At 37.5% G+C, this 288,358-nt stretch overlaps 1 protein-coding gene across 1 annotated transcript; it reads right to left on the bottom strand.

The window, feature by feature from the left end:
* Positions 1–49,928: 49,928 nt before the first annotated feature.
* ANOS1 (anosmin 1) lies at positions 49,929–187,368 on the bottom strand. Its single transcript, XM_068921409.1, has 14 exons — positions 186,995–187,368; positions 158,357–158,404; positions 110,042–110,104; positions 106,225–106,447; positions 100,456–100,640; positions 95,825–95,954; positions 84,912–85,114; positions 81,934–82,081; positions 77,985–78,137; positions 60,508–60,602; positions 57,931–58,102; positions 56,448–56,668; positions 53,416–53,557; positions 49,929–52,716 (listed from the first exon to the last, which is right to left on the bottom strand). Exons 1-14 carry the CDS (start codon positions 187,343–187,345, stop codon positions 52,658–52,660), a joined length of 2,193 nt encoding a protein of 730 aa, XP_068777510.1. The 5' UTR covers positions 187,346–187,368; the 3' UTR covers positions 49,929–52,657.
* Positions 187,369–288,358: the final 100,990 nt, after the last annotated feature.

Raw genomic sequence — 288,358 nt, 5'->3', positions numbered from 1 at the left:
AAGAACAAAAACCTTTTCATGAAATTAGTACATTTCGTATGTTACAATTATCACTAATACTTTTGAGAGTCTGTAATCAAATCAAAATACATAATAAATTGTCCTTAACCATGGATCAAAAGTGTACAAAGTGTACAAAAATTATTAACAATCATATCACTTCATGCTTGCGGAGACCTTACTCAAATGGATCACTGCCAAAATAAACTACAACATGCATTGTATTAATGCATATACAAAGTCCTTAACCTGCGACTCTGCACGTGAACCAAGTCCACGTACTGATGGCAAACATTATGCTTTCCAGTAGTGGAACTGTTGATGGTAAACAGAAAAAGTTAATTAATATTATAGAGTATTGACCTTAATTATTTCCCTTCTCATACAAAGACATCTGAAAATAAGAATGTTTCACAATTACGAGATTCAAATAGTGAATAGTTTAAAAAGTATTTTCTTTCCCAACTTAAGCTAGGAGAAGGAATACCAGATCAGCTAAAGTAGAGACCAAAAGACCGTGGGTCTGATGGGAACTGCTCACCTTTGTGTTCACTGGCTCTTCAGTCCAGCTTCCTCTGAATCCTTCTCTCAGAGGATCTTTGGCTTGGTTTCTCTCTAGAAGTGCCTTTCTGACCTACTTTTTTTCACCTATCACTTTTGTCATTAATTTGCAAACCCACTTCCTCCTTCTACTGTCTTTAACCACTTAGCTAATCTCTGCCTATGTAAATGCACTCAAATTATATCCTCAGCTAGATGTCATCTACCACTATACTACTTTTTCAGTGTATTTTACTTCTATTCTTTTGATCTTTCTCCTCTTGTCTATTTGGATTGCAATATTGTCAGGCAAAGCATTATAGCACCTAATGTAATGGGATCCACTCCTTGGCTGATCATGAGGTACCAGCAGTAAGTGGTCCTTAATAAAAAATTATTATTTATATAATATAAAAATATAAAATTGCTAAATTAATTATATTCAGGATTGGGAAATAAAAAATTCTGCTTGGGTAAATCTTCCTTCTGAAAGTTTTAGCTTTGCAATATATTCCTATAATCAGTTTGACAAGGCTATTGCTATAAAACCTAGTCCCTTAGGAGAAATATTGAAGAATGTTTCTTTAGAAGGAAAAGGCTGGTAAAAGAAGGTGCTCTGTGGACAAATGAAGAATTATAGCAGAAAGTAAAATTCCTGCATCACTAAAAGATAATCTCAAATACATACTTCTGTACAGTAAATTATATTTAAGAGAAATGCATCTTTTCAAATATGTATGAAACAGGTAGGTTTCCTATAGAGATCCAGATTCTAGCCTATATATTAAACCCAATTATTTGCTTCCCCACTCTTTGATTAGATGGCTTTAAAAAGGTATTATGCTGACAAAGAGGGTTAAACTGGATTTGAGATTTGTGATGGGCCTATTATTTCAAGCATTTAGGAGCAGCCTTTTGTTTTTGTTCCGCATTAGGTGAATTGACAGACTGACAGACTTCAGCTTACCCTTCTGCTGCGGTAAGATGTGTAACGTCTATAGCCTACCTAGCCAGAGATGATTTCTAGGTATCTGCTGTCCCGGTTTTCTCTTAACCTCGTCCATTTTCATCATTACAGAGAAAGAATACGAACATTCAGTTAAAGCTTATGTAAAATATAGTTTAGCCTGTCTATTATTGTTTATTGTCAATTGTCTTTGCCTCAGTCCGGTAAAGCTCTTAATTTTTCTTAATATTCTCGTTACATTCAGAAGCAGAATTGAAAATGATACGTATATCCAAGCTTGGTGCCAGATCAACCTTTTCAGCATAGAAACAATAAAAACACAGAAAAATAGAACACTGTGTTGCAGAAAGGGCATAAGAAATATTTTGGAAAAGATAGAGGTTAGAACCAAAGGAATATATGAATTTCATTTTTATGCTAGTTACTGTAGCTTGGACTCTAAAACTACACTCTACTGATACCAATCCATGCTTGAAATGTCTTTCTTTATTCTGGAGTATCAGATGGCTCACAGTGGATGCAGCTGGGCTAAAAGTCTCCCTAGGTACCTCTGTACTGCAAAATAAAAAAGCGCCAGAGATTGAAGTGAGGACCGAACTGGGTCACCCTTACTGCCTAATTGCTAACAACATTTTCTTGACTCTTTTTTGGAACACCCCAGCTTGCTCTCTCCAAGATAAATTTCTTTTAGAGGTTGTTAGCCCTAAACACTGTGGACCCGAGCCAGCTGGCAACACTCAGCCTTACAGCAAAATATCAGTCCTTGGACTTTTATTTAGCAACATAGGTGGAATGCCAGCTTCTATGATTGGGCAACAGCTCAGAAAACTAAGCTTCCTTTCCTTTGTGCCTTGCTGAGGATCATATGCCTATCCTTCCCCTACCTTTTCTCTTCATGATTTTCCTCCTGTTCCAAACATTATGAACTCTCTTTAACTCCATACGTGGATTTTCCGTCCTCTCTGTCTTCCTACAGCTAGAATAGGCTGTCCTTCCTCTGCCTCTGGCTTGATTCTTAGAGCTTCTGAAAACCTTAGAAAGCAAAGGAGCTCCAAACGACCTTTTTATTTTTTAAGTAATCCTTTCTCTCTTAGAGGGGATTACATAAGGACGACAAAAATCAGATGGTTTATAGCATCATCAAGTTCAGAAGTTATTTCTGTTCTTTTGGTCTTACTCTTAACTGTCTCACAAAGGCTCAAATCAGATTATGAGGCCAGAAAAATATTTCAGTTTATTGAATGTTGTGTGTTGCACTCTGTAGTCCTATAGTCCTATGTGAGTCTTACTAAATGAATAAAGACCAACTGAAGCATAAAATCAATGTTCATATTCCTCTAGTGATTTGAAGCACTTAAAACATAGCTAAATAATGAGAAGGAGAACAATTCCAAAACAAGTATATCACCTTCTTCTGTTGGTTGTCCTAATGAGATGCAACATCATTTCCTTCACAATATTTCCCATAATCGTACACTATTTACCTCAACCTGTTAGCAGTTCCCAGACGACATTTTTCCTTGTGCCTGACACCGAAAATCAAGCTATTCTCTACATTCATTTGGAATGACTCTGCTGTTCCGAAGTTTGTCACTAGATTGTGCTGTACCATTTTCGGGACAAACTATTTTGGAGTATGCACAGCTGGCAAGCTTCCTCTTGATCTGATTCTAATTGGAAAGACAGTCTGAGCTTGAAGAGCACTGTACCTACTAAGACCAGTTTTATGCCCTTTGTATGTGGGTGATGACATTACTTTTCCTTTTTTTTTCCTAATGTGAGTTCATATTTCAGGACTAGATGGCTGTCTTTTCTACCTAACTGGATGAACATACAGAAGCACCAGTTTCAACTTCTGAGAACTGTCTGGCACTAGGCACAAGCTGGCGAGTTGCGTAGGATCCTAGAACATGATGTCCAAAGTTATGCACAGTAGCTTGAACAGAAACTTTTAATGTGTCCAAGTAACTGACTGAGTCAAAAAGACGTGAACATGGTACATCAACTCAACTGTCTCAAACTCTATAAAGGAGGACAATTTTCTTCAGTCCACCTGGTCATATAGAAACTACAATTCCTTCAGGAAGATAAATCTTCAGAACAGTTTAAGGTCAGAAATTGTAAAAAAAGCTGAACTTTCCACAGAAAACTGAAGAAAAGTTGTCGGGAAATGTAAATAGATACTGATAAATCAGGCTACTCAAATTTAGCATACAAAAAAGTAATTATACTACTTCAAAATAACATATTTTACAATGTCTAGTATTCAGTCAAGATTAAAATAGAAAGCATATCCAATTATCAATAGTCTTGGAACCCTACCAAAGCAACATTTGTAACAAATAAACAAGTTCAGAATTAAGTTTAGGTGAATGTTGCTACTCTCAGTCAAGACTGAATGATGATTCAGTTTCAGCACTGCAAGACAAATGTCAGCTTACAGAAAGGAAGACTAAAGTCAGTTCAGAAGTATGTCCATTCAGCCAAATCCAATATAATTGGGTTTTTTTAAGTAATCAAGAAGATAAAATGATTTTGGTGATAGGAGCAACTGAGGCTATAGATGAGCTTAGTCTCAGTCTTTCTGTGACATAACCTCATTCAGCTTGGTCCGGGACAATCAGAACAACATATGTACACACAAGGGTGAAGCCAATGACATAGAGTTTCTAGATGTTGCAAAAAAATTCACATCCAGAAATCTAGACTTCAGATTGTTACTTGAAACTTTTACAGATTTGTAAATTGTTCCTTTTACTTACGAATGTTTTCCACACCATTGTGACATAGAACCATTTTTATTAAAGTAAGCTCAATAAGTTTCTTTTATGTATTCATTTACAAATTAACATGATTCCTGTTTGGGGGAGAGATCCAAGATACCCCATCTATTTCCCTCCAGTTGTCATTGGCCCTGATGACTAAATAGCCAGGCTGCCCTGGAACGAGAACAGACAGAGGATGAGGCAGAACGAGAACTGGGTAGAGGAAATGTGAACGGAAACACCAAAACAGCTATGTAGTCCATGCAGACTGGGACTTCTTTTAGCTCTAAACATGCAGATAAAATTTCCTTACACTATTTCTGAAGGGTATTTTTCTTCTTTTATTAGCACTTTGCACTTTTGACTTCTAACCAAAAGCTTGCCACAGAAAGACCCCATCACACCCTTTTTGAGTTAGGAAACAAACATGAGAAAGATTTCCTTCTTAAGATTCTGCTGTACCTCATTCATCTTGTTATTGTTTTCATCCTATAAAGTTAAGTTTTTCTCAAGCCCCCAAGGCAGTACAACAGTAACACAGCAATATTTGCTGAAAGCTCTCAGGTAGACCTCCTACACTGCAGTTCCTAGCTGGCTAGCACATCCATGTGTCAGTGCTTTTAAAACATGTGTCTCGGCAGGTTTTATGTACATACACATTTAAAACATAAGCTTGCTGGGTTTGGAGACTTACTCCCGTTTATCACAGATTGCCATATTGTTAATATGAATCATAGGTTATTTTCCCTAATGGTTGCTGCTGGGAATTTGTGTATGTTGGAAATCCTGTTGTGATTTGAGGTAAAATATTCATGTCAATAACAGTGGCTTTATAGTATAATGATATGTAGAGTCAAATAATAATGGAGTTAGTTATATTATAAGGCTCTCCTGGCAAATTACCATACTGTTTGTGAACTGTCAATAGCTGACCTGGATAGGTCTTAATTGTGATTTCATTTATCTTTCAAATGAAGGTCTTACTTCCGTATAAAAACTACAGTTTTACAACAAGCAAATACTTTCTATAGCTCAAAGTTTCTTGAAGTGCTTGGAGTAAACATCCTTATCATGTTTATAGAACCTTATTCCAGGGACAAATCAACGACAGGATGTTCTGACTTGCATCCAAATCAAGCACATTTACAGTTAATTATAAATTATTGGACTGTTATGTGAACAAAGATAATAGTTTCTATTGTATCAAACCTGAATTCTGTCCTGAAGTTACAGAATCTCAACAATTTAGAGGTTTGAGCAGAAGTCATGTAGTGGTGCTTCTGTTCATTTATTTTGGTCTAGCTCTGAAAGGCGTTCCAAGTCAGACTTTTGAAAGAAATATTTGGAGAAAACCTAAAATGATGGCATCTCTTCTTATCGACAGCCTCCTCAAGTTACTTCTGATTTAAATGGAAAACAGATCATGCTCCAAGTGAATTAGGAAATAATTAGTTAATTGCCTGGGTGCTAGGCAAGGGATAGTCATACGATGTATATAATAATTGATGAATATTTAAAAACAGGCTAGGATATGGATGTGGACATGGACTGACAAGGAGATTCAAAATGAACTGGTAAAGCCAGTTGAGATATACTTCATCATTCAGCCAGCATGTTTATCCTGAGTAATGCAATGGCAAATCTTCGGTTAGAGAAACTGGAGGCGATCTGAAAAAGACCTAGCATACAAATGTTTCCTGAGTGTTAGATAAAGGAGAGAGAGAGAGAGAGGTGTCCAAACTGTGCTAGAAAAAAGCATTAGAAATTACACATAGACCATAACATTAGTTTTAGTGGTGGTCTTCGACTTATTTATCTGAAGGAGTTCTGAAGCTGCTGAGATAGGGGATCTTTCATGACCCGCAGCCCAGACTGAAGAGAGGCGACCATATTTTCTCCTGCTGTTGGTAAAGGCTGTTACATTGCCAAACACCTTAATCAGGTGAGTTTTAATGAGTGACACATGCATGGGAACTGTGTCGCTTGTCAGAGAGAGACAGAAGTGAGACTGGTCTGTGGCTACCTTGGCATGAGCGGTCTGATAAGTGGCTGTGATAAGTGAAGAGCTGTTGACACTGACCTACAAGGCTGGTCAGGATGTGCATATTGACAGAGGCAGGGCAAAAGGGACTAAAACATAGATCTGGAGGTGGAAAGGACTTTACACAAAAGTCAGGAGAATGTGCCGTGTTCTGCCAGACAAAGCTCAGTGCAGAAGTGTGTACCTATGGGCTCTGCCTATGTGGCACATTTCTTTTTTCTGATATTAACTTCCAAAGCAGCAAAAGAATTAGTGGAAACTGGAACGACCAGACACCTCAGACATAAGATTTTCCAGTGGACTGTGCTTCTGAATAGACGAGAAGAAAGTGTGGGAACTTCATATGCAGTCCTTGAACTGAGGGGGATGCCTGACAAGGGCCTGCTCTCCCCTGGCTTCACTCCATCATGGATAGACCCTTTCGTTGGCCAGACCCACCTCTCTTACTGCTACCGGAGTTTGGTGCTCATAGATCAGCATGTCCAGGTTCCTGCTAAATCACAGTAGACTGTGACAAAGAATGAACAATCTCTCTCTCCGAATGTCAGCTCTGGAAAGGTGGCTGTGGTTTGTTACGTGACAAGGTCTTGATCAGAAGAAACGTGCCTTGATTTTCATCAGCACCTGACAGGTATTATTTTTTGCTATCTTTTCTTAGTGATGCCATTATTTTTTACACCTCAAGGTGTCAGGGAAAGAAGTAGAAAGACCAGACATATATCTAAGGTCTTTGTTGCAAAAATAACTATCATAGGTATGATAAACAACTGAGGTTTGATACAGAAGCAGGAGAGAGGCCTATTGGCCATAACACAAATGCATCTTGCAGGCCTGAGGCTGCCCACATATCCAGAGAAGTTTTTGTTGAGAAAAGAGAACTATTTACCCAAGAGGACTGCCAAATATAAAGAGGAGCTTGCTAGCTGGCTGCCCTGAGTATCCTCTGTGTCAGCTAGAAGGAAATCAGATAATTTGGAGAGCCATCTCCAGACCTTCCTCTGTCTTGACCACCTAATTTAAAGGAAGTAAATCCAGGGTTTAGACTGAAATCCCATAGGCAGTTCTGGAGAAGTTCATGCAAATGGCATTCTGCATACTTCAGAATTAATCTGAAGGATAGGATACCCTAAATATGCCTTACTGTTACTTGCAGGATTGTGCACGAACACTCCCTATACTTCATAGGGGATCCCAAAGTAATTTAAAAAGAAACAGCTGTTGCATCCTGAGTGTAGAGGGTGGAAAGTGAGAAAGAAACTGAGAACTATAAATCACATCCCCATTCCCAGAATAATAGTCAGGGTTCTGATTAACCAGAGTATGTGACAGAAGTCACCTATACTTTATCTTCTAACAGAGACTATGTTGTGAAATTGTGTGCTTATGGAAGTCTTATTTTTTAGTTAAAAGCTTACCATTTCCTTTTCCTTTGCTTTTTTTTACCAGAAAAAAATTTTAACCCCAAAATCTTATCCATAGGGAAATCTTCCATCATGTTTAGAAGTACAGAAGATTACTCAAATCCCCACCTGCAGAAGGTGCCATTAAAACAGGTTATAGTAACACTAGGGTTATTTTTTATTGTTGGTTGCACAACTGTACCTTCCTTTAAAATAAGGAGGAACAGTATGGTATTAATGCAATATACTAAAAACCCCAAATGATACTTCTATATATGAGGAAATTAGAAAAACAGAAATATTCATGATACTTGAAGTTTTATGTAGCTCAATGCAAATTAAAACAGCTAAGATATATACAAAAAAAAAAAAAGACTCCTTAAAGCATTCAGATGTATAGTGCCAGTGGTGATTGATTCAAGTGGAGGAACAGTTTGAGTGAAACATATAAGATGGGCAACATGGAAAGATGTTCCCTAAGACAGAATATGTATGATCCATAATTAACCATAAAATGAACAAAGCATCATAATAACAATAATAAGCAGAGCCTGGCAAGCTAACTTAAGAATTTTTGCCTGAAAATGTTTACCACATGACTAATTTAGAAACTGCGAACTTGATTTTACTTCTTTACCCTTCAATTAGATGAATTAATACCCCAATTTTTAATGCAACCCTCCAAGCAATGCAGATGTACTCTAAGTGTGCATTAGCTGTCTCGTTTTAATGTTAGAAGAAAGCTAAGAATCATCTCTGCTTCATGCTGTTTAACCCATTCTGCCTATATTCAAATTTTAAACTTATAGCAGCGATTCTCCATTCTGCTCAGCTTCCATATCAGGCTCATATGCAATAGAGGATTTGGGGGAACAGATGGCTATCAATTTTTTGATGTAACAGTTTCATCAGAGAAAAATGGTTCATCAAAACTAAAGCTTTGGACATTCTCCATTGCTAACAAAAAAACAGAGAAACAGTATAAGAGTGGTCACCAAAGTTATCTTTCATGGTCTCCGAAATTACTCAAATTTGTAAAGCATCTAGATTCGAAACTTAGCATGAATGAGAATGATAGTGGAAATGTAAGTCTGAATCTCTTCAATTAGAAAAAGCAATAGAACTGGTTTTCCAAATACTGAATGACTACTGTAAATGTAAATGCAGTAAAAAAACCCAAATTCCTCTACTCTTGTCAAAGTTTTCAAAATTGCTATTTGTTTTAAAAAAGGAAAGTTACTTCATTTCTAAAAGGCTGGAGGGAAATTTCATTGCTGTAAATTTAGAACAGAAGCTACAGAAAGAAATGGGAGTTAAGAAACACCCTTTATTCTCAAGGTTTGACACCAATTTAGTTTATGCGGCTCTTCACTCATAATGCTACAGTTCCAAATCCACTTTCATAGTGCATGGCTCTCAAGCTTTAATCAGAGCTGATATCTGTGCAGATGTGTATCCTCCATAAGAGACTGAATTCTTCTGAATTTGTTTTTTAGCCTAAAGTCATTATTAAAAAAAAGTTTATTAATAAATATGCATATAGAAGTTTGGATGCCATTCAACAGTATACTGAAGGATAAGTAATATAAACATTTTACCAAAAACTGCGTGAAACAGTGTCAAGGCTGTACTATTCATTGCTGTTTCTCCATCAGAGCTTGGAGGTTGATAGTAGATCATAACCTGTGTGATCAGATCGTATTTAAAGTGAATATTAGGTGTTCTGAAAAGCACAGCTGAAATTACATTTACTATTTTTGTTTGTTTGTTCCTGCAAAATGTTCCAGCCTCCAATATTGGTCCTATTCATCTACAGTTGAAACAGTTATTTCACCTCTATTACTTAAAATGAATTTCTGGATATGACTATGTAAGATCATTACTTGACATAAAAAGAAGGAAAGATAGATGAAAATGTTGTACCTGTAAATTAAAAGAAAAATTATTATATTCTCAGGGCTAGAACTTTATAAATATTTCAAATGTTGAAATTGGATCTTCTATATCAAATTTCTGCTTTCTAAGAATATGGAAGCTATGGATGTTAGCGTCTTATACATATATCTATTTGTATTATATACACATTTTTCAGAATTAAAAAAGTATATTTTATCTCACCCCCCATTTATTCCTTTTCTTTTTCGTGTGTATGGAGATTATTAAATTCTATATCGGGTATAGGATATACATCCTATAGCAAAATAGTAATCCAGTAGCAAAATAAATTTATTGTAACATCATAAATCGCAGCATGATTTTGCACAAGATTTTCATCAAGAATACTCTGCACAACATATGAAAACAGGATTGAATGCTCATAATTTCTACATGGTAGTAGTGGAAAAACTAGTCTGTAACAGCTCTTTCTACTGAATAAGTTATAATGAAAGCCTATGGCCGTAGACTTTCCAATAAGTGATTCCATTCTATCATTTCTCTTAATTTTTAATGAACTTTCAGCAATTATTAGTGTTACAGCTCCAACAGTCTTCGCTGAAAGCTAAAGGGCTCTTTCAGCAGTACCACAGCCGCATACAACAATAACACTAATAAACACAAGGTTATTTCCATCCTGTTCTGTAAATATATCAATTATACCAGTTTGACATAACATGAACTGACAAAAATTTGGTGTTTGCTGGAGGTTATTTCCAGCAAAACAAAGCAGATTTTTATCCTGTAAACCTATAGTGGTCTCTTTAAGACAGAAGATTCTCAAATAAGGGTGGTCTATTTTATAGGGCTTCCTACTTTTAGAAGAATCTATCTTTGCTCTTTCCATTCGAGAAGTTAAAAAGCCAACACACAGGTGGCCAGGAAAGACTTGACTAACCTTTTCCAATTATGAACTAGCTGGGTCATTGGGAATGCCTGCTGGCATACATTACATTATGTTATGCAGGGCAACTGTTTGATGGTGAATGTAACACTGCCTGAAGTCAATTTTTAAATGCACGTGGATTTGCAGGAATCTCAAAGTGTATGACAAAAACATTCACTTCGTACCAGAACTGTGTACTATTGGATCATGAATCATGAGGATATCTCTGGTCTAATACTGATCATTTGGAGTCCCTGCATATTCTCAACAGGAACTAGAAAGTAGCATTTTATACCTCTTCCAGCAGCCACCATGTGTTTTCAATAAGAACAACAGTCTGCAGGTGCAGTTATCTTTTGCAGTACATAAATTTTAAGGAGACTAAATTCTTTTTCTCCCCTAACAAAGACCTCTGAGACTTGCTATGCAGTTGAGACCTCACCATGGAGGCGTCACCTCTGACCTTCAGTGCAACATGCAGCAGAAGAAAGCAAACTCCCTGGTCTGTACAGAACACCTGCCTCAAACATCTGCAAGCAGCAGTCGGGGAATTTAATGAACTGGCCTGTTCACAGCCCTGTGATTACAATAGCTCTGTAAAGATTCTTAAGGAGGCCAAGGCTAAAAGTGTTCAGGATACTACGATCTCTAGTACTACCATGTTGACCTCTTCCAGACTTAGTATGACCGAGCATTGTGGCCTGTTAAAAACACCAGCCTAGATGACTGTTGCATGCTAATGCTTTATTTGCTTGGTGTTTTTATTCTCCCATTTACTTGCATCCATTTGGAATACCCAGTGAAGGGAAACCGTGGTTTAAAAGGTTGGAGAGAAAACTACTAATTTGGGTTACTAAAGAAAGACTGCCAAATCATTTTTGGTGTGCTTTAATATGAGTATAGTTGATTAAAATTAAGAAAATTGGACACTGTTGCATAGTTCCACTGTGCTGCAAAATACTGTTGGGAAAGACGTAATCAGGGTATAACATGAGCCAGCAGGGAGAAGATTAGACTTCAGACCTGTTTCAATCACTGATTTTCTGCTGCCTTGGAAAACCTCTGTTGTTCTGTCCCTCTATTTGTAAAAGCAGAGTTTATACCCGGTTATAGAGTGACTTGAGATTCCTGAATTAAATCTTTTTTTTTTCCTTAGAGTTTGCACAGTTCTAGCCACTGTAAGGGTGCCACATATGGATGCCCATAGAGTCTAAACCAAGTTGTATAAAGCTGTCTTCTGTCTCAGGCTTGCTGGAGACTCTACTTTGACCCAGAATGTGATGTTTCCACCCTGTTCCCTTTTTTCTAAAGGGCAAACAGTATGCAATTCTGCCCATTTTAATTGTTTCAGGATCATAGTCCCTCTGTCTTACTGTGAAAATGCCCTGCTTTGGGAATACCCAAAGCTCCTCCAACACCCTCGTGAGTCACTGCTCCCTACTGGGCTCTGTATGAGTGTAGTAATCATACTATATTCTGAGCAGTACACCTCCTCCTATTGAAGTTAATATTTCTGACTTAAAGTCACACTGAAATCAAGGAAGAATTCTTGCAACATAAATTACTACCCAGGATCAGGTTCACTGTGTCCTTGCTATAAGCACAGTATAAGGCTTCTTCCATTGCAAAACTTGTAAAAAAAATTTCTGTAGTGCCTTTACCAAATATAAATCTGTCTTAGTTATCTAGAGCCTTCTAACTGAGTCATTAGCTCTTCTCACTTATCTGATCATTGCTGAGCTTATCTTTCCCATTTGGACACAGCTTATTATAAGGCTTCTTCCTATTGCAAGAAGTGCACTGGATAGACCATCCTTTTCTCTATAATAACTCTGATATACCTCTAAGGTCTCTAGGATTAAAAATGAGAAGAGCTTGCCCTTTGTTAGCCTGTGCGCTTGGAAGTGCGTTCCCATAAGTATTAATGTACTGAAAATTTCAGAGCATAACTGCAAGGTGCCTAGCCTTTTTCTGATGATAATTTATTTTCTTAAATCTCTTAAAAACTGGGATTTATGCTGTCATGCTCTATAGTGACACCTGTAGTCCTGGTCCCCCGATTATCCCAAACCGGGAGATCTGATGGAGCATACTGAAGTTCCCCTCTGTTTAGCTCCTAAATCTTCTAGTTAAGATAAGGCTGGGAGGAGGCATGTAGGAGACTGAAGAGCCAGGTTCACCTTAACATGATACACTGTTATGACACAACCAGAGACCTCTAGATCTGGGAAGTGCTTGCAGGTGCCCCGTATTCCCAGCTCAGTTTAATTTTTAAATTAACTCACTTTGTTTGGAGTATTGAACAACCCTTTGTTGTCACAGAAGGAATATTTTCTTCACTTGTATAACCTTCTACAAAAGTTGCTTTACAGATCAGTTTTTAATACCCCAAATAGTCAATTTTTTTTTCTTTTTAAGGCCCCTAAAATTTTCTTCTTATTGTTCTGGTGTGAGAACTGAGTCAACATCAGCAAAAGAACCAACCCTTCTCTTATGACAGTTGAAGTGCTGACTCCATTTGACTTTATTTTGAAAAACAAAACATTTAGGTATTCTTTACTTCTTTTAGAACTCAAATATTTATTTTCATTACCTTTTTTTCTGCTTTAAAAAATGTGCAGGTTAAAGCAGTATATGTGCAGATGGAAAAGACTGGTTTTCATGAACTACTAGAAAACTAATGTAAAACAAAATCAAAACTTTTATAGGATTAATTTCAACAATATTATCTTTCTTAGCTTGCAAGTTCCTCAGTTCTTTTAAAATTACACCACATACATAAAGGAGAATGAAATAACCACTGCAAACCACACTGATAGGATTATACTGCAAAAAACATTCAGAAATGAAAGACTGTATTGTGAAAAGTAAAGTAACTAGCACATTGAGTTGTTCTGAAAGCTACTGGCACTGTATAGAGATTAGTCAGGCTTTGGCATTACTGACTGTTATTATTTCAGTAGTGTATTTTTGAAGGGGGTTAATGAAAGCATATGGAACTAGTAGTTTGGAGAAAGATGTACTTTATGAAACTGATTTATAATGACAGTTCACATTGGTGGCAAGGGTAACAGAAGGAATCTACCTCAAGCAAACTGCTAGATATGCTTTTTGCTGATCTATTAGCTGAAAATATTACTTTGAAAATCAGCTAGTTTATTTGTCATCTTGGGGAGAAGATGAATCTTTTTTCCACAAAAAATAAAACAACACAAAACAAATAGGCTCAAAATGTACCTGTGAAAAATTTACAACTTTTCTCCTGAAAGGGAGTGTCAAATCAGTTTGTTGATTCCTGGAAATGTGTCTCAGTCCTTTTCCTGATGTTCTCAAGTTTCTGTTTTCTCTTCTGGGTTTGAATGAGCTTTTGAATATCTCCTGCCTTCATCCAAAATTGAATTTTGAATTTTGTCATTTGTTAGCTTAGATATCTGACAAAGATTTGGCAATCAGCAAGCCTCTCAAATCACAAGGTATAAGTTATCTTCACAAGGGTTTTAGCAGAACAATAAGCATCCCTATTTGTGAAAAAGTTTGAGAAGGACTAAGTGAATCGTGCAGAATAAGTAATTTTTTGCTTCTTTCTCTTTTTTCCTGCAAACACTTCCCTAAGCATAAACACATATCAAAAAAAAAGAGATATTGAAATGGAATGAAGTTTACATAAAGTAATTTCTGAATTCAGATGGGATGCATGAATTGCAGGAGACATATTGATGTGTATTCAGTCCAGATCTGATATTAGGGAATTGCTACCTTAAAGATAATAGGAAACACTAGTATGACCAGATACTAGAAAGTAAACATTAAGAAAAGAATGTTTATTGTTGCCTCATTCCAGTTGGTCAGATTAAAGCAAAAAGTAGCTTTCAGAGGGTCTGTATGTTCTCCTACAGGAGATCATACAACTTCCTATAAAGGCAAATGATGACATGACTTAAATTTTAATAGTTCCATCTCTATTTGGACACAGTTAAATATTGCTTAACTTTTGCAATGAGCTTCAATTCCATTGACTATTACAGGATTTAAGTACATCCAAATATACTGACTTGAATGTAAATGATGTCCAGAGCCTCAGCTAACATATTATCAAGGGAAACTCATGAGCCAAGAAGCTTGTAAGTTCTGTTTAAGAGGTGATTGACTTGTTGCAGAATGCACAAATGTAACCTCCCTTCTCCCCCCACCTCCCCATCCAAAATCTGAGGCCCATTTAAAGTATTTTCAGTAAGTTCTCTGCTCTTATTTCTATGCTGGATGGGATGCTTTGAGAGACACTTTTTCCAACGTGAAAACTTTTTTGAAAAAAATTACAGTTATTTCACTATTACTACCAGCTACACTAATGGGAGAGAATGGTATGGAAGGAAGGTAAAGTAGACCTGACAAGGCAGAAATACTTTTTTTTTCCTTTCAAGAGCATACAGTGAGAAGTCAAAATCATTAAGAATTGTATTATTTCTGGGATTTTTTTACTTTTTTTGGTCAAACACATGGTAAACCATGATGCTCAAAGGAATCTCTTTTCAATTTAGCCTTCAGATTCCAGTAGGAACCTTTATAATCATTAGAAATAATGATAGATCTCAGTCTCATCCAATCAGTTATTATAACAAGTGCAATGAGAACCAGTTTCCTTTGTGATGAGAAACATCTATTCAGCTGGCTAACAAAGAAGTGATTTCCAGGATCCATCCTAAAAGATGAAAACAAAGGCTATGTTTTTTTCTCCATTCGATATGTTGCCCTTGGGCAACCTGGAAGCCTTGTTAATTTTATAATATTTCTAAATCATTTTGTGAGTTATTTATAAGCTCTTTATAAGCTGATAGAAAATACAGTATTTCTGAGTAACCAGGCATCTTCTGTGAGCTATTTTATACTCTCAGCTCGTAATCACACCAAAAATAATAAAATTCTTTCGAGAATTTTACTTTTTATGAGGCTGAAATTAAGTCTGAGACTTGTTGTTTTACCAAAAAAAACCTATATTCTGTGATAGAATAAGGTAATAATTTTATCATTGTATATTAGATGGCAGCATTTTTAATGCAAATATATGTAAAGCAACATTCCACACAGATTTAATACATAAACAAAAATTATGCTTTTCATGCTTTTATGTTAACTTCTCATTAATATGGTAATATCCTACTAAGAATAAATGTAGTGCTAAGAATCAAAGTAAAGATTAAATAAAGTAAATTACTCTGCCACAGCCTAAATCTTTTATGGATACTTTCCAGGTGACTAATATGCCTGACTTTTAAACAAAGCAAATATGGACCATTTGGAACTACTTGAAAATCCTTTCATCATTTCCTTAAAAGAAATGTGTCTCAAATAGTTCAGTACATCATTCTCTGGAAACCATTTAACCAATTCATAAAAACAAGCTCACTGTTGGGAGTGTGGCCTGCATCTACCAGACATAATGATGCTGCCTTATGTTTTGCTCATTCTGGAAACAATCAGTCACACACGTGCCAGGAATAATAGTTACTACATGTTCAGAAAGTACCAAACACCAGAAACACATGTATCTCATTGACGAAGTTGAGAGTATAAACCCACATCAAGAGTCATCGTATTGTGATAGTCACGAGATATTTTACCTCAGTATTGACAATTTCAGATTACTTTTAATATCTAATACAGCATAGTTCAAAAATATTAGGGAGATAAAGCATATGGAGTGAGGAAAAGAGGGCTGTGGTGAAGTTAGAAGTGAAAGATACCCAGCAAATGGAAGACAAATGAAGAGTTACGTGTAACAAATTCTCCAAGCAGCTGGAGATATCAAGCAGACTTCACTAACAAAATATGGCTGCATTTCTACAAATTCAATGTAACTTGCAGTTTTTAGTACTCAGTCCAATAGTATTTCTTAGAATTTAAAATCAGGATGTATCAGAAGCACAACCTGTTTTGCTAGGACCATTCATGGAATTGTGTTGTACAATTTCAGGAAAGTTGACAAAATCAATTGCATAACTTTTTTTTTTTTTTTGGCTGAATAAATATTACAGATAGGCATTTGTCTTCCTAAAATTCTCTAATAAAAAAGTCATATTAGAAAATGGGCTACTAATTCTACCTTTAGCTTTTCCTACCCCGCTAGCAGAGTGAACTGGTGAATGTTACTGTACAAAGGAAAAAGTCACTGAAGGCTATATCAGTAGTGTCTAATTAGAAAGATTTTGTTAATAGCTTGCCAATGTTTACTTGTTCTTGTAGGCTATGCACTTTGTTCTTTAGTCCATCCAGAATACCAAGAATTCCATCCCTTGTAGAAGCTGGAAGATGCTTTGCCTTCAAGGCTGGTGGAAAGCCACAACGCACTAGGTTTATTGATAACAGTCTCTTGTTCTCTTTTATAGCCCACAAAATATGTATAGGAAATATTTTCCGGTGGTATGATTAGCAGTGGAGCCTTCTCTTTAGTATTTTGATGGGAGAAAGTGTGTGCCTTTAGTCCTTTGATTTAGTTTGATGTATATTCAGAATAACTACGTGCAGACCAATAGGTTGAGACAGAGGTAAAACAGCATGTTCGAGTCAGATTTAGTAGGTGAAAAATCAGTAAAATATATGTTCATGTTGAATCAATAGACAGAAAACACAATTGACCTGTCATGGGCAGGGTACAGAAGTTATGATTTAGGGGCTCACTGGTTGTCTTAACATCAAATCTGAGAGGAGGGTTCAGATCCAGTCTCACAGGGGGGAAAGGGCTAGTGCATGTGAGAAATGTCAAAGGAAACAAGATTATGGTGCATTTGTTGCATAAGGAACAGTGGGTTAAGTACGAGCAGGGGGTCTGTGCTGGTCAGCATGCTCAAGCTGGTCCTTTGCTCTGAAAGGAAAGTAACCTCTTAGAAAATTGATCTTCTCTGCTGAAAATATGCTATTAGCTGTGGTTCCATTATGGTTCATCCTAGAAGCATTATACATTCCTTATTGAGAACTGCATGTATTCATTCACTCTTTAAACTGAGATTAATATGAAATTAGATGCAGGTAAACTAATGGAGGGTTTCATGTCTATGCTGGGACAGCACAGCCTGGAAAGCAATGACGAGTCCTGCTAGCCCTACTGGGTCCCCACGTGGTGTCCAGCCCCCCGGGGACCCCAGCAGCCCTCACTGTCCCTGCCCGCCGCTGGCCTCCTCTGGACCCAGCCCAGCCCAGCCCAGGGCTGTCAGTCACTGCCCCATGATGCTGCAGCGATGCTGGCTCTAGCCCTGCCATGGCTCTCGTGGCACCCTGATCCATGGTGGGTGTCAGGGAAGTGGCAGGGGCTGAGGAGGAAAATGCTCATCTGCAGCTGTCTGTCGCAGAGCAATTGCCCTCTCCTTTAGGAAATGAAGTTTGGCAGGAATGAAAAACAGGACTGAACAGCAGGTCATCAAAGGACCCTGAAAGAAACGAAAATAATTTAGCTGGAACACAATGGTAGTTGTTTAACCAGACCGTGGATGAGGGTGTCCCACCTGAGGGAAATGGGGTTTGAGTGCCAAACCCAAAAACAGGTGAAATAAGGAATTCACAAAAGGCCTGAGAATGAATTCCCCTAATATCTCTTGGTGCCTGATTTGTAGCTGCTCTCCTGCATGCTGCTGGGAGGGCCAGGGATTTACACGCAGTGCTGTAACCATTCCTAGCTCGGGGGCCAAGGGGCAGCGACGAGCTCACAACCACATTGTCTAGGGACCTATGCATCGCTTGTTCTGTCTCCTTCCTATATCATAATTACTGCTGTGTTTTTTTATACTAAAGTCTCTGCAATGATATGAGGGTTACGCAGTAGACCACTAGAGTGCTGTTACTATATAGTGAAACTTGGAGCGTAGGTGTCATCTGCTGAGGTGTTGCAGGAAGGGGTGCGAGGGTGGTCAAGGATGCTGGCTTCCATAGTGTTGAGGACTGTACGAGGCAGGAGGAGCTAAACTATGCAGTTTACCAAAAGACTGGTTCCATCTTTTCCACACTGCCTCTGGAGAGCAGTTCCAGGAGGAAGTTATCCAGGCCTTGGGCCATGTCCTGGCCCTGACTAAGGAGAGCAGCCCTGCACAGGGCAGGGTGTGAACAGCTAAGCAATAGGGCTGACGAGGTGTCCAGCGCTCAAGCTCTGGACCTTTTTTTTATACACAGCAATGTAGAGACAGCACATACGTCTTAATTGCACAAAGCAACTGAGTGTATCCCAGCTAAGGATTTATTAGGCTTTTTCTACCTTTGCTTTACCTATGGTGGGTTTGGGCCTAAGAAGTGAGAAACAGAGGCAGTGAACTCTTCTGTGGTCATAAATTAAAGACACAACATGAGGTCAACAAGAAAAAAAAAATAAATGCAGGCTCCTAGTTTTTGAGCACTCACCTTTTCATTTTAAATATTTTTAGTAAGTTTTGGGGATGTGGTGGAATACAAATTTCCATTCAGTTACATGCAGCATAGCATAAAATTCAACTAGTATGACTTTTATTCTGTTCACTTCACTGAGTTTGGTGCATCAGTTACCAAGAACTGTGTTGTTTAACTAATTATATGTTTACTCTAAAGAGGACTTATTTTAATATCTTACCATTTGAAGGCCCTATGCATCAGCCAAATTCTCCTCTCAGTAGCATTCATGATAACACATGCAACAATAAATTCACTGTAGTCTGACCTGAAAAATTAATTTGAGAATCATGATTAAACCCCAAACTAAAATGTAATGTCATCTTCACTTTGGAATTACATAATGCGTAAGTTACTTGAGAAAGAAAATAAGAGATATAAACCAGTGACAAAATGAGTTATTATTTTTGTTATTTAATTATTATGTATATATACACATACCCTTATATATATGCATGTATATACATACACAGACACACATGCACACATATATATGCACACTGCTTCTGCGTATAAGCAGGTTTTATTGATGAGCAGAAGTTATCAAGGAGAATCTTTGACCTGGGTCAAGCTGACTAGGCAAAATTGAAAGGTCACTGAGGTCGACCTCTTTCAATTAACCCCACACCATGTGAACAGCATTAGATAATCGCTGTTGTAGATGTCCCAGGGTGGATGAATTGGGTATATTAACATTAAGACATTAGTTGTCAGTGAAATTTCTAGTATACAGCCACAGTTTGTTATCTGTAAGATGGTAAATACTGGTATTTAAAATACTTCTAACTATATAAATTTTGGTCTGTAAGCAATAAATAGAATTATGACCAAAATATTGACATTAGTCAGACAAAATTCCCTTCAAGGCTTTAGAATGGGGCATAAGGATGCTACCATCCTATTAAAAGAAGTAGCAAAAGGTCCTTACCCAAAAAGCACTGAAGTCAGTGAATGACAGGAATGCCAGATAATGAGAAAAATATGGGTAATCTTAAATATTATTAGCAGGCAACAAGCTTTAAAGAAATACACATTTTTGATGTATGAATTATATTATTCAATCTGGCACTATAACTAGTTTTATATGGCTACTTTGTCTACCCATCAGTCATCAGCATCTAAATTTTACTGAGAATAGTATGAGTTCGTAATTCCAACATTTTTGTACATATTTTTGAGCAAGTATGCCATAAACTGTTTTTTACTGAACTGGGCTCAGAAGATTTGTTTTATTCCTTGCTCTACTGGTATCCTCTGGTTAAGAAAATTTTGTTTCCCTCCTATGTAAAAAGGGGAAAAAGAGACCAAGATTCTTTTTTAAAGTACTAATGAAATTTACTGATGCAAGGGCAAAATGAGAACTGGGAAAGGAGGCGTGTTTTGAAATATTTGCCTCTTCTCAATCATCATCTTCCACTTTTGATGACAAATGTTAAAAGAGATGTTAGATGTTAAAGTGATGTTAAATGTTAAAGCCTGTTAAACTCACTCCTAATACTGTAGAGCACTTTTGGACTTCTAGCACGGCACAGCTAGGTGCATGCAGAAACACAGCAGCCAACCATCTAGAGCTATTATTAGTAATAATAATTACTAATACCACCTCTATTAGTAACCACATTTTAGGCCACAAGGATATTTGTGCTATCATGGCTTCAATATTAAGGTGCATAAACTCAAACCTACAGAATCACCGCTACAAAATATGGCAGTCTCTATGTTTAGATGCCCAGACTGCTACAAGCAGACTACCTTTGTACTGTAACCTGTATGTTGGTTTTCTCCCTGTGTCAACGCGTTGTGGCCCTTGAACACCTATCTCCAGCCTTTGTAGCTGTTTCTGTCTTGGCTGAGGATCGAGGTGGTCTGCAGAGCATCTTTTCCTGGGAGTGAGTTCCTACTCCAGGACCTCTCTGCTGGAAGCAAGACCAGGTGTAGTGTGAGAAACCACTTAACCGGTATGCTCCCTTCTCTCGTAGGGGAAAATAGATGACAAACAGCCCTGGCTCCATGCAAAGGTACTCTATGGCTGAAAGTATGCTTCAATAACTGTGGTAAGAACCTGAGGCCTGGAAAAGAAAAAATAAGAAGTTCAGAGCAGATGTACATGCAAGGGAAGACGATTGGGTGTGTGTACCTGGAAGAAATTTAAGAGCTTTGGAGCAGTTCCGTCCTTCTAAATTGCATGGGTACCAGCAAGGTAAGCTACTGCTGCTTTGGAAAAAGAGAAGATTCTTCATCAGTTTATTAAAATGACTGCCATTTCATTCATAACGTCAGTGTTCTCAAATAGCTATGCCCACAGATAACAAGTATAGGGGTGTTCATAAAAGTGAGAGAGGACACTTGCACTAAAGCAGGCTTCAGATTTTGGCTCTTTGCAATACAACATATAAGACTGACTGAAAGCCTCATTTATTCAAAGCACAATAAAAAAATTGCACTTTGCTTAGCTTCCATTCAATATGTCCTTTATATGCAAGCATCCAGCACACAAAGAGAACGAAAGCAGAATTATAAAGAAAAGTCTCAGAAAATATCTCAAAGCTATTCAGATTTTTATTCCTCCCTTCCCCACCCCAGCCTCAGGAAGGCTTTCTCACTGGAAATTTTAGGGAATATTTTTCACCTAAGAAGACATTTTTCCCATACTTTTTCAACTGAAAAGATTAACTTATCTAAACAGAAACCTTTGCATTAAAAGCTTTGAATTCTAGGTGTCCAGGATGAAAAGGTTTATCAGAACAAGAATACAGTTACCAATAAGAGCAGAAGGAACACAAAGAACTATCTCACAGAGCAGACTTGCAGCTGGATCCTCGCCACTGCAAGGAAGTATTCTAACAGAAAATATTACCTTTTACGGACTGGGTGTCCACTTCTGCAAGACCATGTTTATTCCCGTGCGGGATGACATATAGATATTCTCAGACCAATCCTTATTTTAAAGTTTTTAGATGAAGGGCTTGATAAAGTAAAGAAAGACAGAGTAGTATTGTGTTTTCTGTGGGCTCTTCAGTTTGGGTCACACTTCACTAGCTACACTCAAGTAAAGAATAATCTCCTTCCCAAAACATGGAGAGACAGAGGAGGGAGCTTATAACAGCCCTAGCCAATGTTTTATTGCAAAGCAGGATATGCGGCAGGATTATTGACCTTTTTTGACCTTTTGACCTCTGTAAACTACACATTTAAAAAAATACCATTTGCTCCATGCATTTTTCCCAATGAATGGAAGCCATTTTTTAACGACTTGTTATTTGTTAGGCATAGTTCAGTCAGGAGTAGGGAGAAAAGAAAAGTTCTAAAAATAGCTGGTGGCATGAAGTCTGTAGTTTTGCCATTGTAAAAGATGTTTATAAGCAGTCCTTTTCTTTTACTTTGCCTTATGAAATAAATCATTATTCTTCCTATGAGCTTGAGAAAAGAATAAAAGACTCTTATTTCTCTGATGAAGTCCTCAGTAGCTACCCATAAAGCGCAATTGAAATATGATTAAAGTATATGAACATTCTGCCCAGATTTTTAATTGAAACAGTACGTATGTCATTTTCAGTTCTGGACCTTTAGAGACACAATCCCTTTTATCATATGATGTCCCACCTTCTTGTTTTCAGTGTTGGCTTCAGTGACAGAAAGCATAAACTTCATGCCTGAACTGCAGCGATGAAAGGCTGAAAGCGCCTTATTAATTATCACAATAAGAGACTGGTATTTCTTTTGCACATAGTGTGTATTTATATTTTAACTGAGGCAGAATCAGCACTTCTGTGTACATTTAAACAACATAAGTAATATGGAAAGATACAGCAAATTCCATTTAAAAGCTCTTCCTTTTTCTTTTTCTGCTGGAAGTGCGTGACAAGGAAATGTTTCTCCCTGTCCAGTTCTTTACACAAACACTGGGTTTTATAATGTTCAGTCACAGCTATTTTTGGTACTTGTTTAAAGTCAGAAAAACTACTCTATTCTAACAGTTATGCCGGTCCTCAAAAAAATCTCTTCTTTGTTATACCAAAATTGAACACTCCATTCATTTTGATGTTAATTTTAATTTGATGTTAGTGGTCAGTGTGTTGTCGTTACAATTTCAGGGCTACTATCTCACAATATACAGAAGTGACAGAATACAGGCTGTGGTGGTAGAAACATCCCCATTCCTGTCCCACTTATTTACTAAGCCCCTAACTCAGTGAATTATAAATGGTAATAAGTTTCCTAGCTACTAGGTTAATTAAAAAAGTCATTAAGGACTTTTGACTTTGTATTAAGAGTAGTACCGGCGCACACCTCTGTCGCACGTGTGAATTCCAAAGATCTGAGAAACCACATGCTTTCTCTTTTCATTACAGCGCTGATAACATCAGAACAACCCAGGGTCTGTGCACAGTACTATAGTTAGTAGTTAGAGCTTTCTTATCTGTAGCAAGTGATGTGCATGGCACTCATAAAGTTTACTGTTTTACAAATGTGCAATAAAAATCCACCACATATTTTAGTGTGAAATGCAGACGTGATCTCAGGTGTTTCTGAGATTTTTATGTCGATTTATCCACTCCTGCATGAAAAGTAAATGCTAATTACTCCCAAATGGAGCTCGTGAGTTAAATAATTGCTATTTAACTGGAGGAACGGGGTGAAGGAAGGATAATATTCCCACTTCAGACTTCTGCAAGCTTTCCAGGCCAAAAAAAAAGGAAATAAATGTGTTTCAGATGTAAAGCAGGACAGAATATGCTGTTACTATTGCACAATAACAACTAATGGGCCAAAACAGTCTTGGAAAGAATTTGTGTATTTGATTAGAGGGATCCAGTTTGAGAAAAGTGTTCAACACTTCTGTAGACCAAGCTGTTTGTAGTATCTTGAATTAATATTCATTAAATCAATTGTTATCTCCTAAGTCTTAATTTCCTTTCCAAACAGGAAATAAATCATAGTTTTCCATCAATTAACTATAAAACAACAGGATTTGCTAATGTTAATGAGATGTCTGATATTATCACAGAATCACAGAATCGCTGTGGTTGGAAGGCACCTCTGGTCCAACCTCCTGCTCAAGCAGGGTCAGCTAAAGCAGGTAGGATCAATACCTTTCTTCCAGGAGTATTCCAAAGCATTGTGTACCCAATCCTTGGAATAAAATGAATATATAGGAGAGAATAGGGGGAAAAGATATACATTTGAGAAGCTAAACTAATCAGAATGGTGTATTTTAAAGCTAACTTGACTTTTCCATACTAGGCTAGCAAACACTAGGTTTAACACTCACCTTTCAGGGGTGCATATTTAATGCTGTTCAGCTTTGCTACTAAAAGACAGACAATCAAGGCATGAAATCTTAGGAATTATGAAGCACAGTGCAGCAATTGCTCTGTGCTGATTAATGCTAATATATTAGTACGTAAATTGTCTGTGGCTCTTTGAATCCAAACTTCACCAGGAGTGAAGTTCTGATGGATATCTTCACTACCAATGCCTTTCTTTTGAAAGAAATACATTTACAGGAAAATTCAAATGTATATTCATATCACACACACTCTGAAACTGAGATCTACTACTAAGATATGAGTAACTTTTCTGGTTTTACTATTATGAATTGATTCATTACGTTTTGGTGCATATTTTCTTTGCATTGTTTTATTTCTCTGAAGTTGGATACTTCCTGTTCTTGCAACAAAGACGACAAAATCACCCTCCTCAGTGATATGAGTAGTACCGCTGCTCATTTGCTTCTGCAGTAAATGGTCCTGGAGTTAAAAGACCCGTGGAGGCCTTTTCCAAGCTCCACAGTATTTTGTTTCTGACTGAACTACATTGGGCAATGTGGTCCTTGTTGTGATGGGAATATTTCCTAACTATAGAAATGTTTATCTGCTTCTTCAAATAGGAACTCAGAGCTCCATAAAAAGCTTCTACCAGACCCCTCATCTATTGGTAGTGTTTTCATACTCTTCAGATTTGGCCGCTTGTAGTCTTATAATATTTTCATTGACCTCAGTCAGAAACTTAGTATTTTTGTTTAGGAATCAAATCATTTATCCTGGAACCTGATGACTTCTCATTTTCTTTCTTCTTTTTCTGAATATATCAGCTAGTGCAAAAATATAACCATTTTATCAGAACTCTTCTGATCCTTCAGTGCCATTCAAAGGGTTAACCTCTGTCTGGCCCTCTTTTACCAGTTTGTGAAATGGAACTAGAAAACTGCATTAGCCTCTCAAATGAGTGTACAAAATCTATGTGTTAGCCAGCCCTCCCAGCATAGAGGACTCTTTATGAATAAAGTGGGAAATATTCAGGAGGAAGCGTGCTTCACTCCAAAAATCTTTGCTTGGATCATGGAATTCCTGGATTTTATCACAGACTGATGCGATTTAGAGGTGACATCAGGAGTTCAGGGGAGAACAAGGACTGATTAATGCTTGCTAGTTCTGTTTTGCTTTTTTTCCCTTTCTTGGAATATGCAAAGCAACAAATTTCAATGGAAACTGCTCTAGAACCAATCGAGGTCCCCAAGTATAATAGCTCTAAAGTACCATCATATTTTAAATGGCCATAAATAAATGTTTATGTACACTGTTCATATTTCTCCTGAAATAGTAGCATCAATTTTCATAAATGTTTCATTATATAATTAATATATTAATCCATTATGGAATGATTGTTACTGCTAATCCTTTAGTAGTATCCTGCAAAAGAGGTTATAAAGTATAGTAATAACATTTAGACATACCTAACTAGTTATGCTACAGGAACATATTGAAATGCTACCACAGTCAACACAAGTTCATTGTCCTAGAATGATTTTTTACCATTAAAAATACTCTTTTGTGAGTGGTGGCAGTGATAGCACTCAAACACAGTATCTGCAGTTCTGGGATCATCTGTATTAAGTTTTGCACCCTTCTGAATACCAATTTGATAATAACAAGACTGACTTTCAGCCTCATTAATTTCACTTAATCACTGAACATACCCTTAGCATTTAGACATGTATACCTTTTGCTTAGCTTTTCCTGAATATATACTTAACAATACAACTTTAACTAAACAAGGCTGTTTTCCACTTCTGAAGTTAATTTGCCTCTTGAAAGTATGAGGAACTGTGAGGAACATAGCATTTATACTCAGTTACAAGTATTTTTAAGCAAATTCAGAAGATAATCTTTCATCCACTAAAAGCACTCAGTAGGCATGCTTAGAAAGCTTCGGGAGGTGGCGGGGAGGTGGTCTCATGTGCCTGGAAGCTTACCTTAGATAGGAATAGTTCAAAGCATTTACATCAAAGCTCTAATTTTTTTGCCATTAAGACTGTGGAGGTAAGTTTGGCAGACACTAGTTCTTGCATTCAAAGCCAGAGGCAAATGTATATATCTCAAGGCTTGTTCTGTTCATATTTTCATTAATTGCAAAGAATGTATTGCTTTAGGCTTACTTTATGCTGTAGATAACAGAGTCACTTTAGGAGAAGTAAGAATTCTTTAAATCACCCACAGAATTATCTCAGATACAGACAGTGAAGAATTTTATAGTCCCTACCTTGCTATGAAAAAAAACCCTTCAGATTTCTCTTTATCTTTTACAAGAAAAAACGTTCCTTCACCAACAAAAAAAGATAGCTCGTTTATATTCTCAGCAACTCTAATGCCACAAATTCTCCAAACTGTTATAGATGGGTGAAAGAGTTATGGAAAAAGGGAGAGGAAAAGTGAGTGGAGGATCAAGTGATAAGAAAGTTATTTTAGCAGGCTTCAGACTACGGTGACTTTGTGGATAATTATAAAACTTTTATGCTTGAACCTGACATACCTGCAGTGACCCATGTTGCCCACATTAACAGTAGTAGACTATCGGTGTCTCTGCTGGATCCTCAGCTTTGTGTGAGAAAGGACAACAGAAAGAAGGGCTTTTATGTTTATGGAGTTTGTTATATGAGGGAATTGACACCCTGAAATGCCTGGAATACTAATATGGTAATTAATACTAATGCTAATATTACAATTTGCAAGTGAAGTCTGAGATACCCATGGAGTCACCCATGGATACCAAAATCTTACTCTCTGGCCTTTCAAAAAGACTACTGTAATGTGGACAGAGTCAATTAGTCTAACCATCTTAATTAATTATATACCAACAAAAGTGCAGACACTGAGCTAGATACACCTGCCCTCCAGCTGGAAAGGAAAGATCAGAGGGGAGCCAAATTCTTTAGTCTTTCCATAAGCATTAAATTATTACTGGGATTTCTCAAATTCCAAGGCCTTATTTCCCCTTACTGAAGATTGCTCTATTTCAAACACCTAAGTGAAGAACTCTAAAAGGATAAAAGCTGTGCCTGCGCTTGAGACAAAAAAGGAACCAAGGTTTCTCTTTTGTCATGTGTAAAAGCTCAGGCCAGAGTTTTTAAAAATACAGGACGCTGGTCTCAGTATCACTGTCAACCACAGAAGGCTACAACAGCAGAGAAGAAGCAACTCACTAGAATAACATAAACATATGCTAGGGAAGTGAAGGCTGTGTTTAAGGAATGAGGGAAGTATATGTTTTGGGTTAATGGTAATTTTTCTGTAAATTCTTGGAAGGTCTAACTCTAATCTGGGAGATCTTTGGTTTCTCAGGATTGTTAAGCTTCTGAACGCTCCTTCACACACAAAAAGCCAGTGCTATGCACTATAAAGTTGTGCTAAGTAGAAGTGAAGCGCTCTGTAGCAGTTGCTCACCATTTTTTCTACATTCCAGTTAAGCCACTGCTGAAATGTGTTAAGGAACTGGCACCTGTGTTTCAGCAGGTGGATAGATTTAAAAAAAAGAGAGAACCTTTTGTGAGTATCTGCCCAAAAGACAGGACAATATAGGGATTACAACTGTAAAAGTTGTGAATTAGCTTCACCCATGCCTGTGTGCATACTAACGGAGAAATCTGATTATTTTCTAAAGAGAGCATTTGTTTTTTTGGTTTAATAATCAACGTTATTTTGAAAAGCAGAGATTTTCTACAGTAGGGATTAAATTCTCTGCCTTTCTGGGTCGGGTTTCCTTTTTTCCCCTTCTTCCTTTCTTCTTATTACCTGGTTCTTTGCTCCCTGCTGTCTCCATATCCTATTTACACACTGCTGTTTGTATCCCCCACCTCCTCATCACTGCTTTTGGTGCTGTTCTGCTCCCATCTTTCAGCACTCTTTGTTTGCTATGAATAAGATGTGATCATAGTAACACACCTGGTGTTCTCATTTCATGATAGCATCAGAACACTACTTTCCCAGCAATGTGAGACCAACAGCAGACAGAGCTTTTTGTTGGATTTTTCTTTTTCTTTTTCTTTTTTTTTTTGGTGCATCTTTTTGAATATTTGGCCTTCCGTGAAAAACAGGTTTTTTCTTTTGCGTTACTGCTGTTTTCAACAAGCAAGGTTTCGATTTCTTTGAAGATAAGAGAACAAGGAATCTGCTATTTGGACCCATCTTCTCTGTTTTGCTGCGTCATGACAATATCTCCTCGATAGCGTGACAACTCCTCTTCATACAGTTAGACCGTTTCCCTCAAGGCCGGAGCAATAAAGACGTTTAGTTTGCTTCTCACCTAACTTTGATGTTTATTTTAAAATTTCATACATCTTGTGTTATGGGAGAAGACTCTGGTAGAAAAAGCGTATATCTCATAGCCATCTCTCTTCAGATTTCGGACTATCAATTCTACCTTCATTCTACCTTCACCTCTCTTTTCTGCGAGTTGTTTCAGAGTTACTTCCTCTAGTTAATTTCTAACCATTGGAAGTTAACACTTGTTTTCCTTTTAATTTTATTGGCTGAGCATTACTCTGTCTTGAACATATCACATCACCATCCCCTTCAAACTGTTTGCACTGTTAACAATGCCAGCTCTCTATTTATTGCCTTTTTCAGTCCTTTTCTTTGCAACTGTTACCATGTGTTTGCTGTTCCCATCTGCTTGCTGCACATTTACATCTCACTTAAAAACCTGTCTATTTTCCCATGGTTTGCAGACGCAGAGCTCTTTTTATTGGTTTACTCATAAGCCAATTTGCTATTAAAGAAAATGAAAAAAATTACCTGAAGTGATTTTTTCTGCTTACCCACCATTTTGTAGGGGAGGAAATGTAAGTTAGTCTTCTGTAAAACTATAGAATCAAGCAAACCGTTAGTACTGAACAACTTGTACAATGTATTTATTAACTGACCTAGAGAAATATATTTAGGAGCAACAGCTATAAAAGGCAATGATACTTCCCTATTTTTCTTGAAATAGGCTTTTACATTATCAGCTGCAGAATCCCAGTTAGAAGTACATCTGTTGCAGCTTTGGAATAAACATATAATGCTGAGATAACGTGGAATGCAATTGCTGTTTGTATATGCCCCAACCCAATCAAATAAAACATAAAAAAACCCCACAGACTAAATAAAGCATTATCATCATGGCAGATTTTATTCATGATTATGTGCAGAGAACTCTGAAATAGCACTCCGTATAATCTTAAACTGATTTCATCCAATTGCTTTTGAATTTACATTTGTTAAAACTCAGACTAGAAATTCGTTAATTCTATTTGGAATGAGACTTCTCAAATATCCTGGCAGATATGAGTTTTATTTATAATAATTTTATTAATAGAAATGAATCCCACTTTGTATTTGGTAGATCTAACCTTTGTCTTAGAATATGTGGCATCTTTCACATTGCGTCTACTTTGCCTATTATTAGCACCATGTAATGATACTTATACACATCTTTTATGTGTAAAAACTGAACTTAATACCCTTTAACAGCATGTATATTATAAATAAATATATATCTTCAAGTTTTTCATTGTGATTTTTTGCTTAATTTGACCTGAGACTCTACCGAGAAATTTAAATTTTTTTGTTTGGAAGATGAACATACACTTGTTACCTCTTGGGACCCATCCAGGGAACAATTAGTTTATACTAAGAAGAAGTAATTTGGAAATATTTCAGATTTCTCAAAAAAAACTATGCACAAGAAGTTAATTATTTTGAACCATGTGTGCACTGTTTATGAAAAAATGGCGAAATTCTGAATTATTAATTTTGTTCCAACAATCTGTCATCAACTTTCACTTTTTTTCTTCGAACTACTAAGTTTTCTGTATGATCTAATGAAAAAGAGCTACTCTGGGACACTGAGAGAAGTGGAATGAAAGAAGAACAAGAGGTAGTCAAAGGTTTTTGCTTAATGAACTTTTATTAACCTCCTACGTATTTCTGCTCATTATGTTGATTTCAGTCTTAGAACAGATTTTAAAAATATATTCAGAGAAACTTCCTGCCTGTGGAAAAGTTTGGTCTGTGAGGGATGTGGAGGTATGCCAATTCCTTGAGCATGGAAAGGGAAAAATATAAAAAATAAGCATGCTTACCAATCAAGACCTTGTAATTCAGCAAGCCAGAGCCAAGTGCAAAACAGCCCTGCTAAGACCGAAATATTGCATAGCCATGCAATCTTAATAAGGCTTTATGAGAGTCAGTTCTTATAAGAAGACAATCTTAGAATAAAATTAATTTATGGCTGGAGACACTCATCAAGAAGAGTAAGGCCTGGGAGGAAAAGAGCTGCCTCTCTTTTTTTGGTGTGCCTATGTAATATAAACCAGTAGAGATTAAATAAGCCATTATTAAAGTCATTACTGAGCAAGGAGATGGAATCTTATAAAAATACATATTAATGGTAGGCCCTTTAAAGCAAAAATGGCTATGCGGATTTACAGTAGCTGAGGATCTGCCCTTTTATTTTCAAAGAACTCCAGCTCGGGGAGCTCTGAAGCATATAAGGACTGGAATGATATTACCTCAAGACAGTTTCTCGGTATAGAGATATGGTTAGAAGGAGTGAATTTATTGGTTGCATCTTTGATGCTACCAACCGAAAGGAAACTATGCTCTACTTGTTCAGATTGCAAGTTCAACCTTAAAATTTCATCCTCAGTGATCCCGCCTTGTGGAATAAAGGGGAGAGTTACTAATTTGCTCTTGACCTGGAGGAATAGCTGTCGTGAAGGACATTGTCCCTGTTAAGTAGTCTAATACTTCTCTTGCCTTTTTTGTTTCTAACAAGAATACAAAATCTTTCCTAATCAGATTTTGTCAAGAAGAACACACTTTTTTGTGCCTTTTGCAGTCAGTCTAGCTATTTTAGATTTCAGTCCAGGTCTACTTGCATTCCTCTTTGTTGTACAGAAGCAGTTCTGTTTGTGCAAATCTCTGAAATAAAATACAATGCTGTCTTAATAACTTTACTGTAGATGAAATGAATTTTGAGCATTGTTAAAAGAATGAGTTAGTCTATACTGATTTCTAAGACACTGTAGTAGCTGAGGACATTACTAAACCTGTTTGCATGCCAGGCCTTGGACATCCACACGGAGCTGCAAAAGTGACAGAGGTATAAATATGTATAACATTAAGTAAAAGTTAAATCAGGACTCTGATCTCAACTTTGCAGATTAGGCACACATGTGCTAAAGATCCTAATAAACTTTGTTGCCCTAACTTTCACATTCTTGTTTCAAACACAGCTATGGCACACAGAAAAGAGTGTCAGTTCAGTGTCCTCAGATAGGCCATATTCTCTCTATGTTGTGACATATTCAGAGAAAGCGGGTCAGGACTGCACGTTCATTTCATACACTTAAAAACTTCTTTTTCATCCTGAAAGTAAGCAACTGGAGAGCAGCATTTGTAGGAGAACAGTAGTTGTACTGCCTCCATAATAGTCGTACTGCGGAAAGGAAACTGGAAGGGAAGACAGTAAGCTTCAACTACCTTATTAAAATTAATTAAATTTGAGGATTTTTGTCCTTTTTTTTTTTAACATTCAACAGAAGTCAGAAACTCTACAGTACAGAGTGAAGGGATTTTTTTTTTTTTTTGAAAAATAAAACTGTCTTTATTTCTACCAAAAAAACACATAGAACCTTGAAGATAAAAATATTCAGCTATGCATTATAGGATGACAGGTAAAGGGCAAATCCCCTAGCCAGGACAACTAATGACCTAAAGAGATAAACAGAGAAACCACTGTAATTTCTATTTCACTACTACAAAGATCATGAAACAGCAAAATTCAGTGATTTGCCAAAGGTTAAACAGAAAATTTTGCCAAATTGAGTTCACCTCAGATTCTTCTATCTCCTAGTCTTGAGAAAGAGACTAGCCTTCCCTTCTGACAGTAATAGTCTACTTGCATTTCTATTTGACATCTGCAGTACTGGACATAGACTCAAGCTTCTTTGATCATAGGCACTTATGTGGGTACACCCTAAGCGATAATGCAATGCACAGTCACTTGATTATTCCCATTTCCCTATACATTAAACAGCATTAAGTTAAATATCATGCACAGAGTTCACAGAAATGATTTGTACAAAAATGGTCAGGCACTTACATTCATAGTGTAAGTTTCCTTGGTCAGTAAAAGTAGAATCTTCTAGTCAACACTGACCTTTACCCAAGTGGCAATATTTCTAGATGATGAATAATTGCAGACATTAAACAGAGCACATACATCTTTGAGAATCTTTGACTTCCTAAGTGCTTTTTGTCTATTTAGCCAATATTTATTTTTCCTCTACCATTTTTTTTAATCTATTAAAAAGATACCAAATGGAAAGCACTCAGGCATTTTTTTCAACACTTGTACAACCTTCTGCAATGGCAGCTTTCGATCACGAGGGGATAGACATTTTAAGATACACCTGCTGTGTTTCATCTGTCATTCATAAATGTACTTCAAAAGCAACAGTGAGAACGTAGCATGTCCATCTTTAATGGCATTCCTGGAAGGGTAAGGTATAATACAGAGCTGAGTAAGGGCAGCAGGACAGAACCTTCATTGAATGATTTTCTCATTACACAGAAATTTACTGGTAATTTGGCCACAATTCCAAGGGAATCATATGACACATAAACACCACCTTCATGCATTTAATGCTGTAATTTATACCTCATGAGTTAAAAATCTTCATAAACTACTCTTAATGAACTGATGGAGCGCTCTTCTGTAGCAAGATGTGTAATCCTGTTGAATTAACAGGAAATGCTCCATGTTTACAATCATTTGAATGGAATCTTTTCTTTAGAAATAGCTGGTTATATTATTTGCTTATCTTTTAAGAGGAAAACTTATCTAAAAGCATTATAAAGCGGGAAATAATAGAAAAACAGTATTTACTGTCTTCACTTGTGAAAGTACCAGAAAGTGGTGCACGCCTGGAAAACTCAGCAGCTGTGCTGCGGCTATAGAAAGGGTAACACCTGCCTGTAGTGTTTTCTTGGTCCTGCTCTTCCAAGGTGAGACTGGGAACATTTTCACAGCACTCTGCAGTTTTCCTCGGGTCCACATACCCAGGCTGCCTTCCTTAACTAATTTCAGGCTGTGGAGGCATGAGGAAAGGCCAGATGATATCTTTGGATGCTGGAGCTCAGCAGCAGCCAAAAATCTATCAGTTTAGACACAACTGATATGCATATCACTTAAATAATAGCGAATTAACTTAAGTTGTTGGTTTTGGAGGAATTTTTTTGTTTTTGCTTTTTTTTTTTGCTTTCCCCCACAGTAGATGTAGATCCCAGACGGAGAAAACCTATATAGCTAAAATAACATATTTTTTCCTTCATTTTTAAACAAGAACTAATAAGTCACTGTTCAATCAGAACCTTATCAGTGATAAAGGTATCTGTCATGCGTCTGAAGTTTTCAGTTTTTTGTTCAGTGGTCATGAATCTTACTGATACAATCTTACTGATACTTAGTGATTTTTTCAATAGGATTTAGTCATTTTTTAATAGGAAAACTTACGGATGTAAGACATTATATGCTACACATTAGGTTTACATATGTAAAAATGATCTTTGGAACTTATGACAAATTGCCAAACAAGCTTTCAGTCCTGTACTATTGCACATGTAGAACACTGATGCATTAATAACAATTAAAAAACAGTGCTATACATATGAGAGATTCTTAAGATCTCCATTTCAGACTAGAAACACTTTTTACACAGGACTTTATATTCACTAAACTCAAAGGAACTGCTCTTGTAAGTAATGTGATACCATTAGCCCTTTTTAATTTAAAAAGCAACTCTGTTTTAAAAAAATACTCTTTCTAAAAGTAATTAGAAGCATTCCTATATTAGAAGTACAGTATTGTTTGAACTGTATACTACTTCACATGTTTTCTGAAGCACTATTATAGTGTATCCAGGGTTAGAACTTGAAGTTCTGTATGGAATGAAAGTATAGACAATAGCTACTTTGTTTTAATTCTTATCCTAATAATAGGTAAATAATATTGGAAAGTTAAAGAAATTAATTGATTTCATTCCTTAAAGGAGGGCAACTTTTATAGTTATCCTTCTCCAGTTTCTAAATATATTTGAATTATATATTTTCCAGTGTCTATTCCAAAGTATGTGGTACCTTCTTAAAGATGGCATTTTTCAGAAGTTGTGTTATATTATGGTCCAGTCCTGTCTGTGTTAAATCAATGTAAATTTATCAGCATTTTCAATGAAATGATTATTTTTCCTCTAAATTAGACAGATTCTTCTTTCCATGTTCCCATTTCCCTAGCAGGTCGTTTGGGAACCAATGGGTACAACTTCCCTGTTTCTTGAAGAATGCACCGCTACAGTGCAAATACACAAGCGTTAACGAAAAGAACTGGGAAAGCTCATTTCAGGCAGTGTTCTGCTGTATTCATTTTCTCTTCTAAGGGAAGCTGACACAGCGGTTTGCTTGAGATTCACATGGAGAAATAGCACTCTAGCGCTGCAGAATATTAATTGCTTGTATCTCTGATTGAATCTTCTGCTCTGTGACGTCTTGGACTATGTCAGATTCTTCTACACTGATTTGGAAGAGTTTTCTTGGGTTTGGCTATGAATATACCAAACTTATCCACCTGATTTCTTAAGGGTGCTTTTGTCATAGATAATTCACAGTGTAAGTTTCCTTGAACTCTAATATCCTGAATCTATAATAGATACAATAGATAATTATGTTATATATCTATATATGTATATATCTATAATAGATAATGGTGACATAGAGGCTCCAACTGGGAACCAGAACAATTCGAAGAACACTCTTCAAAGACAGAATCACAGAATCACAGAATCGTTTAGGTTGGAAGGGACCTCTGGAGATCATCTAGTCCAACCTCCCTGCTCAAGCAGGGTCCTCTAGAGCAGATTGCCCAGGATCACATCCAGACGGGTTTTGAATATCTCCAGTGAAGGAGACTCCACTACCTCTCTGGGCAACCTGCTCCAGTGCTCTGTCACCCTCACAGTGAAGAAGTTTTTTCTCAGGTTCAGGTGGAACTTCCTGTGTTGTAGTTTCTGCCCGTTGACTCTTGTCCTGTTGCTGGGCACCACGGAGAAGAGCTTGGCCTCATCCTCTTGACACTCCCCCTTGACACTAAGCTTTAGCAAGGATTGATAAAAACACTTCTTCTTAGACTTTTAAATATACAATACAATAACATAAAGAGCAATGATGTGCTGTGGATAGGTCATAGAAAGTGCATATCATAGAATGACACAACATCTTTGCAACTGGTAACTGTGCTGCTTCAAAAGTGCAAAATAAAAGTAAATGTGAGGTGAAAGTACATAAAGCCAAAATGGAGATTATTAAATGTCTAATCTAATTATTAATAAAGTAGAAAGACTTTTCTATAATTTTCATAGTTCCAGGAATGCCAGCGTACAGGGACCTCAGCATGAACACCGGAGGAACAGTGACAGACTCTTCAACTAAAAGTAAGGCAAAAATAACCCTGTCCACTACTTTTCATTCAAGCCAGTTCTTCTGGTTTTTTGCCCAGACCAAGCCTTATCTCATTTCTATAGTCTTCCTTCAGTGTTTCCTGGACACCTACTTCCATACTAATGAAGCTGGCATGAACTGTCAGTATGGCTATTCACACTTGCTGAACTACCACTTACATTCTTCTCTTATGATCTTTCTAAGAGTTATCCTAGTCCTGTATTATAATATATAGTGCAGTCAGGCCTAATAAGTTAAAATCAAATAAGTCTACTGTAGTAGTTTGTTATAGAAATTGCCTTTATCCCATGAAATATTGTATCTGCTAATAATTCTGTAATTACTGTACCTATCATGGAATATCTTAATGAAACTTGTATTGAGGAGGAATGATTACTATGTATTAGAAAAATTGACATTTAAAACATTTTACAAAGTGTTTGTAGGATACATTTTTTCAAATATAAGTAAAGCAGGATCTCTCCATAAACTTTAAACAATTAAAAGAAATTAAACAAAGTAACTACTTGAACTTCAAACAATGTCCCAAATAACTAAAAGCCTTCAAATCTAATAAACATCTGACTAACTCAGTCTGTGAATGATTTTTTTTAAGTCTTGTGCGTGGTGACATTACAGGGCACTGTAGCTAAGATGGGAGACTGTCCACTTCCCTTTTCCTTTGCATGACTTCTGTCACCACCACTTCAGCAACTAGCTGAGAGGAGAGGCAGCTTTCTCTGGAGTATCATTCTTGTACTGCTGTAACTGGTAGCAATACACATCCTTGAGCTCAGAGTACCTGATGGCACTGCTTGGGGATTTTCTGACTGTCCACTCAGCTATGCTGCATCAACATGGATATCCAGCTCCGATAACAATAGAGCTTTGTCCTTTAGGATTGAAGTAGGAACACAGTGTTCAGAAATTTAAGAGCTGGCTGAGACCTTCAAAGATCATCCACAAACCCCAAAGCAAATGGAACTATGCTTAAGACAGAAGTTTATTTAAATAGCTCTTAAACCCCATGAAATCTCTTCAGGCAAGATTTTCCAGTACTTCATTGCCCTCACCAATACAAAATACTTTCCAAATACTTAAATTTGAGTCCATTATTTATTCATCATCCTGTTTCTCACTGCAGCACATTTTTAAATAGTTAGAAGTAAATATTACTTCTTCTCTCATTTTTCCTTTCTCTAAATTACCCTATTCCCCCAGTCCTGCATTCTTCTACCATAGGCCATGTTGTCTGAACTCTGATCATTCTCTCTGCTCTTTAATTTTGGCATAACCTCTCTTAAAGTGAGGTTCATTCTGGGAATAGTACTCCAGCAGAAGCCTTACTAGTGCCAAATAGAAGAAAAACACATTTTAATGTTGTATAACGGCCACATTCCTGTCTAAATAATTCAGTATTATTTGCCTTTTTTTCCTTTTGCAGCAATACAATACTGTTGGCTCATGGACAACTTCTTACCAGCCAGTGCATTCTCATCTATTAAATGACTACACAGCTAAACGTTCCTCAACCTGTATTGTCTGGCAGATTATACTTGCTCTAGCAAAGTACTTTTTACTTATCTCTATTACCTACTATACTATTTTAATAGATTATGACATTAAATTAAGATTACTGTGAATTCTAATCTCTCCCTAAGATGTACTTCCTTCATCATGCCCACAAATCTAATAAGAGTACTCCCTATTTCATCCTCCAAAATGTGAATGAAAGTAGTACACAATCCCAGAGTCCATGAAGAAGATTAGTGGATGCATTCTTCAGTACTGACACGCACCATTGGCAATTACCCCTTAAACATATTTTTGCATCAAAGTTTGCATATACTCTAATATTTTCATCTGAATGTCATTTTCCTAATTTGATCCTAAGAGTAGGAGATGGAGTCAAAAGCCATACCAGAATCAAAATGTACAAAAATCTGTGGCTCTTTCTATTTTAGAAGGCCTGTTCCAATGACATGGAAAGAAATTATACTACTTCTGTTCAATTTGGCCCCCACGTTTATCCTTACGGACCGATCCACAGCCGGGATGCTTCCTTGTGTTTGGTATCAAAGTCTGCAAGTTAGTCAAGTTACAATTGTCCTTCGTATTGTTTCTTCAGGGAACTCCAGTTTCTCTATAACATCTTGTTCTTTTAGCCCGTCCCTCTAACAGATCTTGCCTCCTGAGTCTACAGGTTATAACGTTATCACGTTTCAAAAACTTTCTGGACTGTCTGGATAGGGTTCCTGTCATCCTATTTTAAGTGTCTTCCGTATAGAAATATGCATCCACTGGTCATTCAGAGCTCTCTTTTTGTCAGCGGAAAGAAATAGTCCTTTCAAAAGCACAGTTTCTCAGACCTCAGCACCTTGTTGATTACAGTTTCTACTGACTGGAACAGTAGCCAGTTTAGGATTATTCTGCTTTTCATCTCTAGGACTGTCACCATGATAGTGTCCATGTTCCTCTCACCTTTAATTCCCAGCAGTATCAAAAGGGCTCTGAAAACTTATAGAAAATGCATTCTTCTCTGTAATCTGGATCTTTACAGCAGAAGTAAGCATCATTGACATTTAAGAATATTTTCCTGACATCTTTCTTAGTCTCCTGCTTGCCTTTTCTGAGCAAGCCACAACCTTCCGTATTAATGCTGTATCACATCCCACAAGCTTTTTGTCAAGTAAACGTCAATTAAAGCACATATTGCCCATATAGTAAAACATTCATTTCCTCCTATATTATCTAAGATGTCTGGTGGCACAACCCACCATTCTCCTTCCCGTCCCTCTTCTGACCTTATGGTAAATACCCTCTATTTTTGCCAAAATTTAGTCTTTTGTCAAGGGCAGAATAGTTCATGCCGATCTGATGGGTTTTGTGAACCTGTCTCAATAAATCAGTAAGTTAGTGTGAGACAGAGATGCAGTCTCTCCTTGTGCCAGGGAGTTTATGGAACGTTATCCCATGGTCAAGACAGCTGAAGTTCTGCTGGAAGCACCATCTGCTCACTCACATATTTATCTCCATGTCACATCTGTCCCTGGGCCTTGACCTTTGATCAGCAGAATTGACAAAAATGCCACCTGAGCTCCTGACCCCTTCACCCCCCCACCATTCCCAGAGCCTTATGGTAGCTTTTAATTTGCGTAAGCACATTCCCAATAGTATTATTAACACCCCCATGGAACGCTAGCATGGGGTAATTTTCAAGGGGTTGGATGAACCTTAGCAACATTTCAGTAACACCAAGGATGTGGGTTCCTGGGAGGCAGCACGTCTCCCAGAATGTCAAGTCTTGTCAACAGATGGGTCCCACTGTCACTCTCATCACCACTGTCATTAACAGATCTGATTGATAGTCTTGTCACAAAACTGGTGTTACTTGGTGTTTTTCATACAACCTCGTCCTTTAAATTAGCTAACTTCATGAGAATTTCACATTCTTCTCTTCCAACCCTCCCCTCCAATATACACACCATCCTTACTGTCATTCTTGTAAAATTATAACTTTTCTATTTACAGAGAAAAGCTCAGAAACAGAAGTCTTGACTGGCAAGAAACCAGAACGTAAATTAAAATGAAACAAAACAAAACAAAGCACATATTTTTTCTTTTTAGACAAGCCTGTGATTTTTCAAGCATATTCAACTTTGGTAATTCCAGGGATCATTTTGCTAACCACAATTAAAAGTACAGTAGAATAAAAGAATACAAACTCATCCATCCTTAGGGGCAAGTTAAAGAGAAGATAAATGTCTTCAGTAATAAGCTTTTGCCTTGACTAAACCTCTGACTGCATTCTTGAAATACTTCCTGAAACTATACTTTTGTAAACAGTGAATTTTTGCAGTGGCATTAATCAACTTACACAGAGTACAGGGAACCGTCCCATAGACAAAGTCATACTTACGATACATTTTAAGTAACACCTAATATAACATCAAATCAACCTTTTTTTGACATAATGATTAGCTCCCACAAGGGTTTATACTTCTCTCTTTTTAAGTCTATAATAAGAAAGGAGCTGGGGATAAGAACATGTTAGGGAAACTTTCTGAAATTAATTTGGAACTAAAAACATCTTATGGTGCAACTAGTATTGCCCTATTATATAAAGAAATTCTGTTCATCTTTATCAAAATTTACTAATATTCTGTCATTTTCAGATCCTTGATGGCAGAAATTGACTCATTTTGAAAGAGACTGAGAGAGACCATTAGCTAGAATTCAGCTTTTTAAAAGATATTTCCTAATTTGCTCCTTGAACTATCTGAGAGAAAAGAACAAGATCCCCAAAACTGGAAAAAGGAAACTTCATGCAAACTTGTAAAGGACAAATCATCTCATAATGAGTGCAATAAGGAATGACATCCCCTATATAAAAATTAATGGTGGCGTTATTCTTTAAAATAAACAGGAAAGTCTTTTATCACAAGATATTCAGTGATCAAGAAAAGAAAAAAAGCTTTGAAAAGTTAGCACTTAAACAAGCAGCGCAACTTTGAGACTAAGGAACACATAACAGATTGTTTAGTAATTGGCCTTTACGTAAAAGCACATTGCAGCTAATAATTGAATTTCTTCCTAAATGAGTAATATGGAAGCATGACAGTCAAGCTCAGGAAAAATTCAAGATTTCCAGTGAAGAAGTAGGATAATATTGGCTCAAGAACAAGCAAAGGAAAAATCCAGGGAGAAACAGGGAAGCCCGTAAAAATGCTTTTAGAGGGATGAATTTCCTTTGAAAGAAATGTGGCTGTTAGGGACAAAGCAGAATACAGGATAGAGTTGCTCAGAAAGCAGAAGTATATACAGAATCTGTAAATGACAAGTCAGAAGTATTGTCTGTCAAAGAGAAGGAATTAGAGACATCACCCAATCAACAGTAAGTGCTTCATACACCCTAGGATCTATTTTCGAAGTCAACAAGAATGAGCAAGTTGCTCTTGTTAATCTCAAATCTTGCAGTACTACTGTTAAATTTAAAATGGATTTAAGGGCAGAGGTGACTGATTTGTAAAGGCACTTTACAAGAGATGATCCTCAGTACCAGATGGAGCAGTTGTGAATAGTGCTACATAGCCCTGGGGAGAGAGAAGTTGCCTTGTTCAGTTCAAAGCCTACCTTAGTGACAAAGGAAAGGGGTGTGCTTTTGGCACACACTGCATTAATTCCATACAATAAAATGCCTAGCTAAATCACAACCATTGAGAAGGAACTTAAAAACAAGTGGAAGCAGCTTGACCTAAGTTTAGCAAAAATGATCACACATCTGTATAGAATTTATTGAAAGAGGAGATCTTACTGTATGCATTTTGCTTAGACATTTTTTTCTATTCGTGTTGCTCATATGCAAGGAAGTTCTACAGAACTCAGCAAATAAGAAAGTAGTTTAACAATGCCTGCATTGTTAAACTGACAGCGTGGTGTGTCCTTAACCTATGTTACACTTATGCTAGTAATCTCTTAGCTAAGCCCTAAATACATTTTAACTACATGTGTTAAAGGTGCTAAGAACGAATATGATGCTAAGAACCAAATGCAGTATTCCAAGATGTCCAGCCTCATCAGAATGTTATCTCATCAGAACAAAAGTCCTCTCAAAATTGCATGGGCTTTTTCAATTTCCATGACACATTAGAAAAATATTTCATTAATTGATGGGATAGAATTCGCAAAAATGTTGTTTCCAATCAGTTTCTAACTGATTTCTTCACTTCTTCATTTTTCTATTTTTCTATCAGTTCTAAAAATGGTTACGTGATATACAAGAGAAAAATGAGGATTTTTGCATCGTTTTATTAACCCTTTTTCACTATTCTCGTATCCCTATAAGCATTTTTTTAATAGCTTTCTCCCAAAAGTGGCTTATCAAATTATCCTTTTTCAAGTTCATGGATCTGTTCATTAAAGGGGAAGCTAAGAATTCCCCTACCATGGGAAAGTTTACTCAGAGAATAATGCGGTGCAGGCTGCCAGAGGCCAGAAGAAGCTTTCTTTGTGATCTTTATAGCATGCTGGCTCCAAGGCAGTGGCATAGCTATTGAATTTGTTGGCAGGCTAACTATACCTGGGCCCACAAAGCAGCCAAGATGCAGAGCTAAGAGATGTGCAGGGAGACCAGCATTCACATCTGGCCTCCTTTCATTTCTGGCACCAGACCTCTGGTGAGCCATACTTGCCGATCTTTATTTATCCTCTCCTTCAAAAGTCTTTAAGAAATTCCATAAGTTTTCTTTTCTCATCTGTGGTTGTGGGTTCATTGCTTGTTTCTGAGTCGTCATGAAGTAACTATTTAAGAAGAGTCATATTTACTTGATCTGTAAGCATTTCAATACTTCCACATTCAAGGAGATTGTAACATATGCTTCATAATGTCTGGAAATGAGTTTCTTTCAACTGGAATGCAGTAAAAGTCACTCGTTTAGACTTGTCTTTAGAATACAAAGACAACCCATTACTTCAAAAGTCTAAGCTTCAGAAAAATCTCAAAGTCACTGTTACTAGAGCCTTGCTTTAAGTTGCTAAAAGCCAGAGCAGCACCTCCTTCTTTCAGCTGAAGCTAACTTGGCTCTGTTGGCAAAACCCTAGGCTGATGATTATGCAGAAAGGCTTTGCCCACTTCACAACTTCCCCAGTACTAGGACAGTTGATAAATTAGCATAAAGCCTCTAGGTCTCTTCATTGCTTTTCTTCTCTTGTACACATATTGCCTCTTACTTATAATGTTTGGCTCTCACTGCTCTCCTGTCTACAGCAGGACTCTGCAGAGAGAGAAAAACTTATGATTGGGACCTTAAGCCTTGCCAGAAGGAGCGAGCAAGTAAGGCATTGAATTTAACTTTGATGCCTCCAACCCTACATTTTGGAAGAACCTACTTCTCCCTTGGCAAGCACCCTGTTGCTGTTCCTGCTTTTGCTATCTCAGAACCTCATTACTGCAGCCCACTCAGTTGGCTGTCCCTGCTCAAACAACACAAGGATCCTGCTTGTGGCACTCTCCTTGTAGGCTCCTTCCTCCACCCAGCTCGAGCGCCAGAGCCTCTTTATACATAGTACCAGGGTTTGCCCTAGCTCACAGGATCTTGATTTACTCAGCTGGATTTTCCTATGATCTAACACAGTCCCCCTCCTTTCAGCAACAGTGCTTGAGAGAGTGGTGAAACCCACACAGCTCTCCCTCCTGTGCTAGATGATGTTTGTGGGTGACCATCTGAGACAGGGTAGATCCCAGACCAGCAGATGTGAGGACCACCAAGCTCTGAGACCTGCAGAGGTGGGCTTGCCTAGGGCATCTCAGTGTGAATCTACTCGAGTAGGTAACTTGCTATAAAAGAGGCAGAGAAGGGACAGCAGCACACATGTTCACAGGAGTGGTAAAACAGCGACAGCTATTTGAGCTCAGGGGTGCGCTTCCACCCAGGTCCAAATCCCGTATCTCAAAGCTTTGCTCAGATATGCCTCATCTTGGAGGAGCTGCGGAGCTCCATACACACTTTGTACCAGCAGTAGACACAAAACCCTTTCAGAACAGTGGCCAGTGTTAGTCTCAGCTGGCATCCCAGCAAATTTTACATAGAGGTCCCAGGGTTTTAGTTCTGCTTCTGCAGATATCTGGGTTAACAGGGCAAATTAAGGTATTTCTATAAGTAAGCCTTCCACAAGCCAAAATTCAATAGCAGCAGGTCTATGTGGATTCAAAAGTTCTTAATTAAAAATCACAGAATGATTGAGGCTGGAAGGGACCTTGAAAGATCATGTAGTCCAACCCCCCTGTTCAAGCAGGGTCACCTAGAGCATGATGCTCTGTGTGCCAGTCTTCTTTGCACCAGGCCTACCATTCCCCATGTTCACCCGGTTTCCTCAAAAAGGTTGTGTCCCGGAGGTATAAGCCTCTTCCCTGCTTACTTCCCCTTGCTGTGGACACAGGAACTCTTCCAGTTCAACCACAGGGGTGCTTCTTCCGGCAGGCATGGCTTTCCATACCATTTGCTTCTTCTCTTGTCCAGTCTACGCTTGTGAAATCAATTACGCTCCCTCTCTCGCAACTCAGAGACTGTGCCTCTGCACACTGTTGTAATGAATCCTTTCTTCCACAGTCACCCTACAGTGCTGCACCGGGAGCCTTGCCTTTCCACAGCATTTTCACCAAAGCACCCCTTTTCTTCCATTCCCGGGCAGCCACCCTCGCTCTCTGCCGTCCATGAGCACAGGGGTTTCAACTTCACCTGCAGACATTTGTTGGACACTCTTGGCCTGCAGTCACATAAAAATACATTGGGAAGCTGCAGGTTTCATTTTCTGCTAGCTTTGGATTTCCCAAGGCCAGTGTAAGAAGAGTTTCATCCCAAATATAATTACTGAGGATAAAAGAATCCATAAGCTTCTTGCTTCAAAGGAATATTTTTCAATTTCTTTGCAAGTTCTGACAGGCCCATCATACAAATTACAAATACATCGAAACTGTTTATACTGTTTATACTGTTTCCACATGCTACTTTGTTGATAGCAAAGATGAGTCACCCCTTACCTTACTGTTCTTTCACAACTCATTAGTAAGGGAGGATGTGGAAACACCATCCTTGGTGAAATTCAAAACACCAAAGGGCAAGGCCCTGAGCGATCTAACGTCTATGAATGATAGCATGTAAAAAGTTATTCTTGACATTTAGAGATTAGCTAAGAGAACAAGTTTCCTAGATAAATTCTGGGAACGGTTACCAAAAGCATACTGACTATGCTATTCTAATCATGGCTTCCCAATAACTGTGCATACAGTGCTTAGAAGGTGCTTTTTTGCAGTCAAAGCTTGAATTTCGGGAATTGAGAGAATCTTAAACTGAAGTGTTTAACCAATTGAATTGCACTGCTCTGTGTGAGTTTTCTGCTGAGTGATTCGGAGGATGATATTAGGTAAACAGTAATTTTTTTGAAATGAAATAATAGGGTTCATTTCTTGTTATTGGTCTCAAATATTTTATAAAGCTACTTACAAAATTTACAAAATGTGGGATTGTCTTAGTTTATTAAAGGACTGAGTATACTTTATTAATGACTGGGAATAAAACCTATAAAGATCATTTAGCCTGTGTCAGCTCTCTGCTTTTTGATATTATCCAGATGCAGAAGTTTATGTTGCTTTTTCTACTTCTCTCTCCTGACTCCTGGTATTCATCCCCATCTCATGATGTTTTGCAGATGAACCAAAGTCAGTTTGCTCTCCATCTAAGTGATGCAGTCAACTAATCTGATCATAAGTTTGTTTTAGCAGCATTTACTGACCCACAAATACCGCTGATACCTATCAGTTCAATTTGCTTCTACATGCTTGGTACAATTTGCTGTGGCTAGCAAGTCTGTTGTTTAAATTGACAGTAAGATTTCCCATCCCCCAAAACTATATTATGTACATAATCAACTCAGTGCGATTCAGCAGCAGATATATTTTACAGTAAGAATAAAATTACTTTGTTTAAAAAAGGGACACTTTATTGAAATTAGTTCTAAATACATGAATGTAGAATATTATTTTAATGGCTTTATTTTTTTTATTGGAAAGGTAAACAAACCTAAATCTTCATAGCAATTAGCAAGACAGAGAAAAGAAATATAATTTGAATGTCATGTATATCCAAGACAAACAGATGAGACAAGATCTGAAACTGAACATGCAATAAAAACAATGAACCAAGTGATCCTTTATAATAAAAGAACCTGAAGAAATTCAGATAAAACAATTGAGAGAAATTAATACGACCTTCTAATAAAATGAAAAATACACAGACCATTCACAGTCCATCATTACAGCTTTTAAGCTATTGTATTACTACGGTAGCTCCACAACTTGTGAAGCAGTTTAGCCAAATTAATAGAATACTTTGTGATAAGTGCAATTAAAAAAACTCTGCATTCCACTCAAAGCAAGAAGATTGCATATGGATCTTAATTCTCTTCAGTATGATTCAATAAACACTAAACAAAAAGCATAGCTACCAAAGGGGCTCTGTGAGAACCAATAGCATCCACCAACAGCTTTGTATGGTGTGTGTGGGTGTATGTGTGGGTGTGTGTATGTGTGTGCGTGCGCACACACGGGCATTCCTCTCTTATGAACTACAATCATCTAACCGATTTTGGCTTGTAGATATTTCCATTGAAAGTCTGAAATAGTTACATTTGAAGTAAGTATTGCAACAAATCTCATGAAAGAAATTTAAAAGATTATTTTGAATGTTTGCAGGTAGTTTTTAAGAATGGAAACTGGATGCCTGCAAAGGAACAAATAAATCAATCTCTTTGTGCCACTTATTGCTCTCCTGTCTCCAGTCTGCCTCCTTTACCTTTCAATTAGGTAGAAATGTCAGAGGTGAAAGTGCAGCCTATCACTCTGCATCTAATAACAATTATTCAGTCTAAACCATTTAAATCACTCAACATTTTCTAAACAAAATTTTAAAAGTATGAAGTGCATTGGCTAATGCTCAGTACTAACCATCCAACCCAGAGTTAAGCATTGACAATTTTGAATATATTCCAAATATATTATCAAACAATTTGAAAAAGGTCAATTTAGCCCTATTTGGTATACAAATATATTTACATACACATATAAAGGGGTATTTGTATGTAACGTATTCCCTTAACCCTCCTGAAGAATGACAGCCCCTATTTCTAAAGCTGATCTACCTTTTAGAAGAAAGAGAGCTCCTATATGAATCTTACTATTAACAATATGAATAAATCACCGTTACAGGGGAGGAACCGGGTGCAGCAAGCATTCATAAATTCTTTAGATTCTTAGCCACATGGCACTCTTTATAAACGTTTATAGCAAGGCCTATATTAAACATCAGTTGTAATCTATGCTCCTACCAGGACCTTCAGTAGAAGCAGGAAGCTATCAAACGTGATCCAGATGGGGACAGAGCAATTCACTTCTGTTGAACCACATCCCCTTCAAGTCAGCAGGAGTCTCTCACGTTGGCCGCCCTTCAAAGCTGACGTTCTCAGTGTTCTCCACAATGGTTTCTTTTCCCCTTACAGGTGCTGCATTGTCACTGATGGGCTAACAGCCAGTGTTTTGGCTCAAGGCCTTCCTCAAGGAGGCTGGCATCTATCCAGACGATGACAATACAACACCTGTAAGAAGAAAACAGAAGTATAGAGTTTTTTTGTAAAGAGCTTTCAGTGCATTAAATGAATTTTTCACTAACTGGAATTGTAGGATTCTTAAGTGCAGTCCAGTTTTAGATGCACATGTATAAGCCACAAAAAGGAAAGCCAAAATGATCAATACTGTTCAATATTTAGCAAATTTGCTTTATTTCATGCGATTCACACTATCTAGTCATTGTTTCTTTTAATCCAACGTTGAATAGAACATTTATTTGTGGTTATGGAAGGAAAAAAATGAATGCATATTTTGAATTACACTATATAGAACAGTTGAGTTATTTGCTATCACAAATTACTTATCCATAGTGATATATCTGGCAAATTCTTGTAAAGAATTACTCTACCAAAATGGGAGATTCCATTGGCATAGTCCAACTTGGAAAGAAGTTTAAGTATACAGGTCTTTCTAAACTTTATCCATTTGTGTAAAAGGAAAAACCAATAAACAAAACCCTTAAAAGTTATAATCATGAGAAAGCAAAAAGGGGAAGTTTTCAAGTTTATGTAGTCATTCAAGTTAAAAAAAATCTAAATGTTTATTAGGCAACTCAAGGGTAAGTAAAAAGCATATTCTGAAATATTTTGAGAGATTTGGTAAAAATATTGCTTCTGAGAATGACTGCACAACTATGACAATTTTAAACAGTTAAGTGCTTGCAGTAAGACAGGCATTTATATTTATTAAAATATATAAATTAAATCCTGGGATCCTGGACCATAAAATAGAAAGTCCTCCAAATCTAGTGTCTATATGGATTTCACCATGATTCTCAACCATGACAATCTTGGCTTGCAGGATCAGGCCACTGACATAAGGCTAGCAGCATCTTAATTATTTTAACTTAGCATTCAAAAGGGTGAACAAAACTTCACTAGGAACGATTCCATTAGAACAGGGAAAGGGAAGGCAGGTGCTTGAGCCTGGTTTTTCACTTCAAGAATTGCCTTTCAATATAAAAGAATAAAATGCTATCTAACTTTAGTTTAGGATTATTTTGATCATTTCCGAAAGAAATTAGAATGCTGTAAAAACAATGAGGAAAAATGGTATAATTTATACACAATGAGATGTAGATGTAGCCAAGGTACTTGGCATGACATTGATTTTGCTTAGATGATGCTAGGTCTCCAAGTTAAGAAAAATAAAATATAAACTCTCTATGCAGGAGAAAATGTAGCAGGACTTCAATGTAGGATAGTTTATTACCTAAACAGTATGTACAAATTCTAAACATGAAAATAATGAGTAACGTTATTTTCACTCTTTACATTTACATTTTTTTTTTTACAAAATGTTTGTACAAGAGTATTTTTTTCCTCTAAATAACAGGACAGACACATACAAGATCAATCTTTTTGTATTACATACATAAATAAATATTGACTTTAAATGACTGTTATAAGAACATAATTTCTACAGTCAGATTGTATAACAGATAAGCATTTCTGTTACCTCTACTACAATATAATTAAGTAAAAAGGAAAAATTTTACAAATAGACCTCTTTAATTACTTTGTAAATTGTACCTTACTAATATACTCAGTAGAGGTAAGACAGTCATCACATTTCATGCCCACAACTGAACAATGAGTTTTGGCATGCAAACCCATATATAATCATCAACATCTGCAGGTATTCATTTACATTTTTTAAATAAAGGGTTTTTTAATTATTTAAAACTACATGCAAGATTATTAGCATCATATTCCTGGTTACAATGCACAAGTTTGTATAACATTATTTTTAGTAACTGATGTTCACAGGTACTGATCAAAAGGGTAGGAATATACTTGGCACATAGTATAAGAAAATGAATTAATAAATAAGTCAATATCACAACTACATTTACATATACACAAGACAAAAATAAAAATTTCTGTAGTGTTGTACACAGAATTTAAAACAGTCTGGGTCCCATACTTTGTTCTGTAAGGCCCTGATTTAAGACAGCATTCAAATAAATTCTGACATCCGTGCTTTATTCAAGGCATCACTACAGCTGATTCTTAACTGTTAAGGTGTATGTCCATCCCACTGACTTTTGCGCATACGGAAGTTTTCTTTTCTCCATACCTTCCTGAATCAGGGCTTACATATCTGAAACTCTCCCTATTCCAGATGGGAACATGGAGATGAAAGTATTGCAGATTAAATTTAGTCATCATTTAGGTCTCCACCCACTCCTGCTAATATCAATTGTAAAATCCTATTAGCAATGAGTATTTCTTTGATTTTGTGTGTGACCCTGCCAAACTTTAATCTCATGTCAGCGTTGCCACAGCACGTCCTCAAATCTGTCTAAAGCCATTTAAGCTGAGGATGCTCAGCAGTTCAGAAGTCAGACCTATTAAGTGTATTAGTTCATTGTCCACATGCCATATTCTTGATGAATATTCAAGATGATACACATAGTAGCACAGCACAGGTTCTGTCTTATTGGAATTTCCCCTGCTCTATAAACATCTCAAAAACTGTCAAAAAGGAAATAACAGGAAGAAAACACTCCCTTCTTAACCAATACTCACCGTAGAAGAAAACAAAAAATTCAATTTCATAAAGCCGTTAGCAAAAATGGCATAATCCTATAACTCTCCTTTAGGAAAAAAAAATAAACAAAACGCACTTCATCCAGAAGTCACCTGACAAATCCATCAGAATCATACATAGCAAATAATACATCAGTGTAAAGGTGCAGAGTATCTATAAACATCCCAATATCTGTATTAAATCTGTATTACACAATATCGTTTGAGAAAATAAATCTTTAACTATAAATCAAGTGGTGAATTACAACTCTATTGCTGAATTAAATGCTCAGTGTGATTTAAGCTAGCTAATTAGGACAATACCCTGTACAATTCAGTAAACAAGGCTTAATGAATTAGGCACTAAACGCTTCAAATACGTACTATTAAATTCAAAGAATGATCAAAAATCACTCACATTTGGGAACTGAATGCTGAACGTCCATGCATAGGCTTGGTCCTGGTTTGGCCTTTTTTTTTTTTTTTTTTTGAAAAGTTGAAAGGTGAGATAATACAGTTGAAAGGTGAGATAATAAGCTTATCTGAAGAAGGAAAAATTAACTTTACATCTTAATGGTCTTTGTATAACACTTCACTCTATCAGTTTTTTTTTATTTTTTTGATAGTCAGAATCTACTTTAATAAGGAAAAATCCTCTATCTCTTTCAAAAATATATTATTATTTTTTAAAATTGAATGTTTCAAAAAGAGACTAACGTCAGCAAACAGAGCAATTATTTTGATCCATTTCAGAAGAACATGGCTTCCACTCAGCAATCAAGACTGATATGATCACACAGGGATGCTAACTTCCAGTATATCTCCAACTAGGTTTGGCATCATTGTAATAAAGATCGACATTCATATTCTATGCTTAGCAAGTCACTATGAATGCAGTATAATTTCATTAACATTAATCAAGTCACTACAGATTTGCTCCAGCATAACTTGAACAGATTCTGATTGAAAAGTCTGGACAGAAGTTTTCAAAGAAGCCTGAGGTAATTACTTGTCCTGATACCACTGAATCTTTCTCTCAGTGAACAACACGGAGCTTTCTTTTATCCTTACTTATGTCTCGTGCAATCTAAATACTGAAGCAGTGCTGCACACTAGTCCGATTCAAGTTATGTTTTTTCTTTGTAAAAATCTGCTGTATACGCATACATGAAACTTTCTCAGCCACACAAAAATCTCTGAAACTCTGCCTTTCTGACAAAACTGAAAATAATCCTAATACAGAGATTTTGTGAAGAAGAGATCATCTGTTTATTTGTTCATATATTTTGGAAAAGAGGACATGACACAGTAGTAGAGGAAGGAATTAAAAGCTCCATAGCCCCTAATATTTTAAAGGCCCAAACCACATAGCCATACAAATTGTCTGGAAAAGTTCATTGTCATTGGGTGCATATCAAAAAAAGACAACAAGTGAAGTGGAAAGAGAATGGCGAGGGGGGAAAAGTTCTTTACAGAGAAGACAGAAATGTAGAAAAAAATAGAATGAGCAAGCAATCAGAAATTAGTTCAGTCCTCTTGAACCTCTGTGGTATCAATCCACATGCAGCAAAAGCCATAAACATCTTCAGTATGGGGCAAACTATATTTTATTATTTTGTGAGTGCTCCACAATGATAATCATAACTATGATCCTCAGTTTCAGTCACGTACTTCTTGTCACTTTATTTGCTTTTCTTCAAATCAGATTTGTCATTGTGGGAAGGAAAAAATAACTGAACTAAAATCTGAATTCCTCTCACGGAATATCTCAGGCAGGTATGACGTAAAGGTGAGTTTGTGGCATCTGCTGGTAGAAGGTACAAAAGTGGCTACCTTGTCAATTTTCACTACTGAGCGCTTGAGGTATGTTAGCCTCATATGATGATTCAGGGAGCAATGGAATCTGTGCCAAAGAATGCAGGAGCATTTTGAACATTAGAAGTTGATTATGAGTACTTTTATGGACAATGTTTATTGTCAGATATTTTCCACCTTCTTGATAATAAATCCAAGCAGTTTCTGTTTACTTTCAAAGGATGTCTCTCTGTGTGGCAAATTATACTAGACAGTTTATACTGCACAATATGGCAATCTGCATCCCCTTATGGCTAAAAAGGACACCCTCTGCCTAAATTTGAAAAATGCATTCAAATAAACTATAAGCCAATGATTTCCAGATGCCAGAATATTGTCACATAATTCTTTCTACAAGCAGAATAGCATGGAGCCAGTACATCCATCCTTCTGTTCAAAAGATCCATGGGGAAAAGAGGTATGTGCGTCAAAAGCCAAAGAAGCCAGAAAGTAGCTCTACAGCTACTTGAACAATAAACGTGCCTCAGAATTTCCATTTCTTAAATGTTAATGTTAAGTATTTAGGTTTTGAGGGGGTTCTCTTCAAGATAATAACCAAAAAAATTAGAAGTAGGATTTTAGAAGTCATTCTTCCATCAACTAGCAGAAGTCAATTGCTGTTAATTGCCACTTGTCTCTCTACAATGGTACAACTACCCTGTATATGTTTCAGCTATTAACTATTTTAATAAAAGATCTCCATGCCTCAGAACAGATGGTTGACTATGTACATGTATCATTATTCTCCTTTACAGTGATTCTGCAACTATTATATATTGACTAATTTCACCTATGTCCTTATTTCAGGCACACAGAGATCTTCTCTAACAGCAAAGAGCTACAGAAATATACTAGGACTTAAGCTGGTGAAAATGCGGAGCTTTAAGTAAAAGATATCAATTTAATACACTGATGTTCTGGCCTCCAGTGTTCAGAAGTATGTATACATCACAGGACAACTTCTCAAATATTAACATTAAAGTCAATAGGATAAAAAGCTGTATACACTCTATACCTTTCAATCTGCTTTAAACTTAGGAATACAAAAACATTATGAAGAACACACTTTTGATTTTCTCACAAGTGTTGAGTTGGATGCAATCTTCAGCTTACTGTATAGTGGTGGTATTGAAAGGATACTTGCTGTATATTTCATCCTGGTGTTGGTACAAATACAATTCTTCATGGCTAAACTACATAGAAGTAGATATAGATCCTACAGGATGGTAACTTCTACTGGAAAACTGGATTCATTGCTCCTACAGATGTGCAATTTTTCTAACCTTCATGTGGGAGCTCAGTTTTTCTCTCAGTTATTTGTGTAATCACCTGAAACAGTCTAATATTTCTCTGGGGGTGGCTTGTAGTGATGCGGATGATGTTGCTTCAGATGAGGTCCTAAAAAAAAAAAAAAAAGGAAAATATGCATGCATTAACTCTTGAACGTGTGATGCAACCATACTCAGCTTTTACTGAAAAGGTCTCATGAGGCCTCCCATACGCCTTCAGCTTGTAAGGGATCTGCCTGTGCTGACAAGTATGTGCATGTTCAGTCCAGACACCTTTAGTGGGACTGTGAAAGGACAAACAGACTCAGGTTGATATGACTCCTGGACTAATTCATTATATTTTTGTTGGGTTTAACAACACTGAGCTTTACTTATCAGAAACTTTTAAAATGCTGGAAATAATAGCCATTGAGAGGTATGTTATGATTCAGAAATATTATCAGGCCTATAGCCATGCTGGACTGAATGCCCCCAAGAAAATCTAATCTTGGAAACTAAGCAATCCCAGGCCTAGATAGTATTTGGAGGACAGACCAGCTTTGAATCCCAAGTCATACAGACGTAAGCCAAAGAACTGTGGTTGCACGAATGGCAGATCTCAGACCACAGAGACTGAATGAGAGCAAAACTCCATGTGCCTCCATCACTGTCCATGGACAGATATGGAAAAAATAATATGTTAATATATGTGAAGCATATGGAATGTTACTGGAATCAGTAAAGATTCCAAGGCCAGAGTAAACTGTTTACAGTGGAAGACTGAAGTTTTATAACATCTCATCACACACCAAAATGGGGTGCTACTTACGGTGGGGTGAAAATGGAGGAAGATCAGGTGTTCGGAATGATTTTATCGTAGCTGGACCTTCACCACCAGTTGTTAGCACTTGAACTTCTAATCGGTACAGCATTGATGGTCGCAAATTGGGCACAGTCAGTACATAATGATCCTGAAAATAAATAAATCAAGTAAATTAATTCTCACAGCATCAAAAAATAAAACATGATTGCTCTAGTCACATAAATCAGTGGGTTAACCAGGCCCTGTCACTCTCAGCACTCAGAAATTATTTTCTTAAAATTCTGTTAAAAAGATTTAACATACCTATTATTTGGTTGAGTAGGTTTATTTTGAATTTTTTGCCTCTGAATACATGGATAAAAGACTGGAGTACATGAATTGAAATTAAGCTAGTTCTGAGCGCCCACCTGTGCAGTCAGTAGATTTCCTTTCCTAAATGATACTTTTTATCATAATGTTAAGATTCTAAGGCCTTCCTCAGCGTTCTCAAAAATTGATATGCTCATCATTGTAATATTATTTTTAATTTTCTATTCATTCTTTTTAACAAACAAGTTCATTGAATAAACTTGTTTTTATTTTAGATCTGTCTGTAAATTCTACTGGTTGGTAAATAAATTCATGGCACTTCAGAAGTCTCCCTTGCTCTAGCTAATGAAAATAAACGTGGCTCCACTGATTTCAGCAGATTTGTCCCAAGTTATACCATGAGGATCTGCCCTTCTGTTCTGTTCTGGTATGATAGTGAGTTGTGAAATATCAGTCTCGGCCTTACTCTTCACTGCTGTATACCTTGTGTGGTCACTTAAATCTACACAAAATAACTTCAGAGTGAGTTGATAAATGTTCCCAAATGGGCATACCTATGATTAAAGACTGAAGAGCATTAAGGAATCAAAGTCTTGATTCAGCTTACTTCAAGCTGAACAGGACTTGACAAGCACCCAGTGGACCCATCCCAGAAATCATCTGGCGGGTCAGTGACACTGAGCAGTGTGCCAACAGACAGCACGCTCTTCCCATCAGCCAGACTAAGCCTGCCAGGAATTTGCATGGCAAATTCTTCTGGCAGGCACCAAACAGAGTGAACAGCAGGGGGACATAAGTAGGGTTGTGAGAATAACTGATAATTTGGTTTGATTGCCAGACCAAAAAGTAAAGGGTGAGGGAGAGAGAGAAAAGGTAGAGAGAAAAGTGTATTTTTACTGTCAAATTATTGCATATTCTAGGATAGAGCTGCTAATACACACCTTGCTAAAGCTGTTCCACATCATATAAAATACTTAATGGGTAGGAGAGAGCAAGGAATGCATACATCACACTCACTCAGATGCTCACTCATAATGACTGAGATGATCCTCCGGGAGTTGAGACCTTTGTGTTTCAGCCCCTGATTGTGTAAATATTAATTTTTTTACCAGTCAGAGACTACCAACAAGAATGAGTGAATGATCCTCACCATAAAATACCCTACATTCTGGTGATGACAAGATTCCTCTGAGAGGTAGGACGTGTTTCAACCCAAATCACAGTTTTCTGCAAGTTAACCAGTTGCCATAAATAAACAGGTAGATAGACAGACAGATAGACAGATAATTACGTAAATGAAATCTCCAGGCTCTACAGTAGTAAAAACAGAGAAAAACAGGTAAAAATTTAAAACAAAACATAATGTAAAGGAGTGTTTTAAATTAAATGTAATACCTATTTCAGACCTAACTGGACCAAAAGCTTAAAAAAGAAATAGAAATACTGAATAAAACACACTCCTGCTCCTAAAAAAAAAAAAAAAAAGATGAAAACTGCAGTGAAAAGTATCATCTCATTGTTTGTCACCTTTTATTATTGTGCTAAACTGGCTGTTCACAGCCAGAGGCCCGCGACTGAGTAACTAAATCAAGGTAATCCTGCCACGCAGATTGCTGAAGGGAGCAAGGCTGTATCCACTGTGGTCCCACCTGGGACTGAGGGGTGAACTTTGGTAGCGAATGAATTGGTGTGCACCATCTTGGGTCTATACTACTTAGCACCCCTGAACTCTGGAGCAAAACACCTACTCTCACTGCACAGTAGCTGGCCTCGTAGTTTTAAGTGTCCACAGTCCGCTTTGTTGCTCTTTCCCAGAACAACAGGCTTTGACACATAGAGGCCCTAGCTTTAGGGCAGTCTGCTAGGAATTAAGACAGAATTGTGAGAACCTTGTCTTGGATTTGCAGAAAATTTGTTGAATGTAAGATGCATCCAAGAAAGCATTTTGCGCATTCTTTGCTGAAACAAATGTGAAAAGATTTGCAGCCAGTTCTGCTCCAGAAATAATTGCCTTGATACACTTGATACTACGCTTAACAGACTTTGGACCAAGGCCAGCTGCTTAAGCCCTTTTGTTGACTCTGGTGCATCTGGCAACAGAGTTTAAATGAAGTGCTTCTGACCTGCTGCTTCCACAAGAGGAACTGAAATAGCAAAAGCCATCTTAAAGAAAATAGAGGGAAGAATTAAAATTAAACATTCTTACACTTTAAATTAACAGTGAAATCTAGTCCTCCTTTAAATTATTTGTCAGTGGGACAATGGTGCATATGAGCAGAGGAGGCAAGTGAGTTTTATTTTTCCTAGAGCTAGGAGTGACAAAAAGGAAAGGAAAATTCCCTGAAATCCCTCAAGTTTCTCAACCTGGACACCGAATAATTAGTAAAACTATAGTAACCACCAAGTAGAATAGCCTGATCATCAAAAGAAAATAAAAACTATCTGTTGCCACACAGATGATCTTTTCTTCCCTTCAGGCACTTCTCAGATATTGTCACTAATCTGACAATTTTTGCACATTAAAATGTTTGATGTGTCATCAAGAAGAGTAGCTGTGCTTGAGATACATCTCAGATAAGGAGGAAAATTAAAGCACTTCCTGCTGCAGCTTGCCTGCAGAGCCAGAGACTAATGTGTATGACTTCTGAATCACCACTGAAAATAAAGATTAAGCCATGTATGCACACACTTACAAAGCCCCTAGCAATGGAAATTAACAGACAACTTACTGCTGGCAGTATCTGCGACTGTGAAATGATGCTGTTGGGTAAGCTGTTCTGTCGGCTTTCTGTGGTTACTTCTGCCCATGTGACTTGAAACCCTGTCATGGGCTGATGAAGGACAGCCTTAGATATCTTCCAGGAAAAATGACCAGTGATGTTACCTTCCTGAACAATGAAAGACGCAGATAGATTCTCGGGTTTGGCCAACACTTTGGGTAGAACTGGCACTATAAATTTGGAAAGCAAAAAGATAAGCTAAACTTTGAGAGAGAATGTTTAAAAATATTCATATAATTTCACATACCACGGTCAGATAGAGTTCCTTTTCTTGTGCTCACCCAGGCTCCTGCCAGTTTTCTGCCACCTCATTTCTCAGTGTTAACCAAAGCCTATCTTATACCATTGACACTTTGGGCCAAATCCAAACTTCAAATCAACTTCTGTCAGCTAGAGGTGACAGAAAGGAAAGCCCAAGGCATCAGAATTGCCATGTAAAAGTATAAACATCTCATTCACAGTCAACCATCCTGCTCCTTCTCTACATTTCAGGATCTCAATTCCAACTTTCAGTTTTGGACCACAAGAAAACACAGAATATATTGCGCAGAACCTCTTGATGAAGGCAAAAACCAGAACATTATAAAAGTGTTAAGTAAACAGGGCATGCTAATTAGGAGAAACATATGCCTGAGTTTTGCTGACTGTTGCAGTTGCCCAGGAACAAGACTGTAAAGCCGGAGACTGTCAGGAGCAGGGACAGCAGCAAGCGGCAGCAGTTGGAAGGAGGACTCTGAGGTGACTCTCCAGAGAAGGAGAGAGTCTTGGCAGCTATGAGGGACTCACAATGAGGAGCAACCCTCATTAAAGCGTGAGGTTTCCAAACTTGGCTAGGCAAAGGCAAGCTGACCTGACCTAGTGCTGGCAACAGCCCTGTCTGAGTGGGTGGTTGAACCAGCTGACTCCAAAAGTCCTTTCCAATCAACCTCCCTATGACTCTGTGATTTTCCATAACCCTTTAGCTATACTTAACATTGTGGCAACACTGTCAAAGGTGTAAGAGCTACTTTATTTGCTACTTGAAAGGAGAATTAACCTAAACTAAATTAAAATGAGAAAGCTACTCGCATCAGTAGCAAAATGTTCACAAGATGGGCCACGCCAGCACAGTTATGCTTACAATTATTATCCATCATTATAATGAATATAAGTAGGAAACTCTTCCTCCTTCAAAAAATAAAATCCATGTAATAACAAATATCATCCTATGTTTACAAATAGTCCACTGAAATTATCACTTAACTGACAAAAGAGTAATGTGGTAACTAAAATCTATACTGCTCCGTATTTTAGTTGATTTTCCACATAAGTATTAGCGATGTTCTTATTTGTTCTGATTCTTTCATATCTCATTTCAGAGTTGCTTATAAAGGGTTTTTCTTATATAAGGGCACTTGAACCTATCTGGCACGTTCTCCAGATTATGCCTTACCTCCTTCAGCAGGACAATTAATGTGCTTGTGGTTTTTTTCTTTAAACGTAGAGCAAGGTGGGGTGACAAAGAAAACACTCTCGGCCTTAAAACGACCTTTAGATTTTGCAGGCAAAACAGTTACTTTGTATTTGCACGAAAATGACAAGTCCTTCAAAATTATGTAGTTTTCCTAGAACAAGAAAAACAAAAAGAGCACGTGCTGTAAATAGCTCTCTTAAAAAAAAGAGAAGAAACAGAAAATTAAAGTTGGCAGAAGATGAAAAACTTTCTCCAATAAAACATTTTCCTGATATGCTTAACACATGCCAGCATGGCTTTTATTCAGAGAACAAAGCAAACATTGCTCATGTTATGATTATTTTCAATAGTCAAGTATTAAGATGGTAGTTGGATATGTCCTTCAACTCTACACAGTTCCTTAGCCATGCTGCATCAAAGCAACTAACTTCTAACATTTGAACAGTCTCTCTGGAATGACAGCAGGGTGAGAGCAATGCTAATCAAATTAAATAAATTAAGCTGCTGTAAATGACAGGCTTTGTCTACATTTAACTTCTTTAAAGTGCAAACAAAGTCCAGTAGGGCATTATGGAACCACTATTTATTTTTCTTTTAGTACTTTAAGTACTTCTACCTTGTTATGTAGCATGTTAAGGAAGAAGAGCTCTACAGTTGAACTACAATTCTCCATCTAAACATAACTAAAGAAGAAAAAGCCTAAGCGTCCTACTAAATTCTTAATGTTGTCTAAAGTAATTTTGAAAATTACAGCCTGAAAGATTTAGCATAAATCAAATTTGAGAGAAAAAAGGTATTTCTGTGAAAATGTCCAATAACACCTTACTTGCCATGATTCCAAGTCTTTCATGACCTTTTATACCTTTCTTTCTCTCTAGAATCAGTAATTTACAGTGCTTTTCTGCACAACTCTCTTTTTTGCAGGCGTATTCCATACCAGTTTAATTTAGACTTCATCTGTGAAGGGCATTTTCAACGGGACATACAGATTGGGCTGAGAAGAGAACTGATTCCCTGCCTTCCACCTGCTGGGCAAGAGCCGTAACAAGATAGACGTCTATTTAAAATAGTGACAAGATCATTTTGTTTTTTCGTAAGAAAAAAAAATGCCAGACCTGCTCCATTCCTTTACAAATGATTGTAAGTTGCTATTTGAATAAAGCGCCTGTACTTTTAGACAAGATTTCAGGCCATCCTCTGTAGCCAGCATTTCCTATTGACTCATTAGAGCAGACATCTGCTTGGGATTTGGGGGTCTGGATGAACTTTATGAGGGTCCACATGCATCTATATCTCTCAAAGTGCACTCTGAGAATACCAGGCTAATTTCAGGGCCTGTAATACCAGGGGCCAAGAATTTAAATACTGAACATTAGGAACCTAAGGCCTTTATCCACCTTGACCTATCATAGCTAGCTATCAGACCTTTTTTAGCATCAGCCTCCTTCTGTTTGCTTATAACAACTCTGAGTCCTCAAAAGAAATACAGTTTCCCAAAGCTGATTGGACCAATTACTGTAAAATGAGCGAGAGGAAATAAAAGAACCAACCCCACAATGCATCTGGCCAGATGTACAATGAGTTTTTCCTGACCTCTAGTGGAAATAAACTTATTAAATATGAACTTCTTCCTATCTTTAATGTGCATAACTTGAAATATTATGACTGATCATAAAATTATGTCACAATCATTTTTAATCTACCTCTAAAATTCACTTTGCTGAGCCCATGAAGCAGTAAATTTCAGAAGCTAACAGTCTGCTGCAGGAGAAATTATTTGCTTTGATTTAATCAACTTTTACATGCCATTAGCTCCATTAAATTGATATGTTATTATAGGTCAGGGTAAGAAGGAAAGGTGAATTATATTTTCTTCAGTTCTTCATAATCCACTAAATTGAATGTGAAGCATCAATCACAGCATTATGTTGTTTAAAAATGTGTTACAGAGTGGGATGACACTGGCTTGCCAACAAACTGAGTATGAAGAAGTGTCACTGCAGTACATTTTCGGGCTAACTTATGTATTTACATAGAGCTTCTCTCATTTTACTGAAGCTGTAATAATTGCTCTGTTATCTGTCCTACTTCTAGATTTAATCTCTAGTATTCTTCACCTATAGTCTTTTTTTTTCTATTCTGTTATTCTCCACAAGGACGTGAAACCTACCTGCTTGTGTAAAAGAAAACCTAGTTTATTGATTACTATTATGATGGCTCAGTATTTGTACTGTGCTAGAGTGCTACAGTCCTAATTACAAATGAAACCTCATGTTCTCCATGCTGTACAAATATATAGGTACTCAGCTGTTAAGTTTGTTTGCCTGCTTTTGTTTTCTGAACGACAACAAACAAACAAGGATTTTATCCTAGCATGGATCTTTTTTAAATGAAGACTTTAAATACCTCTTTTTTTAGCTTTTGCACAAGAGGAAAATACAAAAACACTCTTCTTTTTCACGAAATATGGTATAAAACCTACTGTATTATGTTACAAAACCATCCTTTCTCTTGCTGCTCAGAAGCTATTCAGCAGAGGGCTGAACGGAGACTTACGTTAGTCAGCTCAGCTACTTTCCCAAGTCCTTTTGTGTCATTGCGTGCACAGGACTCCAGTAACCAGTGGACTTGGTATTGATTCATGCTGGTATCTAAATGATATAAAGAGGAAAAGATATGTTAGAATTACCCTCCAGGCATTTGCCACTTTTCTGGCTTTTTTTTCTGAATATAAATGGATCCTCACTTGTTCCTAGGCATCTATTAATAAAAAGGAGAAAATATTATATACTTACATACTATTATATATATTATAGTTATATACTTACTAAATATATTTTAGTTTAACACATATATCAACATAATTGGGATAACTTTAAAAATAGAGAACTGACATTTTCAGAAAAGCAAGCATCTACTGATAAGAGCATTTAAAAAAATACGTCAGTGTTTCTGCTACTAAACATCCTGCAAATGATAGGAATGACTTTGTGCCAACTGCCTGTGACTGTTCATACTGTTAGAGCATTGCAATACAGCTGCCTGGCACTGTTTGGGAAATCAGTGCCTGAACATATGTGAAAATGTCTGTAAATCCCTGAGTTTTGCCCTTTCAGAATCTATTGCGAGACCTGTTCAGTACCTGACTAAATAAAATTCTAATCTTCACTCTTAGGAGTAATATCAAAGGCTTGAGTTTGCTCCCATTAAAATCAGTGGAAAAATTTGCAACAATATCAGTGGTATAAACTTTCAAGCAAATTTCCAATTCTTCAATTTTTGAGAGCTCTCCATATAATTGCAGGGATAGGCATAATAATTTGTAGCCGCTTTTCTTAATACTGATTGCATAAGGAAGCAAAACAAAGGGCAATAAAGAATTAGACAAAAGAAGTGTAGTAGAGCAAATTAGTAGCGCAAATTAGTAGTGCAAATCTTGGGTAGTGTAAATACCTCCTGTTGTTTTTTTCTGGATTTAGTTCTCCTCTATCTATGTATAGGGGATGAAAAATTACATACGTGTTATTACTAATTAACTTGGTATGACATAGCTCCTCATGCCACTGCCTGAGTGTGAGTTTCAGGCAGGAGAACAAATATCTTTGATGCCTTAAGGGCTGATCTTGCTTTAGACTGCTATGAACAATTTGGATGCAGAAGGAAAGGACTATAAATTAAAGAGAAAATAAGTAGTGTCTGAAACTCACTCAAATGGTATTCTGGTAAAAGGACTGATTAGAAGCCTGCTTGAAATGGATTTGTGTAGCAGCTGCCTTCATAACAACATGGATGCTAATTATTCGTATGACTTCTTTGGAAGCCCAACATTTTTTCAGAAACAAATGCATAAAGAAATCACAAGCCTCCTTGTGATTGTTTCCTTTCATTTAAAAATAAATAAATGGATGTGATTTCACTTGCTTCTTGATTGTTGGGCTTTCCCACCTGATGTGCCAGAAGAAGACACATATTCACAGTGCCTTTCTAAGTCGGTTTCATCTGATTTCAGCTGTTCCAGTTCACTCAGTTACTGCCTATCACCTGCTTGTGCCCCTCTCCTGAGACGAGCACACAGGACATATAATCCGCCACCTGGCTTCTTGGGACCTGAAAACTTTGTGCTGCTCTATTAATCATGTTATACTAGCCATGCACAGTCTGTAGCAAATGGCCACGCAGTGAATCTTTTATTGATTGCAAGTTACCTGATGATAGGCTACTTATCCTTTTAAAATGTACATATGTAAGGTGGACTGCTCCTTGTAAGGCTACACATTGAATATTTTCACTTCTCAATCTGTAAAAAAACCACTGAATTTTTGACATAGATTCAAGGCTTTTCATTATCCAGCCATCAAGAACTGGATAAGACCAATGTTCAGCGTATATCACTGAATATCACAATATAGGCAAATGATGAAAGATAAATCCCAAGCATCAAAAGCTTACAAGTAGTTCATCATCCGGATATATCAATACAGAGGTTTACTAAGCCTCTGTTCAGAAATGTAATTAAATAGGTTGTCACTCCAAATTTTTTGCATTTCTAGCTCCTGGCATAACAGAAAACTGGATTTTGTTGCAGTTCCTTCTCTGTTCTGTATGTGAGCTTTTCACCACTACACCCAGATTCTGTTCTTATGTAGTTCTTTCTGCTTCTCTCTTGTATTAGCAAACCCTGACTCACTTACTAATAAACACTTGTGGTTTTTAACAAGCTCTCTATATGAGCTAGAAAATCAGGAAGGGTTCAAAAACACTTTTCCTCCTACTTGTCCTGTCAGTTGGGACTGTAAATGTGATAGCGGGACAAGTTATAATAATTCTAATTTCATAATTTTTTATTTAAACAAAATGAACAAATAAATCTTACATTTGATAGTGCTTGCACCTGGTATTCTGATAAGAACTGATATTGAAAATACAGGTTTTTCTTTCTTGTCAGTGAATATGTAATTAAAGTTATTTCAAATAGGTTTTTGCATATACATATATGCAAACATACATTAGCAATCAACTGGAATGCATTGTGACAGCAACAGCTAAGTTTACCCAAAACTTTTCATTAGAACAGGTATTTTTTAACTTCCCTACACTTATACTTTTAAGACTAAAACTCATCTTCACTTTGGTGATTACTCTTATCTAAAAAGTTTGAAGAAAAGCATGCTAAATGCTTTTTGTTAAACAGAAGAATGGGAAAAGATTTGAAAATAACAAAAACACTTTTCTCCTTAAAAAAAACCCTATCCCATCAGGGTCTAAAGTCTGAGTAATTAGGGTTGCAAAACTGAAATATGATAGGGAAGTAGCTCCTATTTGAAACAGAAACTTTTTAAGCAATAGGGAAAGGAGAAACATTTTTGATTTACTAGAGCTAGAGGCATTAAAAACTCAAAGTGTATATGCATGCATGAAGTATGCATATTAAGTAACAAGACTGGTTTAGAAATTATCTCTAAATTTTTCTTCAAGCCCAAGCTAAAGAGTTTTAGATGTTTCAGACAGCTGCACAAAATTAATTCTTCAAAAGAACCTAATAGCCAATGTTAAGTATTTTGGCTATCACTTTCTACATATATTTTCTAAAGTAAAAAATAAGTTCCTAGACTTATGAAAACATTCCTATACAGACATCACATGAGAATGGTCTTAAAGCTCCACATATGCTTTTTTTTGCCGAACAAGGGTATGCATTTAGCTTTGCTGGACAGAAATCTCAAATCTTTACCTAGAAATGTTTTGACTCTCATGTTTCACCCTAAATGAAATATCTCAGTCAATTGTTTTATGAAGACATTCTTTGCCAGATTTGTCTCCCATCTTCCCCTCCACAACCTAAAAACTTTAGCTTCATTTTAATAAAGAATTAGAAGATAATTTATTGAGAAAAAGATATTGTTCTGTTTCTTAAAAAAAAAAAAAAAGCTGCAAAAGCAGACTAGAATCCTATTAATGCGAATGACAGATACACGCGTTTGTGCACTTTGAGAAGTGCAGGTTCATATGCACAATTTAAGCATTTTAGTTTGAAAAGTTTTGCTTAAAGTAGTGCAGCATATTTGAAGTCATAGTTTTACAATGGTTTTACATAGTTTTACAGGAATACCCTAGGCATACATTGCACATCTAATAAAACTCTCAATTTCCACAAAGAATCTGAAGCTCTTAGTCCAATTTAGAAAAATCACCCAGTACAATATCAGTTAACACTGCTACCTCTCCTAGCTGGAATTTGTTTCAAATGATTCTATAGTTTACTGAAAATAAACTAAACGAAATAATTAATCTCTCTTCCTTCTCTTTCAACATTTTCTACGTTTCTGTTCTGCTATACGTTTCCTCATTGCTAGCCATGTGAATAAATTCATCTCATTTTTTTTCTTCCATGTTACTACAGACAGCTCCTTTCTTGCCTCAAATGCTTTATTCTGCTTTATAGTACACGTATTGTTGCAGAAGGGTGACAAATTGACAATCAAGACTGTTAAGTCTGCATTGTAACTAGAAAATTGGCATAGCAGGGGCAGAAACAGCAGTAAACTTTGTTCACACAACCTAACATCACAAAAATCACAACAACCTCCTATCACTCCAGGATACCATGTAAAGGGATTTATTTAAGAGAGTATATATCAGTTTGTATTCCTTCAATCTACAGCACGTACGCTGCAGTACACTGTGCTGGGTACTGTGGTTACTTTTGCCACTGGTTTGCTGGATGTCTTTAGGCAAAGCACTTCATAGCTCCTTACCTCTGTTCCACCCCGTTAAGTGGGTATAATGATAATAGTCTCTGCTGTAAAAGTACTTCAGCTCTACAGTTGTATATTATTCTGTTTGATGGGTGGTTGCTGGATGATGGCTTTCTACAATTTGGTAGAAAAGTACCTATTAATGCCAGCTGTGACAGCACTATTACGTGGGGAACAGAATCACGGAAACTTATTAGAAAGAAAAACCCAGTGGAGCTTGATGGAAAACAACATTTCAAAGCACACTTGTTCAACAACAGCAGCTGAAATTAAGGTTTAATTGCAATAAAAAAGTCTGGCATCAGTAAACACAGTAAAATCAAGCTGATCTCTGTATAGTGACAGGATCTCAAGTAACTAACAAGCAACATCTGATAGATTTAATTTTCTTCATTGTGAATTAAATATGGTAAAAAATAAGATTATAAAATAAGAAATATATATCATGAGCTTTATCTAGGTAGCATAAAAATATTAATTTAATATAAATAAGCATAGGTCGAATGAGTATTTCAATAAATAAGAAAACGGTGTGTCTGTATTTTTTTTTGTCAAGTAACCTCAACAAATTGTAAAAAACCAAATACATATACGTGTTATTAATAGGCTAACTGTATGTAAAAAGGGGTTGTTATCAAAGTTTAGAAGATAATTTGCCATACAAAAACCTACTCTCTTCATTCAAACCTAACCTTTCTTCAAACAGCATGCCATAAGCAGACTGCAATTTCCATGAACTTATTCATTAAGAAAATTACTCGAATAATTTGTTCTGCATGTAGTTAACCTACAGATTTCTTATAAATAGCTAACTTTCATACAACAAACTGCAATAATTATTTGTGACTGGCCACATGGTTTCTGTTTCTGCTCTCTTACTGAGGGGTTGATCTTACAAGCTTCTGAGCACTCTGGCCCTGATTCAACAAAGCACTTAAGCATGTGAACAGTTGTGTTGATTTAAATAGTTAAGTGTAGTTAATGGATCAGCGCCAGAATGTTTAGTACTCAGCAGGATCAAGACACTGATGACCATATACTGTAGAGTTAAAAGATGCTCTTGAACTTGTCTCTAGGTTTTTGATTCTCTTAGATTAATAGGAAGAAGGAAATAGAGAAAAGTTAAATAATTTCCTTTCTGGCTCATGTATCTTGAAGTATTACTGCTCTAAAAATAGGCTATAGCAAGGTTTGTTACCTGATCGGGTAAAGATTTTATATTTAATATTATACCACAGAGTAAAATCTGCACAGACACATGAAATACGTGCTTCAATATCTAGCTTGATTAACCACTTCTAGGTCAAAGTTTTGGAGGAAGCTGTATATAAATGTTGTGCAAATAATATACCATCCAGGACAGAAATTTTTATCTCTTTGCATTAAATGGTGAAGTTACACTATCCCTGGCATAAAGAAAAATATTTTTATCATCCATGAAGCAACAAAAGATGTGTACAAGTCAAAGACTTCCTGAAAAAATAGTAATAAGTTGTCCTGCCCTTTCTTATCACGCTATATAACCCTTGATATACCTTTACAACTGTGGATATAATAAAATACAGCACTGCTTCCAATTCATCCTTCTTGCACAAGGAAGAACTGCAGTGTTCAGTTGCAGTTCAGTCTGCCTGTACTTCCACACCAAAAACTATTACGCCAATATCTGAGATAGAATATAACAAAGAGTTTTCTGCCTGCTGAGATTCAACTGTTTATCAAGCCACCATTATTCTCCATGTAAACAGAGTTCTATAACGTGCAGGTTACCATAAGAATTTTTTCAAGTAAAACTCAGTTGTTGGAAAGGCTGGAAAGAAATATGTATGAAATGCTAAAATAGAGATAAAACCCAGTGAATAAATTAAGCAGTGTTACTTGCTACTAGCTGCTACAATTTTATAAAACATAATAAATCTTAAGTGATCCACATGGTATTTATTACCTATGAGTGCCATACTGCAGTAACAGCATGGCTGAAAAGCAGTCTGGGAGGTGAATACGTCAATGAACCGCAAGTAAGCAAAATGTCATTTCAGTCAGAACACTTATTTCTTTATTCATGTATTGGTTCACGAGCCATTCTATGCCTCTCCGAATCATGGACTTTCTTGTCAACATTTGAAACTTGAAACCGACGACAAGACAAGAAAAAATGATGCAATGCCAACTGCCTTATTTTAGATATGGTAGTTTAGCAAATGCAAAGTGAATTGTAAATCTTAGGATATATAGGCAAACTCAGTTTTCTTTTAACTAATTATAAAATGCTGTATAACGACCTATTGGAGCATCTCTCCTATGAGAAAAGGCTGAGAGAGCTGGGAGTATTCAGCCCAGAGAAGAGAAGACTGAGGGTGCCTCTGATCAATGTCTAAAAGCGTCTGAAGGGGGGAGTATCAAGAGAATGGCCAGACTCTTCTCCGTGGTGCCCAGCAACAGGACAAGAGGCAATGGGCAGAAACCGAACCACAGGAAGTTCCATCTGAACCTGAGGAAAAACTTGTTTCCTGTGAGGATGCCTGAGCACTGGCACAGGTTGCCCAGAGAGGTTGTGGAGTCTCCTTCCCTGGAGTTATTCAAAAGCAATCTGGATGTGATCCTGGGAAATATGCTCTAGAGGTCCCTGCTTGAGCAGGGGGGTTAAACTAGATGATCTCCAGAGGTCCCTTCCAATCTCAACCATTCTGTGATTCTGTGATAATGCACTGGGAGCCTCTCTGCACTCCTGTTTTCCATGTAAAAACTATGTTGTTGATGTGTACTGTCTCAGTCATTTTACATAAGTTCTCTTAAAAGACTGAAGTAAACATAGCCTTGGTTCTTAAGCTGCCTGTGCACTGTTTCACTCAATGGAATAAAAAAAGTAAAAAAAAAAAAATCCAAAATGTCAAATGTTTGGTTCTGAAACTCATGGTACCCATGACACCTCTTAAAAAAAAATAACTTTTTAATAATCATCTATTCAGGCAGTATGATTAAAATAAACACCAAAACCCTCAGTTGACATTTCAACTTCATTCAATAAACAGTTCTTAGCAAAGCAAACTATACTATTTCCTGCTCTTGCATGGAATATAAGCGGCAGTGTTTAAACTGCAAATATTTTGTTCATCACATTATGCCATTTAAAACAAACTTTCTTTCTATAGAATGAGTTCTTCATATAATACAACGATAAACCTTTCCAAAAACGATATTAAAAAGCAGTGTGTAATTTAAAGATGGGCTTGAGCCACAGCATTTGTTTCCATATCCGGACCTAGGAAGCTTCAAGGTTTAAGGAGATGTTTTTTTCCAAGGGATTTAAGTTTGGGACCATCACTAAGTTGGATTACTTCTACTCTCATTCCCTTTCCCACCCACACCATCCTATATAAAGTGAATTCAACAGTATCTCATTCTGCTCTTCTGTTTACAGGAAATTTGCCTCATGTAAGCTCCAAGTCTCGTAATATCTGCTTGTAACCTGAACAGAGACTTCCTACGTTATTTCCTCAAAGCCAGATTGTCACAAATATCTAAGGAGCTAAAAACAGAATTGACAAAAAAAAAAAAAAAAGAAAAGAAGGAAAAGCAAGTCCAAGGCTCAACAAGGCTATAAGGCTATACATCTATCGAAAATGTCACTAGGTGTTCTGTCACTAACTTTAGCCTTCCGTGTAACATTGACAATTTTGGACCTTAATCTAGGTAGGTAGGCTATACTGAGCGCAGGGAATCTGGGAGTTCTTCCCCACTCCAGAGACCAGGTATGAACATAGTTTAACCCTAAATCTACCCTGGGAGGAGATGTAGAGATGCATTTGCTACTCCCTTCTCTCTCATACTCTATGTGAAGAAAAGCTGGCTGGGATGGGTGGGCATGCATGTAGAATGCTCCAATAAGTTCCTAAATGGGGTATTCCAGGAACATAACATGGCATGCCACATTACAAGTTGCTCGGCTGAACTGCTATTCATAATGTTAATAACATTAATATGTGGTCCTAAATCAATAGGTTAAGGCTACTAATTAAGTCCAGGAGAAAAATAACTGAGCAAAAACAGGATAAATATCTGTAAAATCATAAGCATACAAACAGAGTGCATAGAACTGTTTATTGTGTCTCCAATGTAAGAACCAGCATTCAAAACAGGCTAGAAGTAGCAGCTCCAAAACAAATAAAAGATGTGGTTCCTCACGGAACAAGTACTTAAAACTCTGGAACTCCTTAACTCAGGATGTTTCAGACACCAAAAGTTTACAAGACCCTGATGGGACACTGCACATGGTTCTAGAAAAGAAATCCATCAAGAGTAATTAAATATAATAAGAGCACATTGGGCTCAGGAAACCCCATGAACTACAAATTGTCTGAGGCTGGCAGAATAATCTGCATAAGTAGTATTACTTACTCGCCCTATTCTTCTACCCCTTGGGTTTTGCTTCTGGCCACCATCAAGAACAGAATACCTGGTGGGATGGATGTTTGGTCTGAACCACTCCAGATATTTTTATGTTCAGTTTATCATCACAGGAGTCAAAGTAATTGGTGTTTAAAACTCATCATTCATCACCTACGTACCTGTGATATCTTCACACCCTTTTTGATGTCTCTACCTCCAACTCTAGCTACTCATTCAAATGCTTGCTTTTTTCCATGTCTGCAGTGGTTTTGCAACTCGTTTTATGGCCACTTAATAAAATAGGCTAATTAAATAATGTAGGTGAAAAAGAAAGAGCTGGCATGTGGAGCAAAGGCTTCTCAATTTACATGACGACATTTGTTAGTTTAAACCACCTTCACCATAAGCAGGATGGCACGCTGCTGATAGTTTAACCTTCTCTGGATTGTAAGCTAAATATTTTACTTCAGAACTTAGGCAGGCTAAAAGACCACTAATGAGCAGTTATTACACCATACATGATGAAAAATAACTTCCTAAGCTGCAGCACCTCAGTATCTTTTTGCTCACAGTAGTAGTGGTAGAATTGCTGTAGGTAAAATAATGCAAGGATATGAACTAAAGCTTTGATAAAACATGATATTGTTTGACAGATAGTGATATAATTGTGGGGAAAGGAGGGAAGAATTGGATGGTAAAAAGCTTGCCATTTTATCTGTCAGTTATCAGACTGCCTAACAAAAGATCTGAATATTGACAATCTTAGTCACTTTTTTTTTTTTTAAACATTCTGTAATTGTTGTTAAAATAATTCACTTTACAGATTGTGGCAAATCATCAAGCGATTATAAGAAAAATAGAAAATTGGGTACCGGGAAGACAGATGTTATTACTCAAGCCACATAGAGATGCTGTTTTTGAAAAAATAACAATTTTTCTGGACAGTCAAAAATCAGGCAACAAAATTTACTAGTTGGCCAATGATTTTTTTCAATGTCTTGAATAATGAGTTTTCTCTTGGTAAATAAGTCCTCAATGTGACACCGAACATTTATCCGCAGTCCTATTGCGGGTACTCATCCCATATAATGATAGTCTATCTTTGAATTGCGCTCATGGATCAGGTTTATAATTTGCGCTTAGAACTCTATTTGATCTTTTAATGCAAGTTCAATGGAAATTAAGCTCAAACTTGTATTCAAACTGAATTTAGGAATTCATTCGTAAGTTTAGGAATAATATAGAAGACCTCTTTTAAATACATGTTAAGTCCCTTTCTGAGTCAAGTTAAATACACTTTCAGGTGTTCTGGAGTACGATTCAAACCCTTTTGAGAGCTTAAGAACAGCCGACATGTAAATTTTAAAATGAAGGCATATGTAAATCAACCGTATAAGAATTAGTAGACCAAATCACTGGATCTAACCAATCCAGTATAACCACAGTTTGGCTTCAGCAGACATGCATGGGCATCTGCTAAGCAAAAAATCAGTCTTTTGAGCTACCTTAGTTCTGGGACTACAGCAGGTAGTTCTGATTTGCTCTCTGATATTTGATTTCCTGGCAGAAATCAGTTCCAATCACTGGAGGGACTTGCCCCAAATCTCTCAGGTCAAGAGCCTCTCTCAATCACCTACCCAAGATGGTGTGAAGCTTTGGAAGCAGGTGAAAGGCAAGAGTTGGCGGTTTTCTGTTGTGTCTGTGGAAACATGAAGAAACGCAGTAAATTTTGACCTTGAAGAGATTCCCCTGTATTGTCTTACTGGCAGTAGAGAAGGATTGGGTTCCACACACTAGGTTGACCCTCTGGAAAATTTTAAATCTTTATTATTTGTCCCACTACTAAACTGCAAAATATTTGAAAAATCGCACTTTATCTGTTCTACTAATTCTAACATTATTTATTGATGTTTTTCATGACTCTCGCCAGCAACATTTTAAGTATTGTTACCATTTAACACTTGGACATAGACCAAACAAACTAAATGCTCTGGGACCAGTAGTTCAGTTTATAAAGCATAACAAAGGTAACTGGAGCTGGTCAGACACTCCCCTTTTCATTCCCTTTAGGGAGTAAAAAGGCAAAAAAAAATTTTTAAATCAGCAGTGGGATAGCAACAATGTTATTTCTGGAACTACATTAGGCCTATGCAAGACAAAGTTAAGAGAGGAGTAGGAATTACACAGAAGATTCTTTTGACAGGATATTCTTTTAACTCTGGAATATTTCCCCACTACAGCTAAAAAGCTGATAGCATTAACTTCCCCATCAGGCAGGATGCTGTGGAAGTCCATAGGATCCAGGCATCTGAGTCAGCTGTGGCACATACGGAAAAATAAATTAAGCAATGTCTACTGGTGAATTTCTAGACAGTTGATCTAGTCAGAGATTCCTGCGCTTAGGGCCAGCTTTACTAATTAAAGCCCTAAATACAAGTGAACGTTATGCATGCCCACACAATCAACCTCTGCTGAGCCAATGCCCCATATTCACATGGAAGTATGATGGAAATATATTGCTGTCAATTTTACTATAATTAACACTGAGCTCTTCCTATCGAAAGAATCATCTGGATCGCAGTGATACCTTCAACTACAAATATTTTACTGCTTAAAGATCTATAATTAGAAAATGGCCAGCTGCTCAAACACTGATCTGCCTGGTGCAACAATGAGTACCAAATTAAACAAATCCTTGATGTTAAACAACTACTGCTGAATTCCTTACAATAACAAATGGTAGGGCTAGAAACTCTTATTGTCATTGAATGGTTTTACTTCAATGGCACTAGTTGCTTGAGAATGGACCATAGGATAACACTGGGAAAGCTTTCAATTATTTTAAAACCTGCCATATGAAATACCTTATTGCAAATAAAGAGTCAGCACATACAGTCACCTCATTTATCTCACTAAACTAAGTGAAAGTTAATTTCGTTTTCCTAAGATCTGGTTTTGAAAGCATTTGTGGCAGCTTTTTGTTTGCTTTGCCTTGCCTTGCATTTTATACTTCCCTGTAATTTAATTCGTGATTCTTGTTCGGTTATTTATCAGACAACAGAGGATTCTTTGCCTCACCCTGTTTTAAGTGTTCTTTTCTTTGCATTTCTGGTAAATACTAAAGCAAAAAAAAAGAAGCCTGAAGCCAAGCCTTAATGCATTTTAAATATTTGTCTTTTTAAGCAAAACCAAAGAGCAGAGATATTGATTTTAAATACCTAGAAGTACTTTAAGTGTTTAACATGAGGTAAATGTTTATAGTTTTCATTCAAGGAAAAGTGAAGGAGACTACAGTTATATATCATACTCAAATAACAGGTACTGAGAAAATGGTAGTAGACATAGAGTAACGGGTTAGAAAATATTGTTGTGACGTATTGTTTTGGAATGAAATAATCACATTAAATTACATTCTACTATTTTCACGTATGAGAATACTGCACCAAGTGATGAGAACTGTTGCAGTGATTAAAGCTTTCTTTCCTTCAGCCTTTGGGAAATCTCTTATTCTCAGACCCTGAAGACACACAACTTTGGAGCAATCTGAAGGCTTCTCAGCTGAAGTCCAAAACCTCAGCTCTCTAGTTGCCAAACCACTATGGAACAGAGGAAACATAAGATTTTTTTTTTTCCTACAGTTTCTGTCTTCATTACAGCACAAGATACCTAAGATCTCAATTATCACAAGTACTTAATCTTTTAAATAGGAGGTTCAGTAATGGATGGTAGTCCGTGATTCCAGCACCAAGGAGTTAAAAGTGATTTGTTTAAGCTGGTTCCACTACTTGACATGAATAGCACATAATTTCTAATTTCACACAGGCGAGATGGCCAAAAAATCTGGCCACAAGCAAGTTCTTCTTTTCATTGACAAAAGTGGAATTCATGCTGTTTAAGGAATGTACTGTGTTTCTCTAATCCCAGGCCTAAGTCAGAGGCAGCAAGTGAAAGACATTTTCTTCTTTCAGACAAGAAGCCATTGTGTTCATATAATTACAATAAGCTTTGGGGTTAACTCTGTCTAGTAAAATTCTGCACATTATCTAAGCACCTTGTACTGCCTGAAGTATGGAGTTACTCTTGCTAACATATATCCTGAAGTGAAGAAATTATTGCCATCGTACGGAGGCATTCAGATTGAAAGATTGTTTCAGAAAGAGATTTATTTTAATGTAAAGTCCAGATCCTACATTCCATTCATGCCTCATGCTTACTGAAGCTAATGGGACATGAGAAACAACACTTGAAGAACAGGCCAAAGTAAGTCTTTTCTGCTGACAAACTGAAGCACATTATGGCCCATATATATGGAAACAGGATCATCTATACACTTACTCAGATTTTAACTCAAGCACTGCATTTGGTTTGAGTACCAAAGCAGCCATTTCTGTAGCATATAATAAAGCCAGTTCAGTAATAGTTTGCAACATTCCCTCTATTTCTGTTGTTGCACAGAAGTCTGATTAATTCTGTTCAGAGGGACATGAAAACAAGAACTTTAACCTCGACATTATCATTGTTTCCTTTCACTGGCTTCCTAGAGGCGCACCTGTAAATGACACTGACGAATACATCTTGTTTGTAGTAATGGAAGAGGTATCTTTGAATTTCAAGAAACATCATCATGCCCCCAGAAACTTTATCAACCATTGAAGTAAACTGTTTGTTGGCCTCTGCAGCCTAGTATTCATAAGGTTAAGGAAAAACTCCTTGTCACTGATAAAGCAATAACAATGTCTATTGTAGGGTTTTCAAGATAGGGCCTTTGATTTAACTTCAAAGTTAGTTCTCCTTTGAGCAGATGATTGGACCAGATGACCTCCAGAGGTCCCTTCCAGCCTAGATTATTTTATGATTCTAGTCTATTTTGCCCTTTCTAGGCAAAGTAAAATGATTCAAATTCAAAAGTAAAATAGTTTGTAAACTAACAAACAAACCAATGAAAATAAAGAAATAATCTATAACAACCTTAAAAATATGTTTGTCTTCAGTGTTAAGAGAGCCTGCCTTGAAATCCACACAGGCTATTCCTTCTGTATGCTTCTGTAATTAGTGATATGCTTTCATTCTACAGCATTAGGAGGCAATGTACAACACTTCTATAGAGCCATCTTGGTTCTGGACAGAATTCCAAAAAATCTTCCCAGGTCTAAGTACAATGATAGCACCACTGAATTCAGGCATACAACAAAGATTTATTAGCAGCTATTACTATAGAAGATTAATAACATTATTCTTATAAAGTGAAAAACTTCTCTCTTAGTAGTTGTTAAATTATTCATTACTGCTAAAAGACACTCTATATCAACATCTCATACTGGTTTAAAAGTTCTCATCTTAAAAGATCCTCAAAATCTTTATAAAATAATTATTTCATCACCACTGACATGCAGCCTGCTCTGGTTAGGACCATGAATACTATTGCAGAAGGTACAGAACTTCAAAACAGAATCTGACAAAGTAAAGATTATCACAACCAACTGAAACTGTACTTAATTTACAGATGTCCAGCACCTTCAAGCTTGAGACTAGTATTTCTTCGTATGTCATGGGAATTCTCAACATTATCAGTATACTTACTTCACATGGTTTCATGATACTTTTGCAATTGTTACTTCTTTTGAAGTCATACATCCTATTTGGGACTACAGAACGGCTGCATTCCTGCACTGAAAAGGCTTTGCGTTGTTTTAATTGTAAACTACAAAATAATGAGCCTATTAGAACAATCAACAGGGACTCTCGCTTTCGTCCACCATGGAGGAGGTAGAGAGGTCAGTTCCCCAATGCAGAAAGATATGAACTTTGATTGCCTATCTGCAATAAAAATAACCTAGATGACAAGCTAGAGTACACTAGGTAAATTCTCTCTCCGTATCTCCTCTTATAGTTGCTGCCCCCTTATACCTCCTACAAATCCCTAAACACTGTTTAATATAGTGCAGTACATAAAGGAGAAAGAAGTGTGGCTACAGTTTCAAACTCAGTCAGGACCAGTAACCACTGTCTTTCCTAAACACAAGATACAGCTAATCTGTTTCTCCTGCTGTGTTCCGACAAGCACTCGGAAAAAACTCGCCCTACAGTACACTGTCACTAGTAAATCTACAGTCAATATTTTGTCCATGCACTGCATAACCTGCAAGCTCCTGTAACAGCTTATAGGAGCTGCTAGCTTCTCTGGAGCAGGTAACAAGCTCTATTCCATCTTCACATGAGGCAACGGCTCTTGCTGAGTTACTGTAGACGCTGTCATTCAGAACACAGACTTTTTTTGCAGGAGAGGGAGGAGAGGGAGGAAGGAGAGAGAGGGAGGGAAGAAAGGGAGGGAGGAGAGGGGACGGGGCAAACTGCCATATGCTGTCCTTCACACATCTATGCTATCACTATTCATTATGTAACAAATATGAAGGCAGCTTCCATTGCATGATGAGGGCATCCATTTATACATCCTAACTCACATGACTGACCTTGCTCCCACTACATGACCAAAATGGACTTCTGTGTGTTCCCCTTATATAACTGGATATACAAAGATTCATACAAAATTACAGTCAGCTAGGAACTCAAGAACTCAACCAGTCCATCCCTTGCCCAAGGCAATAGCAATTAAACCCATGTCATTTTTAACAGATGTCTGCCATATCTGTCTTTGAAAACCACCAACAGTGATTTCACCACTTCCTAATGCTTCCTACACTACATAACATTAAGTTATGTAACACAGGGTGTGATTCAGCTGCAGATTTAGGCATCAACATTTAGGTATCCAAAAAGTAATGTCTACTTTTAATTGCAATGTCTAAGTTGTCATTATAATCAGTGGATAGCCAGTTCAAGATATCTCCTTTGGAGAAAGAATATCTCTCCAAACTGTGCTGGTCATAATGAGTGTATCTCCACTGACTATAACAGTGACTTGGACTCTACAAGTAAGGTGCATTTCACTGCGGGGGGGCTGGTATTTTGGTTATATGACACACGATCTTCACGATCTTTCTTTGGGAAACAGGTTGGCAGCAAAAGAGCTGAGGCTGGATTGATTGTTCTATTGGGCTGTACAACTTTGCCTTACACTTTAGAGAGACATCTTAGCCTCCTCATTTGTGAGCCTTGCCTCTCAAATTTTTGAGTTCCAACTGTTCAGAAATGAACTTAAGCTTACAGAGAGATGCCAAGCATCTCTAAGCCTTCTACAAATGAGGTGTCTAGTCTGAGCTAATCATCTAGCTTCATGATTCATCTCCTGAGTGGGATGAACTGCTTCTGAAACCACTTGCTTTTTTTTTTTTTTGACTATAAAAGGAGCATACACAACTAGCTTAGACTAGACATCTCATTTACAGAGGCTAAAGTTCAATGAGATCAATCCCAAGCTCAGAATACAAATATCTCACTTTGGATAACTGAAAGTATATTATTAGGTGAACTTACTAATTCATGATTAAAAATGCCCCAATTTTCATTTGAACTTTAGAGTATCTCAGCTTTCCATGAAGTTAGGCAAAAATGAAATGTAATGGGGAAGGCTAGAAAAAAAGAAAACTGACATAGATGGCTAGGATAGGGGACAAATATTCAAAATTTGTGTGTGGTATGGCCGAACAAGAGCTTGCAGATATTTTGAAGGAATAAGCATTTGATTCAAAAGGGTTTTGATATGGCAGGCCTAGAAAGATGGCCACTTAAACATGCAGGCATTTTTTAAGAAGCAAAGGATACACATCCACACTAGGCAGTGTGACAGACTCATGTTACATAGCATAACCTTCCCTCAATCAGACTGGTGCTGCATACACCTAAACCCAAAAGAACATAAGCAGTTCTAAAATCCTTTGAAAAATTCCAGAGGAATAGGTGATTTTCCATTCTGTAGTCCTTTATTTCAAACACAAAAATTGAATGGATGTTACACATGTGTTACCTCTACACGTGCAGACTGCTCTGATTTAAAACACTAACAGTGTTAGCGCCTTTTCAAATAATACCATATGAAGCTGCATCGCAAAGCTGGAAAAGTGCGTAACAATCTATTTCCTTCTAGAGGACAAGAAAGGAAAATCCCTTTTTGACTTCTAAACCTCACCAGGTACTTAAAATTTATGACGTTTTCCTTTAGACTCGAAGATTAAAACATAAAATCACTGTTGCCACTAGACTTTCTGCAAAACAGAGGGCTGAAGCCTAGCATAAAACTACTTTAAAGTACAGATTTTCCCAATGACTCTGGCAAACTATTAATCCAGATCTGTCTTCAGGGTGGCTGATAATGTTTTAGAGTTTGATATGAAACCCATATGGGCCCTAACCTCAGCCAGTACAGCTCTAACTGTTGTGGTACAGGCTACAGTCTAAATTTTGTGATACCACAGCATAATTTCCATATACACTCATTTCCTAACTTATTTCTCAGCTGACCAAATTTGACATGCTCCAGTGACATGAGGAAGAAAATGCGAACTGTATGTTCTTGAGACCCTCTGACCTCACGCCAGTGAAACAATATTCACATTCACAAAAGTTAGATACAACTTAAGGCCAAGCTCTGGTTCCCTGTTCAAAACTTTACAGAAGCAGCATCTACCAAACTAAAAATCATCTTAACTGTAGAAAGATTTTGTGTCCCAAGATGGCTGACTACAGTTCTGGAAGGCTGATTCATGTTATTTAACTTCTGTTAGATATTTATATACACATAAGACAAAAAGAAGAGGCAATGCTTCACTGTAACACAAAGGTGAATGACTGGAAGGACAGGTGTAGGGTTTGACTTTGGTAGGAATGACTTGATGAGTTCATTATATCTGAGCAATGTTCTCCAACTCTGAGACAAGTTGTGATAGTTCCACCTTAGGAAAAAAAAAAAAAGAGCAAAAAAATGCCACAAACCTGTCTTCTTCCAGTAGACTTTGACCTGAAGTTGATTGTCCTGAAAGAAGGGAGTTCCAATTTTAAGAAATCGAGTGGGTTTTCTTCTTTGAAAGGTTGGGAAAGGATCTACCAGTCCTTTCTGGGGTTTCACAACAGAAGACATCTGTTCTTCTGCACGACACAAAATAAAAACAAAAAAAAAAAGGAAATTATTTATTTTAGCATAGTGCAACCTAATGACTGTGCTAGTGCTGTTGATAGTCAGAAAATAAATACTGTCTTCGATTAAAACTATTTTATTTCAATATTTTACCTGAAAGAAATTGACATAAAGAACTAATAGACATAATGGGCGAATCATTTGCTTTATATATGGTCAAATAAAGGTATTTTAGACAGAGAGAGAAAAAAAGATAATGTACTTTAATGTGGAAAATGCTTGTAAATTTTCAAAACAATCATAAAAGCAATGTATTTATAACCCCAAGAGCAAGAAATATTAACATTTTGAATTTTTAATACATATGGTATCTAACAGTAGTTTTACATAATCATGCATGCTCTTGCTGTTCACAAAGTGTTTGAATATACACAAAACCAAAGGACAGGACTGAGTGTAACCCATAGAGTGCAACATGTGGTTATTACATCAAAGTAAATACATTCCTTTGCCATAATATGTAAGAACACTCTGGTCAGATTAAAGATCTTTCTAGCCCACTTCCCTTGTTTCCAATAGTGAACAGTGAATATTTAGGAAAACATTATAAGACTAGAGTGAAATTTGAGTAATTCCCTCAGTATACGTGCCTAACTTCCAACAAGGAATGGTAAACAGATTTCTTTCTTAAATATTTCACCTGGCAACAAATTAAGAACATTTAGAAGAGTTGACAATATTTAGAATAGGTGAGTATCCCTAGACGTTTTCCGTTTAAAAGAAGTAGTGCTGATTCATTGCACACTTGCAAATATATCAGTTCCAATTTAGAGGACAGTATTTGCACGAGATTAACAAAAAGCTGCATTTAATTGAATACTACACCTAACTGAAAAGTAAAGATTTCAGTAATTTGGAAGTGGCAAATTATCAACTACATATTTGAGAGAAAGAAGGAAAGACTCAGGTTTCTATAGTTAACATGAGAAACACACAGATTGGAATGTTTTGCCCTACATATAAGCTTTAACTAAAACTCTAATTGCTTTTTGGCCATATTTTACTTTTTTAATCCTTTCCTTAGCCTGATAGACTTTTATGTTTTCTTTGCCTCTTTCAAATGAAAGAAAAACTACCAATCATATGCAAATTCTTTCTCAAGGTAACCATTATATTGGTTATTTAAAACCAATTGCTCTCATGAAGCAATAGAGAGAAGTACAAACTTGAATCCATTAGATGTACCTCAGTTGAAAGTGTTTTAATTTTACTAAGTCTATGCTTTTCTTTTCTCTGTCTGCTCCACTTCCGGAACACCTAGGACACTGGTTTAGAATATTTCTATATACCGATCGAGAGAGAGAGAATCTTGCTACATTTGCGAGAAGTGAAGCAGACAAGCAACGTGAATATGATGAAGTAACATATTTCTGAGTGTGGGAAAATATAAGTCCTGAGGGCCAGAGCAAAAGCACACAGAAGTCTACAAGGCTAAATTACTTCAGTGGGGTATGGAGCGATCTCTGTTCTGACAACTTGAATATCTATCAAAAAAAAGACTTCTTTTCCCAGAGAGCTGAGCAATTCAAAATGGGACTTCAGCAAAATTGGCGTGGTGCTTCCAGAACTACTTCTCAAAGGCAGCCTGACCATGGAAGTCCCCAAATACACGAGGAATACGTTCCGTTATATAGAAAGTCTTCATTTAATAATGTATTAAAAGACTACGATAATCTGATCTTACAACAGGACTCAAAGCTTGACAAACATCAGTTGATTAATTAGTCCTGCTCCTGAAAGGGGAAAGCTTACAAGGCTACTCTCATATTATTATGAGAGAAAGAAATTCAACAGTGTGCCAAATGTCACTTTGATTAGATCTACACACTGACACCAGGGCTTCCCTCCTAGATACCAGGACACAGCTCAGCTTCAGATTCAGGTGAAATCCAGACACCAGCATTCTCCTGTGACACGGTTTCTACATGAAGTAAACTCAGCTACACGCTTTCTCTCAGAGTTGTGATATAGTCTGGAGAAATGCCTGTTTAGATGACTGGACTGGAAACTAGACACCTTAAAGTTTAGCACCGAAATCCAGAACTTCACAGAAACTTCTGATCAGAAGAGACAAGAAGATCAGGAAGAATGCAGAAATCTGCTGCATCAAGAGGTTACATTTAGCCTGTTCATCTAGCAAAATATGTTTGATAAAAAAAACTACACAAAACAAAAAAACACTCTTAGGAAAATACTTTGAAAAATGAGCACACCTCTTATAAACACAATTGATGCACTTCTAGTTGAACTTAGTGATTGAGTATACTGGAATTAACCAGCCAGTTCCCAATGAAGTTTAGTTTTACTTCTATTAACATCCCCTGTGCAACTTTAACAGAAGAAAGGAAAACTAAATATGCTAACTCAGAGAAGTTTTTAATATCATAAACAGTGCTGAAAACAAGATCACTTTTCTGGGGGATGATAGATAGAAAATACAGGTACAGTTCAGATGAGTCAACATGAGAAGAGCAGAATGCTTGGGTTCACTTACATTGTGTTTTACTGTGCATTAAGCCTGAACTTGCCTTATGGCCACAACGTGGAGATTCAAGATCATATTCTAGTATGGATTTCAGGCAAAGACTCAGTGCACTGAAGAGATGAAAGCTTGGCCCCCTGTTGCCTTTTAAGACGGCCCAAATATGTAGTAAAAATGTGCTTGGCATGGAAAAACAAAGGATCTTTAGATCTGTTTTACCTTCCTGCTACATTAAAATAGGAAGCAACTGTCGATATGAAGGTCCGTCACAGCTAACAACTACTTTAAAATATTTTATGATATCTAAATGGAGTATGTGCGCAGAAAGGTCCTGCAATGATACTGCTTGCTTAGGCAGAACAGGAATACAGAATAACAATTATGCTATGGAAATGGTTCCAGTAAAGTTGAAAACTTGATTGTACTATAAGAAGGAAAAATGAATGAGAAAAGGGAAGATGAAAGAGAGGTAGGAAAGAATATTTAAAATGACATGGTCATCTTACTACCAGAAATTTGCCGTATTGGCTAATCAGAGAAGCATCAGCAGTTGGGACAGTAACTCAGTATTGCAATTTGCCTATTATAACTATACAAATAGCATTTAACTAAGACTAAAAACCATGGTTTACATTTAGATTGAGTTACAATTTCAAGTATATTACTTAGCATGCGAGGATCTAAAGATCTTAACAAGAAACATCTTGATATCTAAAGATCTCAAAATCTTACTTTTAATTCGGATCCTACCCATGCAATAGTATATTTAAAATTAATTTCTTGTCAGGCATGGAACATTTTACATTCCTTAATAGAAGAGTCAATGTGTCATGTCAGTTCCTAGGAGGTATATATTTATGTGGTCTGGGATTCTGAATAGCCAGGATTTTAAAAAGCATTGAAAGCTAAAACTGTCCAGTTAAGACAGAGATACAAAAAGAGATTTAATCCAGCCCCTGAGGCACGCAATGAGTATTTGTCCCTGAATTATATTTTAAAAACACTAGCATCACAGTCATGAAAATGCTCCTGTTTTCATTGCACTTATTTATTTTATTTAAGTAGCACCTAAGACAAAGACTTAGGCAAAACCGATTACCAATTTAGCATCAGAAAGTTACTCAACTTGACCAAGAAAAGATCACTATGTTATCAAACAGCTAGCTTTAAAAATTTTTTTTAATCTGAAAAATTATTATATAAAATATTAAAATTATAGATAAAGCAAATATAAAGCACTCATATGTTTGAATGCAGTTACTCACTATTATTCCCGGAGTCCTGAGTCGTGCTAAAATGGAGAGAAACCTTAGCACTTTTTAGGCGTATCTGACCCCAGCGTGTTACTGCCTGCAGTTCCACATTGTAGTTGCTGTTAGGTTGGAGTCCCTCCAGGACCACATAATTTTGGGGCTATAATAGAGGGGAATATATATACAAAGCAGTTAACAATATTACCGAAACACAGGCTCTTATTAAAAGCAGGCCTGTTATCTTAGGCATGCTACTCTTCTGAAATTAAAAAAGGTCACGTATAAATTTCAACAGAGCACAATTTAATGTTTTTTAAAAATTATTTTTTTGGACTCTGTTTTTGTTTGCCTTTCTTAACGTACAAACCTTACTGATGTTTACAGAATTTTGGCAGTTTCTTGGTAAATACAGACACCTACTGTTAAGGCCAAGACTAAATTTATTTGTTATATATAAAAAGATTTTTTTAAATGTCAAAAATATTTTTAGTCAAACAAATTTAAATTCTTTATGCCTAAACTTCTGGATAAACTGTTTTAGCAAAGCAACTGGAAACTTTTGTCTAGAAGCAGCTAGTCTGAAGACACCTAGAATACAGTAATCAGCACACTGGTCACAATTCTCTATTAGTTTCAACTGTTAAAAAAAAAAAAAAGAAAGAATAATCAAACAAAAAATAACCCTCATCCTTACGGATTCTTCTCTTCTATATAATGAGGAAAGAAAAATACAGTTTTCCATTGTCACTGAACAGAGAAACACATGAGTAGGATTATCATTCTCCAGTTAATAATCCATAAACTAAGGCAAGTCCCATGATATTGCAAAGAAGAGACAAGGCCTCTCAATATTCTTACATTTCTAAATTTTTGTTAAGTGTACATAAAAAACTCTATTCTATCCCATATCTCAGACAAAAGTTTTAGTCCATGCTTTTATTATAATTCTTTCTGCCTCATCTGAAGTTTGACAGACAATCCAGAGTGAAAAACACAGCTATGTGCTGCCATTTTTAACAGTTGAGGGATCGTCCAAGGCATTTCATATCAAATACTTTTACTTGTTTTGTGCTATTTATAACATTGATTACAACTTTTCATTAACAGTGCTTATTTCTAAATATTGTAGCTAAAATATTTGCACGTCTATCTGAGTTGATTTCATATGGAAATCTATTAAAGAATGATTTAGACTAGACTACTTCTAAAGGTTAAAACTGGATAAAAAAAATCTTCAATGATCTTTAAAAGATAAGATCTTTCTGTCTTTGCAATTATTTTTTTTTAAGTTTTCAATTTTTAGACCAAAGAGTTGCTATAACAGTCTAAGGATCGTTGACTAGAAGTAGCCTCTGGAGTATCCTAGGGGGGAAGCCTGATTCTCATTGGTGTTGCTGTACAATTTCATGATATGCTGCAGAATAAAAAGTACAATGAGATAGGAGAGAGATTCTAAAAACCTATATTTTCTCTAAAATGTCTTTGCATCTTCTGGACTTCCCTATATTTAAGGCCAGAACTTGGTCTCAATTACTTTAATATTGTATAATGGATCTGTTTAGCACACTTGTACGTGGCATACACCCTACACATAGGACCAGCACAATACTAAGGACCCAGCTCATTTTACAGCTCTCTATTTTTTTGTGATTTAAGGATCAGCTTGTGGAAGGAAAGCTTCTCTGCATTTTTAGACTTTAGACTCCAATATGAAGATCTCCAGCCAATGGTAGCTTTCCTGGAAAACACAAACTTTTCTACCTAACACAGTCCCAACTCTACTCCTATCTTGCCAAAGTGATTTTTAAAAAGTACAAATATAACATAGAACTAACTTGCCTTTTTTCATTCTGTGATTCTGTGATATGTTTACCCAAGATTTTTTTAAAAATAGCTATTTAACTGAAGTAAAAGTAAAGAATTAAGTTATTCTAGTCCCTGAAATGACTCCGTATTATTTACAATTGCTGGCAAATTCCCTTTTCCTTCTTCTCCAGCATAGGGCTGGTGACTGTGGCTCTGAAGCCTCCTGACTCGATCCCTTGTCAGTTCCCATGAGAAGGGGAGTCTGGGATGCTCCCATAGTGGCAACTCTGCTCCTTCCGATCTGCAGTCAACGAACTCGGGACACAATCTTCATTGCTTTCATTTTTCTCAGGGTTTGGTGAGGGAACTATAATGCTCTGGCTGCCATTCACCACAATGCAAGAGGTTAACCAGAGCCAAAAAGACAGTGCTAACAGACATAGGACAGAATTCACATAATGAGTATATTAAAACAACTGAGAATAAAGTCGAGCTCATTATCTGTGATGGAATTCTATTTCTGTTAACTACTTTAAAATACAGTACAGTGTGCTTAAAGATATCATATCAAATAGTTTTTCAGTAAACCAATATAAGATACTTCCACCAAAAAACTTACTGGGACTTGCTGCTATGGAAATTTTTCAGATCTTTGCTACAGTAGATTTTCTAAGAAGTATTTTATTTTCTTGGACCTACATAAATTGTGATTATTTAACGGTTACTCTATATTAGTCAATAGTGTTTAAATTCAATATCAAATATTATTTGGTATATTGCAAGAATAATGTGATAGATGACATTTGGGTTTCTAAACAAAATAAGCACTATATCTTTTAGAAGCACTAGTAAAATAAGCTTTGCTTTAGAGGACAAACAACATTTAACTTTCTGTTCATCTCTCCTGTAAATTCTTTTGGTATTCATCTGCATTCTAAGGGAGAGGAGATCTATTTCTCTCCTGGAGTTCAAGGAAGTATTAGATTGAGTATGAACACTGAGATGCTTAAATTGTCTGTAAAGTCAGTGATCTTAAAAATTAAGACAATTACTTCTCCACATTTTGAAATCATTGCAACTTATCACATCTTTGCTACTTACACTTTCTTTTGCGTTGGAAAAAGATTTGAAAATTCCAGAATACATAGCTACATTTCTGTCTCATTTGCTATTTTCTTTCTTACCCCATCAGTAATCTTCCTTCTCTTTTTTTTAGCTGGGATCACATATTTGCTATATGTCCAGCTCCAGAAGACTTTGTAGTGGTGCACTGGGATATCAGGCTCTTCCAGAAGATCCCAAGTAATCACTACATTCACACTTCCATCATTGTTTGCACTGATATTGACAATTCTGATATTAGATGGGGCTGGTGGAGCAGATGGATCTGGAATTTAAAACAAATCAACAAAAAGATGCTAAGGTAAAGATCATCTTCAGTAAAGATCATCTTCATCTTATGTATTTACCAGTCATACACTAGCTGGATTAAACATACTCAATACACTTAAGAAAATTTATGCAAAAATTTCCCATAAGTGATATTGCTTCTTGCAAATTCTAGAAATCTAAGCTCTTCTAAAACAAAAATTATGCATTTACATTTAGAAGTGTGATTATTCTGTGAATGTTTTTGGTATCTGCAGAAACATTACAAAGTTTTATCAGACTCTTAGTTTTACTTTTGGCATTCACTGCTTTCTATCTATGATATTGTGTGTAAAAAGGTCATGTGCTATATGTGGCCTTATATATCATTTCTGATTCAAACAGTAGGAACTTTGAATATTTTGTTCGGTGTTGCCAGAGATTCTCCGATAGTAAAACCGTGTGTTTCTACATGTTATTGCTTTCTTCAAAATTCTTGTCTTGGTATCCACAGTCCACAGACAGGACTTCACACTGTCCAGAAATTAAGTCAGAATAGTGAAGTAAGTCACAGGGATAACTGTTTTTTTTTTTTTTTATAATAATAAGACAGACTTCTATCAGATAAATAATATACCGTTACATCTTGTCAATTTTTATTCTAAAGAAGCGTTTAATACCTATGGTGGTGGATACTGAATATACCGATATTGAAATATTATTCCTCCAATTGTCCTCCAATTGTCCATTTTTTGACATGGGAGTGCTCCAAGATGCTCCGAATCTTAAGTCTATGCTCCAAAGCTTTGAAGTTTAAGAGTCTTAAGAGTCCATCCAAATGCCTCCCTATCTTCCCTCTGGTAAAAACAATTAACCTCTTTAGAGCTTCAGTTTAGAAATCTCTGAACAAAAAGTGACTAAGAGCTTCTCCTCTATATTTTTAAAAGCTATCCCAAATGGCTCCATACAGTATTTGCTGTATAGTGTCCTACCCATGGTAAGGAATATTTAGGCCATGGTTTTGGACTGAGCACTCCACTGGACAGAATGATACCTGATACTCAAAAGATTCCAATACTGAACCTTTGTCCTTCTTGTGGACCTAGCATTTATGCTCTGAGTCATGTGAATTCATGGGAATTTTGCCAAGGAGCTTTTGAAAGTCAAATCTGCTTTTAAGTAAACCTTAGTTTTTATTAGGATTCTCAATCTAATCTTCGAATTATAATAATAGATGTTATTATCAAGAGTGAAGGTGGCTATATATTTATTTCACAATTTATTGAAACAAGTAGACTTCAAAAAGCTTATATTTTTAAATGCCTGTGATAGTCAAACATATAGTGGGAAAAATATAATAAAACTTCAAAAAAAATGTTTAAGTAAATAGTATGATTCAAAGAAAATTACATTTAGAAGTTTATCAGGTAGAGCAAAGGAAATTCATAGCAACGAAGGCATAGAATCACAGAATCACAGAATCGTTTAGGTTGGAAGGGACCTCTGGAGATCATCTAGTCCAACCTCCCTGCTCAAGCAGGGTCCTCTAGAGCACATTGCCCAGGATCACATCCAGACGGGTTTTGAATATCTGCAGCGAAGGAGACTCCACTACCTCTCTGGGCAACCTGTTCCAGTGCTCAGGCACCCTCACAGTGAAGAAGTTTTTCCTCAGGTTCAGATGGATCTTCCTGTGGTTCAGTTTCTGCCCATTGCCTCTTGTCCTGTTGCTGGGCACCACGGAGAAGAGGCTGGCCTCATCCTCTTGACACTCCCCCTTCAGATACTTGTACACGTTGATGAGATCCCCTCTCAATCTTCTCTTCTCCAGGCTCAACAGGCCCAGCTCTCTCAGCCTTTCTTCAGAGGAGAGATGCTCCAGTCCCCTCATCATCTTGGTAGCCCTCCGCTGGACTCTGTCCCATAGTGCCATGTCTCTCTTGTCCTGGGGAGTCCAGAACTGGACACAGGACTCCAGGTGAGGCCTCCCCAGGGCTGAGGAGAGGGGCAGGAGCACCTCCCTCCACCTGCTGGCAACACTCCGCCTAATGCACCCCAGGAGACCACTGGCCTCCTTGGCCACAAGGGCACACTGCTGGCTCATGTTTAACTTGTTGTCCACCAGCACTCCCAGGTCCTTCTCTGTTATGCATGTTATGAAGCTGTGGCTAACAAAAAGAATGTAATTTAAAATAATCATTTTCATATAATTTTTTAGCCGAATAAGCCACCACTTACTGCCAGAAATAAAACTGGAGGTCTGCAAAGGGAACACCAGGCATTCATTTACTGCATGGTTCACCTGAATCTTTTCCTAATTGTAAATGAGCTGTTAAATGAACTTTCCAGGCATACTAAATTCATTAGATAATCCCTATGACAAATGGTCTCATTGAAAAATTCCATCACTTAGGCCATACAAACTGACACATTCACAATTAATAAGACAGCACTTCCTTTTTAAAGACCAACAGATGTGAAATAATGGCTTATTCCTGTTATTTAGCAGGAGTCTTAGTTAAATAACAATGGATGCTCCTGTTTCTTCACACATGCCAGCTTAGTTAAATAGCAATAGATGCTCCTTTTTCCTCACATGCCATTTAACCAAACTTTTGGCCATAAAAGTTACAGAGCATGCTTGAGTTCATGAATTCTGGAAATTCAACTTACTTTTCATAGTAATGAGAATTCCTTATTTCTTTTTACTTGCTCATTTTTTTGGCCATCTTGCAGAACAGTTTCTTTTCTTGTTTTGGCTTTGGAAAAGCACCGTTCTTACACTTATTTTCTTACTTGTGAAATACCCAAAACTCTATGTTAAACATATTGAAAGGTATTTTCATTGGAGGGGGTAAATATGAGACATATTTCCATAATTCATTATAGACTAATGACTTGGATATTCGTCTAATGCAACGTATCGTCTGTTTCTATTACTTAGCAAAATAAGTGTAGACATTAAATGACATTTAAATGCAATAAATATAATCAGAATCACAATTCAGAAGACTGAATTATCTTTTCATGTTTCAGAACAATGTCTTATGACAATAAAACATTTATACCCTGAAGCGCAACATGATCGTATTACCTGTAGGTGAATTATTCAGATTATCTCCCAGAAGTACTATACGACATGTATTATGTATATATAACATTTGGATCAGAATTAAAGAGTTTCATAGAATCCGTCTACAGAAATGGTCAGATATACAAGCTATGTGCAAAAAGCAATTCTAACTGTAAAATGCATTTGTGTTCATTCTGCATCTAAAAAAGCTTTTAAGTTCTTAAAATTTCTAAAAGTTAAATGAAATAGCTCCTCTGGGCAAAGTATGTTATATGTTTAAAAATATTTTAAATTTCTATTCACCAGCTTCTCATAGGTCTAAAAGCAAATGACCAAATATCTTTTCTTCCAAAATCCTTTTTCAAGTGAGATAAACCTTCTCTTTCTGGCCCCACATGAATGCAAGATAATATGTATTTTTCCCTGTATAAAGTTGACCAGAATTGAGCTTTTACATGACTTCTCAGCAGCACAGGAATTTCTTTCAGGTAACTCCAAACCTCCTCATTTTTCCCAGTGACATAAATAGAAACAAAAACAGTAAGGGAGAAGAACTATGTGCATGCTGAAGGCAATAGATAATTTCTTCTGACTTCTATAGCTCCAGGGTTTTACCCTGTACTTTTTATAATTATACAGGATAAGAAAAACATCACTATATCAGTAGCATTTCTTCTGTGTTCACTAGAAGCAGACAGTCCATGCAGCATACAGTATGCTCATCAACATTTAAAAGAAAAATGACCCATCTTTCTCCTTTGCCATGGGAGAATGTAAAATTCATCAGTAACTATCAGTTAAGGGAACAAAGAACATCCTCTTAGAGAGAATATACATGTGAAACAATACAGCATCAGCAATAGCAGAAATGTTTTCCTAACTGCCTCTTTTCTTCTCTCTTTTGAAAGCTTAATAAATGTCATCCACAAAAGTGCCTTTGAACAGGAGGAAGAGTGGTGGAGGGAGTAGCAGAAGGCAAAAAGAAAGGAATTCTGCAGCTAACAGACATGAGAAGAGGAGACATTTGAAAGCGGCGTATTTTCTAGAAGGGCTTTTTAAAAAACTAGTAGACTAAAGCCGGAGAAGATAATGATCTAAAAGTAAGTAAGATGGCCAAAGGTGAATAAAAAATAATTTATCTCACAGTTTTGATTATAATCATAAAACTGGATGATTATGGGATACAGTAGTAAAATACTGCCTGGAATTTGGGTGTATTACCTGAAATATCAGGCCACTTAGTCAGTATTTTACATCAGCTGAGGATTTGCTCCATATTGTTTAAAGTATTGAAATATTACTATTTAATTTGTTCATCTTTATCTACATATTTCTATGATGCTCATCGCTATTACAACTGACAGAACTATTATTTTTGTGAGCCACAGAAAAAGAGATATTCTGGTTGTCTTTAATTTGAAAAGATTTAATTTCACCAGTAAAAGAAATGAATGAGAAGAAAGAGCAGCAAGGCAAGATACTGTGATCTCTGAACAGATAGATAGATAAAAAAAAAAAAAAGATATGACACTAAACTCATCCTTAAATACAAACACAGAATTCACATAATTGACAACAGCCTTAACAACATGTTCTTCTGTAATGTGTGTCTGCTGGTTAGCAGATAATAGATGTTTTTTCTGAAATTTTTTAAGGCTTTAATATTGCATTATTGAATGAAAAAGTCATGCTTCTACAAGGTGCTCTGTTATGATTATGTCTATGCAAACAGTAAAAGCAGAACACAACTTATTTGCTGAAATACTTCAAAGCCGAAAATAACTGGCACCGGATACTGAACCTCTACATACATAAGATGTTTGTTAACCTGACTATAAAGCTAAACTGTCACTCTGCTGACTATAAAGCTAACAGCCATTCTGCTGTTACTCTTCATGTATCTGTGATACCTTTGACTGTCCACATGTGTAATTCGGATACATGAACATTACTGGAATGGAAACTGCTGCCAGTTTCTCAAATTGAAAGTTCTGAAATTTTATATACATAAATTATCTGAATGTTAAATTAAATCCTTTGGTTTACAGAGAGGCTGATGCTAGTTGCAGCTGTTCTTTTGCAGTTTATACTACAGTTCAAGTAAAATAAAAGTGAACACATATACTAGAAATTGGCACAGACAGTTGTCCTCAAAACTGAAAAATATTCTAGTCTCAGCAGCCTGACAAGTAAATCACTTCTCACTGCTAGGAACGATAGCTTCATTAGGTCAAAGCTGAGCTGCTGTTCCAGTACATGGAGCAAGTACTGCATTTGTCTGCATTGTATCTGCCTTGAGTACACCCAAAGGACTTAAATTCTTGTCTTGCTGGCTACTCAGCCATCATAAGCAAAACTCTGTGTCCACTCCACAAAAGGGAGGATTCCTTCCTGCTAATAAAAGACAAAAAAAAAAAAAAATCCTCAGATCATCACTGTTTCAAAATGCACAATCTCATGCTCATATTTTTAAATATAGATAGACATTTTATATTTTACAAAGTTCTTCATCATTCACTAAGATCCCGAAGTGCTTTGCAACCTTAACAAAACGGTATGGGCAAGTTATACACAAGAATCACATCATATACTTCTCAAATGCATCCATGTTGGCTTTTAAGCGTAGCAACTGTAATGAACACAAGAAATGATTTGAAATATATGTTATAGAAGGAAATAAGGACATTGGAACCTGGAATTCCCATTCTGAGCTGTAAAAGTGACAGCAAGATTGACTCTAATTTAACCCCTCCTCCTCCCTCCCTTTTTTTTAAAAAAAAAAAAACAGAGCTTTTTTTTTTTTTCTTACTTAAAATGGATCACCCATTGCTATCTGTTAAACATTGTACTTTACAACTCTAAAAATTTGCTGAAGCTGCACTACAGACAAGTTTCCAGCTACTACACAGCTCCAAGGCATAAGCAGAAGGACTGGCTTTGCCCGATGGAAATGGCACACATAAACCAGCTGTGCAACAGTATAAAAAAATCATTGGCCCCAAAGGAGCAACAGAAAGAATTTTATTGCTAGGAGTGGGTGTCTGTTCTGGTTTTACTAACACTCAGTAATGTATGCATGAAATCACATCCAGCATGGTACTTATGTGCCGTGAAAACAACATTGTCTGCTTCCTTTGGCTTGACAATTTATACTCTGTATGCTAGCGACTGCCTTCATGTTGAAGGCAAAAGCCTTTAGCCAAGGTAGAAGGATCTGATGGTTTGGGCTCCTTGTGTTGATCTTACAGCCTTATTTTGCCTGGGCAAATGGCACAGTATCTAACAAACAGATGTGCAAAATACTATATTACATGGATATGCTTAATGTTGATTCCTCTAGTTAGCTGCAGATTCTGTAACTGAGAGTTTACTCTCATCTTATACTAAACAAAGCTAGAGAAAATAGCCTTAAAACTCTCACCCAAATGCAGTCAATTACAAGTTGTTTTACTAGTGCTGAGCAGCTTCTGACCTGCTGAGTTAGGCTATCCAGAGCCTATCTATGAGAAAGGCACAGACAGCTTTTCTTTCAAGGGGAACTCTGTGATGGATTGCAGGAACAGTTCTCTTCTCTTTCCAGGGCAAAATGAAGCAGCTTGGAGAGAACTAATCAACATACGAAAAGAAAAATATTTGTACATTTTAGGAACAGAAATATTCTGCCAGGTATTTTGTTAGTTTTCTTGCTCTTACTGCAAATTGTTGCTGCTCACTCAATGGATGACAAAAAGGAAAGCAAATATAATAAAGAAAATAAATAAAGAAAAAATAATAAAGAAAAGTAAAGTGGAAATGAAGGTTAAAATATCAAAAAATTATTGATCAATTTTAGCTGACAGTATCAATTCGAAAATTCATGGGCAGAGTCCTACATTTATGAAATAACCATTCTCCTAGGCACAGTAGTTTCTTCATCTTCCAGCCACTCTGATACAAGAAGATAGGCATAGTCTAATCTGTGCATGTTGTCATTTTGGGATGGTGTTTTGGTAAAGTGAAAGACCACTTCGTTCTTTGTGAAGGGCCATACCAGACAGGCACATGCAAACCCTTCATTTATTTTTTAAAAAGAAATAAACTGCATGAATAAACGGTTTATCCCTGCAGAACTTCTGAATATTTCATAAATTATCTCAGCTGTGTCACCCTGATTATTTATTATTTTCATATTAATGCCACAAATGAACATATGAGCCAAAACAGCTAATAAACTTTCACTTCAAATGTTCACAGTACAGAAGTATCAACAGCTGCAATAGATAAAAACTCAGAACAAGGAGATGAAGAATGGTGTAGATTCATTACAGCTGGAATGTTCTTTTGTCTTGTTTTTGTCTTTTTTTGTAACACTGTGCAATAAAACTGATTTGGATAACAAGGAGTTTAATTTAGCACCAAAAAAGTTAATGTTAAGTTACACACCTCAGAACACGTAACACTTTTGAATAAAACAATCTTATTTTGCTGTCTCTTCTTAGAAATCATATTTTTGCATTTGCAAAAGAAACAAAATATTATGAACAGCATAGTGGTAACCAGACAAAAAGTCTCTTTAAAATAATTATGGTACCAATGTTTTTGAATGTCCTTATTAACAGCTTAAAATGTTTAGTGACAGAGACTCTGTGGTGCCATACTCCTCCCTAGATTCAGATCATATATCATGTTTGTCTTCCTTCAAAAAAATGAAAACAACTATTGCTATTCATTATAACTTAAGAGCAACTGGTGAAAGTTCAGCATCTTGTGCGAGAAGCTGTCTTAGAAATTGCTGTCATGTTCCCTGATCAAAGCCTTTCTTCTTGAAGAAAACTTCTGTTAAGTCTGACAAATATAATAATCTTCTCTTGGTCTTGGCTCAATGAGAGGAATTAAAACAGTACAAGATCTAATGTGAATTTCTGTCCACACTTCACACAAACGTACCACAGATGGTCAGCAACCTTCCAAAGGTGGTGTGCCAAAGTCTTTTTTCCTTTTCCACTCTAGAGGTTAAATGCGCCTGTAGGAGCTCAGCAGGAGCCAGTAGATACTGGCACTCAAAAAACTACACACAGCTGATCAGCTGAGCAGCAGTTTCTTGCCTCTCTGCCAGGCAGGGGCCACCACTTCCTACAGAGCTCCAAAGGAGTAGTTAAATGTCTGTATGACACTATAACTGTCACCGCTATAAGTGCCTACTCAGGGACATCGAGACTAAGAGATACTTAAAGCGTTTCAGTATCGTTCCTCACAGTCACCACCTAGCAGCATCTTTATTTGAGCTACGTAACAATTCTACGCATTTTGTTTTGCATGCGTGATGCATTTATAACTGCCATTGACAACAACAAAGCCTCTGAAATAGTCAAATGATTTGCCAAACTAAGATGATTCTGTCTATGAAGCTGATAGCTAATGGAGCTCCTTGCTGTTTGCTTGGCAACTCACAATTCTTTGTCAAGGGCCTCAGTTTAGATTTCAAAATTGCTATCGTGAGGGTCATAGTAACCTTCTGGGCGATGCTTGTTATGTACTTTCTGCCTCTATCAAGATCTCTGTTATTTTGGAATGTTCTCTAAGAGCATGCAGAAGTGCTGTCAGCTCCTGCTGTCCTTGTCACGGAGTCCTAAAAGCACTCTCCACCTACAAAACAGCTAGGAGCAGCACTCAAGGAGAACAGGTGCTTCGAGAAATAGCTGCAGAGACCACAGAAAAAAAAAAAGAGGACTCTGGTACCTAACATGTAATCACTTCAAACCCATAAGCTCCTGAAACACAAATCACTGCCAGTTGGGAGACTATTCTGAAGAAGTCTCCCTATACGCTCACCCTGCTATTATACTGTTCTCGGGACACCCACTTTTGGCTAGGGTCAGACACTTGGCTATAAAGACCTTCAGTATGACCTAACATGGATGTTCCTACATTCATTAACAGTGTAGGCATTTTGAAGCATATGCTCCTGTGGCCAGCCTGAAAATTCTGCCCGAAAATGTCAAGCTTAAGCCAAAACCTCAGCGTTATCATGATATACTTTTACGTAATTGCAATTTTACTAGTTCCAAGCAGAATAGTTGGAAACTCTTTAGAAACTCAGAAAACCAGCTGAAGTATATTCAGAGCTTAGAGGAAAGTCAGTATCACGTTCAGCAACACAGTGCTATACCTACTACAGTGCAACTCATGAAAAAAAAAAAAAAGCAGAGAGAAAGTTACTGCTGCTGCTGAGCACTTATAGTAAGCTCAACACAGCCTGAAGGAACTATATTTTTGATGTGACTGAAACAGCATGCTACTTAAGTACAGTAAATTCTTAAAATAATACTTGTTTAATACCTTAAAAGGTTTGTGGTAACAGTAATAATAGGATAACTATGTCAATGAACAGACAAAAATGCACAAACGTGGTTGCAGCACCAAAAAATACCCATCTCAACATATACTTATTCAGTAAGCAATTAAACCACACCAGCAGAAGCACTTGTACGCCTGTATAACTGCATCTACAGGAAGATTTTTTTTCTAGGACTGAATACGACCAAGCAACAAGCTACAAACTAGCATGTCAACCCAGCGTGACAACTGCCTACACTACAAGAAAACTCTGCAGAAAGAGAAGAGAAAGCATTCCTGAAAGTGTGCATTATAAAAGTATAAAGATTCGGTCAGTGCTCAGACAAGGAGAAATCTATTTATCAGAAACTTTGCCCACACTAGTGAAGTAAACAGTGCTAGGTCTCATTCTTTGGCAATAAAGTCAACTAGCCAGCATGGTCGGGCTATGCCCATATCAGTAACTCTCTAACACAGGGTGACCACACGCAGACTGTTGTGAACGATTCTTGGTCTATGCTAACTCCTACACTGTGCCTGAGAGTCATCTGGGAAAACTGTAGTTAGCTTGCCTCGAAGGTGCATCAGAGACAATTTCAACCACTTCACAGGAGCAGTGATCCACTTTCAGTTCCCATCCCTGCCTCGAGTACTATTTACTAGTATAAACACCATTTACAAAGTTATTTTAGCATCAGAACACATCCCTTGTAAAACTAATAACAGCAACCAAAATTTCTACGATACTTTTTGGATTCTCTGACATGCCTTTCCAATGAACAGAAACATGCTACTTAACACTTATACCCTTTTTATCACTAAGCCCTTACGATCAATGCTAGCAAGGGGAAAGTATGCTAGTAAAGACAGTCCACAGTCCTAGCAAAACAATGTCGCTACAATTATTTAAATACAGGCAACACAATGTTCCAATAATCTCTGCTGAGCATACGGAAAGAACATACTTCTCACAATGAAAAAGAAAAATAAAAGAAACCTCTTGAATAACTTATGTTGAAAGCCCAGTTCTTACATGTTGGATGATCGGAGCCATGTTGTCAGAACCTCAATTCTGATACCAACAGGGCTGAAAAGGTTTAAAAGGAGACCCATTCACGGAGACCCTTTACTGATAAAAGAACAATGATGTCTTCAACCTTTAATTTGTGTGCTGATTTCAAGTAAATCTCACACCATTTCTAAACCTGATAGCAAAATTACCAAAAAAAAAAAAAAAACCCCACCTGATAAAAGCCTTCTGCCCCCAAAATAAGCAGATCAGGCTGCATTCCACATGAGCGACCTAAAGGTGTGCACCTGCCAGTGGCAATGAACACTAACCTTTCGAGGAGCGGAAGTGCTTGCTGGGTGCCGTGAAGCCTCTTGTCCCATGCACGTTCACAGCTGCTACCCGGAACTGGTACCACCTGCTTGCCCTGATGTCCGACAGCTGAACCCGCTCATCTGTAGTCTGGTGGGGAAAATGTCACACTTATTCTTTGGGTCTGACCTGTTTAGTTGTGCTATCTCCTATGTTCAGTCAGCTTGAGAGGCAGAGGACACATTTCTTTAAATATGCAGAAACATATTAAGTGTAGGCAAGCTGTATGTCACTACCTTGCCCTATTCTAAGTGTCAATCTGAACCACAACACATTTACAGCTGTGAATAAAATCATGTAACCAGCAAATTTTATAGTGCATTGCACGTCTCCTTCGGGTTTAAGTTGGAAAAGCAACCTTTACAAAACTACTGAGGTGTTAAATTCACAAAATTACTTTTGCAGATATCACAACCTTTACCACTGTACAGTGCCTATCAGATCAAGTGCTGTGCCAAGTAAGAGGACTCATTTCTCCTGGTCCTGAGAAAGGAGAGTTAGGGCTCCAAACAGGCTTCACAAAATCCAGCACTGTGAGAAGCTACCTCTTCTGGTTCATAAGAAACAGTAACCGTCAGGTAGTGAATGTGAGTCCTCTTCAGATCTTCGGTACCTATGTCAAAATGACACTCACAGCTTTAACTCTTTTCTACAGCAGTCTTTTCTGAAATCATAGGAGATGTCTTCTGCTCTAGCAACACTCGCTCAGACTGCTACTGTCTTGAGTTTCGTTTCCAGCTTTCTTGGTGAGTGCCTTAACCACAGAAATATGGAATAAGGATAGATGCACTCCGAACCCTTTCAGCAGGAGGTACTTTAAGCTCTCTCGTTCTCAGCCCTGCTTTCCTCTGCCATTTTTCCCCTTTAATCTTCTATATATAGCTCTCTTCTGCACTGTTTCTAATTTTTTTCTAAGGTACGAACAACAGGATTGAACACAGCCTTCTGGTAGCAACTGAAGCACTGCCAAATACGTAGAGTAGTATCAAGAATCAGTTTTTGTACAACTCATTAGAAACTCATTCATTTGTTGCTGATTTTATATTTACAATTACCTCTCAATTATCCAGTTTTCAAATTATTTTAGCTGTCATGTTGACTGTGTTTTAATTTAATTCTTTAATCAAAATAGCACATGAACCCAAATTGAATGTCTTGTGTATGTCTAAATATATTATACAATCAACACTGATCATCATTACTGACCAAACATGCAAACTCTTTAAAAAATTGGTGACATTAATTTATTTTAACAAGCTCTGTTTTCCCTAACTTCAATCACCTTCCCTATATTGGATTCAATATTACTTGCAGTGATGCCAAGTACTTGCCAAAGAAGGCATAGCATAATTTCTGCTCACTGCTCTGTTTCCAATTTCTACAAGAAAGTAATAGTGGCTGACCAAACCCAGACAGGCAGAACTTCAGGGAGGTGTTTCAGCTATTCAGCAGTAGTATTTTTAGAGCACTGACCACTGAAATTTGTAGATGTTAACCTGTACTTAAGCTCTTCATTTGGTGACATGCAAAATATAGGGAAACTAAGATATCTCATGTATGTGCCTATGTAAAAGAGAGCTTTTCACAACTGTACTATAGACCGCTCTCTTACTGATACTTGGTGCAGAGTTTGAGGCCCCATGTATTGCTGCTACTCATATTTTTCCCCATTGAGATTCCCACATTTGTCTTTTTAGCTTAAGCTGGGTTTTTGAAAAGGTTTTTGAAGCTGGCTTCCAATCCTGTTACACATGCGATTTGTATTAACATACTATAATAAGGGAGTCCTCAGACAAAATCTGAGGCCAAAATCTGGCCAACATGTCCATCTTCAGCATCATCCAAAGTTCAATGAAGCCAAGGGCAAGTCCCCATGAATTTACATTAGGGTACAACTTCATACAATGACTGAGCACAGGGCAGCATGTAATCATTATGTGAGACTTGAGAATATATTAGCAAATTCACTCATGTTAAAGCTTCATGCAATGGAAAATAGCAAGTTTTTTTGAAAATTAAATCCTTTAAAATATAGTTCTTCAAAACTATAGCCCCATTTCCTCTTGGACAACTAATAAAAATGAGATTTTCGGATGACGGATCCCTGACAAAATGTCATGATTTTTTTTGTAAGAAGAAGATGAAAACAAGAACCTTGCATAATTATACTAAATATAGGCATACAGAAATTCATATCCTTGCCTGCAGCCTTCTTGATCACTATCTGCTCTACACACACACTCTAGCTAAAGTTGCAAGAGTAATGAAAGAGCCAGCACCATCTTCCCTGTACTGTGATAACCCAGGAGTTCTCAGCTGAATGACTGAGATTTTTGCAGTTCTCATACACCTGTGTCCTGGAGCATATGAGTAAAATTCTCCATTATGTAGAATAAGGAAAGCCCATAGCACGTGCACATAGTTCCTTTAGTCAAACTGGATATCCATCATTGTGGCTGATATTACAATATAAACTTTAATGTGCCCAGCCATACACAACAGATTTGACTACCTGGCTGGAATATCTAAAACTACTATAGCAGCACACTCCTTTACAGAGACAGAAATTCTTATTTACCAGCTCCCCTCAAGGGTGTCCAGCCTGTACGGTGTACATAGGTGTACACACTTCACAAAGACAATCAGGCACCCTGAAGCTTGCTCTGAACTGACATCTCCAATGGGGTCCATCACACAATCACACAGGCCTCTCTTGTGATGCAGAAGGGACAGGGAAGTTCTCAGAAAGATGTCAGCTGGAGTAGGCTTCTCCTGCCATAGTGATTAATTCAGCCTCTTCTGCCTGCATGTGACAGACCCTCAGGAAAGACAGCTGTCAGGATTCTTATTCTTGTATGGGAACACATTTCTAGAAAACGCTCTCCTGCAGACACACTGCGAGAAGGTAAAGATCTATATATGCTCTCTATATAGTGTAGTCTATATACTGTGAAGTACATGCTTCCAGAAATGTGCACGAGCTCTATTCCTGCGATAAGAAAAGAGCAGCAGTGCGCTCCCCTTGTAGTCTGGATCATCCAACTAGAATAGCTGTACATCTGCAGTCTAGTACGTGTACATGGCACAATAACTGTGAAGAGAAATTCAGATTTGGTTTATTTATTCTACTTGGCATTCTAGCAGCCGTGGCAGGAAGTTGTTTGGTGAATATGGAGAAGATAGAGATTGAAAACCTGCACCTCGGCTGACAGATAATAAATAAGTCACCGCAACTTGATCAGGTTTGAACGTGCATACTTTTCCTTGGACTTGCAAAAGTTGGGTTTCACGTCTGGCTCTGCTACCAACTACTTTTTCTGGGCAAGACTGTAACATAGTGACAGACTCCTGTAGTACCACCTTACAGCTTTGAGTGCTCAGTTTCACAAGCCAAACATTATTTCAAGATAGCTTATTTCTACACAATCTGAATTGAGAATGAAAACGGATCGTCACAGAATCTAAACTCCTTCCCGTATTTTGTGGATGGTTCTATTTTCTCTATCTTACTTTTTTTCCTAGCTGTAATGACATTTTGCAGGTCTTTTCAAAATCAACATTTTGCTTTTCTTGTCAGCAGGGATGAGGGTGAAACAGTTAAGATAAACGACTGGAACTCTGCCATCCAGGTGGACTGTCAGCATGTTAAAAAACAGATTGAAACTGAGAAGGAACTAAGTGAAAATTTATGCTCTGTTGGCTGCTTCTCATTAAGAAACATTTGCTCATGAATCTTACATTTTCAGCCTGAATTGCACTAAGTGATAAGAGTATGACATCATGGGCTTTTCTAAATTTGAAGGACAATATCTGAAAAAGCTACTTCACAAACAGTAAAGGTCGTAGTGTTTTTATTTTCCTTGTATTGTATTTAAAATTAAATGGCCTTTTCACCAATTATATTTCTTACCATTTTGATAAGAGCCAACCCATGCCTTGGAAACTAAATATGAGTCCCACTGACTTCAAAAGGCTTATGTCTCTCAAGTGCTTCCTTTAATAGATTTTGGTATCTAATTCTACATTTTTGAAGAGCTTCATGGCTTTTAGAGAGCCTTTCTTTGGAATTCCCATCTTAATACGGCTCCTAAGTATGTGATTACAAGAGAGTACCACTCACTAGGCTTATATAAATCAAGCACCCAGCTAGATCTAAACATGTTTACCTATAGTGAAACAGCAACAACAATTAGCTCATTTTGAAAATATAAACTTCTGAATATTCTTCTTTATTTTGGGGGAGAGGAAAGAAATAAGTAATTACTTCTTTGCTGATATACTCACACTAACAGCTTTTTCTAACATTGTCATTTCCTATAATGTCAAAAGCATTTGATATTTCTATACAAAAACATTGAAGTGAAAATATTGAAGTTCATTTCTCCTAAATAAATCTTGAAAAAAGCTCACGGAACAGTGGAATAAGGCCTGGGAGATCTGCATTCTATTTGTGGCTGTGTCTTTACTTATAGAGAGGCCTTGGAAAGAGATCCTCCGTATATCATATGATCTAACGCTTCTCTGACCTGAAGAGGACCTTCAGATCATTGTCTGGAAGCTAATGACCCTTACCATTTTACAAAGAACTGACCTGTGCCACAGTTTGCCAGTTAGTAGCATCATCCTCACTAGGATGGATTCCTTGATTCCACCTCCTCTGAACAACATAGATCACAGGCTCAATGGAAATATTGAATTTTGAAGACCACTTCACCTCCAGGTCTCCAGACTGAAGTTCTATGAATTTTAACTCTTTCCGCGGTTTCAGTGGAACACCTGCAATAGGAACATACAGACAAAAATATCTGAACAATTTACAGAACAAAATGAAGCCATATATAGGTGGAGCTGTAAAAAAGAAAATGCTTGGTCAGCCAGAAGCAAAGAAGGGGGAAGTGGGTGGGATGATGAGAATGGAAGTTTCGGAAGTGCTCACAGTTGAGTGCTCATCTCTGTCAATAATAAAACTGTTATTAAAAAAAAATCTTCAATACGGTTCCCTTATTTCACTTAAAAATTGAAGGAATACGTAAGGATCTGAAAGTTCTAAGCTAAAACTGATCTCACAGAAAATAGTTTCCAAACATGCTTTGATACAGTGGAGTCCCTTTGATCCCAAGCAAGATCACCTATATCTGTGTCATTCAGATTTTCATCTAATTTATGCTTATATATATATATGCTTAAATATATCCAATGATGGGAATTGCACAGCATCACTTAGTAACCTGTTCCACTGCTTCCCTCTCCTTACCACTAAAAAGCTTCCCCTATTGCCTAGCTCAATCTCCCTTGCTGCATCTTGAACTTAGTATCTATCCACTATGGTCACAGATCATGGAAAACTTATTTCCTTCATCTCTGGAGCAGCCTCTTCTATATTGAAGACTGCTATCATGTCTCTCAGTGTTTTCTTCTACAGTTTAGTAACTTCAGTGCAGTCCATTTTCCTTTTAAATCAGGGTCTCTGAATATTTTTGGAACTCTCCTGTGGAAACTTTCCAGTTACTCCACTACCCTTCTCCAGGATCATGCCTAAAACTGGACAAAGACTTCAACGGAGCTCTTTTGTGTTGACTACAACAGCAGAATCATTTTGCATAAGTTACAGGATTCTGATATAATGGAAGTATGCTGTTTGCCTTCTCCACAGCAGTATGACTTTACTGATTCACATGCATCTATGTTGTATGATCTGTCTCTGTCCATCTCCATGCTTCCCTGAAGATCCAGGAAAGGTAATTCCAAGTCATCTTCAGTTATATCAAACACGTATTTCAGGGACAAAAGCGTCTTTCTAAAAGTTAATAGAAATTCCTCAGGGCAGCACTGAAGGACAGTTATTTCCTGTTGTTTCTACTCCTAATAACATCATCTTTTAAAAAACATTTATAGTATATTGAAGGAAAGACCGATTCATTAAATTTGGCATCTTCTGACTAAATCAGCAAACCAAATGTTAGATACGTTGCTCTAGGTAGACTTTAGGAACTTAAATATTTAAGTGCGCAGTATTTTGTCACTTTAGGATATGCCATACATAAAACTGCTATGCTGACATATAAATCTTTCTATCAGGTTATCCTATGCATTTTAAGTAAGTGTTTTGTCATTTCAAAAAGGCTCTTTTTGAAAGCCTTTCAAAAGCCTTTGGCTCTCATAAGCCAAACTGCATGCACTGGTGTCATAAATTGTAATTTAAAGGCTAGTCTGTCACAGATGACTGTAGTAACAAAATATTCTTAGGTCAACAAACTGCATTCACAGTTTAAGAGGTTTTCTCCTAAATCTAGTTATATAATTAGCTACAAGTAAATAAAAATCAATATTGTAGCTGTTGAACAAATCTAAAATCAACCTGAGGAAAATGCAGCGCTTAAATCTTGTTACCACACCAGTTTAAACCCTGGATATCATTCAACACCCAGCAGTCTCAGTCTAATATAACGAGCATCACAGATGATGTCAGTTCAAATTTCTACATTTGAAAATCCTTCTTTAATTATGATGTACAATAATCCTACAATCTGCGTGTTAAGAAAACTTCCATCTGCTTTGCGTTAGGAGCAGTTGGATTCACTTGATTGCAAGTAATTCAGCCTCTCTGGTGTTATGTAATTGTGTACAGATGGATCTCGGCAGCAACTAGAGCATAGCACAAGTGCATTTTAGAATACTTTTATAGAGCCAGCATCACCAATTTCATATCCAGATGTGCACATCCAATCACTCTTCAACGTGCTTTTCATTATGTAAATGGTCAGCCCTTTCATCATAGTTAACAAATTAGTCCTCTGAAGTCAGCAGTGCTTAAATGAAGAATTCAAATCACAGATTGTTCTGTGTTGTGCAATACCAGAGCCTAGACAAAATGTTTCAAAATGTGTCTTTCAAGTGACACATCCACCTCTGTGCCATGAAAAATAAATACATGCTGGCTCATCATAAGAACATTTACCTCAAATGTAGGTACCAACCCCAGAAATTCAAGAAGCTTCCATGGAAGGGTTTCAGACAGTTCAGACAGAAAAGTGTATTGACATGGCATCAATATGATTATAAATACAGCCTGTTTAAAGACTCAGAGATGCACACGTTTAAAACTGTATGCATTTTTTTAGTACAAAACCTACATTTTTTTAAGCATTAAAAAAAAAAAAAGGCTTTAATCTGTGGATGACCATTCTGGCTCTAGCTATCCCATTATGACATTATCACACCATTATACCCTCTAAGTGCCATAACCTTCTCTTTACCTTAACTTATCCCTTGCCCAGATCTGCTTTATGGATTGCTCTCCAACCTGTTTCAGATAAAATGAGTTCGGCTAGTTTAGACAGTATGAACCCTAAAGCTTTGTTAAAAAGGGGTTCTGGAAATCGCACACAAGTAGGAGTATTATCACATCTGAGCTTTCACTACCTTCTGAAGAGGAAAGCAGTGATGAGTAACTTCTTCAGCTGTTACCAGTTGAATGTGGATAAAGATATATGTCCAAGTCCTTACGTGGGGATATACACATCATGATCGTGAACATGATCAACCATTTTTCATCACTTTCTCCTCCTCCCTTTTTGTTCTGATTTTTAAATTGTTTTATTTCTAAGCAGAGATACTGCCTCCATTTCTATTCATAAAGTACCAAATTTACTTTAGGTACTTACCGTTATTTCTAAAATCGTTATGTCAGGTTATTTCCCTCTGAGAAAAAAAGCCAGTGAGGTAGGCCATGTGGAAAGGACAGTCACTTGCCCAAGCAAAGTCCTTTACAACTTGAGACAAAGTAAAGCAGATGGATGAGGCAGATGACAAGAGTAGGAGAGAATAATCCATACCTCCAGCAAAGGGAAAAATGTGAAGACTATGTAGCTGATTAGTAATACTCCTTGACAAAAGGAGGTGATATGAAAAAATAAAAAGACATGGACAGTTTGAAGATTATATCAAGTGCAAGTCAAGAAGCAATTAAGATAAGCACAGTTAATCCAACATTTTCTATATGCAACTGTGGTGCAAGTATACTCATATTAATATGCTTTCAGGATTGGGCTTTAATACCCACTAGTAGAGGATATATTCAGTTAAATCAGATGGGTATTCTATATCTGCTGATGTAACTTTAACCTCCAGAGCCTGATCAGCAGTGAAACTATAGCAATTTACGTGGACTCTTAGATTCAATCTGAGTCCATTTTCTAGCTGTGAGCGCTGTCAAAATCATAAGAATAAGTACAAGACTTATTCACTAGATCTTAAGCCATGCTTGCCGAGTTTGCTCTTCCTTAGCGACAGGAAGGTCATTTACCCTTGTAGGAAACGAAAAGCAAGCCTGCTCAGCCTTCGTTCGTCCCTTGTTGCAGAAGGACGGGTTGAGGAGGCTAATTAGCTGAATTCATCAGCTGAGAAGGCCATATTCATTCTGCCCTTCCTCTGTAACACATACATGCTTTTACAAGCAAGCACCTCCTGGATATAGGTGACAAGATGATAAGATATTAGAGCAGAAGGTTAGTCCTATTACTATATAATTAGTCTGAACAAATAATAGATTTTTCCATATGCAGTTATACAGTGTACTATATCCTGCATACATTTACCCCTCCGCAAATATAGCTCATCTTTTTTTTTTTAACCTTTCTCCAGATGTTACATTTGCTGGAATGCCCTGAAGAATCTTGTTTCATAACTGTGGTATGGAGCCTGACCACATAAATAATTACGCATGCAATAAGAATGCTGAATGTATTACTCTGGTCATTTTTCATAAGAGGAGGATAGAAATAACTAAATAATCCATTTTAATAATGTTCATTTTAATAGGTGGGGTGGATGATAATGTACAAATTCCTTACAGTTTTAAAGGGACTCGTCTGAAGCCCCCTGGAACCAAGGGAACTTCCCTTCTATATTGGGAATATGGATCACAGGATTGCCTGCTCTTCAAACTATTTTATGAGTAGTATCTTCACCAGTGTAAAGTTTACTCAACCTTTATGACTTCTAGATCAAATTTTCTCCATTTATGTAAGTAATTAAGACAGTGTTTTCTGATGGCCAATCCTGCACACTCAAACCCAGCATTCAAAAGTCAAAGTAGATTATTTTTGACATACGTTGTCATCACCAGGGGCATTCAAAAAATTGCATCAACATTTCAGTTAAAGGAATGAACTTAAAAAAAATCACCAATGTCTTCTTCACATATTTTACTTCCAGTTTCAAAATAGACCAGATATTTACTGATATCAAAGGTATACTTACACAAAGTCATGATGGCCTGCTCTCCTTCATCTGCTATTAGCAGGTTTATACCCTGGGTTAAGGGCAATACTTCTGACCTTACTCAAACATATTCATCCTCAGTGGTTTTAAGGCTGCAAACACCTCGAGCTCCACAGATGGAAGTAAGTCTGAACTCAGACCTAAGCCTGAAGCTTAGTTCAGAGTTCTGCTGATTAGGCTCTCCAAAAAGAGCCTATGCTATCAGAAGTGTAACTGATTAGTATGTATTTTTTATCACTAAAGTAAGGAGAATTGATTTTTAACAAAATATTCCAGTTCCACGGAATGAGAAAATGCCTTTTATATATGGTCATTATTCCATGTTAGAAGCACATTTTCAGAATATTTCCATGTACAACGTTGTTTTAAATGGTAACAAATTAAAATCTGGAGTTTGTCGAAGCACAAATCATTCCTTAAGCTACAAAGCCTTGCTGATGGATGGCAAGGAAAGCCATTTTTTACAGAATCTCAGGATTTAAATCAAAGCAAATAAAAACTTTTGAGTAAGTCATGATGCTTTGGATTTCAAATAATGAAGTAATATATATATGGATATTAGCATTTTTCACTATTTTGTTCTTAGGTCATTAAACACACCAGTTCCAAATACATTGCATTTGTCTGTTGTGTTACTGGATTATCTCACACATCCTGTTTCGCAGTCTCACCTACTTGGCTCATAATCATAAAGGTTATCTGTGATTAATAGGATATGCACTATTTGTCTTCAAATATTTTCCTGTTGCACTTATTTCTCTCATCTGCATCAAATTAAGTGGGATTTCACCTAAACTGGCAAGTTTGTTCTTCTTAAGATGATTCATAACAGCCACATCTTTATGTTCCACAGATTTCCAGACATGGGCTGCACAAGGGAAAAAACAAATTTCAGAAACTCAGGCTTCATTTTTCTTTGTCTTTCTATCCTTCTTTCAGTGTTCAGATAGATCCTCAAAATCGTCTTAGTCTCCCTATCCATACAAAATTCTACAAAATGAAAGGCCTGGTTTTCTAGGAGGCTTTATTATGGTCTGAAATTATTAGCCCAGTATGAGTACCTAGAAATAATCTCTACCTTTGTACAGATTTTTTGGAACTTGGCACGTATGTCCACATCCATTGGAACAGCATTTCTTCACTCCAGAACATTCACTATCAGCTTCACAGCTTTCAACACAGGCAGCTGCAAAACCACTGGCCTTCTCAGGTGCTGGGCAGTCCCCTTGCTTCACAGACAGGATGTACTTAAGGAATTCACAGCTAGTTAGGCATTCATAATTCTTCTTGGGGAAAAGAGGCTAAAGGGAAAAACAAAACAATTGTACAAAGTTTTCAGCAGGAAAAAAAGAAAAAATGTTGTACATTTTCCAAGACCTCCTAAAACAAAATTCAGATTTTCAGCTTTTGCAAGAGTGTCCCTGAAGATTTATTCTTTAAGTCATTTCTAAAAGAGCATTCCAAGCATAGAATGATGAATTCCCACAAGCAAGACCACCATCTTTTAAGGAATAAGGTTGTTTATATTTGCCAGCTTTCTCTTGGGTTTTCTTCACATTGCCTGGCTACAAAGTTGCTCAATAACAGATTAAAAACATTCACAGCACAAAGGGGAAACAATGGTCAGACAGTCTTTTCTTTGGACTGCCCCACATTCCTCTCTTTGTATCTCATGACACTTTACCCACAATATCTGATGTAATGCCACTCTAGATAAATAAGCTAAATCTTGCCTCATTATACTGTTCAAAACGAGTAGACAGGATTTAGCAGTATCTTTATGTTCTTGCCAATGTATTTTGTAACTGTAAAACTCTTTATGGAACTGGAACCAAATTTCTGATAAAACGATCGGTGGAAAATGCAGACTAAAATAAGAACTAAATATGTTGATTCAAGATCAAAATAAATGCTACCTCTTTGAGAAATCAGGTCGTAGAGTCACTTCTTTAAAGCACAGACATTTTATAGCATAGGTGTACTACTCAAAGATGCACAATGTTCATTTAAAGCTATATCAAAAAATAATAGCATCTAGGGCACTGGGGAAAACAGTGTGTGTGACAGAGGGATTTCATCTCTTCTTGGCTGGTATTTTGTTTACATTGGTGCAGAAAAGGCAAAAGTGAGTCCCTCAAAGTTATTGGTGGAACTTTGGGTAGGTAACCCATGCAACTGGGATTATCTATAACTTTTCTTTCTATCTTAGAGGAATCAAAACCTTTCCTCTCTGAAGAATCTGATTTATAGATTTCTAAGCCTACACAGGAATTATAACCCACCTCCATCTAACTAGTCCTACAGCTTCTACAACTTCACTGCTTTCTTCCATACTCAAATGTGAATTTATAGTATTCTCATATTTTGGCAAAATGAAAGAGACTGTTGACCTCTTTCACGAGTAATGAGGCCCAAATGGGTCATTGAGTATATGCCAGTTTATGCTCCAAAGTCAATACGGTCCAGGAATGTGGAGGTGCCACAAAGTTACCTCTGTCACTTTTTCCTTCAACAGTCCAAAATTTTTCTATCAGACTCTTAAGGATGCAGTTGGGTGAAACAGTCTAAAGGTTAGTGCCACCAAAATAGGCAGTCCTGGTTCCTTTCCTACTGATCCCATTATCCCCAGATGTGCACACCCACTGTTCCCCCTGGAACTGGCCCTTATCTGATCCCACAGTTGGCCAAACTAGCAAGAAACTAACTCTATGGAAAAAATGTAATCAGCTAAACTTCAGTAACAGCAAATAGTCAGATGAGCAACGGTGCTGGTCCTAGGGAGAAGATGAGAATGAGCCACAGAAGGCATTTGGGGGGAGGGGGGGCACTTGACCCCCATTTTAAGCAGTAGGTAGCTGTGAGCCAGGCTTAGCTAAGTAACAAAACCATATCCTGCAGTGTTAACATACCATGTACAGGATCTCTTGCATAAACGAAATGAAAACCTGTGCCTCTTTCATTTGGTAGCAGAAGTGGAACCACAGTTTTCTTCTGCATGTTGGTCAAAGGTAGTCTCCTTTTTCCTCTTTACCTGTAAGGCTCCTTTAACAGACTGATTCAGTAGATAAGAAATTACTTCCAAAGTGGGGACCCTGAGAAATTTGAAGCTAAATTGCTGCTTCCAAGCTTCGTAGTAAGTGCAAAAAAAAAAATTTGAAAACTCTCAAAAGAAAAGACTCTGGTTTAATTCAGTCAAACAACGTCCGTAGGGCATAGATGAGTTTAAGAGAAAGGAGAATGGCCCCTTGCTTGCTTGCATACGCGTATGTGTGTGTACATGCTTTTGTGCGTGTGTGTGTGTGTGTGTGTGTGTGTGTGTGTGTGTGTGTGTGTGTGTTTGTGTGTGTGTGTGTGTGGCTAATTTCAAATCCTAAAACATCACAAATTTGCAGCTACTTAATTAAAAACTTTATAGCTCCCTGAGGCACAATACATCCTCAAGGCTTCTCTTCCTCACCCTATTTCACAGCTCATTTTTCAGTTAGCTGCTAAACGTGCTGCTCTTCGTTACTGGCCTTTGAAGTTCTAAATTTAGCTTCAACCACAAAACACTAATCAGAGAGGGATGCTCACTGTTTTTAACTACAACAGAACAGCGTTCTACAAATGTTTTCTTTTTAAAATAAATTTATACATATTTACACCCATATCTGGAAACATACAGCCAGAGTGAAAAGTGATACATGAGGGTGACATAAATTAGAAGCACTTAAACTACTTTATTATACTACCATAGAGTTCTGTATATGAGGAAGTAGCAGTTGATTATGGTTAAAGAAATCTTACAATAATTGGTTTTCATATGAATATTTTACTTGTTACACTAACAAAATTAAATAGATTAGTTATGCAGGAATCCCTCTTTACATATAGTTATTTGGATATAAAGAAGACTTTTTAGTTGAAACTATACCTTTTCTTAAACATGTTTATGATATTTAAAATAGAGTAAACAAAGTACATGTTCTTATACCAGAAAGAGAATGTCCACAGTGATGAGGGAGAAGTTAAATCAGTGTATTAGTTCAGGTCACTTCTATTTTTTTAATAGGCAAAGTTGAAAATCTTTATAAATCTTTATAAACGGACAACTTCATCGATTTTAATAAAGAAGTATCTTCATACTGATTTAACTATAACAAACCAACCTTCTATTGAGATAATGTTTTCATTTCATACTAAAAATCAGCTAAAAACTGTAAACAACTGATGTCCACCAATTCAGTAGAAGCCATGTTTCAAACCCAACAAAATTGTCTCATTTTTCGTAATACTTTAACTGATCAAGGCTTTGTTTATACATAAAGTTATTCTGAAATGCTATGCAGAAATAGTTTCTCTTGTTCCTGACTTGTTCCTCAATAATTATATATTTTGATACTAATCTTCTGAAATAAGTGTCCATTCTTAAACAGTGTTATTCCTAAGCAGTTATTCTTTTAAAAATCATGAACTGACTTTCATATACAGGGAAGTCCACCTTTCCAGCAACCCTGCAAAAGGATTTTCATACGTGTGATATTTTATCTGTTTAAAAGACACTCTTTTTCTTTCATATGGCCGGAAGGTCAGAAGGATATGTGATAGAAATAGCAACTTACAGAAGGGAATTAACAGCACCTTCTCAGAGAAGAAGTTATATTGTAAGTCAGCCTGGATCAACGCTTAAAGCTTGATGTAGACATAAATCAGAACACAAAAAAAAAAGGGGGGAAAGAAAAAAATTTACACAAACATAGCATGGCTTAATTCTTATATGTGTATCTATTCGAATAAAGTGGAATGCTATGTAAGTCCTGTTAGCCAGCTGTCTCCTTAAACTGCACACCTCTAGTAATATAAATGAAAGAGACAGCTAGAACAAAGTGAGAAAGAGTGCCTTTGGGCTGACATACCTCACAGAAACTTTGGCAGTGGTTTTTCCTCAAGTCCCAAGATTCTTTGCAGGGCTCCAGGCACTAGGAAGAATCAGCAGGGGGAAAAGTGTCAAGAAGAGAAAGAAATCAACATCCACAAATGACTCTAATTCTCTAGTTGCTTGTTTGGCCCATAGGAAGTTAATAATAGGCTTTAAAAATCCACTTCTCCTGAGGATAAGATTGTGTCATTGTGTCATGGTGTCAGAGCAAGGTCATTCGAAGCCAGGACACATTTTCAGTATTTCTTACTGTACTATGCAATCTCCTCACTTATGTATATGCCATCCTATTTTCTGCCTTAGTGAATCTAGGTCCTAATAACATTTAACTCTGTCGGTGCATCACAGAGACAATGTCAAAAACACTACTTTAAACTACAGAAAGTTAAATCTTCTCCTCACTGACTAGCCTAAAGATTATTCAGGCACATCCACTTCCCATGTGAAAAGCTGTTTCATCAAGCTATGGAGTAGACTCAGCAAAGCTTTAGCCACTATTCCTGTATAAACAGACAATGATCACTGGTCTGTTAGCAAAATCACTTTATTTCAAGTATCAGATTATCATTTCTTCACCTTCAACCTCTACTGCAATGGATACATACAGAGTTTATACTAAAACTCTGCAAACCAGACTCAAGCTTCACAATACAGTGTAAAAAAAAACAGCTGAAACATAAATTTTCTGCAGCTGAAACATAAATTTAGATTCACATCCAGAAACCTCTTTGCCTCCTGTGTTAGGCAGATGATCTTAGAAAATATTGGCATTATTGGGAGTTAATGACACTTATTCTTTCCAGTCATAGCAGAAAGACACTTACTGCACCAAAGAGAAAAGTCTTTGATAGCAATCTGGCATTCATATAACTTGTTTCTGTAACATACAGTATCACATTGGAGCCATATACATTTATGCTGTTCAAAAACAAGCATGAACACTTATAGACCGTATCTCAGAACAGCTGATCACTTATATCATTGACTTATTGAAAAAATTAATGCAGTTAAAAACTAAGCATTTTTCTTAGCAGTGACAAAGCCTGAAAATAAAATATAAGCATTAGTCGCAAAGGTTACATGTTTCAGGATGAAAAATACCACCCCAACATTTTCTATATGTGTATTTTAGTATTTTAGCCCCAGCTTCTAGCATCTGAAAATTCACAATGTGCAGTCTACAGAGTAATTAGAAGGTTACATTATAAAATGTCACTGAACTTAGTAAATTTAATTAATTCCAGAGTGGTGTTCTTCCTGCGGTACAGTTACCATACTTTTGAACTCAACTCTACCTTCATGCCAATTTTACCACTCTCTCAACTGTCTAATGAGTTTAGTCCTACTTTACTGAGGTATAAATGGTATCAAGACACTGTAGGTAACATTTTGACTATGTTGGGATTTTGCCAGTGACTTCCAAGGCTCTCAGGATTTCCTTATACTTACTTGCCTTTTCCTAATTCTTGTTTCACTGCTGCACGGCCACACAGGCTGTGCCTAAACTGCAGGACGGCCACAAATCTGAGCTGGGGACCAGGACCAAGCTCATTGTTAACTATATTGCTGGACTGCTTTCCTTGCAGGCTCTAGAGTAAAACAGTTGGAAGGAAGTACCAAGGTGCCGGCTGCTCCAGAGGGTTTGTTCAAGGTGTTTGTACAAGGGTGTGTTTAGCTGCAATGTAAATAGGCTCTAGCACCCAGTGCCTCCTCTGACTGCCGCTCAACATACAGGCTCTGATTGTTGACTCTTATCTACACATAAACAAAAAGTCTTTCATATATGCAACATGCTCCTGCTGTATGAGGAGTTCTCAGGATATTGAGCTTGGCCTAGCAAAGAGCCATGGGCTGCTGCAGAAGTCCTGACTGGGGCTGTATCTTTCTGTGAGCTGGAGAGAAACTATACAAGCAGACAGAAATGTTGCCAACAACCTTGCCCTAAAAGAGTTTGGGACAGTCTTTCTAAAAAGGTAGTTATTAAACTTGCAATAGTATAGATAAAAGTATCTCACAAACTCTGAGGTGGTGCATTTATTCTCATAGCTACCTTCTTAAGAGGTTTCCCTATTGTTATTTTCAAAGTGGGAGGCTGAGGAACAGAGAGGATGTCCAGGGAAAAGCTGGAAGTCTGATTCAGGTCTTATTTTTGAAACCATGACTTAAAATGTAAGATACTCCTTGGGATCTCACCCACTGTCTGGTTAGCCTTACCCTCTGAATGGCCATAATCTCAGGTAGAGAGATATTGTGTTCCAGAACAATCAAATGTGTCATAACTTACAGGTCAGCAAAAAGGTGTTTGTGTACTTAAGTTTGTCTCTTTTCCAGACATCCTAAATTTCTAATAAAAGATATTATCTGTCCTCATGAACTTTAGCATGCTAGTTTCTGTAAAGCTTTCTCTTCCCAGTATGTCACTCTCTGAGCTGTGTTATTTTTTAGCTACAAAGGGTTATTTTCTGTTATCATTTCACGCTTGATGCTCTCAATGTGCATCAAGATGAGTCTACTGAACAACATATATTTTGCAGTGCTCTGCGTTGTACTGAAGTATTGCATTTCTCCCTCCACTATGCATCTTCCTCATTTGTAATCCATCTAGCCAAGGCAAGCCTTAAACTGAAAATTCTGTTTCGAAAATCTATGCAGAATCAGGCCACGTGTGAACACCAACTGAAGGGTTCCTGACAGGTACCATTCAGTGCACAATAAAAATTAAAATTAAAAAAAAATGTGAGTCATAACCAGCAGCAATAATATTTGTTTTCTTAAATTCACATCTTCAGAGAATACAGAAAAAGTGTGCAGAGTTAAAACTCTGGATAATGCATTTCTGATATTTAATGCAAACCAGCAAAGGCCTGCTCCAACTCCACCTTCACCCTCGGCCCCCAAACCAACAGGAGTTATTTCACCAGTCTTTAGCTGAGGCTTGACGTCTAAAAGGAAATCATACAGCACTTCTCACCGATACCAAGAGTTTCAAAAAAATACCTAAAACAACCATGAAGAAAGTATTCCTGCTCAGCAAGTAAACACATCCTGGTTTTCTGGATTAGTGTAAACACGTCAAAAAGGATACTGAAAATCCTCTATCCAGGATGAGGAGAATTTATGCCAAGAAGCAGCCGGCAGCTGATTTTGGCTGTTTTTGTGTGCAATAAAAAATACCTTGCAGACATTACCACCTGCCCCCAGAAGCTAAGCTTTGGTATTTAGATGGCAGACCACCAACATACATGAAGGTAGTGCGGGAAGCATTCTGGTAATTCATTCAGCAGATGGCACTGTTCCCTTGGAGTCACTCCTGAACGCATTCCCAAGCAGGATGGCAAAGGGAATTGTATTGCTGGAGGGGAATATGCTCCGAATGAGATATGAAACACAGGTCTTAACCAGTTGTAGTCATTACGGGCCAGTGGCACTTTTCATAAGATGAAGAGCGTTAATCACGCTGGCCTTGCTAAATTGAATCTTCAGAAAGTATCTATTTTAAGATCTCCTGTGACTCTACTCGGAAGTTGTAGTTTTTCTTCCTTCATCCAGACTCCTGCAGAATTGCTATTCACTATTATACAACTGCATCAAAAAAAATCACCCCAGCATTTGTCCTCCTTCAAAATCTGTGCATGTGTACATGTATGTGCACAAATATGTATGTAAATATATATATTTGAGAATTACTATAAATCTTGTTAATATTCAGACTGTATAACATTAGGAATAATGATAAAACTGTTTCAGTTCAAGGAAGAAATATTACTATTGCTTTAATTTATTTTGTTTTTTTTTTCATTGTACATTTTTTAAATTTACTGTAAAGGACTCTCTTTTATTTTGTTTTTTTTTTCATTGTACATTTTTTAAATTTACTGTAAAGGACTCTCTTAGAGAAACCTTTTTTCCTCTAACTTTTAAATTATAAATAAATAAAAGCAACAAGTTTGAGATTAGTATATGATCTCTGCTATTTATATTATTAGGGAAAGAGATTTTCAAAATAGTTCACTATCAGTTTTTGTTATGAAATGTTGCCTTTGACCTGAAGGGGAGAAAGTTAAACCAACACTGCACTTTTGAAAAGGTAGTGAATTCCAAAGCTCTTTCAAATATTGAAATATCACATATTTATTCAAATATTGTAAACTTATTCAAATGTTATATTTCAATTGAATAATTAAACATGACATATTTGTAATTATCTAAATGGCAAAAAAAAAAAAAAATTCAGAAGAAAAGAGTCTACCCTTAATATTTTTGTCTAACAAGGCTTCTTTCTACTCAGATTGGTAGCCAAGTAATATGCAAACTGTTATAAAAAGAATGGAATCAAAATGTTACAGCTCAAACGTAATTCTTTTTTTCATTATCATTCACCATTCCAATTGCTCATGGCAGGAAGGTCATAAATGTGTATGTTATGGCTAAAAAATATATGTAAGTGCTTTGTTGTCTTAAGGGATTTAATTAACTGGTCTCCAGGTAGTTAAAAAATGAAAAAAACCACCTTTTAATGCACAGTCTCCTTAGAACCTGCAGGCTTTTGAAGACAAAGTTTCTAAAAAATCTATGTTCTAACTATCAGGCTTTGAGTGAAGAATATTTTTGAGGTAGGAATTGAATTGAAGCCAAAGGAGAACAGCACTCATCGCTCTTAGAGAGAATCACTTTTCCATGGGTATGCTTAAATATGTGGCTGCACCCAAAAGAACAGTGAGAAAAACTATTTTTAATTTGTAAATCTTAGTATAGTGGTGTTTGCTGCTTATTAATAGGAACAGAAATTGTTACATTCTGTCTCAAAAAGTCTACTGTGACTTGCCCAAATAACATAATATTTTGACTTCAGGACAGTAAAAGCACAGTTGAATACTTATCCAGTCAAAATCCATTAACAGCATGTTAATCTGATAGAGCAATACTAGACATTAGAGATACCGCATTAGAGAACATATTTTCCTTTAAGCAATTTGAGGCAACTACTTTTCCTCTTTACTATAGGAGATACTGGACATGTTCACTGAAACTATTTCTCATGATGAAACTGAGCAGAATTATCATAAGGATTTACAATTTAAAAAATCTGTGGCGTGTTAAATGTAAAAAAAAAAAAAAAAAACCATTAGTTCCACGTTATATTTTCCCCAAAAGATACACACATATAGCAATCCTCAAGCATTCACTTAGTAGAAGATGAATCTCATTGACTAACGTCAAAAAGAAATATCACTCTTTACATTATTTTTTGAACCAAAGACCAAATTAGGTCATCTAACTCCAGTACTGTTGTAACTGATGTACAAATCTGATGTCATATTTCTCCATTTAGGAGGATATGGTGTTATTCTAAAAGCTACACCTATAAGGAAAAAAATTAGCTGAATAGGAAAATATAATTACGCATAAAAGCAGGCAATAAACACAACTCCAACAATTCAATGAAGTACAAGCAAGGCTTCCTGGGATGAGATCAATTAATCAACCTGAATGTTCCAACTCAGACAGCAGATCCTTAGGCAGAAACATAACGAATAGTCCTTCTGCTGGTACAGTCTTGCAATTGCCAGAGAATTAAGGATTCTTTGAAATGGAGTTTGCCTACACACCTCAGGAATGTATATACTTTTTATCTAATCACTTTTTTAAAGTCTGTTTATACATTTGGTCTCTCAGCTTCCTGTGGCAATGAACTTCCTCATAAGCTTTAAGATGGGTATTTTCCTTCTGTAAATCTGTTAGCACCATTCAAGTCAGCTTACTTGAATTCTGCAAATGAGAAAAAAAAAAAGCATTTGTCTAGCAAACTGAAGTTAGATACACTGTTTTACAGATTCATAATCCCATAACCCTATAACCCTGGAAAGCAGCTCTGCAAAGAAGGACATGGGGGTCCTGGGCAAAGAAGGCCAACAGCATCTTGGGCTGCAGTAGGACAAGCCTTGCCAGCAGGCTGAGGGAGATGATCCTTCCTCTCTGCTCAGCCCTGGTGAGGCCACATCTGGAGTGCTGGGTCCAGTTCTGGGCTCCTCAGTACATGAGAGATATGGAGCTACTGGATCGACTCCAGCTAAGGGCCACAAAGATGATTAAGGGACTAGAGCATCTCTCATATGAAGGGAAGCTGAGAGTGTTTAGCCTAGAGAATAGAAGGCTCCGAGATCTTATTAATGTGTATAGTTATCTAAAAGGAGGCTGTAAAGAAAGCAGTGTATAAATATCTTAAAGGAGGCTGTAAAGAAAGCAGAGCCAGACTGCTCTCAGTGGTGCCCAGTGACAGGACAAGAGGTAGCAGGCACAAACTGAAACACAGGAAGTTCCGTCTGAATCTAGGGAAAAACTTTTTTTCAGTCACTGTGAGAGTGACTGTGCACTGGAACAGGCTGCCCAGAGAGGCTGTGGAGTGCCCATCCTTGGAGATATTCAAAAGCCGTCTGGACATGGTCCTGGGCAGACCACTCTAAATGAGCTTGCCTGAGCAGGGGGGATTTCCGGACTAGATGATTTCTAAAGGTCCCTTCCAGCCTCAACCATTCTGTGCTTTTGTGATTCTAGTTTTTTTCTAATCTCCAGTTTAAATCTTTGACCGATGCTAAAACGCGGGCTCTCTGTCCACCTACCGTAGACAGATACAACTCTGTTTCATAACGTGTATAGCAAAATGAAAAACTCAGGCAACTAGAACTACATGTAGTAAGAATTTCAGGCACTTACAGTAAGGATTCAAACTAGGTATGAATACAGGTAAGTGAATCCAGAATTGTGATACAAAAAATCCTTTGCTTGTTTCCACAGTGAATGCTAGATGCTCTCCAAAAACTAGGCCTGATAGTTCAATGGCTTCTGAGACTCTTAATTCTCTATATGAGTGGTTAAGGATACCAGTGTATTGCACTTAGGTTTGTGGGCACCTCTTCTAGTGATTCGATGCACTACAGATGCAGATGAGGCACTACAGCACCAGGGTTTGAGGTGCCCATCCACCTTATTAGGTTGGGCATTCAGTGTACACAGCTATCTTGTTTTAAACAAAACATTAGAGCTAAAGATGCACTAATGAATCAGTTATTTCCTCAGGCCAAAAAACCCATAAGCCCAATGCGAAACGTTCAGTTGCAGAACCAGTAACTGTAATGCTAGCCTGTATGTTGCTACCTGGTGGTCGAGAAGCCTCTGAGCATTTTGTGAGATCCATTTTAAGCTGAATTACTCTTCCTTCTCTGCCTCTTCTGCCTCTCCTCCCCGTTAGTAGACTGAACTGTTGAAGCACTAGTTATCAACTTTCTACAAACTCAGTGTGACATTTTAGCTCCTGAAATGCAACTGTCTTTAATACAGACCTGAAGAGACTGAAGTATCTTTAAAAGTTTGAAAGTCTAACAGGAGCAAATGTGAAGCCTCTTATATGTAAAACAGAAGTTTTATGTGGCTGCCTGGAGTTCTTGTTCTGTCCATGCTTAAGCAATTTGCAAGAAAAAAATTACACTAGTAATATATTTTCCTTGTAACTGAGTAAACAAGTGGGTTAAATGCCGGAGAAATGTTCCCCGTTTTGCCCGTTTCCCCCACTGTAGGTCACTGAGCATCATGATTCGGTGAAAAGGAGTGATTTTGCATTTGAGGATCAACTCTTAATTAAATTAGTTACAGTTAGGGTTATTCTAACCCAGCTGATACTGTCTGAAAATATTGCTAATTGAAGAGCTGGTTTTGAATGAAAGCCAGGTCTTAAGATTTTAAATGGTCACTACACTAGGACTGTGTTACTTGGTTGGAGTCATTTCAGTCTTTAAAATCCCTTTAGGAGCACTTCTCAGTCTTTCCCACAACGTATTTTTTCTTTTGTTCTATACTATCAATATCCTGATGTGTACCATGATGGGGTAGCTGAGAAGAAGCAGCTTACCAATGTGGCATTTGCTATTATCTGCCAGTACTAATTCATGCTAATTAATAGAAAAATATATACATGAAGAAGAAAGAAAAATCCTCCACATGTAATTAACATTCAGACAGTACATCCTCAGGTTTTTGACAGATGACCATTTCCTATTTCTCAGAAGCTAATTGCTCAGAAGAAAATAACAATAAAATGCCTGGGGCTGGCACTGAAACTAAGAGAATGGTCTCTCTATTGAATGAGATCTAACTACAGTTACCCTAACTCTTCTGAGCTATCCTCTGCTATAAGATAAAATATTGCGGTGCAAACCTCCAAGATCTGACAAGAGTAAGGAGGGAACTGCAACCACATGGCTGCTATCACATCAAACAAGAGTGCAACTTCAGAAGTTGGGATTAATGGCGGTGAAGCTAACACCCTAAAAGACTTCTCTGGTAAATTCACGTGACCTCTTCCACAGCAATTTGGCATTAAAGTACTAAAGGCTAAGTTATGTGAACATAGTATTTTGTACTGAGTTGTAACACTGGAAAATAAGAGATAATGTAAGCCATCCAGTGGTGGTCATAATCAACAGTAACAAGAGGTGTATTTTCCTGGGAGTTTTTAGTACACCCCTAGTGAAAAAAAGTAGGAAAAGCCATATGGTAGGGATCCAAAATATATTCTTTCATAGGAGATCGACATTTATTTTTACTTACTCTTATCTAAGCTCGATGATGTACATAATCTGCAGGTGAAATACTGAATTTATGTCATGTCACTCGCTTTATTTAATTTTCCAGGAATTGGTTTCTATTTTTTTCTCTTGCTCTTACTTTTTTTTTTTTTAAACACAAAGATTGTAAATGACAAATCATCCTAATATATGCTAGATATAAACCTATGAAACAAGACCTTCTCTATCTAGCACCTTGAACTGAACAACTCAGTCATCTCAAGTCGGTGTTAATACTGAAATAATTTTTTTAAATTTCATTTCAAAATAGCATTAAACTCTTTTACTGCTGGTTTTACATTCAAGCACTGTGCTCTCAACAAATGCATAGTGTTTTCTGCAGATGGGGCTGGCAATGTCTCAAAACAGACCACCAAAACCCCCTGTTCCTGAAACACCATGTAGAACATAGCTATAAAATACTGTATTCCAATTAAAAGTTCTGAAGGACTTTTCCAAGTTAAAAAAGAAAACCAATATAATTCAAAATACTATACAAATAAATAAGAGAAGGACAGTGTAATGACATGCTTCTTTGAAGCGGTGCCTTGCTACTTGAGCAAAAAAGTGGATAAATCCTTGATTTGGTCTCTGCATACTGAGATTTGTACAAGGTTCAGACATACAGTTACTGAAGCAAACTGCAGCAGATTTAGGTGCAACTGCCTTCTATATGTCACCAGCACTATGAAGACTCATTTTTGAAAGGTCATTTCACAACAAAATGGCATATATCAACATTTCTCAGAAACTTTACTGACTGTTAAGTCTAGCAGTATAGTTTAAACTGCTATGGCAGATAGCTGTACCTTGTGTGTATTTATGTTACCTGGGTGTGGGAGAACTAAAGGCGCACACACAGGGACAGGTATCACTGATCTCCTCAGTTATGTAAACTTGCTAAAACCAAATCAGTAGCTATGGCAAAGGTAATTTTCAAAGGTAGAATTGTTGGATAACTAACAAAAACCTGAGCTTGAAAAAATCATTTGTTTTTCTTAATTGTCCAGTTCATTTCAGCAGGCAACCTCAGGGATGCCAATGCCACAATTTTAAGTGTTGACAATTTCAATTATTGAATGCCTATCAAAACTGCAAGAAAATAAAGGAAGCATTATGATCTTAAGACCTGTGTAAATATCTCCAAGAACAGAGAAGAGGAAAGAGATAATCATAGTACATCATTTAAGTCTGCCTGGGCCTTTGTGTATACAGGAGAGCATTACAGGTTTTATTCTTAAAACGGAGGCTTTGTTTGAAACATTTGGGGAAAAAAAGTGGTGCTCTGATTGCACGGATGTCTGAAAAGCCACCACTCCAAATCTCCAGCTGCTACAGCATCTCCCACTGGAGTACCAAAAAGACCAAAATCCTTGTGGAGAAGAACTTCAGGTCAAATTTTCTGGAAGTCCATATAGTCTTTGCTGTAAATACCCAGAATTAAACAGAAAGTGAAAGCTACCAGAAAAACTGTACATGTATTGAAGGTGAAAATCACTGCATGTGTTCGAAATGAAAGAAGCATTTTGATACAAAATATTTCAGAAGTAAATTACTATTCAGAAAAAAAAAAAAAAAAAAGGAGGAACAACATCACCACAATGTAGCAGCCATGCAACAATTTTAACTCTAACACTTTTAGAGTAAAAATAACTTTTTAACCTTGACACCTTGATTATCTGTCTCTATGGCTTAGTTGTCTGGCTTGTCAATGTCTGCCAGTAGATCCATTTGTTTGAAAGGACAGAAGAACAATGTGATACTTTTCATGTTTCTATTCTTTGTGACCAAATCAAAATCAAGGCCATCTATGTCAACAGAAAATTGGCTTCCAAACATTAGCTCATTACCAGTTCTTTTCAAAGTTTGTTTATATGTTTTTTTGTACCAGTAGATGAAATTGGGACACATACATTCTTCCTTTTCCCTGCTTCATAGCCTGGAGTTTATGGCAGTCAAAAGAAAATGATTCTTACTACAGTTCTTATTTTGCCTGCTTATGAAATATAATTAAATCTAAACCTCATACATTTAAAATGAATCTCCCAAATACAGATTATCGGATGAAGCTCTCTCAGTTTCTCCTGTGAAGTTGTTTCATCTCATATGAGCAAAGAGTTCCTCTTTAAAGGAAGGCCTTAAATGTGGCTCTCTCACATTAGAAGATCCATGCTCGAAGCTGTTCCTGATTGCCTTGAATTTCTTTTGAAATGTTTCTAATATGTATAAATAACTTGATCATGTTTCAGTGTAGCAGATACTCCTCCATGATTTCTTCCTTACACAGATAATATTCTTTTTCAGGCTTTTATCCTCTAAAACCTTTGTATACTCTACCTCTCTACTCTAAACATTGTTGTTCCCCTTATTCAAACTGTTGCCTCGGGAACTATTATCCTATTCTTCTGCTGGCTTGCTTTTTCACACTAAACCAAAAACCAATTAGTTTTCCTTCTTCAAAATTCTCCCTAGTACACGTTCTAAATCTACGTATCCTAATGTTGCACTTATCAAGATATAAGGCTTAGTACTGGCGAAATGCTATAAAACAGCAAGTGAAGCCTGCAGCACTAGTGCGCACACAAGACTTGCATGCTATGGCAAGGAGCATAAATTATTTTAAATCAAATGAAAACAGATACAGTCTAAAAAGGCTAAGAAGAACTTCTTTAATAAACTACTATCACAACTTTAATTGCTTAATGCCTTTCTGCTTTTTTCAATGGTATTTCTTATACATAGAATGTTTTCCTATGTATTTTGGAGAGTTGTTCTCACTGTTTACTTTTCTCCTTTAAAGCCTCCTTTGTACTCTGTCTACATATTTTTATTCTTTTTTGACAATAGCTAAATAGTTGGTACACTAAGCCTGTAGTTTTTCATGTTAAGCAGCAGTGTTTCATTATTACCTCATTCCTTCCATCTGGATGTTGTGCATCCTTGCTGTCCTTGTAATGTTCCTATTTCAGCGACCATGGTTTTTTTTTTACATATTTATTGTTACCTAGGACAATGGACCCCTTATGAGCTATTACAGTACAAATCATGATGAAGTGAACTACTTGAATGAAAGGAATTTTGCTACAATAGTAGCAGTTTTGCTTCTTTGGCTGAAATTTTTTCCTTCAGGCTGCAGTCTTGCAATGAGTTTACCAACAAGTTGATATGTGATGTTTGCATCTCTTCCACCAATCTATCATAGATCAGTCATACAAACTATTTCTCTTTGCTTTTCAAACTTTTCCTAGACTGCATCTACAATCAAGACCATAAGTAATACAGCAGAGACTTTTCACTTCTATATTCCTACAGTTTCTAGATCACTGTTGGCTGTGCCCTTCCCTTGCTGATAGGGTCCAAAGAAAGTAATCCAGTAAAAATAACATTAATATTTACTGCTAACAGTAAGGATCTGCAAAATATAATGATTTTTCCCCTACAGATATTAAAATCGTGGATAGGTATTCATAATTTGTCTCTAGCAGTCACTATAGTGATTAGCTGGTAGAGAACTTTAAAAGCCCATCTTACATTCTAAAATGTACTTTTCATACACTTTTTTCATTTCCTAATGGTTAACTATTTGCTCTAGTGATTACATAAATTTTTAAAATAAAAGTGATCATAAATATTTTGACAGTTTATATATGCACATAATTTCCACTGAGAAAACACAACTTTAAATCTCAAACAGACAAGGGAAAACCTCTTCAAGCTGGCACCTTCTCCTTCCAATCTGTTTCAAGGCAGCTTCAGATAACCACACACAGTCCTGTTATAAACACCATCTTGCTATGGAACTTAAAAGCGTCTATCACAGCAGCACTGCTCTCTCCAAGTAAAGTCAAGTTTTTTGTTGCTGTTTTATAAATGAGTTAAGGCTTGTGAACTCTTCTGATAACAGATGACTCTCCTTATACATCTCTCCGCAAATTCACACATACATTTCTGAATGAAAGAGCCAAAACAAAATGTTCTTTTTCCTTGTATCCACCACAGTATTATTGTTTTATAGACCACCTAACAATCAGAGAGGGAAGAAAAAAAGGGGAGGCCTTCTTTGTCTAAACTGTTACTTTTGTTTCTCTTTTCTGGCTTTCTGTTTCCCTCCCAGCACTTCCACTGCCATCAGAAACGACATATTCCGCATTACTAAATAGCAGGAGCCATAGGGCTTTTCACTTCTAATTTCACGCCATAATAAAATGCAGTGGTTGTTTCACTGGGGGACCTGAAAAGCCTTTCTTTGTGAGGCTTGTTTGATGGTCAGGTTAAGTATCACATTCTGGCAGCAGGCATCTGTGCCTGCCTCTTCATGCAGTTATGGCAAAGGGGGAGAAAAAAGAACAGAAAAATGAAAATGAGGTTGCCTTGAAAACAAAGTCATCCCCTACTCTGAAGCAAACAATTTACATTCTATTGCTTGCCTAAATATTTTTAAGCACCTCTGCTGTCCACCTCAGATTAGACAAATCAATCTAATAATACAAACTCTAGAAAGTTTTTGATGTATTAGGAGTTACACTTGTTGCTTTAATGCAAAAATCCATTGACCTAAAATAGATTTATGATATGAACTTGTGTAGGTATGAGGAAGAAAAGAAAACTGTTCTAAAGAAAATAATTCTGCATTTTTACTTATTTCAGTGTAAACAAATTCATAAAAATAGTGCAAGTAATCAGAATGCAACATTATGGTGTTTCTAAAATGTATCAGGATCATACTTAACAAAATTATTACTTCAGTCGATGAAAACAGAAATTCAAATTCAGTTAATCCCAAGTACAATAGGTCCAAAAAAACAATGTATAGTCAGAAATTGTGGCTTGTTCTACACTTATCTTAGTTTTTCTCAGATACGGTCCCATGTTTACAATACCCATTGTAACCATTGAATCTTTTCTAAAAAGATATAATGTGATTCCTTTTCACAATAATATTTTCATGTATCTTAACATACTCTTTTGAAAGACCAAAATGATTAAAATTCTATCAGTTTATATGGCAATTCTTAAAATAAATACTTTCAGATAACACTTTAAAAGTTAGTGTTTTGCATTTTATCTGCAAAAAAAGATTGTAAATAAAAAAAGAAGTGTCTCAATACCTTAAGAAAATCCAGAACAAGTGACCTAAAATAGCTACTTTATTTCAAAGGAATTTATTTCAAGTTATTAAATAAAGGCTTTCCCTCTTATTATTTTTCAAAGCATGCTACACATGAGTAAGACTATGCTTTCACGCCAAATTTCACAGTAAGTCTTCTCTCTAATAATTTTTGAGGATATGATTACATAATGGGTGTAGGACAATCTAAACAGATGTTACCACTAAAGAGCTCAATCCTCCTGTATTAGGACTAGCACACATTTCACTGTAAATGAGCTGAAACATAGAACTATCCTAGGTGAAAGAAGTGATCAGTTTTTGGCCAAGCCAGTTTCCCTATTCAGCTCACTATGTAGTCCCATAAAAACTAGCTGCCGGGGGGCAGGGAGGCAGACAAAAGGAAAGGAGAGAGGAGTGTGTAAACACCTCTTTAATTGATAGCCTGCATTTATAACAGCTTAAGCCAGTCATAAAACCACAGCCTAAAAACCAAATACTATCTCACTTTCTCTTCTCTAAGACTGAGTAACAAGGTTTGACTTGATGGTGTTGAGAGGTAAGTGGGATAAACTGGCAGCTGAGTTAATAAATAAATAGTTCTGATTACCCTATCACAGAACGTAATAACTGCTAAATCAGTCCTCAGCATCGTTTTCGAAGAACTGAGCTGGATACTTTTTCCCTTGCAGTAGATCTGGCCCACATCACTGGCCATTTCTAGTTCCAGGACCAAAAGAAATAAGATCCTGCTGTCCAGATTGGTAGCGATTTGCCCCAATGTGAGGAACAGATTCCACTTGCAGTGTTGATAATTGCGGTAGTTTAGCTCTGCAGCTGAAACGGGTATCATTCTATTGCATTACTTCACAGTACAAGTTTAGAATATTAATTAGGCAATGACAACTTTTCTTAAATATTAAATTTAGCTGAGAGATACTACTTCTAAAAGAATCGCAGCGTTCTGGCCAAATATGCAGCTTGCTTTTTTTTTTTTTTTTTTTTTTTTAACTTCACCTTGGAAGTTGAGCATTTTGATTGATTATCCACTGATTTCTAACATTATTAAAACACTGATCCTTCCAATCATGGAATACAATGCATGAAGGGAAAATATGACAGTAATATACTTTTAGTCATCATTAAATGACCTATCATAGTGTGCAGATGTTAAGATGATGAAATGGAATATAATTGTGATAAAGGTGATGCTGCAGTATAGCAAAAATGTGAAGTGGAAGTCTCGGGTATGTAATGCTTCATCTAGTTTTCTGCCACTCATGTAAGTGGGACTCCTGAGCAAGGTTTCGGAGGGATCAAATAGAGCATGACTATAGAAGCACGTTGGTATTAAGTTCCCCGGAGAACAAATATCTAAAAAGTGGCTCTTTGGGAGGCTCTTTGCATAGCACTCTGTAGACTGATAGATGATATGGATAGCTTGCCTTTTTATGTAAATGTATGCAAGGAAACACACTTGAGTTAATGAAGTATAGACAAGGGGCCTCAACCAGAAATCATAATTCTAGATCAAATCAGCATAGATTGCAGGTGTCCAGCACATCTCAGGAACTGATTCCCTGTGCTTGCTTAGAGGCATATTAAATCTCAGGGTAATGTATGTTTAGGTAAGAGTACTAGAATGCTAGCTTTTGTACAGACAGCATGTACCTGTGTGCGTCTGCGTAATTGCTATCATTGAAAACTGGAAAACTTTAAAATCCTGAAAAATCTTCGCTGAGGACCCTGGAGTTGTGGCAGGCATCATGCACATCTAACTGGATGTCATTTTTTACCACTGATCTTAATACAAACAGGAGTAGGTTGGGAGCAGTGATAAGATAGCAGGTTAGAAGACTGCATGCAAAAGGAACAAGGAAAACAAAGGCAGTGGCTGAGGGAAATAAAGAAGGGAGGGTAGGAAAAAAAAAAAAGTAGTAGTTCTGCAAAGCCTTCCATGTGAAGTCATTTGTAAGGATCCTATTTGCAGTACAACACTGAGGGTATATTAACGTGCAATCAAATATCACAGCCTTTAATTCAGTCAGGATTCCTCTAAGCTTTCTGTTTTCTACATACCTAACCCTTTCAATGAAACATTTCAAATATATTTTTTAAAGTTTTAAAATCCAAAATCCTCTCCTTTTGGAACCAACCATCAGGAAAGAAGGACTACACGGCCAATACACAGGGCTACTAAAAACTGTACGGAGCCTTGCAAAAGGCAACTCTATCTCTTGCCCCAACAGCTGCATCACTCACTGCATCATTTTTCCTAGGCTATCCTCTGCCCATCCACCCAGCCCCCTACTGCTGGCCATGCACACACACAGAGAATTACACGCTAAAGATAGAAACGAAGAATAACCTCTCGCTATTTATCAAAGACAGGAAATCTATGTAGCAATGTGTTTCCAGCCTTATATAGAGAATCTCATGGACTCCAGATACGAAGAGGAGAGCCCATATTCTCCAATGATTATGTTCTCACTCTCTGCCCCCCTCATCCCACCTTTACCCTCAGTGCTTATTTACGCAGCACTGAAAATGTAATATGCCCTATGATTTTGCTACAGAAAAAGAGGAACAGCACTAATATTTTAAAATTCACAAAAGTCATTTTAGCATGCAGTTAACTAGGAGGGTTTCCCTACATTGGTAGAATCTATGCCAAATCACATACCTCTTATTTCACGAAATAACTGTAAAATTGAGATAAGCCAGATCTGTTTTCCTTTTTGGTCCCATCAAAATTTCCCTTGCTATGAGTGACCACCAATGAACTGTGGGGATCCAGTCTGTGATCTTGAACGGTACAGAATCTGCTTGAGGTCTAATTAACCCTCACAGTAATACCAGGCACCCTAATCCATCGAGCTAGGGAGCTGTGCAAACATTATGCTCAAAGGGAGACACCTATTTCAGGAGGTGCGTAACTCCCTGTGGCCACAAAACTCAGTAGAAGCTGTGCTTCAAATGTACCAGGGCAAAGCCAGTTATCTCGGCATGGAAAAAAAAAAAAGGTATTTAGGGCTTGATTCAGCGGCCCATTCATAGGTGACTAGTGTTATTTACAGTATCTCACAGTATTGCGTCTAATCCTGCTGCTAATCCTGAAAGGCAAACATCTCTTGTTTTAGGCATTTTGTCACATATTCCAGGCTCACATGGATGGGTCCAGGACTCTACAGATGCTCAAATGAAATTAGGTGCTTATGTATAAAACAACTAATACAGCCCTACCGTGGGATGCATATTCAGGTATCGAAGTTGCATGTCTACGCGCTAGACAGGGTCCCAAATTTCCATTAATTGATGGAGATCTAGTCAACGCAGTCAGTTAGTCAGCTGACCAAAAATAGGTGTCTGAATGTTACTGACAGCACTAACTGGATCTCTATGGACAACAGTGGAAGCCTGCACACCTCCCTCATATATTAGTTGTATCGAAATCGAAATGTAGGTTGTTTGAATCTCAAGTCCTACCAGCAGTCAAAGTATCATTAATTTGATTAGCATAGTGGAATTAGCATATTGAGATATAATTTCCTACCTATGAACTGTAATATTCAATAATATTCCTGGAAATAGATTAATTCTGTAATCGCCATCTCCGGAAGACACTTCTAACAGTGTGATTGTGCCACTTTTTCTTAAATGCTAGAACACTCAATCATGACAGTAGATAGAAAAGGACTCACAAAGAGACTTCTGAACAAGATATAATCTGGTTTGTTTCACCGCCAATCAACCACATTTGCTACATGATTTTACTCATTTCCCTCAACCACCCAATCTGAATTTATATAATTTCCAATTGCTGTTACACTTCGAATACGTTTAGCTATATGTATCAAACCACCAAGTCACGATCTTTGCTTATTTGAACACTCTCAATCATTTTGTATTTCCTACAGTATTTCTTTGGGCAACAGGCTAGAGATGAATATGTAAGCACCTTGGGGTATTTGTCTGAACAAACGCATCCATTGATGCCATATAATGAAAAATATTTCTCCCTTTTCTCTAACCTCCTCAAGACAGATAAAATTTTTCTATCACCATGTGAAATTTCCATTGCTCAGCAGTAAAATTACTAATATACTGAAATTGTTTACAGAATTGCTTGTAACATAAAACAGACAAATAGCATTTACTGCAAATGCCAGCAGTTACAACTCGAATCTTAAAAAATATCTTTTTAGGGGAATCATGTACAATTTTTGGAATAGTGTTGACTTTTATACACAACAGAACAAGGAGCATCTCAGGACTATAGCTATTAAAAAAAAATCCTAAGAATGTCTGATCATAAAGAAATATACTACCCCTCTCCATTCATATTTTACGTTTTTTTAATGGAATAGCTTTAAAAGTTGGCAGGCATCTGACAAATGCATTCTTCAGTGCACTAAGTATACTAAAGTATACTAAAAGTTGTTTACACTTTCACAGTGAAATAACCTGTTTTATGGTTTAACAAAGGTGACATATCACAGGGCCAATTTTGTGCTTGAATTAACATATGCAACGTTCATTAAAATCAATACAAGTCACCCAGGCAACCAAGAGGAGGGAGCTGGGCCCAAAGTATCTTAACAATAATTCATGTATTTGGCACAAGTTCTGGAACAATGGTTAGACCAAATGACTTACATAAACAGTCTTTCTATTCACATTCTTAAAAAGGCAACAGCAATAGCCATCAGAGCTCATAGCCCAAACACATCTTTCTTTTTTTCATTTTAACCTTTTATACTAATCTGTACATACATTTTTAAGAAATGAATTTCACATGATGTCTTCTTCAGTTCTTTTCTTCTACAAGTACAATTTTCCTTCAGACATCAAAAAAATAACTTGAAAAGGGTATTCCTCCAAACTGTTGCCACTACAGTTGATTTACTTTATTCTTTCCTAGTCCTTTCATACAACCTTCTCTTGTTCAGGTTAACTACTGAAATCTCTTTCAATCTTAAAGGTGATCAACAGGGATGACTATGCCAACACATTTTTGATATTAGGCACTTTACAGAAAATGGGCATCACTACAGGCAAACATAGATTTTCACCATCTACAAAAAATCTACACTTTTTGAACTTTAGTTTGGGTACAAAGTAAACATACTCTTGATGTTATGACAATTAAAGTATTTTTTAAAAGACAGGAAGAAATCTAGCCAAAGATTGTTATAATTCAGTTATGGAAAAATTTCACCATATATCTCTAGGCACAAATCCAATCCAAGAAGTAGAAGAGAAAAAACATATTGTTCCTGTCTGTAATACTTTTACAAATAATTTATCGCCAATAACTGTCCTCCAAGTAACTGACTTGCCCTGCAAATATTATAAGCTAGAAGTCTCATTTAAGAGCTTTATTTTTATTTGCTTCGTAGGTCCTTTTGGCATAGTTTGCCATTTTCCATTGCAAAAGTAAGACTACATTTCATGTACTCTCTACCTTCATGTAGTATCTCTGAAGAAAGAGAATATACACTGAAATTTGCTATTTGCCATATTAATAGACCAAATCGCTCCAGTTACCAGCCAAGAACAGTCAATCATAACATGTCACGTGAGTCTCAGGAAGATATTTCCTACATGAAAACCATATTACTGAATTTTTCTAAATGACATAGCATCTTACAGTCAAATATGCTTTTAGACAAAAAGCAGATTTTTGCTTTAAAAAACACTACTTCAGCTACAGCAACACAATATAGAGCATAGAAGATATGGACATTTGATATTTCAAATAGTGACTCCACAACCTAAAGAAAAAAGAAGCAGACTAAACAGTGACATCTACTTCCTAAGCTTACACAAGGAACATTTCATAAACACAAAATGTTCGCCATTCTCTCCCTACTCAAAATATGCTTGAGGGTGTGTATATCCCAAAGCTTGCAAGTTTTTTTTTTCCCCCAGTTATGCCAGTTCCAATATTTAAATAGGCTTTATGGATAGCCCACCTAAAAAGTACTATCTTTTAAAAAATTTGTTTTTCCTAATCCTTTTCCTAAACTGAAAAATCTTTAGGTTTTTAAAGCAACTACAAAATATAAAAGGTAAAAAGTTAATGTTTTTCCTCTTCTACTTTTTCAGTTAGAATGTTCCTATGATCCTCAAAGTAGGAGTACTGTATTCTAAAATAATAAAGGCCAATTTGCCCTATTTCTGTGCAAGGTCTCATATAGAGACATAAATTTGAGCAACCTGACCATTAAACAACAGATTGACAAAAAGATAGTTGTATCACCATGCTGCTCTATGAGTCATCCAGTGACCAATTGTCATGCTGAAAGTAAGTTCAGTCATTAATTCATTTTTGATGGAGATAATTTGCTATTAGTTCATACAGAAAGCTTAAATACTTTTAGGCTGGAACATACTACTTGCAATCGCATGTTCTGACCTCCACTGTCAAACTCACAAACGCATTAAGGAGCGGAATAAAAGATTTTTTTTTCTAATCTTGCATCCCTCTTCTTACTAGGCATCAGCTTATGGGGAGTTGAAGAACTTACCAGATTGTGATTCTGGGTTCCCAGCTGCCTGAAGCAAATTCTCCCAGATCTCAGCAGTGCTGCATAATGCCCTTACCTTTTCCCACTCTAGAATGTCTCACCTTCTATCCCAACTACACATTCCTTGCTCTGGATGTCTAAAAGAGTCTTGGGTAATGCTGCATGCAACTTTTTGCAGTGCCTATTCTGCAGGAATTCTCCATAGAAAAGCTCAGGGGCTTCTCAAGTCCTTCTCAGCAACACACAGAATCAAGGCTGGAGGAGAGAGAAATCTCTCTTACCTTTCCTGAAGCTCATGTTTTGATAGACACTGAAAAATGTAAATGAACAGATCTTTATAAATCCCCGAAAAGCTTAAAATAGAACTGAAGATATAATAGTGGCCAAATTAATAACAATGACAGCTAATTGCAGGAAGGGCAAGGAATTGCATTCTGAAATTTCTGTGATAAGAAATAAGATTTTTAAATTTGAAACTATAATCAAAGGTAGTCAATAAGCCTTCAAATCAAAGTCAGCTGAAATCAATGATGCCTTTGCATTTACTTCAACAGGCTTTCAGTAGGACTATAATTGCTTTAATTGAGTCTTGAAAGATAATCCTTGATCATATCATGTACACTGTAATAATAATAGATACTTGAAAACTGAGACTGTTAATCACAAAAGGCCTCTCTTCTCCACTTGTTTACCATCTCTGTAGTTTGAATGAATATATTTTTGCAACTATTTATTCAAAAGTTCCTCATTTCTCCACCATAAACTTCTAAATTAACTATTTTATATTGTTCATATATCTTTAGGTATTTCTGTTTATGCAAGGTGTAAAGCAGTTTGCTACTAAAAGTTGCAACTCTGTCTTAACATTTCCCTCCAGTGTAACTCATTTTTCATTTCTGTTGATGAAAAATTAGCACATCATTGTTGCTAAAGCTGAGCATGCTTTTAATACACTATCAAAACATGAGACATCTACAACTTCATTTAGTTCATTGCTGAACAACTTTCAGTAATTTTATAGAAATCAACTTTGTATGCAAATGTTTGCATTCATTTTATTATAAAAGTGTCTATAAAGCAGTGAAATTATTAATGTGCCCTAGTAGTTCTTGTCTGTTGCTCTGAAAGAGCAGCCAAAATATTGCACAAGATTATTACAGCACAACTTGTCTCTGAAATCTGAAGCCATTAATTTCAATACAGTCTTGCATTGTACCAGTTTTCTAGAACTTTTTATAAGTTTCAAAAATATTATGTGTAATTACTAACCTTGCCTGTGAAGCTTCATAGTAACTTCATCAGCATACCCCACAGGTGTTATATTCACACATGTATAACAAAGACATGTTCAAAGAAAATGAGTCCAGCTCAAACTACAGCTCTTAATTGCTTAAGCAGATCCAAATTAGCATTCACAGCCTGCATTTCCCTAACAACAGGCTTTCAAGTTGAAAATAATTTGTAATTCAAAATGGATTTTGGTCCGGAGATTCTGAGCATGCAAAACATGTTTGGCACTTAAAAATTTCAAGATCTGTTGAAAACATAATGTACAAGTTTACATTTTCTTGTTTCCTGTTATTTTTCAGCAAAACATTATAAAAGGGGTGTATGATTTGATAGAAATTGGAATTATTCCCAGACATTCAATTTAGACTAGGTTTATTGCTAGCATCTGATGAAATATTAATCTATATTTACAATAGCTCTTTACTTTGACTCCAGCTCATGTAGTGTCCTTATGGTTTAATAAACAAGAAAAGATGCTTAGAAAATAATCTCTTTTGTAAATTTGAAACATACCAGTCTCCTCTTCAAAACGTCTAGCTGTACATATTTACTGATTATAAGTATAGCTGCTACAATTTTTTACTGCAGTAACAGATGCAGAAAAAAAAATCAGGCTAATTCATTAATTAAGCATATACTTAAGTTGTGTGTAATATCTAATATTGAATGTGCATAAATTACATGAAATTACATTTTTAGGAGGATGCTGTGGTTCACAACAAATCATGAGATAAAAAAGCAATATTTTCTTATTATGAAAATAGAAAAGCACATATGTGACTTTTTTCCTTACTTGGTTGCCTTTAGAAGTGTGCAATATGCAGATACATGATGGAAGTAACATGTGGCATTGGTACTTCACCACTTTTCTAATGGACTTCTGAAGAAGCTTCTGAAATACTTCTCATAGAATTTAAAATGGGATTTCCCCTGTGAGTTCCATTTCTGATTCTGGCAATATATGCCTCTCCTTTATTTCCATTGAAGAAGAAGGGGTAAGGGAAGAATAAACTAAAGGACCTTTCAAGTCTCCTATGACATAGGAGATGCTCACTTTTTTGGCCTTCACCTTAAGTCTTCCCTCCCGCCCTCTTCCCCCACAAGCCCACCCTTCCAGCTTGATACCCTCATCTGGCGCATCTGCAGTGCAGTGCTGGTACCTACCATCATTTGCGATCACATCTGGCTAGTTGGAAGAGCTTGCTAATAAGATTTATGTGCTGCAGGGAATCTAGCATTTTAAACTAACAGAACCACGAGGCAAGAAAATGCAGGAAAACGTACTACTAGAAAGCATGCCTGCAAGTAGACTCTATATTCTTACAGAAAGGTTTGCAACTATTCCACACTGGAGGAAGATTCCCTTTTGCACATTTCACAGATAAAGTACTTGGTCCTGAAAAGTAGGAATGTTTCAAATATATTCTAGATCAAGCAGAAACAGACTCACGCATTATCTCAGCCACTAGAGCAAATTAATGTAACATCCTAATCCAATGAGGATTCAGGACAAAGAAAGAACTTCCCCCTGAAACCTTAAACCTGTAACTCTATTTCTCTATAGCTATAGATTTTTTTCTGCATCAGTGGGCATGCAGGTTTCATTCGTATTTTATATATAAATATATCTATGTGTTTATATTTATATATTTTCATGTTTGTTTGCCATCTTGCATATTTTTGTTATGTAGGCCACAGGTGGGGGTTGTGATAACTTAGCCAGTTGTGTGAGAAAACAGGGGAAATCATGTAAAGGAATTCTTGAAGTCAATTAGTAAAAATCAGATATATTCTCTAGTCAGTGGAGACTAAATTAACAATATTTAAATTAATTATACTTTTTATATTCTGAGACATGCAATAAGTTTTGCACAATGTCATGATTTTCGGAGACATGTCGTCTAGGAAAAAGCAAGATCCGCAGATCAAAGACTTGGCAAACAGCTTTGCAGATTATTTCCCTGTGTAATCACCCTTATAGTTTAACCCCAAAAGCAAGAGACACTATAGACGCCTTTCAATGGCAATTCTTTCCTCATTGTAATTGCCAGACGTTAGAATAGATTGATAGATAAAAAAATGCTAAGACAGACCTGTATTTGTATGATCATAGTGATCATTTAACAGCAATCTATATGCTTCCTCCATCCCCTCACCCTAAATACACAAAAATGTTTGTTTATTGTGATTGTTTTCCCTACTGAGCTGACACACTGGGTGCTTTAGTATGAAATTATTCAATCACGACACAAAATTATATTTGTCTCAGGCTCACTCAGTCACTCTTTTTTCTCTTGCATATGATTTAAATAAGAAAATGAGAACCAGGTTGTTATTGAAGCTGATAAAATAATACAGACGATTAAGATAATACAGTATAAAATTTTTAGTTTCATGGCACATAGGAAGGTAAAGCATTTGATTTCCTAAGAACCAGATGTTTTATCTTCTGTACATTCTTGGTCACAATCTAGGAAATAAATATTACACTTTTGTAATATTTCACATCCCTGTCATCAATTTTTAACCATCATCACTAAAAAGACAGATATGATTTACATAGCAGCACATGATCACCTTAGCCAAAGAAGAGGAGAGAATAAATGAGCAGAGGAGGGAAAGAGAAATGACTTTAATTTTGATTCTGCATGTAAACACTCAAAAACACTGGTGTGATAAATAAATGTACTAGCTTGGTGTTTCTGAAGCTTTTTTAGAGGTTCTTTTTGTAGCTATGCTGCTTTGAAAGTCATACTGGGGTGGTGTTGATTTTGCACCAGCAAACTGAGAGCTGATGTGGGTTTTGGTTGCTCTGCCTCCCTCATACTGGCTACTAGTCCCTCAGTGGAGACTCCAGAAAAGCACACGTTTGGTGCTGATCTACTACAGTTGATAAACCTCCATGTTAATATTTACCAATATTAATTCCAGCTTATGTCAAAATGAGCATTCTGTTGATTTAGAAGAGAGAACTAGAATTCATGTATTCCCTTCTTTCTACCTTTCCTGGGGACAAACATTTAGATGCTGCACTATAACCCATCAGGGCTATGTTAGCACTAGCTCTGAAGACTGATCAACAGGAACCCGATGATATGGATGAACCAAAGCGTAATGGCTGCATACAAATTTAGATTTGAACATTTATATAACAAACTAGGGATGTCTGATTAAGGACTGCCAACAGATTTATGATTTAATAATTCCTGTTTGAAAGTCTCCCATAGCATTGTAAATACTGTTTACTATATTTTATATTAGCTCTGCAATATATTCTGCATACAATACTTGCTTTACCAACAAACTCCAAGTTACTCTGACTCCAGAAGTTGACTACGAACCATTAACACATACATATACCAGCTCCAGTGAACATTTCTGGAAAGATCGAACTGTGGCAAGTAAGATAGCAGAGTTAAACTGAGGTGTAACAAGCATGAATAATACGTAGACCATTTATTTGCTCAGTATTTTCCCGTTCCATTACACCAATTGTTAACACAGGATATTACATCAATACACTGCTAAGAGTTTATTCTCTATTGTTCACCAAGTTGGGGTTTACTGCAATCAATAGAATAAATGTTCACAGCAGACTAGTACATAGTAATAAAGCTAAAACATTTCATAAAGCATCATTATGTTTAGAGGATACTAATTTCAAACAATCTATTAGCACAATTTCGGATGTTTAGGAACAATCAAGCTCTTTATCTATTTATCTGTGGTGCTGTAAATAGGGAGCCAAAGTATGGCAGACTTATTCACACATTCATCAGGGTGTCAGTTATTATCTATTAAAAAAAAAAAAGACTTAATCTAAAATGTAATTTTAGCCAAAGGGAACACATATATTACATTATGACATATTGACTATTCCATAAATGTCCTAATAAAGCTTTCAGTTTGGCAAAACCATCTGTACTATACCATGCTTCTATTAGCACAAAGAAATGTAATCAACACATAGTTATAACCAGAAGAACTTGTGAAAAGGGTTCATGATTCCCCTCGTACAGAATATAATGGGTCCTCTTCACCACTGTATTTGTTGTACTGAAATCAGATGTCATGAAAAATGATTATAGATTTCAGTGTTACTACCCAAGGAAAGAATTCCAAAAAAACCATCAGTGACTAGGTACCCTAGATTTCTGCACATGTACCTAGCAAGCTATCCCAGTTATCTCATTATAAAAATCAAAGATCATGTTGTCTGTCGGCCCACACTTTTTCTTCTTTTCTTTTCCTTTTTAATACTGTATCCATAAAAAAATTAAATTAAATTCTGATTCCCACCCCATGTGTATCATAAAATACTATTACTTGGTTTCTTTGGTAGACCAGCCCATTATCATACCTGCTATATTACTTTTTAAAGAAAATCCACCGTATCCTAAAAACAGCTTCCCAATCTTGTTCTGCACTGAAGAAAAAGCAATACGAAACTAAGACTAAAACTACACAGGTAAGTAAATCTCCGCTTCACAAGAGCTGCCCTTGGCTGCTATTCTGCTAACATGTCAAGTACTCATATTTCTTTCTTTTCAGCTCTCATTTTTGATTTACATAAGATCTTCAGACTTAGACTTAGACGTGAAGTGGTGGCGACACCTAGCAAAGACTTTGGACAACAAATATTTCCTATATTCATTTTGGAATATTTCATCCTACAAAGACAGCTTTAGGAGATGAATCATACACTACTACACTTCAAACACTGCTACAGCTTTCCTTCTAAGAAACATTTCATTACCCACATACGTAATGCCAGCTATGGAAAAAAATTATTTTGCAGTTCAGTAGCAGATTGGGAAAGTCAGAGAAGAGGCAGGATACAGAATTTTCCAAGCCTACTACAAGTAGATCAATGATTAGAACTTGTATCTCTCAGCTCTAGCTAAATCAAAAGAAACTTGCTCCTACCTGAGTTACACTCACCCATGAGCAATTCATCATTTAAAATCCCTTTCTATCTCTGGATACCCCAAGCCTTAAGCTCCATATCTTGCTGTGACGTTCCCCACATCCCACTCCCATTTTCTGTTGCGCTCCCATTACACCAGAGAATACTGCACCCTCAGATTTCCTCAAATAAGTGGGTCTGTGCCTTGTTTCAGTTTGCTTAGCAAAACATGTGGAATTTTCCAACTTAGCTTGCTCTGACTGAAGCAGGTTAGGATGGGTTCACTTGAGCAGCTTCAACAGCAGACTGGAAAAGCAGTAATCACAGGGATACTACAGACAAGGAAGAAGCGATAAAACCCTGAGGGCAACAACCTCTTCAGTGGCACAATAATAACCAGAAAATGTGTAGCACACAAACCAGAATCTGTAGCCCAGCCCAAAGGCAATATATGTACTGTGTTGACTACTTGTGCCGATAAAACAGTGACTTTATCCACAGTAGATTTGTTTTTTAATTTCCACTATAAAAGGTTAACTTCTTCATAACGACAAAGGAGAAATACAGCTTCAAAAATGTAGCAGGTTTTCCTATGACTGCATTTTACTCTTTTGTTAATAAGATCAGGAACGTTTCAGATGGACTGTAAAGTGTATGTCAGTATAAATGAGGCAGTGCAACCCTGAGTAGGATCCAGACGCCCACTTCCACCTTCAGTTTTGTTGGCCTCTAAGTATTACTCAGAGTAACTCCACATAATTCATAAGAGGAATGCAATCCCATATGTGTGGGAAACCCATGACACACCAGAAAACAGTGAGACCAGCACTAAACTTCCGTGGCATGTAACTTTCATACAGCTATCACCTCTTTTGCGTCTTATCTATTTTTCAAAAGAAGTAGTTGGAGAATTCACCTTGTTAACAGCACTAATCTTAACTTTGATCAGCAATTAAATGAATGCTTACAGCAATAAAGCCCAGCCAACTGAACTTGTGGAGCAATAAGAGCAGAGACGAAGAAGGTAGATTACAAGCTCCAGAGCAGAGCAGAAAAAGAGACTGGTTTAATTCTCATCTATTGACTTAACAGCATCCTGGTCTCCTGCTCTTTCTAGCAAGCGGAGTAAAGGTAAATTGAGAAAACAAGGAAACTATTTTAGTGCTCTTAGCTAGCGTTCCAAATTAAACACTGACATAACTCTATTTAAAGTCAGTATGGGCCCATCCCAACACAATAATGGGTTATTTTATCTGTATTCTTCTTAAAATTGTGAATTGCACAGTAAGCATAAGCACAGTCCTCCTGGTGAATAAAGTCAGCTGCAGTTATAAAGTGATCAAACAACCATGAATCCTACCTGAAATATTCCTCAGTAACAAAGACTGCTAAAAATTAAACAACGATACTTCCTTGCAACTCAAGAGACAGCCTGTGCAAGCCTAAAACTAGCACGAACCCCTCCTCCAAGGCATTTTATCTTTACCTTAAAAAAAAAAAAAAATCAACCTGAATCTAAATTAAATGCTGCTTCTCTTCTTTTCCCCCTCTTTTAAATGAAGTGTGCATTTCAAAGGAAACAGAAAACGTTACGTTGGATAACGAAGACAGTATCTGCCAATTCTTCCTTTGTGTTTCATATCTCCCCTTTTAAATATTTCATCTTAAAACACTTGGTTTGGCTGGTAAGAACTCAAGAATCCAAATAGTGCAAACAATCAGAAGGTCTAATTTTTTCTTCCTTTGTTTCTTCATGATGATATCTGTATCTATCTATATCACAGATTGATTGAGGTTGGAAAGGACCTCTGGAGATCAGCTAGTCCAACACCTCCCTGCTCAAGGCTGGGTCAACTAGAGCTGGCTGCTCAGGATCTGTATCTATATCTACATAAAGAGAAAAGCGTGTAGTTATTATATATTCATTTATACTACAGTAGCAGGCTTGTGATCCCATTACATCAAGATCCTATACTGCTGTGCACGCAAATGCTCTATAAGACAGAAATATGTGGTAGCAAGAACCTCTCAAGTTTCCCATATAAATAAAAATGATTGAAATACAATATAAAGAATAAGGGTAGCAGCAATTAACAGTATGCTTAGCCTTCACAGAAAATCTATTTCACCATACCCTTCTGTTTACAAACAACACTGTAGATAAATTAAATGATACTATCGTAGTAAGCTACATAACTGTTGCTTTGTAAGGGCTGGCCAGGGGCATGATTGCTTGACTCTGGGTATGCCTGGGCACACGCACTACCTCAATATGCATTTTCGGACATAAAGCAGCCACTGGACAAAGAGATAACCAAGGAAATACCAGGATTCTAGCATTTTCTTCTTGTAATTTCAGCCTAACTAGACGTATACATCAGCCACTAATAAAAATTTTATCTATTTTATTAATAGTGCCATGAAGCCTATAATCCTATAAGTACACACAGATATATCAGCAAGATATAGTTTACAGTAAAAGCAAATAACTGTTTTTATTCAGACATTCTGGTACATGGCCCTATATAGGACCTAGGAGCTCAGGCTGCAATGCACTGTAAAGATTTCTGCACCAACAAGCAAAGGGAAATCCTAGAGTAGTTTAAATTGCCATAGGTAGGGCACCACTGCTCAGATTCAAAATTACACTAGCTGTCATGACGGTATGCCCAGTTCTATTAACTTCAGTGCTGCTCCTTACTGCACTGACACTTAGGAGAAAATTACATTGACTTCCTTCGGGACTGGATTTTACCTGGGAAACATAATAGAGAATGTATGTGCATGTCTTTCTAAATGGGGGTCCAGGTGGAGAAATTCAAAACGGACCATCACAAATCTTTAACAGAGCAAGCAGGGCCCCATGGACCATAGGTCTGGCTAGGCATACTTTGCATAAATATATACTGTAAACCTGACAGTCAGAACAACTCTTTTTCTCTCAAACTGCATTTCAACCAGAAAAAAAGAGCTTTAAAATATTATGTCTTGTTAAAGAAATAAAATGAAAAAAGTTCACTGGAACTAAAGTATTCACCAAGAGCTTACAGTTTCAATAGCTCAAAGAAAGGCAGCAGTTCCAAATGCATCCTCAGCATCTGTGTCAAGCCACAATCTTCTCTGCTAGTGTAAATGGAACTCTTTGTGAGGCAATAAAAACAAGAACAGACATAGATGTAGTACAATTTTTCAGTCAAGCAAATTTAAAATTGCACTTAGATCCATGTAAAACTTCTAGTCTTCAAACAAGATAGCAAGGAAGACTGATATTCCAAAATTCTTCCCTTAGGAAGGGAAGGATATCTGTACACATCTGTACGGACTAGCGAACCCAAGGGAAGGCAGATGAAGTTTTCCCAGGGAAGTCATGTTACAGAATGGAAGCTAAAGCTGAGGTCAGACATGTAGAACCGTCTGAAAGCAGAAGATGCCAAATATTCATGTTTCTTTTCTGCCTTTTCATGACAACTCCCTCTAACCACCAAAGGTACAACCTTGTCAATGCTTGCAAAAGTTACTACAAAAGTTTAGTCCAATCCGTGTATTTTAAGAGTCAAAAAACTTTTCAAGTGCATAGCACTTTAAAAACAGAGTTTAAGCAAGTGGAATTTAAAAAGCAAGAGAAATGAACATATTAGAAAGCCGTGCATCTCAGGACAGGCAGATTTTGGTTTACACAGAAAAAACACACAACTAAAAATGTTCTTCTACCTCTCCTAGACATCAGTTTCTATTTTATCTTATTTTTAATAAGCCCAGATCTGTGAAAAATAACCAGATTTGAAATATTAATTAGGTGAAAAACTGACATTTGCCTATCCAATTTGGTTTAGGGAAAAAAAAAATTATTAACCCATCACAAAGAGAGAATATGTGGGTTTTTCCAATCCTGACTGGCAGCAAACTCCTGCAACTTCCAAAAAGAAAATCATTACAAGGCTGGAGCCAAATTGCAAAAGTTTCAACCTGAGGGAAGTTATTTACTGGAAGAGGACCTTGAATCATTGCAGTGTTTTGACTTCCACAGAAATTGCCGGGATACAAACTAAGGAAAGAAATAGCTCAGGAATTTGCTGTCCTCGATTTGTTCTGGGGGAGGTATGACCAAAAAAAGATCTCTGGATCCGGGTCTCAAAAAAAATCACTTCAGGCAGAAAATTGAGTATCATTGCCAGCATCAATTCGTCTGCCTCATGGAGAATAGAAACTATTTAAGTATACGTAAAATATATACACAAGTATACATACATTAATTTACACATCTATACAAATAAACTGTATTAGTAATCAACAAGAATAAATTTCTTAGTGATTAAGAATAGGTTTGTGATATAGGAACAGATAACAAGGAGTGTTTTCAGCCCTTTCAGTAAGAGTTGGAAACTATGGCATCAAAACAGATTCAGGAAATTAACATCTTGCAAACATATCCCAGTAACATATATTAGAAGATCTAGTCTGAACTTAGTCTTATTTCCCACACAAAGAGTAACTAAGAGCATCAGGCTGATAAATGTAAAAATAGACCAAAAACCCCATTCATACGTTTGCCATTTTCTTTTCTTTCTCAAAAATTTTTGAAAAAATTTAATTGCTTTAATTTCTATAAATCAAATATGACCAATGCACTTGTCACGTATTACATATGTAGAATATAATTGGAATAATTATTTAAAAAAAACCCATTTTTGACAGATCTGACTATATGTCATAGTGTTCTGTATCAAAGGACTCAGAAATGAGGAATGATCCTGTTAAGGTTCTCATCCTTTAAAGGAAATCAAATGAAGGGAAAGGGAAGAAAAAAAAACTACAGAAGATTTTCCCTTCATGTTTTTTCCCTTAAATTACTGCTAGAGAATACTGCGGGGAGGGAAGCTTCTCAACCCCTCTTCTTCTCCATTCTTGCTCTTTTTCTTTCCTCTGTGGGAGAACACTATTCCATAATAAAAATGTCTCTTCAATAATTTGTCATTTGCTTTGAAATCACTTATTTCAATACAGCCTTTCGTTAAAATCAAAACCCATTTCTTTCTGCACAGAGGCACAAATTAAATTTATTTCTAGTATGCCCCAGGTGGACTAGTTCTACTTACAAATAGCATTACGTTCACATTAACACTTCAGAGTTAGAAAAGGAAGTTATTTGACAAACTCAGATGTTATGCTTTGTGCTGTAAACATTAGCACTACCGCATATTATCACTTTCATATTCTGAAGTTTAAATTTAGCATCTTCAGATCCTCCCAAAACTGGTAACATTTGACAAATGTTAAACTTCCTGCCTTTACACAATTATGTATTCTTGCTCATTTATTTTGTGTTTGCACACACATTAGAAGAAAGGAAAGAATGTGCTTTTATGAACACGTTGTTTTACAACCTAATGTCTCTTCCCATTTGCACCTACCCCATTGTCACCTACGAAACGCCAGTCCTCTTACATCCCTTACTCAACAATTTATCTTCGTATTACTGGCAGTGCTGCATATGCACAGACTGCAAGGTTGGACATTGATGCCTGTTCTACATATTTCAGCAAGTCTAAAGGAAGTTTACAAACCCACTTTTATACAGAAAAATGTCCTCCTGCTCTTAGTGATCAGATCATGTAAACTACCTCTCGTGTCCTAAAGCGTAGAGACCATGCTGCTAATGCCTATATTTGTGCATATAAATCTCTAATCTGTCAATCCAGTTCCCCATGAATAGGCTATTTAGTATGGGTTTAAAGCAGTGGGAAGTCGACCTACACGAGAGAGTTCTCTTGTAAAATGACCGGAGGTCAGTGTTATTATCTCTGTAGGCTACCAATGGTGCATTTGTTCCACCCTATGTATGACTCATTCATTTATAATAAGCTCCACTGCGCTTTGAAAGTACTGGGAGGGATGCGGATAGAAGTTTATCTCCTGTCAATTGGCTGAGGCACAGGACAACTCAAAAAAGATGTCCTTAGTATTTAACTGTTCGACTAGAAGACAATTAACTTTGTTATAAATAAATTAGAGATGTTATACCCAAATCCTAGTAAAACTATGCACAATTACACTTTCAAAACACTATTTCTAAGCCATTTTGTTATATACTTTTCCTTTTTGCACTTTCATTGTCTATAAATACCTACTGAAGATGCATACTGTTGATAGTAGTTTCGCTTTAATTAGAAACAGTAGTTAAAAAAATAGATTAAATGATTACATCAAAATACAGCCACATTATCATGATGTGATTCTATATGTCAATGTTTATCTATCAGAGATAAAACTCTAAAATGAAGCAAATTTAAATAATCCAATTAAAATAAGCTCAATAATCAATTAAAAGTAAATTATGTACGGATTTAGGTTCAGATTTTTTAGGGTGCCTAAAGGAGTTAGATGCAAAACTCCCATAGACTTTGAAGATACTGCAACATTTCTCTTTCAGAGGTTTCTTGAGAGGGTGAGAGAGGAAGGTGCCGGCAAAACACAACACAACACAACTGTTACAGAGTTACTGTTATCACTTTGTAAATGGCTGTTCATGCAAAACTGTATTATCCTAGTTAACATATTGTACAACATATTTATTCACGAGCTTCACTCACAGTAATTTATAAATTATAATGTAGAAATGTTATTTAAATGTTTAAATGTTTCATATCTTCTTTTTATGATATAATCTTGTCAGTCTTGGAATCCCTTAGACAATTTAGTTGCTGTTATTTTTTCCTAACTTACTCCATCTCCCTGAGGCCTTTTCTTAAAAGCCTTTCCACCTGTTATCTCTTTATAAGATGTGGCATTTTTAGATGGTAAACCATAAAACTGCAGAGAAGTTAGTTAAGGCTTTCTTAATACAAAAGACAAAGGTGTCGAGACAGATGAATTTATGTGGCATTATCTTGAAAAGATACAGAACAATACAACTTGGCAGCTTGACAATTCTTCCAGGCTTTGTTTACCGTTCTTGCAACTTTCACAGTAAATGAGATCCTCAATCAGACAAGGTCAGAGTATCATGCTAGCCAAATGCTGGATAAAATATAAGAAAGTATGCACAGTGAATGTCATAAATCATTACAGCGGATCTCAGATTACTGTAGGCATACAGTACCATGCATCAGAGGTACCTGGATTTAATGCAATATTTACCACTTTGACAGCTCACTCCAAAATAACTACACACATAATTTGTTTAAATAAGAAGAAATTTTGACTGCCTTTAATATTTTGGAGCCGCTAACAGTGCGGTCAAGTTTTCTGAAATGCAATTACAAACATTGCAAAAACTGTTTTTCCCCCCTGTATAAGGAATACTAATATTAATAGGCTTGAAAAATGTTTAGGTTATGTAGGGTTTACTTTCAAGGTAAGTACCAAATGTGAAGTTACTTGCAAAGCTGAAAGAGTAGGATACAAAAAAGGGGAAGAAAGGTCAAAAAAGCCCTGATACCTTTACAGGCCTGTCTTCTCAATGACAGATTTCCCAAAACACACAGTGTTTCTTGTTGAGCTTATGTCACAGGTTTCTTTATTGTCTTCTTCCAAGGTGTTAAAACAGCTCTGCAGTGTTTGATAACCTGTCATCACCGAACAAACGTCAGTAATAAAGAAAACTTTCCTTAGCTTTCTATCACAGCACTATAAAACATATTTATGTGCCTTTGACTAAATTCATTATTCGATAAAACTATAATAAAAGTGCAAGTGTATTTAAGTATTTCAGCCTTTTCTGGAGAAAAAGCAAAAACAAAATTGTAACCTACTGAAAATGTCACTCTGAACAATCACGTGACTTTCTGTGTAAACACAAAACACACTTGCCACACGCGCATGACTTCTGAATTGTACTGACCTAGTCAGAGAACTGTGGTGACAGCTCAGTGGAGATTAAAAAAACCCTTCAAGTAACTGAGAAATAAGCTTTTTTTCCTTTTTAATTCTGCGGCAAACAACTTCATTTTTGAATAAATAGTAAATTTCAGGAGTAAAACTAGAGCTCATTTTCGAATGAGAGTCAGATTTTGTAGACAGAGGTTTGGCAAACCTCCATTAGAATCATGGGTCTATATCCGCTGCCATGTTTCAGCAAAGATGTAGGTATATGATCTACCTACTACTATGCTGCCTGTTCACTGCTCCCTCACTATCACAGTGTCCTCCTAATATTACTTTTACAAAATATCATCCATCTTTAACGTTCGGGTGTGCTCTGCCCAAAGTATAAGTATATATAGACAATAAGCATATTACACTTTGCAAACAAACACTTTTAAATCAGTATCACAGCTGACAATCTTCCTAGTAAAATTGAAAGCAGACTCAAATATGGTAGAAATTCACACTGAGCCTTCAAATCATTTTTTAAGGTAGTAGGGATGTTTAACTTGGTATGTTTCCATTTTTTTGAGTCTTTTATAAATAAAGAATGTTTTCTCTGTTTGGATACTCACTCTGTTTTTCACCCTAGCTCATACAAACCAGTCCTATTCATCTACAGGACAGATCAGTTGAGAGATCTAGATAATCTACCTGCAATTATTTTGTTCCCTTAATTCTGATGGGAGCCAAGCTAGCTATACTATTCTTATATGAAGGGGTCAAGATAATTCTGAAGAAGAATCACTGGCAAGCTACAGCTGCATCTCATACTTCACTTCCATCTACTTCTGTTTTGGATTTTCCTGGATTAGGGAAGATATAATGTGTATACTCAGGCTGCCACAAAGCAGAATAAACTCTCTACCACCGAAGCAGTAAAGAGGGGGGAATACAAAGGCCTGGATTTCTGGCTAGTTCAATCTTCCTGTCTCAGTTATTAAAAGCATCGACGTATGTTCATAGTGTCTGCAAATCTATGTTACATTCAATGCTATCTGCAAAAAAAAGTTTTAAAAGTCCATCTTTAAAAATTGCAAGTCGATACACCTGCTTCCTTGTTGTAACTACTTTCAAGTTGTATTCTAAAATAAATATGCATAATGCTGGACTCAGGAATAACGACAAAAAGTCATTCCCTGAAGATGATGACGACCTACTTATTTGCCATTTAAGGGATTAAATTCTTTTTCTGTAATACTCTCAAACCATTATTAAACCTAGGAAACATGAAAATCCAGGTGACTTCCCCTAAAGCCAGATATTACTTTGAATAAAGTAAGTATTGTAATTTTATACAGCATTATTGTCCATTAACAAAGAATACATTTTCACACAATAAAACTACATATTTCAGTTCTTCTGGTTTCACTTGATGCAATGGTAGGGAAATTAAAAGGGAAAAAGGCAAACAAACAAATAGCTAGTTCTCGCTCTTCTTTTTTAATACATTATTAATGTGCTATTCCAATCTATTGTATAACTACAGATTAAATTTAAAATATTCAGTTATCATAAAACTGAAAGACTTAACTCGTCTCTTAGAAAAAGAAAAGGAGCAATTAAAAGGTGATTACTTTCTGTATCAGGATCCCATAAAAAAAAAGGATCATAATTATCATAGCCGTTGTTTATGGTGACACAAAGTGAAAGATGCCATCAGATGAGGAAATCGTGCAGCAGGAACAGGTGAACTCTAAACAAAATGCAATACTTCTATCATGCAGATACCTTCAGTGGTAAATAATGTTAGGAAAATAGAACCCTTCATGATATACGGGCAGAAGACATCTCCATTATAAGGCTATTGGAGGCTTTCTCTGAAACACCAGCTGCTCTTTAAGAAATATTTTCTGAGCCTATGATCTTCCAAGGTGGCTAAGATGGGTTGAGTATTCTTTTCATTGATTTAAATAGTTACTTGTCAGCTCTCACTGTCTCAATGCTTCTTTACAGCTGTAACTCCTAACTTTCCCAAAAGTCTCACCTGAAAAACCCTGATTCCCTCTCCTGCTCAAAGCCCTTCAGGAGTTTTATAACTGCCACCCAGCGAGTGAATAACGAGACTCTCAGATATCACTCAACAATACGGTCCAGATTCAAACAAGAATCAACAACTGCAGCCAGACTGATCTCTGCCTGCTGGGTCTGACCACACCTCCCATGAGCACTCTTGCCAGCCAGAAGGAAGTACGGTCAGTTCTTTATAATTTATAAAAACAGATGCAGGAACGACGCTAGGGATACATTCACCTACTCTATTTTATTTTCAGGCTATACTGAAAGAATTCTAAACATTATAAAGAGCAACACATGAGGACCCACTTGATGGTAAAGTCTGATTTCAGGCATTTGTAAGTGGACATAAGTTGAAAACAATGATCAAGTGGCAACTATTATTTAACCAATGCCATGTTTACTACGGCTCACAAGGTGTTCGTGTTTATGTAAAATAAAAACTAGCTAGCTCCATCCCTAAGAAGTTCAAAATTCAGTCAGTGAGAAAATAGCTAAAGGTTTTACATAAATCATAAAATTGGAGATATTTCATTCCCAGTATGAAGCTGCTTTAAAAATTGAATCTGCTTTCCTAACTCTGTAAAATTCCTACTATATTCCAGGGGTGCAATTCAAATCTCAGGTGCTGTGACTGAGTTTTCTGCTCCTGCTCATGCCCTGATTTATTGAGAATATTTGCATTTAATATATTTTGGATATATTTAATATAACAATAATAGTACCACAGTGACAAAAAAATAGACATCCTTTTTCTTTACCCAAAGTTAGAGATTGTAAATGCTGACACTTGGTAGAATCCATAGGTTTTACATCTTAATGCAAGTCCAGCACTAGATATTCTGGAGTAAAGATTCTTACTCGTGACTTCAAGATTCCTGGCTTATGATTCAGAGGAAAAATTCCTTTGCAAAATTAATTACAGCAATCCTTTCATTCCTAAATACCAAAAACACCTTTCTAAAGGGGTAATTTGCTTTTAAATCTACATGTACGAGCACCAAAGCAGCAGTGTTGAATAGTTATCCTTTATCTTCTTTCATTTCAGTATAGTGGATCCTGCCAGCATTCCTGTACAGAAAATTCTCAATGTTGAAAATGAACCAAGAATAGCTCTTTGCATTTCATATAAGCATTAAATACATACATTCAAGAAATGCGATATGGTTCTCCTCATCAATTGACATCTAGTATAGTTGTTCAACTTGCACACAATGCGGATATAAACCAATTTTAAATTAGAATGCAGGAAACAATCTTTACATCCAACTGCAGATACATAAATGACTTTAGAAAGGTTCAGTATTGGAAAGCAGGCTCTTCTGTGGCTGCTTTCTATCAGCATATCTTAGTCTTTGAGATTAATGTCTGTATCGTTCTATGCTGCAGGAAGATTATTCTGTTTTCCCTGCCTCTATATGTTTAAATTCTTCTGGCTCCTGAAAGAACTAAAAAAACCGTTTAATTTGATTAAAAACAAAATGCATGTTTGTAATTCACATATTAAGATCATGTGATTGTTACGGAAGAACCGTCAAAAAAGGCTGCCTTTCTGGTCAACTATCCTGAGACTATACCCTAGACTGATTTTAAGCAGAACTCTCCAATGAAACTCAGGAAGCAGATCTACTTAAAATCCACAGCACAAATACAGCTCTTTGACACCACACCCTCTCAGAAACATTTTTGGTTTTTGTGCACAGAGAGTTATTCTAACATACAGGCAGTGCCAGAAAGCAATTACTTCTTTAACACCCGATTAAATGTCACTAAATCTGATGAACCAAAACTTGCGAATTCTGTTGTGGCACTGACAGTGCTTCTGTCCACAGGTAACTTCCCAGCTCTTTGTAGGCACTCAGAAGAGTCATAGCTGCTACTTTCAGGTCAATACACTCCCTACACCTCAATGAGTGTGTTGGGAAAAGGGTGCTTACATCCTTGCCTGTGCGCCCCAAAGACAGTTTGCTTCCTCTGGCACAATATCCTCATCTAGCTAAGCACATTTTGGCATCTCCTTCAATACTGTGGTAACTGAGAAAATCCATGGTTAGTCAGCTGAAAAAGCACAATCTTGCCCTATGGATGGATATAAGCTTCTTTAAAGTCAGAATTCCCTACTTCAGTGGGTTTTTATTAAGGCCCTGTGCTTATTCGAGCAAAACTCTTTTTAAAGTCACAGCTAAGGCACAGGCATGCAGGGTTTTCAGGCTCTGTCCCTTTACAGTGGCTTGAATACATTTTATTTCTACATTAAAAGTCAATGCAACTACATTTTCTCTTTGTCACTTAACTAAAGCTACATTCAATCAAACTCTGTAGTTGTCTCCCACAAGAGGAAGAAAGGATCTTATATTTAAAGTGAGTATTACAGCCTGTTTTATATCAAGAATTAATTAGGTTAAAAAAATATAATTTACTAAGATAAAAATTAAGATTTTGATCTCAACTGCAAAGTTATAAATTTTGTACAGATTTTCTGACTTATTTGAGCTATTAAAATTCCACAGTAGCATTCATGCAGCTGAGCTTAAGGAACTAAGAATGTAGTTGGGAAATTAAAATCTCAAATACACTTTTATGTTACGTATTTGCCTCTGAATACTGAGCACAAACTTATTGAAAGATAAGAAAAAGTATGTACAAGATTTGAGTGAACTTGCTGGTGAGAGAGCCGGGAAAACTAACAATTTAAAGGGATATATCTGTTGTTTCCTTTCAAGCAGATTTTCTGCTAATTCCCCTCAGTTTCAATAGTACTGTCTTGGTGTCTAACCAACATTGCTCCAGTGATGACTGGCCTTCTGCTAGATGTTACTTAATCAACTGCTTTCTAGATGTCAAAGATTTACAGTTGATTAGGCTGCACAGTTCAGTTGCTATTTCAAAAGTTTCTAGGAAGGGATTATTTTTGTGCTCAAATACCTCTACATAAAAGGGTCTGCAATGTGAATATCCCTGAATTCTGAACAGTGTTCACTGAGGCAGATAAAGCTAAGTTAAAGGAGCATTTAGGGCTTCAGAATGCCAACTTCAATAAATATCTGGCAGGGAGGAGGGTGTATGTGTGTGTATGTGTGTCTGCAAGCACTTCTCTCAGCTGCAGGGTACATTTGTATATAGTGTAGAGTATGGAGATCAGAGATCTAAAGCCAAGACTTGCATGTTTGAAACTAGACTTGAGACTACTATGCCATTATCCTCAAAGCCTGTGTTGGCGCAATTCAGCAGCTAATGACAATTCTGGGTCCTTTCTCTGTGAAAGAGGGCTACTTAATCTTTGGCTGGTTATGCTCAGCACTTGCTCTTTATGCTCAGCATTCAGTAGTGCAAATTTGAAACAGCACAGTGATCAGGTTTGCTTATCTTCATTAGCAACTGGAACGGATACAACTGGCCAAGAAGCAAGTCCCACAGAGCCAACGTTTTCTATAAACTAATGATGGAGATCAGTAAGAAACTCTGCAGAATTCCAAATCAATGAATAACTGCAACATAGGGATAAACAACTAGGATGATCCTTTCCTACCTATGTATCTTAAGGCTATCATCAGAGGTGATAATCTTTTACTAGAAGAAAAGAACTGCATTCTAATCATTTGTCATATAACAGAAGAAAGTTTTCAGTAGGCCTACTCAGAGTGAAGGCTAAGCAAAGCATGTTTGGTGGATCACCAAAGTCTGTTCTCCAAGGAAAAATCTTAACTTTTAAATGAGTAAACAGTAAGAGCTGAGAAACAAAAACTAGTGTCAGTGATAGAATATACCCTTTATGTTTCATAGCACAACCCAAAATTAAGCAGTAAGTTTTAAGTAAGTTTTAATAGCAGGCTATTCGGCATCTGCAGGTGTACCTACCTGTGAAGAATCCAACTGGTAACAAGACATTAGACTAAAAACATGACTGATCTAATCCAATACGGCAGTTGCAAAGAACAAGAACTTTCTTAGTTTCCATTTATTTCAGTGCCTCATGTTCTAACACAACTGGAGAGGAGGGTTGATAATCAGAGGATTACCAACAACTGTTAACATCATTCGATTTTAACTCTGTTCATTTGTCAGCTCTCAAGGCCCTTAGAGAACAAAGGGATTCCTGTCATCACGGCACGTTTACACGCTAATGCTTTTGTATAAACTTAAACACTGAATTACAGAGCTCTTTCTCCTATTTTCCCCAAACAAAAATATCCAGAAACTTCAGTCAACCTATTCCTTAGCTAGTCTAGCTTTAATCAAACCACTATTGCTGTTAGCCTCGTCTCCCTTCTTATAGATGAATATAATAAAAAAAAAGTAAAGCTTACATAAAAATGCAAGCAATAAGTATTACATCTGCCTTCCTAGTCTTTTCATATGTTCAAGATTATTTTATCTATTTAGGACATCAATAATCTGAGCAATTCTTATGAATTCCGATTCTATTAAATGGCTGTACCTTATCTTTTACTAGATGAAAGAAAAATTTCCTTCTTGATCTGCCAGACAGGATATTTTTATTCATTCTTTCTTCTTAGCCAAAAATCAAAACACCTATTATCTTACCCTCTCATGGGTGGTACTTAAATCATGATACACTGATAATATCAAGAATTACTATTTCTCTTAAATTTTACATAGCTAACCCTGCCCTGCTGCAGCTTTCTTGTGTAAATAACAGTGGCTCAACACAATTTCCAGCAGAGATGTGAGTTTCCAGGCTAAGAAACCTGGAATGTTCCAGCTACTTCAGGCTAATGATCTCTCAAATGCACACTAATATGTTTGATAAAAGTCTCCCAGCATGACTGCACAGAATGCTTACCATAAGAATGACAGTACTGTGGGCAGGGCAAATCACTGACACCATTTCAGACTGAGTTAGATGCTGGAGGCACAAATTAAAACTGTGAGCTTTCATTTCAGTGGGCTTTGACAGATGGAAGAGTGCATCAAATCTCTAATTGTTTAAACCATTAACTCGTCTTTCCACCTGCATTATCTTTGGAAAGAGCTCAGTTGGAAGCCTTGAACAATTGCTCACAGATTGAATTCAGGAGTGTGTGTTATTCTAAAAAGAAATCAGAGTTGTCTTTTCGAAGGAGAATGTTTATTTGGCTGCAGCTTTTGTAAACTTATTCATCTTTAATTTCACATTTCCCTCTCAGTTCTAAAAACTCAAAAACAGCCTTTCAGCCTTCCTGCAGATCAATTGACCACTGTCTTGGCTACTAGGAACAAGAAAGTTGTATTGCAATTCACAGTGCATTATGACGATCCCTGTTTATCTCCAGTTCTTGTAAATGCCACTGCACATGCAATTCTAAATTATGCCTCCTGGTCTTTTGACTTTCAGCTGTTTACCAAAAGGGAAACTTGTGTAAAGAGCTGTAAAAAAAAAAAATATATATATATATATATATGTGTGTATACACACACACACATTTCAAACTCTTTTAAAATGTCTTTCCCAGTAATTTTGATCCTTCTTAGGACTAAAATACATTTTCTGGTAAATCAGTATAAATGTAGAGCACCTCATCATTTCACGTTACTCCTGCTTAGCATTCATGCCTTATTATTGTTTTTTTAGTGAAGCACCTGTTATGTGCTTAGCACTTTCGAAGTACTTGAGAATACTGTCCTCTGCACTATGGAGCTCACAATGTAAAAACAAAGAATAGAACAGCAACAGAAAACTCTCTGCATTTACACACAGTTTAGCTGGACTCATTGTTAATAAGATAACAGAAAGTAGTGGAATTTCAGGACAAGAGAAGAGCTTCATGAATGACAGGGGTGGGCAGGGGTCATCCTGGGCTTAGTAAGCACAACTAGAAAGGAAGAAAACAGATTAGTAAGAACCTGAGAAATGGGCACACACAGCAACACTAGTGGAGGACAAGGGACAAAAGCTTTTCAGAGGACAAGTTAAGGAGAGGTAAAGTCTTAAACAAGAATTAAAGATTTGAAGGTGAAATTTAACAGCAAACATGGAGTCAGTGGGGAAATTCAAAATACCACAGAAAACAGATTCTTGCCATTGTATAAAACCAGCAAACCTCCAGTGTGATACTGTTACGCCTGACATGTTTGAACAGTTTGTCACAGCCTATTTTACTGGACCAGACTTTGATGACTTGGCACACATCATGTAGTTATCTTGATCCACAAATAGCTGTATTCTTGTTAGTGGAATGCTGTTCAACAACTGTAATGGTTCCTGTAATGCTTTTAGTTCAAATGGATTCCACAAAGGGGAAGTTACTGGTCAGCATAAAAAGAGGATTGAAACAGACCCTTCTCCTCTGTGCAGTCAGTATATAAATATGTAGTTAGTGGGCTACTACGCATCAGAAAAATTTTCAGTTGTGAAAACTAGAGAATGTTTTCTGCTTTTCTTCTGAACCCATTAAGTAAATTGCATTTCCTCCTGAGAAGCAGTATCATGAAATTGGCAATAAGAACATCTGTACAGAGGGTAAAGACAAGAATACGGCTTTTTACTCTCATGAACACTGGGAATTGCAAGTAGATGACCAGCTCAGGACAACATGTATCTCATAATTGCCATAACTGGGTAAAATTATTCTCTCAATATTGTACACAGATCTCTCTACTCAGAATTTCTCATTAATATCAATGAGAAATGGGCTTGTAGCAAGAGTAAGAGTGAACAGACATTTCATGATGTGATTTTTGTTCCTAAAATGAAATTTTAAGAACAAAAAAAAAAAAGGTAAAAATAACCCGAGACCTATCACTCTTTAACAAGTGATAAACAAATCTCAAACACAAAACGTCATGGACACTTCTTAAAGCAGAACTAGACATTCTGCTTTAGACATTCTATATATCCAACCAATGGGATTTTGAACATCAACCTACCCCACCCTTTGCTCCCTAGCAACTACCATTAAAACCAAAAATAAAAGAAGATGAAGTTTGTTCAACATGCTGTCATTTAGAGGAAACTTCTCCTTATTAAGGAGTGTGACAAAGATGTATCAAAGCAGATTAAATACCTGCTTTGAAAATAATTTGGACTCTTTGAATTGAAATAAGAGATTAGATTATTTTATGTTAGATGAGATCAGTACATACATTACTTCTTCACGTATATAACCTGTACCATGTAACACTAAAATAATCACTTAGGCAGCTCAGAGTATGGGATTTGAGAGAAAATATTACTAATAGAAGAGGGAAAGGAAGAAGACTGACACAGATTTAATTTGTTTACTCATACGTTTAACCTGAGTCAGAGGTGTGTGTGTTTGTTTTTTTAAGATAGCCTATAGATTATAAGAATTAAAATATTTTAATTGTAATATGAAGCCTAAACACCTTTCTGTGATGTAAGGCATAAGTCTAGCTGGCAAAGTTATCCTGTACCTTTCAGATTCCAGTGTTTACTGTCTCCTCCCAACCCAAAAATAGATATAACAAGAGTTTCTGTTTTCCTATTTCTCTGCTGGGCCAGCTGTTGGCATGAGGAGCTGGGTTAGGATGTAGTCACGTGTGTGGAAGAAAGAAGAGACAGTTTTACCTGTCTGGCTCTCTCCCCAAACAAGCTTTTGACGCACATGATGTCCAGTAATGGGTAGAGAGGACTAAGATCCTGGTGCTGGTCTGACAACTATGTATAAAGAAATACTAACCCCAATCCAACCCAGCCCATTTTGCCTTTTCTCCGTCTCTCCAATTTGCAGTTCCACTTTCGTCTGCTGTTGCTTATGAGCCCATCCTTGCAATATTCAGCAACTCTTAACAGACTGTCAGTAATCTACTATAGAACAAAGCAAAAGAAAAGAAATGCTATTTGTTTAACATTCACTATCTACACCAAATCTGAATGGAACCTCAGAATATAAAGAAAAGCAGGTCCTAAAATATACCACGCCATAGCAATCCCTAAATTATTTCTAAAGAAAAAGCCACTAAGTTTTCAAGACTGAACTTACTGTTGAATATATTAAATAATAAGAAGTTAAAAGACCCAATTTCAAAACTAAATAGTTACCGAATTAATATTCACTGTTTTAGTCAACATATAAATAGAACATTGTCACTTAAAATGTAGTTTGTAAGTATAATAACCCTAAAGCATTTTTTTTAAACCTAACCAACGATATCAAACACTTCTCGCCTGGATAAAGCTGTTGGAAGACTTCAGTGTCAACGTATAATCTTTTTAGGGACTAAAGGAAATTGAAATACACTAGATACCTACCCTAATTACAGGACTAAAAAATAAGGATTTGTTTGCTCCATTCAACTTCACTTTCTATAAAAATTCTTACTCTTCTGAGACCACACGAGAGTTAAAAAAAAAGAAAAGAAAAATGAACAGGATACAAAACAACAAAACATAAAAAAGACAGACTACAAAATACTATAGAGGGCACACTCTAGACCAAAATAATAGAAATGTGCACAAAATTAGAGAGAAAAAACTTCTGGTTCTGAATCTATTTTCAAAGAAGTTCATGAAAAACTTCACTGACTGCAGTGCAAGATCAAGTCTACATTGTCCAAGTTTACCTCAATATTCATATTTGCAGTGGAAGTCAACTCGGGAATTGATAAGACCCCAAGAAAGCCCTCGGTCTTCCAAAGAAGTCAGTAGAAGCACAGATAAAGAGCGAGGAGCTCATCATGGCAGTAAATACATAAGTACCGCAAAGAAAAATGGCATTTTATTTAATGATCAAACCTAGAGTTATCCTAATGATTATTAATAGAGTATTTTTAACATACCGAAATTACCTATCTGATGTCTAACAGGGCAAGCATTCAAGAGCTCCCTCTAGTTTTATCTTGTGAAATAGGCCACTGGAGAGGTCGCATTAAATTAAATTATACATATAAAGGCATCGGGGCATATCTTGCTGCTTATAGTCATGCTTTTGTGACTTGCTCCATGAAAATAACAAAAATAAATAGCCATTTGGGATGTAGGTAGCAATGTACAACTGTTCCTGTGAGAGCTATAACCATTTTAGTTCATTATATTTATCTCTCTGAAAAATTAGTGGTTCTCAAAGGTATTCACTTTCAAACCAACAGAATTGTTGTCTACACTTGTATTAGGGGGTACTGTTACAATAATTTGAATTTACTTTAGAGTTGCTTAACTGACAAAATAAACTTGTACAACATTTTAACAACAGCTGTCTTCAACTACAGAAGTGTCCTTTACATGTAAGGAGTACAGACTTCAATACGGAAAAAAAATTATTTTTCCTAGTATGATAGTATACTCATATATTCCCTGCTATATTCTTGTACTGATATGTACAAGATCGTGGCCACAAGATTTACACAGAATTTCATACTGGACTGATCTCATTCTCAGAGGATAATGGAGAGAGACGTCAGAACAGCTTTCTGCCAGATCAGTTTCAGCTTTAAGCAAACTGAAGCCAAAATAGATCAGATGTCTTTGCAATGAGCAGAAGACACATGAAAAACCAATCTACATCTATTGGATGCTTTATGCTGATGTTTACTTTTCATAGTTCCATCTCCCAATCCAGGGCTTCTACTTTTAGAGGCTATTTTATATCCTGGAAATAAAGAAAATGCTTCTAAAATATGATTTGGATTGGTTATGTTACAAGTAAGTAGAGAGATCTGCATAACCCACTGTGCCTTTTCCATCTTGTAATTCCCATTATGAAATAAGAAAATAATAAAAAGTTACTAAATTAAGCACCTAATCTTTTATTGTTTTATCAGCTACTGTTTAATTGATGCAATTTTCAAATAAAATTTCTTCACTATGTATCAGACTCAAATATTTGTGCTGACTAAAGGTGCTTCTCTGTTTCACAGAGGCCCACTGCTAACAAAGTAGCTGGACATATGCTGTCATCTGTACTGTACCACAGACACCTCAAAAGGCTGTGTCACTACATATTACAAGCACAAAAATAAAAGGTGGAGCAATCTTCCAAAAAAAAGTCATATTTAACAACATTACTTTCATCTAAAGTTCAGAAACAGTGAAAGGAAGTTGCATTTTTATTTTTTAAAGTTTAACTCAATCCACTGCATTACTCAAAGTTTGTGTAATGTGACCATTCACTTTTACACTGCAAAACACAAAAGACTAAATCTTGTCATAAACATATGTTCCTTAGTTCTGCTCATATCCAGTTCAGCTAACAATTCAGCCAAGTTTACATTTATTTCTTTTTCTAAAGATGGCAAAGTGGCTATCATAAGGAAAATGCATTACCTTCCTAAGAAAGAATGAAAACATAAGGTATGATGGCTGTAAAGGATACATTAAGTAATTTAAAACTTAACAGTCATTGCATTTTCAATTTTAAAATAATCCTGACTTGTAGCATTCATATACTGATTTCAAGAGTAATACAATCCAAAGGTATTCCTTAAATTCATACTACTTAAGATTAATCTTATGTCGATTCTATGAACTTGGAGTGACTCAGAGAGATGTTAATATAACCTTTGCCCTGCCTGAGAAGCTGGACAAATTCTCTTGTATGATTCCTTCCTCGTTAGTCAAAAATAAGCCATTGGGAAACCTTTCAGATTAGATACCATGGCAGCCTTGATAACTGAAGAAAAAAGAAAATTACATCTGGATCGCTGCAGTAAGGGGCACAATCCCCACACTTTCCTTAGAAAGAAATTTAGTTACGATAAACCACATCCTCTGCACCTCTTTGGGTTTTTTGTTTTGTTTTTTATGAATGATGAGATTTCGTTGCAACCCTTAGGAGCTTGGCAGAGCTGATACGAACTGTTCCATTCTCTTCTTCTACTCACATGGTCATACCCTGTTTTTAATACTGGCAAAAGTGATCAACTTTGTTTTATTTTTCTGCAATGGCATAGTCAGTAATGAATTAGTCCATTTCCAGTCCCATTTACTTCAAATTAAACTAGATTAGACTATCAGTGAGTCAATAACCTCACTCTTTAAATGCTGATGTTATGCTTCTATATAGAAGCGTTCTGTATAAAAAAAAAATCTATATAGAAGCATTCTGTATAAGAAATTCTATATAGAAGAGGTTGCCATGTGTTAAAAACAAGGGTTAACATCAGCATTTACACAAATTACATTAAGAAAACAATATTGAATAGCACTACATGGATTAAAGCCCATTTACAATACATCCATCACCAAATAAAAAGTAAACATTTATGTTAAAACGACTCAATTGTGGGAATACATTTTCAGGAAGATTAGGCAAAGATACTTAGGAAACTCTGAATACTTTCTTTCCTTACTATGCATTCTTCACAATTTTCAGGTAAGCTTCTAAGGCAAGCAGTGGATGCATCTTCCATTATGTTTATGAAGGTAGCAGTCAGTGACTACAATGTGTAATTCCACTTTGATTTGCCAAAGCCGCTGAAGCATTGTTGCTTCTCTCCAAGCACCCTGGAAAGAGTCTGGTACACTACAATCAGTTGACTGCTACCTCACCTACCCTTTAAGCTTTCAGGGTTAAAGAGCCAGCATAGGAGAGGGCATCAGCAGAGCCACGGGGATTTGTATCAAGAATTGCATCAAAGAAATTAAGTGTCATTCTAGAAATTAAATACCCAAATTGACTGAAATGTGGAACGCTGGCATACCCAGCGCTGCCTGGGGAATATTTTAACGTATTTGACAGTTTTCCTCTCTTCTGTTCAAAAATACTGAAAGAACAGAAATGATAGGTCAGATTTCAGCCAGCGTGAAGTTTTTTTTGATAACCACAGAATTACATTGGCTTGCCTAAACTGAATACTGATCCTCAGACATGATTCCTTTGTTCTAAAAGAGTAAATCATTTAGTGTTAATTTTGGATACTTTATTATAGGTCAAGGTTTCCAAATAAAATACAATCAGATGCTTCAGAAAACAGGTTAAGATGAAAAACATTTAAATTTACATATAAGAGGTTGAAAGCAACCAGATAACTTGGTAAACAAGGAGAGGGGAGAAGAACATACCTTTGAACACTGTTTATGATTCTGGCACCAAGCAAGTGATCCATTGTTCTGAAAAACAATGAAAAGATACATGAATATCTACACTTCTTAAAGAGCAGATCTGATCATACAAACAAATTGAAACAGAATTCACCTTCTGGCTCTGCTTAGAGAATGGTGTAGTACCTAGACGTTAGTATCAATCTTGACTCGATTCTGACGCTGACTAAAATGCACGGAAAAATGTAAAGTGACCGTAGAAAAGCTAGGAAAGCATTTCATCAAGGCTGATGGAAAACAAACTAAAGTTTCCCTTTAGGCCACCTTCGTAAGCATTTACTATCTCGACTTTGTCGAGAAGAAAATAAAGGTAACTCTTTCATTTAGGAATTTGAGAGGGATGGGTAGTGATTCATGAACTGAAAGTTCGTGCATTTTTAAAAAATGTAATACTTAGTATAAATTAATGAGGAAAGATAATAAAAATCTTTGAAGTAATTGGAAAATTGGATCAAATGTGTCATGAGTTTACCAAAAGTAAATTATGCCAGTTGTGTTTTATATCTTTGATATGATAACTGATTTTTCAGATCAGGAAATACTATAGCTCTCATTTATCCTTACTGCAATAAAACCACCAAGACAGCACCACATGCAAAATGATTATTTAAGTCAAAGAACAAGGGAACATGGTGAGAATAGCAAGATATAAAACTGGCATGGGGACATACAGCAACCTGCTGTTCTGCTGCAGTTCGGAAGTGTGAATTTTGGAAACGACATTTTCTACTAAAACAACAGCTGAGGAAAGAGAGGTGTGTGCAGGTGGGGTTAACAGATGACACAAAATATTGATGCATTTTCTGTACGGAGAAGGATTAAAAGAGCAGCAAGGAAGACCTGGGTGAGCAGGTCTCACCCTGTGGACTGAGCAGTGGAAACGGGGTACAACTATACCACCACAGTGTTCATGCATTTAGGAACTTTAACGTATACTTTTCTTCCATAACTTGTGAGCTCATCAGCTGGAAACAGGACAAAAAAAAGATTCAGGTAAATTCACTAGTCACAATATTAGCACAATCCATCAATAATGGTGAGCCCACGAGAGAGTAAAAAGACATCCTTTCAAATTAATTAGGCAAGGTATTTCCAAAGGGATGAATTAATGTGACTGTACTAGGCCGTCACCTTTGGCACTGAGCGTAGATCTGGACAACAGTCTCTAGGAAAACAAGTTCAGGTCAGCCAGGGCACAGAAGGATTAGCAGGACTACATTTTTATTTTTTTTTCCCATAAGAGGAGATGAAAATAACATATATATACACATAACTTATTTATAAAATCACAATCATAAAGCCAGGATTAGTCTCTGGATGTGCAACAACTCTAAGCCAGCAGAAGAAAGATGCATTATCGTGCACTGTACCCAAGCCAATGAGACCAGTTTCTTAGCACAGCAGTACTCTGTGTTCTCAGCAAAGCTTGTAAGCTTAAATACAGAACCATGCTATCAGAGCCATGAAGCCTATGGTTTGGCGCTGGCTCCCGCTGAGGAAATATTTGCAGAGATCATGTTTACAACTGTCTTCATACGTGTACGTAGTATACCTTCACACAAGCTCCCGAGATTATTCAAGTCATGCCAAAAAACTTTCCAGCTGTCACAGGAGGTTGGCCCCAACACAAAAACAGCTAAAAAGAACCAGAATCCCTTTTTACTTAAGACACTGTACACCAAAAGGACCAGAAGGCACAGAAGTGAAAGGACAGAAAACAGCACGGATTTTGACTCACACGGTCCCATTAGATAGTTTGCAGAAATTAAAGCCTTCATATAGCACACAACATACACCTGCTTGTAACTTTAAACACAAGTGGTTCTAACAGTATCAACAGGACTGCTTGTGCTTTAAGCTAAGCACACTCATCTATGCATTGCTGCATAGAATTACAAAGATCTACTCGGAGACCAGGAGAAACCGAAACTTTCGGCTAGATCAGTCATCTAATGGAGGCACCTCGCTTTAGTACTTAAAGAAAGGAGCACAGCTTGCTAAAGATGGTTCCCTAAAAATACCAGCAGTAAGTCACTTCCAAGGATAAATCAGAATCATCTTCGGAATTTTTCTCTAAGCTTCCGTCAGCAGGAAAGACAAAACTGGGGAGCATAGGGTAACTAGGCAAGAAATGGAAGTGTTTCAGACAGCCAAAATAAATTAGTGCTTTCTGCACTTTGAACAATAAGCACATTTTGAATCAGATATAATGCAAAGAGAAATCGGTGAGAGTTTTTCTGCTAACAGCAGCACGGACTTGGACCAAACCCATCAGGAAGTTCAGGAACTGATATTAATGCATTCAATTTGCATGTTACTCTTGCACGTTAAAAACCAAAGTAATGCAAATTGTACTTATGCTTTCACCTCAATGTTTTATTCAAATGTCAAGATCTTACATGAAAAACAAGGAGTATATAAAAGCTGTGATGCTAAAAATGTCTATTCTCGTAATATCTAAGCAGCTCTAGAGACGATAAATGTAAAGATATATCCACTGCTCTCCACTTCTAAGCTCATTTAGAAGTGATTTCAAACATTTTTGCTCCATAGATTTTAATTTCAATACTTTATGAACATTTGTTTGTCTTACCTTCACAGTCTATTATGCAATCCTTATTTCACTTTCTAGTATCATATTTATCTCTAATTACTGTAGAACTTGGCTAACAGCAAGATTTGTGGGTATAAGAATAGCTAAATATGAGCAACACATGAGGCCCAACCCCTTCAAAAAGAAGGGGACATAAACAGAAGAAATAAAACTTTAGAATAGCTGTATATAACACATGCTAGTGCGAATATGTTAGTATTATCCTCAATGCCATACAAGGATTTATTATTTCCATTTACAGATCTAGCCAGTGTAATGTTAAGACAATATTTTATGTGCTACTTTCAATTTCTCCCCCCTTTCTTCTTCATATAAATGTGACAGAGGTAGCTGATTGCAATAACAGATTAGTACCAGCTTGCCGCTTTATTTCAGTTATGCTGCTGCTTTCCATTGACCTGGAAAAAGCCCTCCTGCTTTTGAATTATATCTGTTACTTGAAACTGTAATGCAGTTAACGTCCAGATGTGTGGGCCTCCTTCTTCATAATGTTTAATGTCTACAAATGTTTTAGTTTTTCTACTGAAAACTCTTATGACTTGAATTAAAAAGTAAGTTTAGAAAAACCAAAGTATTGTTTAGCAACATCAGTTTCGTATAAACTAATACTGATTTGAATGATCTTTCATTTTAAAAGGTGAAAGCAAATTCTAGAGTCTTTCTTTGAACAATAAGGTGTTTGAGGAAGCGGGAACCCCTCCTTTTACAAATGGGTAATCTGAATTATATGAATGTTCAGCTGTGATTTTTTTTTTCTGTTTTTAATCCAGTGTAGCTGGCTGAAACCATAATTTCAAAGCATCAGAAATTCTGTACTTTATCTGGAGCATTTTACATGCCTCAGGATCACATCCTCGATCCCCCTCACATCTGTTCTTCTTCAAACCCACTCTTGATCTGAATCAAGCCAGTGACAGTTTTGACTTTGTCTATGGCTTTGGGGAGGACTTAAATACCACTTTTTATTCTCACCTATAAGCCTGCCTTCAGGGCAAGCTTTGAGATATCTTAATTTGTATGCTAAAGAAGAAAAGCAACTGTGCTCAACAGGGCAAGTTGCAGCTATTCTATCTTCTCAGCACTGAGGTCACATGATAGATGTCAGGTAGACAAGACTAAAACCGTCCCCAACATCACATAGTCGATAGAGGCAAAAGGAACTCAGGCCACGGCCTGAGCCCCAAATGCCTTTCAGTATGCCTGAAATGAAAACATAGACAAACAGGATCAGGCCTTGGAAGACCCAAGATTATTTGGCTTTGCTTTTTTGTTGTCCACTGAATGTAGAGACAGATTGCCCTTGAAAATTCCCCAGGGATCTGAACCAGACATGTAAAAGGCAAGTGATTACAAAAGTAAAGAAAGGAAACAATAATAATGATAATAAGACAAATATTTTAAGATCATTCAGATTTTTCCATAATAATTCAAACCACAAATATCTGCAATGAAACTGGTTAAGTTGGTATCTCTAATCAAGTCTTACTTGCTGAAATGAAGCCTGGTATATGCGCATACTTGCTTTCCACTGGTAAACCACAAATGTCCTTTGGCCTGAGGAGTTAAGAGAAACATCTGTGTTCTGTGCCCCTCCTGCCTTGAAAAAATAAAAGTTGTGCAGGATCTTGTAAGATAAAACTGCAAGCAGAGAGGCAAGAAAGAATCTGTCTTCATCTATCTGCAGTCTGTAGATAGATGAATTAATAACTGTTACAAACAAGTAAAAACTGGCCTTTCATTGCAGCAAAGGCAAAAAAATAATTTCCCTCAATTTGCATCTTTGTCCCTGATTATTTGTTAGGAAAAAACAGCCCTTCTTTTGAAGTGTCAGAGATCAACTGCGCAAAATGAACTAACCATTTAATCTGCTATGACAATACCTGCGTTGCTATTAGCAGTTTTGAAGGTCTTTTCTCCCCTGCCCAATCTTCAGTTCAGGTTTTGAGTGAAACCTCTATCCTTCAGAAGTGGCATCTCCCGACAAACAAAGACCCAAAGACCTCCCTGCTTGTTTCATGATGACAAGAGAAACACAGAAATAAACCCTTCAAATGACAGCCTCCCACTGACGTCAAACAGAGCAATTGACTAGACAAACCAATAGCTGCTGCACTGATGAATTTAAAGAGACAGGGTCTCCACATTTTCCTCAACCTTTCAAAAATCTCTACAACATGAAATTACATGCAACGGTAAAATATCATGTATACTGTGCCTGATGTACATTTCCTCACTGCATGCTCACTAAAGTCCCTGTCTGAATTTGGGTCTAACTACTGCAATCCGGTATGTCCCATGCCCAACCTAGAGGTGCCTGGCCCTCAGAATGGAATTAACAAATTCAAACTAGCTATTTCAGTTCCCAAATACCAAAGCAGATGCACCTAGGAACAAACTTCAAAAAAGCCAGTACACTTGGTGGACAGAGATACCAAACCCAGCAGATAGGAAACGCTAAAACAAATTTTGTTTCTGAAAGCCCTTCCTCTTACGCTTAAGCACAAACTTAAAGTAGATGTATAAAAAGGGGAATCGTACTCCCAAGCTCCGCTCCAGCGCTGTGGTGTTTTACTTACCTTGGTGCCTATAAATGATTGGCTCACATTTTTCTTTTAACACTTGGCTGAAAAATGGGAAGAGGATGCCGTTTTAATGTAACAGTTAGGACACATGCCCCGGAAGTGTCTTACCAAGCCAGAGGTAATTTAAGTCCTTAGGCCCTTTGAAAATACTCTAGGCAACAGGCTAGAGTGAAACCCATCCAATGAAATCAAACCACTCTCAGAAATGAACAGGAGATATGTGGAATCAGAGACAGGAATGAGAAAGGTCATAAGGCCCAATGACAAGCTCTGCCTCTAGAAAACAAGGCCGCTGCTTTATGCAAGCATATTTTTCAGTGTCTTTCACTTCTACAGGCTTGTTCATTGCAAGGCAAGTTTGAAGGCCATCCATTGAAGAGGACTTACACAGAAAAGGGTTAGTATTAGACGAAACTACCATAAAAGAAAACAGAACCCCAGAAATATTCTGGCCCCTTGAGCTCTATCCAGAGAGGGTAGGAAGGACATATAAATAACTGAAATTTGAAAATCTTGTTCCTTGTATAGTTTCTTATTTCATTGTAAATTTTATCTCAAGTAAAAATGAATTACTCAGGAATTTCTGTTGGCTTACAATGGTTCTAATATGGGATTAAATTTAATAAAGCAAGAACCAAAGAATCACAAGTTGAATATCTCGTTTATCAGGACCATTTCTGACACTTAGACAAACAGGAGTGATGTTTGCGTGTACAGCAGCAGTTTCCATTATATTCAATTGGGATACTTCATCCCATCCCAGAAGAAAGTGATCAGACTTTGGTTACTGATGCTTTCATCGCCTCTAAGCTACATTAAGCCATGTGACAACCCTAGGTACTACTAGGAAATCCCAGCTAATACAAAACACTGTCATACTACAAAAAAAACCAAGCACTTTAAAGCCTGAAGAATATTTACACAGTCTACTTCAGAATCTCACAGCAGGCATTCACATTTTGATGGTAAGTCTCTTAATCAATGGACATGCAGGAATATCTCCAAATTATAATCAGATCTCTCTCTACCAAATTTATAAAGCCTAAAGTAATTACATATAAAATCATTTGCATAAAACAGATGTCATGAATACTCTAAATTGTCTGTCTGTTACCTTCCCACTAAATTTGGAATGCAGTTTCAGACTGTAGTAATCCTAACCACAGCAAAAAAGGAGAGAAGAAAGGGACTTCAAGAGATTGCCTCTCCAAAATCATGCCTCACTTACCTAAGCTTTTCAACTATATCTAAAAAGTTCATCAAACAGTTAACAAAGGTGTTTTTGAGTGGGAAATAGGTAATATGACAAAATAAGACTGAGGTTCATACCTAAGTATTTTAGAGTAGTCATACTGAATCAAACCAAATTCCACACAGCAATGTCTTCTATCTAAAAGTGCACTCCAAAAAATGCTTACTGAAGCAAAATTGTAAGAACTGAATGGGCAATCAGTGGTACATTTCATAGCTTTGAACTGTCTTGTTATTATTCGCTGTAATTTTTCTATTTCTACTGCACCTTTTCTGAGCTAGAAGGACCAGAACAGCATATAACATTCAAAATGGGGCATGGCATGATTTATACAGTACCACTGTAGTACTTCACTGGTGTTTTTGGGTTTTTTCTTTTAAATCCCTAACCTTCAATTTTCATTTTTGATTGTTCCAGAGAATTTAGCTGATATTTTCACCTTTGTAACCTTTTGTAACATGTTACAAGTCAAGCTTGTATAGGCTGGTGTCAGGGCTCTGAGGGCACCGATTGGCCTTAATGGCCCAGACAAGCTTCACCTGGGGTCACCATCCACACACATACCAGGCACATGGGCTTTCAGCCCTTGCCTCAGCTATGCTGCAGGAGCCTGTGTCGAGCCCTGCCTCCTGCTGGACCCCAGATTTGGGCTGTAGGTAACTCGCCTCCTGGATGGACCTTTGGATGTACGCTGTAGCCTCTCTCTGGCCACGTCTCCTGGACGGACTTTAGACACCTTGCTATAGCCTTGTCTCCAGCCTTGTCCCTGGTCTTCTCCTTTTGCTCCTAGCTGGAACCCCTGGAAGGACCCTGAACCTGGCTCATCACTTGCTGTGCCGAGGGCTGTCGATGGACCCTGCTACCAGCCCCCAGCTCTGTCCACTGCACGTGGGCCCTGTGGGACTGCGCACCATTGGCAAGGGCACGGCCTGCACTGGAGTCACCCTTCGCTCCCTGTCCTTGGGGAGCAGCCAGCCCTTGCTGCACCCTGACAGCAAGAAACTATGGATCGAGGTCTGCAATAACCTGTTCGCTTTTCCCAGAAAAGAAGAAAACGTTCCATAGACTTCGCCCTCATTAAGAAAAATATAAAGCAAAATTTCAACCATAAAACCAGATAAAGACCACCCAAACCAGGCAAAACAACAAAACATATAATACTTACTGAAACAAACAAACAAAATCACTGCATATGGCTCTACCCTGAGAGAAGATAAGAGAACACACGCTACTTAGCAGATATTAGTCCCATTGTTTAATATACTGCCATCACAACTTGGATAACTTAATGATGAGTGGGTTATATAAAAGAAATTTATGTAGAAATACAGAATTATCTTTAAATATATAAATATATTTTCTCTTCTATCCTTCAAGTACATATAATGGATTTTAATGGATTTTACTTTTTCTTTCTTTTTTTTTTTTCCTCTAATAAACTGAGCAACAGTATTATGAAAAGGAAGCTGAGTGGAAGAACACATTTTAGAACACATATCTGGACCTCATCTGTTACTGTAACTACTCACTATGATCCTTCATAGCTAAATGAAATACACATCTTTCTTAGCAGAATCTACTTCTATATCACAGATCCTTAAAACTGTAGAAAAGTAAGTGTTGGTTACTGGTTAAACCAAAGTAATTAAAGTTAAAGAGGTGACTGCATGTAAGAAGTAGCTGTAAAACTGATTTGCCTAACAATTCATTCTGGTGTTACAATTACAGTTTGTAAATATAAATCAAAATTAAATTATCACGGGTAACAGCCTAACAGTACAGTCTTAAACATCTGGATTTAACACCAAAAAATGCATATCACAGATAATTTAATCAAAGGCAAAGTAACACTATTATTTTTAGAATGTCTCAGTCAAGTTTTCTTTTAGATTTATACTAATGCTGCCACCATCTGTAATGTACTAACTCCTATGATAATGATATGGCGAGGTCCTCCTGCAGATGGTTGGGAATGAATAAAACCGTATTAACCTAAACCGTGTATTGATATTTCCCAAACACGCAGGTCACCTTTAACCTTCATTTCTATTACAGACTGTTTTCATTAGAGTTGATATTGAAATATGTAAAGTCAAAATTTTACATTCACCAAAATGCAAACACTGCAAACACAGAAAGATAAACCATTAAGATCAGAATAATTACCAAAAAAAAAAAAAATTAGTATACACCACCTGAAATGAGAGACAAGACACATCAGTGTTTTTTGTCTGGCTGCCATCATTAGCAGGTTCTTAAAGAGATAGTCATCTAATATAGAACACCTTTATTTTTCCCCTACAGTATCATCTTCCCAAATAGATAGAAAAACTACAAGATGAACACAAGCTGTAAAAACAAATGAGCCTTGTGTCTCTGTCGCACTTTTGAGTTATGACTGCCTTCTTGTGGTTTCACAGACTTCCTTGTTACCACTTCTAACACCAATCTGAACTGAGGTCTTACTCTACTTAGCAGAAGTTTCTATCGATCTATAAAAGAAACTTGAGATTAAAATAAACTTCACCAAGCAATAGGAGGAGTTAAACATACAGACACTAACTTGAAGATATTAAAAGCAAATATGGAACCTCACACTCAGGAATATACACTGGGCCAAATCCTGCTCAAATTTCTTGGGGTTAAGTAATCCAATTGAAGTGAATAGAAACTAATCTAGTTGCATGAATATCGTAAATAAAACATGGCTTACTGAGTATTTATTTTTAGCCTCTATTCCAAACCCTCTAATCCTTCCGAAATGCTTCTAATGTGCCTTTTCTGTTATGTCATAGAGTAACTTTTCCTGTATACAATGAAATAATGAGACAATAAAAATATATGTTGGTTCAAGGGTGTGACAAAAAATGTAGCCCATTTGGAAACCAGCAGTGAAAAGATCAAAATATTTTTTCAAAATGTAATGTTTACTTTTACAAAATGCAGTATTAACATAGATATATACAGCCTATTTTAGTGTACTTGATAGAACAGGAATGCTTTACCAAAAAGCAGGCATACTCCATATCAGAAATATGTGCATGCTGCTTTTAGCACTGGTTTGACTTTATAACTGAAAATGACAGTCTATAGTATCATTCTTCTGTATAACTGTGAGATTAATGGTTAGCTGGGTGATTCCCAACAGTATGTGATGTGGTGTATTTATCACAGGCTGCACTCCTGTGTACTGCCTACCAACTGATCATTTCAGAATCAGCTACAAACACCTCAGGGAACACTAGGAAGTAACATGAACTATATAAACACATCTGTTGAGCAAAAGTTCAACTTTCCCATTCACTAAACTACTTTAGGTCTGTTCCCGCCCCCAGATCACCTCTTCCAGTTAGGTTTGTCCAGAAGGAATCCACTGCATGAACTCTCAGATCACTCCACAGCTTGAAGCAAAAGACAATCAATGACAATCAGGAGACCTGCTTCTAAAACACATTCTGATCCACATTAAAATACTACTATAGATACCCCACCTCAGCCACTTCTAACATCTTCCACAAACATATAAGAACAATATTTTAGTCTTCCCTACTAGTTGTGGAATTTTCCTCAGAAACCACACTGGTTCAGGGCCTTCAGGACATCAGTCCTTTCAAAACTTGCAACTAGCTTATGGTTCTGGTGTCTCAAGTCCTTAAGGAACTAAGTATACAAAAAAGAGTAACAAATACAATTTTTCAGATTATCCAAAATCTTCCTTACAAAGAGTTCAACTACAAATCATACAAACATGTGATACTCCATGCAGCTTGCACTGCCACGGCATCTTTTCTGATTGCAAAATTTGAGGCCACTGGAAAAGCCTGATCAATTATTGGTATCATACTTCAATTCTAAATCTCTCTAAATGCCAGCAAAACTTCCCCTTCAGTCTATGTCACATTTCATCAGTTAATGTGCTAAATACAGTGAACTATACACTGGACATACGATATTTTACTGTATTTTCTTGTATTCGTTCTGGTGTATATGGGAGGGACATCATTCAATGCTAGACTTTGGTCTTTAGCAAGAGTGCATGAATACAGCTGCCCTTAACAAAAGGTTTCTTTACAAGAAGGCAAATACATGTGTATGCTAAAAATATCAAGCTTAGAACTTAAGAGCTCTTTAGTACCCATGCTACTATGACCCAGATATCAGGCACCACCTAATTTTATGCTAACATTGTTGTACTTAAAGTACTAATTATTCCCAAAATAGTAGTATAAAATTAACATAATAAATTTCAGGAATTTATTTTCTTTCCCTTTGGGATGTGTTATTAGTTTCCAAGATACTAAATATTTCACATAGCAGTAGCATCCATATCCAGCACAAGTGGATGGATACATATATTTTCATTTCCCTTTAAAATAAAAATAAATAAGTAAATTATATATATTGTCTTCCTCAACAGAAAATATTTGTGACAAATATCCCCATCCTATTCCAATGCTCTTGATATGTTGCTATAAAATTTCTCCTCTTTAATCTATGAAAGGTAACAGACTCAATAAATATCATTACTACTGTACATATACGGCTTCAATATCCCAAGCTCCTCTGATAATGGAAAAGCATGTAGAAAAGCATAATCTCCAAACAGCACAAATAATGATCACACAAATAAATTAACCAGTCTAAAATCTGCCTATAATTACACATTGGTAGCTCCACAGACCCACTGAAATGTATAGTTTTCTATTTTAAAAATTCTATTTTAGAAGAATATTATTGTGTGCATAGCTAAAAAGTAGCAAGTGTAAAAGTCGATACATTCCTTAAATTTCTTAAATTTGCTAAATATACAAGTTCTTCAACAGCCTGCTTGCGTTTTTTCCTTTTCCCGTAGAAGCCGCAGCTCCTTGAGTGAAGTACACTTCACCTGGTCTAGGATTTCCTAGACAATTTTGCAAAAGGGTTCTTGGTCCTTCAGGAATTAAAGAACTGAGTCTGAATCAAAATGAACTGTGTACTCATAAACAACATAGCCTACCTTCAGTCTGAACAAAAATCAATGCAATATTGTAACATACACTTGCAAAACACTAATTCAATGACACATATGTCAGCCACACAAAAAAAAAAAAAACAGCTTTCACCACAACAATATTTTACCTGTATTTCAGGAAAAATTGCTATTTCCTTGACATATTTGAAATGCTACAGTCTTTCCATATATCATTGTAGACATTCCAGGAAGGGAGACAAGATGGGTAGAGTTAATGGGTAGAGTTTTATTAGCTCATGACTTTATTACCTCATCTAGCACTACCCTTTAAAAAAAAAAACCGGCAGTGCAAGTTGATGCTTGTCTCTCCATTGCTCCTATTAGTTGGCCCTCGCCTGTAATTTTCAAGACAGCTCTCTGTCTTGCAGAAAGGAGGACTTCCACATTAAGCAAATAATGGAGACTAGTGGATGACAATCCCATAGTAGACTGCTACCATGTATCACGTTAAGTAATGAATGTCCCCCTCCATATGGTATCACATAACCAAGAGGAAAGCCTCTTTTCCTGGCTCCAGTTTAGTTTTGCTCTCTCTCTCCCTTGCTCCCAGACCTGCACATGCTGTTCACATGTCTGCAGATTATATTCTTACCCAATCCTATTTTAAGGAACTGCAGCAGCTCCCAGAACAGCAAAGGCTGCAACAGCATTGTGTTGACAACAGATGGAAAACAGGCATTGTACAAAGGAGCAAGCAGTAGGGTGGGAAGTGCGAGTCTATTCCTTCCTACTTGAAATTTAACATGCCTGCTAACCTGATTAGGATCCCCTAGCTGGGATCCTTTTGCCCTGCAACACTGGCAAGATATTCCCGGGAGGAGAGCCCCCAGGCTCTGTATGTCTTTTCATACAGGTAACAACAGACACAATCCATTTCTTCCAGTTCTCTTAGAAGCCTTTTCGAGATTATTAAGAACTGAATGCCACATGAAATGTGTGCCACACAGGACAACTACTACAATCCAGCCTTCTGGACCTCCCCTCCTAATCCATCCAGTTGAAGGAACATGACAACCTTTAGATTGTGGGAGGAAGGAGAAATGAGATGGGGAGAAAAATCAACCTGAAATTGTATTATTTCAGAAAGATATAAGCTACTATAACCATTCATACAGTCTGAGCTACAGAGGAATATACTGGAACCTTGTACAATGACAATTTCCAATGAAAGATCTAAGTTTCCTCATCATACTGTGATAAAACTTTCCAGAAACAAAAAAGCCTTTCATGTGCCAGCTTTCTAGAATACAGTCTGACAACCAGCTAATGAAGACATACCATAAATAGAAAATAACTCTCTCTTCAAGGCAGAACTGAAGCATTTGTCATTGACACATGTCTGGTCACCAGAGGTATAGCTGCTATACACAGCAATCATTCCTGACAGGTCCATCATGTTTCAGACATTTTTGGCATCAGGTAAATGAGCTGAAAATTAAGATAGAGTAATTTATTTTAAAGTTATTGAAAGGCTTGTAACACGAGAGGCTGTCAAAGCTCAGCCTAAGTCACCACCCAAGCCACAGCATTTTAAAGCCTCCAGTCAATGTAAACAATTGCATACGGAATTCTGTGAATTAGCTTTCAAGCCTAGATTTTTTTTTTCTTTTTATGTCTTTCATCTAAATTAAAAGACACTAAAGAGAAAAATATAATGTATACGCTCATAAAATGCGGACAGCAGAGGTTAATACCAGTTGTCAACATCCTGAGTTATCGGCAGTTTTTTTTATATATTAAAAATTGTGTTTCTCTTTCTTAAATCATCTGTTCATGCAAAGCTGACAAATATTTTTGTGGTTCCATCTTTGTAAAGTCCCAGATATTGGCAGCATGCTTGAGGAATTCTATCACCATTATATTGTCTCCTTCCATTCTACCAGTCTTCTCACCTGTGTAAAGCAATTAAGAAAGACAGTGAAGTGAAGTGGGTTGTGGTACTAGAAATATGTTGATAATATTCAAGTTTGTTTTTCATTGGGCTCAGAAGCTGTTCTCGGTTTGCATTCTCAGTGGGAAGGTCACGGATGAGAACAACTTGACTGAGGCTCGATACAGACCAGATGGATCTAGTAGGTACAAGTAAGCATCTTAGGGGCATTAAAATTTGACATCTGCTCCTACTACTAAGGGGAAAAGCCATGCCTGTTGATAAAGCTTAAAGGGATGCCTTAGAACCCCTGAGGGCACCTGGATTTAGAGAGTAACACTCAAGAACTGGGTAATACTTATAAAAATTATTTACTGTGTTTAATGGTAGTCTTAGCGCTGTTTACACTAAAAATTTCTTCTGTCTTTGCTCACCATCTGAAGGAATCTCTCCTAAAAATACCTTAATTTGAAGTCAAGGTGCTTTGCATCTGGCAAATAACTAGGCAATTCAGTTTTGTTTTATCCTAACGGCATGGTATAATTATTTGCCACTCTGATTTGCAAAGGATGATGTTAAGATGCAGTAAGATAGTATTTAACAAATTCAGAATAATTGTTCTTGAACAGTATACTGAGATTTTTGTGGGTTTAATCTATAAATTCTGAACAAACATTTCTAGTACATCTGGCACTGGCATAAGCCTATTTCTACTGAAACCACTGGAGACATTACCATCAACTGTAGAGATATCAGATTCAGGCCAGCACTGAAAGCTCCAGAAAAACCTCTATATTAAACTACTAATTGTATAAATGGAAAAATTGATAAATATCAGTCAGCAGGCTGAAAGACCTCCAGCTAAAGAAAAAAAATAGAAACTTACTCTACATTAATGTATAAATCTTTTTTAGTCTTTAAAACTATCTGTAAGTCATGCGTTCTATCCCAGAACAAAAGCAGCCAGTATATCCTTCAGAAAACGAAACATTCTTCCCTTTCTGCAATTTAAAGAACGGCTGAAGTTTAACTTTCAGGTCTAGACCACATGCCTGCTCTTTTTTTCTAGGTGAGAAAAATAAAAAATTGAACATTGGAAGAAGGCTTGAAATAATTATTACTATCATCATTAAAATTACAGTTTCAGTGCTGTCCAGTGATAAAATTTATGTATTTATGTGATTAAACCAAACCTTTTACAAGATCAGCTAATACAATGCAACATCCAGTGCATTCCTACTCCACTTGATCAACGAGGATCCACCAGATTAAAAAGAAAATGCATGAAATTTATCAAAAGCCTACTGTCATTCACACTGTTCAATTTTTTAAGTCAAATAAAATCAAACAATAAGCCTCTAGCTACAGAAAAAAAATCACAGAATCACAGAATCGTTTAGGTTGGATGGGACCTCTGGAAATCATCTAGTCCAACCTCCCTGCTCAAGCAGGGACCTCTAGAGCACATTGCCCAGGATCACATCCAGACGGGTTTTGAATATCTCCAGCGAAGGAGACTCCACTACCTCTCTGGGCAACCTGTCCCAATGCTCTGTCACCCTCACAGGCAAGAAGTTTTTCCTCAGGTTCAGATGGAACTGCCTGTGGTTCAGTTTCTGCCCATTGCCTCTTGTCCTGTTGCCGGGCACCACGGAGAAGAGGCTGGCCTCATCCTCTTGACACTCCCCCTTCAGATACTTGTACACTTTGATGAGATCCCCTCTCAATCTTCTCTTCTCCAGGCTCAACAGGCCCAGTTCTTGCAGTCTTTCCTCATAGGAGAGGTGCTCCAGCCCTCTAATCATTTTGGAAGCCCTCCGCTGGACTCTCTCCAGGAGTGCCATGTCTCTCTTGTCCTGGGGAGCCCAGAACTGGACACAGGACTCCAGGTGAGGCCTCCCCAGGGCTGAGGAGAGGGGCAGGAGCACCTCCCTCCACCTGCTGGCAACACTCTGCCTAATGCACCCCAGGAGACCACTGGCCTTCTTGGCCACAAGGGCACACTGCTGGCTCATGCTTCACTTGTTGTCCAGCAGCACTCCCAGGGCCTTCTCTGCAGAGCTACTTTCCAGCAGGTCAGTCCCCAGCCTGTACTGGTGCATGGGATTATTCCTGCCTAGGTGCAGGACCTTGCACTTGCCTTTGTTGAATTTCAGGAGGTTCCTCTCCGCCCAGCTCTCCAGCCTGTCCAGGTCCCTCTGAAGGGCAGCACAGCCTTCTGGTGTGTCAGCCACTCCCCCCAGTTTAGTATCATCAGCCAACTTGCTGAGGGTGCACTCTGTCCCTTCCTCCAGGTCATTGATGAATACGTTGAACAAGACTGGGCCCAGGACTGACCCCTGGGGGACACCGCTAGCTACAGGCCTCCAACTAGACTCTGCGCCACTGACCACAACTCTCTGAGCTCTGCTATTCAGATAGTTCCCAATCCACCTCACCGTCCACTCATCCAGCCCACACTTCCTGAGCTTACCTAGGAGGATGTGATGGGAGACAGTGTCCAAAGCCTTGCTGAAGTCCAGGGAGACAACATCCACTGCTCTCCCCTCATCTACCCAGCCAGTCATTCCGTCATAGAAGGCTATCAGATTGGTCAAGCATGATTTGCCTTTGGTGAATCTGTGCTGACTCCTCCTGATCACCTTCTTGTCCTCCACATGCTTAGTGATGACCTCCAGGAGGAGCTGTTCCATCACCTTTCCAGGCATGGAGGTGAGGCTGACAGGCCTGCAGTTTCCTGGCTCCTCCTTCTTGCCCTTTTGGAAGACTGGGGTGACATTGGCTTTCTTCCAGTCCTCAGGCACCTCTCCTGATCTCCAGGACCTTTCCAAGATGATGGAGAGTGGCCTAGCGATAACATCCGCCAGCTCCCTCAGCACTCGTGGGTGCATCCCGTCAGGGCCCATGGATTTATGGATGTCAAGTTTGGACAAAAGATCTCTAACCCGATCCTCCTCAACCAAGGGAGAGTCTTCCTTTCTCCAGACTTCCTCTCTTGTCTCCAAGGCCTGGAATTCCTGAGGACTGGCCTTCGCAGTGAAGACGGAAGCAAAGGCAGCATTCAATAACTCTGCCTTCTCTGTATCCTTTGTCACCAGGGCACCCGCCCCATTCAGCAGCGGGCCCACGTTTTCCCTAGTCTTCCTTTTGCTATTGATGTATTGGAAGAAGGCCTTCTTGTTGTCCTTGACATCCCTTGCCAGATTTAATTCCAACTGGGCTTTAGCCTTCCTTGTCGCATCCCTGCACACTCTGACAACGTCCCTGTATTCCTCCCAAGTGGCCTGTCCCCTTTTCCACATTCTGTACACTTCCTTCTTCTGCTCGAGTTTTGTCAGGCGTTCCTTGCTCATCCATGCAGGTCTCCTGCCCGCTTTGCTGGACTTCCCACTCAGAGGGATGCACTGCTGAGCCTGGAGGAGGTGATGCTTGAAGATTAACCAGCTTTCTTGGACCCCTCTTCCTTCTAGGGCCCTACCCCAGGAGATTCCCCTAAGTAGGTCCCTGAAGAGGCCAAAGTTAGCTCTCCTCAAGTCCAGCGTTGCAATCCTACTCATTGCCCTGCTCCCTCCTCGTAGGATCCTGAACTCCACCATCTCACGGTCACTGCAGCCAAGGCTGCCCCAACCTTCACATCTCCAACCAGACCTTCTTTGTTTGTTAGTACAAGGTCTAGCATTGCACCTCTCCTCGTTGGCGTCTCCACCACCTGAGTCAAGAAATTATCATCAATGCTTTGCAGGAACCTCTTGGACTGTTTGTGCCTAGCTGTGCTGTCTTCCCAGCAGATGTCAGGGTGGTTGAAGTCCCCCAGGAGAACCAGGGCCTGTGATCGTGAGGCTACTTCCAGCTGTCGGTAGAAGGCCTCATCGACGACTTCCTCCTGGTCAGGTGGCCTGTAGTAGACCCCCACAACAGTGTCACCCATGTTACCCTGCCCTTTAATCCTTACCCATGGGCTTTCAGCTTGCTCTCCATCCACCCCGAGGCAGAGCTCCACACATTCTAGTTGCTCCCTCACATAAAGAGCAACTCCACCACCTCGCCTTCCTGGCCTGTCTTTCCTAAAAAGCACGTAGCCATCCATGACAGCATCCCAGTCATGTGAACTATCCCACCATGTCTCTGTCGCTGCAATGAGATCATGGCCCTGCGACCGCAATACATCCTCTTTCCTTATTTATCCTGACAAACACGCCCCATAGCTTCTAGTAAATACTATATGACTACCGAGACATATACCTGATTAATTGGATGATTTTTGCCTCTTTCTGTCAATTTGTCTAGCCTCAAACTTTCTTCCCAACTACTGCAGAACCAGACTGACCAAAGCTTGGTTAATTCATGATCTCTGAGTTCATAGTTGCACAGAAAGAAATCTCAAGATAGAAAAAAAGCCTCTAGCTCTTCTACATCTCAGTTTCCTTTCCAAAATTGCTAGAAATGAATCAAATGTCAACACATTATATATCTTTGTGAATAAGAAAAATGGAGGCAGATTCATTATTTAGCTTCATTTGCACAATAATGTGATTTCATTGTTTTCAAAGGAGCTATAACCATCATATAATTAAAAAAAAAAAACATATCTTGTTCAATTAGCTGCTATGTGGGAATATAACTTCTCAAAAACTATAACTAACTGTCTTTCTATTAGGATACACCATTACTGTTATCTCCCCCTTCTCAGCTTTCAACTATTTACTGCCTCACATATTTGTCCATACACCTGCTAACATCCAATGAAATCCAAAGTCTTACAGCAAGCAAGGTTAACAAATGAATTTACATTGTCTAGGACCAAAAAAGCCTTGAGGCCTGACTGGAAAGTTCCAGTAGTACAAACAAATCATTAACAGTTTAAAAATATTATCAGTTAACCACAAATGACATAGAGCCCTGTATCTAAGAGCTAAATTGTGAGATGAGAAATCATGCTCATGTGAGTCAAGTGCAATTACTTGCGTTCTTTTTTTAAAATATAACATGAAGATAACCCCCCCAAAGAAATCTATAAACAAGAAAAATAGAACTATTCTTAGAAATTCCAAAAATGGGAAGGAAGGTTGAACTACGGTTGCATTGGCCTAGATGAATGCATTATTTTCATCCAACCTTTACCATCGACCTGAAGCTTCAACTAGGTGGACAGAAAAGATTTGTTCTGAAAGAATCGTACTGTTTTCCTCACATTATCTTACTACAGGATCCATGGCAATTGGATTGCAACCCTCACAAGCAGCAAAAGCTTGAAGTCTTCGCTACCTTGGCTAGACTTTCAGTTTGAGTTGTGACCACTTCAGAAACTACAATGACAACAGTTTGTCAGACTTATGACTTGAAAGATAAGATCCTTTTAATAGACTTGCGCCCAACATTTTGATTGCCATTTGGCTTTTTCTAGCGTACAGGAATAAGCTATTATGCTGCAGCTCTTTTCTCATCCAATGACTTAGTGAATTTGTGCAATATAGTAAATCCAGCATTGCTGAAAACTCAGAGAAAACGCATAAAAAAATGCAAAACTTTTCCTGAAGAACTGGGATTACTACTTAATTCCAAATACATGCAAGTAAATCGCGGTATTGACTGAAGAGAGCAGGCTGCCATTGCCAGAATATATTTCTGGTTGAACACTCTCCAGAGAGCAATTTGGTAATCTCTGGAGGGCAGGAATTGTTTAGGAAGCCAAAGCAGCCTGTTCCTTGTCCCTCTTTTCTCATGAGCCCCGTTATCCATGAATATGACAGAGAGGAGCTGAGGTCCTTAGGAAGACAGAAACGCAGAGCAAGCTGCCACCACCATGACACATGGAGTCCAGAACCTACCCCCACCCTCTCAACTTACTTTTAGGGAAAAAATGAATGGGAATAAGGTGAAAAGCAGCAGGCCATAGTTCAGCAGAGTTACCTGGGCAGGTCACACGCTCAAGGACCCCTGCTATGGAACAACAAACTTAATGTTTATTTGCCTGCATTGGTATACAGGGAATGACAACAAATTAGCTACATCTTTGTGTAAATTTGTTTAGAGGTTTTCCCTACAACCAGAGTCCCCAGTGAAGACAAAAAGGTTTTCAAACCAATTTTTTTTACTAAACTATAAGCTAGAATAAATGTAAAACTCAAAGCAGCTGGCAAAGACAGAGAAGAATTAAAAGCCATTTACAAACAACTCTTTCCATGCTCATTGTGTCTGTGCAGGACTGTTCCCTGTTTCCAGCCTTTCAGTTAACTGTGTTACAGTAAACTCGGCAGTCCCCTCCGCTCCTAGACAATTTCTCTTCCCAGCATTTTCTTCCCTGGTGTATGCCTGCTTGAGATGCAGGTCCCCTTTTTCCAGCTTTCACCCTTCTGAGCCTCTCTGTCTCTTCTTCGCTTCTCCTGCAAGTTCTGGAGCCATGTCTCCCTCAGTAACCTCAGCTGCTACCAGGGGAACTCCCCCACTTTTTGGCTTGAGTCAAGCTGCTTATGTTTTAAAGGAACATGATGTAACATACAAACAGAAGAAACAAAGCAAAACGTGTTGCCAGTAAAAGTATAATAAGCCACAAATGTTTTGCTGAAAGACGCGTGTATTTTTCTGTATTAGGTTTTCCGTAGAAAAACATTTTTATATAATTTTGATGTCCTGTCTCTGTGACAGCCTAGAGACATATGGGTGAAAACCTGGTTCACAGAAGTAAATGGAAATTTTACTACTATGGGTTGTGATTGTTTGCTATATATCTGGAAATATCTGTTGACTATTTCGGTGGAGGAAAATGAATGCGTGATTCTTTTAATCAGAGATGAAAGGAACAGTACTCTACGTTCAAAGCTGAAAGGGTGCACTTACCTTTCAACGCCCCCAGTTCTCCATACTCTTGTCCTGTGATCTCTTGGACATTGAAAAACTGAAAAACAGATACTACTAGAGTTGGGATAGCAAGTTCACAGCACTCTTCTTTGTTGATAAAGGCTGCATGGCCCCAGTGTTCATACAAGGACCTGATCCAGCCAAAATCAACAGAAGGCTTTTCATGGACTTCAAAGGTTTTTGAAATATAAGGCCTTATAAGGCTCAGCTGTGGGAAAGGTCAAAAAATGAAGATTCTTGGTGTAAACTCCTTGGCAAGCACTCTTTTGGTGCAAGGTTTACATTTGCTAAGCACTAATGATTCAATATCATTCTGAATGTTTCTTTCTTCCATTATATCATATTCCTGATACTTGATCATTAATCTCATTTTCAACTTTTAAAAATGTGGATACTAAATAATAGTATTTTCTTTTTCTGTTTACAGAAGCTGGGTGTGTACTCAAATCTAGACAGCAAGAATTCACATAGACTAGCCAGAGAAGTAGACCAGCTTGTGAATAATAATCTTCATTTGTAGACATATATAAATTTAGCGCTTGCTCCTAGGAAATTTGCACTTTGCAAAATGACAAATGTTCAGCATCTGGGAAAACAGTTTGTTTTCAGGCTATCTTGAATATACGTATTGGCTTTTCCTTTACAGGACACTTACTAAGCCAAACACATTTAAATGCAGTTCCAAGCACTAGTTAATCACAGGCAATCCATAGGCAGACAATGAATAACGTTTGAACAACAATTTTAACATGAGCGCTACGTAGCTTATAGTCTCTCCTCATACTGTCATAAGTGGATACATGTTGGAATGGAAAAATTATTTACAGTTTAAAACTCTAGTATTTCTATTTCTGAAGTCTTCTAACGCTCCTCAAAAGCAATGCCCCCCCAAACATAAACACCTATGATATTATAACTATGCTTTTCCAGTATTTTTTATACGTAGAATGTCTGTTTCAAAACATATTAGCATCAATGGCAACACTCTTATTGGCTTTATTCCACTTGGGATCAGGCACATTTATCAAATTAACAGCAATTTTAAATTATGAAAAAGAGCAAAGTAATACAAACAATTATGTCAAATATGTAAGCATCCAGAAGCAGTACGTGACAGAAGTATCTTGCCAGCTCTTATTGTTCAATAAATTCACTCACCATTCTCTTATCTTTTCATATAGTTCATTTGATTTATATTTAAAATTTACACTTGAGATGCAACCAAACATTCAAATTTGGGAGGGCAATGTTCAAACTTAAGGTGCCAATTCTGAGGGATCAAAATTGCTAGATAATAATGACCAGACTCCATAACCCACACACTCACATCAACTGCAGAAGACTTCACTGATGCCTTCACTGATTTGAGTTTGGCCATAGGAAATGGAACGTAACTCCCACTGAAATAAGTGAAGCTCATACCAGAGACTTGGATATGACTGCAAAGACTACTTGTGGCTCAACTCCACAGTGTAGATTTCTACCATTTTGAATAATGCAGATGTTTTCATGAGGTGCAACCATCATCATTCAAAATAAACCTTTCATCTGAAAAGATTTTGTGTAAGATCTATGCATCTGTTGTGTTCATGATGGCAGATCTCAATAATAAGAGCACATCAAATGTCAAAATAATTATCCAGATCATACGTCATATGAACAACCAAAACAGAAGAAAGATTTAGATTTAAAGGAAAGAGAAAACCATAAAATAATCACAGATGATCAAATTCATCTGTGCTTGTTAGGAGACATATGAAAGTCAGAATTAAATTTAACAGGAGGACTATTTTTGGAAAGGAGTGGAGTACTGAAATGGCAACACAAGCAGATGGCACATATTTCCTTAGTAACATGTAGAAAAGATTGTGAACACGTCCTGAAAGATCCAAGCAAACTAGGTGCCTGGGCAGCCTATCAATTGAAACTAAAATACTCCAGGTATAAAACACTACCTCTCTACTACATATCATTACAAAAGTACTACATATCTTTTCAAAAGACTTCATGAAAAGCAATTTAAGGTTTAGGAATTTAATTATTCAAGATAACTAAAATAAATAGTTTCTTCATGATCTCCCTTTTCTGTACAGCAGAGCACAGAGATACACATGCACCCTAGACTTTTAGCCTGGCCTACAGCTTCCCCATCTGGAATCAATTGCAGATTTTTGCAGGTGCAGTCACTTTGGAGTTACAAGCAATTTGAAGGCAGATGTGCTGGCATTTAGACAACTAACTGCCTGACTTGTAGGTAAAATCTGGTATAGGGTATCTAGAGGTAATCACTTGCACACTATCTATTTTAAAGTATAAAATTTGAGAACTTTTCAATATTTTTTTAAAAGATTGTCTGTTTTCCCTCAAAAACTTTAGCTGCACTGACAGACAGCAGTCCATTTAGGGCAGTAAAAAACAACCTCCTATCACCATACAGTTATTGCCTACTGAATATAACAAACATTTAAGGTCTTATGGTTCCTTCTTATAGCTACTAAACGTTAGGCAAGGTATAGAACTATTAGCTTAAGAAAACATTTTTTCCATCCTTACAAAAACATTCTTAAGTTAGCATTAGGTGATCTGTTGTTTGTAAGATACATTACTATTAGATTTATATTAAATCATAGTTATGAGGGGAAATCTCTACATAATTTTCCTTCATATATCACAATACTGGCTTAGCGTTTCAGGGATGTCTACAAAAGGTTCTGTACCAAAAGGTTCAGCTGGAACTCATCCAGCATTTAAATAAGTTAGCTTAGGTAGGAATACAGAACCTATATAGGTCTGAGCTCATCCACGCCGTTGCTGATAACATTTTTAATCAGTATCTGTGTTAATTAGTTAAAACCAATGCCTCAGGACGTTCCAGCAGTAAGCACAATTCTGGTTCACACTACATGTATACATGCCAATGGACCTGGATATCCAGCTTAAGAACAAAGAAATGGTTTGCTAAGATTCAATTTATTAATGAAGACTATACAAATATGAAAAAATAGCAAAATCACAGAGAGATGTACAGAGGTCTGAAAAAAAGAAAAAAGTATCTAATTGGATTTAGCATTAACATTCTGCTCTTAATGCACTGTCAACCAAAAATGGTCATATATATATATATTTACATATATATATGATAATTTAAGAAACTTATAATATTGAGGCTGAATTTAGAATTGATTACTGATGTTTAGTACTGATTATAGTTATAAAATGTAATTACTCCTATTCTCTCTTCTATTCCAGATCACTCATCCTTTTCTCCTTGAATGATAAATGTATTATGACCATGAATAGAACAACACATTTCTTTGGGATAGAACCTGCAAGTTCAACCTGCCTGTTCTTTTCAGTTTTTTGTATAACAGGAGTAACATAACAGTTAAACTGTACTTTCTTCATCATCACTCTCTCCATCTGTGAAACAGGGTTACAGTACCTTAAGCACGGCATGGTGGGGGTAGGAGGAGAAAAAGAAAGGAGGCAAGAAGGATTACAGTTCAGGCTTGTCAAAAGTAACTTAATTCAAAACTCATACAACTGACTTCTACTACGCTCTCTCACTACTATGACTCCATTTCAGGCATTTGGTTGCAGCATGAGCATATGGTTGTGGTCTCTATCTGTTCCTGTGTCTCCAAGCAGCAAACGCAGCCAGTTGGTCTCTCCGGTAACTGATAACCCAATCAATTGCTACTGCCTTTCTTCCATGCTGTGGCATGCTCCACCACCCTTCTGCCTGGTGACCCAGTACGTGAGATGTACAACTCCCACTACCCAAGGCAGGTTGTAGAGTTTCACATATTAAACAGGAAGACACCTGAGAGGTCTATAACACATGGTGACTAAGACAGAAGTTCCAGGAGTTCACAGGTCCAAGTAAGCACTACATGCACTCAGTAATGTTTTTAATGCTTTTGTTTTAGCCTGTATGCTTACATTAATACTTGCCCCAAACTCTTAGCATTCACACAGAAAATTTGCAATCCGATTATTTTGTGAACATGGCTCAGGTAGCTAGCAGTAGAGGTTAAAATTCAAACCATGCTTTCACTCAACTCGAAACATCAACACTAAAAACTACTCCCATGCTTGCTCCCCCAGATGGAATGAGTTCATCCACAGCCAGTATCACTGATGGGAAAGGCCATTATACTACACAGAATCAAACTTCCATATTCACAGACAACAACGTAAGGAATCTAATCTCACTCCACTAAAACAGATAGGTTACACAGAAAAGCTCTAGATAAACTAATCTGAGTATTCAAGCCTCCTCTCCTGCTACCCAGAAAGCTATACAGAGTTCTTGAAAAGATTATGAAAAGACTGTCAAGGTACACAAGGATGCAAAAACATGTGTAGTAACTGTAATCTTAATCTTCATGAGGTTTTTACCTTGTGTTAGTTACTATAAAGCCAGATTCACACAAAAACATTTGATGCATCAAAGCAGAATCCAAAACCCTGACTTCTTCCTGTATATCAGTGAAAAAGCTGAGAAGGGAACTGCCTTAACTATTCATCTGCAAATACTGAAGGAATTGATGTATTCAGTGCTATCTGAATAATAGCCCTTCTTTATAACCTTGGTTCCTAAAACAGCATGCCTGCTTCCACATAGGATCCACAGCCTTGAGGATTCCCACAGTCAGGCACCTTAGCCTTTCCTTTCTTTCTAAAATAGAGGAGGAATCACCCCTCATTTCTTATAAGCACAGCTTTTAGGTTCCTCACTTATGCACAGGCATACTCTTTTAGATAACCCAATGGGCTGGTAGCTTAACGGGTAGAACACTTACGACACAGGACAGTCAGGTTTAAATCTACACCTTTTCCGCTACAGACAGGCCACGTGACTGCCATGCTCTTGGTTGCTCCAAGAACACTCTAGCCTTCTTCCTCTGTTCAGGTGATTTGTAGACAACAACGAAAATAATTCTTGCCAGAAACAGCGCACAGAATTAGGAGCCCTACTCTACTTGTCAATGCAGTCACCTAGGAGCAAGGACGGGTTCTAGTGAATGCTGCAATTACTCCCTCATACCTTTTATACAATAGTCACTGTAGCAGAGGCTAAAACCCAGGTCTCAGTACTCAAAACACTCAAAAATGAGTACCTTAAACATTAGGCTAGAGAGCCCTATTCTTTCTGCTCACAGGGCAATGAATTGTTCATTCTCTGCTGTCCAGTGGCCCAAGCTCCACAGGTGCGATAAAATGTTCTCATTCCCCAAAAGTCCAAAATAACCTAAAATCCAATGCTGCACAAGACAGATGTCAGAGTCCCTTCATTCAGAGGATGAACATCATTCTCTCTGGTGAATGAGTATTATAATTAACAAGCTATTATACAAAAGAAGAAACAGCTATGATTCAATCTGCTTACAGTTTATGTTTTGTTTATTATTTTTGAACGCACTCTGTGCCAGCATGTTTCTAGATCAGTTTACAGATAGGTCAAATATAGATATAAAACATATATATTATATTGGGCCATAAGACTCATGTGGTGCAACATCTCTCATGTAGATCCCAAATGTCCTTTGGTGTGACCTCTACCTAGAACTGCCCAGCACTGTTAAAACTGAAAAACTCCTGGCCATAGGAATTTTATAGCAAATAAGAGGCATCTATGCTTGCTCAGCAGGCATTCCGAAGATCACAGACTTTTGATTTAGGTGATTAATTCTTCTTCTAGCCCACATCAATAGCCTGCAGTTTAAAAAAAAAAAAAAAAAAGTAAAATCTTCGACCTGTGCATTGGTTAAAACAATTTCCTAGTGAGAATGTACCTTTAAAATGGCATTTAGGATTGCTTCTGAGGAATAAAACAAAAATAAATAAATAAATAGAACATCTTTTTTGCCCTGCTAGAAATAAGGATAGTAAATACAAATGGATGAAAATTCTCCTTGTAAGAAAAAGAATGAAAATCTGTAAACGTTTTGGGAATTTAAGAAATACCAGCTAGCCATTCAAACAAGGGAGCCAGCAGTGATAGATATAAACCTGATTTCCTGTTCATATTACTTGATGCTCCATTCTCTTGAAAAGGTTGTTAGTGTTGTCTTTTGGGGACTGTGAACTATCTCTTCAAAAAACGGGAGAGTCCACCTTCCATGCTGCATCCAGCTACTATTACCCTCATCCCCACCACTAAGGCAGTATCTAAAACAAGGCTGGGGAAATGAGTGGGTCACTCTTCTCTCAAGTCCAGTTCTAACTGGGAGACATCAGAGTTCCTTCCTCCTCCTGTTGGGACGAGCTAGTGTTTGGTTCACTTCAAAGGTTGAATCAGATTACAAGATAATTGGGCATCTCTGCAATGAAAAGAACTCCAGAAATTGCTACCAGTTGAGACCAAAATGGGGGAAGGGGATAAAAGGAGAAAGAAGAAAAGGGGAGGAAAGAAACATCCTTAACCGTCATGGAAGAATACTGCCTGGACCTGCGTGACCTATAGCCCACTGCATATTATCAGTCGCTGAGAGCATCCAATGCTCACTGTACTCTAAAAGCTCCCTCCCTTCCCTCATTAAAAGACAATGGAAAGCTTAACTTTTATAAGCCAGACTACTTTATCTTCCAAACATTGCGGTCATTTCATGTCTACCAGGAGTTTAATCCCTGGTAATTTAGATAAATTACCTTGTGCTTTAGCAGGTTGGGGTTAAAACTCCGAGATTTGCAACAGATTACAAAAAACAACCAGTTATTAACTCCTAACTGAGTAATTTGCAGCTTATTTCACCCTGGCTAATTAAAATGTAATCACTATTGTTTGCCAGTGCATTCTGTCAGCAGTTTTACGTCGGAAGAGAAATCATGCCAAGAAAACACAAAAAAAGCCTTTCACTAGGAACTGGCTTCATCTAAACTGCCTCTTTAGCCACTGAAACTGTAAAACAAGTTAAGTTACAATCGCCTGACAACGTAATAGAAAAATACTAATCCCTCTCCAAGATAATGAACTATTTTAATGAGTCTCCGCCTTTCGAGGCATCCCGCGAAGCGAAGACCTCGTTCACAGCAAGCGCTCCGCTGCCCCAGCCCCAGCGGAGCTGCCGGTGAAGGCGCCCCGGGCACGGTGCGATGCGGTGCGGTGCGGTGGGGCGCGGCGCGGCGCGGCGGGGCGCTGCCTCCTGCACCCCGCCTCGAGCTGCATGCCCGGCCTGGACAGCTGAAATCCAGAGACCGGCACCAAGCAACTCCTGCTGCATTTAAAACAGGGCGCATTTGCTTTCCGATTGATGTTTTTTTCCATCGGGTTATCCTTAAACATCTCTCAAAGCAGCCTTTATGCCGCCACCTAAGCTCTCAGAGCTGCTTTACGCAAACTCTGAGTAGTTCTAGTTTCTAATTCACAGGAAAGCACAGGCAAAGCAAGAAGCGCGTCCCCCGCTTAGTCCCCCCCACGTTGTGCAGACGTGCTATCCCGAAAGGTGGAGGTGGCTCTGCTTCCTCTCGAGCTGACGATCCCTTTCTGAAAGGGGCTGAGAGGAAGGAAGTGCCGGCAGTCCAGATGGGTTTCCAACGTTTCCTCGGGTCGGTTCGGTTTAATGCACAAGGCAGAACAGGTGGGGAGGGGGAGCAGGGAAAGGTGTATTACTGGAGGTGGGAAAGGACGGGCGGATACCCGCTGCTGTTAACCCCCGCCCGCACTGCTTCCAAGGCGGTCGCTTTAGCAGTTTTCAGTTCCTTTTATTTTATTCCCCCCCACACACACACTTCATCCCCGTTTCCTCACCCTGTCAAGCAGGAGTGTGTCCCTGTGTTTCAGAAATCACGCCTTTCCCTCACCCCCACGTCCCTGGGGATGGGAACCAAGTAGTTCCAACATGTTCCTGAGCATCACTCAAAAAAAAAAAAAAAAACACTCAAACTTTCCAACCAGCTTAGCGACGGGAGCGCCTCGAGGAGCGGCAGGACGCGCAGACCTCGCACCCGGCATGCCGGCGCAGCCCCTCGCCGGGCTCCCGCAGCCTCGCCCCGCCGAGGGCACGCCGAGCACCTGCGGGCCCCCGGCGCCGCCCGTCACCGTCCGCCCCGTCCCCGGGCGAACGAGCCCGCTGGCAGGCAGCTGACAGCCGGCAGCCTGCGAGTGAGCCCGAAGACCCGCCGCCACGAAGGGATAAACCAAGCGGGCAAAACCCCCTTGGAGAGGCGGCCGGTCCCGCGGCGGCCCCACCTGCCCACCTCCGGCAGAAGCCGCCGCGCCCGCCGGCTACCGCGGCGGCAAACTGCCCCCAAGTCGGCCCGGGAGGCGCTCCGGCCCCGCCGCCGCCTCCACCCGCCGCTCCCCAGCGACGCCCGCCCGCCTGCCCGCCGGGCCGGGCCGGGCCGGGCCGGGCCGGGCCGGGCCGGGGGACGTCGGCGGGGCGCCCCTCGGCGGCGCCATGGCCCTACCTGGAAATGCTTGAAGAAGGCGGAGATGCGGGTGATCTGCAGGCTCAGGCACCTGGAGGCGCATCTGGCCGCCGAGAAAGCCTCGTCCGGCTTGCGGGCAGCGGCGGCCGCCTTAGCCGCCGGCGCGGCGGGGCTGCCGCCGGCGGCCGTTAGGCAGAGGAGCAGGAGCAGGGTCAGGGACGCGCCGGGCACCATCGCGCCGCGGGGAGGGCAGCGGGCGGCCGGGCCGGGCCGGCGGGTGCTGGGAGGAGCAGGAGGCGGCGGCAAAGCTCCCGTTCGCCGGGTGGTGCCGGGCTGCACTGGGGACAGCAACCTCCGCGCCGCCGAAACTAAACAAGAAAGTTCAATCATTCAACTCCGCTTCCCCCCCCCCCAAACTCCCCCCCCCAACCCGCTCCTTCCCCTCCCCTCCGACCTCCCCTCCCCTCCCCCGCTCCCGGCAGGGGGTGGGCCGCGGGTGACAGGCGGCTGCGCCATTGGCTGCGCCGCGCCTGAGTGACGGGGCAGGCGGGCTGTGTGGCCGCGGGCAGGTCGCGCCGCCGGCGGGGCGGCTCGGCACGGCAGCGCCCGGGTCGCCTGCCGCCGTCGCCGCCACCTGTGGGGCAGCGCCGGCGGAGCCGCCCGCCGCCTGCCCACACACGCGCGTGCACACGCACAGGGTCGGAGTGGCCGCGCGGGGGGCTCGGCTGGCGCCCACCTGGGCGTCGGGGACGGGCAGCCCCGCGGCGGAGCTGCCCCGCTGGCACCGACCGTTAACGGCGGGCCTCGACGCCCAACGGTCGCCCTGTGGGGCCCGCCGCGGCGGCGGGCACATGGTTGTCGGCGACGCCCGCTCGTGGTCTGTGTTTCCCCACAGTGCTGCCCCAGCCTCGCTAGGTGTGCGGAAAGTGGCTGAGCCACCGTCCTGTGGAGTCTTATTTGTATGATGGGCTCTCACTCTTTCTCTCTCTCTCTTTTTTTTTTTTTTAAGGGGAGGGCAAGAGGGTAGTGAAATTCTTGAAACCCAGTTTCCCGGCAGAGAACCCAGTGCCGTGGTGAGCCCTCGTCCCAAGGTGAAACCTGCATAATCTTCCCTGATGAGTTATTTAAGTATGAAAATTTTTCAAGTCGTAAGTCCAATACCTTTGCGTAATAGCTGCAAAATTAAAATAACATCTTGAGCTTTAAAATGGCTACCCTACAGTATGCAACAACCATATTCTTTCTCTTGGCTTTTTTCGTTCCTGTGCTGGAAGTGCACGCCACGGTATATAGCACATAGGTTACCTACGACATTCCTCTTCTGAAGTACAATTTATGAACTTCTCCCGTTGCAGTTACATGCTACTAGAAAGAGCAAGTGAATCTTTCCTGCCTGGAATCTGTCAATTGATCTTCCTGAACCTGGAGATCCCAAGGTCGTATCAGCTGAAATAAGTAGTCTTTAGGCCATTTCAGGAGCTATAAATAGTAGTTTAATGTGGTTAGAGAACACTATATTAAAACAGACTGCAGGAGTTGTCTCTGCTGAAACAGGCTTTAGCATAAGTTAAGTGCACATTTAGAAAATCTCCTTAAAACTTGTCAAAATGCAGCAAGGCCTTTGACCAATCTTGCTTATACTAATTTTTACACCGGGGTATAACCCCTCTCTTTATGGATGTTCTGATATACGCAAATGTGAAATAAAACATATTCCCCAAGGTCATCTTTCTTACAAGAATATATGCATACACTTTCCATACACCTACAGATAACTAAAACAGAAAATCGAGGCATGAAGAGGTTTGTTAAATCCAAACTAAGGAATTGGTAGTTAAATGGTATGATTCTAGCCATAATTTTACTAAGTTATCATAAATAGGCACAGAGTGAAACAAGAAGGCAGTTCTTGTCACAAGTATTTGCCACATATAATAGGAAGTGAGACAAATTTTCGTTTGAATATTATTTTGCAGCTTACAGTGGCTGAGTCAAGTTCTCCTGTCAGTTGACTGGAAATCTTCACTTGGAAGAAGCCAGTAGGCCAGGTTCACTCCTGCAAGTGTTAACAAATTGAAATGACAATTTGTGTCCTTTGATGCTACAGTTACCAGAAGACAAGGTCAGTTACCTACCTACTGGCATAGAGGTTACCCAGTGCTTGCCCAGGGTAAGCATTTTCCACAGGCTATTTTGGAAATGCCCTGGTTAAGCAAGGAAGAGTGTCTCAGCTACACCTTCAGAAATCTTCCTCCTCTTTGGAGCTGCAGTGACTGCTTACCACTTTTAATGAACAGAGGTCATAGGTGGCTCAAAAACAGTTCCCAGTTCTGAATGATTTCCTTCCACTGGAGAACCATTTATCCTAATCCAGCATCTCTGTATTTAAAAAAGAAAATACACCCACATTACAGAACAGCATAAAAGTAAAATTGTGATCCTAGCAAAATTGTTGTGACAAATAGCGGTGAGCCCATTCAGGCCTAAACACTAAGTTCAGGACTTCCCAGTTTCTATCTGACTAACTTTCAAGAAGGCTTTATTAAACCTCGACGACAAATTTTGCAGCCTTTTTCCTGGAGTCAGGAAAAGAAAATTGCTTAACTGATTCATAGTGTTTAGAGGTACACCAAATGTTTTCAGCTGCCATATTTCAGCAGATAATAAGAAATGCCTGAAAAAATATGTAACTATAAATCAAACTACAAATCCAGAGAGGGCAGATGGTTCTATAGATATATCTCCAGTGTTAATGCTAATGCAATTTATGTTATGTATTGAAAACCCTAGCTTTAACTAGAAGGCTATGAATCTGGTTTCTTTTTTATAAAGTCTAGTAGCAAAGGGCACAGAGCCCTTAATAATTAAAAAGTTCATGAATACACAGTTTACTCAGTTGCTTGTGTTGGAAAGGTCATGGTTACAGAGATCATCAGCACAGTCTGTGAGCTCCTTTTAAGTGAGGGCTGACTTGGTTAGCACACAAAAGACTGGCTGTTCAGTTCCAGTAAAACTGACTTCACACAGGAGCTGTGCCCTTACATGGAGATTAAGAAACAGGCTCAGTTGCTCAAGCATTTTGTAGGTAATGAAAAACCACTATGGGCTAAATATCTGATGGACTGAAAGATAAGATATACAGGTTTGTAAATACACTTGTATTAAGGAGGTGTATTAAAGAGGCTGAAATTTGGAAATAAATGAGATATACAAACCAACAAATCTTTAAAGATAACTAGGAAGTCATTTTAGTTGCTCAGAGACAGGTTTGGACCGTTCAGAAGTCCCATGTAATATCATGGTAATAATTTTTAAGGCAGACAAGACTCCTTTTAGTTAACTTTTCAGATTGCTTCTCACAACTGATTTCCTTTTTTTCCGAATCACAAGTTATTTCCTAGCTGACATTTGTTACTTTTATAAAGGTTCATTTTTTTCTTCTCATCAAAATAGTATCTATAAACATGCAAATAAACATAATAGATACAATATTCTTATTTTTGCTTACTTTTTTTTCTGGTCAATAAATGAGATTAAATAATCTTTTAGAATTAGAAGTAGTATCAATAAATTATTGCAAATGCAGAGCATTGCTCTTGTGCTAAAAATACAGTGATTAGTATCCTCTCTATGCTTCAAAGCAGTGTGACACACACAGCTGATAGTGTAAACACAAGCTTTTTTGACGACCAGCTTTACAAAATCGAGGGCTGTTTTTTTACAGGAGACAGCGCCACATACTGGTTTTGTGAAGTGAGAGCTACTGTGCCTTGTACTGAATTATTTTTATTTAGAATTGCTTTTAATCGATTTTAAATTAAGCTGACTACATCTTAAGTAATTGCTTCTTATTGTAAGGAAATTACCAACACTAGGTTCTGATTTCAGGTAAACAAATAAAAGGGATAATGTTAACATTAAAAATATTTGTTGTTTTCCTATAACCCACTATATTCCAATTCACTGGTTTAAGTTATTATATTAAATGACCCTAATGTGCCAGTCTTTACTCCGTTCTGTTTTGCCGTAATGCTGTTACATAAAAAAAAGTTATTACTCCAGTTACAATGCTTGAACATAGCAATTATTTAAATAAGCAAATGTATTTTCAAGTGCATTTCCCAAATTAAAAAAAAAAACTGAATAGAAAATATTTACCTTGAAAACATGTTTCATGCCACAGTCTCCATTGAAGTTTTTGGGGGATTTTGTCAGACATACTTATGGTAATACAACTTATATATGAATGTTTTGAAGATCAGTAGTCTATCTGTTTTCTTAAAAAATTCATGGCCACAGTTTGAAGAGACTATTACATGTCCCACCTACCCTGCATTCTTATTTTGCTAATATTCAGAACACTCACAAGAAGGGGCATATATAAGAGATATACAATAATTCAGAGGTAACATAAACATTTTTGAATCTATCTTACCATTATTTATAGACTTGCAAAGTTATCGATGTCTGGCTTATCTTCAATTTTATCCTCCTCCTATCTTGTGATTTCCTACTAGCAGCAGTGCAGCAAAGAAATGGCAACAACTAGAAATCTGCTAGATATTGGTCTTTAATTTACTCTCTGAGCTTTGGAGCCAGCTGGTGCCCTCTGTTGTTCACCATTCCTCAAGGGAAGGTGAAAAAATTTACCGTGGAAAATTAAGTCATTTTGAAAAATACTTCCATGAAATTGTTTCCTGCTGTAAGTAAAACAATGGAAGCTAGAACTGAAGTGAAAAGCAGAATGAATTTATGCCAGAAATTATGCTTTGTGTGGACAAACCCTCATGCCTGTAACAGGGAGGATGACGGACTTTGAACATTTCTCTTGGGACCAAATACTAACACAGTTCCTGTACTAAGGGCAGCACCCTAACTCTTCTTTTACCTGTGCTTCCAAAAGAGGCCTGTAGCATTCCTGCCACGTGGGCTCCCTGAAGATAGGGGCACTGAAACTCCATTTGAGGAACAGGATTTTTCCCAGCCCTACCTCAGGCCTATAAGTAAACTCCAGAAATCTATCCGTGTATTTCATAAAGCTGACATTCTTCATTCTTAAACATGGAATTGCAGTCCTTCCAACTACTCCCTCCCAGGAGCAAGAGATGTGATAGGTAGTAAGAATATTAGTACTACCATTAGCAGTCGTAGTGGAAGGCGAGACAAAATACTGGTTCACTGTGCCAAAAATCTCATCACTTGTGTCTAAAGAAAGAGACCATAAATGCCTATGCAAAGATTGCTGGGGAAACGCAGGAAACCAATTAGATGGTTTTGAACTACACGGTGAGCCTCATCACGGGAAACATGAGCAAGTGAGTTTTGAGGAGGGGTTGGAAGCAAAGTGATGGGATAACTTTAAAGTTATATGTTGTGCAGTCTTCCCAAATATAGCAGAAAGCATGAAGATGCCTATTTAAAAATATCAGAGATGAACAATAAACAGTAATATCATCAGTTGACTGTAAGAAGGATTAAATTTTTCAATGTCGAACAAGAACAATGGTGTCTTAATGTAGTGCAGAAAAAAAGGGAAGAAATGCCAAGAGGGAGGAGATGACTGAAACCAAAGACTTTGAAAACACCCTTTGCTCTGTTACTGACAAATAAAAACTTGATATTCTAGTATCAAGACCAGAGAAAAGGGTGTCACAGTATTTAGGATGGAAAATGATAAGAGTTTAGCTGTGTGAATGAGTAGATATGTCAAAGAATGAAAAGATTTTGACAAAGTTTGATTTTCAAGATGTAGAAATTGAAGCCTCAAAATCAAAGGTGATCCCAAAAATGGTAGGATAGTCCCGAAGGAGGTTTGATCCACAGTGCTAAAAAAAAAGGAGACAACACAGAGACAAATTATGAAGATATTGAACCTGACACCCCAATAAAGAAAGGTAGGAAGCAAACGATGCTTTTCGCTGAATGAACATACTTGTTTCCTCCCAGGGACTCTCATCTGCTGCAGGGTCACATAGAGTAGAGCAAAGCCAAGGCCTCACTGACTCCAGATCTGTCTTCAACTTGTTTGCAAAAATAAGTTTTCCAAAGAAAATATATCTTCCTGACACATTCTTGTCACTCCAGTCATTTGGTCTGATTTCTTGTATCAAACAGACCATAATTCTTTGCTTGTGGTTTGTATATGCAGTATTTATCTTCTGGTTGAAGTAGAGAATATTTTCAGGCAGAGAGCTACTCTTCTTATCAGGGCAGAAAATAATGTAGAAATCAACACATCTTTTGGCAAGTTTCTTAGTGTCTCTTTAAAAACGTGCATGTTATTTTTAGCCTCAATGCAGTGTTTATTAATGTGTAGACAATGAACTTTTTTTCCTCTTTTTAGCTAGATTAAGAATGTCTTTCATGTTGAAATCTATCTGAAAGTAGATTGGTATCTATCTGAAGATAAATTGGAGATAAATTGGCTACTTACAGACCATGGTTAACTTCTATTATAAATTAACTAGATTGAGCTTTCTTTATGATTTTTTGCTGTATTGCAAAAAATTTGTAAGCCTAAGGCAACTTCTGAACTTGCTTTTTTTTTTTTTTTCCCTTAAGATTGGATATGGTATCCTAGTAATGGTGTCAATAATGACATATATAGAGATAATATGATCTCTAAACTCTTTATCGGTCTTCACCAGTTAAGAGCTTTATTAGTCTTAGCCAATGTATTACACTGTGAGTTCATATTCAGTTGGTTACCTACCAGACCCCAAAGGCTTTCACAGAGACAAGCTTTCCAAGAATCATTTCTGTGTCCTGTGAGTGTGACCTACTTTCTCTGTTTCTAGATGTACAGCCTTACATATGGCAGCATTAAAATGTATGATGTTTAAAAATGAATTCAGGTTACTGAGTGATTCAGAATTCTCTATATATTATTTACCACTTGAGCCAATAATTGTGGCATATGCAAACTACATCAGAAATGATGTTACTATTTGTTTACAGATTACCAACACACAAACTGAATAGCACACAGTCAAGAAAAGATAGCACTAGCAATACTAATTTGTGTGATGATTTCCCATTTACAATTACTTTTGGAGATCTAATAGCTATCAAGTTCTTTTTTTTTTTTCTTTTCCAGTCTGGATAATACAGCTATGTGTTACATTAATTGTTGCTGAATGAGAAATTTTAATTAGGAAGTCACATAGTAACGAGCCAAGTGCCACTCTGTTGACAGTCATCTTTGCCAACCAGATTTGTATTCTAACTAAAGACAATATCAGATTTGCTTTGTATGTGTATATGAAAACTATTTTCATATATTTATATTCATTAATTTAATTTGCTGCCATACTTAAATTACTTTCTGATTGTCCCTGTGCCAGATTTCCCAGGTGTTTGTCCAGCTTTTAGAACAGACTATAACTGTAATTGTTTTTTGCCATTGTTCCTTTTGCCAAGGAGAGATGAACCAAGCAATTGGGCTAGACTGTACAAAGAGTCTACTGATGTGTTCAGTGTCTGAAAGGAATGTGTGGCACAACTGGAGTAATTCTGTTGACTTAGCCTCAATCTTAAATGACTGTCTAACCTGTTACACAATACGAATTATTTCTTCTCAACCCACATCGTTGCATAATTTTAAAATCTTTCATCCTTTAACATTTATCTGCAATATATTTAAAAAAATCAGATTGTTCAGGATGACAGACCTATAACATCATGAAATGATCCTTTATAAATGTATCTGGGTAGTAACTATGTTGTCTTAATAATGCCTATTTAATGTCTACAACAACACTTTTATACAAAAAATAGCTAAAGGTAAGGCATGGCATATAGAAACATTCCCTGTTCCCTTGAATTAAGCTGAAACATTTTGATATGCTCTTGAGAGGTTGTTGTTTGTGCAGCGTGTCCTTCAACCTAAAATAACACTGAAAATGATAGAATGAAAAATGACAACAATTAAGAGGAAGCTGAACCTGCAAATTTATTTTCATGGATTTTTCTGCTCTGTATTATAAATGTTAAGATTTAAAATACAGAACAATTCAGACTTCTTTTGTTCACAGTTCTCTTTCCAAGGTTAATTAATTTTGAGATGAATAGACTGAAAATCCACAGCACTGTATTTGCCTTTACCTCCAATCTTTTATTAATTCTACTAAAAATGGTGAAGTATGTAACTGTGTATTTGCATGTGCTGACACACATGTATGTAGAAACATGAGAACAGTGAATGACCTCAGGTAGGTTCCTTTGTATGCCTGTGCTCACTTGGCAATAAATTTCAGAGTGGTACTGTTTCCTTGTGTCACTCGGGAAACCAGAGAGTCTAGTGACAGTTATACCAGTACCTGCAATAGCAAAGCTTACGTGCATATGACCAACAGGACAATACAAATGTGGGAATGAATATTAATATCTGCCTTCTTACATCAGCAAATATGGTGTCTTTAAAATAAAATTCTTTACATAGTAAAGCCATGCCAGTCTTATCAGTTGTCAGCCTGCATTTTTGCCTGAGGTTCTTCCTTCTAAGGTGCAGGACTCGGCATTTTTCCTTGCTGAGCTTCATGAGGTTCCTGTTGGCCAGCCAGTCTGGGTCCCTCTGGATAGCAGCCTTGCCCTCCAGCATATTAACTCTTCTTCCCAATTTGATGTCATCTGCAAACATGATGAGAGTGCGCTCCATCATCTCCTCCAGGTCACTGATAAAGATATTAAACGGGACAGGTCCCAGTGTTGACCCCAACAATATCCCCTTGTCACAGGCATCCAGGGAGAGACCAGACCATTAAACCACCACCCTCTGAGCCCATTCTTCCAACCTTTGTCCGTCCATCCAGATCATAATGCCCAAACTTGGATGAAAGAATCAATTAATCACAGTTTAGCTAGGCAAGCAAAATAAACTTGTGTGGACTAATCCTCACCCTACATCAGCTAGCATAACTCCTCCCAGTTTCCTCCAATGCTTCTGCTGAACAGTGTATCTTAAGCAACATAGTGATTTGTCTTGATTTCTCTTTAAAATGTCACTGAGTGGGGGAAGTTGGGCAACTTGTCCAGTATCAGGCTATGTAGTTACTGTGTTGGCTACCCATCAGGCCCTCAATAGCAAAAACTGAGAGTTAGAGGAGCTGTCCACTTTCTCCTGGCTAAGAGAAAAACAGTCTTTTTTTCACAAAAACTCTGACGGTTCAGTTCAGAGTTTGAGGCAGTCATAGTTTAGCAGTAGAGTGAAATAGTGATACAGCATGGTAGTTCTCCCACAATGTGCATGCCAATATATTTACCTTTTTGTGCACAGTTGATGCTACTCCATACAAGTTAGATAACAGGAGACCAAAATAGTAATTTACAGTCAACGCCAGGAAGTGCTGAACTGATCAGAATTGTTTCATCTGAATGTTTGTCATTGCAAAACATGCTTTTTATGTAAAATGGAAATTTTTTAAAATATTTAATTTTAATTAAAATTCTCTTAGGTAAGGAATGCTTTGAAAAGAAAATGTGAAGCAGTTTGATACTGATATCAAAGCATCTCCTGTTTGTGTTTGTAATGAAGCATTTTAATATAGGAAAAAAAAAGAACAATATTCCAAATGTGCCAAGATCAGTTGTCCTTTTAATTTTGAGAATTTTAAAATATTTTAAATATTTTTCCATTGTCACATGCTAGTAGTAGTGCTATATATGAATACGCTGACAATAATATGCCATGAGTAATACACAAATAAAATATGATATAACATGTTGCAAATCTGCAAATTGAACAAAAAATTAGATTCCTAAAGTTTATTTTTATTTTAGCTAAAGAAAAATCACCCCAAAGTGGTATGTTTTCTACATTTTTGCTTGCAGGAGGCTTTTTTAAAGCTTTACTTTGCTTCCAAATCAAAATGAAACCGTTCTTGAAATGCTACATTTTCCAATTATAATGCGAGGAATTGAAGGGATCTGTCCTCAGGCTTATTAAAATTTAATAGTTTTAATATCTAAGAAAAAAGGATGAATGACTTCACTGTCTTGGTAATCTCAGGCAAGATATAGTTCCTCAGAGAATGTTTGCTTTTTGTACAACAATTGAAACTTCCCAAATTTAATTGAGTGGCTGAGCTGATACTAAAGTGATCTTGCTGTTTAGCTGTTCTTTGTACACCTTTTCCCACTTGTATCAAGTCATCAAGAAGCCATTCCCTGCCTCCTCTGCCAAATCACATTTTTAATGTTTGATTCCGCAAAGACAAATTCCTACATTGCCTTATATCATGGTCTTGGCAGGAAATACAATTTTTCTCAACCTCCTCAAGTCATTTGTGTAGCTTTCAAACTTGTATGATCTTCATCCTTGTCTAATAATATCGATCTGATAATCTATATTCCTGTGAAGAATTTAAAAGAAAAAATATATACTTTTGTCAAATCTTTTATCCCTACCAAAATGCTATGGTTGTCATGGTAATTATACCAAAAAAAAAAAAAAAGTCAGACTGTGGCAGATTGTGATTTCTTTACAATACGGTATTTCATGGTCATTACAAATAAAAAAATGAGAAAATACTAGTTTCTCTGTTGCTCTATAAGGCAAGATACACAAAAAGATACTTAATTTTTACAATTAAGCAAAGTTAACATATTTTCTATTTATTAGAAAAGATGTTGAGTCTTCTATTTAATTTCAGTTCTCCTAACCCAGGGCATTCCTGACAAAATAACGAAACTGAATTCAACCTATATGTTTCAATAACAGTAAAATCTTTCATGAACACCTTAATTTTTGAGACCTCTTTAATCCATTGCTTAATTAGGAAGTCTATCTTCCTTCTTTATTATCATCATCACAGGGATAAGATTGTTCACACTCATATAATAAAATTTAATGACTTTGAGAAAGCAAGGTCATTTCCTACTGACAAGTGGCATTGTGATAAACTGCTGAATAACAGTTTAGAAGACTTTCCTAGTCCTAAATTCTCTTTTATTTTACTAACACACTGAAGTTTCTTTTCTCAGAATTAAGCATATTACTCCAGATAATCTAGTTCACCTAGTTATTTCAAAATAAGCTTAGTAAATGTGAAAAGGAGGGGTGGGATCAGATGATAAAAGAAAAGAACCGCTTCCTTTCTTCCCTCAGATAAAAGATTTTTACTTAAAAGGAATCAGATTTGAGTAGTATAATCCATGCATATGCAGCCATACCATTCTATGGACTCTATACCCTCTATTGCCTAAGTCCTCTCTGAAAACTTCTTGAAAATGAACAGGTGAAAAACGCTAAATATATAATTAATAATACATTTTAATTTTATTTTTATATATTTTATTAATATGTATTTATTTATAAATGTTAATAATAAAATAATACATGATTAATACTGCTATCTACTAGCTACTTTGCTGCACCAAGCTGGAGGTATTTAATTAGTTGTACTTTATTTATCACTTCCAGATGAACCCAGGAAGATTAAATCCTGACTCAATCCTAATTTGACAAGATATACAGTGTTATGCCCGCACGTGAGAAGTGAAATCAAAGTCTCTGTCACTCATGTGGTGTGTTTGCCACTCGTGTAGTACTCATGTGTAAAGATTAGGGTGAAGGATTTAGCTTTTTTGAAACTGTAGTAAATGTATTTCCAATAGAAGAAGAAAGCTGTTTTCATGCTTTCTGTGCACAGCCTAAGGCAAAAGTCCTGTGAAGAAAATAAATGACATGTGATCTTATAACTAAATACCTTAACATGGTGCACATGCAAAATGGGCACAATTAATTGCTAGGATAATTTAAATTTTGAACTGTAACTCCTGTTGAGTGCTTGAGCTTGTGATTTTAGTGCCATTATTTTTAGGTAGGGCTTTAGGACATGTCATATACTAATATGCCAAATTACTGTGCTCAGTAGTTGTCCTGTACCTTCGATAACTACTTTTTAATAGATATTATTAAGCACAGATGTAACATTAAGTATATGACAACATGAGTCATGCTATAAAAGAGCCTTCTGTAGAAAACAACCTTGAATCTAGTGATCTGCAGCTGATCCATTTGAAATGAAACAGTAGGATAAATAAAAGTAAGTCTGTAAGTAAAGATTTTGATTTTGAAAGGGCAAGCTTTGAGCAATTATGAGGACCAGTTAGAGACAATCACTGGCTTGAGAGTTTAAGGACTTCAGTTTAAGGCCATGCAAATTAATTCAAAGGAGCAAACTAGAATCTAGAATTTGCAGACTAAGCAAGCAACGTCCTAGGCCTCTCAGGGTAAAACCGCCTTGAAAGTTATGGTAAATCTAAAAAGAGAAAAGAGAAAATATAGGATCTTTAACTAGAATTACAAAAAAAGAACCAAAAAGAAAATTTTTGGAGGTAGGAAAAAGATGTAAGATGCTGTCAGTGTAGCTCTAACTTAACATGCATAATGTGCTTCAATTTTCAGTACAGCTGATGAGGCCAAACACTGATCGGCAAGCCCCAGTCTCCCTGTGGGTGAGCCATGTGGCCTGTGTAGGTTTATATATTGCAAGGCCTTCTCTTGGTGTACGTCAAGTATCAGGCCAAAATTTAGGCACCCCTGACATGCGGCAGAGGCTTATGACACTCTCAGGGCCAAAAACACCTGAAATCAGTGGGATCATATTTGGCCAAATGAGAGGAGAGAGCCCCATGGAAAGAAACTACATATTACGTATTTTGGAAGACCGTATCTTTCTGGATCTTAGACTGATCAGCTTTAGGTTTAACATGGAGGTTAAGAGGGAATGGGGTTAAGGGTTTAGAAGTGGAAATAACATTTAAAAAGGAAGTAAAACTCAAAGATTGTGCACATGTATTGAATGCACTCTAGAATCCTGACAGAACTGGAAAAGGAAATCATGAGCCCAGTAGCAAGATTTTAAAAAATATGTTTTTGAAAATGGTGTCATATAATAAGAAAAGAGCAGTCAAAGAATCTATAGCTCCATTCATTTTACCCTCATAATATGCAAAAATTTATAACAATCTTTGAAGAAAATGAATAATTGAAGGCCTGAAGGAAAAGGATGAAATGTAACACGAGCTTTTTAAAAGTGAACTGTGCTGCTCTAATCTATCTTTTTTTCTTTTTTAAAGAAATGGAAAAGTAGCAGAATCCATGAGTTCAGTCTTCAACAAAATCCCATTATGGTATCAAATAGAAAGCAATAGTTAACATGGTGGTGAACATGGAGACTACTAGACACATTGTGGAATGGAACTACATAAAAATGAAATGACAAGAGGCTGCAAAGAGTTTATCATTATGGCATTATTACGATAATTAAGGTTCTGACAACATAAAATTTGGACATATTTTCAATAGAAATGGTAAACAGAATTATATTTAAGAAGGACTAGAATATACCGCAGAGCTGGAGTTGTAGAAGGAAATTCAGTAGTTCAAAAACAGTGACTTATAATAAGAAATTCTGTTATAAACTGAGCTGGTTAGCTAGAAATACTATGTGGCAAAAAGATCTGATATACTGTCACTGCCGAGATGCCAGTGCCATGCACCAGTGAATGAGTGTAACAAGATCAAGCAAGATTATTTTCTATAAAGACATGAAGTGTTCAGTGTTTCAGTTGGGGCCTAACTAGTATCTCACATGTAGTATTGTTAAGATCTCACCTTGAATGTAAAGAGAATTTTTTGATCATTCAGGTGAGACAAGTATGGAAAAAATGACAAGGATATTCCTAGAAATCGAGAGTTAATTTCACAAGAAGATATGGAAAAACTGATCTTAATCTTGAAAAATGTAAGGTGAAAGGTACACATGACTGCCCTTCAAATCACATTAGCAGCTGAAGAGCGGGAGGTGGGTAGAGCTATTTAGCCGACATGATGAAGTTCACACACACACACACATATATATAGTGTCCGTTAGTAAATTTAGCTTGAAAATAGAAATTTTTAACCATCAAAGGAAAGGAGATCTATCTTTCAAAAGGAAATACATGACCAAACAATTTATCTGCAGTGCATGAAACAGATTTTAGATGTTTGCCACTGATAGGAAGAGACTGGACTTGATAACTTTCTTTGGTCCTGACTTCCTTACAGCTCTTCAGTGTTCATTATAAACAATTGCCATTGGACTTTCTGATTCTGAAATACCAGAATAGCTTACAACTTTAATGAAATACAAGAATTTAAAAGGAATACATAACCCTGCCAAAAATTCTTCTATAAAAGCCACTAATAGTAGAGATACGCTAGTATGAAACGGAAAAAGTTCCAGAGGGAAGACTGTTTTACGCTGACTATATGATTGGTTCTGGGAGCATTCAAAGTTTATGGGTCTATGTACGCACTCAAGACATATTCCAGCTCTATACCAGGAGAAGACATGGTCACAAACCAGTCTCCTTTTCTCTCTCATCTCTAGTCTCCACAGAAATAAAGCTATGTCATGCAAAATATGTAACAGGCCTTTCATCTAGATGATGAAAAATAAGGGCCTCAGAGCATGCATGCTCCAGCAGTTAAATCCAGGTAAAACCGGCACGCAGCTAGAAGCATTGAGATTTCCATTTTACGTGTAAGCCCTGTATCTTGTATCTCTCCTCACAAATGTCACTTCAACCAGATACAGCTAACTGCTAAAATATATGGGAAAAGGCAAATGTATTTCATCACCATAGACTATAACTATCTGCCTTCTATCAGATGTGCTTAGTTTAAAGATGCAGCAATGACCAAACAAGGCTTAATGATAATTTTGGAAAGATTTTTTAAATACATTTTATTACTGAATATAAAATTCTAACATTTTCTACAATTTTATGGGATCCATAGAATATTCCAGATTAGATAAGACCTAACTTTTATATGTAAAAAGGAAGAAATAAACCACAATCACTTTAGAATGTGTGAATGTATGTCATGAAAAGCAAACAAACAAGCAAAAAAGAAAACTTTCAACTCTTCTAATTAGAGTAACGTTACTCTCTTTGAGTTGTTATAAAATCTTTTTACTTCCATTCACTCATCATATACAGAGTACAAGATTTTCTGCACCTCTAATCAGGTAGTAAGTAAATTATGAACACAATTCATAACATTAGGACTCTGATTAAGCTAACTTTATGTTTAGCATAAGTAAAATTACTGAAATTTAATACAGCTAGGAATTACTATGCAGAAACTTTACACTGAAAAGCGAAGTAATGCAATTTACTGCAAATCTGTTTAAAATTTATGTATCATAGGATGAAATTTCAGAAATGAAACAAAAAATAAGGATTTTATCTACTTTGCTTCCTGTAATCTTTACATTTATTCATATATTTATTTAAACCAATATTGATTTTACCATTTTACACTTGACATAGTGTTTATCAACAAGAAGCTGATTTGGGGTACAGTTTAAATATATTAGAATTCCCTCTTATCTTACTTTATAAAAAGGCATACACTTTTGATTAGTTTGGTTTTGGTCAAACCAGCACAAGACAGAACAATATTCTATTTACTTATTGTTAGATGATTAGTTTTATGGAGAATAATGTCTTGATGTAAGTTTGTTGTTTGTATGCAACAAGTGAACAAGTTTCCTCTTCCACAGAGGACTTCTGCCTTAATTTTACCAGAAGAATGTAGTTTTACTTAGACAGCCCACTCAGAATACATAAAGGTTTCACATATGTAGTATTAGAAGAAAAATTTGAGGCTGTAATCATTGCATACTGTATTTAAAGATCAAATCACAGCATTTTACTAAAGGCTTATTCCAGCCTGTGCTAGAGCCCAAATTTGTTCCCAGCACTACCAACACAGAGGAAGTTTAATTCAGTTTTCCTTGGTCCTCTGTCTTTAGTTTTACTGGAAAGATAAATTAGTTTTCACATATAACCACTCTTCTAGCTAACACTCATTGTGTAAGGTTTTATGATCTGAGCAAAATATTTCTGCTAATGGATGTATTGTCTCCCAGATATCAATAGAGAGAAACACCTCTGTGCGTAGGCATTTCTTGTCAATACCAACATTCTCCCTAACGTGGAAGTTCCTGTGCTGGATAGTTGAAAGCCAGCTATGCCAGCTCTCAGTAGAATTTCTGAGAAGTGAACCAGTAACATTTTCTAGATTATTCAGAAATATTCAAGAATATTTCTAATTTGAGCTGCTTCACTCCTTGCGAGATCTCACTTTGCTCGGCATGCATAACAAACGTTTCACAATCAGAAATCCCAAGGGGACTTATACCTGATGTTCTTTGAAGTTTGTTGATATTGAGAAGCCTGCATATTAGCCTATGTGAGATTTCTTCTCAATACAACTGTAGTGACTTTAATATAAGAGCTGACTGCATGCAGACATACTTTTGGAGTTACTGTTACCAGAGCTGGAATAGAAGCTAGGGCTTTACTGTGTTTTACAAAGTACTTCTATGTGTGCTAGAGATTCTTCATTGCGTGTTTTTACTACACTGTGCAAGTTTTTTTTATTATTATTGTCTTCTGTTGCTTTCTTCCTTTCACTTCCCATCTCTCCATTTCAAGCATTTCGTATATATTTATTTCAGACATTAGTCTCTACATCTCCTATTTCCATCTGAACCAGAAAGGAAATCTTTCTCTCCTTGACAGCAATGTGTTTTTCTTAATTAACTCAAATGAGACCAAGCATTTACCTTGGATTAACCCTGGGCATTTGACTCCCATTAAATTTAGTGAAAAGTTTGAAGCTAAAATACTTTCTTGGAGCTTATCCCTCCGTGGTACTGGTACCACCTGCCACATAGCAGAAGATAAACCGTGATTCGTCCCACAGGAATCTGCCTAGCAATTCCTCCTGATTGAAAAATACTTGAAGCACCTTGGATCAAACTAGTGGAGACTAAAATGTGCTTATATATGCACTACATAGGCATGTATACACGTATATATGTATGTGTATATGTTTCAGCCATGGAAGAAAATTTACTCATTTCCAAATCAGATAACTGTTTTACCATACGGATGTTTGGAAGATTACCCTCATTCTGAAGCTTTAAATCTTCACGGATCTGCTATCTTTATATCACCAGATCATTTCCATTCCATCATGTTTTACAACATCCTAATTTAAAAAATCTCTCTCCTACCCTCACACACTAGTTTTCATCTTTTTCACCTAATCATCTAAGGATATTAGTGTTTATTTGGAGGGATAAAGTCAAGAGTGGCAGGCCTGTAATGATTGCCTTAGAAACAGATGTTTTGTTAAATTGTCATAGAGATGCTATAAAGAGAAAGGAATATCCAGTGAAACATAGAAATTTCACAAACTTGGATTCAAACCTCTCTTCCAGTATAACCTTCAGCAAGTCTCACAACTGTCCTGCGCTTCATTTCTGTATCTTCAAAAAGAGGCCAGCAGTACTTCCTACTCTACAGAAGTGGTGTGAGGTAAAGTATGTGAAAGAGAACGAAGTGATTAGATACAGTGTGAAAATCTATCCTAGAAAGAGAGTGATGTTCATTTATTTAAGAATCTGTTTAATACAGGTGTCCACTTTTTGGCCAGTCATTTTATGTTTCCATTATAGTCACTGGAAATAGGTAAGCATTTCTAGGGCAAAGTTCCTTGCATCCTAAAGATGACATCTAAATTAAGTCAACCTGTTCCACTCCACTGGCTGTAAAGGAAGTTTCAGATGTAGATATGCAGACGGCTATATCTGCTTGTATTTGGTCAGATTAATCACACCTGAAGAATGTTGAATTCCTTGCAATAACCATTCAGATGAAATCTGGGACAGTTAGAGGTTGCATCTCCTGTATGTCAGTCCAGCACTGAAGCCACTAAATGGCTGTGTAAAAAGAACCTCCTTGAGTTCTGGAGGAGAGACGCTGGTTAAGAGGGCAAAGTGAAGAACAAGTTTCTTAAATGGTTGAGTTTATTGTCCTTTCTTTTTGTTAATTACAAAATGGTTATTAAAACCCGAGAATAAAACCTAGAATAAACATTTCACATAGCAAATGCTCTAGATATTTCTCCCTGGTGAATGGGTTTCTGTTATTTCTCTTTTAAAACCTCATTAAGTTCTTAGGTATCCATAGTTAACACTGTTGGTGGGATTCCATTCCCTTCCTACCTTTTTGGGCTGTGTGCAAATGCTTGAGATGATACTTCATTGTCAGAGACTCATGAAGTGTGCAAATTACAAAAATCATACCTTGTACAGCATTTAGGATGTAGGCATTTAGGTATATTTCAGTATCTTGCTTACTTGTAATGCTGGAGGAGCAATGTGGCTCTCCATGCACGCCTCCTTGAAAATTCAATTCTGACTGTTATGCCTAGCCCTGAGAAAATCTATTTAATGTGTGATTTTTTTTAATCAGGAAAAAATTGTGGATGACATTCTTAGCCAGTAGCTCTACTCCTTTTATGCATACCTAGTTACTTTCAGACAAATATTGACATTTTTGTAAATGTTTTTTGAAGGGTACTGTCTTCTACAAATACTCCTACTGAAATCATGAGAGTACTGATAGAATAAAATGCTGCCCATCACAGAATCAGAGACAAATAAGGCTAGAAGAGCCTCAAGAGGTCATCTACTTTATCCTTCTGCCCACAGGCAGAATAGGCTGTAACTGTCAACTGCAATAGATGTTTACCTAACCTATCCTTAAATGTTTCCAATGACTGAAACTACAAAAGTGCTTTAGGCACTCTATTCTGGTGTGTCATGTTCCATGTCGTTAGAAAATTTTATTTAATATCTATCTTAAATCTTCCTAGCTGTAAATCAAGCCCATTAACTCTTTTTCCATCATCTCTAAGCATGGAGAATCGATTATTTGCTTCTTCATTACAGAAGCCTTTTACATACTTGCAGACTGTAACAATGCCATCTTCTTTTTGATGCTTTCCCACGCAAACTTTTTTTAGGCTAATCAATTTTGTTCAATCCTTCCTCAAAGAGCTTTTTTTTTTTTTAGAAAAATATTATTTTTATTGCTGTCTTCTGATCTCCCTGGTTAGCCCAAATGATAATACTATATGGTAAAAATATACAGTTTCTGACTTCCTTGGGCTTCAGAGATGGCCTAGGTAAAACCCTGATTTTATTGGATAAACCTGGTGTACATAGGGGACATATGAGAAAAATGAAAAATTTCAACAAGTAATAAAAGCAGTTAAAGAGCAAGGAATGTGTGATCAGAAAATTGCAAATGATGTCCATTACTTGGCATGGAGACTAGATGATAAACACAGAGGTCTGATGATGTTTTTCTTACCCTAGCTTATGAATGATACAACTATTCTGGGAGGAGAGTGCTTAGGCAAAATGTACAGCAAAAAAATGCAATGTGTATAGCCATTCGTTTAGTAACATTAGAAGGATGTACACTAATCAAAGTTCTAAAATAGCCAAAAGGTAATAATCTCTTGTGATAGGAGTAGACAAGTATTACACACTTTTAAGTAGGTTCTCTACCACTCTACCTACATGCCCTCTGACAAAGACCGGAACCACAAAAGGACTTAGTCAACTTTCAACATCAACAACTAGAATATTTTGATCTTTTGAGATCTATTAATTATTATTGGATATTACTAATGCATTATCACCTACTTTCCTGCCAACAGACTTGCATAAAACTACCTTTCTTCAAAGTGTGGGTGCCTTAATTCTAGGAAGAAAATTAAAGCAATAGTTCCCTAGTTTATCTCATCTCTGAGAGCTGCTCAGGACAGCATAGTTGTATCTTAAGTGTGCTATCGGATATTCAAGACACTCTAAATATCTTCTGTTGAATTTTCTCTATAAATGAAATGAATCTTCTTTTGGCAGGAGAAGCAATCAAGGTTTTTTTGATATTATAGTTCAATGATGATTACTTTCCTCTCAGATTTGGGAGAAACAAATGAAACTTGGCTGCAATTAGTAGTTCATTATTTAAACAAAATACCACAGATCCAGGAGGAAGCAAAGTGAATGGACAGATTAGTGCCTGGAGTGGTCTTGCAGGATTTAACAACCTGGATTCAAGTCCATGCTTCAAACACGGCAGAAGGAGAATTCTAAAATAGGTTTCTTACCTTCAAGCACCATCCTGAGGCTGAGCGTTGCAACAGCTGAATTTTAGGCACCTGGTATGTCAAGTAGACTCCAGAGATCTGAGTTCAACACTCAAATCCAGGTTCAGATAGCTACCACAAAATGAAATTCAGAGCTACCAGCTTATTGTAGGTAGATATATAAGCTCACTAGTAAGCAATGCTGAACGTGTCATACGTTTTATACCTCTGTCAGGGGTTTTGACATTTAACATCAAAACGCACTTTCACTCTTTCCAAGAAAGAAGTGCGTATCATATGGCTCTAGGGTGGGCTGAAGAGTCTCTCTGCAGTTGAGGGTAGGCTCCTTTGGGCAAAAGAATCCATGATTTGGGAGCTGAAGAAAGAACAAGACCATCAGGTTTCCAGTTTGGGCATTCAAGAGAGAAGAGACTTAGATTCAGATTAATGTATGTGTTTCATAAGCAAGTGGAGAAAAACAGGGGAGAACATAAGACAGCTGATTTCCAGAGTGAATACCCTAATACCAGGCTAGGTATTTTTGTTCCATTGCCCTGTCAAACGGATGACTGCAGCCTTCTTTGTGAAACCAGGCACTTCCAACAGGAAACATAGATAGTGCCTGTCCCAGGACCATTCAGAACAAATTATACTCACTATGTCCCCTCCCCACCAAGAGAGGAAGAAATGTGTTTTTCAGAATTCTTCAGCTGAACCAATGCTTGGATAAGTGCTACACTCATGGAACAACTGGATTAAAAAAAGGCACCACCTCTTCATCCACATGAACCTGAATTCCACCTGCTTCGCACAACAGAACAGTAAATATTTTTTGTGAGACAGCACTTTACTGTCAAATATCCGTCAAGAAATAGGAGCCCCACTAAGTGACAGAAAGAATCTTGCTTTGGTACATGTCTTAAACAGGAGATGTAAGGGTATCCTTGTAATTTTAGTGTATGTTTCCCACTGCAGGATAACCTTTTATATTAAACTTTTTTTTTTTTACTTTTTTAATAGACTTTACATATTTAACATAAAGAATGAAAATCAGGAAGCTGGTTAACAAATCCTTTCCCATCTTATCTTTCTGTCTGGAACTCTAAGCTTCAGAAAATAACAAAATGGTCTTAAACAACTAGAAGACAAAAATAGGATGCAACCATCTAAAACTCTAGGTCTTCACTAATTTCACTTGCAAGAAGCTAAACAATAATGCTACTTATTTTTCTTGAGAAAAATGAGTCCTGACTAAGAGCTATATTAAAAATTCAGCCCACTCTCCTTATGGTTCAGTTTCTGATGAATAGTGTTAATACAAAAGTGTCAATTAACCAAGATGTTGTTCTATGCTAGTAACAAGCTGAAAATGTTCAAAACAGCTGGAGTTTTATATTTTTAGTTTATTACTTTAATTATTTTAGCAAGAACTTAAAGAATTTAAGCTAGAAAGCTAGAAAGAAATTTACTTGTAATGGTAATGGTAATGTAATTTAAACAAAAGCAGTGAGCCTTCATTCACGTCTTTCAATGTGACTACAGAGCCTAAAATTATGGTTTGTATATTAAGTTTGTTTTAAGCATTTTCTCCTCTTAGAATTATACTGAAATTGCATATAACAAACAAGGAATCAGGTTACACCATTTGCATGACTCCACTTCATAATTAGTGTGGTTGGGTTTTTTGAATTAACATATGTGTACCTGGGTTCCTGGCTCTACTTACTTAAATGGAATAATACGAGAAAGGTGACAGATTTTCAGCGAAAAAAATTAGAACGAGGATTCCTTTATGTAAGTTATATATGGCAAGCTGATTAAAATATGAAAAACTTGTAACTGCAATTTAGAAATGGTATTGATTAAAGTAAAAATTGTAGCAGAGGATGCAGTAGAAAAAGCCATTTTCTCAAGAGACGTGATGAACAGGATCTAGGTGGAACACTCAGTGGCATAATTTCTGTCTAGATCCCAATTCAATCTGTTGAAACGATGTGTTTCAAAAAATTGGCTAGTCTATTAGCTTTCTTGTGGTGATACAGTCACCACTTGATGAAAATATATTTGATGTTATTTTGACTGCAGCTGGTATAGCCTGCTTCTTTCCTTCAGCCTGAAAGTACAGTCTGATAGGCTGTGGATACAGAAGTGGAAGTTCAGACTTGAAATGAGTGTATATTAAGATCTGATGTTTGTTTCAGGACTTTTTTGTTTTTTTGTTTCTTCTGCTGCAATACTACGTAACTTTTGCCTGGTTATCACCAGAGAAGAGCAAGGAATCTCTTCTGTTGAAGCATGTTGAAAATTAAATTCCATAATAAACAATAACAAAATTCTTTATGTCAGGATTTTTATTTTCATCATAGAAGAAAACTGCTGCTTTTCCTTTGGAATCATTCCAAACAATCAAAATGTTATCTGAGTATTCACTCTGCAACAAATTATCTCCTCATCCTGAACTACTGGAGAAAGCTATGTTTTACCTTAAGTGTAGATGTCATTATTCTACACTGTGTTATGATCTAACAGCACTTATACGGACTCCACTGAGACTCCACTGTATTTCAAGTCCATAAAGAAGATTTAGACCAGCTCCTATAAAATCAAGAGTTGTACAAATATAATGGTTGTCTGATGGCTACTATTCTGATTCTGTCAGTACAGTGTAACTTAGTAATATGATCCCAGCCACTGTTTATGTTTTACATGCAGTGAGAGTCCCAAGCTGTGAGTTAGTAACCCTGTGTTCTGTTCCCAGCAATGCTGCAGATTGGCTGTGCAACTGCACTCAGATGTATTGTTACCTCCGTGTTTCAGATTTCTGTTTGCAAAAGGACAATAATATTCCTTTCCCCTGTAAAGCCCTTCTCAAATCTAAATCTTCTATGCCTAAAAAAAAAAAAATGTTACTCTGTTATTCTTACTTTATTACCTGGAGTATCAAAGGTAAGGTTGCTAATGCAGCCATCACTTACATTAAGACACCACGTTTTTGAATGTTTTGAAGGTTACCACCTTCTGCCGTACTTAGAAGTGCCCATGAATTTTGAATTCAGAAGGATCCAGTATCTTCTAATGGGAACAATATTATATGTTATGGCTATTATAACTGCATCATGAGATTCAGGCCACTACAGAGCATTGGAAGTAAGATTTTATTTTTGTACTCCAAGTTTTCTGGTCTAGTTATCCATCAGTACTTTCTTGCTTTTCAAGTGAACTTTCCTGTCAAAAGGAAAAGGTTATGATGTGGCACAGTCCTTTATTCTTTTATTTATAGCCAACAGATCAAGCTTTCTAATATATACTTCAGCATAAAATAATGATATAGGAATCACCTAATACAGTTAGGCTCTTGTTCTGTAAAGTTTGTCTCGCTTATGGTGGTAATTAATCTCTTCATGTTTCTTTCAGAGCACTCCATCACAGAATAAATATTTCCAGCTTAGTCATGCCATACTTTATATTCCTTTCCAGCCAGGATAATGCATCTTAATAGTCTTTAAACCTACCCATACTGCCTACATTCTGCACTTACACTTTTTCTTTTGTCAATCTTTCCTCTAACATACAGTGTGCAATTGTAATTAGATAGTCAAGCACTCCTTCCAGTCTTTCTTTTACATTCAATTATAATGTTTTCCATTTCCTTTCATAATTTTTTTCTCTAGCATTTGTGTCTCTTCTGTTTTTTCTGCTGCTTCTGTAATTGTCTGGTCTGTTCTTGAAATACCCATTAAAAGTCAGCATTTGCAATGACATTTAAAATTCTGCCAAATTTTCCCTACACTGCAAAATAATAGCATTGCTTCTGCCACAATACTTGAGAGTAAAGCTAGACTTTTAAGTGGTCACCACTGGAGTTTTATTTTATAATTCAGAAAACTATATTTCCTACTGTAGTTCCTGGAGCCCACAGTTATTTTAAAAATGAGCAGTGATCCTATCTAGTAAGTTAGTTCTTCGTTACTTTTGATATTTCAGAGCTATTGTATGTACCAGATAGTTTCATGAAATGAAGTTATTTGGGTTCCTGGGTGCCTTCTACCTTTTGTTCTATGAAGAAAATATATTCAAATTCTCTGAGGAGTTATTAAACGGAGTTTATTTTGTCTGTATAGAGAAGGAACACTTATATGCACATGCTGTGTAGCAAATCCTACCTCTCTCCTAGTTAGTGAGGTTTGGGAAGATCCTAGAACTGTGAACTGAAGTGCACAGAGGCAGACTTTCAGATCTTTTGTACATATGACACGTATTTAATCCCAGCGAAAGAACACCCAGTGGCTCCCTCCTTATCTCCTTTGAGACTGTGGCAGTCTCCTTTGGGACTGGAGCCTGCAGGAAAGCCTGGAAAAATTCTTACATGGTGATTCTAACTGGACAGTTGAGACTACTCTGGTTCGGTGCAGTGGTCTTTAATAAGGCAGAAACAGCATGTAGGAGATTACTAAGGTAATGTTCCCTAAAAAGATTATTTTCTCTTTGACAGTCTTATACTTAAATGCTTCCAGCTATGACATTTGGTGTTCTACTGATAATTCAGTTAAAGCTAGAAGACCGAAACTAACAAAGGATTAGAGGCATCTTTAAAGAATTTTGTAATAAATAAAAAGTTAGGTAAAACGTGATGTTCATGCTCTTCATAGGATAAATGGGGCAAATTCTACAGTGCCACAGGCAAAGCAGACTATCAAAAAGGAAGTGCTGTTCCTACATTGCTGCACACAGTTCTTCCTGGTTCAAATGGAGGCAGAAAGGAAATGTGGCAAGAGCTGAAAATCTAACATTTAACCGATCAGTGGTATTCTGGACAAGGAAATTATTCTCTCTCTGAAACTAGATTCCTAATAATGGAGCAAATCTGTCATATGTGAGGAACATTTTTCTCATCCTACTCTAGTTATTTGTTTTGAATGATGAAAATATAATGTACTCCTCAGTGCTGATCGAATTTTATCCAAAGGTCAGTCTGAATCTATGTGTTATCACATTGTCTGTACAAAGGGTCTGTGACTGTATCTCATACATTTACTATTAAAATCTGGCCTCAGAACTAAATGAAGTAAAGTTCAAAGCTATGTCTGTAACTATTAAAAAAAGAACAATTCTGCAATAATGGAGAAAAAAAGAATCCATCATATGTTCCTCAGGATGAAGGTCATATATTCTCCTCTGCTGTAAAGTGGCTTATGGGTTACTATGTTATCTTCTGCATTTCATTAAGGTATTTTAATAGCAGCCTCTGGAATCGAGATAGGGCTGGTAGTGACAGAAAGTTCTGACCTTTTAATGGATATTGTTTGGCCTGTAAAGTAAGCTGATGGTTAACCTTATCTCCAAAATGTCTGTGGTACAAAGTCTAGCAGTGCTGAGCAAATCTGGGCCAAATCCTCAACTGGTGCAAATCAGCCTAGCTTCAGTAATATCGCTGTAGCTATGCCAATATGCAACACCTGAAATTTGGCCTCAGTAAAGTCAATGATGAAATTCAAATTACTGCCAGTGGAATCATGATTTTACACTTCACATCCAACAATACAAAGTCCAAGCTTATAATGTTATCTTAGCAGAAATTTTTAATTACCCCATAAGGTATCACTTATAGCATACTAGGTGCTCTGATTTGGTAAGTCTTTTCTAGTCCAGCCGTGTTATACCGGGGCTTTTGTGCAGAGGACTTTGCATTCTCCTCTGCAACATTCGCGGCGTACAGGGTAGACTCAGACCTAAAGTGAAAAGAGATCCTGAGCCCTTCTCTGCTCTTTATGGTTCACCTTGGGGAGGTGTGAATTTACAGCAATGGGCTGCAGTCACACAGAAACATGTTTCTTGGTGGCTGTGCAGCACCGCATTGCTCTGGTCCCTTGAATGTGGTGCATAGGATTGAGGAAGTAGGAAGAAACCTTAGTGTTGCGCTTGCTGCTGTTATTAACAAGTGTTAATGTCATGGCAAGGGACGAAGAAGTGGGGTAAACCCTCTTTTCTCTCTTTTCATCTCCTCCCCTGGTCCATTCTGTCTTTTAGGTTTTCTTATGTAAAGAAAGTAAATGTAGACTCACTCTTCTCTAACATATATTTTTAAATTATGCATTCTCTCTCAGTCTACTGCTGAGTGACTTTTACCTCTCATAACTATGTTATGAATTTATATGTAAATACTTTCACATAAACCCACGAAAAGTGGCATACTGTTGAAGTAGTTGGCATTTAGTACTTTCTTCTATAATCCTGTTTACCTATTTTTGCTTTCCCTAACAAACCCTTGCTTTTCCCTCCAAATGTCATTCTGACAAACATCTTCAGTCATGACCTTTGTGAGTCAGACAAACTAAGAAACCAGAAATACATATCCAATTATAGTAACTTTGAAATATATATATACTTACAAAGCATAGTACAACTGTGGGATGCTTAGAATGACCTTGTTTTATGGCTTCTGTTATAGCATATTAACATATTTATTAACATAGATCATATCAGATCACACTTGGCCTGGATTAACATAGCAGTTTTTACTTCTATAGTATCCACTGCTTGTATGAACTGCACTCTTAAAAGTCGTAGTTGCTAAAGAGGCGTTCCTCTTCTGATCTTTTCAGGAAGTCTGTTCATAAAGTAGACAAACGCATCTCATGCTCAAGGGACTGGCCTTACTCTTATGCAATGAAGAAGCAGACGTTTCTGAGATGAGCGTTATGATAGCCAGTACAAGCCTCACCGAAGTTAACATGAATATTAGAATAATTTTACTGTAAGTAAAAATAGAAACTCATGGATTTTCAAAATAGACTCATTAGGTCCTTCAAGTGAAGAAAAAAATGAATTTCCCTTCATAAAGCTATAGTTTGTAAAACAGTGAAGGCTCACCAAAATTGTATCCTTTGCAGCCCACACATTTGCAGCTGACATATCAGCTTGCTTCTAAGTGTAGATGATATAAAATGCCAGACGGTTTTGCATGAACAGCTGAAGTGGTAAGTAATAGACCTAAATTTAACACTGTAAATTTGTTGGAAAGGCTGTAAATTACTTTTGATGATATCTAATCCAAGATAAAATTAATTATATTAAAGATTGTAAATGTTTATCCTGCTAAGGCCTTAAATAAAACAGATTGTACAGAAACTAGGTAGCAAGTGAGGTGACAGCAAGTGAGAAAATAGATGAGCAAGTAATTTAAGGTATAAACGATCTCTAATCACTCATTCTCCGAGGTTTTATCAAGTATTTTCTGGTTTTAATAAACAAAAAATGCTTTTCATATACTTATTTCTTGGTTGGGTAGTTTAAGTTTAAGATTTTAAGTTAAAAAAGCCATGAATTTCTGGCAATGCTAGAGTTAAGTGAGTTAGTGGTGAGCAGACTGAGGCCCAAAAATTTCAAAATACATTTTTGGGGAAAATAAATTACTTTCCTGTTTGTTTGTTCCCTGTCTGTAATATCACAGACTGCCATCAGCCTAGATGCACAAAAATTAAATTCAGCTGGACGCAAATTCTTCTTGGATTTGCAATAGTTCCAAAAACCCAGCCCAGTGCCTGGATTATTCTAATCAGAGATTTCAGCAAAACATAAAACCTGGGAACTTTTGCATAGAGCTCTTGCGGCAAAAAAGAACCACATGAAGAGAAAAATTAATTTTATTAAAATGCTTGAATTTTCCTTATTATTTTTTCTTCATTCCTTTGAATAAATATTATTTCCTTATTTGCTCAAAGATCTGAAATAGAAAAGTTTCTAGATTTTTTTAATCACTAAAAAATATTTTCAATTTGTATTCATTACCCTTTTATCTTTTTTTTTACTATGGACTTTACTAAAAAATAATCTGTAGGATTTAGACATTTTTCTTGTTGAAGAACGGATGAAGGGAGCTTTACTCTTTCTGAAATTACAAATATTGAGGATCATTTGAAATGTGTAGCAGGAAAAAGGAATAAAAGATGACAAAAAAGTTGAGTAAAATAATGTAGATAACAATCAATTTGCAGCAATAAAAAGGAAGATTGATAGCAAGAAATTGCAAATTCAGATTTTTTTTTGTCTTGAGAAATAAAATGTAAATTTTAAATGATAGCAAAGAAAAACTGATCTTAGTTTAAAAATTTGAAATAAAAATAAAAGTGAAAAAAAATAGAAGAATCTGAATAAAGGTATGAATGCCTGAGATCTTTTGTTTGTTTGTTGTTTTTCAAATTTTGCCCCTGGTAAGATTAATTATGTCTTTCTGTGAGAAAAACAAAAGCAAAACCTTTTTCAGGGAAAACATATTTTTCATTAAAAATTAAAAATTATTCTTCACCAAAATTATGACAGGAAACAATCTTTTTCAATAGAAAATAAAATAGACTCCTAAATAGTTGCAATTTTTTAAAGAATTTTAAAATAGTGTTCATCATAGGAACGCTTCGCAGCATGGCAAACCATGTAAGGAATTGTATGTAAGTATGGAACTGCTCATGTTTGAAGTTTATGAATTTTGTTAGGGCCACTCATAGCAGTCAATTTATCTTTTTTTTTTTTTTTTAAATAATGTTTCTGGAAAGAAAGGATTCTACCTTCACAGTAATTTCTGGTCATCAACACTTTCAGTTTTCATCTATTTGAATATTTTTTGGAATATATCACACTTTTAACACTACTTTAAACAGCTGTTTTCATAGTTTAGGGTATACTTCAGGCCTTTGTGCTTAAGAAGGGTAAAACCTGTCTGATGATCATCACATCACACTTAAGATCTGACTGGTGTCCCACTACGTAATTTAATCCGTATGCACAGAGTAGCTTAGCCTGCGGTATGTAACCAATAGATATTATTTAGAAAGCTAGAATCACATGTGCTTGAAATAAATAACTGTCAGAAAAGGGAAAAAAGACAACTTTATATTTTCGTGGTAACCATGAAACATGTAAGTAGTGCATCTAGCAATCTACTAGTAATTCATTCAACTCCCAAAACTTGCTTAATCTAAAGAGTCATGAACGTTCTCTGAAAGCGATTCATTGATACCTAGATATATAAGTTCCTTCGTAATATCTCAGCAGAATATATTGTTTTTAACATCACCATCCATTTAAAACCAACAGTGTGTTTTAAACATATATATGTAAACAATTGCATTCTCTGCTTTTTACTTTTAAGGTAATAATATGTGACATTGCATGGATTCCTGCACCACTGCAGGCATGTATACATAGATAGATATCTTCATGTATGTATGTGTGTATACACATATATTTCTCATAGGCTATATGATAGTCCAGATCATGAGCCTCAGTTAAGCTTCTTCGTCTGCACCATTAAAAACTTGGATGTCCTTGCCATCTTCCAGTACACGTTGTAAATGTGACCATATGAGTCCACAGTTTCACTTATTGGAGCAGTTTTAGATCATGTTATACTTTGTAGATTGGGCATTTTCTCTGATTTTCTCTGAAAGATTTAAAATATGAGCCAAAACTGGTTTATTAATATTATCTACAAGTTGCAACTGATACATTTCTTAAATAAAAATTAGTAATATAAACCATTTTATAATATTTTTTGTGTGCTCCGTTACGAAGGATTTATGTTTGTTATGTGTAGATAGAATGAAATTAGTCTTGTAGATAATGAAGATCCTATCTTCAGAGGCATCATTTTAAATAAACTTCTCATTTTTGTTATGTTCTGTCATTTATGAATTGTTATTACCTAGATCCAATGGAACATAAGTAAAAACTGTTTCTTGCTCCAGCACATCTCATACCCATGATGTTTCCTTGTTTGGCAGACTTCTAAAAATTCTGACACCTGCTGTTAATTTGTAACAGACGAAAACTGATAGCAGAAAAAAATCAGATGGTAATTAAAACTTCAAGGCAAACTGATGTAAAGGAGTCTTGGGTTAGATTCAGCAGTGCAGCAGCCAGCTCTTTCCAGAACCTCAGCTCTTAAAGATTTCCTGTCAGGTAAATTGGAAAAAATCTCTGAAGATGTATAAACTTTGGACAAGGCTACGTCTTCTGTAAAAACTAGATTAAAAACACTTGAGAATGAAATGCAAACGATAACAGAAAATTATAAGGCACTGAAAGTGCTTAAGTAGGAAATATAGAATACTGAAGAGCAAAATGAAGGAAATAATGACCAAGCTAGCTCGTTGTAAAAAAAGTAGGCTTTCAAGATAATTACAGTCAAGAAGTAATACAGACCCCTCCTTCATGATACTGCTATGAATTATGTATGTGGCAAAATTTACTTTGAGGTGAACTTTTTGAAGTCAAGCATAGGTTGTATGCATTGAATGGATCCTGGCAGATGGACTTCAGGACCAAGATACTCACTTATTATCAGCGTTTTTAGATTTACAAATATATTTAGAAGAGTGAATGCTGTCAGCTTATCCATAAATGTGTATCTTTCAAGAGTGCTGGGCTGTGAAGATGTTGAACAAAATCTGTCACTGATATCAGCAGAATAAATTCAGCCCGTGTGTCTGTATTTTCAGATAATTTTAGTTCTTAACTTTCTAGGAGTTAACAAGCCTTTAGCAGAATCCAAATGCCATGGAAACGAAAATGAAAAGATGGTTCCTATACTCCCTTGCATAATGCTTTGCAGGTGTTCCTGGTAATAGGAGCAGTTATTACCAAGAATAATAGAGAGATATGAATTGAGTTTTGAAATATCTTTCTATCTATTCTTTCCTTACTTGAATTAACTGATCATTTTTGTGAAATGCAAGGACTTCTTTCCAGCCAGAGGAAAAATGGAATATACTGATGTATAAACTGCAGTGACATTCTCAGCACCGTTCCTTCTCCTAAATGATGAACAAATCTTCTCCATTAATTAAACATGCAACCCAGACCCATTTTAAAAATTATTTTGTTCTTCAGTGATTTCTACATTCTCAAAATGCCTAGTGCTCTTAAATCAGTTTTCCCCTTGAACTGCATTAATATTCCTTAGTGAAAGTGAGGAAGAACTAGTATTAACAGCACTCCTGATAGCTCTCTAAAAGTGAAAGAAATTAAAGCAGTGGTTACAAGAGAAAAGGTTGCACTTGATGAAATAACCTGTCAGAGCAAAATCCATGATAACAGATGAATAATGTTGTACGAAAGCATTAAAACCTAGCTTAATACTACTAACAAGAGAGGAAAAGAGCATTCAAAGTTTTGTAGATTTTCATGGGAGCAAGAAACTCCATAAAGAGTGTTCACTTGCAGCAAGCTCTTCCTCAGATTCTGTTGTAAGCAGTGGCACCCAATTCATACAGTCTTTAAACTACCCTACTCAGAGGTTCAAACTTACTAATTCTATTGTTTCCTACCTACAGCTTGCAGAATTTAAGCACTTGCTAATTAAGTTTGGAAAGAGTCCATATCTGATACATGTATGGCTTTCTAAGCTATCCTACCCCGTATTTATTATTAGACACATCCAGGCACATATTTTATAGCTTTGTGAAGCCTTATTTTAAAATATTTTCAAGTGAAACTGTTAAAAGAGCTGCAGGATGTAATCTGCAGCTGTAGAATACAGCTAGTGCTTTCTTTGAACCAATTTATAATAAGGCATGCACGTTCTACCACGCACTAGAGTAGCTGGGTCATATTTGAACTGGAGTTGAAATAGGTCCACGTCATGTAGAGTTGTTATATGTCTTAACGCAATTTTTAGCAGTTTCTTTTCTCTGTAAGTTGATTAAGAGGAGTAATACTTAACACATAGTAATAACTGGCTTCTACTACCTGCATCATCTTTAGCCTTAGCTCCCCCCCACCGCTGTTCTGTTTACTTGCTTTTTTGCTTAAATATCTTTACTGTTCATCAAAGATTCTGCATTGAGGGCTCTGATGCTTTGTATCATACCACAGATAAGCTGCAGAATGGGCATTGTTGGCTAACAGTGCGATTCTATTGGCACGTGAGACTTTCTCAACTTAATCTTTTTAGGAAACTGTACTTAGTCTCCATTGTCTGTTTTGTCTTTTGTTTCGTAAAGGTATTGCCTACAAGGAGAGAAATAAAAAACACCATACACACACACACACACACGCACGCACTCTGGAGTCATCATGTGCCCTTCCAGCTATTATAAAACTAACCAGTTTGCAGAGTTTTCTGCTAATCAGAACCTGCCAGGACATCAAGATTAGGGGAATGCGACTGCTATGAAATTCAGATGAGGTGAGAGAGGGCTGGTAGTAGGGGAAAATACTGAAATGGATTGCATTATACAGTGCTATTTTCCGTCTGGTTTTTCTATCACAGGACAGATTAGGAAAGGAAACTTTCATATTATTCCTCAGAAGTAGCTCATTATGACATGATGAATGAATGAATAAATGAATAAGTGAATAGGAAATAGAGACCTTAATAAAGGATAATCCCAGAGGTGAAATCCACTTTGCTTATGAAATTTTTCTGACTGAAAATTTAAACTTCAAGACATCTTGTCTCTAAACCCCTCAAGTCTCAATTCACATAGATTTTGTTGGAGAGTATGTAGAAAATTCATGTGGGAAACATTTCTAAATGAGTATTTCTCTCTGCTCTATTAAGACCAGAAGCTCTGGAGTTCTACGGAAACACTCAGAGTCAGCTTCTGCAGCAAATTGAGAAGTGTTGTCAGGTATAGTTTAATATTTTCTATAACACTAATAAATCTGTGACAGAAGAATTCCTTTTAGGCCAAAATTTCCCTTTGGTTTCGGCAACTGATTATTTCCAAACTCACTGCTTTGCTTCTTTTCCCATCCTAAAAAAATACTAGAGCTTACATTTTTTTTATCTTTTGTTTCCTAAGTGAATCCCTTTCCTCTTGAGCCTTGATCACCATCACATAAGCTAATAATAAAAAATAAAACCATTCTTTCGAGAGCATGTTAAAGCCTTCATATTACGTACTTTTTACATTTTAAATATGTAAAAATATTTTTTTTAAAAGTAAAACTTTTCAAAGTAAGAATCTAGAAATTCAACACAAATACTGATTGCATGTTTTTGTTACAGTTTGCCCATGTTATATTTTTTCATGATATGCCTTATAAGGATATAGATGGCTTATCATTCTGTAATGCTTTTCCTTGCACATTTCAAACAGTAGTTAAACTACACAGTTTTCTAATTAAAAAAGAAAGTTTTCTCTTCTCCTTCATAAAAAAGAATCAATTTTATTGCTTCTATCTACAGCAGGTCAGTAACTAAATTCTATTATCTCACAGCACTTCAGTGGCATACAGGCAACATGAACAGACAATCCTGATTGCATTTCAGTTATCTAACCAATAGCTTTCTGATTTTGAAAGTTATTCTTTCCATAGGTACTGAAAACAGAAGTAATTTCATTTTTGACCCCTTGAACACCTACTTCTTCTCTCTTTTTAATAATTAGCAAATTTCAAAGGCAGGAACTGGACAGTTTATAGGGTTGAGCCTTCACTCAGTCATTTTACATTGCTGAAACTCAGCCATACTGAACGGGATTACAATGATGCAGTACAACAGGTGATCAAGCCCAGTATCTATGTAGGTGAATCTATAAAAGTTACTGGCTGTATCACTGAAAAATAAAGAGTAACAACGTGTTGAAATGAAAGGATGCTTAAGTTATTTGGTAATTCCATTATGGGGTTCTGCTTCCTCTATCCCAGAAACAGACAGCCACAGTGCCTTGTTCAAGGTCTTTCATGAGTTAGGGCATTCGTCCTTATTCTTCTATGATCTCATTTTGTGTCTATTGACATCCCATCAAAAAAAAGCAAAGGCCATAGAGCCAAAGAAAATACCAGATTAGCCCAGTTGGTATATAGTATACAGATGAGGATGCAAATAAGAATCAACAGGGATAAGTCACAACCACATATAACAAGTAACATTTGGCATTTGCTAATATTCACTATTAAATAGGGTACACGGAAAGAAACCATCTTTTCATTATATTCAGGAAGTTTGTCACAAAAGTTCTAAATTTGGATAAATGTTTTTCCCCCATAAATAAAAATTTCTCCAAGTTCCCAATCCTACCAATGATTGAACCCACTTCAGACAAATGGTACTTCTCCACTTTCCTAATTTAACCCTGTTAGGCACAGTTAATGCTTTAAAGACCTACTTCAAAACATTGAGGAGAAAAGCTAAAAATTCTAACAGAGAGAAAAAGTTATTTTGCAGTTGCCAGTCCAGAATACTTTAAGGTTAGTCATCCAGACAAGACACTGTTCTGTGAGACAAATTAGGAGATAATTTCTGTAAGTGAAAGGTCTTGAATTTTCTTATTCAAAGCCAACCTCCACTATAAATTCCTGTAGTGGTCTCTTAGAACATTCTTTTAAAAACCTGAGGAGTAAGCACACCTGGTTTTGTTATAAAGTGATTTCAGCTTTTCATTTTGGCACAGGTGTGTGATTTATATGAGAGATTCTCTTGTCAGCAAACATGTCTTTTGAGTAGACTGTAACTGACCTACCTCCCCACTTGTCTCATTTTTCTCCTCAGTGAGTTTAGTTTTCAAAACCACACCAAGAGCAAAGCTCCTGACTTGCAGCTCCCTTATAGACAAAAATGGCAGTGTAGCTACATAGCAAAGCTGTACTAATATTGAAGTACAAGAGATGTTATATGCCTGACTGCATAGTCCATACATGCTGTCTAGTGTATATGCGAACATGTGTAGATGAGCTACCAAAGAAACTGTTATTGCTTTCCATATCTGCAGCTACTGTCAACATTAATGAACTTCTCACTGTGAATACTGTTGTGTGTCTAGGCATCTCAGCAGTTCACTTTGTGAGCTGAGGAGATATTTCAAAATTTTTTTCATAACAATGGTCCAGTTAACAAAGCTGGATATTTATGTTAAATAAGTGACAAGTATGTATTACAACATTCCTAAATCTTATAAATCTCTGTCAAATAAGCTAATTTAGTTTATTATTATTTTTAGAGGGTGACAAAGGGGTATGTGGATCTAACACAGACTTTTGCAAGGCCTTTGACTTAGTACTACATTAAAATAGTGGTATACAATATCAAAAAAGCATGTGTGAGGTCAAAATAGAGCTGCCACTGAAGATTCACCATCAAATACATGTGTCTACTGTGATCCTGAAGGAGTCAGAGTAATGCTTGGCAATACGCTTACTTCTTCCCGATCTATGCATGCTGGGTCACTTAGTAAAATTGGTACAGGAGACAAAATGTAATTTATCACCAAAAATGCAAAGCTGTGCTTGTAGAAAAAGGGATGTAGGGTTCTATATATAGAATAAAGATCATATAGTAGACAGGAACAACTGAATAAGATTTAGCTGTCACAATGGACAGGATGTGAGCTCCAAGAGTAAAGCTGTGGCAAAAAAGAGGCTAATAAGCTCCTCAGATGGCCTAGCAACAGAGTAGTGTCTAGGAACAGGAGGGTAAAATGCTATCTGCATATACTCACCACTGGGTCCTAGACAAGAATACACATAGAATACACATAGGATGTACATATATATACAAGAATGCAGTTCTGATGTCTGCAACTTAAATGGATATTTAAGATTTTGATACAGATGCAGAAGCCAGAAAATTAACTGAAGATGAAACAAAATGCAGAAAAGAAAACAGTCTCCCCAGTTTTTGAAAAGCGATGTCAAGGCAATGTACTTTTATGAAGACTATTCTGATGATGTTATCCAATATAGGTAGTTAAAGTGGACCACTTCAAATGAGAACTGAAGCATTAGCTTCAGTAACGAGAAAAAGTGATTAGGCATTTGTACAAGCGCCAAGGAAAAGGTATGAATTCTCCATTGCTTATTGAAATCTAAAGAGGAACAACAGCATTTCTGGAAGGTATATTCTGGAAACAGAGGCAGAACTAATTGTTATATTGTCACCTTGACTCTGGCTTTTAATTCCCTGAGTTTGGGGATGGCAAATTATTCATATGCAGATAAAGAGGGCCTGCAAAGTGCGGTATTACTCAAACCTTTACGTGTAAGAGGATAGTGATCTCAGGCTATTTTTATAGCACATGTTTATCTTATACCCCTCCACTAAAATTATTATACAATTACCAGTATTCTTGAAGTACATTTGGTAGAAACTGTATCAGAATTAAAGTTGAGTGCACAGGATGGCAAGGATTAATAATATAAAATATTTATTAAGTTTTTAGGGGGAGGGTGTTTTTGTATATTTGATTCTATTTGTTGGGCTTCCAGTTGGATTCTACTTAAAATCTTTCATAATTAAAACTTCTAATGAATTATTTAGGTTATAATGGTGTTAACTTCTTTGCAGGTATAGTAATTTGGTAAAATTGATTTTTTTCCTTCAAAATATAGATGGAGTGTATCAGCTTTATACATAATATGTGGAATGATTGAAACATTTTTTGTTAATGTCTACATATCTCAGCTGTGATATGTAAAAAGAGTATACTGTGTAGCAGAAGTTATCCCTTCATGTTTTTATATGTAACATATAATATATTTAAGGTACCACATTTCACACATCCCACGTAGTAAAAGACTGAATATGGGACATAAATGAATAATATGTGCATTAATCACAGAAATTTAATTAAAAGAGCACAGAAATATCTGAACAAAGGTTAACCATCTGAGGAAATTCACCGGTGCCTTGTTAAGCATCTGTCCAGGTGTAGGACTGCTCAGAAGAGTAGAAGCCATGCTTTAACTGCGAAAGGAAGTCAATGTTTTCAGTGTAAATGAAAAAGCAACCAAACAAGCCTGTCTGCAGATTGACCTGAGTAGAATAGGAAGGTTTGCATCTGGCACGCGTCAATGTTAGGAACTGCTACACAATGCTTTATAACAATGCAAGAGAGTGGTCTGAGCTTAGAGAAAACCTGTAAAGAATTGTTCTAAAGATTTAAATGTAGACCGCGTGGGAGTTGATTTGAGGATGATTTGAAGGAGTGAAGTAAAGAGTCTTGTGGGCTTATCCTCCCTACTTGTTAAGGTTCGCTGCATGAAAACCTAATAGGATGGGATAAGCGCATTTCTCTGTGATGCTGCTAGTCAAGACGATTGGAAGTCTCTCTTAAATGATAAACATAGCTTCTCTGAAAACAGCTGATGGACTGTAGATCCAGTACCTGTCTTGCTTTAGCTCCTAAAGAACTGTAATGTTTAACTCACCTTTATAGCACAGTTATGTTGGGTTTTGTGTAAGCTGGTAAAGCTAAGAGGATTTTCACATTTTGGTTCCCAAAGGAAAATATGTGAATAAGGGATGATATAGACTGCTCTGAGTGTCTCTGTAGTCTGGATAACAGGAGACGGGGTTCCTAGGCCCTACAATACAACTACAATAAACACCTTTTATGGTATGGATTGGTGTCAATAATATTGCAATATTAGAGATTCAAAAGCACTGAGAGCTGAAGGACCACATAGAAAACACAGGCAACTGATCAGCATGGAAAAAAACAGGCCATAATTTAAAACAGAGAAGGTGAGATGGTCTTGTTGGAGTATCAGTATCAGTATGTTTGCTCACCTGATCATAAACATTCATAGGCACATTCAATATACAAAAGTGCTTCATAAGAAGTTTTGCTTTGTTTAATTATAACTGAAGATTACAGTTTTTCTTTCACGTGGAAATTAGAGAGTCTACATTCTGAGAACAAGATAAAATGTAGGGAAAATACCCTACATCTCTGCCCATCTGGATGTTTTGCAGATGCAAATCTGTTTTTTATTTGAGCTGTTTGGCTTTGGTTCCAGTGGAAAGAAATATGGATATAAATAAATTTGTGGTAGAGAACCAAGCAGTATTTCATGCGAGTTCTCCACTAGGAAACAGCAGTACACAAGGTAAGTAGATCAGGAGGAAGTGGGAGTTAGAAGTGTGGATCATGTACAAGTCAGGATTTCTGATAGTATGAGTGATTGTAACTCTATCTTATATACGCTAAAACTAAAAAATTACTACATTGTCTTGCCAAGTAAAAGAAAGAACAACATACTTTTGCAACAAAATGGGAAAAGTCACACCTTAATAATAAATCAAGGTAACTAGTGAAAAGAAATAAAGTGTTATTGCTATCAATACAATTATTGCTATAATCTAAAGTCAGGAGAGAAGGAAAAGAAAAAAAGGAGAGGAGAGGAAGGTGTTCATGGTGGCATAAGTCCAACTGAAAGAAACAAAGGTATTCTGTTATTTTGAATGACGATGAATTGCATTTGCACTCTTTTAGTTTCAGACTAACTGTAATGGAAAATTTTCAAATCCTGTATATTGCTGCTAAACATAGGAGGGTTGGGTTGTTGTACTGTAAAAACAAATGCCAAATGAAATCAGTCCCTGAAGTAATCAGCAGAACCGCAATGGAGTTGCATCAGAACATTTAATGCTCCCTTGTGGGTAATGAATTGCAGAATCTTCAAATGGAGAAAATACCTTTCTTTTCTAGACACACAGTGCTGTCCTCCATCAACATACACTTGATCACTGTTACTACAGCTGACTCGACTGTGACCTTGGGCAAGTCCCTTAGCTCATATATGTTTTTTTCCATTGACTGAAGTGTTAGCTCAGTCCCTTGACCAGTATCTGCTTACTAGAAAACTGATATGCATTATCATTCTTACTTAACAGCTAAATTAATTAAAATTTTTAAATTGCTGGATAGATGCACAATATTATTAAATCACATCTTCTCTTTACTCTCTTTCAGGTTTATGGAAATAATTTTTAAGAAATTGGATCCTGTAGTGACTACCCTTTTGGGAACTGGCTTTGTTAAGTAGGAAAATTGACATTGCTGTAGTTCTTAGCCTGTGGAGAAAGATGACCTTACACAAACTTACAAATGTCAAATTCTGGCAAGAATAAAGACATCCCTGTGGGATAGGTTAGGTCACTGTATGTTATTTTGGAGATTCAGACTAAACCTGACATCCAGAAAAAGTACAGTTAAAAAGAAGAGTCTATCTATTCATCATATTACTGTGTAAATGTAAGTGTGTATTACTGTGTAGTGTAATGTTTCAATGTTAGTTTGAGGTATTAGAGTCAAGTCTGGAAAAGTCTGGAAAGGCTAAAGGGCCTCTTAACTTCCTGTTTTCAAGCAGCAGAGCTGAACAGAAGTTGTGGATTTATGCTTAATAAAGATGTGAGCTAAGAAACTGCTGATTTAGTGAAACAAGAGCAGAATATTTGAATTTATTTTTCTTACTTTCTTTTGATGATCAGCTTTGGCCTTTGTTGTGATGACAATGAGTAGTGGTAGAGACAAGGAAAGAGGGAGTCTCCTATTTGGATATGGAAGGGAAATGGAAAAACATGTATGAAAAAGTAGTACATTTCAGTTCTCTAGAACTTCTTAAGGCAGGCTTAAGGCTGTTCAGTACTTTTCTCTCTAACAGATTCTGAGATATTTCTGCTTCTGTCCAAAATCATACTTTAGGTATTTAGTGTAATTAACATCATTTCTGAACTGCTTTAACCCATGTTAATCAGACCAAGCTACCATAATTACTCATTTAAAATGCTTAATTAAAACAAATGTTCATACTAAAGGACATGTAATGTTAATTCAACATTTTGTGCAATTTGGCTACAAAGAATCTGAAAATATAATATAGCTTCGAAGCTCATTATTGATAACTGTTTTGGTGATATTTTAAAGTTAATTCTGGCATTGCTAAGAATATAACTTATCACTACAGATCATTATTAATGAAAATGGTTTCAACATCTTTTGCTTCCTAAGTATCAAGATGCGACTAAATATCCTGTAACACTACCACTGGAAATTATAAATGACTTCAAGTAAGACATAAACTATGCCATTGTTTCTCATCTTAGTTGCTAATTGACTAAAGTGCGAATTCATCTGAACGGCTATGTGTATTTACTGATAACTTTATAAGACTGTTTAAAAGTGCTGCTCACTGAAATGAGGACAGCATGCACAGTAGCAGCAGGTTTTCCCACGCTGTTTCCTGACCTGCAGAATCCCTGCTGCTCTAGTGTTTGGCTTTTCTTAAGCACAGACCACCAGTTGTGTTAAATTATTCTGTTGTATGTGCCTGAGGAATTATGTCAATTTCAGTGACTGAAATACATTACTTTCAGTCAGCATAGGATGCCTGACTAACTAAACCTTCCATTCGTTAGATGGAAGCTGTATTGTTAAAAGGAAAGCTTATGAAATCCAACTTCCAAGCAACCTGTTTAGCACTGTGTGTGTGCTTCACTTGGTTATAAAATGTTTGGAGTATGCCTTCTATGGTGTTTGCATAGGACATACAGTCACCGTATAGTAAACATTAGAATAAGTATCCTTATCAATTGTTTTACAGACAAAAGATTCCGCAGAAACTTGTTTTTAAATTCTGTATTTTGACACAACCAAAACATGGAAACCATGTCACAACTTGCATGCTGCTTAGAAGCATACTTTAAAAAGTCTAGGAATGACCTGCTCTGACATTTGGACTTCTGTCAGTGTAAGTTAGTAACATGTATTACTGATGATCATCTTTTCTATCTAAAGAATAAATAAAAAAGATGTATATAGCTTGAAGTTTGAAGACAGCAGCACTGCAATGAAGCCCCTATTTCTCATTTTAGGAACAAAAAAATTAGTATAAAGAACTTTATTAAATTGTTCATGAGGTTATTTAGAGCTTTGAGACTCTATTTCCAAAATTACTGCTTTTCATCTTCTAGTTCAGCCTATGCTTGCTTATAATAACTTGTCTAGGTTTTCACAGCTGTTCTTTATTTATAGTCTAATGGGAAATTTCACTTGTCAGGGATGCTATGACAAATAAATGTCCCATATGTGCATTTTATCCTTAGGTGTGCCTTCTTATCAGCCAGCAAAATGTCAGGAAATACAGTCTGAATCCATTTAACTCCACAAAGAAAGAGGCTGTTTTTTTGCTGTGACACATCCCAACCAATTGAGAAATGAGCTGCAGTTCTCTTAAAGTGCAAAATTTTACTGACCTTTCAAGAGTTTCTTTTGGGACTTTTTACTACAGCCATTCCCATTTCAGGAACTCTTGAAGGGGCCAGATGGAAATTGTCCAATTCAATGTGAGGGGAGGAGGCGTCCTATAATATTTCTTCTCTGTGCCACCAAGATTTTCTATGTAGCTTCTTCAAGACAATGTAAACTTCTCTATTTTCTCCCTGTTCTTTCCAAAGATAAAACATACACTAACTAACAAGGACCTTGTGAACAAACTCAAAAATAACATTTCCAAAATTCCCCAAAAAGTGAGGCTCTCCAGCCCTATTTTCAAAAGGGAACCTAGGCAACACATGCCTCTGGAAAACTCAGTCAGCATGGCCTATGCTGTTTTACACTCCCAGTTTGCTCCTAATGGGTGGGTAAGACAAGGAAACAGAAAGTGAAATCTTGATATCATTCTTGCTATTGGTAGGCATACTGGATGAGCCAGCACATTGCAGTAGATATGCGCTATTGATAACAGTTCCTAGAGTAAATGGAAATTGGAAAGAATTATTAATGGCCACTCACATTTTTCAGAGACATCTCTGCCTAGCTAGTCCATGATAATTAGTTCCTATTACATTGTCAAAAGGAAGTCATAATGAAAATGGCAGCTTCATGTTAACTTACTTTAAAGCTGCTAGACAAGTACTAATTATTGAGATATATATTGCTTTCCTTTACGTATGAAAGTAATGTAGTGGGGTAAATGAATTAGACATGATTTGTGTAAGTCATAATAGAAATGGCTTTGAATCGGCATATTTCATGCCAGTTATGAAGGATAAAAAGCCTGGCAATATCCAGAAGAAAGACCAAACTTTCTTCCCTGGCGTTCCATTGGCAAAAAATATGGGGTAGAAAATAAAAGGAAATAAAGGCATAGGAAATAAAAGGCATAGGAAAGCTAAATTGAAGAGTTATTATCAGAAATGTCAAGCCAAACCGTGTCCCAAATAGAAAACTTAAGTAAGACCTCTGTATTATCAAACATCTAGGCTTGAGTTGATTTTTCTGCCTAGGTTCTCTCTGGTGAATTGTTCTCCAGAGATGTTTATCTGCTATTATAGTCAATAAAGAAAAGCTAGGTAAGGAGACCAAGTGGCTGAAATTAGGTGAGATGCTTGCGTTTCAAGAAGGCTTTCATTCTTTGCCATGATTTCTCCTGTGACTAATAAGTATTCCACCTTCATATCTAGTCTATGGCATTACAACGTTTCCTGCTGCTATGAGGTAATTCAAATAAATTTCCTTTATACAGAGTGGTAAGTATATGTCTGTGTTTACAATAAAGGGTAGTAGTTCTGCTAGCTATTAATGCAATAGATGCAACTCTATGCTATTGAAGCACGTACCATATAGCTAAACAAATATTAGTGCCTAGTGCTGGGAAACACATTTGCATAAATACGTGTTTTTGATTCTTCTAGGGTATATTAGTTTTACTATTCCCTGCCATGTGATATGAATAAATAAAGTCAAATGGTAGTGCACTTTCCCAAATAGGATTGCCAAAATGAGCTCTACTTCTTTGAATTATACTGTAAGCTAATCGGTTCTCTTGAACTGATTCCTTCCATAAATGGGATAATTCTCTTAAGCTTTTGCAGTTTCCCTATAGCCACATCTGTGCTGTTTGTAGGCCTATACACCATACAAGATTTTCCGGTTGCCAGTACGGTTCAGGTTTTACCATTAAATTGTATTTTTGCTGAAGGCAGTCATAGGCAATGCTAGTGGCATAATTCCGCGTCACAGTAACTTTGCAAAGCACTTAAGAACGTGTCAATGGAAATCACTACAAGTGTTCAACTTAAATATTTAAGTTATAGTTTGCTTAGGTAAGGGGCTAAATGTTTTGAATGCAGCTGCTATGATGCGAAAATCCACACACTCTCAATTCCCTAAAGAATTACTGAATAAACTCATTATATGAGGTATTTCTGTCCAGAATCAGTCTTCTGTGAAATGGCAAGATCCTCTGGCTTTTTAATGGCATGCCACTTCCACGACACTAGGGCTGAATGTCATGCTTTATGGATATGCCTGCACAGGCAGTGAGGCCACATCAAAACTCAGGCTCACCTACATCCCACAGATGTCCTAATGTCTGTGCTTCTGACCCCTAAGTTTGTCTTCAGTATAGGACAGCAAGAAATGCTTTCCAAATGTCAGTGCACAAGGTCCTAACCCCATTCATTCCCAAGGAGGGTTCAAAGCTTCTCAGCATACAGCAGGTCCTTCAAAAAAAATCTTCCATGGCCCAAAGGGTTCCTGTCCTTCATCTTCATTGTTTCTCTCTCTCACCTCAACTCAATTTCTGCCATCTTTGTGAGGAATCATAGGTTTTCAAGGAGCGAAAGAGCAGGTTTCTTGAAGGGTTTATTTTAGGAACAAGCTTCATAATACAGTCAGCCTTTGACAAGGGTGATTCGCAGGGCTGACCTTAAAGGTGATTGCAGTGATATTGTACCCATACATTGGGCCTATTTTATATAAATGCAAGTCATCAACAAATACCCCACCTTCCCTGGCAATACACTGTTACTAACGTGAGAGGCATATGCATTTATCTTTTCTTATCCACTTACCTGTCTTGCTAAAGGTTTTTAATAATGCCCAAAGTAATGGGAGCTGAATAATTCATGTACAAACTAGATATGCATTAATGGTCCCTGTGCAGTTAACTGGAAAACTAGGATTTGGCTTAGTGCATGCTTATAGCAATAAAACACTTTGAAGGCTAGTGTGACTGGAACTGCTAGCTTGAATAAAGCTGAGTCACTAGAAAGAGATGATTTAATCTTTCCTGCTTACCTTCTGTGAAGTACCCAGTTTGCGAAACTATTGCCATAAAGTAACACTTTAGTTTATATGGCAAAATAAATGGATTTTTGCCATCTTTATTTGCAAAATGCAGTCTTTGTATCGTTCTTCACTGATTTTATGCATCCTCTGCAACAAGTTGCTTAGCATTCTAAATGTCTGGCTAAATTATGTATATGTTACAATTGTAGGACTGGCAGCGCAACTCAACTAAATTTTTAAGCCTTATCTCAAACTTACATTGGTAATTCCGTTGAAATAAGTTAACCATAGTAAGATAAATCTTTATTTTGGAAAAAAAAAGAAAAAAACATAAGAACTTGTAGCGTAATTGCTGCAGCTTCCTTACCTGAGTGTAGCATTACTATGTACATACAAATATGAGTTTCCTGAACATCTCATCCAATAAAAGGGAATATTACATCTTCATATTGTTGTATCCAATACTATGATTATCTACGTTATGGCCTGCAGATATTTATTCTAAATCCATTAGCACCTTTGTAACAATTCAAGTTTAGGGGTGGTGAGCATGGATAACATAGCAGGACCTTTTCACACCAAAAGGCTCAGACAACGTTCAATGCCAGCTCAGACACAAGATGGCAGTATTTCCATTTTGCTTGTTGCCTCTCTTGTACTAGTAGGGAACAGGGATACCTGTCACGACACACGAAAGCAAGCCTATCTTTGCAAATTAAAGAAATTAGTACTTTGATTTCTTAGTTTAATTCTGTCGATATATTTGTAAGGAGTAGAGTTGTAAAAGGATTCTACAGTCAATTTTAAATATTTTTTAATCTAGTAGTCTATCATTATTCTTTTTCAATCAGCAAACCCTCTCTGATTTTTTTGTATTGATTTAAACATGATTTCATATTATGAATTAGATTAGAGCTATAAACTCTTGTCTCTGTGAGGATGGAGACTGGCTAAGCAATGGAAGTACCCAGTGAAGTTTCAGATGATAACCTCAAAATATCTTGGAGGAATAATATAGGTACACAGTGGAATGAATTATCCTATGAGCATGAGCGTTACGTATTTTAGCAACAAGCTCCTGTCTCTGACTCGTGTGTTGTGGCTTCATTACTGGTGTGCTGAACCTCTTCCTACCCATATATCTTTGTTACACCTCTGTATCATCCAAGTAGATCAGTTAACTTCTTTACCATTTCTATCCCTAAATTTTTGAGCTGAGGGACAGAGGTTATGAACATTGGAGGCCACACTATATAGATAGCGTAGCTATGTGTTCCATTTTGCATGAATGCAAACATTTTCATCCAAAGGTGGCCACATTGTTCAAAGGAGATTGATTAGATTCTGAATGGAAGAACAGATGTCTTATGACAGTGCTGCATGGTTTAAGCAATGACACTAAGAAGAAGTAACCAGAATATGGCCCTCTCTGTCTCCACCATCCTTCTCTACCCCCTAGCTTGCTCTTTGCTCCTCAGATAAGATTCAGGATCCTGTTTGACTCATTGTATTAAGATATGTAAATACATCATTTGATTTATTTAGGATTATAGAAGGCTACAAGCACAAGCTCATAATACTTTTGAGTTCCTTACACCTCCAGCAGCCAGGTAGGCCGTTGTTTCAGTGCTGAATGTTTCAGTGTTCATTGCTTCAGCTTGGATAAGAAAGGATTATAAAGGAGAAAGAGAAAAGAAATAGGGTAACTTTCTTTTTTAACTTTTATGTTAAAAATGTTATTCTCTATACATTAAGTGATGTTATAATGTTTCAATCTACAGTAACAGTTATTGTATGTTGTATAAAATAATATTAAAATTTGAATATGTAAAATACTAAAATGAGTGTCCTTGCAAATTTTATCACAGTAACAGGAGAGCTATAGAATAATATAATAATACATTTTGTAAGGGACCTCCGAGGTCATCCGTTACAACCTCCTGCTCAAAACAAGGTCAATTCAATCCGGTTGCTCAGGGCCTTGTACAGTCAGGTTGGAGAGGGTGATTTCACAGCCTCACTGAGCAATTTATTCCACTATTTGACCACCCTCACAACCTTCTTCGCCACAAGGACACACTGCTGACTCACGTTCAACTTGTTGTCTACCAGCTCTTCTTTGGAAAAGCTGCGTTCTTGCCAGGCCACAGCCTGTACTGGTGTAGAGGGTTACTTCATCCTGGATTAGGTCGTTACATTTGCCTTTGCTGTTCCCACTCCTCCAGCCTGTCGAGGTCTCCCAAATGGAAGCCGTGCCCACTGGCATGCCAATCGTTGCCTCTAGTCTGGCATCAACCACAAAGTTACTGACGGTCCACTCTGTTCCATTGGCAGGGAGAAATGTCTGCTTTGGATGATTCTCCAAAAGACTTACTAGGAAAGGTATGTAAGGGAGGAAAGGAAGTTGGAGTTATGGGAGTCCAGGAAGGATGATGTTTTTCAGAAAAGGATTGTGCTCAAGTGCCTTGGGAGAGACTTGAAAGTTAAGAAGAGCAGGAATGCAGATTACTGGTCCTGAGGTTTAAAAGGCAAAAAGTGGTCAAGAATTTTTTTCATTTGAATGAAAAATAGGCGGACAATGGTTGAGGGAGGGTCTTTAACACAGCTGAAGGGTAGAACTTCAAACTGAACAATGTACAAAATGGAGAGAGGAGGCAAGCAGGAGGCTGTTAGATGCAGTGTTATGTTCGTAGCAAAGTAAATCTGTTGATATTAAACCAGTCCAATTTTGAGAGGTTTTTTGTTCAGTTAATGAACTTAAAATTATTGCTACTGGCTTAGTTCCTATGTCAAAGTATGGCATTATATTGGAAGACTGAATTGTGTAGGGATAAAAAAAAAAAAAAAAGGGTCACTGAAGTGCCAAAATGTTCTTTACATTTCACCAGTATGACTGGGTGTCCTGTGACAGAGGTAAAAAAACATATGCTATTCCTGCAGTGACAAAGATTAAGTCTGTGAGTTACAAAAATTCTGTTTAGATTGCAAGGCTACTCATGGTGAAATTTTGATTTCTTATCTTGAAGAACTTCTGTAAATTTCCAAAACTGAAACTTCTTACAAAAAAAATGCTGCTGTGTTCATCAGAGTTCATCTTTTCAAACAATCATCTCTTAGTCTGCCTTCAAGTTAGACACAATTAAACTTCAAGAGGCTTTCCTTATGTTCAAAATATTTTTTTTCTTTTATTAGTATATCACATTCCTTCTGTTTGCTATCCTTTTTATTTTCTGTTATTCGAACTGGATTATTCTTTTATTCACACTATGATGTAAATCCAGAGTAGCTCTGAAAGTTAGCATAATTACATGGATTAGTAGTGCCTGATGAGTGATTTGTTTCTAATGCTTATTCTCTCCAGATATTTACAAGGATGCATTTCTACCTTGTTTTTGCTTAGTCCGGTTTCTCATCAGTTGTACTCATCAGTTTCTCAATGCTTTAATTACTTTTATCATTTCTCAGAATTCATTCCAGATTTTACACTGCATTGCTGGTACTGAACTACTCAAAACTAAATGTAATACTCAGTCTCCTATCTCACCTCAAAGATGAGATCTGCTTGAGATCTTCAGATTGATCCCCATACAATTCTAAGCTTTTTAGAACATCCTGATTGGTTGAAACTGAAATATTTTAATAAAATATCCACTAGGAAAAGTTCTTTGAGATCAGAATTAAATCTGGGTATGACACGGTAGTATACGCTTGTGGTGGCCATAATCAAATCTCAGTGAAAAATAGATTTCTTGGCCTGCCAAAACTGAGATTTAAAAAAAAATTTGTTATCTTCTAGAATGACTACCTGAAGTTGAAAGTAGCAGTGTAAGGACTGAATTTATAGTATCCCTGAGAAGTGCCTCAGTGTTGTTATTCTCTCTGTCATCTTTCAGGGGGACTGTTCAAGGTCTCAGCTTCATAGGGAAAGTGTTTTTGAAATTTCAGAGTGATCAATGAAGCGGCTCACACTAGTGTTTTATCTGTTTGGTATCACTTTTTCATGTGAAGGATAAAAGAATTTGCTTTTATTGTAGTCACCTTCCTATTGTTGTAAGGTGGCCTATGACCACTAAAGCAACCGGACTGAGAGAGTTGATTTGTTTAATGTAGATCTGGATTCAACAAAGGCATTCTGCAGTCCAGATCCCGCCTGAGTCAATAGGACCAGACAGCTGTTTTATTTTTGGAGGTGCACAGGGATATGACAAAAGGCAACAGATAAGTTAGACAACAGAAAATTCTTGTTAGATCTAGGAAAAAAATGACTGTGAGGGTGCTAAAACACTGGAACAGGTTTCTCAGAGACGTTGTGGAGAGATTCAAAAGCTGCCTGGACATCGCCCTGAGCATCCTGCTCAGATTAACCCTGCCTTCAGCACAGGTTGGACTAGAGGTCTCTTCCAAACTAAGATATTTTGTAATTCTGTGATCTTATTCATTCATGTCAGATGAATTTTGTTACTGTCTCAGCTACCTCTCTCATGTTTCTATTGAGGTTTACCACCCTACTTGATAAGGTTGGTTGAATGACGTGCTTATCCTCTCCTCAGCCCCTTCAGTTTATAGCCTCACATATTAATGTAAATGACCGCCATACATCCTGCAGCTGCTGCAGCTGTCTTCCAGCAATGATCAGAACTCTTATTCATTCATCAGTAAATACAAGATCATGAGATTACTATTGGCCAAACATAAAACAGATTAAGTCTCTTAAAGTTCACCTTAACAGTACTCATCTCTTCATGATGGTCATCTCTTTGCCAGTTCATTAGGTGCACCATAAGAATTCCTGAGCAACTTGAGCTTTAATGTCACCACATATCTCTCTGATTGTGGAATCTTTATTATGCAGCTGTCTAGCTGAATAAGATTTTCTGCTACAAATCACAAAGAATCACACTGCTTTATAGCACAATGGTCACTCCTCAACAGCACCACCATGAGATAAATACTGTTTTTGCCAAAATCATGTTTATGCATGGGCTACATACCTTAGTAAGTATTAAAATCTGTGTATTAATGGATACACTTAGCCAAAATCAGTTTCTGGTAAGACAAAGATGTCTCAATAACACCTGCAAAATGATTAAACAAAAATATCAGAAGTAAAAATTTAAAGATCGTAGTGAGTTTATTGTTCATGAATCAATCTGCCAAAAGATATTTACTGTTTATCAAATTGCCATAGCTACACAAGGTTCGTTGATTTAAGAACATCTACTCACATTCCTCACTTTGTATTTATTACATTTTCAACTTGTTCTTATTTTATCTTCAAATTATTCTAGTGTGAAATAAGTGAATCACTTTACTGCACTAGACACACATGTTAATGGACACATGCCATGAAAAATAGTGACTTTGTTAGTCATTAACAACAGAAATTGTGTTAAGCATTAGCGTGTGATTTCATTTTTCTAGTATCTTTTAATTTGCAACAACCTTGGCTTTTTTAAGGTACTTATTAAAATCCCAGCTATACTTTTTGTGACTGCATATTTAGTTTATGGAGACAAACAAGTTTTGCTAAATCAGAAGAAGTTATGGAATGTTAAATAGATATTAAATAGATATTATATTACATTATGTTATTAAATAAATCAAATATAGCTATTTTGTTAATCTAGAACTCATACCCTTAACTTTGCACTCTAGAGTACTCACTTATGAAGCTATATATCACAAATGATGGCTAGATATCACAAATGAAAGGAGAGAATTATTACCAAATGTCATGAATTTTAATATACATAGGAGCATAGGAGCATAGCATTTTCAAAGCAGCCTAAAGAATGAGATACCCAAATTTCTTCAGAAGTTGCATGTTAGTACAAACATTACTAATGAATTCAAAATAAGTAAAATGATGTATCAAATTGGGGGAAAATACTATATCAAAACAGAGGAATCTGAGAATACAAACCTTTTAATTTTTAAAAATTGCAAAATAATAGGTAGATTCCTCCTTTTCCTCCCTTTTTAATCAAGGAGGAAAAGGAAGTCTTTATTATTTCTTAATGCCTTTGATTCCTATCATCTTTGGCCAATGAAACTTTTAAGTATTAACTGTCCATTAACTGTGATTAGGAAATATAAAAGAATATTAATTAAGAAATTAAAATAAAATAGACAACTATTCAATAGCATTATTATTCGGCTGCCGGGAGCTCAAATCTGAGATGTCCTGGAAAGACTGCCGAGGCTTGTCTGCGCATCCAGCTGTTAACCCCCTGCTGCTCTTCCACGTGGGCACCAATGATACCAAGGGCAACTTGGAAACTATCAAGCGGGATTTCAGAGCTCTGAGGATGGTGGTCAAGGGTCTGGAGGCCCAGGTCGTTTTCTCCTTGATCCTGCCAGTTAGGGGGAAGGATGAGAGGAGGAGCAGATGGATTCTCCAAGTAAACAACTGGCTGCGCCACTGGTGTTGGCAGCAGGGTTTTTGTTTCTATGACCATGGGACCCTGTTTGAAGATCAACAACTGATTGGGAGAGATGGGATCCACCCCACTAAACAGGGCACACATATTTTTACCAACAGGCTGGCCAACCTGGTAAGCAGAGCTTCAAACTGGGAAAGACACGGGAAGCGGAGAGTTATAGAGACCACCCAGACAGCAAAACAGGGCTCAAGTGGGGATACCTCCAGCAAGTGCATGCAGCCAAGGAAGTGCCTACAAGACATGACTATGGGGGATCCTCTTGCACCCCTCCTGGGAAATCAGCACGGTCAGATACCTTTCTGAAGTGTCTGTACACCAAGGCATGCAGCAAGGGGAATGAACAGAAAGAATTAGAGATCTGTGTGCGGGCACAGGGCTTTAATCTCATTGCAGTTACAGAGACTTAGTGGCATAGCTTGCATGACTGGAAAGTTCTCATGAATGGCTACACTCCTTTTAGGAAAGATAGGCCAGGAAGGCGAGGTGGGGGAGTAGCCCATTATGTGAGAGAGCAGCTGGAATGTGGGGAGCTGCCTCGGGGTGAATGATGAGCAGGTTGAGAGCTTATGGGTAACGATTAAAGAGCAGACTAACATGGGTGACACTGTTGTGGGAGTTTGCTACAACCCACCTGATCAGGAGGAGGAAGTAGATTATGCCTTTTACAGACAGTTGGAAGTAACCTCACGATCACAGGCCCTGGTTCTCCTGGGGGACTTCAATCACCCTGACATCTGCTGGAGGAACAACACAGCAAGGCACAAATAATCCAGGAGGTTCCTGGAAAGGATTGATGATAACTTTCTGACACAGGTGATAGAGAAGCCAATGAGTAGAGGTGTGCTGCTGGACCTCATCCTAACAAACAAGGAAGGACTGGTTGGAGATGTGAAGGCTGGGGGCAGCCTTGGCTGCAGTGGCCATGAGATGGTGGAGTTCAGGATCCTGCGAGAAGGAAGCAGGGCAATAAGTAGGATTGCAACGCTGGACTTGAGGAGAGCTAACTTTGGCCTCTTCAGGGACCTTCTTGGAAGAATCCCATGGGATCAGGCCCTAGAAGGAAGGGGGGTCCAAGAGAGCTGGTTAATCTTCAAGGATCACTCCCTCCAGGCTCAAGAATGGTGAATCCCTATGAGCAAGAGGTCGAGCAGAGGGGGTAGGAGAACTGCATGGATGAACCAGGAGCTCCTGGCAAAACTCAAACATAAGAAGGAGGAAGATAGGAGGTGGAAGCAGGGACAGGCCACTTGGGAGGAATATAGGGATATTGTCAGAGTATGCAGGGATGCAACAAGGAAGGCTAAGGCCCATTTGGAATTAAATCTGGCAAGGGATGTCAAGGACAACAAGAAGGGGTTCTTCCGATACATCAATAGCAAAAGGAAGACTAGGGAAAATGTGGGCCCCTACTGAATGGGGCAGGGACCCTGGCAACAGAGGACACAGAGAAGGCGAAGATACTGAATGCCTTCTTGGTTTCAGTCTTCACTGCTAAGGCCAGCCCTCAGGAATCCCTGACCCAGGAGACCAGGGAGAAAGTCTGGAGAAAGGAAGACTTCACTAAGGAGTGAAGGAGGGTCGGGTTAGAGGACACTTAGGCAAACTTGACACCGACAAGTCCACAGGCTGTGATGGGCTGCACCCATGAGTGCTGAGGGAACTGGTGGACATCATTGCTAGGCCACTCTCCATCGTCTTGGCAAGGTCATGGCAATCAGGAGAGGTCCCTGAGGACTAGTGGAAAGCAAATGCCACCCCAGTCCTCAAAAAAGGCAAGAAGGAGAACCCAGGGAACTATAGGCCAGTCAGCCTCACCTCCATCCCTGGAAAGGTGATGGAACAGCTCCTCCTGGAGGTCCTCACTAAGCATCTGGAGAACATGCTTGACCAACCTGATAGCCTTGTATGATGGAATGACTGTCTGGGTAGATGAGGGGAGAGCAGTGGATGTTGTCTTTCTGGACTTCAGCAAGGCTTTGAACACTGTTTCCCATCACATCCTCCTAGGTAAGCTCAGGAAGTGTGGGTTGGATGAGTGGACAGTGAGGTGGATTGAGAGCTGACTGAATGGCAGAGCTCAGAGGGTTGTCATCAGTGGCACAAGGTCTAGCTGGAGGCCTGTAGCTAACACTGTCCCCTAGGGGTCAGTACTGGGTCCAGTCTTGTTTAACTTACTCATCAATGACCTGGAGGAAGGGACAGAGCGCACCCTCAGCAAGTTTGCTGATGATACAAAACTGAGAGAAGTGGCCGATGATACCTTTGAGGGCTGTGCTGCCCTTCAGAGGGACTTGGACAGGCTGGAGAGTTGGGCGGAGAGGAACCTCAGGAAGTTCAACAAAGAGAAAAGTCAAGTCCTGCACCAGGGGAGGAATAACCCCCTGCATCAGTACAGTCTAGGGGCTGACCTGCTGGAAAGCAGCTCTGTGGAGAAGGACCTGAGAGTTGTGGTGGACAAGCTGACCATAAGCCAGCAATATGCCCTTGTGGCCAAGAAGGCCAATGGTATCCTGCGTTGCGTTAGGAAGAACGTTGCCAGCAGGTGGAGGGAGGTGATCCTGCCCCTCTCCTCAGCCCTGGGGAGGCCTCACCTGGAGGACTGTGTCCACTTCCGGACTCTCCAGTACAAGAGAGACATGGAGCTGCTGGAGAGACTTCAGCAAATGGTTACTAAAATGGTGAAGGGACTGGAGCATCTCTCCTGTGAGGAAAGGCTGAGGGAGCTGGGCCTGTTCAGCCTGGAGAAGAGAAGATTGAGAGGGGATCTCATCAATGTGTACAAGTATCTGAAGGGGGAGTGTCAAGAGGATGAGGCCAGCCTCTTCTCCGTGGTGCCCGGCAACAGGATAAGAGGCAATGGACAGAAACTGAACCACAGGAAGTTCCATCTGAACCTGAGGAAAAATTTCTTTCCTGTGAGGGTGACTGAGCACTGGAACAAGTTGCCTAGAGAGGCTGTGCAGTCTCCTTCCCTGGAGTTATTCAAAACCCGTCTGGATGCGATCCTGTGCAGAGTGCTCTAGAGGACCCTGCTTGAGCAGAGGAGTTGGACTAGATGATCTCCAGAGGTCCCTTCCATCTTCAACCATTCTGTGATTCTGTGATTAACATGAAACTCGTACTCTCTAAAAGAGGAACTCTTGAGAGAAATATAAGAGTTTACTTTAATGAGACCAGGCTATTTTTTCATCAGTTTATGGTCTACTGCTTCAGCAATAACACAGGATTTTTTCTGCCTAAAAACATTTGCATTATCACCATCACATCTGACAAATACTGAAAATTGACCTTTGTACTTCGATTTTCTGCAACTCTTACTGGACCTGATACGTGGCTCCAACTGAGAACTCACAGTAGTACTGAGAAGAGACTTAGAAAATATTTTTTCTAAAGTTTCTGTAACGCTGCACTACTAGACAATTCCCATGCTTTTTCCCATGACGTTGCTTCTATAGCCAACAAGCTGAAAATCACCTCCATCTTTCCTCATACACCTTTCCTGCTTCTGCATAGTTCACGGCATCCTCTGGTATCTCTGTTTCTGGTGGCATGAATCTTGCCTCTCTATTCCAGCAGATTTTCTACTCATAAGCAGGAGCACACCTGATTTAACTAGCTAATAACCTGGTAAATAGACCACTAAGCAGGAGGTGGAAGAGACTGACTCTTCCTTAGTCTGACTCTTCATTAGGCTTAAATCTCAGAGGTCCCTCACCTCTTTGGTAGCAATCTGTAAGTTAGAATATTTACATGTACATAGACAGTTGTTTTAGTTTGATTTGTTTTTTCCTAGCCATGTTTTAAGCCTTCTGGCCACAGTTCTGTGAAGAGGAACCGTATGTGCTCACAAATGATGATGTTCTTTTACCATACTTGCAATATTAGGAGATTTATGACCTAAAATCAGCACATATGCAAAAGTCTTCAGGTCAAAGCAATTGTAAGTCTGCAGAGGAAACTACGAGCATTTAGATGAAGTACAGGTCAAACTGCAGGCACCAATGAAACTGAGGTGATTGCCGTGTAATGGTATTTTTGGCAATAATTTTGGCTAAGGCTCCAGAAGTCCTCCTAAACATCCTATTTTCATGTCTTGTCTAAATTTCTTTGTTTCTCTTCAGATGAGGAAGTGGGTTAGAAAAGTTTAAGCCCATCTGCTCCATTTTCTTACTGAACAGCTGAGCTCTACTAGTAATCTTTTTTTCCAACAGTGCCTGTTGTGTTTTCAGTTCATCCTCTCCTATTATCCAGTTTAGATGCACAGTTTAAAGATTATTCTTTCAAACTAGTAGATTGTGTGTTAAAGAGTTGTGAATGGATTGTGACATGATGGATTATTATTGCTAAAATTCATGTACATCATGTAGTTATTTGTATCACCAATAAAGTGAACAGCAGCTGTTACAACCTGTAACTGTATGAGGAGGAAGTGTTTATGAATTTGAATTACTCTAAAAGCACTGAGGCTTGCATATTACCTTGTTTAGAATCAAATAAAATCAGCAGTCTTAATGATTTTGACACTTATGAGCTCAGTGTGCCTTTATTGCCCCAGAAAGATAAAATCACAAATGTGCAGACCAGCAGCAAAACTCATGCATGGCTTCTGCACATGAACATCTCAATCTCCCTATCAGCTTAGGTGTATAAGTACCTTGGAAAAGCAATTTTTGCTATGAAAGTTTTTGTCCTGTTTGAAAATATATGGAATAGATGATTTTATTACACAATAGAAGAAAATCTGTATTGTATACAGCAGTTATCAATCTGAGTCTTTGCTATCCTTCTAGTTTGGGCACCTGAAACACCAGCTCAATGGATTTCGCCTTAAGATGGTGTTATAAGAGTCAGCTCAAGCCTAAACAATGCTTGTTTAGACAGTAATTAGACTAACTGTTAACTGACTGGTGAGCCTCTAGGCTGTTGCCTGGCAACTGCTAGGAGCTGTCTTTTTACAAAGTAATTCTTTTTTTAAACTGATATTAATTGTCTTGTTTTATTGAGTAAAAAAAAAAAAAATCTTACCATGAGTTCAAAAGTTAAGGAAAGAGAGATAATCTGAGGAAGGGAGGTAAAAAGAAGTAGGAATCCATTAGATGAAAAGGAAAATTGAGTTAGAGCAGAAGAGTGATTCATAGGAAACACAGAGAATGCCTGCAGTAAAGAGTGCATGGAGAAGGTGGAGGAAAGAGAGTCACAGAAAACAAGTCACAGAAAGACAACTGTAAGGACACAAACAATGCAATCAAAAGAGAAAACAACATGAAGAATGGTCATGCTGGGTTAAAAGAGATAATTAAAATATCTTCTTTTTGGCAAAGGCCTGTATACAAACAAACAAAGTATAAAGTAATAAGGTTACCTAGGAGCTAAAAATTCTTTTGGAGAACCAGTACCCTTGAAGTATAGGGGTATATTTTATTTGAAATAAATTAATTTTGCCTCTTTCCCTCAGGAGGCTTTTTTCCACGTTTAGATTTTGTAAAGGCACTCAGGTGTCAAAGAAATATTTACTTTATTTATAGGCAGGTAATCTGAGTGCAACTGCACCAGCAGTCAAGATGCAACAATCAGTAAAGCACTCTCTTACTGCTAGGTTTTGTAACCCACTGCTATATCCAACATGATTCCATGACTGATGGTCTCAGAAAGATCCAAGAAATCCTGTATCAACTCAGTTTTGCTTACTTGCGTTAAACCACCGATTTTAAAATAAGCCCAGCAAAGAGGAATTTTTACTTTTTAATTTTTGAAAACTATTCCAATGGGGTTTTACCTCCGCTTCTCAAGATTAAAATTAAATTTCCTGAGACAGCTAAATTTGGCTGATCAGTAAAACTCCATTCTTATATAGGTTAGGTCTCCAAGCGCTTTCAAAAGCTGAAGAACATGTTAGTCTTCAGAGTGAGAACACAGTCTTACATATGATATTGGTAATTACTTCTGTTTTTTCATCTGACAGAGCTACTTTTTTGATAAAATCAAAATTTTACAGAATTGCATCAACTCAGACAAAAATTTCTTAGATCCAGCACAGAAGACCTGTGTAGACAGAGTGCTACCAACCTTGAAAAATTCCATTAATAGTATGGTTGTGAGACCACTCAATTTGAACGAATAGAGTGGGTTCAGGTACTTGCTGTATCTAGAGGAGAAGAAAACCTTGAAACTGGGTCTTCAACATGAGAGGTAAGTGATTTAATCCTGCATGGGGATGACATCCTCTCCCTCAGTGGGAATTGCAATGTTTTGAAATGTTGCACTTGTATAAAAACAGAAAACCATTTTCTTTCCACCTGTATTTTCCAGATGACCGTCTATAGCATTTTTCATGCTGCTTGTTGTAGAAGGCCAAAGACCTTCTATGGTGGACAGGACGACTTGTAATTAACTGTAATAATGAACATGGCTAGACTGCTTCCAGCAAAGAGTGGTTATCTTGTAGTTCAAGCATTTCTTTGCAATTAGTTCACTTGATTACTTGGATGTAACAAAAGAAAACAAATGCACTTCATATACAGGCACATTAACTTCAATGTAATTAGTATAATTGCAGTGTAGTTTCAATTTGTTAAAAATAATTATTGCTAATGTATCTGCATTATGAAGTGTATTTAGAGATTTGACTTAATAGTTTCATTCTCTATACAAGACATCTACAGAGAAATTGCTTGTTCGTTGTTTCAGCTGTTACAACTTTTTTTGGTTTCTTTGAAGCTTTACACACAGCCGCTGGGCAAAAAGCCCTGGTATTCTGGCCACCATAAGGATGTCCAGTGAACTGCGTGATCAGGATATCTATTCATATGAAACCAGTGTCTTCACTATGAGAAATGGATTTGGATTGACTTTCCCTTCTACTATGTACAGGGTCTTCAGATTTAGTGAGCCTAGGTTATGTTGACTCCTTAACATGACCATAGGTGATTGCCTGACCTGATCAGCAAAGGGACAAAGACATGTCAGCGCTAAGCACCACTGCACATATTTCTTAAGGGCTCAGTTGCAGGGGGAGAAGCCACAGCTATACGCAGAAGTCACTTACCAAGGGAGGGCAATAGGGATAGAAGAGGGCACCTTTGCTGGCTAAGAAGAAATGCTAGCTTCCTAACTCTCTCTTAACCTGAGATCTAAGTCACGGCTATAGGAAGGTACTTATATAAAATATGGTTTCATACTTGAACTGATCTCTGAGACTTAGCTGCTGAAAATATCCCTTTCAGTACAAACAATTGGATTACTCTTTTTTTCCCTGCAATCTTCCACTCACCTTTAAATATACTATCTTGGCTTGGTTTAGGCTTAGCCTTAAAGAGCTCAAATGCTGATTACGTATATCATAGGAGAGCATCCTAAATGCTGTCAAGAGTGCGGGATTCCCCTCTGCCTTCTTCCACTGCTCTGCTGTGTTGTTTTCCATTACTTTTTAATGCAAAATGCCTAAGTAGTTGTTGGAGCAGGGGCCAGAACTTTATGGATCATATATACCTCTGGGAAAACTTACTAGAGAGTGATCAGCCTTTTTTTAGGGACAGCTCATACTGGAGCACTCTCGTGGAAGTTTAAATACCAAAGAGAGGGCAATGGAATAAGCTACATACAGGAATGACCTTCCTGAGTTTCTGTGAGAAAGGTGCGCTGGACTGTAGGTTGCAACAGAAAGGTTTCTAATGCTTTGTTAAGCCCCTAGCGTGTAAAGAAGAGAATTATAAGAATGCAGAAGATGTAGCTTGTCAGTTCTATTTAGTTCTATACACTGGAATTCAGTTTCTAATTGAGGTGGGGAGCAGTAAGAGCAGTCACATGCTCATTTTCCCTTAAGATCTTAAAATTTAAAATATTTGAAAAGTTATCCTTAAAAGGGTACTGTGAGCTAATTAGTAGTGGCCAAACACAAGGAAGTGTTCACTGTTTTCATCTTATGGAATATTGTTATCTTTACTGTTTCAAGATTCTTGCTAGTACTTAGATGGAAAAAAATCATTTTAAGTAAATAGATTACAATGAAGTGCATTTTTTTAACACAGAGTACTCAATTTCTTGCTAGAACTTAATGATATTTATGATACGAGAACATCTACTAGCTGAAAAAACAACTTAATTAAGTTTTCAGCCGTAACAATTCCATAATAAAATAGCTCTTGGAGTAGATACACAGGTAATATTCACAGGTACTACACACACAGCCTAAATGATTATATCTAATCAAATAATTATTTGTGGGAGACCTGCATTTATCTCTCTGTGCAAAAGTAGCTAGTCTAGTAGCGGCCTTTCCCTGACAGTTATTCCCAGCTGTATACATTAAAAGGGTCTCTTATACCTAGGATCCAGATGCCCTTTAACTAGCAAAGCTGTATGAATAAAAACCCGCAAGTCTTTGATTAGACTCCTTCAGTTCACTCCGTGGGACAGCAATACCTGTCATTAAGAGGGCTGTATGCTTGGCGGCTTTGACTGACGTGGTCTGGCTAGAAGTTCCCAGATTTTTTGAGGGACTCAGATGAATGCAGTCCTGGAGCAAGGTACTTTTAGCGTGCTGAGCTGAGACGGACATGCCTATCTTACTGATTTCAGTGAGGCAGTAACAAGTCCTTGATGCTCAAACAGGAAAGAACCTAAGAACAAGGCATTATCTAGCTGATCGACGTGGAAGCCCGAATCAGAAATGCAGACTTCGTCACGCTGTGTAAAGCATATTCTTTTGTATGATGAAGGAAACTCAGTATATGGAAAAATATTATTATTTAATGAACTCCCATTGTCATTCTCATTTGAAGTTGCTAATGAGGCTGAAGTCAATATCCTTCATCTGTTCAGGAAAGCAAATTCTTCATCTTGACAGCCTAAGATTGCCAGTGGGTAGACACAGATTTGTGAGAAGAACTAAATGGTGTTTACTGTGGTGACTGATTATCTCCTGAAGAATCATGTGTTTTTCTCCAACAGTAGAGGATATAATTTAATTAGACTGTTATTTTAAATGTTCTGATTTTTTAATACATTAACTTATGGCCTGTGGCTGATAGAGAAGAAATTAACATTGACTCCTTTGAGTGCGGAATGAATTGCAGTTTGCAAGGGAAGAAAATTAATTATAAATGCTTGCTATTTAAGTTCTCCAGATTCAGATGATAAATGAAGCAATTATTACATGTCAAGTATATAAACAGTAATTCATCAACATTTCAGCTTATTAATTCTAACATTTGCCATTCCATGTAATATATTTATCACATTTTATTGCTTGTTGATGAAAAATCTGGCATAGTTCTCTCAATTATCTTTACACAGCTGCATAATGAAGCAACAAAGTAGGGATGTATATCACAGTCCTGAATGCTGCAAAAAGTTTTTGTTTGTCTTGACTTTAGTTCAGAATAAAGCACTCAAACCTTTACCTGGCCCAGTGTCAGGCATTCATCTCATTTCAGCTCCTCAACTTCTCTTTCAAGGCGTTACATAGCTTTATTTCTGATTGCATTTTAGAAATTGTTTCTGCTTACTTCGATGTTACCAAGCCCAGCTGACTCATCCTGCCTGCCTGCTCCATTTTGCTCTTTTTAACCACATCTCAGTGGCTTTTCTCATACTCTCGCTATACCTGGAACAACCTAAGAAGTCAGCACTCGGAACTCTCCATCATTCTCAGACTTCTCTCTGAAATCCTTGTGTTTCGTACTGTTCCTCACAAACTCATTCTCAGACATAACTGTCTAATCCAAGATGCTCCAAACTTTAATCAATGCAATGGGAAGCCCCTCTTTACTGAGACAGACAGCTATGTCATAAATGACGTATTTATGAAACTGTTGTAAAACTTCCTGCTGAGCACTGCTGCTTCAGTTCAGCAGCTTTTTCAGTACAAGGTATCAAAATGTGATTGGACAGATCACCGATCAGATAATCTGGGTTTCACAACTGCTTTGTGCTGCCGTGTGGTATGTGGTTAATCACCTTATGTCCCTGGGTGAAATCCTGACCTAAATTATGTCAATAGAAAACTGCCATGACTTTAACCTCTGACATTTTGTTATTCCTTAACAAGAGTAATGAAACTACACTCTTGATAAATCATGTGTGAAAAAAACCAAACTCACATGAATCTCTTGAGATACTCATCCATCCTGTTTTGGAATACAAGGAGGGCTGTAATTGAAGGTTAAAAGGCTGCTTCAAGTGCAGTGGTCATGCAGGCATCATAGTACCTCAGTTACTGAAGCCAGCCTTACCACGGGATGGTGAGGCTAGGTATCTGGTACATGAAGGGAAGAAGAATTTGGATTAAGTTACTTATAGTTAAAAATTGAAACCTAGAATCACAAAATATTTGGTTTTCAGTGCTCAGTAGAGCGAAAAGATTATTTTACAGGCTATGTTTATTTATATATCTCAGGATGTTGCGGAAGAAAGCAATTGCTCAGCTGATTTGTCTCTTTACTGACTTGTGATCCACTGTGACATCCAGAGCCTTCTGTGCACAATTGTTCCCTAGCCAGTTATTTCTCTGTCTCTCAGTGCAGATGGTTATTGTTGCCTAAGTATGTAATTTTATGTCTATTAAATAGCATTTATTTTTTCATTTTTCCATTTGTCAAGGTTACTCTGAATGTTAATACCATCTCCTAAGGTGCTGATAGTTCCTTCCAGCTCAACGGTGTCTGTAAATTTAGAGAGTACGCTGTCATCATCCAGTTCATTGATAAAAATATTCATCAATTCCAAGATAATCTAGTTTAATTCAGCTGCTAGTGTGAAGTAAAATAGATGATAAGAATGTTGGGAAAAACATATGACTAAAGGTTAGGGATAACCTTCTGAAGTCATTTTGATGCCGTTTCTTTTCTTGGAAGCTAACAATAACAAGATAAAAAACATTCCCCCAAAAGCGTGGTTCTGCCTGCTTTCCAGAAGACAAGACCAGAAAAATTTGCCTAAAGAAAACTTTACACTTCCTATATAGTAGTTAGCTAGGAATAAGAAAAACAATTTTGATTTGGCTTCATGCTTTAGAATTATACACTATCTGCAGCGAAAAGTAATAAACATACATCACTTCTACAGTATGAGGATTTAAGGAAAGGAAGATTAAAAACACAATCTACAAACCAGTTATTTCAGAGAAGACATGTGGGTTGGCAGTTCCTCAAATAGGGGAATTCCATTTGAGTATACTCAGCTTAGCTTACCTGGAACTATCAATCTTGCTAATAAACTAAGTCTTGTAGTCCTAAGGCTGCATCACCCCTAAAATCACTTAGCCACAAACATATTGCAAATAAGCGTTATGTGATAAGGTAGGAACCTTCATAAAAACTTACTTTCTGTTTAGCATCTGTGCACCAACGATCTAGAAGCAAGACTGAGAGGGTGAAGCAAATTTTACGTTCAGGATGGTGAATGGAGCCTGTTTGCATTGTGCTATCTCCTGGAGTCGTGCAGGAGACGAGGAAGTTGCAGCACCATCCACCCCCAGAGCCATGTGCATAACATCTCCCTTTAACCTCGTCAAGCCCCATTTTAAGACCACATGGAGTCCTGTCCCTCTGTGAAGTGACTCCTCCTATCTTTCTCGGGCTGTTTCAGAATATAGCTCACTATAATCTATGACTCATCATATAAAAAATATTACTCTAGTGCATTTAGGAGCTGAGCCAGTTAGTTTATTTATATATGACAACTTCATATTTATTATGAAGGAGTTTTTTCAGAGTTGGCACAACGTTGTCAGCATAAGAAAAGTTGGCACTGGAGTGTAATTATGTCATATGAAAGCAGCGTTTGCGTTAGTTACCATAAATGTCAGTCTTAGTTGCCGTAATAAGTTAAGCAGGCTTATAATGAAATAGTTTTAACACTTAAAGAGAAACACTCAACTTATAAGATTAGCATTTAATTTTATTTCCTAGTAGTTAAAAAGCCCTCTAATTTACCACATGCGAGACATTAACAGTGTTATACCTAAGCACAGATGGAACAAATGACAGGCTGACTGTTTGTTCAGAAAGCTGCACAGAACTGTAATAAAGCAGTAGTGGAGGATGTTATAACATCTGAGAGCACTCAGCCCCAAATAAGTTGTAAAGTCATGAATCCGTATTATTAGCTGACAATCTCAAGTTTGTCAGCTGTTCCATACTTCCGGACATGTCTCAGGGTCAAGCAAAATGTGACCTTGTTAATGATGGTTTCTTCCCTCACTGCAGGGAAAAGAACCATTGCAGGGGGTCAAAGAGCCATTTGCAGATGTTCAGTTACTCTTCTACCATAGAAAGGCAAGTTGTTAAATTTCTCATAAGAGACTGGGCTATTTCTCTACGTATGCCTGCATACATACCAGGCTGTACAGCCTATATGCTGTCACAGTGTAAAAAATAAGTACCAAAAGGTATGCTTGCATATCAAGTGTCATCTTGGTTCTTGCCAAGTGATTAGACCTAAGAAATAAGCGCATACCTTTTCTCTCTCATGCTCTTTTACACCTCTGAGAACATCACACACAAGTAATTTTAAGATGATCGTCTTGTTCTGAAGAATATGACTTTTTTAAAAGTTCTTTTTCTCTACGATGGTGCTTACTTTCTCTTTTTAATGAGAATTGAGACAGATGCTTACCTCCATATAAAGAGAATCTGAGGCAGTGTCTTGGAGAGGTATCTATCCCTACTTAATTTAACTTATGTTTTTTCTTTTTTCTTCTTTTTTAAGCATGTTAGAAAGTAAAGGATCACACACCTATATAATGTAGTTAGGCAATACTTTGGTACCATCCATTTGATTTGATAGCAAGGGATAAAATGAAGGTCTTAGTGGGTATGTCTTTATAAAAGGAAAGATAAGAATTTCACTAGAAAATACAGACCGAGGCTCTGACTGGGCTTGCGGTTAAATAATTTTCAGAGAGCTGAAGACTTTAAAGATTGAATTAAGATTAATAAAGCTGTCGTGAGGTCGAACCATTCCTAAATTCTCTCACTTTTCAGCTTAGCAAGTTGGAGTTAGCTGACACCCCTGAACATCCCAGCAATTCAAAGCTGAGTTACAGGCAGAACAGCCATCTCTGCCCCATCCACCCAAGTGGCAAAATAAGCAGCAAAGTCAGGGGCAGGGTTAGCCCCTCACTTCTACTCCTGCTCCCACAAGCCTGCAAGTGCCTCCGAGCCAACCGGGCTGCCGGGGTGAGGGAGCGCGGCGGGGACGCTGCCGAAGCAGTCCTGGCGCACAGCTCACGCCAGAACATGCAGCAGCCTCGGCGCCCCGCAGCGCTGCACGTGGGTTTGCAGGCCTTGCGCGACGCCTCAGTAAGGACTACAGACACAGCACGATATAAGGCAGCTGTATTGCTTCCCGAACCTCGGCTAGGACTCTACACAGTGCTATTTTGTGCGGTCGGTACAGCTAAGTGTACCAGCCCGTTCACAAGGATCTCTTTACGCCATGCTCTGTTGGAGGCTACAGACCCCTGCTAGGAGATGTGATAATGAATATTCTAATGATGAATATATTCTACTAAAAAATCCTACCAGAAAACAAAACAAAATTATTTTGCAATAGTTACACAGGCATTCAGAGAGATAACTATATCATATAAAATTGATAGCTGTAGCCACAGTAAAGGATCTCAGAATAATGCTCAAGCAGCCTTGGTAGCACTGTTCATATAGTGAGCTAGTCGAAATTTAATAACAACATCTAAGGCTAATGCTTATCCTCAGTTCTCATTTGGAGCTGGACAAGAAAAGGAAAGAAAATATCTCAGGATCTGAAGGGGACTGAACGGAGACCATCTTAGACATTTCTAAGCATAAATCAGCTGAATAACTAAATTAAGATGTACTTAATGTGCAACTTCAGCTTTCTCAAAATGCAAAGCCTACTTTTTTTTGTAGGCCTTCCAGCAAAAACAGCCTCCCCCCTGCTACCCCCTGTCCCCAAAAAGCATAAATCTAGTCCAGGCTGGACTGCCTGGAGGGAAGTGAGAGAAATAAAACATCCTAACAAGATGTATTTATGATATCTGAATCAGGCTCAGTACAATGAGCTTCTGACCAAAGGCTGCATCACCGTTTGCTAAGCTAACCCCCTGTGACAGCCAGCAGAGATGGAACATAGCAAACCACTTTCCTAATAATCGAACAACAGAAATGGTCTATATCATTCTACCAAAGTTATTTTTTAAAATATTTATCTGAGCTAAAACATTTGCCTAATATTTAATAAGAACTCCAATATGTATAGAGTCACAAAAGAATGCCTCTAGCATCTTCTCTTTTTGCCACTATCATTATGGAAATAAAGCCAGTACAGCTATGGTTTCAAAAGTTACCAGATGCCAGGAATTTGCTTGCTGGGACTGAACAACATTGTTTATTGTATTTTGCTGGAGGTTTTTCTTGATTTTGTGTTGGGGAGATAACACTCTACTGAACTTCAGAACACTTTGACCATTTTTGACCAACTTTAAAAACAAAGTCATGGTGTATTTTGTTTTAAGGATATCAGGAAAAAGGCAAATATTCTGTGGAAGTATAGTTGTGTGAATTTGACTCACAGAATTGCTTTCACATCACCGAAGTAATCTCGTGAATCTTAATCCTGTCTCTAGGTTAAAGAAGAAGCAGAAATCCTGTAAATCAGATTTGTCAATATTAAATATAAAAGTTATCTTAAATTCTAAACATATTTTAATCTTGACAGCATGTAATAAAGAAATCACATATCTTTCTCTCTAGAGAAAGAGAGAAAACATGCTTTTTTTTAGTACTGTTCCTCTAACGTTCTTTATGTCACCTTGATCTAAAAAAATTCCCCAAATGGTTTTGCCATTATACTTAAGCTGACAGCAGGAAGCATAAAGCATAAGAATGCCTTTCTTTGCAATGAGCCACTACACAAGTAAAATATTTGATATAAATTGTTTCCTTCAATTTGCAGGTGCTTGCCTAGCGTTTGGATTTGCTAACACTTTGTCCCTTCAGTGTGTATCGTCATTTTTTTCATGCCTAGTTTTTATTCTGTCAGAATCACTACATTAAAAACATTCAAAGTTTTTATTAAACAAAATTGTTTATAACAATTTATAACAAAATTTTTATAACAAAATAACAAAATTGTTATTTTGTTTAAGCATAAAAGTTGGTTCTGAACAATCTGTGAACCTCTCATCTAGATAGTATATCCATAGAGAGGAGGGGAGTAAATACAGAATGGAAGTTTAAAGAAGATCAAGAAACATTTGATGCTTACTTTAGGAAATTATTAAACGCGAGAAGGTATAAAATTGTTACCAGAATTTCAGTTAGGTATATTTTTACTCATTCAGTGCCTCTGGAAATACGTTGAGTGCAATTCTATCTCCACTGAAGTCAGTAGGACTAGAGTTTGTTCTGTCATGAATCCTTATGAATATACATAAGTACATTGTGTCTTTAGGAAGCAGGTTGTCTGAACTATATAAAGAATATTCCAAGGGGAGCCTGCGTTTGCAATATCCTCAGGAAAAACACTGTGTCTCCTGTTGCAACCTTGCCACATGAAAGCTGAGTCACCTGTAGGAGTTACACACGTAACTAATGTTCTTTTTAAGGGGTGCAACATTCTCCTTAATGTGTAATTAGCCACCTCTGTGAAAGAAAGGAGAAAACTAATCTCTGGCTCTCTACTTCCTATACCTTACACTCATTTCTCTGAAAAGCTGTTTTCACAAAAAGTCAGCATCTTGCACTTGTAGATACCAGTCCATAGAGCTCATGCTCAGCCTACTTGTCCTGTTCAGATGTATGTCCAGTTTCTCATTTCCTCAGCACTTACTTACTCACTCAATTTTTTGGCAGTATGTTATAAAGCCCTGAAGTAGCTCTTAAATTCCTACTTCCTAGAGTTAGAATAGGTGACCTCTGAGGATGTAGTGGACTTACCTGCACACTAAAGGCACGGGGCAGAGAGTAAAGGACCACTGCAAGGGGTTCCCACAGGTTGTGAGCCCTCCCTGCTTGCACGCTCCAGACCAAACATCTCTGTATTAGCAGGCTGCCAACAGCCTGTCCCAGCAGTGGCCAGGAGCTCTGCTGAGGATAGGTAGGATAAGCCTGACACTGGCAAGCTGTACTGTTGTACCCTGGCTCCCAGGCCAGTCTTGAAAGTCCTTGTATAGAGGATCAGTGTGCCTCGTGGATTAGGGGAACAGCTCAGGTCCTTCGTTTTAAAACAGACACTTCCGAGCTTCTCTTTTTCAGCTTTGCTTTGTTTAGCTGGTCTGCGATGGGGGAGCAACGTTAACCTGAGAGAATCCAGGTCTTCCCTCTCTGCCGTGTCTGTCTGCCCACGGACAGGTCTCCGTGCAGCAGCAAGTGGCAGAGCCGCCTGCACAGCAGTCCTCTGGGCCCCCTCAGGCACTGAACATGATGTCCAGTGAGATTTCCCAGAAATACGCAATATATTTAGGGTTTCACAGCAGCATGCTAAAGCATACTGGCATGCGCCAAGGTCCATGGCTGGGAAAGCTGTGGATGAGCAAGAACTTCTGATGCATCTTTGGAAGACCAGAGGCAAGCCAGCATGAGTCAGTATCAAGCATGGCCTTTCTTTCTGCCTCGGCTCAGACCAAATATGAGTGAAAATGCAAGCCAAAACAGGGGGAAGTATCTTCAGGGATGTAAATCACAAGCATGAAGCAGAACTCAAAACTAATATATTACACATCAGGTCAAGCAGCATTTTGAGGGCTGTTCTAGCTCTCGCGTAGGACCTTATTGCCTTCAGCCACAGAGCAAGACCTTTGCCACTCTGCACTTCTGGCCTCCAGTCTCCACTGGCATTATGAGGTTTGCTGAAAAATAGAACAGCATTTTTCTCAGTCTTTGAATTTACCTTTAAAGTTCCTTCTATTCATAATGTTGGAACATATTGTCTCATCTGGACGTTCAAGTTGATCAGAAACTCAGCTAGCGTATAGTAGAGTAGCATGGCTAGCTCCAGAGAACTAGCTAAGGATCCATACAGTCTTTTGCATGATAAATTTTCGCTGCAAAATAATCAATTATTAAAGCAGCACCTCTCTCATATTTCTCTTTATATTTTCTAGACCTTTTTATGATAATAACATTGACTATTTATGATGCTAGAGTAACGGGTGGGCATTTTTTGGTAATCAAACACAAAGTAAAGAATTCTGTTTTGTCAAGTATAACACCATCACTAAGAAAACTGCAAGCCCCTACTTGGCAAAATACAGAGCAGATAATATTTCTCTCTTCCGTGCTAGCATATATCCTAGTGACAAGCTACTGAAATTAAAGACAGAGTCGTTAAGCGTAGGCAGAATCCTGTTCAGTTCGCGCTGCGCATTGCATTGATTTTGCTTTCACACAGGCTAAAGCTGAAGCCAACCATTTTCTTCTTTGTATTCTTCTCTTCTCACACTAGATGGCACTGTGATGTATATTATTAGAGATAAAAGCAGCTTTTGATACAATATAAAAACAACAGGAATTTCTGAAGAAAACCTAAAACGACAGTGGCAAAAATGCTTGCAAGTGCTCTGCAGTTCTCAGTGATACCTTGTAGAAAGCATGTTTCATTTCCAGTCCGTGAATTTTGTATCCTCTCTACCTTGATGTAATTTTGAAACGACTGTGTTAGGAAGGAGGGCTGCTTTTTGAAAATAAAGTAGAATTTTATTTGCATATCTATCAGTTTGCTAAGAATCATAAATGTGAACATGCTGACAGATGTTCTGCAGACAAAATTTAATTACAGAACCTGAACTTCTGGTAATTTTTGCAACTTCTTCTTGAAAGTGGTAAAGTTTTTGTTAATATTTTCACTTTTTCTCAGCTGCAGTACTGTCATTTTTCAGCTCAGGAAGATGAGTTTTGAAGTGTTTGCATCTATCAAAAGTAATGTAAGAGTTCAAATTATTATAACTCTAATTAATCCTAAAACAATTTAGTAAACTGTTTTTTGAAACAACTGTTCTCCTCCCCCCTCCCTAAATTTTACATAGCAAGGAATGTTAGTTGGCATATATAACTTTTTAAATGTTATTGCAGTGACAGCTTTGGGTTGGTGGTTGACATTAAAATGAAAGAAAAATGTTTTCCAATACTGCTAGTTCAAGATCCAAGGCCATGACAAAGTTGTTTAACGGTACAGTGATTACAAAAAAGAATTGACTTTCAGAGACTTTTTAAGAGGACCCTGAAGCAACGTAGAGGCACAATGTCATATCAGATAGTAGCACCACTTTTTAACTGGAAAAAAACCCTACTCAAAAATGTCAGCTCAATAATTGTTACGCATTAACTAAAAGCAATGATATCACCATCTCCAAAATTTCCAGGACTGGTTTCCTATATGTTGCTATGATATGTTGCTTATTTGGTATAATATGCTTTACAATCAACTAACGTAAGAGTAATGGTTAAGAATAAATATGAATAATTCAAATAAAGAAAAATCTCCTCTTCTGAATAAAACTGTTTGTCATACGGTTTCCCCTTGTTTAAAATGACCCCGTGAAACTGATATCCGCAGGTTTCATGTTTACTGTTTTTCAATAACTCCTATATCAAATATGGTTATATTCCAAGCTGTCTGCTGTTTCTAACTGCTATTTCTGCAAACTCATCCACAATCCAGACTGATTTCCTGGCTGTTCTAAGTATGGGAACACAAGATACTAAGAACTGTTGTCACAGTGAGACTGGTAGAGCCTATTGTCCACCCAGTGGCATTAAATAGGTTCACAGGAGGCAATCAAATAAATTATTGTCATAGCAATGGGCAAAGCAGAGTAAGTTCTACTTGTTCATCAAAAATAAAAGTAGACAGAGTTGATACTTTTTACTAACATTTCTAGAATCAAGCTCAAAAACCTTTGTGTGCCTTTAACTGAGTGACTTCCGTCATGGGGAACAGGGTGCCTACGAAACTGAGCCCAGAGCCCAGGCGGCCTGAGCGTACCCAGCTCCAAGGAGAGGCAGAGCTGGACGCAGAGCGCTCCACAGCTGTGTTTTGCCATAGGGCCAGGCCACTGCAGCCCTAGCTTTAAGCCATAAATTCTTGGGATTCATTCAGCTTCATTCATTAATAAAGGTTACCTACATCTGAAGAAAACCAGCTACACTCCTGGGGCACTACGGCACCTGTGGTCAAGGAAATAGCATTCACTGGTGTTTCAAAATGAAGCTTCTACCACGTTTGCAGTTCATGGGATATTCTGAACAGTTCTAGCTTCATCTGAGCACTTCAAATGAAATCAAATTTTGAAATGTAATTTGTCATAAGTTAGAAGTCCTGTTTCTCTGCAATGAAGACATCTTTTGCCATTAACACAAGAAAGTATTACTTAATATGCCAAAAAATCTACAGAGTTAGAAGGGGTCACTATTAAAATTACTTGACTGAGTAAAAGTGAACCCAAGTTCACGCTGTTGGAGACAAAAGCACATAAAATAATGGAAGGATAGAAGGAAAAAAACTTATAAGTCTCTGCTCTGAATTTAAATAGTCTTTCTTATTCTATGCTTCATGTTCTTATCTTCTCCCACTCTGGTAATTACCTCTTTATCCATTTACCATCTTGAGAATGCACAGTATTTTATAGGCACGTGATACCTTGTGAAATATACTGGCATAGTACTTTCAGAGCTGCACCACTGCACACTACAGTGGATACAATAGCATAAAACAACAGTAAGGAGTTGTTTAGCAAAAAAAAACCTAACTATTGAAATTCTATTGTGTTCTGTATGTAATTTTTCCATACAGCAAATATCCAAGAATGGAATGGCTATTCTGTTATTCGTACCCGTCACACCATATACTTCTTTGTTAGTTTAGAAGTGTACAACTTCTTTGTTAGTTTAGAAGGGTACAAATGCAAAAATTTATGTATATATACCATAAAATTAGCTATGAATGTGTTATAAATTATACATGTATATGTACTTAGTTCACCTATGAGCATGCTTTGCATGCTAGCACAAATTAAAGGCAACTGAGATAGATTGATTTATGAAATGCAAATTAATGTCTTACCTGAATCATCAGACGCTGATGATTTGTTAGAAATAGTGGTAACAGAAGGCCACAAATAACTATGTGGTTGCCTTTTCCTGAAAAGAGGCATTCTTTCTGTGTGGCACAATGCAGTATAATGAGGAGACAGATGAACTTACCATAAACAGAGCTGTATAAACCTGAGAGTAGAGATCAAAACCTGTCTCCCTCCATCTTTTATCTCATACTGATTAAATATCCTTCCCAGAGAATTTAGGCTGAAATTTTATAAATAGGAAATTTTGGCCCTGACTTTATTTTCACAGAAGTGACTGGAATCACAGCTTTGCTCCTTATTTTCAAATATATATAATGTAATCACTCCTTTTTTTTAAAAAAAAGTTTGTAAGAAGATAACTCATTGTCATTAAATGTGGACAAAGGGAAAAATATTCTTTTTTTTTTCAAATTGAGTTATGATCAGTTTGCACAATAATCAGAAAAATGATTAAAAATGCATTTTTGACACTTTTATTTCATTTATACCAACTGTTTATTGTCAAGAGAGGATTCTTTTTCTAGAGTACGTGTTACATAATTTAAAAACTTCCTTTTGCTATATTGCTTTCTTTTTTTCTTTTTCTTGCTGTTTATGTTTTCCCTACTGTGTTCAGTTTTTGGGGATGCACATAAGAAGAAATTTTACAACAGGTAATTTTAGCAATAAAATTGAAATTATTGAATGTAAAGTCTTAAATTAGAAGTAATCCTATGAAAAAGAAGAGTCTCCAAAGTTACTGTGACTGAGCGGGCTCTCAGCCACAGTCAAGTGTAGGGAGAATGCTCATGCAGTGCTAATACAGAAGTAAGACAATAGCTATCAGGAAGAAAACACACTGCATACGACAAGTCTGCTTTTAACACCTACAGACCATAAATTGTGAGCATTATGTGCATACAAGCATAAATTATGTGCACAAACCATTTGCAGTTCTGTGAGAGTAATGCAAGCCTTTAGCTAGTGTACCGGAAATGAGCTGACTGCCACAATCAGCATCCTGACCCACTGTCTCATGGATGAGTCTCAATCAGACAGCATGTATGGCTGCAAACTAGCTTCAAATGAATCAAAAAGAATTTTGTGACAGAAGATCACCTTTCTGTTCATTAACTTCTAGAATAATTAAATTATTCAGTGCAACTCCAGAACTGTTTTTGCTTTCTTGATTGGTATTGAAGGATTAATGCTTCCTTCTTAGCCTTTTCTTCCAAGGTGCTTTTGCATTATAATTCTGGACCAAAACCGGGACTGCCCTGGCTTCCAGTCTTGAGTACTGGATTCAAAAAATAAAAGTTAGTGCAAAATTTTGCCTTTATTTGTGTGTATGTGTCTGTGGATGTACATTTATTTAATCTTTCTTAAAATTTTATATTGTAATAAAACAGTTGGCTCTTTTCTCAGTGTGCACCAGAATAACTCTTGAGAACTACCACTTCTCATAAATAAGCCTAGCTTGCCTGCCATCAGTTCTGCATACCACTGACCATTTACCAAATATTATTATTTGTGGTACCATCAACATATTCTTCCTCACAGACTAGTAATTTGTAGAGGGCACTCATAGGTTGACTGCTGTTCTGCAGGATAAAGATTTGCAAAAATGTGAGAAGACAGTAATTGTTCTTGCTTTTTTTTCGCCCCATTCTACTTCCTCTTCCAGTCATTCTTGGGTCATTTCTACGGCAAGGAAATGCTTTAGCACTTTTTATGCTACAAGCTTTCTGGTCTTGAATTTGCCCGTGGATACCTCACACTCCTGCCTACAATAACGATGATTTTTATATTCCTAACGCTATTTCTGTCCAAAGATCTGTCCAGTCTTTTATGGTGGGTTTGATTCTTTCTGAATACCAGCAGACCAAAACAGAGCTTCTCAATTCACATTGAGAAGGATAAATACAGATAGCATTAGTTAGTAAGCTGTTGCTCAAAAGAATCTGAGTCTCATTAAATTTGGTTTATTAATGTTTATTTATTACCATACTGCCTTGAGACCAAACAGTACGAGGTTCGCTTTATGCTACACTCTGCACATACGTAAAGACAGTGCCCTGCCCCAAATAATAACCAGCTAAATTGAGATAAGCTGAGGAAGACAAATGATATAGAAGGAAAATGGTTAGTGGAAGGATGGAAAATGCCGTGTTCATTCTACAGTTTTACTTTCAGGTGAATTTAGCTGAAGGGAAAGGGAAGAAAAATAGGAGAGTCTGGAGAGAGAGCATGCAGCGAAGAGTGGAGGACAAAAGTAATTTAGAATAGCCATCATTTTTTAAAATATTTAAATTTTAAATTCAAAATCCTTTTTTAAAATGCAAGGAAACTTGGAGTAAAAGTACGGTGTCACTCTATCTTTGCTCTGGTTTAAAATACCTCTGAAGGTACTGCAGCTGCTTCAACTAATGTAATTTTCCCCATTACGACCATCCTAAAATCTAAATGGCTGACCACAGATCAAGTGTCATTTGTTCTCCATTTCCCAGCTCTGAACCTGCAGACTGACGGGAAGCAAGGTGAAAAACTGGCATGGCTGGGGCCGATTTTATCATAACCCTTCTTCTCCTTTCCCCAAGGCTACTAACATTTTATCTGCAGCTGCTTTATGCTCTTCTTCTCCATTTCACTTGCTCCTTTAAATCTCCATTTTACAGACTCTTCCAGTTTAGTACTGACATATCTTGGAGCTCAGATTTACTTCCAGACCCTTCAAGTTTCATTTGTTTATTATGGTCCGAATAAGAAAAAACATCCTTTCAGCCAGAGGAAGGCACACTTAGCAGTTTCTCCTTTATGTACAAATGGTGTTGCTCATCCTGCTGGACAACATCCATAAAAGGATGCTAGGCTTTAAAGGTTAACATGTGGCCATGGCTCAGGTGCAGCAATATTATCAGTCCATAAGCACAGGACTGATATATCTGTCTTGTTACTCACTTGATGTTTCACCCTTCTAGGGGTTTTCTGAACGTATCAGGCACCTAGTCTTACTGGAATCAAACTCACATTTATACTAGATTATTGGATTCTAAAAGTTCAGAACAATTTGGGATTATTAGCTCCTTCATTGGTTTCAGAACGCGTCAGAGGGATCTCGCAGCAGCAGTGTTGCCCCTGTCTGTGTGATGTCTCCCCAGTGAATGCAGAAAAATAAGGTAATACCTCCTACAGGAGAAAACTTTGCTACTCAAAGCACCTGACCATAAGAGCAAGGATCAGAACAGGGATGCCACAAGCCAAATTATTAGTTTAAAATAGGATTGCTGAACTGTCAAAGTACGATCTTGAGTTAAACCTTGCCCTAGCCTTGTCAAGGTCCCAGATATGTGATGTTGCCTTCATCCCTGCAGAAGAGCCCATATTTCTAACAGTCCTCCCTGTCTTTTTGGAGGGAGGCTACAGCATTTTCAGCACTGCAGCTACTTCACAGCACCCAAGCAGCTGGGCAAGGCTGAAGCTGCTGCTAATTTTTTGCTGAGTGGATACTGGTAGAAATCAGCAGTGCATCTTAGGAAAAATTGCGAGAATTCATTGCCTGATCCATATTGTTAAGCATTCACTGCTGAAATGTGACATAAATAATGTAAAAATTGACTCTCCTATGGGACCATTTCTTGACCTGTTGAAATATCTATCACGCTTGCCTTGCCTTCTTTCCTTCTTGTGCAAGAATTTTGAATTAAATGTCCATTGTTGAAAGTATTTCTACAAGCTCCTTGTGAAATCAGTTGCTGTTTCTGGAGGGAAATGTTTTCCAAGTCTTGCATGCAAAGTATGGTCAGAGACCCTTTGTAGTGCCACTCTGAACAATAACAGTAAATCAGAGAATTTAAGTTAATCCTACCAAAACTTAAAACGTAAATGTAATTGCTGGACGAGGAAGCCTGTGTTATTTGTGCTCACCACACACCGATGCTTTTAACTAGGAAGGGTGCACAAGCCAAACCTAACTTCAAAGAAGTATTTTAAAAATGGAAAACATTGTTAGGGTTTTAGGAGAGGTACAACATGCACCTTTTCCTGAAAAAAGGAGTATGACAGTTAGTTCTCAAAAAACAAAATGGCACAAGATGCAAAAAGCTCCCACTAGCTCAATCAGTAAGCATTATGACTGCAGCAACAAACATTCAAATAGCTTCTATAACAGACTTCTAATTGCAGTAAATTTCTCATGTGAGAAATTCAGCTGCACTTTTAAAAGTAGTACTTCTAAAGATAGACGGAGAGAAAAAAAGACTGTTAGGTAAGACAACAGTAGTTTATATGTGAAAGGTAAATATATGAAGGAACGGCTGCCAGAAAAATAAGACAACAGTTGAAGGTATCACAACATTGAAAAGGTTGCCTCTATTGCTGGCAAAAAGTGTCAGGATTGCAAAGGAAGGTACGTTTGTTTCTGTCCTATAAAGTAAATTTGTTTCCATGCTATCAGGTAATTGTATTGATAAACCATGTCTGGCAACACAGCTCTTTAGGTCGGGAGAAATCATTCTCCAGACACAGAGTTACCAACCTCAACTAATAACATAGGCAGTCGCCATCCACTTTATGTAGTTCTGTGTTTGCAAACATACAGCCCTTTTCGCTCCTTGCAATAAGCAAGTCATAGCACACAATGAGTCTCTCCTATTGCAGTGTTTCGATTGCACTTGTGACTAGACCTACCCAGTCAGCATTTTTTTTCTATTTTCAACATTTGTCTTGTTCTGCAAAAATAAGGAAATTAAAAAAGCAAGAGATTCCATAATAGCCAATACCTCAGTGCATAATACATACATGGACCAAGTGGTGGTAGACATTATTTACAGGTAAATATAAATTATTATTTTTATGAAATACAGCAGCTCCAAGATGAAAAAAAAAGCCCCTCGCAAAGTGCCTACCTAGTACACCAATTCTTAGAATCTGAAACAGTAAAACCAAAGGCTTGTTGGATCTTGTTTTCTCACGATCCATATAAAAGTCTTTTCTCATGAAGGATTGATTATTCTGAGATGCAATGTTATCCACATTTCTTTGTTTTTCTGAGAAACTTCCTGTCCATGGTGAAACTGGTTCATACGGATGTCCTCTAAAAAGTACTAAAAGGGATGAATTAGTCTTCTGACAATTATTTTTTAATTTTCACATCGGAGATACTTGTCTCAGTATCAGCTACAGAGATACAGAAATGGGCACCTCTAGGGTACTGTTCATTACACCTTACAATAGTGGTCTAAAGTAGCTCAGATAAATTGTATCTCTCCATCACTCACAAATCTCTCACAGATTAGACTTTTAACACAAGCCTGTAAATGGGTTGAATGAATCTTACCTTTGATTATCTAATGACTCTTTCTTTCCTAAGTAAAATGTTACTATTTCCTGCATCCTATAATGTTATAGATATTATGCATTTTTGGACATGAAATATGCTTATGCTTGCCACCGAGTAAAATGGGGTACAACTCTCTAAGTCTCTAGACTGTATTGGAATATAAATAATACATGTGTTATCAAAAAGCAAGAGAGCAGAAAAAACCTTTAGAAATGTTAAGCATTGACTAAAGTATGTAACACAGTAGTTTCATTAGGCGATAGGCAGTTGAATGGGAAATCTTGCTTACAGAATCAAAAATATGAATGTAGGGGGAAAGCAGCCATCTCATTGAAACATTTTGTATCTGTAACACAGTGTTTCTAAACTCATGCTTGGAGCATTCTTGGAGGGATGACTAGCAAATCTGCATTCGAATAGCCCCCTTCTTTGCTCGTACCTCTCATACAGTGACCTGAAAACCTTTTTTAAATTTCTTCTGATTTTTATCTCTTTCTTTTGGCATTTCTTTCTCTTCTGTGGGATCCCTGTATTTCTGGCCTTTCATTCTTCTTTCTTCTCTTTCTTAAGGCCTTCACCGCTCTTCCTCCTCATATTGTCCCTGAAAACAGGATTAAACCCTCCTATCTCAAAGTTACTGGCAAAGCTTGTGTGATGACTTCAGTAGAGAGCTAACTTCTTTCACTGATTACTCCACAAATTCTTCCCCAGCACAGCAGCAAAAGATCAGTGTGAAAGCTCTAGTGACATCAGCCTTTGTAGTGCAACTGATAGTCAGGTGAGTTCTCCAGAAAAGAGTACTCAGTCTTGCAGTACAAAAATTCCCATCTTCTCTCTGGAAATTACCTGACATAATGCTGTCCAAGCTTCTACTGTAAGATAAGGAAAAATTTCCAGTGAAATCTTGGAATTCCATTTAATAGGTACAGATCTGCTGGAAAGCAGCACATTTATAATGAGATGTAATAGGGAACCTTATTCCATATAGAGAGAAGTATTAAGGAATGCACTATGGCTGTAGGGCAAACTCAAAGTGCTGACTAGCTAAAAAGATCTCTCACTAAACTAGGCATCCACTGCCTTGTTTCTGGTGCAATCTTAGTTTTGAAAATTTCATATAAAATATCCTTGTATGCATTGAACTTATTTGGATTCAATAAAGTTAGTGCTTGAACTGCTGAACTCCACGTGGAATAAGGAACACGTGTCAGCCCTTTTTACCTCAGGGCCATGAGAAGGAATCTGTCTATGGAAATAAGATCATTTCTTAGCAATGTGATTTAAACATTCCTCTCCTCTCCTCATGTTATAAAAGATATTGTTAAGTACTGCAAGATGAAAATCAGAAGCAGCTTAGACATTCCTTTTTGTTTTGATGACTTGCTGTTATCTTCCAAATCCATGCAAATTACTAACACACAAAACAGTATTCAAGATGCTCTTGACTTATGAATAAGAGATAAGAGATACCAGATATCCACAATCTCCTGTAGTTTCTGAGGCAACTGTAGGTCCTCAGCAAAGAATTTTCCCCAAAGGTTCTGTGATTTTAATCATTTTCCATTGGACCTCTAGTGAGTCATATTCGAAAGTAACTGTTAATTTATCTGAAATTATAAGGTTAACTGTATTTCCTAAGCCTTTCTTAGAGACCACAGCAAAAAATATTCTAAACATGAAATCTTTAGCCAGATTCAGGATGAGTGTGAAATGGCATACCTCTGCTAAAATTAGTAGAGCTTTGTTTGGGCTAATCAAGCCTTGCACAGTTATAAGAAGAACATAAAATAAATAGAATAAAAAGGACTGTATCCTTGCGAGGATGATGTCCAAAGCTGATTTGGAAATGAGCTTGGAGATGCTCATCTCCAAGGAATCTTCTAGCTGTGACCATTCGAGGATTGAGGACTATTAGCAATCCTTAGCCAGCCTACTGTCCTCTTGATCTGGAGTGCTATTTACTCTATGAGGAAACATTTTTAGTAACTTTGGTGTCTCATACTCTGATTTAGGGTATGCCTTACAACCACAGCAAATCAAAATCAGTACGGGTAAAGTTTAACAGCTCATCTCTGGAAGCCCTCATAGCTCTTGGTAATATTACATTCCACAAAGGACAATTCTTCCTGGTATTTCCTGTGCAATAGGTAACTCCCTACAGCCTTTCCTGCATCCCTTCCTCGATCCAAGAAAAGCTCTTGACTGGTTCCTTACATGTGGAAAGAGCCCAGAAAAGAATCATGATCAAATACAATACAGATAAAAAGGATATTTCTGTACCATAAAAAGGATATATCTGTACCTGTGCTATGAGAGTATATTATAACTCTTCATGGACCTGCTACTAAATGCGGCAGGGCCCTGGTGACACAGAACACAGAAAAGGCTAAGGTACCCAATGTCTGTCTTCTTCACCTCAGTCTTTACTGGTAAGACCAGCCTTTAGAAATCATATGGCCCTGGGACCAGAGGGGCAGGGAAAACTTACCCTTGGTGGAGGATGAGGTTAGGGAACATTTAAACACACAGGACATACACAAGTACATGGTCCCTGATGGGATGCACCTACAAGTGCTGAGGGAGCTGGCTGGGGTCACTGCAATGCCATTGGGAGATTGGGAGGGGTTTGCAAAAAATACAAAACTGGGAGGAGTGGCTGACACCCCGGATGGTTGTGCTGCGATCCAGAGGGACCTCGAAAGGCTGGAGAAATGGGCGGAAAGGAACCTCCTGAGTTCAGGAGTACCAGGACTGGCTGGGGGCCAACCAGCTGGGGAACAGCTTCACAGAGAAAGCCTTGGAGGTCCTAGTGGATACCAAGCTGAACATGGGCCAGCAATGAGCCTTCGTGGCAGAAACAGCCAATGGTATTCTGGGCTGCATTAGGAAAAGCATTGCCAGAGGTCGAAGGAGGTGTTCCTTCCTCTCTACTCAGCCCTGGAGAGGTCACATCTGTAGTGCTGCGTCCAGTTCTAGGCTCTCCAGTACAAGAGAGACAAAGACTTACTGGAGCGAGTCCAGCAAAGGGCCACAAAGATGACCAAGGGACTGGAGCATATCTCTTAGGAGGAGAGGCTGAGAGCACTGGGCCTGTTTAGCCTGGAGAAGATTCAGGGGCCATCTTATCAATGTGGATAAATACCTGACTAGGGAATGTCAAGAGGATGGGGCTAGACTCTTCTCCGAAGTACCCGGTGACACAACAACAGGCTATAAAACACATGAAATTCCACTTGAACATAAGAAAACACTTCTTTAGTGTGAAGGTGGTTGAACACTGGAACAGCTTGAACTATTGGCAGCAAGGTGAAATCTCCATCCTTGGAGATACTCAAAACCTGGCTGAACATAGTCCGGGGCAACCTGTTTTGGATGGCCCTGCTTGAGCAGGGCCATTGGATCAGATGATCTCCAGAGGTCCCTTCCAACCCCACCTATTCTCTGAATCTGTGAACTGCTAACAAATACTATCTATATAAACCATGTATTTCTTGTAAAATAACTTACTAATGGCACTTTCTAAACCATACGTTTTTCTTACCTTGGATATGTATAGGCAGATACAAATGTATGTGCATGCACGTGTTTAAAATGAGTCCAAAGGAAATAAAAAATATTTGATTAAGTTTAGAGTATAGTGCTCCAGCGAACGTCTAATGCCTACACAAACTTTTTCCCTCTTTTCCTCAAAATCTTACCATCTTGCAAAGGAGAAGTCAAAAGAAAAGAATCCTCGGGATTCCTACAGTTATATATAACTTTTATAAGCCTCAGATGAGGGAAATGGATAACTGAAGCTAATGCAAAACCTTTCAATTGTTTGGTGTGTGGTAGGAGGTGTCTAAATATTCAGTGTAATTTAGTGGAGAATTAAAGTTCCATTAAATCTATAAAATAGCTTAATCACTTTCTAGTCAATTCAGTCTAAAATATAGAATTCTGTTGATTGTATCACTTAAATTTCGCACAATCATAAGATAATTCAGGCTGGAAGGGGCCTCAGGAGGTCTCCAGTCCAGTCCGACAAGTTGTCAGGGATTTCCCACAATCGCCAGCAAATGTTAGCATGGGAGATACCCTGCTGTCAGTGACAGAGGCTCCCACCTGCTTGCCCAGGCCTCAGATCTGGGCTGTTGCGGAGAAGCTGTTGAGGCTTGTCTGGCCCTTGAACCCTATTACCTGCTGCTGCTCTTCCATGTGGGCTCCAATTATATGGCCAGGGGAACATCTGAAGCCTGTCAAGTGCGACTACAGCACTCTGGGGTAGAGTGTCAAGGGCATGGGGGCCCAGATGTTTTTCTTCTTGATGCTGCTGGTGAGGAGGAAGTGCTTGAAGAGGAGTGCACAGTTTTTTACAACTTTTTTTACAACTTACTTTTACAACCAGGGAACCCTCTTTGAGGATTGAGGACTGCTAAGATCCACCTAACCAAATGGGGAAAAAGCCTCTGGCCAGCCAGGTGAGAAAGCTTTAAATAAATCCTAACTCAGTCAAAACATTGCATATAATTAATCTCAGGTGGCATCAGCATGGTCCCTAGCTTTAGGGAAACATGGGATTCATTTTACCTATATATGGCGTTCCAAAGTTAGCTGTCTCAGCTCAGCCATTCTAAATTATTTCTACAGAATGATGGGCTTTAATGACTTATAGTCAACAATGACTCAAGAAAAGAGCTCTTGGGTAGTCCTTGGAAGACATCAGCTTAACATTAATGATGGAGAGAGAGACAAAAATTAATACAGCAGTAAATATTAGAAAAGATCTTGAGAATTTAATGGAAGATGTCATTCTGCTGCTGACTGCTAGCTCATGCACCTTCACTGTCCTGCAGGCACTTACTACATGCAGTTCTGATCGTTAAATCTGAAAACTGTCTACTAGGGGAAAAAGTAACAAAGGAACAAAACACCTTCCGTACAAAGGAGACAAAAGGTAGCTTGGAAAATAGATGAATGCAAGGCTACGCAGCAGCAATCTGCAAAATCAAGGATGATACAAAGAAAGTGAACGGAAACGGTCATTCACTATTTCTCAGAAAACAAGAAAAAGGGCACAAAATGACAACAGCTTTGAAAGCAAAAAGAACTAGCTTTTTCATCTGGTGCATGTGAGTAGTGGAACTCATTAGTAAAGTGGAAGCCATAAATGAGTTCCAAAAATAGCTAAGACAAAATTGGAGAGGAGACATTTAACAGTAACATAAAATTCATAACTGGAATATTAAATTCTGACTTAGGAAACCAGTAAACTCCTGAAGGTGACAGACTATGCTAGGAGAGAATCATTCTCTACTTGCCCTCTTTCCCTAACCATCCACTATTAGCCATTACCGGAGGTGAGATGGGCTATTGACTTTTGGTCTGAGAGTGTTCTTACATCGGTGCTACATTCTCTTTGCGTATACTTATTTATCTGTAGATTTGCCCACTAAAATACACCTGTATAGATGTATAAAATACACCTCAGGCTTTTTTCACCTTCGTCTTCCTTTGTACTCCACTTGCAATTTTTCTTCATTTCCCCAATAAACTCTACAATGATGACAACAAAACGGAAGCACCTGTAACCAGGGAAGTGCTGAATGAGAGATACATTCATAGGTTAATGCTGGCAAAAGTCTGCTTTTGACATTGCTCAATAGTGCTGAAAACTCTAATAATGCCAATTTCAGAAATTTGTTTTGACCTTTATTATAATAAATGGCTTCTCTTCCTAGAAGCCACATGCCATGGAAGTAGCAACTTCTTCCATCTGCTCAGCTTGTTCAGGATCAGGGCTCATCAAGTCCCTTTTACAAATAATCTGCCTTATCAGTTTTACTGACCTGCTTCATGCTGCCCCATGGAGAGAGGTTTCACAGGAATGTTACTGCTCAGCACCTTTTCACAGAATCATTTTGAAGCCACAAGTGATTGGGGACCCCTTACTGTCATTTATCAACACTTGTTCCAGTCAGTCTACCTACCTACGTGGAATAAATGCAGTCACCCAAATAGTCAAGCCTGCTCTACATGTAACACCATTTTCTAATTGCTCAGTAAGTAGTATCTCATAATGAAGCTACTTAACTGTATAGAAATAGTCTTTGAATAAGATGTGCAATTACTTAGGGGAAAATGTCTAAACTTTCCTTCATTGCTTATGTTGGAATCTCTTTATTTATTCATGACAGATTTTGATATTTCACCTGATTTTATCTGCTTACAAGACTAGTTTTCCATGCATGCCCTAACTGTTTAAGTGTTAAGCTCCTGGTTGCCCAAAGCATAGCATTTTTATTCTTCTATATTCTGCTATTCACTTTACATATAAGTAAATCTTAGTCACTGAAGTGACTCTTCAGGAAGCTCTTGAACAGCATATATGGAGGCCTGATCACAAAGTTGCTTTACATTTTTAATCCTTTATTTATAAAGCATTGTTCTTTGCACAGGAAATGAAATTTCCTAATTCTGGAGTCCAGACCTCTACATCTGTATCATTCTTTTGGGAGCGCTATGATGTCCTTGGGCACAATGACACAAAGAAATATGCCACACTGACACAAGTGCATATGCAGTACCTTTGTTTTTAATAGAGACCCTACTAAAAGGTGATTTTCAGTAGGTGCAGGTGACTTTTTGATCTGAACTTCAGACATTATGTTTGAGTTCAAAGTTGGGTCAATTTTTTGCCACTACAATAGCAATGTTTGCTTGGTCTTGTTTGCTATAGTAATATTGTCAGAAACTGTCCTATCGTAAGCTACTAAAGTAAGGTGAAAGAATATGAATGAGTAATAAGGAAGCCTACACCATCTAAAGACTTAAAGAGGGGAACATTAATAATTTGATGGTCTGGACTCTGTCGTGTAGATAGTGGTATTGATATGTTCAGTACGGACATATTTCTTGAGAGTGATAAATCTTGGAGACTGAGTTAAAACTACATCTCTGGTCATGTATAGCAGCAGTATGTGTTAAAATATCACCTAAATATCTCTTGGTATTACCAGAGAATATTATTCAAGGAGTTTGGTAAACAAGATTGTGCTGCTTTCTTATGACTTAGGAACTGAAAGGCTGCTTTTTCTTTTCTTATAGCTTCTATTAAAAATATTAACTCTTCCAAAGGATTTCTGTTTTCTGATTGGTACTGATGTTGCATAGTTTTTGCCTGGGTTCATGCTTAAAAGTTGAGAGACTGGGAGACTTCAAAATACGAATAAAACTTTTAATATGCCAGAAACTTTAAAAAAAAAAAAAAAGGGCAACACAAAACGAGCTGATAACCTGTCCATATGAAATTTGCCACTAGTTTCTATTTCCCTATTTTTTAGAAAATATTAAAATATTTTTCTATTTTTTGCACATGTTTTAGTACAGCCAGCCTGGTGGACCTGTTAGCCTTTTATCAATCTTCTAAACCTCTGGGGCAGCAGGGACACACGTATGCCACATATCCCCCCTTCAGATATATTCAGAGTTTGAGAAGGAATATATGAACACTGTCTTCCTACACCTGCGATGACTTAGCCATTTTTATTCAAAGTCCATGCTAATCTCTGATTTTTAGCTACTGCCAGAGGGAAGTGTGAAGCCAGAGTGCAGGTCAAATGTGCGAACAAGGGCTCATTCTCCTAGATGCCTGAGGCTTTCAGCTTAACAGGTATGATACTTAGAAATGATATTCTTTTGTCATGACTGTCTTAGGACTACTTTAATGCTGTTTTTAATGACAGTAGCTTAAGATAAATTATATTTCTTACAGTTATAACTCAAGTCCAAGTTGACTTTCGAAAGCAGAGCAGTCCCTGTCAAGTGGCAAGAAACTGTGAAATATAATTAGAATCACTAGTAATCTCTACTCAAAAAAGATTTAAACCAGAATTATGTAATTATTTTTCTTTAGAAGAGCTCACCCAGTGGATTTACTTTCCTATTAAATCCAAGAATAGCATAAATCTTCTAGCAGACTTTATCAAATAGCAGCACAGAATTTGCTGAAAGAATTTCACTGGCCTTAATCGTGCCTTGCCCTGGGCATCTTTTGTGCCTAGGGAGACTAGTGATTGTAACATACTTCTTCAGCAGTTCTTTCTGCCCAAACAACTGGGTCTTCAAGGAAAGGAAGTTTCCTCAGACGTTTTCTGTACGCTCACAGAAAAACCTTTAACTATCATTCCCAATGGATCATAAATAGTCAGATCACTGATTTTTCATGGAATTACTCTGCTGTGGTGCAGTTTTGATGCTACAGTGGCTTAAATGAGGCCTGTAGGAAGGCATTGTTTCTCATGAAATACTGTTTGTGCTTCCCATTGCTGAGATACATAAATGCTTCACAAGTATCAGTCAACATAATGTATTTGTAAAATAAAGCAGCCTCATCTCAGTTTATAAATGCAGCACTCTCACAGGAAGGGATAAAGCCCAGGCCATAATTTGTAGCAGGACTAGAAACTGAACCCCATAATTCTGACCCTCAGTCTTATAGGCTGCTTAATTAGTTTGGCCCAGTAGAGTCAGAGGGGGGCCATCAATTAATATACAAGCTGGTTCAGTAGCAAATGCCAAGGTCAGTTCTATGGAGGATCATGGCTAATTTATTTGAACAAGCTCATCCCAAGTTGCTATGAATCATTTTCTGTCCTTTTTTTTTTTATCTTCTTGCCTTGTTGCACTTTCTGTACTACAGATTTCTGCCCTTAAAAGAAAAATAACTAGCACTGAGTTTTAGGAGCTAGGAGGAATACTAATGTAGTATCTCAATGTATAAGTGCATTAGACGCTAAGCAATATGATATAACATACAATACAGCTCTTACAATACTGAACCGTATATTGTAATATTATTTGGCACTACTTGTACATATGGTGAGATTTTTTTAATTGGTCTGGATTTCAGATTTTCCCTTGGGTGTACCTGGAAATAGGAACTCTTATCTGGGCTTTTCGGAGACCCAGTTAAAATGAATGATTCAGTGAAAATGAGTGTTGTTAAATGCGTTTCTCACAGTTTTGGTACCATAGTAACCATGGTTATAGATCTTAATGATATCTATGTAAATGTGCTCAATTAACAGCTAAATATTCTTCCCAATAGCCACCTTGGCAATAACAATCCACAAGTTAAAAATCCTGAACTTGTTCTGTATTCCTTCCTTCTTCTATATTCTTGCTTGCAGTAAAAGTTTTACATCCTGCAGTAGTTTTTGAGCAACTCGTATTGTGCCCTCACCAAAAACCTGCCTGAGTTCACACAGGCTAACTGGACTTCAAGCTATGATAGAGTTTAAGAGGTAGTCTGTGAATTGCAGGGGGGAAATCTAATCCCTCCCCCACCAACTCAGAAAGGCAGTCTCTATTACGTATATTTAATCTTCAGACCTCATGGAAATAAGCATCAACAGAGACTTATCTTGCCACTAAAAAAGCAAATACGTCTTACAATATCCAATACACAAGGAATTGATTTAGTGAGATGTCTTTTTTTAGTACTGTTTCAAGTAAAGCAGCATATGCAGATGACTGACATTCTTGAAGAACTTTATCCTCCATGTAGCTATACAGCATTGCAAGCCAAGGACTGATATTAGCAACTTCCTCACACTTACTCATTAATACACTTCAACTCAGCTTTGATACAGTAGAATCGAATCTTACTGCAAAATACAAAAAAATGTTCAGGAGTTCTGATGAACTATTCAACCATATCACTATATTGCACAGAGCAAAGTAACCAGAACTGGCTTCAAAAGCGCATTTTGCCACAAAGCAAATCTTTTTATGACTGCAGGCAACTGCTATTTGTTTTCGTTTTGAGTTTCACATAATTAAGCTGCTTATCAATATTTGTTCTCCTCATATGAACTTCACACATATTATCTCTGCCAGTTGTTCGTATCAAAAGTTAGAGACAAATTCTGCCCTCTTTTAAATGCCTACAATTGCCCTTCCAACTTTCCGACCTGAACCAAGACAATGTTTCACCCTCATTAATTAATTTTTTGAGAGATCTGTCCCCCACTTTTAGAGAGATATTTAAATTTAAAAAATGTATTTTGAAGTGATTTTCCTCTTTAAATTACAACAAAGAAGGATTCTTTGAAATAGTGAAATGAAATATTAATTTAATTTTTCTCTTTTTTCCACCAACTTTTCAATTTAAAACTATTAATAGACTCACTTTATAGTCATGATAAGTGTGATTGCTCTGAAATACTTTTTTCAGAGGATTTACTATTTGTTGAAAACAAAATTGTTCAGATATACCTAGCTGTTTTTGAAGGAAGAATTTGGGGTCCTTTGAATTATAAAACCTTCAGAGAAATGACTTTATTTTTATAATGCATCATTTGCCTCTGTGATGCCATCAAAGTAATGAATAATAATTAGAGAATATGTAAGAAATATGAAAAAATATGTCTTCCTCTTTTCTGAATACCACAAAATATTTAGCCTGCAGATATCCTCAAGAAAACAGCGTCTCATAAAGGACAACTAATGTTATTAATCAAAGTAGCTATTTGTGACATTTGAATAAATGGCTTTCACTTTACACACAAGGACAATATAGATGATCTGCAGATATCCGTTATTTATCACGTTGATGTATTTTTGTTATCATAATGTCATTACCTTGCCTCTGTTTCACTGGATGCATACTGCTTACGGTTTCAAGGCTTATTCTGGTGACAAAATATGAAACGAGAAGCTTATGAATATTCAGAGGCTTTCCCCATGGCACTAGCTCAGATCTATTTATAGTTGTGATTTATGGAGCTTATAAGCACAGCTAGAATTTGAGTTCAACATTAACATTCCTTCTATGCGTGACATAACAGTTTATAGTTCACAGCGTCTCTGTATTACAATTACCAGTAAATATAAATGATTTTTTTTTAAATCTATCAGTTTAAGATAAAAATCATCACTCAAATCCTGTAAGTTTAGTTCTCCTGCATGAGTCAGATAAGGGGGAGGGAAGAGAAAAGAGCATGGGGAGAATTCACTAAATCTTATCCTTGGGAGACACACAAAGTCATCTGGTTCCCAGGCAATCAGAGAGTAGGTTCAGCATTCAGCTGTAATATTCTCCAGTAGCAGGATGAAGTAAAACTGTAAGACATGAATCCAGCTAATGGTGGCATTTCCCTGTTTTATGCTTGCTACATCCATCTCGTCTTCTTCCAGGTTCAGCCTGAAGATATTTAAGGGCGCTTGGGTCTTCGCCGCAGCAACGATGTCCCTGTGTATCTGTGTTTTTCAGAAAATGTGGGCCTTTAGTGTCTGGCCAACTACAGCAGTCAGTGGGAGGGTCAGTGAGTGCCCAGAGCTAAGAGAGAAGGGAAACAGGGATAGAGACGGAGGACAAGGGCAGGAGACGCTGCACAGCAGCTGCAGCAGTGGCTGTCCCAGAAGAGTGGAGAACTTTGATTTCCACTGGGATGAGAGCAGGGAAAAAAGTAAAAAGACAGAGACAGCATGGGGAATGGAGTCTGTAATTAAAAAGCGGCTCAGAGCACACTGGGCTAATCAAGTGCAAGGGCATTTTACGATAGGGATGGGTATAGCCATTAATAAGCATAGAGAGAAGGATAAGATGGCCTGTCAGATCCATAAAGACTGCAGTCTGGTACATAAAGAGGGATGCCTTAGGCACTCAATTTGGCTTCTTGGGATGGGAATCTCATTCCTTGAAGTTACGAAAAAAATGAAGGAAGGGAATAGAGGAGTTTCTTGGGACATTCAAATCTCAGGTGGCTGGTTTTGTTATCTCACTCATGCCCTGGTTTAAGTTAATCACTAAATCTACTCCTAGGAGGATGGACTTTTTCTAGGGCAGAGCCTTCATTTTTACTGTTATTATTTTTGCTTTTAGGCTTATGTTTTTGGAGATTTTTCTCCTCTTCAGTAGTATAGTTATTCCTTACTTCCTAAGAGAGAGCTTGGGAGTTTTCCTTTCAGAATTCTTTCCTCTAAAAATGTTATTTCAGGGATCTTGGTTATTAAGCTCTCAGCTTTTCCTACTTTTTTCTCAAGGCACGTTGTTTAGCTTTCAGTCTTCTACTTATCAGCTTTAGTTTATTAAATGGCATTAAAGTACTGGCAAACGTACTTTAGACTGTAGTATGAAAAGTACATATTCCATAGGCCTTTTTAAATCTAACAGTACTGCAAGGCTGCTTGTTCTTGACTCAAGAGTTCATACAACTAAATTCAGAGTACTTCTGGGCACCTGCCTTGGCAGCCTCCCACCTTCATGGTAGGGCTCTATAGAAAGGAAACTCAGGTGTGCCAGCTAGATAGGAGGTATTATGCATTTTAGCATGCCCAAACTTGAACAATCCTAGAAACAAATATGTTCCAGGGCATACCTAATATATCCCAGCAATAGGTCTGCCTAAATGCAACCTATTTCTTAACTTGTAAGAAGAGTTAGAGACTGTGCCTAATCCATGGTATTTGAGGACTCACTGCACCTCACACAAGGTGAAATAAAAAGATTTTGTGGGCCCAACTCCTCACTGGATTCTCCTAAAGTATTACGAGGTATTTGAAATTAAGCACTAAGCAGGTGGCTGAGTTGATCATAATGATCACAGCTGACTGTAAAGTTTATAACTGCAGTTGGCAGATGGTTTTTCAGAATAAGAATGTGACCTTCCAGTTGAAATATTCTGTCTTCTATAAATAGTACTAAAGACAAGCTCTCAAGTTTTGCATAGTGTCAGTCATAGACCTCAATAATTTGGGACATTCAGGCAGAAGTCAGTGACTTAACTAAGGCACATGAACTCTCCAACTGCAATAGATTTTTCAGATTTTGTTCGTGCTTGCCCAAAGCTGCTTGAAGTTTTGCATAATTCAACTTTCCAGGGTGAGTGGAGTCAAGACCCATGAACTAAAGGAAACTTCAAAAAATAGTTTGAATGGAAAATTCATGCTTATCTCTGTCACGGTGTAGCTGTACTCCTACATTTATATTGATGTGCAACTAATGATTTTATATTTTTAAAGAATCGTTATTCATCTTGGAAAGTGAATAGGGAGACTGGGCTCGAACAGTGATTATGAAAATAAAGCTGCATTGAGAGGTTAAAAAAATCATTGATCATTGATTTCATGCTTGCATAACTGTAAAAACAGAAGCAATTCTATTGAACATCATTTCATGAATGTGCATAGCAGAAATAAGCCTCCTGCTTAGCTTTAATGGCTTACCAACTCATTACAAGTAAATAATAATTACAGAGAGTGTTAAATGTTAATTTAAAGAAGCTGAGACAAGGGCCTCTAATTGTGTGTTTTTCCTGGCCTTTATCCTTAAAGTATGAGGTTATTTTTTACTAATAGCCATTACGATAAGTTTTTGGTGGATGCATATCACTGAAATTCATGAATATAATCAGCAGATGATTTTGCTCCTAATTCATAGTTGTAATTGCACAGAAAATAATGTCTCATTCTTTCTAAAACATAAAACATTTTTCACATGCACTATTTTCTATGCTTCTTTGGATATGGTGCAGATTCACAGCCCTTGCACAGGGACTCTTGAAAAACACAGCATTTTCTATTCTTAGACAATCTAAATCCCACATATATATACCTTATGATTATATAGTTCAGATCCCATCTGTTCCATAAAAACGAGGGGGATCAGATCTTCATTTCCTTCTCTCTCTTTTTTTTCCTTTTTTTGCCCTCTTTGGTTTGGCTTGTGTCTACAGGAGCACTAATTGAGGACTGTCATCTTGTGCAACCCCTGCTGACACTGAACGGAAGTCTTCAAAAATAATTAGCTAACGAGTGAAAGTGACTCAAGGAGAGGAAAGACATGTTAACTTACTGTTTTCAGTGTTTGAGGACAGGACGGTATCTGTGGAGGAAGAAGAAAAACCTGAATGGCATGTTGTCTTAGTTCCCTCTATTTTTGTGCTTTGTCCCTAAACATGATGTTAGAAGTCAGTCGTTTCCTGAAGGCATAGTAATATTACTGAAAGATAAAAAGAGGAAGCAATAATCATCGCAAATAGACATTCTTCAGTTAGCAATAGTAGAGTTAATTCACAACAATAGGTTTAGATAAAGAAAAAAAGAAAACGCACTTAGCAATGATGAGTATCATCAACAGAGGTTGCCGCGTATTCCATTACCAGGTAGATAAGTCAGCACCCAAACAGCAGGAACCAAGTGCAACACAGGAACTACTCCAGAAGCATTTTGATCCCACAAGAGATCATCAAAAGGTACCTTTTCAATAAGTACCACAGAATAAGCAATCAGCTGGCATACAGCTACCATGCAAGACGTAGCTGACCCTGCAGCTACCAATGCTTAAAAGATGAACTAATTTGTGACTAGTAGCAGGGATCAAAAAAACAAGAGCTAAGAGTATTTTTAGTTTCCATGATAATAATTAAATGCTATGGACAAGTGGAAAGCTAGATAATTTGTCAGGTTCAGTCCAGAATGTGAATTGAAGCAGATCAAATAGCACAAAAAAGCAAGTCAAAAAGTTAATACCCCAAAACTGTTGCATACTGAAAAGCAGGAGACAAAGAAATTGGAGAGGAAGACTTGGAGTGGTGGTAAAATCCTGGTGAAGGAACAAGGTTAGCTACATTCTAGCACTACTAGTAGGGCACTGAGATGGAGTATCTATATCTTCTATATCACTTCTGGTAAATCTGGTCTTGAAAGGAAATATCCTATATGCTGAGCACTAACCATAATTGTGACAAGATAGATCGTTATGCCAAAACCAAAATAATAATAATGCAATATATCAAGGAAGCAAGCAGGAACTCAGAGAATGAGACTGTGCGTGGATAATATTAATGCAGTGCAAAATAGCAAAAAACCAAAAGGTCTGGAAAGCTCAGAGAAGCACCAGATGCAAAGACGAAGCAGCATATAAACAGGAGACGGCTTCCCAAGTAGGCAGCAGGACATCAGTGAATATGCTAGACTACAGAGACTTCTACTGTATTGTGCAAGAGAAGAAAGCAAAACTGAAATCCAGCCAAATATAAATTATATGGACAAAATGTCATTAGGACACTGTAAATTACAAGTAGAATACCAAGTGAAAATTTCTGGGCTGAAACTTCAGAAGTGCCATTGCCTTCAGCTAAACTAAAAGTGCATGAACTTACTGACACCGAGCATGGGACAATCACATTTCTACAAATAGCCACAAGAGCAAACTGAAAAAAAAAAAACAAAAAGCCACATACAGGCAGTAGGCAGCATGTTAAGATCTTCGTAGCAAAGCTGCTAAAAATGACTAAGCTATATTGGAGGAATGGGGTTTTTTTAGACATACTGGAATGAGTATTTTGTGTAACACAGTACGACTTCAGAGAGAGGGGGTGTTTTGTGGCTTCCAGCATGCAGACTGGGACTTCTGGGAACCCTTTCAGGCTCATTGTTGGCTGCCCAGTTGCTTCCGATTATAGGTGCCTCCTCTTGGTGCTTCAGGGGCTTGGTTTTAACAAAGTTTGCATAAATTCGGAGAGAAAAAGAAAAAAAGGAATTAAAAAAGTCAGAAGACACTGGTGAAGACAGGGAAACCAAAAGCTGAGTAAATAACCTGATAGCTATTCAGAAGCATAAATCCAAACTTAAACAAAGTAGTGATTAAATCTTACTATCAAATACTTAGAAGTGAAAGGAAGAATATAGTTCAGCACTTTACTGCAAAAAGACACATTTGGACAAGTTATAAGGGGTGAGAAATCTCATTGCCTCAGCACATGTTGATTGTTATAAAGTAAACAATGGTGTTCAGGAAAAAAAAAACAAACTGTGAGAGAAAACCACCAGTACCACTGATACCTGTATTATTAATCTTAGAGTGTTACTAATCTGCTGGTTTTAATAAATACAAATGCAAAGACAGCATGACAAAACCATGGCAGATAAGGACTACAGCTTGCCCAAACTTTTAGAAGGAATCAGAGAAGTAAATCTGAAATTAAATAAAAACAAGCCGGAGTTGTATTTAATTGCAGTATCATATATAGGACACTTGTTAATCTCCCACCAGACCTTTAATCCAAAAAAGTAGTGAATGCAATACAGCAGATATCTGTGCCTAAAAACAGGAAATAAATTCAGCTATAACATTTCCTTGCAGATGTGTGCAAATGCTTTGAGATCTGCATCAGATAAGTAAGCAAGAGATGTGGTTACCTCACTTTTGAACCAGTCTCTGTAAGTCAAGCTGCTGGCCACCAACCCTGCTGTTGTATTTTGTGACGTGAACAAACAGGCAAGTTTGCAATATGACGCCGACAAGTTAAAGCTTGGGGCTTTGGTATAATGAAAGAAATAGCTGGTAGCTTACACATCGAGATCCCTATTGCCAGGTAATCAGAACTACATACAAATTGCAAGGGAATATCAGGCAATGGTGTCTGCATGTATAAAGTTAATGCATGTATTTGAGGACAAGAAACCACTTCAGCTGAAATCACTTTCAAGAACAAACCACCAAAATGCATTTTGAAAAAGATAATCCCGAACACCTTTGAAATATGCTAGTGAAATAAGAATGCTATTTCTCACTACAAGGAGATAAGTATATAGCTTATTTCATATGTGAAGCAGCCCTACATAGAGCTTTTGAATAGGGAGATCATCAAACAGAACACACTAGAAAAATATATGGAAAAAAATAACCAGTAACTAAGTCAACTACATACCAGTTCCAAAACAAGGACTTGAAACAAAAGGTAAAAACATACAAGTGTTCATATCTACTATTCTGTCAGTGGGGCTGGACATCAAGGGGGAGGCTTCATCTCACTTCTGAGATCAGATAGAGGTGCATATAAAACAGCCCACTCATAATATCAGATCACTGAGAACAGAAACTTCCTCAAGAACACTTTGAATCCCCTCTGGAATGGAAACCTGCACCCAGAAGACTACTGACATCCTACAGTGGCCCAGTCTCACTACAGAGGGGTTGAAAATGGATTCCTACATTTCAAATCTGAGCTCCTTTAGAAACAAATACAAACTGAAAACCATGAAGAAAAATTCTCTTTACAAAAGTTTCATTTTGCATTTTAGTGAGACTACCTACTTAAATTTAAATTAAATTTAAGAATTTAATGGGATTATAACAAATGAAAACTTGGAACAAAATATCTTCATCTGTCTCTCTCTCTGTCTCTCTCTCTCTCTCTCTCTCTCTCTGTATATATATATCTCCCCCATTTTGATGGTATTATATATTCTCACTTCAATTTTTTTTCATTAGAAAAAACAATCTGATGAAATCAATACAGTTCATAAATTCCCATAATTTCAGTGGAAAAATATCTGTTTCTGTGAAATGTATTCCCACTGAAATGACTCTAGCACATTCAGGCTTAAGCATATGAATCCAGAAAGCTGATGAATAATCAGTCTACACAACAGAAACAGCTTCTCTATTATAGACTATTATTTAGATTTCTCGAAACTAGACAAGCTCCCAGGCACAACCACAGTGATTATTTTAGACCCAATAATGAAGCATTTTAGGCATATTATGCCACATGCTTAGTTTTTATTTGCAGGCTTTAATTGCGGTAAGTCTCTAGGAGTGGAACTCCAGCCATACCACAGCACAGCAGTCCAATGGCCATACTACATTAAACTACCGTTTAAAGGTAGTTAAAAATGTTAAAGCATTGTGGGTTTTTTTAACTAAAAAAAGCAAAGACAATTTTTGACAAGCCATTTTTGAATAAAATAACACTCTCTCTGAAGGTCTTAACAGCACCTCTGTATAATGCCAGATGTCAACATGTACATGTAACTTAGCATTACCAACTCTTGCTTTCCTAGAGCCAGGTGTAACAGAAGGAGATGCTCAAAAGTCAAATATTACTCTAACTGGTGTATTTTAAATCTCCCAAAATTGCAGGTTATTTTTTTTAGGATAAACAATGTATTTGGAAGCAAGCAGTGCATTAGATAGATACTAGTCAAACAATCATTCATATCATGGCAGAGGACAGATATATATTTTATAAAAATGCTGACATATTATTCCATTACTAACAGGAGACAGAAACATAGGCATGGAAGACAGGGAAGTACACAGTCATCTGAGCCTCAGGTGCAGAACCGGGCAGCAACACCTGCCCAACCCCAGCAACCAGGCTGGCATCACCAAAAACCCCTGCAAAACCAGGCTCCCAAAAGGTTCTCAGCCTCTCCGGGGTGAGCGACTAAGAGTAATACCTGGTTATGCCTTATACATAAGGCATAATGGAGAAAAAAGAAAATGTAATTTCAAGCTAGTCATGAGTTAGTTGCTGTAAAAAAATGGGAAAGGGGAAAGGGAAGAGCAAGGGCAAGGGCAAGGGCAAGGAGGGGCAAGCCCAGGCAAGGCAAGGCAAGGCAAGCTTCCCCCAAGATTATTTCTACACGGATAGAAATTTTAGGAGTAAACTAGGTTGTTAAATACATGAACAGTTTATGAAACTCTGGTTGCTATTTATTCATGTTAAAGTGGACCTGCTGCAAGCTAAACTGGATTTATTTTGTTTGGTGTCTATAAAATATTTCTGTGAGCCTTAGGAGCAAGTGTGACCTTAGTGATATCTGCAGTCAGACAAGACAATAGCAAACAGGGTGATAGCAAGAGGCTATGAGAGTTTGTTTAGGGAATATTTTCTGTTGTGTGAAGTGTATCAGTCGTTATATGTCTGGATGAGTGCAGAATGGGGAAGAGAGGGAGTGGAGAGTTTGCACTCTCCTGTAAACATTTGACCTTTCACATCAGGCACTGAGGAGCACTGCAGGATTGACAGGTAGCAGCGTACAGTCTTGTCCTGACAGCAAACATCAGAGTCAAATTCTGTTCATGATACTCAGAAGTAACTTACTGGGGTGTGTATAATGTTTGCACAGAATACTTTGATGACCCTGGTCCTACTTATCTATAACAAATTCAGGGGTCAGTAAAGGGCACTTTTACAGAGATGAATGCAGATAGGCCCAAGATAAAAGCTCCATCCAATTTGAGTTCATTAGTTCAGACACAGCACCATCCTAACATGACTGTGTCACTTCCAAACAAGAACTTGGGTCTGTATGCACACACCTGTACGGACACACCCCAAAGAAAATACACTAGGGACAGGGACTATACATTTATCACAGAATTCAAACAAAAATTGCCTTTTTACCTCCCAGTATCCAGCAGCATTAAAAATGAACCCAGGGAGCCTGTTACTACACATGGATTTCTTTCTATAGGGCATTACCGACCAGCTACACCAGCCTCCTTCCCATCTCTCCTGTATTCCAGAGCAATTCAGAAGACACAGACGAGCCCCAAGGGTCTATCTTGGCTCACAATGCTCTGCAAGCCAGCACTGCTTTCCTACTCAGACTGCTGCAAAATACAGCACGGTGCTCGGTGTAAGAACAAGTAAAAGCAACATGCAAGCATAAGGAAAAGGGAAGCACTAACAAGCTATTTATTCTACTGAGTAGAAACCTCAAGCGTGTTGCCTGCCTATTTCGTTATTCTTTAAGACTGAAAGATTGTGCTGCCTGAATAGCAAAGGTCTGAAGAACAGAAGTTGCATATTTATTAGTGGTCCGGTGTTGCATGTTATTCCAACTACTCTGAAGAGCACACTGCAGCCAAAAGGAAGTGCTACTCATCATCATTTTATTTTGCATTTTATCTGGCAAGAAGTTAGGATAGATTTTATTTTAATGCAGTAATGAAGTGCCAACACTGATTCAGATCAAAGGGAACACTTACTTTAAATTACAGAGTTAACACTATTTTGTTCCAGTGTTCCCACAGATTGGAAACTCATTACTGCATGAGGTAGCAATGTCAAAGAGTTTGAAAGATTTTCTCCGTATATAATAATTCTGTAATTATTGTCTTAAGTCTTGTAACTTTTTAAACATGCTTTCATACTACTTCCCTAGCCTAGCCAGGCTTCCCAAGCCCAGACAAAAACTTGCTTCCGAAGATGTTGCAGAAAAAAATCTTAAACTAAAATTATATGATTGTCTAGTGTGAGAAGAAGGAAATGAATATGAGGAGATGGTGGGAAAGAATAGTTACTTTCTCTGTGCTATCAGATATTAGCTACTGTTGCAGTCTGATTATTGAACTGGATATACTAATCATTTGCTCTGTCTGAAAACTTGTTGAAATTCAGTGTTCATTTTGTAAAAGTTGTGAATTTATTTGAAGTGTTAGATTTTCACGCAGCACCTAACATGGATCCATAATTACAATCCTTCTTTCTATATTAAATTTCTAAAATAAATAAGCTGTGCTTTACAGCTCAGGATGCGATGTGACACAGTAATAAGACCTGCCATACTGACAAAAGTACACCATAAAACAAAATATGATATAAAATATAAAACTGAAGATTTGGAGCAATTCCTATGGGTCTCTAAAAGCCTACATGGTACTAACGCAGAAAAAGTAAATGGTTTAAAAAGTGTGAATAAATGAAAAAGATGGTCAAGCCTAAGCCATAGTGCGAGAACATTTGTTTTTGTTTTACTTTTTCTTTGTAAAGGCAAAAAATGCAAATGCCTATCCTACGTTCGTCTATGCACTTTAAAACAGAATGGTCTGTTTTTGTAAGGCATATATGGCAACTTTTCTCTCTGTTGGAGGTCTTGATCTAAAATGAGTATCATTCATACGTCTCTAACTCCTTATTTTATGGATTTACCATTTTAAAGTGGAGAAAGTCAAAATAATAGTATCAGTCCTCAGCCATAGTGAAAAATGACATATTAGCTCCGGGAAACCTTGCTTTGTGACATTACAACCAGATGAGCCAACCACACTGGGATCTCCTAGACTATGTTTGGGCTCCTGAATGGCAAAATTTATCTGTAGTTCTTTTGAGAAGAAAATATCAATTTTTTTATTGATCCTAAAAAAATATGCCAGCAACAGACAAAGCACCAAGCTTTAGTTGTTTCAAGCACACATGGACAGAAAACGCATTCCAAATTAAAGAGAAAGAAATCACAATACTGTATTTGGCGGTATAGGCTTACAGGGATCAGCTATTCCAATAACTGCACACTGCAGCAGGCACACACCAGTATCCTTTTTTGTCTAGCAGTGAGCCAAGATTACTCACAGATGAGAAAGACCTTCATTCTGTTTTCCTCTACCTTACGAGATTTGAACATGATTCTCATTCTTCCCTGAAGAGCTGTCTGCAGCTCTTGGAGCAGCTTTGTGGATAAAGTAAAAATCACTAGCTTTGAGGAGAAAAGAGTTGCTTTGAATGGCCCTACAGTCCTATCGATAAGGGTGCCCATATAACAGTGAAAGAATATGGTTCTAGCTCATTAGGTCTTACAACATGCTTAAATATTAAAGGATCAGAGACTGCCATCTGGTCTTCTCTATGTGAGAGGAATACCATAACTTCTACAACATAAAGTTTTTCACATAGAGTCTGGATCTCTTTTCTCCCCACCAGCCAAAATTGTTAGTTATTGTGTGAAAAGTGAAAGAAGTTAGGTTAACGGTGACAAAAAGCTTCTGTCTTCTCACTTGGTAATTAGATTACTCATCTGAAAGATGGGTGAAGCAGGCTCACATCTCTCCAGGCAAACAAGAGGTCCAAATGTCTCACTGGGAGAGCTCTGGGAGAGTTTCTAACCGTTGCCCTGCAGGGGGAAGGAGCAGCACTGCTTCCTGAGCATTGTGCAGTGATCCTGCACCCAGGCACATGGTCTGGACCCTCACACTTGGGCCCTAAGACCCACCTTTCTTAGTTATATGTCTTTCTTTTTGTTTCTTGTTGCACTTAATTCTTTATCTTTTAATCTTTATAAAGATTAGATGACATTTACATATCCTTCAGGCTACCACTAACATATAAAGGTGTGAGTGTGAGTGAAGGAGTAGGGGAGACAAGAAGGTGCCCCGAGACCCAAAGCCCAATCTTAAATGGAGAATATACTGGAGAACAGAGTCATTTATAATACTTCCAGAAGAAATGTAAGTTATTCCCTTAAGAAGGGAGGCTTGTGAAGAAGAGATGCCCTTACATTCAGCACTCCTGATTCTGGGAATGTGATACATATCTCAGGTACATTAGAGTACATAAAGCAGCACTGCTAATAAGCAATAAGTTAATTGCCCTGCTGGACCTGAACTAATTCTGTCTGGAGCCAGTGTGTGCTCTCTGCATATATCACATGATTAACTTGCAACCCAGATAGATTGAAAGTGAGTTGAATGTAGTTAGCTGGAGTGGTCCCTTGATCCACCAAAGTTTTGCAAATCTCATTCCAAAGCACACACAAACTGCTTAGTCAGCTCAATTAGATCTAACTGAGGTGAAAAGCGCCAAACCTGCATGTCACTGAGCCTTAGTCCTGTGCTTATGGCAGATTCGTATTCTTTGAGAGAGACTGCATACAATGATCCCTACAAAATAAAATATCTACCACTAAAGAGGAACAACCTAGGAAATAACACTACAGTTTTCCTCAATGTACCAAACAAGACGGTTGTGACTTAACCTTGGATATCATAGTTTCACTGGATTCATATTCTTTCAGAGAGTTACCTGCCTCTTGAGGCTTCTTCTTTCTGTGTCAATTGATATGAGCTATGGATATGCCTTCTAATACATGTGGATAATTGCCCACTCATTTCTAAGCTGAGAGAGGTAACTCCTTGTACAGTCATGAAATGAGAATGACTTCCCCTTCTTCCTAGTCTGCATCAGAATCAGGTTATTGACCGAGAAGTAACCAGCTCAGCTTCCTATTAAAAATTTCCAGAGATTCCCATTGCCACACTGCTTGTGCTTCTGTCTTGTTTTGTTTTGTTTTGTTTTGTTTTGTTTTGTTTCCCCAGTACTTAATGAGCCAGGTCTTTTTCCCGTTCTATATTGAAAAGGATGCTCACATCAAAAATCTACTTTGTAACCGGTAAGTTCATTAGCAATACTGATAACGCAAGAAGCATCTTCTTAAGTTCACTGTGAACTTAACTCTTTTTTCTTTCTCACATTTGTTCAAAGCCTGACAGAATAGGTGTAGTATTTATGAAGCAAGATCAGCTACAATCAAGCCGAGCCTATTTTTTTTAATGAATTTAACCATACACTCCCTGGTACATCTGAATGGCTGTCCTCACTAGTAGTGTTTCTCTTTTTGAAAACTATAAACAATAGCTTTAATAGAATAGATACAAGGGAGATTTTGCATCTTCCCATGGATCAGTCACACTTCCAGGAAGGATTTAATTTAAGCAGTACACTAAATCAGAGTTCATAGACCTTCCCAGAAATGCCATCATACAGAGTGGTACTTCCAGGAATAATATTGCAAAAACATGGCCACAACCCAGCTGTTCAGTAAAGAGTCAGGTCTAGATTCAGCCTCTTCTCTAATCCAGGAACAACTCACAGCAGCATGGAGTCTTGCTGAGCACTGGAAGCGCAGATCTGCCAGCTTCCAGTGCTCAATGAGAACCTGCTCCATCCTCCACCTCTGCCTATATTTAACTAGAAATCCCTATCCTATATCCCAAAATATGAACCTCTGCCTTCTCTAGGGCTTGGGGAAGCTGTCTGGGAGGGAAGACAGAGAGATTTTTGTATGGTGGCTTGTGCATCTGCAGCAAAGCCAGATGTACTGAGATATGCTCCATGGTGTAAGTCAACAAGCCACCATCCAGGGAGTGGGGGAAGGCTGTTCAGCTCTGAGACTGTGTGACGTTACAAGTAATCCAGTGCTAATGGAGGACACAGGAGTCTAAGTTGCCCATGGTAAATCTGAGCTGATGTGGTATAAATTTCAAGAATTTCTATCAAATACATTTGCTAAATGTATCCTTCAGTGTGTTTTATATATTAGGAGGAAAACAGGATGGTCCATGGAAAAATTTACCTTAACTGCACTGATTACACAATGATCCGTGATTAGAGGCAATTCCACTTACACAAAAAGTACATAACATATCAAAAGTTAACTATCAAAGTTCATGTCCTGCTTTAAAATACACAGTTGTGCATTTTATCAGGCTATCACATATCAGATTCTTTGACTGTATTACCTATCAAAATATTTTAGCAGCCACCTGCACACAGTTGCTCAGGCTTCAGCAAGGTCCTGCAGCAAGTCACATGGCACTTCTTTCTGTTTTGCCTAAAAATGTTTTCCGTGGCGCATTACCACTGATGAAAAGTAAAGATTCAGGGACATGCTCTGCAAATATTGTGTACGTGGCATCAGAATTCACTTATAATAGTATCATCATGACTTGGTGATTTACATGCTTGTGGAAAGGAATACGGAAGAATAGCAAGTGAGTTTATTTAAACAGCAGAAATACTCATCAAAATAACACCAATAACTTTCACACTTCAATGATTAATACTGGTGGAGAAAAATCACTCTGGAGTGACTCCCCTGTGAGATAATCAGTTTGAACCAGGCTGAACCAATTTGGAACAAACAAGATATTCCTCCACTCCTCTAATCATGAATTTATCTACTATTTTCCCAGCTGAAATAGATTAACAACTAAACTGTGCGCATTCTATGTAGGTCACACAGCTGATGTACTACCTACTTCAGTCTCCTGAAAGAATTTAATTGTTAATACTTAGCAGGTGTGACAGTCCCCCTGCGCTGGAGTCATCTGTCCAAAATGTAACGTAACAAAGCTGGCTGCTTCTTTCCAGCGAGAGCTGTTTACAAAGAGCGAATGAACAGGTGCGTTTCACATCACCGAGATCTGGCTCTGTACCCCGAGATGCCATTTCATAGTCCAGCTGCACTGCTTGCTTCAGATGTGATAGGGCACAACAAGACACAGTGTCATTATCATTTGTCCTGCAGAGTGTGGGTGTAAATAATGTGCCCACATTAGCGAAACTCAGGGGTATCTCCATGGAAACATTTAATCATTGACATTTAAACTCCTGGTGCAGATAAGGGAAGCAGCTGACTCCTGACCTATTACTAATAGTTTATCAAGGTAGGAAGCAAGTTTTTTCCCTTGACCTGGCTAGAAATGATACAAAACCGGCACATCCTATTGTATCTTACCTCTCTCCCTCCTTCACCTCCTGAGGATAGCCTGGAGTTTCATAATGAGGTTTTTTTCCTGACCTTTTCTGATTTATGTCAGGTTAGGACGCTGTCGGACAGGACTGACTGAGGACATCCCAGGCTCTCAACCCACTCTCAAAAGATACTGTGGGACCACAGCAAACTTTTTTTAGGTTATAAACAAGTAAATCAAGGAAAACTCTCCAATCATGCAAGGGAAAATTGCAGAAACCCTTACAGGAAGTTACATTTATGCTACATGGCAGTACTCTCAGCATCTGAACATGCACATTGGCATCCTCTGACCCACTGGAATAGTTTCATTAGGCCCTCTGTTGAGCCCACCCTCCGAAGACAGACATCCTGGGCAAGATAAGATTCGACTTTCTGTAGACACCGCTCTGCTCATTGTGGGCTCTTCTGTTGCTTCAGCCACTTGTCCCAGGCACAGCCCACCCGTGCCAGAAATTGTGATGTGCCAGAAATTATGATGTGGCAGAAATTCAGACTGGTCTAAACTTTTCACGAGTCAGCATCTCTTTCAGTTTCATCACTCCCAGCTCCCAGACCGCTTTCAGTGCACAAACCACAGTCCCTTCTGCAGCAACAGCCTGTCAGGCCTTTCCACTTGGATCATGCCAGGTCCACCACCAAGCAAAGACCTCCAGCCTGCCTCCTCTCTCACTTTGAAGAGACAGCCAACCCTTAAA

The sequence above is a fragment of the Struthio camelus genome, chromosome 1 (assembly GCF_040807025.1).
Source record: "Struthio camelus isolate bStrCam1 chromosome 1, bStrCam1.hap1, whole genome shotgun sequence".
In the NCBI taxonomy this organism is placed as follows: Eukaryota; Metazoa; Chordata; class Aves; order Struthioniformes; family Struthionidae; genus Struthio; species Struthio camelus.
Note: the sequence above shows the minus strand (reverse complement) of the source record. Positions and strands in the feature narration are given on the sequence as shown.

What these genes read in the sequence shown, in the direction of transcription:
- ANOS1 (XM_068921409.1), bottom strand. Translation starts at nt 187,345, where the DNA reads ATGATTGAACTTTCTTGTTTAGTTTCGGCGGCGCGGAGGTTGCTGTCC. An exon ending in AGTCGCAGATACTGCCAGCA is followed by an intron (nt 53,558 to 56,447) that starts GTAAGTTGTCTG and finishes ATTTATTTTCAG; the next exon opens with GATCATTATGTACTGACTGT. An exon ending in TCCTCCATTTTCACCCCACC is followed by an intron (nt 52,717 to 53,415) that starts GTAAGTAGCACC and finishes TTTTTTTTTTAG; the next exon opens with GACCTCATCTGAAGCAACAT.